The sequence below is a fragment of the Eleutherodactylus coqui genome, chromosome 5 (genome assembly GCF_035609145.1).
Source record: "Eleutherodactylus coqui strain aEleCoq1 chromosome 5, aEleCoq1.hap1, whole genome shotgun sequence".
NCBI classification, from domain to species: domain Eukaryota; kingdom Metazoa; phylum Chordata; class Amphibia; order Anura; family Eleutherodactylidae; genus Eleutherodactylus; species Eleutherodactylus coqui.
In genome coordinates this window covers 3,629,825-3,918,182 of record NC_089841.1, presented here as the reverse complement: position 1 = coordinate 3,918,182, position 288,358 = coordinate 3,629,825, and the positions used below count along the sequence as shown (strand labels likewise).

The window sequence follows — 288,358 nt, the reverse complement described above, 5'->3', positions numbered from 1 at the left end:
TACCATTTCTCTAGCAGCACTATTGGCAGACCACAGTACCATTTCTCTAGCAGCACTATTGGCAGACCCCAGTACCACTTCTGTAGCAGCAGTATAGGCAGACCCCAGTAACATTTCTGTAGTAGAAGTATAGGCAGACCCCTGTAACATTTCTGTAGCAGAAGTATGGGCAGACCCCTGTAATATTTACGTGGCAGAAGTATTGGCAGACACCAGTAACATTTTTGTAGCAGAAGTATACGCAGACCCCTGTAACATTTATGTAGCAGCAGTATAAGCAGACCCCTGTAACATTTCTGTAGCAGAAGTATAGGCAGACCCCTGTAACGTTTCTGTAGCAGCAGTATACGCAGACCCCTGTAACATTTCTGTAGCAGAAGTATAGGCAGACCCCTGTAACATTTTTGTAGCAGCAGTATAAGTAGACCCCAGTACCATTTCTGTAGCAGCAGTATAGGCACACCCCAGTACCATTTCTGTAGCAGCAGTATAGGCACACCCCTGTAACATTTACGTGGCAGAAGTATAGGCAGACCCCAGTAACATTTATGTAGCAGCAGTATAAGCAGACCCCAGTAACATTTCTGTAGCAGCAGTATAGGCAGACCCCTGTAACATTTCTGTAGCAGCAGTATAGGCAGACCCCAGTACCATTACTGTAGTAGAAGTATAGGCAGACCCCAGTAACATTTCGGTGATGAACTGTAGGCAGATTTCTGTAGTATTTCTTTAGCAGAAGTATAGGCAGACCCCTCTAACATTTATGTGGCAGAAGTATAGGCAGACCCCAGTACCATTTCTATAGTAGAAGTATACGCAGACCCCAGTAACATTTCTGTAGCAGAAGTATACGCACACCCCTGTAACATTTATGTAGCAGCAGTATAGGCAGACCCCTGTAACATTTACATAGCAGAAGTAAAAGCAGACCCCTGTAACATTTACGTAGCAGCAGTATAAGCAGACCCCTTTAACATTTACGTGGCAGAAGTATAGGCTGACCCCTGTAAGATTTACGTGGCAGAAGTATAGGCAGACCCCTGTAACATTTTTGTAGCAGCAGTATAGGCAGACCACAGTACCATTTCTATAGCAGCAGTATTGGCAGACCCCAGTACCATTTCTGTAGCAGCAATATAGGCAGACCCCAGTAACATTTCTGTAGTAGAAGTATGGGCAGACCCCTGTAACATTTACGTGGCAGAAGTATTGACAGACCCCAGTAACATTTCTGAAGCAGAAGTATAGGCAGACCCCTGTAACATTTATGTAGCAGCAGTATAAGCAGACTCCTGTAATATTTCTATAGCAGAAGTATAGGCAGACCCCAGTAACATTTCTGTAGCAGCAGCATAGGCAGACCCCTCTAAGATTTCTGTAGCAGAAGTATAGGCAGACCCCTGTAACATTTTTGTAGCAGAAGTATACGCAGACCCCTGTAACATTTATGTAGCAGCAGTATAAGCAGACCCCTGTAACATTTATGTAGCAGCAGTATAAGCAGACCCCAGTAACATTTCTATAGCAGCAGTATACGCAGACCCCTGTAACATTTCTGTTGCAGAAGTATAGGCAGTACCTTGTAGCATTTATGTAGCAGCAGTATAGGCAGACCCCTGTAACATTTTTGTAGCAGCAGTATAGGCAGACCCCAGTAACATTTCTGTAGTAGAAGTATGGGCAACCCCTCTAACATTTATGTGGCAGAAGTATAGGCAGACCCCAGTACCATTTCTGTAGTAGAAGTATACGCAGACCCCAGTAACATTTCTGTAGCAGCAGTATAGGCAGACCCCTGTAACATTTCTGTAGCAGAAGTACAGGCAGACCCCTGTAACATTTATGTAGCAGAAGTATAGGCAGACCCCTGTAACATTTATGTGTCAGAAGTGTACGCAGACCCCTGTAATATTTATGTGGCAGCAGTATACGCAGACCCCTGTAACGTTTCGGTAGCAGAAGTATAGGCAGACCCCTGTAACATTTCTGTAGCAGAAGTATAGGCAGACCCCTGTAACATTAATGTGGCAGAAGTATAGGCAGGCAGACCCTAGTAAAATTTCTGTAGCAAGAGTACAGGCCAACCCCTGATACATTGGGGTACCATGAGTGTAGGCGAAGGCCGGAAATATTAGTTGGATAAGAGTATACGCGAGGGCCAGAATAATTAGTGTGCCAAGAGTACAAGTGTTCCCCTGAAAAATTGCTCAACCGAGTGGGCAGGTGAAACCCATAAATATCTTTTGAAAGAGACAGCTCGCTGTTGCTCAATTTGTAACAGATCTTGGAGGCAGCCCTGTTAAAAAAATTGGTTCATGTTAAACTATCAATACTTTTGAAACTTTGAAAAATTGTAAAAAAAATTGTAAGCAGAGCCTTTTGGGCGGCAGAAAAATTGGCAGTTCAGCGTGATGACATGATGTTTCAGGAGGAGGAGGATTAATATCCGAGAGTGATTGACAAAGGTAATTTCCCCTTTTTTTCCGGTGATAGAGAATGCTTATTAATCGGGTTGCATCAAAAAGAATCTTTAGGTACCGCTGCTTTCCGCCGGTGGAGAAGAGAAGTCTGGGGAGAAATCCAGGCTTTGTTCATCTTTATGAGTGTAAGCATGTTGGCACTGGCAGTTGACAGGCGGGTGCGCTTATCCGTGATGATTCCTCCAGCTGCACTAAACACCCTTTCTGACAAAACGCTAGCAGCAGGGCAAGCCAGCACCTCAAGGGCATACAGTGCAAGTTCATGCCACGTGTCCAGCTTTGACATCCAATAGGTGTATGGAGCAGAGGCATCACGGAGGATGGTGGTATGATCGGCTACATCCTCCCTCACCATCTTTTTACAGTGCTCCCTCCGACTCAGCCTTGACTGGGGAGTGGTGACACAGTCTTTCTGGTGAGCCATAAAGCTGGCAAAGGCATTGGAGAGTGTTCCCCTGCCTGCGCTGAACATGCTGCCTGATCTCCGCGCCCCTCCTGCTACTTGGCCCTCGGAACTGCACCTTCTGCCGCTAGCGCTGTTAGATGGGAAGTTTAGCATCACCTTGTCCACCAGGGCTCTGTGGTATTGCATCACTCTTGAACCCCTTTCCTTTTTGGGAATGAGAGTGGAAAGGTTCTCCTTGAGCCGTAGATCGAGAAGGGTGTACACCCAGTAATCCATGTTAGCCAGAATGCATCTAACGCGAGGGTCACGAGAAAGGCAGCCTAACATGAAGTCAGCCATGTGTGCCAGGGTGCCAGTACACAAGACATGGCTGCCCTCACTAGGAAGATGACTTTCAGGATCCTCCTCCTCCACAGCCCATACACGCTGAACAGATGAGAGGCAAGCAGCATGGCTACTCTCTGCAGTGTGCCCAGCTGTCTCTTCCCCCCCCCCCCCCTCCTCCTCCTCCTCCTCCTCCTCCTCCTGCTCCTCCCCCTCCTCCTCCTCCTCCAAAACGCACTGAGATATAGACATGAAGGTGGTCTGGCTATCAAGCGACATACTGTCATCCCCCGTCTCCTGTTCCAACCGCAAAGCGTCGGCCTTTATGACTTGCAGCAAACTTCTCAGCAGGCATAGCATCGGGATGGTAACGCTAATGATTGCAGCATCGCCGCTCACTATCTGGGTAGACTCCTCAAAGTTTTCGAGGACCTAGCAGATGTCTGCCATTCAGGCCCACTCCTCGGTAAAGAATTGGAGAGGCTGAGTTCCACTATGCCGCCCATGTTGGAGTTGGTATTCCACTATTGCTCTACGCTGCTCATAGAGCCTGGCCAACATGTGCAGCGTAGAATTCCACCTTGTGGGCATGTCGCACAGCAGTCGGTGCTCTGGCAGATTAAACCGATGTTGCTGCAGGGTCCTCAGGGTGGCAGCGTCCGTGGTGAACTTGCGGAAATGTGCGCAGACGCGGCGCACCTTGCCGAGCAGGAAACCTCTGAACCACCAGATTGAAGACGTGGGCCAGGCATGGCACGTGTGTGAAGCTGCCGAGCTGCAGAGCCGCCACCAGGTTACGGCCGTTGTCACACACGACGATGCCCGGTTAGAGGCTCAGCAGGGAAAGCCAGAGGTTGGTCTGCTCTGTCAGACTCTGCACCAGTTCGGGGGCCGTGCGCTTCTTATCACCTAAGCTGAGTAGTTTCAGCACGGCCTGCTGACGCTTGTCCACCGCTGTGCTGTCGCGCCACACCGACTGCTGGCGACGTGCTGCTCACACTTATAATTGAGAGGTAGAGGTTGTGTAGGAGGAGGAGGGGGAGGGTTTAGAGGAGGTGGCATAGACCGCCGCAGATACCAGCACCGAGGTAGGACCCGCTCTTCTGGGTGTGAGTAGGACGTAAGCGGTCCCAGGCTCTGACTTGGTCCCAGCCTCCACCAAATTCACCCAATGTGCCATTAGGAAGATATAGTGGCCCTGCCCGCCAGTACTTGGTAAGTGGACCTTCCCAGTAACCGCGTTCGTGAGGGCATGATTTATGTTTGCGGGAGACATGCTGGTGTAGGGCTGGGACAGTACACCAGGAAAAATAGTGGCGACTGGGGACCGAGTAGCACGGGACCGCCGCCGCCATCATGTTTTTGAAAGCCTCGGTTTCCACAAGCCTGTTTGGCAGCATTTCCAGGCTGATTAATTTTGCAATGTGCACGTTTAAAGCTTGTGCATGTGGCTGGGTGGTAGCGTATTTGCATTTTCACTCCAGCGCTATCGACAGCTGAACGCTGCGCTGAGAGACATTGCTGGATGGGGTGGAGGACAGTGGAGGTGAGGGTGTGGGTGCAGGCCGGGAGGCGCTCGTGCCTGTGTCCTGGGAGGTGGATTGGATCTGTGTGGCAGGTTGGGGCACAGGGGAAGAGGCAGTGGTGTAAGCGGGAGGCGGTGAACGGCCTATGTCCCACCTTGTGGGGTGCTTGGCCATCATATGCCTGCGCATGCTGGTGGTGGTGAGGCTGGTAGTGGTGGCTCCCCAACTAATCTTGGTGTGACACAGGTTGCACACCACTGTTCATTGGTCGTCCGTGCTCTCACTGAAAAACATCCACACCTTTGAACACCCTGTTCTCTGCATGGAGACTTGGCGCGAGGGGGTGCTTTGGGAAACAGTTGGGGGATTCTTCGCTCTGGCCCTGCCTCTACCCCTGGCCACCCCACTGCCTCTTCCAACCTGTCCTGCTGCTGCACTTGCCTTCCCTCCTGAAGACCTGTCCTCAGTAGGCTTAGCAAACCAGATGGGGTTAGTCACCTCATCGTCCAGTTGCTCTTCCTCCGAATCCTCTGTGCGCTTCTCCCTCGGACTTACTGCCCTTAATACTACCTCACAGATAGACAACTATGTCTCATCATCATCGACCTCCTCACCCACTGAAAGCTCTTGAGACAGTTGCCGGAAGTCCCCAGCCTCATCACCCGGACTCCGGGAACTTTCCAAAGGTTGAGCATCGGTCACAACAAACTCCTCCGGTGAGAGAGGAACCATTTTTTCCCACTCAAGGCAGGGACCCGAGAACAGTTCCTGGGAGTCTGCCTGCTCAGAATATGTCATTTTCATGGAGGAAGGAGGAGCAGCAGCCAGAGGATTCAGAGTTGCAGTCCCTAAGCCGGGAGTAGTGGACTGCGTTGAAGACTGGGTTGTCCATACATTGCTGGACATGTTTTCTGCCATCCACGACAGGACCTGCTCACACTGCTCTGTTTGTAATAAAGGTCTACCACATGGACCCATAAATTGTGATATGAAGCTGGGGACCCTAGAAACTTGCCTCTCTCCTAATCCCGCAGCAGCCGGCTGTGATTCACCTGGACCAGAAACTCGGCCTGTGCCCACACCCTCACTTGGACCTCCACGTCCACGTCCTCGACCCCTACCCCTCATCATGGAGGATTAAGAATAGAGCAGGGCCCAAATAAATTACCCCACTGTACAGCACTGACAACTGTGGCTTAATTCACCACACACAGAGACTTGTAGATAGCGGAGGCTCTATGCTGTGACTTGAAAAAAGTAACCCGCTGTCTTGCGCTGATACCTAGGGGTAATTTACTGCTTGCAGAGACTTGTAGATAATAGAGGCTGTGTGGAGGGGGAGAAGACTCTAAAACCAGTGGATAGTGCTGGTAACTGTGGCGATCTCAGCCCCACCAAGGAAAGGGTATTGTGAGACGCTCTGCACAGCGGCTCAGCTGAAATACTTTGCAGTGGCCCCGGTAATATTACAGTACTGTTTAGCAGTGAGACCTCTGCCTAATTCACTGCAGACAGAGAACAGTATAAATAATTATGGAATTATGTTCGTACCCTTTCACGCTGAGAGCGGTAGTGTAACGCAAACTGCAGCCAGAAAAAAATTATACGGAGGGCTGCAAACAGGCCTAAGTGCAATAGTGATGGACTACAACTCCCAGCAGCCACCAAGTAAAATGCACACGGTCAGATGCAGCCCAACAAAGGAGCTTTTTTTTTTAAAGAATACAGGCTGTATACTGTGTATAACACTTTCCCTCTATCAGTGGCTGTATTGGCCGTACGCTGTGCGTATAATTCACTGCAGACAGAGAACTGTATAAATAATTATGGAATTATTTGCGTACCCTTTCACGCTGACAGCGGTATTGTAACGTAAACTCCAGCCAGTAAAAAATTATATGGAAGGCTGCAAAGAGGCCTAGCTGTGAAATACTGAAGCACTACAACTCCCAGCAGCCACCCAGTAAAATGCACATGGTCAGAGGTAGCCCTAAGAAGGACCGTTGGGGTTCTTGTAGACAGGATCCTACACTACCACTGTCCCTATCTCAGCAGCAGCACTTTCCCTAACCTCTCCCAGTGTGTGTCTGAGGCGAGCCGCGGGCGGGACCAATTTAAGTACTCGGGGGTCACTTGATCTTGCCAACGACTCACTGCAGGGGGGTAGGATAGGGCTGGAACGTCACCGGAGGAAGTGGTAATGCCTTCCCTGCATGTCTATTGGCTCGGACGAGTGTGCTCGCTCATCTCTAGCTATTATCTTTTCGAACATGCCATGTTCCGAGATCAGGTGAGAGAGATCTAGGATGTTAGGAGTTGTTCTGATTTCCACTTTTTAGCAATTAAAAACTTTGCACCAAGTAGGATATGTCCTATTAGTTTTTTCATTGTAAATTGAATCTTACCGGGTGTGAGGCAGTAATATAGCAGTTTTTGGATTAAATGGGGGATAGAGCCCTGATAATTTGTAGATGAGGTTCTAAACTTCTTTCCAGAAGGCAGAGAGATGTGGACATGACCAGAATATGTGGATCAAGGATCCTCGACCTCCACATTTCCTCCAACATTGGTCGCTCGTAGATAGACCTCTTTTATTTAACAGAGTTGGTGTAAAATACCATCGTGTCAATGTTTTAAGATGGGTTTCGATCAGATTTGCTCCCTGGGAAGCTAGCCTTGCCCATCCAAATGCCTTAAGCCATTGGTCTAATGTTATTTCTTGGCCTATGTCTCTTTCCCAATTTAACAAGTGGCATTTTTTCGCAGGTCTTAACAGTCCTGTGAAACTATCATACAAGGATCGGGTAGACAGTTTGGTCTGTGTAAGGTTAAGTATAGTGCGGGCTATATTTGGAATCTTACTGTGTTGAAAGTTTAGTACGCGTAGAAGAGAACCTATTAGCGAGTGTTTATATAGGTCGGTGTTTGTTAAATGGTATTTACCCATTAGGGAATGGAAGGAGGTAGGTCCTTATCACAGATGTCTGAGATGGATCTAATCCCTTTGTCATTCCAAGAGTTCAGTTGGAGATCGGGTATAAAGTAAGGAGTTTTTATCGGTATATTGTGAAGCGGTTGAAGTTACTTTTTTCAGCAGTTCGGATTAAATCGCTCCAGGCCTCTATTGTGGCGTTCATCGATGGAGAAAGGTTAGGGACCTTTAGGCACTTTGAAAGTGTGGTGGAATGTGTGGCTAAAGCCGAAGCGTATAAAAGGAGTTTGAGGGGTTTTTGTTTATTAAATTCTAATTCAGTTGAGGTCCAGCTCAAACTTGAATTCCCCGGTGTCCATGGAAGCAGTTGGCTTAGTATGGTTGATTCCAGATTAGGGAGGCCTAAGCCGCCTTGGCGTCTATTTAGGGAACGAATAGATGACGTTATTCTAGGTTTCTTGTTTTGCCAAATGTAGTTAGAGAGTTGTCTTTGGAATCCCGCAATAGTTAGTTTAGGGATATTTATAGGGAGGGTACGAAAGAAGTGGAGAATCTTTGGTAATATTATCATTTTATATTTAACCACTCGACCCATCCATGAGGTAGAGCGGAGGTTGAAGGAGTCCAATTCTTTTTGAATCTCGGACAGGAGTGGAGGAAAGTTGGCTGAAATTAGATCTGAGGAAGCGAAGCATAGGTTTATCCCCAAATATGGAATGTTTTTATTTTGCCATTGGAATGGGAATTCTTTTATTATTTCGTGCTTGAGTTCTTTTGGAACATGGAGGCCTAAGTTTTGTGATTTGGTTATGTTTAATTTGTAGAAGGATGATTCGGCAAATCTGGTCAGGGTGCGATAGATTGTCCTGAGAGATCCAATTGGATTTGTGTGAGTAAAATATCATCGGTGAACAGGCTGATTTTATGTTGCCGTAGTCCTGCGTTTATACCATGTATATCTGGATTATTTCTGATATGTTTAGCCAGGGCTTCCATGACCAGTGTAAATAATAGGGGAGATAAGGGACAACCTTGGCGACTGCCATTGGTTATGGGAAAGGGTTTGGATAGTGAACCGTCGACTAAGACCTTTGCTGATGGGGATGTATATAGTGCACTAATAGCTTTAAAGATATTATCGCAGAAGACAAATTTATTAAGGGTAGAGAAGGTGAATTTCCAGTGAAGACGGTCAAAAGCTTTTTCGGCATCGAGGGCAACTAAAATTGATGGGGAGCGTGTATCTTCAGTTTTGTGTATGAGATTTAAAATTCTTCTTGTCCCATCTGAGGCTTGCCTTCCTTTTGTGAAGCCCACCTGATCTGAGTGAACGATTTCGGGTAATATCTTTAGGAGTCTAAGAGCCATAATTTTTGCATAGATTTTTATGTCGCAATTTAGAAGAGATATAGGCCTGAAGTTTGAGGGTGAAGTGGGGTCTTTACCCGGTTTCGGGATTGTTATGATTGTGGCCTCTAGCATCTCTGGTGGGAAGGAGCTTTGTTCAATACAATGATTAAAGGCAAGGGACATATATAAGGCTAGATGGGCAGAAAAGAGATTATAATGATCATTTGAAAATCCATCTGGCCCTGGGGCTTTGTGGGACTTTAATGTTCTAATAGTGTCTACCATTGCTCTGGATGATATTGGAGTATTTAAGAAATCGAGCTGGTTTTTGAGAGGGATGGAAGTTTTATTTCTTTCAGAACATTTTCTATTATTTGAGCTGAAGGTTGGGGCGTTTGTATCGTCTTTTAAGTTGTAGAGCTTCTTGTAGTATTGGTGGAAGGCTTCCGTGATTTGTTCAGGGTGAAAGAGTTTTGTATCTGGGTTGTGAGGGTCTATGACATAAGGGATCGACGATCTCTATATTTTCTTTTTGATTAGTTTGGCCATCATTTATGATGGTTTGTTGTTAGAAATATAGAAGGTTGATGTTAAAGATCTCATTCCCTGTCATAGTTGTCTAGAAGTATATTTCTGAGTTTTTGTCTTAAATTGAGAAGGCGATTGTGTAGGGATTCGGAAGGAGATTCACGTATTTGGTTTTCTGTTTGTTCTATTTGTGCTAGGGGAGAGTTGAGTTGGGTGTTTTTTTCTCTTTTTTGATGGGCACTGTTTTTAATAAGAACTCCTCTGATGAACACCTTATGAGCATTCCAGATGGTGATTGGAGACATCTCTGGGGTAGCATTCATTTTGAAATAGTCTTCTAAGTCAGATATAATTGTGTTGTGATATTTTGGAAGCTTCATAAGAAACACATTGTTTCTCCAGGACTTAGCTCTTTCTTGAGCACCCTCAAAGGTTATTGATATAAGTGCGGGGGCGTGATCGGACCATGTTATTGATCCCAATTGGGCGTTTGTGGTAGGGGGGGGGGTTATTTACTAAAATAGGATCTATTCTTGAAAAAGATTTATATCCTGCTGAATAGAAGGAATACTCTTTGGTGGAGGCATTTAGGCATCTAAAGGTATCGTATAAAGCTTCTTTATGGATCCATGGTGATAAAGAAGGGGTAGATCTTAGAGAGCCTCTCGAAGAATCACGCATTTTGTCCGGTACAGTATTGAAGTCCCCACAAATAATGAGGGTACCCGTCTCGTGTCTTCTGATCTTTCTCATTAGTTTGTTTAAAAAACATATAGGATCATTGTTCGGGGTGCATAGGTTAACGAGAGTGAAAGGTTTTGAATTTAGTGAGCCCGACAGTATGAGATATCTGCCTTCAGCGTCCGAAATTTGTGAGATAATTTCAACTTGTATGGAGTCTCTGAATACTATCAGGATTCCAGCTCATTTTTTAGAGGAGCATGGAAAAAAGGTTAGAGCAGGCTGAAGCCACGAGATGGGTCTCCTGTGCACATATGATATCTGCACCAGCATTGATAGCTTCCTTCCATAATGAGGATCTTTTAAAGGGTGAGTTGAGCCCATTGACATTCATGGATAGTGTTTTAATAGCCATCTTTATGAGATGGAGATGGAGATATATGGGGTGGCGAGAATTCCAGGTAGAATAAAAGTGTAAACTTCCAAGGAACGTTTCTAAAGCCTATTAGAATATACTTTGTATACAATATTTGTAGAATTTTTTGTATATTAGAAAATATTATTATTCTTTTTTTTATATACAACAATGTGGTAAGATCACTTATAACCTTAAGTTATGTAACAAGAAAAGGAAGAGATGAACGCTAGATGGACACAGGCATTAAGCCTGGGTAACAGAAGGGAGGGGGCAGGAAAAGTTCACCTGGAGAGGAGCTCTCCGGAACCACCTAGAGACGTCGTGGAAGAAGTCTTCTATTGAGGCATTCATTTGTTGAATAGTTCTTGGTCTTGATCATGTGATTTCTTAGGCGAGGGTTGTTGGCGTTGGGGTAGTGGTAGGTTTATGCCCCACGCTTTGAGTAGTTGTTCAGCTTCTCCTGGTTTAACAATTACGTGGGTGGAGTTGTCTTTTCTGATCAAGATTTTTGTGGGTAAACCCCTCTGTAAGGAATTTTTGCTTGACGCAGGGTTGCAGTGACTGAAGAGAATGTTTTCCTTTCCCACATAGTGGCTTTAGATAGGTCTGTGAAGAGGCGGATGTCCTCATATGGAGCAGGTAGCTGGATATATTTTCGGGCAGACGACATTAAAGCTTCTTTCGTTTGAAAAAAGTGAATTCTGGCGCTAATGTCCCTTGGGATAGAGTCGGCGATAAATCTGGGCTTGGGTAGCCTGTGGGCTCTGTCTATAATGACATCTTGTGGAGTCGCTTCAGGTAGGAGGGTGGCCATTAGTTGATTGATGTATTCGGGGATTTCTGGAGTTGTAATAGATTCAGGCACCCTGCGAATTCTAATGTTATTTCTTCTGTTTCCATCTTCCATATTAGCTAGTTTTGTTTTAATTAGGATTACTCCGTCAGCTAATTCGTAATTAGGGCATTATGAGATTGTGAGAATTCACCTAGTTTGCTTTCGGTGTGAGAGATTCTTGCGCTAAAATCTTCGATTGTCGTTTTCAAAGATGAGTTTAGAGATTTGAAGTTGGACTGTAAGGAGTCGCTTAACGCGATCACCATGTCCTTCATGAAGGATTCTGATGCGGGTTGTGTTGAGGAGGGTAGAGATGATGTAATTCTTCAAGGAGGAAGCATGGAATTCAGGGATACCCTTGATTTCTGTTCTGGGGCGCTGTTTAGGAGGGCTTACTGAAGGGGAGATATCAGGTGACCCCTGCGGAGGAGAAGCCGGCGCCATATGGTGGGTTTGCTGGGGAGAGTTAGGCTAGGGTCACACAGGGCGGATTTTCGTCGGAAATCTCGCGGTTTGGCCGCAGCAAAAACCGCGAGATTTCCGCCGGGAGAACCGCCGCGGTTTAAGCCGCCACAGCCGCGGTTTCAACCGGATTTACCGCAGCGGATTAGCCGTCCCGTGTGGACGAGATTTCTGAGAAATCTCATCCACATGGCTGGCTAATCCCGGGATTAGCGGCCGCGGGCGGTTTTGCCGCGGGCGGATCTGCTGTGGCAAAACCGCGGCAAATCCGCTCTGTGTGACCCTAGCCTTATTATGCCTCTTTTCCCCTGTATTGTATTGTGCGGAGGGGGTTGCAGGCTCACTCACTATTCTGTGTCATGAGCGCTCCGATGGGGGTGCTTCTGATGCCGCTGGAGGTGTTAAGCCGTCGCCTCTGCTCTCTGTGCTTGAGGCGGGAGAAGCTGGAGCTGTGACTGCAGGAGCGCGCCGGGCCGGCGGCGCCGTAAAGAAGGCATCTAGCCACTTTGGCTGTGGGTGCGGAGCTCTGCGTCGGGACATCCCTGAGGTAGGAGAATTTGCAGGAGAGGAGACTTCTCTATTAGCTTTGGAGTTGCTTCTAGGCTGGTTCTCTAGCGGAGCTCAGAGTTTACACCGCCATCTTCGAGCTCGTCCAGGCCACGCCCCCGCTCTCCACTTGTTTTTTGATAACTCATTGAAATCAATGGGGGAAAACTGGATCCGTTTTATTTTTGTTTTAATTCCATGTCTCTGCTCCAAAAATGGAACATAAAGCCCTAACGAAGCCCTAGTGCACACAACCCCCCACCCCCACCCCCGCTCCTTGTTTTCCTAGCATTTACGCTCACATGATGAACACATCAGGAACCCAAGAATGTAACCCTGCAGCGGTCACGTGATTTCCTGAGACATCATCTGTCACAACAAACCCTGGACCGCAGTGGGCTGCAGAGCTGGATTCCACCGGCTGTGGAGGAGTGAGTATCCATTATTTTCACACAGGGGGTCCGATTGATAAAGGGCTGTCTAGTACCCGGAATCCCCCTTTAAGTCTTTCCTCATTACTATAGTTTAGCATGCTAGAAGTCTCATGTAGCGATATAGAGATATAATGTCACTGCTCCTCATCCAGAAGACCCCACAGCCAGACCCCGGGGAAGCTGCTACTGCTGACAATTGTCTTAAATGTGATGCGCCACATGTGACCACGCCTCCTAATGTTAGGCCTGCCCACTTTTGAAGATGTGATGGAACGTAGTGGAAGCCCTCAAAAACAAGTTTTGCGTGCCAGAATTGCGGCAGAAGATGGTTAATACATGTGACCTCGTGCGTCCAGCCTATTGGAGTTGTAGGTCCACGCTGGGTCATTTAACCCTACAAGTACTGGGGGGCAGCGCCACGTAATAAGCCGATGACAAAAGATGATACTGATAAAGACCATAATGCAGATGGCTTCATGCTGACTATTAATGACCATCTAGTGTGATTTCAGGGGCTCGTTCACACAGTAAGCGCACTTCAGCCGCGCAAATACACCAAGTACTTGCTGGACCACAATATGCTTACGTCTGTGGGTTTTGTGCTCTCCAGCATGTATTACACGTCCCATGATGAAATCAATGGGTTTGATATATTGCGTTTTATGCAATCAAAATTTGTGTGCATACTATACTGCACAAATACACTGGTGTGAACGAGCCCTAAGAGCTACACATCTAATACTCTGCATAGACATTGGGGCCTCTACCCTCATGTGGAGGCATTATGTATGTATGTACTGTCACATCTGGTGCGACAAGTTTACAGAGCTGGAGGTGACTAAATTTCATACAAATGTAACAAGAAACGGGGATCTCCAAGGACCACAATGTCTGAAAAAACAGACCAGACCCTCAAGTGGAGCACCCGCCCTGATAAGGACGACACCACTATGGCAGATAGACCATAAGCAATCTGAATATATCTGACTACAACTACATGGATACTAAAACCCAAAAGCTAATAGACCTAAAATGCTGACACCAAACTAATCGATGGACACTATGAGAAGTAGAAGTGTAGTGCCCCACGGCGACCAAGACACGAGGTTCACTCAGAGGAGCTGGCAGGGTAGAGGTAGCACTCGTCATGGTGGCTCTACCAGACTCCTCCCCGAAGGTCTGCACAGAACCTCAGCCCATGTACTGCTAGGCCTCTTCCAGGCAATGCCGGGTGGCAGTTACCTGAATAAGTGTAGTGGACTTGACGTTGTCACATGTGACGCCACCGTTCCTTCTCACCGGCAAATCCTCAGTGGTACAAAGTCCACGGACTTTTAATACCTCAATCACTGGGAATGGGCAGTGACCGGAAACTTTACTCTGTAGAAATTCAGTAGATTAGAGCTTACTCGCACGTGCAGGAAGGACAGAGCTTCAGTAGACGTTCAGGGAGGAGAACTGAGGATGACGCCAGGCCCACAGTCTATGTTATCTGTGGTGCTCCGCTCCTGGACACACACACTCTAGGACTCTGAATAACTCTGGAGGGGAACACAACTCTCCCCTGACACTCGCTCAGACTTCTTGTACACAGCTCTCTGCGGCGGACTCCTTCATTCCTTGCACTCCTCAGAGGTGGTTCCTGGCATGGAAGGCCTTGGGATACCTTTCCTCTTCTTTCATCTGGCACTCCTACTCCTCTCTACCATTGAAGATGATGAAAGGACCCAGACACATTTCAATCGCTCACATTTATAACCCACAACAATTCATGTAACGAGACAGATTTTGATACTTTTCTAGACATATCCCAGCCACATGACAGGCGAGTGCAACTCAAAATCAGACGTTACGCTGCAACCGACGCCATGACACATGCTGTGCCTCACACTCCTCATCACCATCTACAGGGTGGGCCGCGGAAAAGAAGCCTGGCACCGCACACTTAAGAAAGCTATCTTTGTTGTAAAATGAAAGCTGTTATTGGCTCAGTCGCAGTCCTATGAGGGCAGAGTTGTTTTGATAACAAACCGCACCATATCAGACTCAGATGTATATATGAGATATTAACTCATCTATGTGTAAGATGGTCCTTGCTGGCGATTAGCCATAATGTCTCCTTTGGTGCCCTGATTGCGAGGGATGGATCCCATCGCTGCCTCTTGGCCGGAATCTCGCATTATTATTTCCCTCTTTAAAATACCCTGTCTTATTCTAAGTGTTCTTGCATCTTGTACTGTGACGCCAGCTTACACTGGTGCCCTCTGGGGTCGCCTCTGCCCGCCAACTGTAAAAGCTCTTGTCCCCTTATAAGACAGCAGTACACTGGGAAGAATGGAGACGGAAAGTTCCTTGTTTTGTAACAGAAGAGCGTTCTCTCCGAACTCGGAATGTGGAGCCTCATCCATCCTCATCAATTCCTCCCTCCGATCGGGGGAGCAACGGGATCAGGAAGAGCAGGAGATTCCTCTGTACTCGCTCATTGTGTGGGTTATGGAGGAACTAATGGGGTTCTCTGCATGAGGGTCCATCCTGGAGAACCTCTTACAAGTCATAGATGACATTGGTCATCATTAGTCCACTCCCACAGACCCCCTAATACTGAAATATTCCTGTGTGGCGGACGGCGGCAGCGGGAGAAGTTATTCCCATCTGTTGTTGGCACTCCTCGGGTTCACGCTCATCTTTCATCACTGTGATATCCAGAAAGCTGTGAAGATAGTGTGCTGAAGTTGGTGCTGGATGGAGATAAGTCTGGGGGCCCAAGGGTATAGCGGGGACTAATGTACCCCTAAATGTACAACAAGCTGTCATATATCTCCCCTGTATTACAGAATGGTCTGAAAATGACCATTGGAATGAACTACATTCTCTGGCTGCACTGGACCCAATCGCTGTACCTGCAGAACACTATATTTATAGAAAGATACACCCACAGCTCTGTAACTTGTACATTATGCACCCACAGCGATGCTACATGCACATTATACACACGCAGCTCTACTACGTGCACATTATACACACACAGCTCTGCTACATGCACATTATACATAGGGAGGTCTACTACATGCACATTATGCACACACAGCTCTGGTACATGCACATTATACATAGGGAGCTCTACTACATGCTCATTATGCACACACAGCTCTGCTACATGCACATTATGCACACACAGCTCTGGTACATGCACATTATACATAGGGAGGTCTACTACATGCTCATTATGCACACACAGCTCTGCTACATGCACATTATGCACACACAGCTCTGCTACATGCACATTATACATAGGGAGCTCGACTACATGCACATTATGCACATTTCTGCTGAATGCAGATAACATAATGAGCTCTACTAGATGCAGATTACAAACATAAACTTTTATTATTTGCACATATACAGGTCTGCTACATAAACACACTGCCAGACCTCCAAAGTGTCTTTTAGAGCGATAGTCCCAACTTTTGGCACATACACATAATTATTAATAATAATCTTTATTTGTATAGCACCAACGTATTCCGCAGCACTTTCAAAGCACGGGGGGACACAAACCGCACAATTACATGTGGTATACAGTTATTTGGAAACAACAGGGTGGAAGTGATATGGGAGATACAGGGGAGGAGATGTACACGGTACGCATGGTGGAAAGTGGCGGGAGCCTTAGGGAGGGGCAGGGGGTCATATTGTGGGGGTGGGGGACTAAATCAGGAGGTTTGGTATGCTTCTATGCAGAGGTGGTTCTTTAAGGCGTGTCTGAAATTCAGTGTGTCGGGGATTGTCCGGATGTTTTGTTGTAGAGCGTTCCAGTGGACCGCTGATGCTTTAGAGAAGTCCTGGAGGCGAGGTTCGTATTAGAGGGGTGTTAAGTCTGAGTTTGTTAGCGGGTCGGAGTGTGCGGACTGGATGATATATAGACAGGAGGAAGGCAGTGTATGGCGGTGCGGAGGCGTGGAGAGCTTTGTGGGTGTGGGTGATGAGTTTGAATTAAAGGGGTTGTCTCACGCTGAAACTGGGTTTTTTTTCCCATAGGCCCCCCGTTCAGCGCAGGACAACCCCAAAGGATGTGTTAAAAAAAAAAAAATTTCATTACTTACCCGAATCCCCGCTCTGCGACGTCTTCCTTCTTCCTTCTTCTTCCTTCACCAAGATGGCCGCTGGGATCTTCACCCACGATGCACCGTGGGTCTTCTCCCATGGTGCACCGTGGCCTCTGTGCGGTCCATTGCCGATTCCAGCCTCCTGATTGGCTGGAATCGGCACACGTGACGGGGCGGAGCTACGAGGACGACGCGGGACCAGCTCTCTGGCACGAGCGGCCCCATTCACCAGGGAGAAGACCGGACTGCACAAGCGCGTCTAAAAACGCCAGAAGACAGCGAATTTAGACGGATCTATGGCGACGGGGACGCTAGCAACGGAGCAGGTAAGTGAATAACTTCTGTACGGCTCATAATTAATGCACGATGTATATTACAAAGTGCATTAATATGGCCATACAGAAGTGTATAACCCCACTTGCTGCCGCGGGACAACCCCTTTAAGTTCTGTAGTGGATGGGCATTCAGTGCAGTGACTGGCATAGAGTAGAGACATATGAGAAGAGGCTAGATAGGAAGAGGAGTCTGGCTGCTGCATTTAGTATGGATTGGAGAGGGAAGAGTGGTGCGAAGAGGCTAATGAACAGCGAGTGCAGTAGTTGAGTTGGTAGTGCATGAGTGCAACAACGAGTGTCTTTAGCGTGTCCGTGGTGAGGAATAGATGGGTTTTAGCAATGTTCTTGAAGTGCAGGGGGCATGTTCGGGCTAGATATTGGATGTCAGGTGTAAAGGAGAGGACAAAGTCCAGTGTGACACCAAGGTCCGTGCTGTCTGGGGGTTATGGTGCTGCCAGATACTGAGAGGGAGATGTTGCGGATAAGTCAGCTGGCTGAGGGCAGAAAGATAAGGAGGTCAGTTTTTTAGAGGTTAAGTCTGAGAAAGAGGATGGACATAGTGTTAGAGACAGCAGACAGACAGTGGGAAATGCTTTGGAAGAAAAGTGCAGAGATCTCATGGGAAGAAGTGTATTACTGGGTGTCGTCAGCATAGAGGTGATGTTTGAGGCCGAAATGTGGACGGTTTGTCCGATTGGGGCTGTAGGACCCCAACACAGAGGGGGGAGCAAAGAGGAGAGGACCAAGGACTGAGCCCTGGGGGACCCCAACAGTGGGGAGGAGCAGAGAGGAGATAGAGCCAGCATAGGAGACACTGAAAGAGCAATCAGAGAGGTAGGAGGAGAACCAGGAGAGAGCAGTGTGTTTTAGGTAAATAGAGCGAAGCATAGCAAGGAGGAGATCATGGTTGACAGTGTCAAACACAGCGAAGAGATCAAGGGGGATCAGTAGAGAGTAGTCGACCCTCGATTTGGTCATCCTCAGGTTGTTTGATACTTTTGTGAGGTCAGTTTCGGTCGAGTGTAGAAGGTTGAAGCTGGACTAGAGGGGGTTGAAGAGAGAGTTATTAGAAAGAAAGCATGTTAGGTGGGAATACAACAGGCGTTCTAATAATTTGGAGATGAAGGGGAGGTTGGCGATGGGTCGGTAGTTGGCAGCATCGGTCGGGCCAAGGTTTTTTTTTTTTTAGCAGAGGGGATATAATGCAGTGTTTGAGGGAGTATGGGAAGATGCCAGAGGTTAGGGAGAAGTTGCAGATGGTGGTGAGGTGGGTAATGACAGCTGGGGAGAGGGACCGGAAGAGGGGAGAGCACTAGCACAGGTGGTGGGGCAGGCAGCAGAGAACAGTGTTGAGACTTCTTCCTCTGTTGTTGGTTCTAGTATAGATAGTGGGTGAGTGATAGATGCAGTGCTGAAAAGTCCAGGGTTAGGGTTAGCAGTGCAATTTTCAGAGCTTTCTTTTCAGGTTTTTTGAATTTTTTTCTTTGAAATGGGCTGCTGGCTCTCCATCACTGACATCCGTCATGAGGGCCTGCACTTTGGGGCTGAGGAGGGAGTGGAAGGTGTTGAAGTAATAATATCAAAGGAAAAATGCAACATAGTGAGAGTAACAGAGACCTGGTTAGATGAAAGCTGCGACTGGGTGGTGAACTTACAGGGTTACCAATTGTTCAGAAAATCCTGTATAAAGCCCACATTATGGGGAGATATATGAGGGAGAGTAACATGTTGAGTCTCTACGGGTGTGCAATAGTAATAATATGTTTCTCATATCAGCCTAGGCAAACACGTGTATGTGTATGTGTGTGTATGTATGTGTATATATATATATATATCCCTCTTTAGTAGATAACCAGCATCTAAATGGTTAACTCAGTTCCTGTTGTACACTGGTATGTAGATGTAGGCCCATATCCTGTTATGGCTTAGGAATGTCTAGAGATAATGGTTTCTAATCTCCTATGCATATAGAAGCTGCTAGAACAGTTTATGCAGAACTAAGTTTCAGGTTCCTAGGAATTACGTATTTAGTAGTGACACGCCTTGAGGTGTAACATATGTTAAACCATTAGCTCCGACAGCCAATCATGAGTTCTTATGATTACAGGGGGCATGTATTTCTGATTCTACGTAAGAGAACATATATATATATATATATATATATATACACACACACACATACACATACATTGTCTGCATTGTAATAAACTCAGAAGAGCTTTCATTGTGGGATGATACTGACTGTGTTATGTGTCAGTGATTCATGTGCACAACTTCTCATATAATTTGGACCAGGCAATGACAATGATGATTTCCCTATCAGGGTGAAAAAACATGAAGACAAAAAACAACATTATAATCCTCAGAGGGGTTTTCTATAGATACCAAATATAACAGAAGTCACCGAAAATCTATTACTGAGGCAAATAGATGAAACAGCAAATCACAATGAAGTAATTATTTTGGGGAACTTTAACTATCTGGATATAAACTGGGAAGCCAAAGCCTGCGAACCTCATAAAGGTTAAAACTTCCCGCCAATTACTAAAGATAATTACCTTCCCCAACTTCTACAGGACCCGACTAGATGGTCGGCAATTGTGGACTTAATACTAACCAACAGACCTGACAGAATAACGGGGGTGCAGGCGGGGGGGGGGGGGGGGGGAGGGGCACCTGGGAAATAGTGACCAGAATATAATACATTTCAACTTGTCCTTCAAGAGAGAGTTTTATAGGGGAGCTACAAAAATACTAAACTTTAGGGAGGCCAAGTTCGATCAACTCAGAGACGTCCTTAACCTTACTGACTGGGGCAACGTCCTCACAAATAAGAGTACGGACAATAAAGGGGAAATGTTTACAAACATCCCAATTGCTTATGTTAGTGGATCATACCTTACAGGAGTAAAGGGTTAGTAATAGGAGAAACCAATGCGGGGTAATAAAGATGTAAAGGGGGCAATAAACAGCAGAAAAAAAGTGTTTAAACTACTAAAACAAGAAGGCAGCGAAGAAGAACTAAAAACCAAATAGGAAAAAATAAATTACGTAAAGTCAGATAAAAGCAGCAAAGATGGAGACAAAAAGAATTATTGCCAAAGAGAGTAAAACTAACCTAAACTGTTCTCCAACTTTATAAACAGTAAAAAGATTAATACTGAAAGTGCTGGCCCTTTAATAAATAATGTAGGACAAATTGTAGAGGCTGATGAGGGGAAAACAAATCTATTAAATAGCTTTTTCTCGGGGGTGTAGCCTAGCTACTGAAGTGCAAGGACATGCATTACTGAGCTTCATGATTGCCTTTTAAAATATGTCAACAATCCAAGTCATGCTGCCCTTGCCGGCCTGAAACATCCCTCTGTCCCTCTTATGCCATCTACTGCTTCTGGGGAGCAGCCCAAGGTATCTCCACGATCTATGGTGGAGAAGGCGGGACTGCAGCCTCTCACAGCTTTTTGAAGACTGCCCAATCCCCAAGTCTAGTACCAGGCATTGAGACCAGGAGAAAATCCCAGCTACGTCTGTGATGTAGAGACTGACCCGCCGTCGGACATTTTGGTGTCAGGCCTTGGGCCTATCTCAGCTTCCATTTTATGTTAGCCCATTCAGCGTATGGCAGCCATGTTGTGTGCAGTTAGCTAGCATTTGTCATTTGTCCTTTGTCAACTGTGTTCAAAGGAATCATACGTCCGAAGATTGTGTGCATAATTCATAAGTCGGAGTTCCAGTTTACCTGTAAAAGCTGGTGGTGGCAGGGTGTATCGTGTGGGTACTGTAGAGTGCTGGATTGCGCTAGAACAGATCAGGTGATGATTTGTGCCTTCGGTCTGCATGTGGCAGAAGCCTGGAAAAGCTGGAGTGATTGGTGGAGGCTCGGAAGGGACAGTTGATAGTGGCAAGAGTGCTCGGAGCAGTCGAACCATTAGTAATCAGGGACATAGCGGGATCAATAGGTATTGTCCCCTCACCCCTCTCCTCCGCGTCCGTTACAATGCCTTTCTCACCACCCAGGACTGTGCGGCAAGAGCTCCAGCAACACATCCTTACCCGGATGCAACGGATTCTGGGCCATGGTGAGTCCACGAATTGCAGTTGCCTCCTCCGTACTTGCCCGCTGATGGCGGCCTGGTGCTTAGCGCCGTCCTGCATAGCCCTGGCGAGAGCTCTACCTGGCTGCTAGTGGCCACTGGGCCATGGTGATCCTCCTGAAAACAGGCATAAGAACTCTGCAGGCCTCAGAGCCCATAGAGACCTCCATCTTCTGTAACAATGCCACCTTGGTGACTAGGAGGTGAGAAGAAAACACTGCATAACCCAAACACACCTGCAGGGCAGGTAAGGGCTAGCCCCCAGGTGCTACCTGACTGGCCTCTACTGTAGGGTCAGTGTAGAGATACTACAACAGGGCCCCCACACAGGGACATCTATATAGGGGCAGGAGTTGAAGTAGGCCCTGCACATACATGCAGATTAATCTGTACACTAAAAGCCTGAGGGAATTGCGTTAATCATGTAACCCCCCCCCCCCCCCTCCACAGCAGACCTGCAAGTGCAACTTAGCTCAAGTCCTCCAGAACCTGCACTAATGCAAGATGGAGCCCAAATTGCACCCTGCAAGGCCTAACAAACCTCGCTGCCACCACTGACCATTTCCGACAGGTAGGTCCGCCACCACACTTTGGAGTTATGGATCCCTTAAGGTGTTCAAGGAAGACTAGTAAAGTTTTAATCTTTATTCTATAAAAGGAAGTAGCAGAGCTGAGATGAAACTATACAAGAGATGATTTACGTAAAAGATAGGGAGCTACAAGTATATACAGACAGTATAAAACAAAAGGGACAAGATAAGAGAAATACCAATCTATGTTGTCTCCAATAGTCCTAATATGCATGGAGCCAACGCAGGAAGGGAGACGGACAGACTGCAACTTAGGTGCCAGTCTGGGGATCTCACCTCTTTGGTAGGGAACCCACTTGGTTGTAAAGCCTCTGCAGATCCACACCCTGGCGACCATTTTCTGAGCGTTTCAATTTTGTAGTCACATATGTGCCTGGGTCCAAGAATGTCAAAGTTGATGAGTTGTCACGCAGCTTGGGGGTTCCCAAGGTAGAGGAGCCCCAGACGGAGAATATTTTGGGCACGGGAGTGGTTGTCACCGCTCTTACGTCTGACACCTCTGCTTTACTCCTGGCGGCTCAGCAGTCCGCTTCCTATGGTCTCCCTGAGGGGAGGCTATTTGTTCCCCATGCCTTGCGGCTCCTCATATTTGAGGAAGTTCATTCGTCAGTTTTAGCAGGGCATCCAGGAGTCCGAGGCACCTGGAGCTGTGTGGCCATTTGTATTGGTTGCCACAAATGTTTCGGGACGTCAGGGAATTTGTCAAGTCCTGCTCTATTTGTGCTCGAGGGAAAAGTGTACGGAGACAACCTGAAGGTCCGCTTTGTCCTCTTCCCGTTCCGAGGAGGCCATGGACCCATCTGTCGATGGATTTTATTACCGACCTGCCCAAGTCCCAGGGGTGCTCGGTTATCTGGGTGGCCGTCGACAGATTTTCCAAGATGGCACATTTTACTGCTCTTAAGAAGCTTCCATCCGCACCTGAGTTAGCCACCATATTTATCAAGGAGATTGTGCGCCTGCATGGGGTCCCTGAGGATATTATTTCCGACCGGGGAGTCCAATTTGTTGCCCGATTTGGAGGGCTTTTTGTAAGAGTATCGGATTGTCATTTTCCTCTGCCTTCCACCCGGAGTCCAATGGGCAGATGGAACGTATGAACCAGGAACTGCTTCAGTACTTCAGAATGTATGTGAGTGATTGTCAGAGTCTCTGGGTCAATTATCTAGCGTTGGCTGAATTTGCCATCAATAATCATACACATTCGGCGTCTGGTGTGCCTCCTTTCTTCTGTCATTTTTGGTTTAATCCCAGGTTCGCAGTGTCCTTCCCCTCCTCCTCTAACAATCCATCTGCAGACGCTCAGGTTCAGGACCTATGGGAGGTGTGGGAGAAGGTGAATGGCAACTTGGAGCAGTCCAGTGAAGCAGTGCTTAGGAGGAGTAGAGGTACACATACTATCCCAATTCTCTGACAACTCTGCATAGCCGAGATCAATGCCCAATCTATTCAACTCTACCCATCCTGCCAGCTCTGTCCGCATGGACAAGACTAAATTACCTGTCTTTCATGACTGCTGACAGTCGGACTAGAGATAGGAAGACAGAGAGACACGGAGTCACTTACACAGGTAGAAAGTTAGAGTTATCTTAGCGTGTTCTGTAGATAGGACCCACTGCGTCCGGTTCACTGTCTAGTCTCCTGATCCCTCCAGCGTCCGACCAGCTGGTGGATCACAGTCTACGCCCACCCAGGAACACCAGCGGCTCTGGATCTGGGGTATTTTGCACCCTTCCTGATTTAAGACTCAGAGAGTGTCCGCACACTAGAAAGAACCAAACTGAGACCCGACCAGATTTGTGATGCTTCCTGAATTCTACTTTATTCTGACCAAGCAGCCTCTTTTATAAAAAACACATAGCACATACCTCTATGGGCGTAAAGCATATGACAGTGCAGTGTCGTATAAGCATGTGATAGGGTTAACTCTATGGAACTTCCATCCATCAGGGTCTCTGCATTCTGCTATCCTCACTTCTGCTGACGCGGCCTTGGCTGTAGAGCAGGATGGATGCGCCATCTTCTCTCTTCGATGGAGGGGGTCCGGGGCAGAGGGAGTTAGTGTGTGTCATACGATGCAAGTGTGTTATGTGCAGTCAGACTAGAGGTTATGTACATGTAAGATAGAAGAGAAGGTAACTAGCGTGATAAGTCAAGGCGCTGCGGCGTGATGTCCTGTACAGTGAAGTAGATGTTGTAGTCCTACTCTCCACTGCACCCTCTTTGAGTACAATCAGCTTAATCGGAAATCCCCACCTATAGAGGATTTTGTTTTCCTGCAGAGCTCTTGTAATTGGGGCGAGTTTCTGGCGAGCAGCCATTGTTATTTGTGAGAAGTCAGAGAAAAATGTGATATTCTTATATGGAGACGGAAAAACTTTGAGATTTCTAGAAGTTTGCATCATTTCTTCCTTGATGTGGAAACAATGCCCCCTTGCTATCACATCTCTCGGTGCCTGCTCAGGTATATTCAGGTCTTATCACATCCATATCTGTGCCTTGTCATAAGTATATATATATATATCCATGTCTGTGCCTTTTCATAACTATATATATATATATATATATATATATCCATGTCTGTGCCTTTTCATAAGTATGTTATGTGTGTATAAATATCCAGGCCTCTTCAGATCTATTCCATTTAGCCTGAAGAAGAACCCTGCGTTGGTTCGGAAGCTCGTTATTACATCATGTATGTTTGTAGCCATTAAAAGGTCTCATATCTACAAGATTACCTGCTTTCTCTTGCTGAGAACAATCACATTTTGCTCTACTGGCTAACACGGAGCACACCTTTGTTTTCATTATACTGAGGAAGAGAAATCTTTGTGGTGAAGCACTGGGACCCGCTAACCTGCAGGGGGCAGCATTCCTACAGAAGAAGAGAAATCCTGGGGGTGAAGCATCAGGACCCTCTGACCAGCAGGGGGCAGCATTCCTACAGAGGAAGAGAAATCCTGGGGGGTGCAGCATCAGGACCCTCTGACCAGCAGGGGCAGCATTCCTACAGAGGAAGAGAAATTCTGGGGGTGAAAAATCGGGACCCTCTGACCAGCAGGGGGCAGCATTCCTACAGAGGAAGAGAAATCCTGGGGGTGAAGCATCAGGACCCTCTGACCAGCAGTGGGCAGCATTCCTACAGAGGAAGAGAAATCCTGGGGGGTGCAGCATCAGGACCCTCTGACCAGCAGGGGCAGCATTCCTACAGAGGAAGAGAAATTCTGGGGGTGAAAAATCGGGACCCTCTGACCAGCAGGGGGCAGCATTCCTACAGAGGAAGAGAAATCCTGGGGGGGTGAAGCATCAGGACCCTCCGACCAGCAGGGGACAGTATTCCGTCAGAGGAAGAGAAATCCTGGGGGGGTGAAACATCGGGACCCTCTGACCAGCAGGGGGCAGCATTCCCACACAGAGGAAGAGAAATCCTGGGGGGGTGAAGCATCGGGACCCTCTGACCAGCAGGGGGCAGCATTCCTACACAGAGGAAGAGAAATCCTGGGGGGGTGAAGCATCGGGACCCTCTGACCAGCAGGGGGCAGCATTCCTACACAGAGGAAGAGAAATCCTGGGGGTGAAGCATCGGGACCCTCTGACCAGCAAGGGGCAGAATTCCCACAGAGGAAGAGAAATCCTGGAGGGTGAAGCATCGGGACCCACTGACCAGCAGGGGGCAGCATTCCCACAAAGAGGTAAAGAAATGCTGGGCTGTGAAGCACTGCGACCCTCTGACCAGCAGGGGGCAGCATTCCCACAGAGGAAGAGAAATGCTGGGGGTGAAGCATCAGGACTAGAGATGAGCGAACCTACTCGTTTCAAGTAATTACTCGATCGAGCACCGCGATTTTCTAGTACTTCAGTACTCGGGTGAAAAGATTCGGGGGGCGCCGGGAGGCATGACGGAGCGGGGGGTAGCAGCGGGGAACAGGGGGGAGCCCTCTCTCTCGCCTTCTCCCCCCCACTCCCCGCTGCAACCCCCCACTCACCCACGGGGCCCCCCGAATCTTTTCGCCCAAGTACGGAAGTACTCGAAAATCGCGGTACTCAGGCGAAAAGGGGACATGGCCAAGTAGGCTCGCTCATCTCTAATCAGGACCTTCTGACCTGCAGCGGGCAGCATTACCTCAGAGGAAGAGAAATCCAGGGGTGAGGCATCAGAACCCTCTGACCTGCAGGGGACAGGAATCCCGCAGAGGAAGAGAAATCCTGGGAGGTGAAGCATTGGGACCCTCCGACCAGCAGGGGGCAGTATTCCGTCAGAGGAAGAGAAATCCTGGGGTGGGTGAAACATCGGGACCCTCTGACCAGCAGGGGGCAGCATTCCCACAGACGAAGAGAAATCCTGGGGGTGAAGCATCGGGACCCTCCGACCAGCAGGGGGCAGCATTCTCACAGAGGAAGAGAAATCCAGGGGTGAGGCATCAGAACCCTCTGACCTGCAGGGGGCAGCATTCTCACAGAGGAAGAGAATTCCTGCGAGGTGAAGCACCAGGAGCCTTCGACCAGCAGGGGCAGCATTCCCACAGAGGAAGAGAAATCCTGGGGGGTGAAGCATCGGGACCCTATGACCAGCAGGGGGCAGCATTCCCACAAAGAGGTAAAGAAATGCTGGGCTGTGAAGCACTGGGACCCTCCAAACAGCAGGGGGCAGCATTCCCACAGAGGCAGAGAAGTCCTGGGTGGTGAAGCATCAGGACCCTCTGACCAGTAGGGGGCAGAATTCCCTCAGAGGAAGAGAAATCCTGGGGGTGAAGCATCGGGACCCTCTGACCAGCAGGGGGCAGCATTCCCACAGAGGAAGAGAAATCCTGGGGGTGAAGCATCGGGAACCTCTGACCTGCAGCGGGCAGCATTCCCTCAGAGGAAGAGAAATCCTGGGGGTGAAGCTTTGGGACCCTCCGACCAGCAGAGGGCAGCATTCCCTCAGAGGAAAAGAAATCCTGGGGGGGGGGGGTGAATCATCGGGACCCTCCGACCAGCAGAGGGCAGCATTCCCTCAGAGGAAAAGAAATCCTGGGGGGGTGAAGCATCGGGACGCTCTGACCAGCAGGGGGCGACATTCCTACACAGAGGAAGAGAAATCCTGGGGGGTGAAGCATCGGGACACTCTGACCAGCAGGGGGCAGCATTCCTACAGAGGAAGAGAAATCCTAGGGGGTGAAGCATCAGGACCCTCTGACCAGCAGGGGCAGCATTCTCACAGAGGAAGAGAAATCCTGGGGGGAGAAGCAGCGGGACCCTCTGACCAGCAGGGGGCAGCATTCACACAGAGGAAGAGAAATCCTGGGGGGTGAAGCATCAGGACCCTCTGACCAGCAGGGGCAGCATTCTCACAGAGGAAGAGAAATCCTGGGGGGAGAAGCAGCGGGACCCTCTGACCAGCAGGGGGCAGCATTCACACAGAGGAAGAGAAATCCTGGGGGTGAAGCATCGGGACTCTTCGACCAGCAGGGGGCAGCGTTCCTACAGAGCAGGAAAAATCCTGGGGGTGAAGCATCAGGACCCTCCGACCAGCAGGGGGCAGCATTCCTACAGAGGAAGAGAAATCCTGGGGGTGAAGCATCGGGACCCTCTGACCAGCAGGGGCAGCATTCTCACAGAGGAGGAGAAATCCTGGGAGGTGAAGCATTGGGACCCTCTGACCAGTGGTACTGCTGTATCTTGATGCCACCAGAAGGTGCTGGTGGAGAGCAGATTGACAGGGTGTCGCCCCCTACTCCTGATTGGCCGGTGGCAGCCTCCTCTCACTGGTCCTGGCAGTCAGTGAGCAGAGAATGAGGACGGCATTGGTGGTGACAGCTGCAGCAGGTACAGGAGGCAGGGCAGCACTAGCAGTCAGCGGGCTAGTTCTCTCTCACCTGCGCTCCACCCCTCTGTCTCCCCGCTGCTGCCAGCTCTCCCGTTAGCAGCCCCGCTGTCAGTCTCCCCGTGTGCTGCCGCTAGCATATCGAGGGTGAAGGGGACTAGCTGAGCTCTGCTGCATCACACCAGCCTCTGTAGGGATGTCACCCTGCTCTCCCCGGTTAGGGTTCAGGTAACTCTTCCTGGCAGGCGACCCCTGTACAGCTAATAACTGAAGCCTATCAGGGAGAGTAAGCCGAACCGTGGAGAGCAGAGAAACACTAAAGACGCTGCTGCTAGGACCTGGAGGAATGCAGCCAATCAGGAGCTAGGGGTGTGACGTGGGGTCCTGTCACACCCTGAGCTTCCTGGTGGCGTCAAGATACACCACTACCCTGACCAGCAGGGGGCACATCCCCATCTCCATGACTACCGGGCGTGCTTCCTCGGCATCCGTCTGTTCAGCGAGGCTGGGGGCAGTGTTCCCAGCGCCCCTTGATCGGGTCCTGCTGCTGTCAGGCTCCCCGCCCCAATCGGCTGCCCGGCGGGACTTCTGACAGCATTTTACCGTCTCTGCTTCCTTCCAGCATTGCCGGGGTTAGTCTGGTCTTCCAGCTGCACCGGGTATTGTGGGACTCCTGTTGGGACCCCGGCCTTCTGACCTCTGCTTTTGTACCTTGACTACGTTTTGCCTTCCCCTCTGTACTGCGTCCCCTCCTACTGCCGACCCGGATAGTCTGACCATTCTACTGTTTGTTTGTCTCCAGTGTCTGTTTGTCTTTCCCGTGCCCTGCTTCCCTACTGAGAGTAGGGACCGCCGCCCAGTTGTCGCCCTGGGGGTTAGCCCAGGGGGGCGAGTAGGCAGGGACAGGGGTTGCGGGTTTTCTCAGGGACTTCCATTATCCAGGGCCCTGTCCTGACATCTCTCTCCACAGAACTACATTAAAGTAAGCCCCTCCTTTTTCTGTCATGTGACCATGTGACTTCCTGGCCTCAGACCTCCTAGGAGTCCCTCCATTCTAGCAGGCTTCTCTTTTCTCTCCACAGAACTATATTGAAGTAAGCTCCTCCACTTCCTGTCATGTGACCATAAGACCATGTGACTTCCTGCCCTTCGACCTCCTACCAGTCCCTCCATTCTAGCAGCCTCTTTTCTCTCCACAGAACTAGGTAATAGTAAACTCCTCCTCTTCCTGTCATGTGACCACTAGACCATGTGACTTCCTGTCCTCAGACCTCTCAGCAGTCCCTCCATTCTAGCAGCCTATTTTCTATCCAAATACTGTAACAACATTATAGTAAGCTTCTCCTCTTCCTGTCATGTGACCATAACACCTTGTGACTTCCTGCCCTCAGACCTCCTAGCAGCCCCTCCATTCTAGCATCTCCCAGCTGAGGTCAGTAAATTGGTTATATGTTTAGGATTACTTAGTCTCAGTTCCCGGAAGGTTCCGGCAGCAGTACAGAGTCTCTGGCTGTAGTAACATGTCAGTGCTGGCAGTCCGGCCCCCCATGACACCGCTGCATTGGGGACATTATTGGTGTGGAGATGATGTAAAGCTGATTGGTGGCCAGCAGAGGTCAGTATTGTGCCCAGCGAGGGCCCCGCCCCTCAGCCCCCTGTAATGGGACGGAGTAACCTGCTGGGCTTTGGGGGTATTAACCCTATAGTGGCTCACCTGAGCTCCCTGGTGATGTGTGAGACCGCCGGGAGGGGATTGTAAGTGAGGAATAACCTCGTCCGCAGAGCCCAGTCTGGTGTTCAGTATTCCGTATAGTAGCCCCTGTTATGTACGATGGTCTCATCATGTGTGAGACCGCCGGGAGGGGATTGTAAGTGAGGAATAACCTCGTCCGCAGAGCCCAGTCTGGTGTTCAGTATTCTGTATAGTAGCCCCTGTTATGTACGATGGTCTCATCATGTGTGAGACCGCCGGGAGGGGATTGTAAGTGAGGAATAACCTCGTCCGCAGAGCCCAGTCTGGTGTTCAGTATTCTGTATAGTAGCCCCTGTTATGTACGATGGTCTCATCATGTGTGAGACCGCCGGGAGGGGATTGTAAGTGAGGAATAACCTCGTCCGCAGAGTCCAGTCTGGTGTTCAGTATTCCGTATAGTAGCCCCTGTTATGTACGATGGTCTCATCATGTGTGAGACCGCCGGGAGGGGATTGTAAGTGAGGAATAACCTCGTCCGGCAGAGCCCAGTCTGGTGTTCAGTATTCCGTATAGTAGCCCCTGTTATGTACGATGGTCTCATCATGTGTGAGACCGCCGGGAGGGGATTGTAAGTGAGGGATAACCTCGTCCGGCAGAGTCCAGTCTGGTGTTCAGTATTCTGTATAGTAGCCCCTGTTATGTACGATGGTCTCATCATGTGTGAGACCGCCGGGAGGGGATTGTAAGTGAGGGATAACCTCGTCCGGCAGAGTCCAGTCTGGTGTTCAGTATTCTGTATAGTAGCCCCTGTTATGTACGATGGTCTCATCATGTGTGAGACCGCCGGGAGGACTCAGGGGATTGTAAGTGAGGAATAACCTCGTCCGCAGAGCCCAGTCTGGTGTTCAGTATTCTGTATAGTAGCCCCTGTTATGTACGATGGTCTCATCATGTGTGAGACCGCCGGGAGGACTCAGGGGATTGTAAGTGAGGGATAACCTCGTCCGCAGAGTCCAGTCTGGTGTTCAGTATTCCGTATAGTAGCCCCTGTTATGTACGATGGTCTCATCATGTGTGAGACCGCCGGGAGGGGATTGTAAGTGAGGAATAACCTCGTCCGCAGAGTCCAGTCTGGTGTTCAGTATTCTGTATAGTAGCCCCTGTTATGTACGATGGTCTCATCATGTGTGAGACCGCCGGGAGGGGATTGTAAGTGAGGAATAACCTCGTCCGGCAGAGTCCAGTCTGGTGTTCAGTATTCCGTATAGTAGCCCCTGTTATGTACGATGGTCTCATCATGTGTGAGACCGCCGGGAGGGGATTGTAAGTGAGGAATAACCTCGTCCGCAGAGTCCAGTCTGGTGTTCAGTATTCTGTATAGTAGCTCCTGTTATATACGATGGTCTCATCATGTGTGAGACCGCCGGGAGGGGATTGTAAGTGAGGAATAACCTCGTCCGCAGAGCCCAGTCTGGTGTTCAGTATTCCGTATAGTAGCCCCTATTATGTACGATGGTCTCATCATGTGTGAGACCGCCGGGAGGACTCAGGGGATTGTAAGTGAGGAATAACCTCGTCCGCAGAGCCCAGTCTGGTGTTCAGTATTCTGTATAGTAGCCCATGTTATGTACGATGGTCTCATCATGTGTGAGACCGCCGGGAGGGGATTGTAAGTGAGGAATAACCTCGTCCGGCAGAGTCCAGTCTGGTGTTCAGTATTCCGTATAGTAGCCCCTGTTATGTACGATGGTCTCATCATGTGTGAGACCGCCGGGAGGGGATTGTAAGTGAGGGATAACCTCGTCCGCAGAGCCCAGTCTGGTGTTCAGTATTCCGTATAGTAGCCCCTGTTATGTACGATGATCTCATCATGTGTGAGACCGCCGGGAGGGGATTGTAAGTGAGGAATAACCTCGTCCGCAGAGCCCAGTCTGGTGTTCAGTATTCCGTATAGTAGCCCCTGTTATGTACGATGGTCTCATCATGTGTGAGACCGCCGGGAGGGGATTGTAAGTGAGGAATAACCTCGTCCGCAGAGCCCAGTCTGGTGTTCAGTATTCTGTATAGTAGCCCCTGTTATGTACGATGGTCTCATCATGTGTGAGACCGCCGGGAGGGGATTGTAAGTGAGGGATAACCTCGTCCGCAGAGCCCAGTCTGGTGTTCAGTATTCCGTATAGTAGCCCCTGTTATGTATGATGGTCTCATCATGTGTGAGACCGCCGGGAGGGGATTGTAAGTGAGGAATAACCTCGTCCGCAGAGCCCAGTCTGGTGTTCAGTATTCTGTGTAGTAGCCCCCGTTATGTACGATGGTCTCATCATGTGTGAGACCGCCGGGAGGACTCAGGGGATTGTAAGTGAGGAATAACCTCGTCCGCAGAGTCCAGTCTGGTGTTCAGTATTCCGTATAGTAGCCCCTGTTATGTACGATGGCCTCATCATGTGTGAGACCGCCGGGAGGGGATTGTAAGTGAGGAATAACCTCGTCCGCAGAGCCCAGTCTGGTGTTCAGTATTCTGTATAGTAACCCCTGTTATGTACGATGGTCTCATCATGTGTGAGACCGCCGGGAGGGGATTGTAAGTGAGGAATAACCTTGTCCGCAGAGCCCAGTCTGGTGTTCAGTATTCCGTATAGTAGCCCCTGTTATGTACGATGGTCTCATCATGTGTGAGACCGCCGGGAGGACTCATGGGATTGTAAGTGAGGAATAACCTCGTCCGGCAGAGCCCAGTCTGGTGTTCAGTATTCCGTATAGTAGCCCCTGTTATGTACGATGGTCCCATCATGTGTGAGACTGCCGGGAGGGGATTGTATGTGAGGAATAACCTCGTCCGCAGAGTCCAGTCTGGTGTTCAGTATTCTGTATAGTAGCCCCTGTTATGTACGATGGTCTCATCATGTGTGAGACCGCCGGGAGGGGATTGTAAGTGAGGAATAACCTCGTCCGCAGAGCCCAGTCTGGTGTTCAGTATTCCGTATAGTAGCCCCTGTTATGTACGATGGTCTCATCATGTGTGAGACCGCCGGGAGGACTCAGGGGATTGTAAGTGAGGAATAACCTCGTCCGCAGAGTCCAGTCTGGTGTTCAGTATTCCGTATAGTAGCCCCTGTTATGTACGATGGTCTCATCATGTGTGAGACCGCCGGGAGGACTCAGGGGATTGTAAGTGAGGAATAACCTCGTCCGCAGAGTCCAGTCTGGTGTTCAGTATTCCGTATAGTAGTCCCTGTTATGCATGATGGTCTCATCATGTGTGAGACCGCCGGGAGGGGATTGTAAGTGAGGAATAACCTCGTCCGCAGAGCCCAGTCTGGTGTTCAGTATTCCGTATAGTAGCCCCTGTTATGTACGATGGTCTCATCATGTGTGAGACCGCCGGGAGGGGATTGTAAGTGAGGAATAACCTCGTCCGCAGAGCCCAGTCTGGTGTTCAGTATTCCGTATAGTAGCCCCCGTTATGTACGATGGTCTCATCATGTGTGAGACCGCCGGGAGGGGATTGTAAGTGAGGAATAACCTCGTCCGGCAGAGTCCAGTCTGGTGTTCAGTATTCCGTATAGTAGCCCCTGTTATGTATGATGGTCTCATCATGTGTGAGACCGCCGGGAGGACTCAGGGGATTGTAAGTGAGGAATAACCTCGTCCGCAGAGCCCAGTCTGGTGTTCAGTATTCTGTATAGTAGCCCCTGTTATGTACGATGGTCTCATCATGTGTGAGACCGCCGGGAGGGGATTGTAAGTGAGGAATAACCTCGTCCGGCAGAGCCCAGTCTGGTGTTCAGTATTCTGTATAGTAGCCCCTGTTATGTACGATGGTCTCCTCATGTGTGAGACCGCCGGGAGGGGATTGTAAGTGAGGAATAACCTCGTCCGCAGAGCCCAGTCTGGTGTTCAGTATTCCGTATAGTAGCCCCTGTTATGTACGATGGTCTCATCATGTGTGAGACCACCGGGAGGGGATTGTAAGTGAGGAATAACCTCGTCCGGCAAAGTCCAGTCTGGTGTTCTGTATTCTGTATAGTAGCCCCTGTTATGTACGATGGTCTCATCATGTGTGAGACCGCCAGGAGGACTCAGGGGATTGTAAGTGAGGAATAACCTCGTCCGCAGAGCCCAGTCTGGTGTTCAGTATTCCGTATAGTAGCCCCTGTTATGTACGATGGTCTCATCATGTGTGAGACCGCCGGGAGGGGATTGTAAGTGAGGAATAACCTCGTCCGCAGAGCCCAGTCTGGTGTTCAGTATTCCGTATAGTAGCCCCCGTTATGTACGATGGTCTCATCATGTGTGAGACCGCCGGGAGGGGATTGTAAGTGAGGAATAACCTCGTCCGCAGAGTCCAGTCTGGTGTTCAGTATTCTGTATAGTAGCCCCTGTTATGTACGATGGTCCCATCATGTGTGAGACCGCCGGGAGGGGATTGTAAGTGAGGGATAACCTCGTCCGGCAGAGCCCAGTCTGGTGTTCAGTATTCCGTATAGTAGCCCCTGTTATGCACGATGGTCTCATCATGTGTGAGACCGCCGGGAGGACTCAGGGGATTGTAAGTAAGGAATAACCTCGTCCGCAGAGTCCAGTCTGGTGTTCAGTATTCCGTATAGTAGCCCCTGTTATGTACGATGGTCTCATCATGTGTGAGACCGCCGGGAGGGGATTGTAAGTGAGGAATAACCTCGTCCGGCAGAGTCCAGTCTGGTGTTCAGTATTCCGTATAGTAGCCCATGTTATGGACGATGGTCTCATCATGTGTGAGACAGCCGGGAGGACTCAGGGGATTGTAAGTGAGGAATAACCTCGTCCGGCAGAGTCCAGTCTGGTGTTCAGTATTCTGTATAGTAGCCCCTGTTATGTTCGATGGTCTCATCATGTGTGAGACCGCCGGGAGGGGATTGTAAGTGAGGAATAACCTCGTCCGCAGAGTCCAGTCTGGTGTTCAGTATTCCGTATAGTGGCCCCTGTTATGTACGATGGTCTCATCATGTGTGAGACCGCCGGGAGGGGATTGTAAGTGAGGAATAACCTCGTCCGCAGAGCCCAGTCTGGTGTTCAGTATTCCGTATAGTAGTCCCTGTTATGTACGATCTCCTCTTGTGTAAGACCGCCGGGAGGGGATTGTAAGTGAGGAATAACCTCGTCCGGCAGAGTCCAGTCTGGTGTTTGGTATTCCGTATAGTAGCCTCTGTTATGTACGATGGTCTCATCATGTGTGAGACCGCCGGGAGGGGATTGTAAGTGAGGAATAACCTCGTCCGCAGAGTCCAGTCTGGTGTTCAGTATTCTGTATAGTAGCCCCTGTTATGTACGATGGTCCCATCATGTGTGAGACCGCCGGGAGGGGATTGTAAGTGAGGAATAACCTCGTCCGGCAGAGCCCAGTCTGGTGTTCAGTATTCCGTATAGTAGCCCCTGTTATGTTCGATGATCTCATGTGTGCGAACGCCGTTAGGGACAAGGAGCCGCCCTGCCGTCTCCCATGGGATCTAGTGAAGGGGCTGGCGATGGCGCCGGCGGCATAGATCTGTGCTGTGGGGCGGTATATATAGAGCCATTATGGATGTGAGTCACCTGCCCCCAACCACAAACTTCAGCAGCCCCTCTATAAGAAGATCCCAATGACCTCGGCCAAACATCTTCTCCCCATCCAAAGCTAGAAGCACAGAAGGCGTGCCCCGAGCCGACATCGCCAAAATAACATCCATGTAGCATCGGGTGCCGTCGTACGTCCTCTACTACATCCCACTTGGTCCTTATCTATAATGTTTGGGGTCACCCCAGATAGTCTGTTGGCTAATATATCCCCATATATGTTTATATCTGTATATAACAGGGATATAGGTCTTATATCAGCCGGACAGTCAGGACTTCTGCCAGGGGATAAGGGGCATCAGCATCTACGGAGGGACATAGGACAATTGGGGCTTAGGACAGGAGATAAGTGCCTTCAGCATCTCTGGGGGGAGATTAGTCTATCAGGGCTTCTGCCAGGTTTAGGCCAGTGGATAAGTGCCCTCAGCATCTCCGGGGGGACATAGGACAATCAGGGCTTAGGACAGGAGATAAGTGCCTTCAGCATCGCCGGGGGGACATAGGACATTTGTGGCTTAGGCCAGGGGATAAGTTCCTTTAGCATCTCCGGTCGAACATAGGACAATTGGGGCTTCTTCCAGGCTTAGGCCAGGAGATAAGTGCCATCAGCATCTATGGGGGGACATAGAATAATCAGGGCTTCTGCCAGACTTAGGCCATGGGATAAGTCCCTTCAACATATACAGAGGGACATAGGACAATTGGGGCTTAGGCCAGGGGATAAGTGTCTTCAGCAACTACGTTGAAACATAGAATAATCAGGGCTTCTTCCAAGCTTAGGCCAGGGGATAAGTCCCTTCACCATCTCCGGGGAGACATAGGACAATTGGGGCTTAGGCCAGGCCATAAGTGCCATCAGCATCTCTGGGGGGACATGACGTTTCGTTGAACCCCTTGGTGAAGTATGAAGCTCGGGTGATTTTGTGGGCTTTCTAATAGTCCCCCGTAAGACCGTCTTCTCCTGGGATTTGTTTATCTTTAGGGAATTAATGACGTTGAGTGCTTCAGTCATACTAAATGGTTGTGATGGCGTCTAATTCCTCTGGGCTCGGTGAAGGAAGCTGCTCAGAGAAGGGGTTACATGGTTCTGTGTAGTGGAATCATTATTGGCTCGGTTATACAATGATTTATAATAGTCCGCCAGTGTATCCACAATTCTTTCAGAGTCAAAAATCTTGTTGTCTTCGGGGTCCTTAATAAATGGAGTACAAGATCTGGCTGTACGGGCCGTAACTTCTCCGTAAGGTAATGATTGCCGGGACCCTCTTAACACATCTGTGTCATCTACAATTCGGGCATATATTGCCACTATGGTGAAGCGGGCACTAATGGTGCACCCATCGTCATCAGTAATGTCCTTCTCCGGGGGGAATGCTGCGGTATATTTACACCCCGCCTCTCTTTTGTGTTGCCGGGCAGATCTGCGGGGATTGTTTATGGTGTAATCTGTGTATCCCCTCTAAGGGTTTCCTGAACACATAACATGTCGTCTTCTCAAAGGGAGAAATCCTCTGGGAAAACTCCTTAGAAATGTCCGGAGTATGCTGAAGTATTTACTATAAGACAATGCCGTCCGGACCTTCTAACCATCAGTGGGGTCTGTCCAGTGCCATTCCAGTTTCGCGTGTGCTGCGTCCATCAGTGGGGTCTGTCCTGCGCCGTTCTAGTCATTTCCATCTGCGTCCGTCGGTTCCAGCAGTTTAGTAGTTCAGGTCAGAAGCTGTGATGATTCTGCTGCCCGATGTCCTACAAACATCCCAACCCACTCGGACATTGCAGACCTCTAGATTAGGCTCTACAACACTGTAACAAGAGTCTGCGGGGCGGTCGCTGAGGACTTCTTCCTGCCTTGGTCGCCTATCAGTCCAACTGATCCCGGTGAGGAGAACCCTGTCGGGATTTTGTGTTGCCTGTGTTTGAGCTTCATAAAACACATTCCCTTTAATATCTCCTTAAAGGGGTTTTCCCACCATTTGCTTCACACCCGCTCTGTCCTTCCTTGTTGCTGCTGATCAGAACATGTGTTAGGGAAATCTGAGATTTCTAAGCGTGTTTTATTGCCTGGTCCAAATTATATGAGAAGTCGTGTACACGGATCACTGACACATGACAGTCTGTATCATCCCAAAATGAAAGCTCTTCTGAGTTTCACAACGCAGACGATGTGCGTCATATATATGTGTGTCTTCTCTTACGTACGCTCAGAAATACATGCCCCCTGTAGTCATAAGGACTCATGATTGGCTCTAGTAGCTAATGGTTTAACATATGTTAACACCTCAAGGCGTGTCACTACTAAATCCGTCATTCCTAGGAACCTGAAACTTAGACCTTATTTACACTGAAAGTTGATCGCTCAAAAGTCTCTTAAAGTGACAGTTTAAATGACAGTCTTGAGCGATCATCTTTGCATGCCTTATAGTATCTAAGTAGCTACTATACAGTTATGCAGCTGGAGCGGCACACAGCTACGGCCGCTAATAGAACAATACAGCTGTTTTTCATAAGCAAACAGCTGTATTGTTCTGCATGCTTACAATCCATGCCCTGCTGTGAATTCACAGCAGGACACAGGCTCAGAAAATCTTATCAGCGCAACCGCCTGTGATAACATGCACGAAAACTGCACAATGTCTGTGCATTTAGACGCAGGGAGAATTGCTCAAAGGATGGTTTTGAGCAATTTTTGAGCGATTCTCGTTGTGTCTAAATGGGCCTTTAGTTCTGTATACACTGTTCTAGCAGTTTCTATATGCAAATGGGATTAGAGACCATTATCTCTAGACATTCCTAAGCCAAAGTATGAGTTTACATCTACATACCAGTGTACAACACGAACTGAGTTAACCATTTAGATGCTGGTTATCCACTATAGAGGAAGATATACCAGTAACTTATATATATATATATATATATATATATATATATATATATAAATATACACACACACACACACACACACTTGTTTGCCTAGGCTGATGTGAGAAACCTTTTCCTATTAACAGACGCTCCTTTTGTTTCTTAGGGCAGCTAGGAGAACAGCTAGCCAGGTCCTTACAAATGTCCTAGTGACATAAACCGGAATTTCTACACAACTTCCCCGGATCCCCCGACTGATGCCCCCCTAGTGCTCCAAGAAAAAGTATCCTAGAATAGTGCTGTAGGAATATCAAAGTCAGTAGCTAAAACCTCATAATACATAACGGACGGCTCTGTCAATAGTCTTAGAGATAAATCCTCAAAGACACGGAATTGTGCAGCAGCCAATAGTAGCAATAGCAGCAAGAATAGTCACTAAGGTTATAGCAAAAGATGAAATCCGGTGGCTCCATCTGCTGAAAGTATCAGTCCACCAGTCATCAAAGGGGTCGGAGGTGCCAGAATTTGCTGCTAGTTCTTTATAGAGGCTATTTAGACCCTTCAGAGTCTTAGTTATGGAACCAAAGTTGTGAACAGGGATTGAACTACGTAGGAGAAAGCATGTGTTCGTCATGGTGGGAAGACTCTCTTGCAATGAGTGGATCCAATTGGATTTGTCCTTCCAGCTGAACATCTGTAGTGGTGGTCAGGAACACTTGGTGTGGACCGTCAAGTCTGGGTGCTAGAGCTTTGCGGATGTGTCTTTTAGTAACCACCCAACCGCCTAGTTTCACAGAATGAGTTCCTTCTAAGCTGTCAGGATCTGGCAGGGAAGTACTGGAGAATATAGATTAGTTAGGCATTTTGTGAGAGCAATAACACAGTTTGTCAGGCTACCAGGCTGCATCTGGAGTTATCGCGGTAAATATAATCCTAACCTTGGGGCCGACCCAAAAAGTACGTCATATGGGCTGAGGCCTATTCTGTCAGGTGTGTACCTTACGGAGAAGAGTACCAAGGATAGGCACTCGGTCCATGGTCTACTGAGCTCTGCCTTGGCCTTCTAAGTCGTGGTTTCTAAGGTACCATTTAAACTTTCTGCTCTACCACTGCTGTGTGGATGGTACGGAGCATAAAAGGCTAGTTCTACCCCCAACGCTTTCATCACTTTCTGCATCACTTCTCCCATGGAGGAAGTACCTCGGTCACTCTCAGTTGTCTCTGGTACACCATACCTGTATACCACCTCAGATATCCGGTTTTAGCGGTGGCGTTTGTGCGCGGGTAGACCAGACTGGCTACCCTCAGAACGGGTCTAGGCAGACCAGACCGAATTCATACCTGCCCACCCTTAGCAGTTGGAAGTAGTCTAATTGAAGACACTGGAATGGGTAGTCAGGATGAGGGGTGCACTGCTTGGGAGCCTATACAGACCTACCCACGTTGTTCTGTTCACAAATCAGGCAGCCATGTGTCTGTTTAGCGGCCGTGATAATAAATCCTGGTGTAGACCAGTGACTGGCAACCACATCGGTCATAGCTGTCTTTGACAAGTGTGTTTATTTCCATAGGAGGCCAGAGCCATGACGGGATAGGGGCCTGTGGGAGACCAGGCTTGTTGGATACCATCCATTTATCTCCAGGTGTCTCTGCCCCTCCTGCTGGTTCCCATTGTTCCTTTTTGTAGCTGAATCAACAGGTCATAATCCACCGGGGGTGTCATCTGAGGAGGTACCTGTACTGCCCCAACCCCTGAAGGATCAAGTCTGGGCTTCTGTGTGGCTGTCTTCATAGCCTGATCAGCCGGGTGATTTATGGTTGCCTCTTTTGGGCCATCCTTGGAGTGGCCTTTTGTTACATTTTCAGGCCACTCTCTCGGGCAGCAAGAATACTTCCATCAGTGTCTGTACACCTTTACTGTTTTAATTGCTTTTTCACTTGCTTTCAAGAATGACCTTGCTCTCCAGATGGGTCCATAGTTATGAACAATGTCAGAGGCCTAGTGTGAGTCCATGTATGTGTTAGCCGTGTTCTCTTGAGCATGCCTACATGCTTCTTCCAGAGCTCACATTTGGGCTGACATGTGAGATGCAAAGGGTTCTGCCTTGACTAAGGAGAGCACAACATAACCTGTATAGAACCGGCCTTCTTGACCATACCTCGATCCACCCACAAAGAGTGCAAAATCATGGATGTCTAATGACTGCTCAACATGACTGATCCCCCGTCTCCTGGGCCATTAGCTAGTGCATAGTCATGTGTATCAGGCTGAAAGGAAAACTATCACATGATTACCCCCCCCCCCCCCTCCTTTTCCAGTTGAGCAAAAATAACAAGGATCAGCGCCTACTCACACAAAACGATTTTTAAAAGGATGTGAGATACTTTAAGTACTCACCTGGTGCTCGGCCAAACCTCCTGTCCAGGAGATTGACCGGCACCTTATATCCGAGCTGGCTTGTAGCGTCCCTGGAGTCCCAAATCCTGATCACCGGAGAGCGTCTCTGGGGTTTACAGCCGTGACTGGCTGTTTATGTTACCACTCGTATCAAATAGAAACATTTCCCCCGCGCTCGTGGGTTCCAGCAGAGATAGAGGACACAATGTCCATAAATAACGTTAAATGGTTTATTAGTTCCTTTGCTGCGCGTTTCTGCGGGCTTACCCGCTCTCTTCAGGCATACAATTGAACAACACAGGACACATTTTATACATTACTAAGGCTCACGGGAGGGCTCAGACGCTGACTTTCGGAGCCGCCCTCTGCTCCATGTGGGATAACACGTCATATCATTAGTCAGTAACCCTTTACATACTGTGTTTCTCCATTCATAAAAAGCAGCAAAATGTGCTATTTAAAAGTCCGTTCGACTCGCTTATGCTCTTCATTATTTGCTATATTCCACAATATTATTTAAAAACATAAATTATCTATATAAATAACTACTACAATTATATTCTAAAAATAGAGATGTTACTATAAACGAACAATAAATTACATTTTCCCGATTTTTCTGCTATATATACTCTATATAACCATCATTCATTTTTTCTCAAATAGACCCCCTCCATTATAAAAGACAACATTTTATATATAAATGCCCAAATAGTTCATAAATACATTCTTAAAATTTCGTTCTAAAAAATTACATTTATATTATACTGATATTTCTATTGTTTATACCCTCTATTTATTCTATTTTTATATATATCAAATTATGCTTTATCGTAGCATTAACCCTTTATAATTACCTCTTTGTACCTCCCATCTCCTCTCAGTCAGTTCAATCCCTTTAAATCAGATTTTTTTCTAGCACCTCATTGAGCCCTGTTGGTTGCAGGGTCTGGAGTTTATAAATCCAGCACATCTCTTTTCGTTTTAGCTCGTTCATCGATTTACTTATTATCTGCTCTATTGGTGTAATTTTCAGTGTTCTCGATTGACATTTGTGTTGCTCAGCAAAATGTCTAGATACACTGTGTTTTGTGTGTCCCTGTTTGATGTTATATTTGTGGTTAGCCAGTCTGGCACGAATTGCATTTTTTGTTCTTCCAATGTATTTTAGCCTGCACTCACATTCCAACAAGTATACAATGTGAGTGCTGTCACAGCTCAATCTATCTTTATACTGAACTACAATGTCTTTCCCTTCTATATTAAGTGTAAACGTGTCTCTTCTATTGTATGTGTGTGCAGCATTTGCATCTAGGTTTATTGCATCTAAACACTCCTTTCTCTGATCCTATTTCCGTGAGGGAACTCTTTTTATTTCTATTTTTGTCTTTCAGTTCTGCCTTTGAGGGTGCAATGATGTTTTGTAATGTTTTATTTTTTCTGAAAATTAATCTAGGTTCGACTTCTAAAACAGGTTTTAAAACAGGATCGTTAAGTAAAATTACTTTATTTTGGGCTGCGTTTTAAAAAAGTCGACAGCAATAATTATATAGATTTCACAAGCTGTCATGCTCGGTATTGGAGGACTAATATTCCTTACGGACAATATGAGAGGATTGGAAGGAATTGTACAAAAACAGAAGATTATGTCCAACAGTCTGATATTTTAAAGAAATTTTTTTTAGAAAAACACTATCCCAAATCGCTTATCAACGCAGCCCAAAACAAAGTAATGATAGAAAGAGAAAAAAAAATGTAAAAAAATCCCCGGTAAAAGAAAAACAAAAACAAAATAATGCATATAAAAAAACATCTTTTATAACCAAGTATAATAACCAGTCACACAGTATAAGAGGTATTTTAAAAAAACATTGGCCCATTTTACTTAACGATCCTGTTTTAAAACCTGTTTTAGAAGTTGAACCTAGATTAATTTTCAGGAAAAATAAAACCTTACAAAACATCATTGCACCCTCGAAGGCAGAACTGAAAGACAAAAATAGAAATAAAAAGAGTTCCCTCACGAAAATAGGATCAGAGAAAGGAGTGTTTAGATGCAATAAACCTAGATGCAAATGCTGCACACACATACAACAGAAGAGACACGTTTACACTTAATATAGAAGGGAAAGACATTGTAGTTCAGTATAAAGATAGATTGAGCTGTGACAGCACTCACATTGTATACTTGTTGGAATGTGAGTGCAGATTAAAATACATTGGAAGAACAAAAAATGCAATTCGTGCCAGACTGGCTAACCACAAATATAACATCAAACAGGGACACACAAAACACAGTGTATCTAGACATTTTGCTGAGCAACACAAATGTCAATCGAGAACACTGAAAATTACACCAATAGAGCAGATAATAAGTAAATCGATGAACGACCTAAAACGAAAAGAGATGTTCTGGATTTATAAACTCCAGACCCTGCAACCAACAGGGCTCAATGAGGTGCTAGAAAAAATCTGATTTAAAGGGATTGAACTGAATGAGAGGAGATGGGAGGTACAAAGAGGTAATTATAAAGGGTTAATGCTACGATAAAGCATAATTTGATATATATAAAAATAGAATAAATAGAGGGTATAAACAATAGAAATATCAGTATAATATAAATGTAATTTTTTAGAACGAAATTTTAAGAATGATAATTTTAGAATGTATTTATGAACTATTTGGGTATTTATATATAAAATGTTGTCTTTTATAATGGAGGGGGTCTATTTGAGAAAAAATGAATGATGATTATATAGTATATATAGCAGAAAAATCGGGAAAATGTAATTTATTGTTCGTTTATAGTAACATCTCTATTTTTAGAATATAATTGTAGTAGTTATTTATATAGATAATTTATGTTTTTAAATAATATTGTGGAATATAGCAAATAATGAAGAGCATAAGCGAGTCGAACGGACTTTTAAATAGCACATTTTGCTGCTTTTTATGAATGGAGAAACATAGTATGTAAAGGGTTACTGACTAATGATGTGACGTGTTATCCCACATGAAGCAGAGGGCGGCTCCGAAAGTCAGCGTCTGAGCCCTCCCATGAGCCTTAGTAATGTATAAAATGTGCACTGTGTTGTTCAATTGTATGCCTGAAGAGAGCGCGTAAGCCCGCAGAAACGCGCAGCAAAGGAACTAATAAATCATTTAACGTTATTTACGGACATTGTGTCCTCTATCTCTGCTGGAACCCACGAGCGCGGGGGAAATTTTTCTATTTGATACGAGTGCTTTTCCAGTTGAGGGTGTTGCAGCGCTGACACGTAGAGTGGCATGAACAGAGCGCCCTCCAGGTGAAAGTGACATTCTGTCAGACAAAGTTTGAGCGGGACCTGTGCCAATATTGGCCTATCTCAGAACTTTTGCCCTGCTGCTGCTACTGTTTCTAACACAAAAGGGTGCACCACAAGCAACATTTAAAAGGCTCGGTATTCCCAGAGCTGAGAGAAAAAAAACTACACCTGATTTACATGGCGTGTAAGTTCAGTGCTTCTTTTTTTTTCCCTGCAATGCCTTGTCATTGGAAAAGAAAGATTTATTCCATAAACATTCAACTACAAAAAAGTGCACCTCAGCACAGTGTTTATTATTGTTTATCCTGGACTTCTGAGTTCATAAAGCTAATGCCAGAACTGCAGTGTACACTGACATGTATATATGCCAAGGCATAAAAAAACAAAAATGTGGATCAAATTCACATCCCACACTGAGCGGCCATTAGTCTTATGGGTAGGGGAGAGAAATTTGTATCCCCAGTCAATATCCTCCTCACACATTTTACATTCATCATAGCTTGAACACTTGTCATTAACTTTCATCAATCTGTCAAGTCTTTCTCTCATATAAATATTAATAACCATGCAATTCTCTACACACAATGTTTAATGCATAGCATAAAAATTCACACAACTACTACTACTCCAATCATCTGCAGAGTCGCTTGGTCCTCCAACCTAAACAACCCCCCACCTTCAGAGTTCCTCTTATCAAGGAGAGGTGATGAAGTAAGATAAACAAAGAAGTAACAGTTTTTTAGACGCCTACAGCTAACCTTCGTATCCTTCTAATATTTTCCCATAATAGGAACACTCAGGTCTCACATAGAGGTTATAAACAACTTGTTTCTCTTACATGACATTATCACACTGAAAACACAACCGTAACACCATTTAACAATGAAACTCCCTGCAAACCAATCACAGTACTGACATGTACACAAATAATAGCAACTACATACCTTAAGATCCTTCTACCTTTGTTATTTGCACAAACTTGTGCTAAAACACTGTAATTCACTTCATGTACATCTTCATTACAAGTCTCTATTTATTGCACACAAGCAAAGTATGACTCTCGGACTACATTAGGTCACTTACGCTCCTGGTTATCTATCTAACTGTGAGGCTGAGAGGACGGGGGCAAAGCAGTTCCACGAGGACCAAACATTCAAATGAAAAATTGTCCTAACCCTTTGTGAGCCAACTATACCACACAGAGCTCGCACCCCAGCCATTGCCGGTCAACCTTATTTAATACTACTGTAGACTTTTATTCCTTCACTGTCTTATCCCAGGACTATCTGCATCATGTAATCATCCCTTCTGTCCTGACGCCTACTATCCCTGATCCGTGCTACTTTCACCCATAGCAACCTGTCCCCTCACTACCTGACACTAATCTGAAGGAGAACATACATGTTCCTCTGCTATGACTTAATGTCCCGCAGTATCATACTGACCCTATCTTATAACACACACTTAAGATTGACAACATATCAAGACACAGAGGACAGTGATGTAGGGTTCTGAATGTTCCTACGCATTACAGAGAAGGCACTGCTACATTGGGATGCCAGGTAAAGGTACATCTATGGGAGGTGAGAAGCCAGACTGTGCCTATGGCACTCAGGTAGCGGCTGAAGGTATTGGTACAGTAGATTCTAAAATGGCCGCAGGCCATGACTGGCACTAAAATGGCCACTAGTGGCGTGGTCTGACTAAGAGCACTATCAAGACAGGCAAGGATCTAGCCATGCCTTATTCCATTGTGTGCAATGCCAACAAGTCCATCCAAGGGCTTGTATGGGGTGGGGCTGGCGCAATAGGAGCAAGGGCATCATGTGCTGCTCCTCATCAGAGGGGGCAGCGTCACCATTTGACTTCCTATCATCCACAAGGAAGAAGCCCCCTCCTCCTTCTCCAGGAGACAATAACTATACATGAACCCCCCATGTTCATTCCTTTACCCTTTCCTTATTCCTTAGTAACACGTTCTTGCTGTAAGGCTCACTTGGCCTTCCCCCTGAGTTAGAATCTGTAATCGACATCCACCTTTTTGAACTTGCTCCCATTCTGTCTCTTCTATATGAAGTACCATCTGCGCTGCTGTGTAACATTTCCAACATCCATCAGCTTGCTGCCTACCTTGTCCGCTTAATATGATCTATATATGCCACAGATCACCCATCATTCAGCAGGGACGCACTGAATGAGTATTTTATAAAACCTTTGGGACCCCGCTCGGCATACCATCAGCGCTGCGTCAAACACTGGAAATCCTTGGATAAAGGCAAACGGCCCTTACACGGCACCCGCCACTCCCCGGTGCAATGACACACATCAGGGTACTCCTGTGCCACGGGAGAGAGGCTATACAGTATACCAAGAACCCGGGGACGGAGTTATCCAACCAACCAAGGATCGTAAGACAGATGAGAGACAATAGGAGTGGAGGTATATAGTATATATGAATCATATGACTCCTCTCACTGCTGCATATCGTCTGAGCCTCCAACTTGAGCGGTCGGACAATGAAATCCTATTATCGAGCCTCTCATTCCTGTTCAGGTGCCGATTCATTAGGGAAATCATCCGACAATGAAAGCTCTTCTGAGTATTACAACGCAGGCAATGTGTGTGTATGTATATATATATATATTATATTATATTATATATATATATATATATATATATATATATATATATATATATATATATATATATTCTCACGTAGAATCAGAAATACACGCCCCCTGTAACCATAAGAACTCCTGATTGGCTCTAGGTGCTAATGGTTTAACATATGTTACACCCCAAGGCGTCCAAAGAGAAAAGAGATCAGGCAGCAGATTGTAGGTGCTAAAGCATATCTCCCATGACCTCATAGTCCTAAAGATGGCGACGGTTCGACCCCAAAACAAGCGGGTCTTTGTCAAACTTAGGCAAACATAGCTCTAGTGAATTCTTGTATACTAACCCAGCAGTCACCGCGCATACAATAATTAGAAACATGCAAAACAGGTGTGTAACTAATGAAGAACCATTGCATCCAACCTGTATGCTGAGCGATGCGTCCGGGTAGAGCCAATGCGCATGTGTTGAGAAGGCATGGGACCTGTTCACGCCATCGTGTCATAGCGCCTGCGTGAGAACCCTAAATATCGCGATGTCTATCCAAACAAATGGACGCCAGCTGTCTGTGGTGCGCATGCGCGAGATCAGCCGGACTCGCCAGAACTCCACATCACACAATGACGCACATACCCGGAAGAAGCCATAATATCGTATTGCTGCGCGTGCGCAGAAGGAAAAGAGGAGGAGTAACGATGCTGAAGGACAAAGTCTGCATACTAAACAGTGGGCCGATACTGGTCATGTGTGCAAAATAAGCGGAACATTGCTTTACAATGGCAGGAATCATTAATTAATACTCAAGGTCTAACTAGGGGGCATCTAATCACTCCATCTATCTTGTAGGTATTTCTAAAGCCGTGTGGGGACAAAATTATAACCATCCACCTGATATTTTAACCCATTCCAATCCACTGTCTGAAGACATTATGATTTAAGGCTGTACAGCTCCGATGTTAGAAGACGTCTGCCAGGGTTCTCTTACTGTATATTGCAGCCTCTCTGCTGTCGGAGCCTATCCAATGTGTTACCTCATGCAGTACTGGCTTTAGCCAGCAGATGGCGCCATTGTATAACAGCAGAAAAAGAGTAAGCCCCCTAGGAAAACCAGAATGCAAATTGGATTGGAAAGGGTTAACTAATAAGGATTAGCGATTATACTCGGCTGACAGTCGAGTTGCGGCGGGGAGCGGTGCAGAGCGGGCGGGAGAGAGGGATCTCCCCTCCGTTCCTCCCCGCTCTCCCCTGCAGCTCCCCGCCCCGCGGCGGCCCCCGAATCTTTAAGGACGAGCAGGGAGATACTCGGCTAAGGCACATTACTCGAACGAGTAGTGCTTTAGTGAGTATACTCGCTCATCCTTATTAACTAACCATATTACCACAACACAGCATTACATATAAACTGTATGAAATATTTTTTTCAACCAAAAACCGCAAAAGATCTAAAATTTGAATCTACATTGTAAATGTATAGAGTGGCGTGATAGAGCAGACTAATGCCACCAGCATGGTATCTCACCTCCTGTTCAGACATTAATAAAGGAGCATCAACATCCACAAAGCTATAGAATGATCATACCAATATATATGGCCAAACTAAAGGCCAGGAAACCAGAGAAAGGCAATGCAACACGCGGACAGAGAATAATCTGCTGGGAAAGGTTTATTATGTCATTTGAAAAAAAAATGTTTTTGTATATTTATATTATCAAAAATCATCACATTCTCAAATATCTGGCTGAATATCAATCCGTCAGCCTAAAAACAATCGGTCAAGCATTAATGGAGGCAACTGAACTTCAGGGTGTACGTCACAACCCAAATCTGCAACTGGAATGCAAAAAATCAGAATAAAAACACTGAAGGCGCAAAAGCAGCAATACAAACTTGTACTGCAGTGCAAATGTCCTGTATACCAGGCTTAAGCCATGTGGAGCCAAGGTGTCAAGGGTCTGTATCCAATAGGCTTCGTTTCTCTTCAACGATTTTACCCGGTCCCCACCTCGAATATTCTCAGGAACGTGGTCTATCATCTTGAACCTTAGCTGGCTGATATTATGGCCAACCCTCAAGAAGTGTTTTGGGATGGGTAACTCATTGCATTTAGTTCTAATGGTACTTTTGTGTTTGGTGATCCCTGAACGGTTCTCCTGAATTGTTTCACCAACATACCCTGTTTCCCTGAAAATAAGACATAGCATGATTTTCTAGAATTTTTGAGGATGTAAAATGATTTTTCAGGCCTTTTGAGGATGCTTGAAATATAAGCCCTACTCTAAAATTAAGCCCTGCTAACAGTTAATTAAAGAAGACAATTTAAATAGTGTCCAGGCAGCTATACATGTAAAAAAGTTTAACCTTTTTGAACAAAAATTAATATGACACTGTCTTATTTTCGGGGAAACACGGTAGTTTAATCCACAAGGTCATGATATTAAATATACCACAGAATTAGATTTGCACGTATATCTGTTTGATCCGGAAGGTCTTACCTGTTCTAGGGTGGTTGAATGCGCCTCCCTGCTCATACTGCCACAACAAGGACAAGTGAGACAGGGGACATTGCCACTTGTTGTTGGGAATGAAACCCGTTGACTTGGAGGGCTGACATCAGGTAAGTATGTTTGAACCAATGGATCGTTAAGGTTTCGGCCACGGCGGTAAGACATTAATGGGAGTGTTTGGAATTCAGGGACATTATCACAACCCCTGGATAATAACGGCCAGTGTCGTCTGATAATGTTGGCTATTTGGTCATCTATAGGGCTACAAGTCGACACAAACGGGACCCTAGATGTAACTGTACCCCGACTCTTTGGGATTAGTCCCGTGAGAGTTGTCGGGCTTTGTCCAATAAGGGCTCTACCAAATTAGCAGGATCCCCTCTTGTTAAGAATGTAGAACACATCCGATCCAAGGGATCATCTACTCTGTCATCACTTCCGATGCGTTGGCTCCACGGTAAGGATTCTATTCTCCTAGGATGAAAGCTGTTCAATGACTTTGTTTCTGTCCGTTGCCTTGAGAAGAATGTCGGTGTCCAAGATATTACCTTTCTTAAATACAAGTACGGCCAAAAATTGGGATTCAGCGGTAGCCATAGCCATCGTAACTGTAGCTCTGGGGGGATCTCATTTAGTTCATTGAGAAAAGATGTTAATTCAGTTTCAGACCCCTCCCAGATCATAAAAACATTGTCGATATACCTCCAGCATCCGCGTACATGGCGCCTGGATGGGGAGCTATACGAGACTGGCAACATATGGCGGAGCCACGTTTGAGCCCCTGCAGTACCGCAGCATTGGCCATAAAAGACATTGTCAAATAGAGATGATTGGTCCGAATGAACTCCAACAGAGACGGTAAAATGTACAGCCGTATCGGTCCAATCAGACCCCAACGAGTGATCTGCCACGGCCTCGAGTCCCTTATGGGAAATAATGGTGTACAGTGAGACCACATCTAGAGACACTGTCACATGGCTTGTATCACGTACGTACGACCGGCGTTCATGGCCAATACTCCCAATAGTCCATCCAAAAAGCCAGATCTGTTATTAATAAAGGACTTTACTTGACGTGACCCCCCCCATATGTGGGCTGTGCTGAGGGCTGTTGGCTCCGTCTATTATCTTACACCTCAAGGCGTGTCACTCCTGGGAACCTGAGACCTAGTTCTGTGTAAATTCTTCTAGCAGTTTCTATAGGCGTAGGGGATTAGAAAGTGTTAATTCTAGACATTTCTAAGCCAAAGTAAGAGCCTGCGTCTACAAGCAAGTGTACAATACGAGTTACCATTTAGATGCTAAAGAGGAAGGTGTGTGTGTGTGTGTGTGTGTGTGTGTGTGTGTGTGTGTGTGTGTGTATATATATATATATATAATGTTTGCTTGCCTATCACATGTGACTGCTGCAGCCAATCACTGACCTTCTATAGCCAGTGGTTGGCTGCAGCAGTCACCTGTCAGCAGCATCAGGGAGGACACAGCGGTTGTAAAGCAATTTTGAGTAATAGCAAAACACTTATAAATGTTTCCTCTTATTATCTCCAGTTAGTTTATGATGTTTTTTGTGTTTTTCCATTGTTTCATATTCTCTACCTTCAGGTCCCTACATGATTGATTCATCAGAGATGGAGAAGGAGAGAAACAAGATGGCAGAAAGTGTATTAAATCTCACTCTAGAGATACTCTTCCAGCTTACAGGGGAGGTGAGAGAGTCTGATGACGTCACTGGGGAGACGGGGGAGGGTCTCTGATGACGTCACTGGGGAGACGGGGGAGGGTCTCTGATGACGTCACTGGGGAGACGGGGGAGGGTCTCTGATGACGTCACTGGGGAGACGGGGGAGGGTCTCTGATGACGTCACTGGGGAGACGGGGGAGGGTCTCTGATGACGTCACTGGGGAGACGGGGGAGGGTCTCTGATAACATCACATTACATCATTCTTATCTGTGGAGATAACAGATGATGTCTGAAGTGATATTTATTAATGTCTCCCCATATTCAGGATTACACAGTAGTGAAGAAGACCTCTAGTGATGGCTGTCGGGCCCCTGTGTGTGATGGATGGGGAAGACCCCTGAGCCCAATCATGGGGCTCCCACCTCACCCCCTGATAGATTTCAACATTAATGTACAGAAGATCCTCGAGCTCACCCAGAAGATGACGGAGCTGCTGACCGGAGAGGTGACGCTGCGGGGAATGTGGGGGACATTATACAGTAGCAGGAGGGTCTGGGTGATGACTGTATATTGTGTTGTCAGGTTCCTATAAGGTGTCAGGATGTCACCGTCTATTTCTCCATGGAGGAGTGGGAGTATATAGGAGGACACCGGGATCTGTACAAGAACGTCATGATGGAGGACCACCGGCCGCTGACCTCACCAGGTAGTAGACATAAATACACATGGCCTGTAATTATCTGTATGTGGGGAATACATTCCATCACTTTCTGTGTTTCCTGCAGTTCCATCCAGTAAGAGGAGACCCCCAGAGAGATGTCCCCATCCTCTTCCTCAACAGGACCATCAGGTAGATGGAGATATACCCTATGAGGTGTATGGGGGCCGGGGAGGTCTTGTCTTCAGTCTTATGTCTTCTACTTGTGTAATTAGGACGGTGGAGATGGCAGGATGACCGCTGACCAGAGACCATAGATCAGTTGTGTCAGACTCCTCTTCACCGAGGGCCACATCAGCGCTATGGCCGCCTACAAGAGGCTGATTGTAATTGTAAGGACTGTGTTTAGTAGCCCTCCCTCATGCAGGTCGGACGTGGTGCCATGTCCCAGACTCTATTAAGGGTTATCAGGCCTAGATATAGGTTAGACTGTCAGTCCTGCGGTATGTAGAGGGGTCCGCAGTCACCAGCTGGACACATAAACCTTATGAGCATTTAACCCCCCGCAGTGTGTGCCGTCCAACGGGTTACATGTGACTGTAAATGAGGTAGCCGGCCGGGTTCACCGGAGACCTTAAGTATGATGTGTGTGCATTAAATGAAGGCCTTGGGGAAGGAATCAAGGTTCGCTTTTACTAAAACTTCATCATTTTTTTGGATGTTTCAGTTGGTCCAAACCTGTCCCCTCTTCTCTAAGAGAGATTGGAGCAAAGGGTTCAGGATTTAATGCAGTTGGGAACAGTTGTCCCAGTTCCGGTAGAGGAGCAGTTTTTTGGTGGTTCTTTATTTTTGGTTTCCAAGCCTAACGGTTCCTTTGATACTTAATATAAAATCCCTTAATTAGGATAAATCTGATTTTTAATTTAAAATGGAAACTCTTAGGTCCACAATTCCCCTAATCAGTCAGGACCGCGTCATGTGTACAATTGACCTATAAGTAAGACGCCTACTACCATATTCCCATCATACCAAATATATCTCAGATTGGCAGTTAAAATGGGTTCAAAGGTCGCCCACTTTCAGTTTGTCTGCCTTTTGGTATTTCTTCTGCTCCTAGAATATTTTCCCAGATTATGATTGAGCCGACTGGCTTTCTCTGAGGTATATTGGGGATTAATATTCATTCCTTATCTCGATGACCTTCTAATTGTCTCGGACAGCTTGGACTCTATGAAGGGTCACCGGGGCAGATACTTAAACTACTTTCCGAGTTGGCTTATCACCGTTGAGAAGTCCAGCCTAAAGCCGGACACTCAGATGATTTTTCTCGGAGATCTTCTCAAAACGTTATTCCTTTTTGTCTCAAATTAAAAAGGGAAAATATTCTCCTCTATTAGTAGAATAAAGATTTTGTCTCTATAAGAGAAGGAATGAAGGTTCTCGGGGAAATGTTCGCATGTCTGCCAGTGGTCCCTTGGGTGCAGTTCCACGCCTCTCCAGCAGGAGATCCTGGTTATATGGGATACAAAGAAATAGTCGTTGTATAATTTGCCTCCCCACTGAAAAAATCCCTAGAGTGGTGGGTGTCGCCCCGTAACCTTAAAAATGGAGTCCAGTGGTCCCTATCCCCATATATACCGATACTAGTTGGTGTGGTTGGGGAGCGCAGGAGGCAGATAGGTAAATGCAGGGATTCTGGTTGTCTTACGTTTGCTCTAAACCCTCAAGTTTTAAAAACTTTAGAGCAGTTTGGGAAAAGTTGATTCAAGCAGAAGGCACAGTACGTGGGAAACATGTAAAATATTGTCCGAGAACATAACAGTAGCATCAGGGCAGCACCAGACACCCCCATCTTCAATGCCTATGACGAAGAGTATTCTCCTGAGCGGAAAACAAAGTAAAGTCCTTATCAGCCCCTCACATAAGAGGCTCCCAGGACACCATAGCAGACTTTCTGAGCTGGAAAAGATTAGACCCAGGAGACTGGTCACTGAATTGGGAAGTATTCGATCTGCTGACGTCCCAGTGGGGTCATCCCAGATAGACCTCTTAGCGTCAAAGACCAATTCAAAGTGCCGCAGGTTCTTCTCCTTAGTGACGGCTCCATTGCCTTTTTACGTCCTGCCTAAGTGGGCTTTAACCCATTCCCGCTCCAGGGCGTAAGTTTACGTCCTGGGAGCGGGGTACTTCCCACAACAGGGCGTAAACTTACGTCCTGGAGATAGTGCGGGATCACATATGATCCCGCAGCGGGAGCCGTGTGTCAGTCACAGCCGCCGTCCCGCTGTTAACCCCCTCCCTGCCGCGATCTAAGTAGATTGTGGCAGGGAAAGAGTTCACAGAGGGAGCGCGCTCCCTCTGTCTTCGGCCGGCTCTCCCATTGTTATCGCGAGAGCCCGGCCGGTCGCCATGGCATCCTGTGTTGGTCACGCTAGCATTTACACCTGTTCTATGTGAAACACTAGGATAAGATTCCTCACCACACTCTCTTACCTACTCCCTCTATGCATCTATGAGCAGACTCTAAGGGGCCAGTTTGTAACTAATACCGACCCCCAACTGCCGTATCGCCGTTGTACCCATCTTCTCACTGATACTAATCTTCCTGATGAACCGTTTATCATACGGGGAACCGATATTAACTTATTGATTAGTAGAGAACATTGTTACAATTTGGTCTATCCGACTCTGTCACATAGAGCGGACGAAGTCCTGACCATTCTGCACTATTGAACAAGCCGCAGTTACTGACGCATACTTCTATCTGGAGGTCAGCAAGCGCCTAGAAATGTAGCAAGCTACGCCGCCTGTACAGCACTAACCTATCGGTTCATCCCGTATGGACATCAGGTATTTACCCCCACTGCGCCATTCATATAACTTACACGGCTCGTTCGGAGACATGACCTCTTTAGGACACGAGTTGCAGGTTATCTCAGCTCCTTTCATACACGTCGTTGCCTGCTCCATGCTCTGTATGGTAGGTGCGCCCTATGGGGGTTTCAAACAGTTCCTATTAAACGTTCTATTTTATTAAGTCTATACTGTGAAGGTCAATGCAACCTCTCGGTTTGGGCCCCGTTGTGCATACGGACATGAGATTAGGGCCACAATGGGTATGTTTCTGAACACGGGACAAACGGGGATCCATTTTGGGGTGTAAATATAAATTTTCACCTGCATTATAGAAAAAAAATCTGTCTGTGAAATGAGATATTTGCAAAAATATACTTTCTCCTGTAAATTGCATTAATTTCTGAAAACTGTGGGGTCAAATCCCCCCCCCCCCCCCTGCTTAGTGACTATATTAGGGGGTGTAGTTTTTAAAATGGGGTCATTTGGGGGGGTCTCTATCACTCTGACACCTGTGAGCCTTTGCAATCTTGGCTTAGTGCTGGACAAAAGTGTTCCTCAAAATGTTAGGTAATGTTAAGTTTGTACGTCTCCTAAATGGTTAAAAAAAAAGTTTTTCAAATGTGCGGCAGAATAAAGTAAACAGATGGAAATGTATATCTTAGCAAAAATGTGTACCGCATGTTTGCACATATTTGAGATATTACAGTTGAAATGTGAAAAAAATATTTTTTTCAAAGTTTTCCCAATTTTGGCACTTTTCATAAATATACACAAATTCTATCGGTCTGTTTTTACCACTTGACTGAAGTACAATATGTGACGAAAAAACAAGGTTAGAATCACTGGGATATGCAGAACCTTTACGGAGTTATTCTATGTAAAATGAATGACAATGTCAGATTTCCAAAATTTGGCTCGATCACTAAAACCCAGCGGACAATCCCCTGGCACAGGATGCACTCTCCCTGGAATGGGACATGGACTTACTTTATGCTTTCCCCCCCTTCCCCTTAATCTATCAAGCACTGCACAAAATCCAGAACTGCCGGACCAGGGCTATCTTCATTGCTCTGGTGTGGCCAAAAAGGCCCTGGTTCTTGTCGTTGTCCTCTTTGACGATTCAGGCTCCAATTCCGCTGCCTCTCAGGCAGGACCTTCTGTCCCAGGGCCCAGTGTCCTGCCAGGAGATCCACTGGATGAAGCTGATGGCTTGGCTGCTGAACGGCAGAGTTTGAGACCAAGGACTATCGTCCAAGGTAATAAACACTCTCTTAAATAATTGAAAGCTCTACCATCACCATATACTCTAGGGTATTGAGGAGATTGTGTAGCTGGTGCAGATCAAATAGTCCAGACCTGAGCAGCCTGGACCTTACTAAGGGACTCAGCCCTAGATCCCTGCAGGGGGCAGCCCTTAGTTCTTATTTTGACACCCTTCCATAGAGCCCATACAATTGGTATCTCTTAAAACCCTAACCATCAAAGAAGTCTTTTTGGTAGCAATTACAACCGCCAGACAGATTGGTGAGATACGGGCATTATCCTGCAGAGGACCCTACTTAAAGGTGCTTGAGGATAGGATAGTCATGAGACCAGATCCCTCCTTTTTCCCAAAGTGGTGTCGACTTTCTCTCTGTTGAAAGCTTCTACAAATCCCCTTGGCAGCTTACCTGGACCGTATCAACCCAAATGTTACCCTCACGGGCAAGATCACGGGACTGACTGACTTTGGACACATGACGAGAGCGAATTCACTGGAAAAAGAGATACTACTTGGAATGGTCAGTGGTAAAAGGAAACTGGGAAGACAAGACATGTTTGCTGGACACCATCAAGGTGGATAGGGGGATGGAAAGTGGCCATAGAGAACAGAGGAGCATTGAGAGGACTGGCCTACAGAGTAATCCAAGAGTCGGGGATGACTAAACGGATACAATTGGAATTAGAACTGCTGTTTACCTGTATAACCACAAGGTCAGGACCGGCGGCTCCCTTGTGCTCTCACCGCCGGTCCTGTCAGTGAGGCAGCTGCCGTGCCGCGCAGGGGAGCCCCGTTCCTAGTTGCCTCCCCTAGCCGCGCCGCGTCCTCTGCACCATGGCAACCCGGCACACGTCTTCTTCTCTGCCTCCTGCAGGGCTGGGTTCTCCGGCGCTGCTGGGTGTTCTCAGCTGTCGTCCATCCGCTGCTGGGGTGGGAGCTCTGACAGTCTTCAAACCTGCTTGTGTCCGCATATCCTTGCCAGTGCTAGTTTGCTCTTCCAGCTGCACCCGCGTACTTATATATTTGACTCCCTGCTTTTTGACCCGACTTGCCTACGCCTGACCCTCCTGTACTGCCTACTGGCCTGCTGCCGACCTGGATGGTCTGACTTTGCCTTGGTGGTGTTTGTCCCAGTGTCTGCCTGTTTTGTTAGTCCCTGTGTCCCACTTCCCTAGAGAGTGTAGGGACCGTCGTCCAGTAGTCGCCCTGCGGCTTAGCCCAGAGGGGCAAGGAGGTAGGGACAGGGGTTGCAGGTTGTCCCGGGCCAGACACACAAGGTGATTCTTGATGGTTGACAAAGGCAATGATGAAAGGGAATCTGTCCGATCCTTTGAACTAAAGCTATGGGCTGATAGGAGCTGAAGCCCTGAATCCAGCAATGTAAGCCTTAGGCTACCTACACACGGGTGATGGCCATATCACGACTAGAAGCTCTGCCTGATATTGTGCTCGCCAGCGTGCGTTTACCTGCGGATGCAAGGCGTCTTCAGGGTAAAGCTCCTCCCATCACTCCTGGGAAGTAGCGATCGGCAAGTGTTTTCAATGGGAAGCCTCGCATCGCACGCCATGTCTGAAACTGTGTCCTTGCAAACAATGGGCGATGCGTTCGGAGGAAAGATGGGGCATGTAGCAGATTATTTGTTTCCCATACGGCACAGATCTCATGATGTTCTCGGCCGTGTGAAAGCGACCTTATGCTTGCTCTCCTTGGCATCCTTCTGCTGTCCTCTGCCAAAGCTGCCACTGCATGCTGCCCGCTGATTACTCGGACAGCGGGGGAGTAGCGAGGAGAGTAAGTATAGGACTTGCATTGCTGCATTCAGCACTTCAGCATCTATCAGCCCATAACTTTACTCTATGGGGCTCATAGGGGCTGGCAAGGCAGTGCAGTTTTTGGCAGTGCTACGGCCACTGTGTGAACTTGCCCTTCACAGGATATGCCATGAAGGCCAACTCTAACATCCTCCCCTGTTGTGAGAGTGGGGGTCTACCTTCTTGTCTCAGGCATTCCCAATATAATGCAGATACGTTCGTGGAGACATTGATGCACACAAGCGCAGCCAACACAGCCAGCTGTAATTACTCCGGACGCGTACAATCCTGCTTTCACTTAGGGCAGACCATTTAAACCATGTACGCAGAACACAACGTGTGGGCGAAGGCTCGTGGCCCCAGAATGGTGAGCAGAAGACCATCCATGATATTACAGGCTACCTCAAAGTGGTAGTTTCATCTAACCACATGCACAATATATAGTCCTGAAGACCCCTCTATCATTTCTACCTCGTGTCCTGGGGAGTCAGTGATTGGCAAAGTGCTTAAATACCTCCAAGCTCTTGTGCTTGTGTCCCATTGGATTTGAGCATGATTTCGATGCAAGAGACCCTGACCAGACTCCTTGAGCAAAACTGCCACTTCTGCATTTCCTTGGGGTGACAACATAAGACAATTCCCTTGGACCTCTGAATGCTTTGGGTGGATTGTGTATCAGAATTGAGGACCATTCACAGCTGCAAGACCCTCGGGGGTCATCAGAAAGCTGCTGGTTGGTCTTTGCTCTCATCGTTGAGTTCAGCTTATCTCCATCAGCCTCACACTTGTATGTCTAAGACATGAATATAGCAGCACATAAAGGGATAAAGGCTCTCCCTATCCAGTAGGAGGGTCTGCCTCCTGAGGACACATGGGGCAGATGGAGATAAAGCTGGAGGAATCTCCATGGGAACCTCCAAATAATGTCAGAGTAGTTGGAGCATAAGCCACTGGGACAAGAGGCTTCCTATTGGACCTTCTAGAACAAATCAGAAGAACTTCTCAGACGTATGGTGAGGTTAAGGAAGCTCTAAATCTTATTGTAAAAATGTAAGGAAATCTAGATCTTCTCACTACTAAGGGCTCACTGGGAAGGAAATGGAAGTGAACTTCTGGCGTCATGGTATTCAAAACATGAGCACCAAATGCTTGGGAGGACAATGCAGATGAGCTCCAAGTCATGGAGGTAGGCCATGCCGGCCTCTGCCAGCATACAGAGTGACGGCTCTCTTCTGATACACAAAAGGGGAGAAAGCTGTCAATCTGCAGGAGGGAGAAGCCAGCACAGCCCCCTCTGCGGCTCAGAGCTCCAAGCCAAACTGCATGAACCTGCTGACAGAATCCCTTTAATTGAACCCTAAAGGGCATCCACTCTGACATGACTGACTACTGCTGTCGGCTCAGTCCTGGTCCTCATGGTAATTAATGATCTTGTTTAGTCCTGTAAGACGTCCCACACAACTTCTCCAACCGGCTGCTGACTTTTATAATATTTGTCTCACAGCTTTTGTATCCGGATGAAGATCTGCCCAATATTAATGCTACAGAGAGGAATGTGAGGGGCGATCAGCGGTGTAAAGAGGAGATTCCTGCAGGTGAGTAGTAACCACTCTCTATGTAAGAGTGGGAGTATTTAGAGGGACATCGGGCTGGGGTCAAGGACGCCATGTTGAAGGACCACTAACCACTCGCATCTCTGGGTAAGAGGAGACCTCTCCTAAACAGAGGAAAGCAGGTGTGAGAGTTTCCTAAATTCATATATAGAAACAGTATGAAAATTTGCAATACATGACAGTTATACCTCCCCTCTATGTGTATATACTGAGGAGAATCTACCTCACCTCTATGTGTATATACTGAGGAGAATCTGTCTCACCTCTATGTGTATATACTGAGGAGAATCTGTCTCACCTCTATGTGTATATACTGAGGAGAATCTACCTCCCCTCTATGTGTATATACTGAGGAGAATCTACCTCCCCTCTATGTGTATATACTGAGGAGAATCTACCTCACCTCTGTGTATATACTGAGGAGAATCTACCTCACCTCTATGTGTATATACTGAGGAGAATCTGCCTCACCTCTATGTGTATATACTGAGGAGAATCTGCCTCACCTCTATGTGTATATACTGAGGAGAATCTGCCTCACCTCTATGTGTATATACTGAGGAGAATCTGTCTCCCCTCTATGTGTATATACTGAGGAGAATCTACCTCCCCTCTATGTGTATATACTGAGGAGAATCTACCTCCCCTCTATGTGTATATACTGAGGAGAATCTACCTCCCCTCTATGTGTATATACTGAGGAGAATCTACCTCCCCTCTGTGTATATACTGAGGAGAATCTACCTCACCTCTATGTGTATATACTGAGGAGAATCTACCTCCCCTCTATGTGTATATACTGAGGAGAATCTACCTCCCCTCTATGTGTATATACTGAGGAGAATCTACCTCACCTCTGTGTATATACTGAGGAGAATCTACCTCACCTCTGTGTATATACTGAGGAGAATCTGCCTCACCTCTATGTGTATATACCGAGGAGAATCTGCCTCACCTCTGTGTGTATATACCGAGGAGAATCTACCTCACCTCTGTGTGTATATACCGAGGAGAATCTACCTCACCTCTGTGTGTATATACCGAGGAGAATCTACCTCCCCTCTATGTGTATATACTGAGGAGAATCTACCTCCACTCTATGTGTATATACTGAGGAGAATCTACCTCCACTCTATGTGTATATACTGAGGAGAATCTGGTGTGTGTGTGTGTGTGTGTGTGTGTGTGTGTGTGTGTGTGTGTGTGTCCCATAGACTGCAGAAATGGAGCCTTTAAGGCTAAGAAGGGCCTGCGACCTCCAGTCTGGGGTAAATTTTAATAAAAAAGGGGCAGAATCTATGTGTATACATAGTTTATTCCTCTGCACATAAAATGTTAAGAAGTCACAGTTACTTCAAACACGTTAACACCCGTGCCAAATTAACTTGGGCAAAGCTGTGTATATTAGCTAGTATATCTAACTGTGGTGAAGCCGGGTATATCAACGTGTGTGTGTCTGGTGAAGCCGTGTATATAGGCTAGTATATATGTAACTCTGGTGAAGCCGGGTATATCAGCTAGTGTATATAATATAACTCTTGTGAAGCCGGGTATATCAGCTAGTATATATAATATAACTCTGGTGAAGCCGGGTATATCAGCTAGTGTATATATAATGTATTCAGTCTCTGGTTTTTCCTATAGGTGGATCCGCCGGGGTAGAGCCACCACAGACATGTTCCAGCCATCCATATTCTCAGGGCCGTCCAGAGGGAGATGTCCTGGAGAACCAGCAGGTAGATGAAGCTGAGATTTGTCGTATCATTGGAGACACAGTAAGACCTTGGGTATAGCTTCTGCCACTAGGATACAACACCAAGTATAAAAGTGTTAACTCCTCCCACTAGCTATACGCCTCCTGCAAGCACGAGGCTAGCTCCGCTTTAGCTTGGTGTCTGCAGGAGGCTGTTAGTGTTGGGTCTTCAAAGAAGACGTGGGAGTGGGAATATGGGGAGGCAGATCTCTTCCTGTTCTCCCTGTCCTCCCATGGGGAACGCAAACTGTACGCTGTCCATGCCATGCTCTTACACCTGACCCAAAGTGGCCGTAGCGCAATAGATCGCTGCCGCCAGCCATAGTGTTCCCCACCCTGAAAAACTAAGCGCTGCGGAATAAGTTGTCGCTATACAACTAAAGATTATTATTATATTATATTAAAACTGCCATCCTCCGTCACAGCGAGTGTGTGGGGGGGGGGGGGACACTGCTGGAGACTAACGCCGTGCCACAAGAGGAGCACAGCCAAGGACAGATCCCTAGGGAGTTTTTAGAAGAGGGAGTTGAGTATACAGAGGAAAGTAGGACCCTCTCTCATCTCCTTAGTCCTTGGTGTGCTGCTAGGGAAAGAGCCTACCCTTGCACCCCCCCTGCCTTCCTTTTCACCCCGTTGTGTTAAGAGGCAGCTGAATGGACCCTCTGTTGTTTTCCTAGTGAGCTCAGCTGTCATTTAGGAGGTTGCCTTAGGGATCTCTCTTTAGGTGATGGTGCCTGATATTGTCGGGGGTCCCGGCGTGCATTCGGCTTTGGAGTCCCCAAGGATCCCGCTGGATTTGGCGGCACGTTGATTGCCAAGCTGCCGTGGCCATTATTATAGGCCATGGATTTTCGGGTCTTGTACACTCTGCCCTGCTTTCTGTGTGGGAGGTTCCCTGTCTGCAGTGGTGGCTCGCACAGGGCCACACCGAGTGTCCGCCGGCACAGCTACAAATTTAGGTCTCAGCTTTTCGGGTCTACTTGCTCGGAGTGCCACGGCTGTTTGAGGTGAGGGGTAGCTGCACAGCCGCGAACACCGCAAGGCTAGGCTGCCGCTGCGCTCAAGCGTGGCGGCGACATTCTTGCCCAGCAAGCTGCAAGGGCTGGTGTGGAGAAATGTAACGAAATATAGTCTGGGTCACGCCCGCAGGAGGTAAACGCGGAAATCATGGGAGGAGGGCCGAATGAGCATCCTCCTCCGCTCCCCCCCTTTCCTTAGTACCAGTTGTACCAGGCTCTCTGCCCTCCTCCCCGTCGGACTGTGCCTGCTCCTGGCTCTATCGCATGCGTGTGTCCCGAGCTGCTGCTGCGGAGAAGCCCTGGGATCTGTCTGACATCTTGGAGGGTAAGCTCTGCCTGCGGCAACACTACCCGGTGACTCTGAGCGCGGTATTGTGCTAATGCCATGTCCGACCCCACACCGGAAGGTTCTGGACAAGCCACAGTCAGAGCCATGCTTTACGCCTGCACTCGCTGTAACACGAAATTACCATGCAGTCAGTCTGGCCCCGCTGTGTGCCCGCCTCCCATCCTGCTGGTGCCCGTAGCGCCCAACTCTTTTCCCCTTCCGCTCTTGTCAACCAGCTACTTGCCACGGCAGTCTCCGGTCTGGCTTGGTCGTCGGCAGCCATTTTAAGGAAGCTGGATAGGGACAAAGATGGTTCCCTTTCTCGGGAGTCGTCCTGTGGCAGATCTCACCATAGAGGTAGCTCTCCTCTGTCCAGGGAGCCCTGCCGTAGTGGCCCACGTATGAGCGCTAGTTCCTCTCAGTCCCACCATTTGTCTGCCCATCAGCCCTCCACCTCTCTCGCTCATGGGTTCTTGGTCCCGGCGTCCAGGGAAAGCAGCTGGTCAGAAGGGGAACGGTCGCTCCACATCCAGCCCGCGTTATTTGCTGCTGGCGGCATTGATTTATTACTGTGCGACACAGCGTCGCTGTGCGGCCCGTGTGTTTGGCCGGCGTGCGGCCCCCGCGTGTGTTTGGCCGGCGTGCGGCCCCCGCGTGTGTTTGGCCGGCGTGCGGCCCCCGCGTGTGTTTGGCCACCATGTGGTGGTTTTCACTGATAGTAGCCGCATTGCTATGTGTATAGAATAATTTCCTGCAGCACTCCCGTTTTTATGCAGATCTTGCAGGGGTAAAGGTATCCCAATCCATGCAAAGCCTCTAGCGCTGGGACCATGGACCGCGGTCCCATCCCATGTTCACCGAGTTATAGAGAAGGCTGGCAGCAGCAAAGGAGTTTGAAAGAACAAATTCTTTATTTTTTTAAACAGTTTTTATTGATTAAATCAGGACAATCCTTGACATTGAGGTGTTATTTGCTGCTTTAGCGTCATGAGTAAAGAAGTCATCCTGATTCACTTTTGCATAACATTTTTATATAACTGGGAGGGTTAGGGAGGGGAAGTGGGGCGGGGGTAGGGATGGAGAAGGAGAAAAAAAAAGGAAAGAGGGGGGGGGGGTGTCAGTCAGGCAGGAAGGGGCGGGGAGGGGAACATTTGCATTAAACCAAACTCTTGACCCATTTTGATATTTACATATTTAGTCTGTTGAACTTCGTGCTGGAGATCTTCAGAAAGTGTGGAGGCCCCGCACGGCCACGGCACGGCCAGTGATGTACCCTAGATTGGCGTATCCCCCACTGCCGCTCGCTCCTGGAACCAATAGGATCAAATTCTGTTTATTACTCCATGTTCATACAAGGACAGGCAACGCTTCGACAGCAATGTCTTCATCAAGGCTCGTCTAAAGCCAGAACCGCTGGTCTTAAATACAAACATTAACCCTAATCTATCCAATCAAAGGATCAGTACACCCCTCACTAATCCACATCAAATCCCCTCACCTGGGCTACACAGAAGAGTCCAGGTGCCATCCATGCGTGATCCAGCTTCACCTTCATGTCATCCGGTATTACCAAGTGGCGTCCCGTATCTACCAATGGACATGCGCGAGACTACTGCCATCCATGTGAGGTCGCCATACCCTGTTGTAGTAGCGCCCAGAGGCCACACACAAGATGGCGTCCGACAACCTCCTATTGAGCATGCGCAGTCTGAGGCAGTCACTCAGACTACTATTCTGTGACAACCTCCAGATGGCCGCGCCAACCAATGATGCAAATGTGTGTATAATGTTTATGTAGCTATTATATCGATCTCAAACAGCCACAATTTATCCTCACCAGATTATAACTGATCGACGTTGGTCCTAAAGCAAAATACAAACAACATTCAACAAAGCATCCCAACCATATAAATGTATATCCAAACATATGTAATGTCCTGCCGGTCCATACAGCATACCAACAATATGAAGAAACCTCTATGGATCACCTCCCACATCAATAACACATATATCCCCCATAAACAGGACCTCAATATGGTAGGAATTTATGTAAAGTGTGCCCATGGACCCCCAAACACTAATGTAAAATATGTACATACAGAACAGAAACCCCCAACAGCCATGATCACAGGAGAGCTGAAACAAGAAAAGCCAACACCGTATAAACATCCAAAACCAAGATGTAATGTTATAAAGGCGGTGCGCTCCCTTAATACTTCATTGTGACAAAAAGAGTAAAAAGGTATGCAATCAATAATTCAATAATCACATTCATTCTATAATGAGGGATCGGCGCCATGGAGGGTAAAGATGGACCCCACACCGGACCTCAAAACAAGACATCGGACAAATACAGCATAGACAAAAGGACAAATGAGCGGCAGATACTGTACTCCATATTCAATCCATGGGGTACATAGTATTGAGGGGGATGATCCAGTGAAGCTCCGGTTTTTAAGGAAAGCCTCCCTGTCCCCCATGGTGGTACGTCCTCTATAACACGGGAACGTAGTGACTAATGTTATGTTCCATGGAAATGCTTTGGCCAACTCCAGACGTTTCGTAGGTTTTGTACTTTTGTGTTTTGTGATGGGACTCCTTACTTCCATAATTCTCGCCCGTGTAGGACAATCCGCGTGGGCAAGTAATCCAATAAATGCCATGAGTAGAAGCGCATGTGTAATGTCTTTTAATCCTATCCCTCTCGCCCGTAGATGGATGGGGTAAGGAGTGCCCTTTAGCTAGATGTCCACAACAGGAACAATGTAGGGATGGGAACATTCCCCTGCCTAAGTGTGGCCGAGAGTCTCTGTAGACGGATTAATGGGAATATAGGATCTCACCAACTTGTCTCTTGGTGGCCTCCTATATGCCATCATCGGGCGCTCCTTGAATTCGGGTACATTGATTCCCCTAGGTAACATGGACCAATGTCTGTTGATTATAGATGATCCTCTCCCACTATATGAACTGTATGTGGAAATAAATGGGATTCGTTTGGGTCCAGATGGTTTAATCTTAGGGGTCAACAACGCATCCCCATCAAGCGTACGGACTTCACCCACTGCTTCAGATATGAGGGACACTGGATATCCTCTGGATATAAACTTAGAGGCCGTTTGGTCACAAAAGGTTCATGTGTGATTCTTCTAACCCATAGGAGGTGACTCCAGCGTAAGGAGTTCACAACGCTTCTCGGATGTTGACTACTGCAATGCAGAATGCTGTTTCTGTCAGTCACCTTGGTATATAAATCAACAATCAAATTGTCATCACTGATGAGCAGAGTGTCCAAAAATGGAATACTTTCAAGAGGCCAATTCAAGGTGAACTGGAACCCAGTCAGTGCCCATTCAAAAAATGTTGAAACTCCATTAAATCAACTTCGGAGCCCTTACACAGAAAAAAAATGTCGTCAATGAAGCGGAACCAAACCACTACATCCGTCCAGTGTGCTGAGGGGTACACATAGGTCTCTTCAAAGTACCGCATGAATATATTTGCATACATGGGTGTGACGATGGACCCCATGGCAGTGTCCTGCCGCTGCTTGTAGCGCACCCCCTCAAAGGAAAAATAGTTCCTAGTGAGGATGAACTCGAGCAGCGACAGGGCAAAGGGGACACAGCCAGGGGCCCAGTCGCACCTCTCAGCAAAGTGTTCAACAGCAGCCAACCCCTCCTGATGTCGAATGGAGGTGTAAAGCGACCCCACATAAAAATGATGCGAGTATCACCTGACCAGTCACATTCACTTCTTTCAATTTCTGCAGAAAATCGCTGCAGAGCCGGTGAGCCTTACCTATCGGCTAGCTCCCCTAGGGCGGCCCGTCTGTAGTTCCTTGCAGGCAGCTTTGGCGCGATCTCCATTTACAGGAGTGACACCGGCGGGGGCCACACAGAGCCACATAGTACATGCGCTCTCCCCACGATACGAGATTGATGTCCGGTCACAGAATGTCTCGTCGTGTGAACAGTGGTGTTCTGTCTACGTATGGCGGTGATAGGGGTCAATCAATATTTTTAATAACCTAACCTAAGAAAGATAAGGAAACAGTGTAATAAATGTGACATCAGTTATTTGGTTATATAATGTTATGTATTATGGAAATGAAAAATATGTAAAACATTCTGGAAGTTGCTAGTAGAATTTGGATATAGAATCATATGTCAAAAGGTATATTCAAGCGTTTATTTGAATATTGATTTTAGAATACTAAATGTATGATTAATTAGATTTTATTCAACTATCTTACAATGTGCTGAATCCCAAGTAGGTGGCTGAACCAGTTTTGTCTATGTGTAAACTAGAAACAATGTCCCCTCTTTTGATGTGCAAATTGTTGATGGACCTTGAAGATTACATTTCTTCCCAAACAAGAAATATAATTAACAAGGTACTTAGACAGCCAGGAGTCAACCTTTATTATCACATGTAACTGTTTTATGTACACTTCAAACAGTTTTGCTGATACCTTTTGTTTAGAAGGCTTTTGATGTACAGCCATGTTGTAATCTGTTGGAATGAGGGTTTGGTCACCAAAAGTACTTTGAAACCAGGCATCAGGTAACATTTGGAAACGCCTTCTTTTCATCTTGCATAAAAACTAGCAATCTTCGAAAATAAACTAGAATTCATTCTGATCACTAGACGGTCTGTGTAGTGGTTAATTATGATTCTCAACTATGAGTACTCTGTATAATATTTCCTCTTAATTTGGATACAGGCAACATTCGCATTTGGGTCTGCGTTCCAGACCCCCCACAGCGGTAAGTCCTGGTTTCCATCCTCCGACAGGGAGCTGAGGGCTGTGAACCCGTCTACTTGTATCCCTGCGGTCAGCTCTATGAGACGCTGAACCTCTATGGCTCCAATCTCCAAGGGGTTTCGGAACCTTCACAACAATGCTTTGTAGAATGATGGGACAGCGAGTTCTGTCAGCCGTGGCAAGTTCTTAGCTTGGCCGTCTCGGGCATCCATGGACTCTCTCCCTGGAGTCGCGGTCCCTGGAGTTGGATGCTAATGCCATTTTTCGAGGTCCTTTTGTTTGGTGCAGGCTCACTGTGACTAATATGGAGGGGAGACACTGGGGTCGGGGGATTCTGCTTATCTCAGGTCTGGTTCAGCTTACGCCTTATAGAGCGATGTCCGATGGACTAAGTGTTTATATCAGACGGACCGGAAGCATCCTGCGATCCTCCTGCGCTATACTCCTCCTGCATTGTTGCTTGCAGGAGGCCGAGGATCAGTATACACTTATACTGCTTTTTAGTTCTAGCGCTTGTCCCTCCCTACTCCTGATATTTCCTCAGGCGGACCAGCGAGATTCATATACGTTGTGTAATCCTGCCGTAACGTCATGTTTTCTAGTGACTGATTAGAGTCATGCGGTTGCTGACATCTTTATAAACGGCCAACCCTAGTTGACTACCCAAAGAGTCACCATGTCCAGTGCTGGACTGCTATAAAACCCCTAGGCTTCATGCAGAAGGTGATCCTGCGGACATTGTCAGTTTCAGTGGGCGGTTCCTACTGGTAATTTTAAGCCATGTGTCTCCATCGCCCATTCTCTGGTAGCTCTAGCTCCCACACATTCTCCTGCGATACATCCTTCTCACCCTTCAACAGCGGTACGACCGTTTAATGACAGGCTGAGACGGGCTGAGGAACCTCTTGGCACAAGTCCTCTGCACGCTACCGCTACCAAGACAATCGACATGTGGAGAGGTTGTCGGAATACGCAGCATTAGGGCCATGCCGTGCTTCAGCTATATGGCCTTGTGCCGGACAGCGGTACCCCACATTCTGACAGTAGTCAGCTGCCTCTATGACTTCCTGAAGACAGTCGACCCGGGGAAACATGAGCCTCTCCCGACAAGCTTTCCAACCATGGTCATCGTGGGACTCCAACCAGACACAATGGTGAAATGTGACGCCTTTTTTGGCGCCTGGAATCGGTCTGCTTCCTTCTTCACGGAGGGACAGTGAAGTTGGTGTTTACAGTCTGGATTCCCGCGGAGGCGGCCGTTTAACTTGATCGACAGCTAGCAGGCCCCAGCTCTCTGAAGTTTCAGCTCCGTTGCCGCTGACGATACCACAGCTCTTTTCTGGATACTTATTCGTGCACAGACGACCTGTGCGTCGCGAGTACGCTGGAGCGGCGCGTCCACGGGACAGAAGAGGCAGACTGCGCAAGCGCGTCTATTCGAGCCAGGAGAAGGATTTGGTCAGCGCCAGGGAGACGGGGACGCCAGCACAGGGGGGGGGGGGGGGACCCCTGTAGGTAAGTAAATAACTTCTGTATGCCCAATATTTAATGCACGATGTATATTACAAAGTGCATGTATATGGCCATACAGAAGTGCTTAAAGGGGTTGTCCCGCGGCAGCAAGTGGGTCTATACACTTCTGTATGGCCATATTAATGCACTTTGTAATGTACATTGTGCATTAATTATGAGCCATACAGAAGTTATTCACTTACCTGCTCCGTTGCTGGCGTCCCGTCTCCATGGTGCCGTCTAATTTTCAGCGTGGTGTTATACGTGGTGTTGCCTCCTAGTGGCTGAAGCTATACCCAAAGTTATATTGTGTCCCCCAATGAACAGGACAAGAAAGTGATTTTACGGTAAGTTATATCAAAAATCCCGTTCACGTCCTCTATAGGTTATAATGCAGCTTTCTACTAAACTTTTCTGTAACCACCACTTCATAACACTTTTTGTGCAAACCTTTTTTTCTCTTGTTTAGGGTGAAAATCTGATTGTTATTAAGGCTGAGGTTAAAGAGGAAGCAGAAGAGCCGGATATAAGGGCTGATCAGCAGTGTAAGAAAGGGATCAGTCATTAGGGGTCACCTAGAGCCCATCACCTGTAAGGAGGGGATCGGTCATTGGGGGTCACCTAGAGCCCATCACCTGTAAGGAGGGGGATCATTCATTGGGGGTCACCTAGAGCCCATCACCTGTAAGGAGGGGGATCATTCATTGGGGGTCACCTAGAGCCCATCACCTGTAAGGAGGGGGATCATTCATTGGGGGTCACCTAGAGCCCATCACCTGTAAGGAGGGGGATCATTCATTGGGGGTCACCTAGAGCCCATCACCTGTAAGGAGGGGGATCATTCATTGGGGGTCACCTAGAGCCCATCACCTGTAAGGAGGCGGATCATTCATTGGGGGTCACCTAGAGCCCATCACCTGTAAGGAGGCGGATCATTCATTGGGGGTCACCTAGAGCCCATCACCTGTAAGGAGGGGGATCAGTCATTGGGGGTCACCTAGAGCCCATCACCTGTAAGGAGGGGGATCAGTCATTGGGGGTCACCTAGAGCCCATCACCTGTAAGGAGGGCAATCAGTCATTGGGGCTCCCCTAGAGCACATCACCTGTAAGGAGGGGATCAGTCATTGGAGGTCACATAGCGCCCATCTGTAAGCAGGGGATCAGTCATTGGAGGTCATCTAGAACCCATCACCTATAAGGAGGGGGATCAGTCATTGGAGGGCACATAGAGCCCATCATCTGTAAAAAGGGGATTAGTCATTGGGGGTCACCTAGAGCCCATCACCTGTAAGGAGGGGTTAAGTTATTGGGGGTCACATAGAGCCCATCATCTGCTCATCACATGGAGATAATCTATTCTGTCACTGTGTGTTTCCTACAGATGGACTCATGGAAAGAAACCCCCCAGAGAAATGTCCCAGGCGTTTATATTCCCAGAACTGTCCAGAAGAAAAGCCCAGTGTCCCGGAGAACCAGCAGGTAGATGAGGCTGAGAGGTCTTGACTCACTGCACAATGCCAATCAGCTGGTGCTAAAGCTAACAGAATATTGTCCTGTACTGAAGGAGGCATTTAGTCAGTTGCTATATTCATAGAGCTGCACACAAAGCTATTCTCCCCCATTGCAGATCAGGTTTATTTGCCAAATTTACAACCCTTTTTGTTTTATTGCCATCAAACCAGAGCAATGTAAATCGCTCAACACAACTGAAACAGCAAGTGGTCCTCTGACTCCTCCACAAAATGCCGCATTGGTCGCTTAACTGCCGTCTCTGAATTATTCACCCCTGAATAGAATCCCTCACAAAAGCACACGTTTGTAGATCAGTTGTCTCAAGCACACCGGGTGCAACTAATCAAGGGCTTCATCAGTTACATCAGGTGTGCTTGAGAGAAAATACATCAGACACCTGGACTGGCGAGAGCTTTGGTGACTACGATGTTTGGTTACATGTTAGAAATACGGATAAAGCAAGACACTGGTTACACTAAAGAGGGCGCCATCAGCGGCTGCCACCAGAGACTGGAGAGGACAGTGGCTGCATAACGGGAGAGATCTCTGTACTGACCCCTAATATATATATATATACACTGTACATAGTTATTAGAGCACCCCCTTGTTACACTCCTAGGTATAATAGATGATGAGAGAGATCTCTGTACTGACCTCTGACATATCTATACATAGTTATTAGAGCGCCCCCTTGTTACAGTCCTGGGTATAATAGATGATAGGACAGATCTCTGTACCGACCTCTGATATGTGGTATCAAATACAGCTACAAACATTTATAGAATTAAAGGGATTTATGCATTTTGGAGTTGAGCTCTGAGTCACGGAGGGGGCCATGTCTGATTCTCCCGGCCTGCAGCATACAGACTACCTGCTCTCTTCCTATACATATGTCTAAAACATGAATATAGCAGCACATAAAGGGATAAAGGCTCTCCCTATCCAGTAGGAGGGTCTGCCTCCTGAGGACACATGGGGCAGATGGAGATAAAGCTGGAGGAATCTCCATGGGAACCTCCAAATAATGTCAGAGTAGTTGGAGCATAACCCACTGGGACAAGAGGCTTCCTATTGGACCTTCTAGAACAAATCAGAAGAACTTCTGAGACGTATGGTGAGGTTAAGGAAGCTCTAAATCTTATTGTAAAAATGTCAGGAAATCTAGATCTTCTCACCACTAAGGGCTCACTGGGAAGGAAATGGAAGTGAACTTCTGGCATCCTGGTATTCAGAACGTAGGCGCCAAATGCTTGGGAGGACAATGCAGATGAGCTCCGAGTCATGGATGTAGGCCATGCCGGCCTCTACCAGCATACAGAGTGACGGCTCTCTTCTGATACACAAAAGGGGAGAAAGCTGTCAATCTGCAGGAGGGAGAAGCCAGCACGGCCCCCTCCGCGACTCAGAGCTCCAAGCCAAACCGCATGAACCTGCTGACAGAATCCCTTTAATTGTAGCCTAAAGGGCATCCACTCTGACATGACTGATGACTACTGCTGTCGGCTCAGTCCTGGTCCTCGTGGTAATTAATGATCTTGTTTAGTGCTGTAAGACGTCCCACACAACTTCTCCAACCGGCTGCTGACTTTTACAATATTTGTCTCACAGCTTTTGTATCCGGATGAAGATCTGCCCAATATTAATGCTACAGAGAGGGATGTGAGGGGCGATCAGCGGTGTAAAGAGGAGCTTCCTGCAGGTGAGTAGTAACCACTGAGTACAGCAGGGAAGTCACAGATTCTCCTCAGTCACCGGCTGCTGATACTCCTGTAGATCTATAAACTCTGGGATCGGTCAGTCTCCGCTGTATATCCCCCATTATACTAAATCTGGATGAAATGTCCGACCGTTGTAGGCGATGACACATGATGACATCTACAGCGCGGGCGTGGAGCACACCAATGTGAGCGGGAACTACTTACCATTATATCATATCTGTACTGATGGGGGGGGGAGTAGTTCTCCAATTCTGGGACTGAGGGTCCTTTACACTGACCGACTCTTGATCTGATGTAACGGGCGCTGATCACATGACCAAAGATGAAGACATAGACCCCAATAACCGAATGTACAACATGGAGATACAGACCCGGATAACAGAATATACAACATGGGGACATAGACCCGGATAACAGAATATACAACATGGAGACATAGATCCCGATAACAGAATATAGAACATGGGGACATAGAACCGGATAACAGAATATACAACATGGAGACATAGACCCCGATAACAGAATATACAACATGTAGACATAGACCCGGATAACAGAATATACAACATGGGGACATAGACCCGGATAACAAAATATACAACATGTAGACATAGACCCGGATAACAGAATATACAACATGGGGACATAGACCCGGATAACAGAATATACAACATGGAGACATAGACCCCGATAACAGAATATACAACATGGGGACATAGACCCGGATAACAGAATATACAACATGGAGACATAGACCCCGATAACAGAATATACAACATGGGGACATAGACCCGGATAACAGAATATACAACATGGAGACATAGACCCGGATAACAGAATATACAACATGGGGACATAGACCCGGATAACAGAATATACAACATGGGGACATAGACCCGGATAACAGAATATACAACATGGAGACATAGACCCGGATAACAGAATATACAACATGGGGACATAGACCCGGATAACAGAATATACAACATGGAGACATAGATCCCGATAACAGAATATACAACATGGGGACATAGACCCGGATAACAGAATATACAACATGGAGACATAGAGGCAGATAACAGAATATACAACATGGAGACATAGACCCGGATAACAGAATATGCAACATGGAGACATAGACCCGGATAATGGAATATACAACATAGGGACATAGACCCCCGGATAACAGAATATAGAACATGGAGACATAGAGGCAGATAACAGAATATACAACATGGAGACATAGACCCGGATAACAGAATATACAACATGGAGACATAGATCCCGATAACAGAATATAGAACATGGGGACATAGACCCGGATAACAGAATATAGAACATGGAGACATAGAACCGGATAACAGAATATACAACATGGAGACATAGACCCGGATAACAGAATATACAACATGGAGACATAGACCCGGATAACAGAATATACAACATGGAGACATAGACCCGGATAACAGAATATAGAACATGGAGACATAGAACCGGATAACAGAATATACAACATGGAGACATAGACCCGGATAACAGAATATACAACATGGAGACATAGACCCGGATAACAGAATATACAACATGGAGACATAGACCCGGATAACAGAATATACAACATGGAGACATAGATCCCAATAACAGAATATACAACATGCAGGCATAGACCCGGATAACAGAATATACAACATGGGGACATAGACCCGGATAACAGAATATAGAACATGGAGACATAGAACCGGATAACAGAATATACAACATGGAGACATAGACCCGGATAACAGAATATACAATATGGAGGCATAGACCCGGATAACAGAATATACAACATGGGGACATAGACCCGGATAACAGAATATAGAACATGGAGACATAGAACCGGATAACAGAATATACAACATGGAGACATAGACCCGGATAACAGAATATACAACATGGAGACATAGACCCGGATAACAGAATATACAACATGGGGACCTAGACCCCAGATAACAGAATATACAACATGGAGACATAGACCCGGATAACAGAATATACAACATGGGGACATAGACCCGGATAACAGAATATACAACATGGAGACATAGACCCGGATAACAGAATATAGAACATGGAGACAAAGATCCCGATAACAGAATATAGAACATGGGGACATAGAACCGGATAACAGAATATACAACATGGAGGCATAGACCCGGATAACAGAATATACAACATGGGGACCTAGACCCCGGATAACAGAATATACAACATGGGGACCTAGACCCCGGATAACAGAATATACAACATGGGGACCTAGACCCCGGATAACAGAATATACAACATGGGGACCTAGACCCCGGATAACAGAATATACAACATGGGGACCTAGACCCCGGATAACAGAATATACAACATGGGGACCTAGACCCCGGATAACAGAATATACAACATGGGGACCTAGACCCCGGATAACAGAATATACAACATGGAGACAAAGGCAGATAACAGAATATACAACATGGAGACATAGACCCGGATAACAGAATATACAACATGGAGACATAGACCCGGATAACAGAATATACAACATGGAGACATAGAACCGGATAACAGAATATACAACATGGAGACATAGAACCGGATAACAGAATATACAACATGGAGACATAGACCCGGATAACGGAATATACAACATGGGGACATAGACCCCGGATAACAGAATATAGAACATGGGGACATAGACCCCGGATAACAGAATATAGAACATGGGGACATAGACCCCGGATAACAGAATATAGAACATGGGGACATAGACCCCGGATAACAGAATATAGAACATGGGGACATAGACCCCGGATAACAGAATATAGAACATGGAGACATAGACCAGGATAACAGAATATACAACATGGAGACATAGACCAGGATAACAGAATATACAACATGGAGACATAGACCCGGATAACAGAATATATAACATGGAGACATAGACCCGGATAACAGAATATACAACATGGGGACATAGAGGCAGATAACAGAATATACAAAATGGGGACATAGACCCGGATAACAGAATATACAACATGGGGACATAGACCTGGATAACAGAATATACAACATGGGGACAGAGACCAAAAATATGACCAAATCTGGCATTGACAAGGCAACTGTTAGGTGGATTCACAACTGGCTGAATTATTGTACTCAAAGAGTGGTCATAAATGGCTGCACAGCTACCTGGAAAAATGTATCAAGTGGGGTACCACAAGGCTCTGTCCTAGGCCCAGTGTTGGTCAACATTTTTATAACTTTAGATCAGGGAATTGAGGGGAAACTGAAGAAATCTGCAGATGATACAAAGTTAAGAGAGATGGCTAACCCTAGAAAAAATTTTTAGACCAGCTTGAACAGTGGGCAGCAACTATCAGAATGGCATTTAGCAAGGAGAAATGCAAATTCCAACATCTGGGCAAGAAAAATGAAGAAAGCACATACAGACTGTGAGGAATTGGGCTAAGCAGCACATGTGAAAAAGACTTGGGTATACTAATAGATCATAGACTGAACATGAGTCAACAATGTGATGCAGCAGCCAAAAAGGCAAACACAATTCTGGGATGTATTAAGAGAAGCATAGAGTCTAGATCACGTGATGTCATTATCCCCCTCTACTCTTCCTTAGTCAGACCTCATCTGGAATACTGGGTCCAGTTCTGGGCACCTCACTTTAAAAAAGTCGTAGACAAACTGGAGCATGTTCAGAGAAGAGTTACCAAGATGGTGAGCAGTCTGCAAGTCATGTCCTATGAGGAACGGTTAAAGGATCTGGAATGTTTAGCTGAAGAGAAGGCTGAGAGGAGACTTAATAGCTGTCTACAAATATCTGAAGGGCTGTTACACTGCCGAGGGATCAGCCATATTCTCATTTGCACAAGGACAGACTATCTAAAATGAACCGGTTTGAACATCAAAATCTCACGTTAGGGGAAAAGAAAGCACTGGTAACTTTGGAAAAGGATCCTACAATTGTCATCAAGCCCTCCGATAAGCAGGGCAATTTCTGTCTCTCTATCCAAATTCTCCCCAGATAGCCACCTTCTATGGGCTGCCCAAGGTCCATAAAGGGTTATCACCTTTGAATGGCAGACCCGTCGTGTCGGCGATTGACAGTTTGACGCAAGGTATCAGTAAAAATCTTGATATCTTGTTAAGAACATTTGTGGAGGCTTTGCCGACATATACGAGGGACACAATTGATGTCCTTAAGCAGCTTGAAGGGTTGTCCTTAACACCAGGCACCAAGCTTGCTAGTTTAGATGTTGAATCGCTTTATAGTTCGATTCCCCACTCTGGTGGGCTCCACGCAGTGGAGTTTTTCCTCAGTCAGAGGGGGACACAACTTGAACCACACAATCAGTTGTTACTTCGTCTCCTCTCGTTCGTCCTCAAATGAAATTATTTCCTCTTCGAGGGTAAGTACTTCTACCACCTCAGGGGTACAGCTATGGGGAGCCCGTGTGCCCCCACTTATGCTAACTTGTACCTGGGCTGGTGGGAGAAAACCATTGTTTTTTGCGAGGCGAACGAGAAGTGGACATCATCGGTCGATCTATGGGTGAGATACATAGACGACGTTCTTATCCTATGGAATGGTTGAATTGTCGATTTCCATGACTTTGTGGCTCATCGTAAGGTGAACAAGCTGGGGCTCTATTTTACAGCAGAAATCAGCTCCTCAAGTATTAGTTTTCTGGATTTGCACATTTCGTGCTCCGAAGCAGGTTCTCTACAAACAACCATCCATCGGAAAGCTACAGCAACGGACACATTGTTGCACTTGAAAAGTTACCATCCAGGAATACCTGGAAATACCGAAAGGGCAATTTATCAGAGCCCGTAGGAACTGCTGCAGTGCCAATGAACTTGAAATAAAATCTCAAGAGATGTCTCCTCGTTTTGAGGACAGAGGATATCCCAAGGAAGTGATTTCAGAGGCACGTAGCTTTGCCAGTAATTCTAGGAGGGAGGAATTTTGGAATGTTAAAGCAAGGATGAACAGTGATGGCAGGATAAGAGTTATCAGTACATTCGATAATAGATCCACTCAAATCAGGGGAATATTGGACAAATATTGGGGAATTCTTTTGCAAGATCCGGATTTACAGGAGTGTCTATTGGATAGACCTGAGATTACATTTATACGTGGCTGGAATCTCAGGGACAGATTAGTACATAGCCACCTGTTGCCATCCCCTATGATGTCCACTTGGCTCCAGAAGGACCTTCCTAAAGGATCATATCCCTGTCGTATCCCTATTCCGGTGCGGCTACAGGAGCAGATTACCAGATTAGAGACTTCATTAATTGTAGAACACAAAATGTTGTCTATCTGGCCTCATCCCCATATCCACTTGATTACGTGGGGAAGACAGTGCAGGAATTACACAGAAGGGTGCCTCCCAGATTGGAAATATAAATTGTAAAGAACGCAGCAGTTTAGCCACCCATACTAAAGAAAAACCTGCCAATAATCCCAAAGTACTCACATTTCAGGGAATAGGGAATATAAAAACCAATGGGAGGAGAGGCAATGTGGGGAGGAAACTGCTCCAGAAGGAGAGCTGCTGGGTATATAAACTCCAGTCATGTTCTCCATCTGGATTAAATGAATGCCTGTCTTTTGCCGCGTTCGTCTAGATACATTCCTCCGTAGTTCCTAGTAGGTCCCATTATGATATAGAGGATGGTTTGGGATAAGAAATATTCTAAACCATCTAATATGTGACCTCTTATAAGAAGTGTGATATATCCTCAATGAATGTTGTCCCTTTTACTATACCTGATGGACAAATATATTCTTTGATCAAATGATGTGTATTTGGTGAGGACATATTATGGGCGGGGCATATAAGGTACTGCGTTGCTTTATTCTGAGGGGTGAGAAGACTCAGCTTTTCCAAGACTTCATCAGAATTAAAGTGGTTGCAATTAATAGATAATGTTCTCGGTTGATGGATGAGCTTTCATTTTACCTCAGCAGTATAATATATAACAACCAATCACAGCACAGTTTTCATGTTACCTCAGCAGAATAATATATAACAACCAATCACAGCACAGCTTTCATGTTACCTCAGTATAATATATAACAACTAGAGATGAGCGAACACGTTCGGCCCCGCCCCTTTTTCGCCCGAACACCGAACTTTGCGAACACCTCGGTGTTCGGGCGAAAAAGTTCGGGGGCCGCCGTGGCAGCGCGGGGGGGTGCGGCGGGGAGTGGGGGGGAGAGGGAGAGAGAGAGGGCTCCCCCCTGTTCCCCGCTACTGCCGCCCGCGCCGCCGCGCATCTCCCCGCCCCCCGGCGGCACCCGGACACTTACGCGCGAACACTGCAGTGTTCGCTAAAGCCGGTGTCCGGGTGCGGATGTGTCCGTAACGGACACGTTCGCTCATCTCTAATAACAACCAATCACAGCGCAGCTTTCATTTTACCTCAGCAGTATAATATATAACAACCAATCACAGCACAGTTTTCATGTTACCTCAGCAGAATAATATATAACAACCAATCACAGCACAGCTTTCATGTTACCTCAGTATAATATATAACAACCAATCACAGCGCAGCTTTCATGTTATCTCAGTATAATATATAACAACCAATCACAGCACAGCTTTCATGTTACCTCAGTATAATATATAACAACCAATCACAGCGCAGCTTTCATGTTATCTCAGTATAATATATAACAACCAATCACAGCACAGCTTTCATGTTGCCTCAGTATAATATATAACAACCAATCACAGCGCAGCTTTCATGTTACCTCAGCAGTATAATATATAACAACCAATCACAGCGCAGCTTTCATGTTACCTCAGCAGTATAATATATAACAACCAATCACAGCGCAGCTTTCATGTTACCTCAGCAGTATAATATATAACAACCAATCACAGGACAGTTTTCATGTTACCTCAGCAGTATAATATATAACAACCAATCACAGCGCAGCTTTCATGTTACCTCAGCAGTATAATATATAACAACCAATCACAGCGCAGCTTTCATGTTACCTCAGCAGTATAATATATAACAACCAATCACAGCACAGCTTTCATGTTACCTCAGCAGTATAAAATATAACAACCAATCACAGCACAGCTTTCATGTTACCTCAGTATAATATATAACAACCAATCACAGCGCAGCTTTCATGTTGCCTCAGTATAATATATAACAACCAATCACAGCACAGCTTTCATATTACCTCAGCAGTATAATATATAACAACCAATCACAGCGCAGCTTTCATGTTACCTCAGCAGTATAATATATAACAACCAATCACAGCGCAGCTTTTATGTTACCTCAGTATAATATATAACAACCAATCACAGTGCAGCTTTCATGTTACCTCAGCAGTATAATATATAACAACCAATCACAGCACAGCTTTCATGTTACCTCAGTATAATATATAACAACCAATCACAGGACAGTTTTCATGTTACCTCAGCAGTATAATATATAACAACCAATCACAGCGCAGCTTTCATGTTACCTCAGCAGTATAATATATAACAACCAATCACAGCGCAGCTTTCATGTTACCTCAGCAGTATAATATATAACAACCAATCACAGCGCAGCTTTCATGTTACCTCAGTATAATATATAACAACCAATCACAGCGCAGCTTTCATGTTACCTCAGTATAATATATAACAACCAATCACAGCACAGCTTTCATGTCACCTCAGCAGTATAATATATAACAACCAATCACAGCACAGCTTTCATGTTACCTCAGTATAATATATAACAACCAATCACAGCGCAGCTTTCATGTTGCCTCAGCAGTATAATATATAACCAAGAATAGTGTAGTAATGCATGAGAGAGAGAGAGATATCTTTCTATATATAGATAACTGTAACTCTTGAACCCACGTAGACATTATCACTTCCCTGGGACAATTCTAGCTCTAATCCGAGGCTTTAGCATTTCTGTTTTACAGTTGTGTTGTTTTCCTCTCTTTGATATAAGTTACCTGATTTACCTAATTGGGGACGTAAAAGTCATCCTAAGTGGTTACAGGAACTGAAGGTTAAAGATATGTCAACCTAAAGGATGAGGTGCGATAACTGTGCCTTCACCTCCCAAGCGCAATGATATCGTGTGGCTGATGGTGAGACATTGTGCTCAAGCATCCGTGTGGGGACTTTGAATGCGCATGCGCCAGTCTGCCAGGTACAGGATGCAGCAATAAAGTTATAGCCACTTTTTTTGACAGCCCTTTTTGCGCATGCGCGATGACCTCATGGTCGCCTATGCAATGACTCATAGCAGACGCGTCCGGGGTAGCAGCTCGGATGCACACGCACTAACGCGCTAGCTATCGCGATATTTGATGGAGCCAGGGGTTGATATGTATACTCCAGGGTTCCTATGGTAACACGTCTAATAGGGGAAAGAGGATGCCGTACCATATGATGCTTGGGGTGCATGCGCCTATCCACTGTCCATCATGAGATTTGATAGATGAGATTGGACGTCATGATTAGTTCACTGAAGCATAGGAGATGATGTCACAAGGTAAGGGGCAGGGTTATGTATACTTAAGCCTCTGCTTGAATTCTACCTCCCATCTTCGACATTACTATTACAGCCATAACGGCTGCCATCACGGTCGTTTATCTCTATCTATAACCAATTGTGTTGGCCATAAAGGCTTCTCTATACACACTATCTAGTTATATCTGATTGTGGAACACGTTGATGGAGGAAGGAGCAAGAGGGAACAATGGGTTAGGTTTCCCGCAACAGGTTTAAGCTCCATATATATCAGAGCTGTGAGTGTGAGATTAGAGTGTATCACTTATAATTTACAAAAGGTAAAGGAATCTGCGCTCCGGTCGCGCTGACCATAGACTGCAGCAGATCAGGAACCAAAGACAATCTACCCCACACTAGCCTGCCAGTACACCCAGGGGCAGGGGGTTGTATCAACGTGTAAGCCTCCTGGGAGAAACCAGACACATCATATGTTCAGAAGGCTACCATAATCAAACACAATCTTCAGAACCTGTTGTGGCAGCCATTTTCCTCTGGGTGGACGCCATTTTAAAGCTGAACTAGAAAGGATCATTGATCATCATCCCACTACTATATCTGAATAAGTAAACTACGTATGAAACACTCTAAGCAGGTTCTCTAGACCTCCATATTTAGCAACCAGCACATTGCATAGGAGAGACCCACAGCAATGTGGTAACAAAGCTCAGGTTCTTAGCTTTCTGACTACCAATAACGCAAGAATTTCGAAACAAATACATTGCCAGAGAAATAAAGCCTCTCCTTTCTAGGCATATAAACCTTACAATGGAACTCTTCACAAAAGACCGTATGAAAGCAATTACGCTCAATTAACATCTGTATAGATGCCACCGAGACTGCATCATACTCCAAGACAGACCAACTTCAAGATGGTTAAAACTAATAGAGACAGAAGCAAAGACCCAGCAGATACACCAAAACGTAATAAGAATCCACTAGATATGGACAAATACTTAAAGAAAAAAACACCACTCACCTGCGGCACAGAGGCCAAAAGCTGCATATGAAGCTCCACCTGACCATGACCTGGTCGAATCTGACAGGGACTGTTGATCAATGCATTCGGACCAAGATGAAGAGCAGGACAGAGGTCCAGTCTCTCGCTCCTTTATCAAAAAATTCTGACCAAAGCTCTCTCCCCAGTCCTACAGGAACTTGCGGACATTAAAACAGATGTCAAGCATATAAGTCGCAGGGTGGATGATTTAGAGAACTCCCAATTCGAATTATTCCACCATGGCGAAGCGGTGCAGAGTAATTTACTGGCCCAACAAGACCACTTTAATCAAGCCCTCCTTCTCTTGGAAGACCAAGAGAATAGCAGCAGGAGGAAGAACAGGAGGATAAGGGGCCTCCCAGAGTCCACTGCAGCTGAGACCCTTTAGGTTGGCGGCTATACAAATATTTAAGACTCTACTGGGTGAAGAGAGAACAGAAACTATAATCGAGCGCATACATAGAGCCCTCCAACCCAGACCCGCGGCCTCAGCCCCTCCACATGACGTTATTTGTGGGCTACTTAGCTATGTAGATACCGCAGCTATCCTCAGAAAGCAAGAGAGACCCAAGACATCCTATTTGAAAACCACAAAATATTACTCTTCCAAGATATAGCGCCAAGCACATTAGCTAAGAGGCGCATACTGAAGCTGCTTACAGATGCCACGAGGGCGAAAAAACTTTCAGTAAAGTGGCTACTTCCATTTGGCATTGCCACATTCATAGGACAACAAATCACTATCGGAACCCCAGAGGATCTAAACAGCACTTGGAAGAAGATGGACATCTCTCCGCTCGACATCCCTTCCTGGCTGCCAGTACAAATTCACCAAGCGATTCCTCAACTCTCGAGACCAGAGGGCTGGAAGATCAGCTCAAAGTTTAAATCATCTAGAAAGTCTCAAGCCCTGAATGACTAATTAATCAAACCATCCACGTTTAAGTGGATAGGATACTTTTATGGATTGTCATTGCCAGACAAGACCCGTAGGACCTGCCTCCCTTCCTCCTCTCTCTCTCTCTCTCTCGTTCTCTCTCTCTCTCGTTATCTCTCTCTCTCTCTCTCGTTATCTCTTCCTCCACCTTCCCTCTCTTTCCTAATTTTCTAGGATAAGAAACCATCACATCTTGGAAGAGGACTTTATTACAGTTGGAGAGGATACGGAGAGTGCTGCCAAGCATGCCAGGGACCCGTGAGTTGCGACCAGCCACTGGAGGCCAAACCACGGGGGGGCGTTGAAGGGTGGAACCTCCGGCCAATGGGACAAGAATTACTAAATAAACTTGACCCGTGTAACTATGCTCATAGATTCTGAAACAAAGGGGTATCCATGTAGAACTATAGTTGGTCTGTTAAACTATGTTAGCTATGTCAAACAAAGTCTGACAATTATTTGTCAAATAATCTACTACTAAACTCCTTTAAAGACAAAACCTTAAACTATTAAGTCTCGGTGGTCTACTAAGTACGTCCAACCACCCCCCAAATACACAGGTGGGACTTGCCGTCTGGGTCGAGCCTTTATTATTCAGGGCCTAGTTTACGCACTGAAGGGCTCGTCTTTTTGGTGGCTCTCTCCACACCTGGGTTTTCGTAAATTGTTTTGTTCGCCACATAATGTGACAAAATTTGTAAAACGTTTTTGTCGTTTAGTCATCGAGCTGGGACATCCAACATATGAAGCATCACGAGCGGGTTATAGGCGCCTAACAAATTAACATATATACACAATGGCTAACATTAGGTACACATCCTTCAATGTAAGAGGGATGAATACTCAAAAAAGAAGTCAAATATTCGCCCTTCTGAAAAAACTAAAATCTGAAGTGGTGTTCTTCCAAGAGACTCATTTAAAACCTAATCGCATACCCAAACTCCCTACTCGCACATACAACTAATGGTTCCATTGCACATACTTTTCTGCTTCTAGAGGAGTGTCCATCACAATAGGGAAAAACATCCCCTTCACATTAACACTTCAGAAAACAGACCCTTGCGGTAGATACAGCTTCCTCACAGGCACGATCGCCAATAACAAAGTGTCTTTTGTCAACCTCTACGCACCAAACCACAATCAAGCCCGGGGCTTATCCGCACCCTATCTAGTTTTGCAGACTTTGCCGAGGGGCTGGTAGTGGTGGGAGGGGATTTCAACTTGATTTTGGACCCAGTGAACACATATGTAGACTTAAAGCTACCCTGTCTGAATTGAACCTGCAAGACACATGAGGGATATTATACCCCGAAGACAGAGTATACAAATTTCTCCCATGTACACAAGACCTTTCATAGACTAGACTACCTTCTAGTTTCAGGTAAACACATCCAAAATGTCAGAGCCGCAGACATTGGCGAAAAGACAATTTCAGATCACTCACCAGTTTCAGTCTCGATCCCTATACACAGCCTCCCCATTATAGAATGGACCTGGCGACTAAATTGCACACTGATAAGTGATACATATCAATGTTCTGTACTATCAGGGAAACCGAAGGAATTCTTTGAGATAAATAACACTCCAGACATCCCTATTTCAGCCATCTGGGAAGCACATAAAACCTTCACTAGGAGATCGCTGATAGCTCTGGGTATGAAGGTTAAGAAACAAAGAGAGAAAGAAATTGACTCCCTGCTAGCTCAGATATCTAGCCTAGAGCAAATTCATAAACCTTCATCAAAAAGTAATACGCTCCAGGAACTGAAGGGCCTTAGAGACAAACTTAAAAACACTCTCAACATTAAAGCAGCAAAGACCCTCCTTTCCTCCAAATATAAAATGTACATGCATGGAGACAAAGGCTCCAAAACAATGACTAACCTCATCAAGAAACAAAAAGAAAAAGCATTTATTCACAAAGTAAAAACAACCTCAGGCCACACAGTAGAATCCACTGCTAACCTTGCTACAGAATTTGAAAAGTTCTACGAAAACCTATACAATCTTCCCAACAATAATCAGGAAGGGGGAAATAAAAACTTTAATAACATAATGCAAACTTTCATGGAGTCCCTTAAATTAGCCAACCTAACTGAAGACGACAGGGCCAACCTTTTATCCCCAATCACCTCCTCTGAGGTAGAGAAAATTCTTAAATCCATCCCCAATGGGAAAAGCCAAGGGCCTGATGGTTTGCCAATATTATACTATAGAACTTTCTCTAAAATACTTCTCCCAATCTTCACAAATCTGTGTAACACACTTTTGTCAGGAGAAGATCTCCCTAAACAAGCCTTGGAAGCATTCATTACTCTGTTCTGGATCTTTCCCTTCTTTTGGAATCAATGTGGCAATTATAGGCCTATCCCATTACTAAATAAAGACCTTAAGACCTGGGCAAAACTATTAGCTCAACACATTTCACCTTTACTTATTATTACACCCAGACCAGGTGGGATTTGTAACAGGAAGAGAGGGAAAATTTAACACATCCTGTATTATCAATGCTATTCACCACACCAAATATAACAAAACACCACTGGTCCTCTTGGGAACAGATGCTGAAAAGGCTTTCGACAGAGTGAGCTGGGACATCATGAGGGTCCCACTGCAAAAGTTCGACTTCCCAAGCCAGTTCATAGCGGCCATATTCAGTATGTACTCAACTCCTACAGCTAGACTTCAAATAAATGGAACTCTGTCGAGGCCTTTTGCCATTGCCAATGGAACCAGGCAGGGCTGCCCACTCTCCCCCACCCTTTTTGTGCTGGTCATGGAGATCTTGCTCCAGCGAATTATACAACATCCCAAAATCTTGGGAATAAAAATAGGAAATCTTACGCATACGGTAGCTGCTTTCACAGACGACCTACTTGTGCTCATGACCAACCCGGAGAAAGTCTTCCCTGCAATATTGGATATATTCGAGCAATTTGGTAAAATCTCAAACTTCAAGGTTAATTATGAGAGATCAGAGGCTCTAAACATTTCAGTTCCAACCAACAAGATTAAGTATATAAAGAAAGAACTTCCATTTAACTGGCCCGCATCTGGCATCAAATACCTGGGCGTCACTCTTACTTCGCACCCCTCTCTCCCCCCTCTTCTTCAAAAAGTACAAAACCAATTACAGAACATTAATACCCCTCTCCTGTCGTGGTTGGGTAGAAAAAAATCTGATATCAACTTATATTCTTCCGTGCATTCTATATATTTTACAAACCATCCCAATAGAAGTCCCTGGCAATTTCTTCTCTAGCATACACAAGGTCTTCCGGAAATTTATCTGGAATAAACAAAAGCCACGTTAGCTTTTTCGTATTTGACACAAAGGAACCACACGGAGGTTTGGGCCTTCCAAACATACTACAAAGAGATTCACATAGCTAGATGGGTTAACTTAGTTGATTATGAATTGGATTCTCCCTCACTCAAGTGTGGAAAGATCATTATTAGATCAGAACGGACAATATCTGCTCTGGACCAGTATCCACCTCCTATATAAAAGGCAAGCATTAAGCCCGACTTTAAGAGGCACAGTCAAAGTTATAAGATCCATTAGAGCAAATAGTAGCGACCAACATAAGATAGCGCCAATGACACCTGCATCTGTAATCCCCTCTATCCTGACTAACAAATTAATAAAAACAACTAACCTTTGGTTGAAAGTCAACCCCTTGACAGTCAATGACATTATTAACAAAGTAAAAATTACCAACCCTTCACACATTGAATTGCTCTTGCCAAATCATCCCTTAAACTTCCTTGAAACCTCAAGCATTTACTCTTCACTTAAAAAATTTCAAGAGAAGTACCAAGACTGCGTGACCCGCTTTGGTTCAAAACGTATCTCTCTCTTCCGGAGAGGCCGAGGAGGCTCATGACACTTCTTTACAGAGGCTTTCTGCTTGGTGCTTCGTCTGACAAACCATGGTTCCTTAGAGAGTGGAAAAGAGAACTAGGGGTGACCTTCGATAAAGAAGAAACTAGGAAAGTGTTGGGGAACTCCCATGGATTCTCCAAATGTGTTTGCATACAAGAAAACTCATACAAACTATTAACCTGTTGGTATAAAACCCCAGCCGCACTTTATAAATGTAATACTACACAGACAGATAAGTGCTGGAGATGCGACTCTGATAGGGGAAACTTGTTACACATATGGTGGCACTGCCCAAATATTAAACCTTATTGGCAAGCCATCATAAAACAAATGAATGACATCTGTGGTTCCTCATACACACTCCCCCCTGAGGAAATATTACTCTGGAAACCCTCGAAACAGTTTAAACCCTCAAGAAATTGCCTGCCCACCATTTTGATTTCAGCAGCTAAACTTCTTATCCCACCCCTTTGGAAGACGAAACAAACGCCCCTAATATGACAATGAAAAGATAAGATGTCACAAATACACAGGCTCGAGGAACTAGCCGCATGGGAATCCAACTCGAGGGAAACTTTTCTCGAACTTTGGTTGCCATGAAGTACATATTTAAAGGAACAGAATGGTAAAGTAGCCTACTAACTTACCTGCTTAGGACTCTAAAACTCTAACGACAGCACTCTCACCTGATGATCCCCCCGATGACCTTGTTTCTCCCTTTTATGTTAAGTTCTGTTTCTCGCTCTCATTTGTAAACAATGTTGTCTTGCTGATGTGATGCGGCTAGGCAGATACTGTCACACATAACTTTGCTACTCAGCTAAGCCTCCAGAGACCGGATCCATAGATGAGGTCCTGACGATAGTCCTCATATGTGCTTATCCGCATTACATAAATCAACCGAGACAGCTGATCCAAATTGTCTAGGCCTACATTCTTTTCAGCCTGTACTTTATGGAACTTTGAAATATCTTGTCGAGTGTTTGGGACTATCTGCAACTTAGACTCGGTTGAAAACATGACATTGTTGAATTACCCTCATTGTAACTGACTTTAAACGCTCATTTAACTCTGGATTGTACAATTTTACTACCTGAATAAAAACGAGATTGTTTAAAAAAATAATTAAAAGAAAAGTAGACTTGGTTGGTTCCTGATGTGCTGGGCTATCTAACCCCAAGCATAGGACGCTCCGTGACATCCTGATCTGTTACATCCATCTAGCTCTATCTGATACAACGTATACCCCTTAGTGGGAAGGTTACTTATGGAATAGGAAGCGGACTGTGCTGTAGGATACTGCTACTCGGATGAATACAAGGTTCTCGAAGTAACCCCTGTGAGGACATAAATGAGTGTTAGCACATGAAAGTCTTTATGTAGGATAATAAAGGACACTCATTATATTCCTGGATGTATAAAAGTCTTGGCACATTTATTATTGAAGGACCAATAGTGCCATTGTCAGTCCTGGATACCATAAGGGATAGTGCATGCCACAGCCCCATAATATCCAGATTTGTATTTATATGTAAAACTGTGCAGTGATTTTATTCCGGTGGATAGAAGCTCGGTGACCTCTATGATCTCATTGAAGGGTCAATCGCCCTAGTGAGCAATCTAGGATATTGAATGGGGATATTACAATAGAGAATATGCTACCTGAGTAACCCATATTGGTAATGCCATTACCTCATATTACCCAGAGTGCTCTTCTTGTATCCATATACAAATCTTGTGCAGCGGTTCTATCTGAAGCATAATCATATCTACGATATTAATAAAAACGGGCAGTGGGGCGGCTTCAGTAATCATGTTAAACTGGATGTCGGTCAGGAATTTAGTTATGTTACAGAGGCTTGATGGGTGAGATGGAGTCCCCCTATGATTTATCACTAGGACACAAACGATTAAGGCATCCTGAAAACATATGGGTCAGTTAGATATCTCTTTGAGATAAAATATCTAGATTATTGTATGTAGCCCTTTTTGCTGTGGGGTCTCTACACTCCGGCGCTTGTCAAAAAAGACATCAATTCATTGATAGTATTGTAAGAATCGTTATCTAAAATTGATTTTTATATATATATATATATATATATATATATACACACACACACACCTTGCCGGTTTTTAATAGATTTAATAAAGGTTAAATGTTAGTTTTGTTCCCTTCGGTGAGCACAAGGACAGACTAGAAGCAATGGGAGGAAACTGAAAGGGAGGAGACACAGATTAGATATTAGACAGTGAGGGGGATCAATGAGTGGAACAGGTTGCCACAGGTGGGCAGTTCCCCTTCAATGGAAGTCTTCAGAGGCCAGACAGACATCTGTCTGGGATGATTTAGTGATCCTACATTGAGCAGGGGGTTGGAACTGTTGAACCTGGAGGACCCAGTGACCCCGGAGGAGCCGATAACCCCAGAGGTCCCTTCCAACTTTACCATTCTATGATTCACTCTGTAAATCACCAGGAATGCTACCCTGGGATGGGGGGCATATTATTTAAAAATGGAATAATATTCAGGAGCCCTGCCGGCTGTGGATTGAAGGGTTACTGTAGATTCAGGGAAGAGTAGCCTACTGTATCGTCATGTGTCATCTAGGGATGGAATACTGTACTGCACTTTATACTCGCATTCGAAACTGATGAAAATCTGTAATACCTTGGGATGTGCTTTCTTAATGTGGCAGTGCACGCTATCATGACCTGTTAATGTGTTAGACTAATCTGCTTTAGCAGTACTACATCTGTATCTAAAGGTTTCCTTTGTGTCTTCCCTTTTCTCCTTTCCCTTATTTTGTAATGCAGTTTTTTAAACGTTATCTTTAAAAAAAAAACAATTCTTCGTTCCTCTGGGGGACCTGAACCTGTGATGATTTGATTGCTGTACATTGTAAGTTTATTGTCCGCCTATTAAGCCATGCTGTGGCAGGTCTGGGAGTGTTCACTACTAGGCCTCAAGCTGCCAGGGAAACCACCAATTGGCATCCCACAATCACATTAGTGGGTTTCCTTTAGGTTGCCAAAGAGCCCCCTTCTGGCTAACTGCATAGAGGACATTGTCTTTTAAATTCTGAGGACAATGTGACCGACACAATCAGTGATAATTTTACTCACGGTCAATTCTGACTGGTGTCAGCTGTATGAAAAAGCTCACAGCCCCCAGTTATGGAGCGTGCTCAGTTCCACACGCTGCTGTCTAACCCCCTCGCTGATGCATGACAGAATTATACATCATGTTTTGTTAAAGTAATAAAATCTGTATTTTTTGTCAGATAATTGTACCAGAAGCTCAGAGGGATATCTCATATCTTCAAAGGATGGTGTTATCTCACTGGATACATATGAAGAGCAGGTCATGATCCTAGATCTACCTTCAGCCCTTCACTGCACAGATCTGCCATCTGATCCTCTTACACAACGCCTGTCTTCTGATTCATCACAGCCTGATAAGCAGGAGAAAAGTCACAGAAAGGATGTTCAATATCAAAGAGCTCACACAGGAGAGAAACCGTATTCATGTTCAGTATGTGGGAAATCTTTTCCTCATAAACCACAGCTAGTTAGACATGAGAGAAGTCACACAGAGAAGCCGTATTCATGTTCAGAATGTGGAAAATGTTTTACCCAGAAATCAGACCTTGTTAGACATGAGAGAGTTCACACAGGAGAGAAGCCGTATTCATGTTCAGAATGTGGGAAAAGTTTTACCCAGAAATCATATATTGGTATACATAAGAAAATTCACACAGGAGAGAAGCCGTATTCATGTTCAGAATGTGGGAAATGTTTTACCCACAAATCATATCTTGGTGTACATAAGAAAATTCACACAGGACTGAAGCCGTATTCATGTTCACAATGTGGGAAATATTTTTCCAAAGAATCAAATCTTCATAGACATGAGAGAAGTCATATAGGAAAAAATGTGTATTAACATTCAGAATGTGCACCTATTTTTGTATACAACTATGATATAAAGACATTGATAAAGTATTCCTCCCCCCCCCCCCCCCCCAGCTGTCCAGTATCAATCAGCTACTGATCAGGACACTAGGAATGTTGAGCTGACATCCTCCACCCTTGTCTCCCTCCATCCTCCCCTGACATCCCTGATGTGCATTCTTCCTCAGGAAGTCTATTGATCATGATGGTAATAAGGTAGATACTAATTACCCCCCTGCCGGTGAGGACACCTCGGATATTTCTCATAGATGTTCTTGCACCATGACTGCTAGTGTCTGTATGAAAGGAGAATTTAATATTGGAGATTATGGGTCACACGAAGCCCCCAACTCTACATCCGGTACATTTTCAGAACAGAGAGGAAACTGCGGACCAGGCACAGTTACTCCCATTCCTGTGCAACCCCCCCAGAATTGTCTATAGGCGTAGCCAAACATCTATCCACTATCATGCTTAGTATCTATGGATTGGTAAATTACTAATATTAAAAGATTATGGCCAAATCTTCCCCCATTGGAGCGCCTCTTGGGAAAATATGGCCAAAATATAAAATCAGGGTTTCCTACAGATCTTCCCCACATATACTCAACCTGCCTCGATGACGTCAGAAAATGGCCAGCGGGGGTGTGGTTCTGTGGAGGCTTTAAAAACTAAGTGGGTTCCTTATCCAAATTGTCAGACCTATAGAGATTCACACCAGTGTAAGAACTTTGCCATTGCTTCAGTGGCTTTGCATGGCCAGGAATTGGACCGATATCCAGCCCGGTATCTTTTTTTAATTTTCTTTCTGTTTATTTTAAAATACTGCCTGTTTAATAACCTTATCTCCATTGTAACATTCTTTTCTATGTATTCTTGCATACGTATATTTGCACTGCTGGTCGCTTTTTAGAATAAATTTGCAATTTATTAGTCAAGTCTAGTCCTTTTTAAAACGAATCATAACTTCGAAGATTGTGTTCATAATTTATAGTCTGGGTCCCAGCTTCCCTTAACAGCTGGTGGTGGCAGCGAGCGTATGTGGGTATTGCAGAGTGCGGGAGCCAGTAGAACGGATCAGGGGGTTATGTGAGCTTTTGCTTCACATGTGCTGGGTACAAATCAGCTTGTATTTTAATGACTGCCATGACAAGTTGGTATCGGCAAGAGCGCTTGGAGTAGTCAATCCATGACAACATCATCTTGTACATTGGTGAAGTCACACAGGAGAGATGCTGTATTTATGTTCAAAATGTGAGAAATGTTTATTTCCATTTTAATTTCATTTCTCTGCTCTAAAAATGAAACAGATGTAAATCCCCACCGGAGCCCCAGTGCAGCTGTGGATGGGCCCTAACTGCATCTACACTTTACCAAGTGGTTACTAAATATTTGCTTTGGATACTTTTGGGCTTGTTTTGTGTTTGGACTGATCTTTATTCATCCTTTAGATCTCCTTGTTACCTTTTTCTCGCTGCTAGGCATCCTTTCTGCGAACCGGTGCCTAAAACTAAACTGCATATTTCAGATGAGGCCGCACCCCTGCTTTGTAGAGCGATAATATTATGTGCCTGTCCCACAAGTCTTGGCTTCTTTTGATGCACAACACTATTGTACTGGCCTTAGAGGCAGCTGATTGACACTGTGCTGTTATTTAGTCTATGAAGTACACCCCGATCCTTCCTTATAAGTGACTCTCCCAGTTTTACTCCCTCTTCTAGCAGTGACGTTGGGTCATAGCGGTTACAGTTTGTTGGAAATATTTGCAGTTACCAATTAGAGTCTTGATCAGACACAAGTTGAAGCGTAAAGCATTTTTATTTTGTGTGTATATATATATCACACATAGACACAGCTAACATAGGCCAGCTATGCAAAAGGAATTTGTTAACCGCTTTATGGTCATTCCTGCTTATATATAATAAAAAGTCCTCCCCCTCCCATCAAGTAAAAAGTGCTGAGCTGACAATTCAGCCCATCATCCACATGTTGAAGTTAGCCTTACAATGGGATAAGTGTCTACAGGTTGTTTCTCCAGACAGACTAACCTTACCACAAACCATCTCCTTATGAAGAAGGTCAGTGGCTTACAGACTAAATACACATTAGGAAAACTAAATGATGATCTCATGTGGTATAGTATTGCATTTGATCTCCATATGTATAAAATTATTCCAACACCGTTACACCTAGCCCCCTACCCAGACAGTAAATACTCCTTCACCAGCATCTTAAATTCCATCCAGTTCAGCCCCTTCCCTGTATGTGAGTCAAATAGCATGGTGATAGTCTTCTTACCCCAGATCCTCCACTAGGGGGCATACAGACTCCTCATCTCTGCTCTGAAGTGCTGGAGTTTGGGAGAAGGAGGAGGAATCTGTATGTGCAGTGGAGGAGAACATGCTGTAAACAGATTGCCACCGTGCTGTGAGACCCACATACAAGGAAGAAGCTGGACTGGATGGACTGTCAGGAGACACGGCTTTATGCTGCTATACAGAAGAGAGCGGTCACTCCGCATGCTGCTGGCGGGGAGAGGCGGTGCTGCCCTTCCCGTGACTCAGCTCCGCTCCGACTCAAACTTCACAGTGCATTTATTGTGAAATGCCACAGCGGTTCAGAATAAGGCCCTCATGGCAGCAGTAGGCATCTCCATATTGAGCTCATGATGCCCGGGGTTCAAGCAGCTTGAAACCGATGACGGAATCCCTTTACACAGGCGTCACTGGATTTATCTCTGATGCTGACAGTGAGTGTCAGCTGTGTGACACAGGGGGCAACAGTGTGGATAAAGCAATCTCAGCTCCGGAGTCCCCTCCAAACAAACCCCATAAATGTAACCCGTACAGAATACAATGGCTGTTGTAAAAGGGTTAAATAGCAGGGGACCCAGCAATGAGCTTGAGCTCGGTGACGCGGTGGGCGGTGACGCGGCGGCGGTGGGCGGTGACGGGCGGTGACGCGGCGGTGGGCGGGGAAGCGATTTCACGCTATCTCCCGCAGGTAAGTATAGGGGCTCTGGGGGGCGCCGTGACGGGCTTCACAGCGTAATATTACGCGGCGGAGCCCGTCACGCTCGTGGGAAGGAGGCCTAAGAAAGCTATCTTTGTTGCCCACAGCAACCAATCGCATTGCAACTTTCTTATCTTATACTTCACCGAAGGGACATAAGGTTTCAATAAAAACTTATGGAAGACCCTGTGAACCCTCCATGTAGCTGGCAAACCCAGCTCATAGGCGAGCGGGTTCACCACACGTCTGATGACAAAGGTCCCCATGTAACGCGGCACCAGCTTCAAGGACGGAACCTTTAATTTGAGATTTTTAGAAGACAGGTATACCTTCTGTCCCACCCTGTAAGGTTCAGATACTGACAGACTCCTCCCACTACGCAATTGCATACGAGCCCCCGGTGCTTCCAGGTTCTTCTGTACTTCTTTCCACACCCCCTGCAGCGCATCTGTGGTGACGTCAGCTGCAGGACAGGCAGACAGAGTAGGAATCGCGGTAAGAAAGCAAGGATGCGGACCATATACGTACAGGAATGGAGACACCCCAGTGGAAGAACAAGTGCGGTTGTTTAGCGCAAACTCTGCCAACGGCAGGAACTCTGCCCACTGATGAGCCTTTCGCTAGCAAACAACCGTAAATATTGCACTAAAGCTTTGTTTTTTCGCTCCGTCTGACCATTGCTTTGCGGGTGAAATGCTGACGAGAAGGAAAGCGACGTTCCCAGGTTTCTGCAAAAGGTGTGCCAAAACTGCGCAACAAACTGAACCCCGCGATCAGATACCATGTTCTCGGGAACCCCATGTAGGCGAATGATTTATTTTACAAAAATCTTGGCAAAATCTATTGCCGAAGGTAGCTTCTTTAACACCACGAAATGTGCAATCTTTGAGAACCGGTCGACAACCACTAAGATAGTGGTGAACTTCTGGGATTCAGGTAGATCGGTGATAAAATCTACCGATAACTGCGATCATGGATGAGAAGGCACCGGTAATGGTCTCAGGGGACTCTCCGGAGGACGCTGCCGACTCTTATTGCGTGCACAGACAGAGCATCCCTTAACAAAGTCGCGGATCTCTTGAGACATGCCTGGCCACCAGAAGTGTCTAGTACGAAGATTCAGAGTCCCCTGCACCCCCGGATGGCCTGCGAAAACCGACGAGTGAGATTCTTCAATGACTCTGAAACATAAGGTCTCTAGCACAAACCATCTGCCCTCAGACACCCTCAAAGGAGCGTCCTGCTGACAGTTCTGTAGTTGAGGGACGAAGTTAGATTCTACAGCTGCTACCACCACCCCAGGTGCCAAGATATTCTCAGGAATCACTGTCTCACTTTCCGGCAACCTGAAACTCCGTGGGAGGGCATCTGCCTTCACGTTCTTCTCTCCCGGAATATAAGTCACTACAAAATTAAACCTGGCGAGAAACAACGCTCACCTGGCTTGACGAGCTGCGAGTCTTTTTAGCATTGGCGAGGTATACCAGGTTTTTATGATCCGTATACATGATAATGGGATGTCGCCCACTCAAGATGGATGGTGTCGCCACTCTTCTAGAGCCCACTTGATTGCCAGTAACTCACAGTTACCCACGTCATAGTTACGTTCTGCTGAACTAAATTTCTGTGAAAAGAACGCACAGGGACAATACCCGGATCTCCCACTGACTTCCTGAGACAATACAGCTCCTGCCCCCACCTCAGACGCATCTACTTCAATAAAAAATGGTCGCCGCGCGTCCGGCTGTACTAGCATCGGGGCAGCAGTAAATGCTCTTTTTAGACGACTAAAAGCCTCTAGGGCCTCTGGCGACCATCTTACCAAGTCGGCCGCCTTCTTAGTAAGGTCGGTCAGGGGTTGAGCAATAACTGAGTAATTCTTAATGAATTTACGGTAAAAATTTGCGAAACCTAAAAACTGCTGGAGAGCTTTTAGGTTATCTGGTTTGACCCATTGGGAGATTGCTGCCACTTTATCAGACTCCATTTGAATCTCCGTGGGTGAAATCACATAACCAAGGAAAGACACTTGTTTAGTACCAAATAAACATTTCTCTACCGTGACAAAAAGTTGGTAGTCATGCAAACGGGGCAGAACCATCCTCAGGTGCCGCACATGTGAATCCCAGTCTGGAGAATACACCAGAATATCATTGAGATAGATGACCAGAAATATCCCCAGGAAGTCGTGGAAGATCGCGTTCATAAAACCCTGGAACACAGCGGGGGCGTTACAGAGTCCGAAGGGCATGACCAGACATTCAAAATGTCCCAATGAGGTGTTGAACGCGGTCTTCCATTCATCTCCCTCTCAAATGCAAATTACATTATAAGCCCCCTTTAAGTCCAGTTTGGAAAACCAGTGGGCCCCACCACCTGATTCAACAAGTCTGGAATCAAGGGCAAGGAGCACTGGTTCTTCACTGTGATCTTATTCAAAGCTCGATAATCCACACAAGGCCTCAATGTCCCATCCTTCTTCTCAACAAAGAGGGGACCTGGACGCCTGGATATGTCGCTTGGCCAGAGACTCCGAGATATAGGACGTATGGGCTTCGTGCTCATGCCCCGACAAATTGAAAATGGCTCACTTAGGGATGGGACTGTCGGGAATCAGATCAATACCACAGTCCCACTCCCTATGGGGAGGCAAATTGGAGAATACATTTTGAAAATCCGACATGCTCCGGGACCAGCACGGTATCTGCTGAGCACATGGCTATAGTAATTAGGTGATTATGACAGGATGACCCCCAATGTGTCAATTCCCAGGTGGACCAATCAAATTGGGGGCTGTGCAGTGCCAACCAGGGCATACCAAGCACCACATCAACAGACATATTTTCCATAACCAGGAACGACAGATTCTACCCGATGTCCGGCTTCCCCACAGCAGAGGCAAAGATGGTGAGTCATCCGGAACCGTCGCCATTCCCCGGGACTTAGCTGGTCCACTTCCATAGGCTCGGCCCCAGGAGTTGGCATGGGAGAAGTGGGAGTGCAACCCCTCTCCCTGCCTACTTGCCTCCACTCCTGGCTAACCCCAGGCGGGCAACTTGTTGGCTGTCCCTACTCTCGCTAGGGACCGAGAAGGGACGCTGGCGTACCAAGGTGGGACAGGGTAGAATACCGACAAGAAGGGCAGATGAATACACCAACAAAAAATACACGCAGACTGAGGCAGATGGGATAACCAGGCAGATATAGCAAACGAGCTGACAACAGGAGACTGACAGAGGCAGAATGCAAACACACTGACAGAAACCAATAACAGTGAATGGACCTCACTGCCAGCCTTATAAACAGAAGCCTCCGCCCAGGGGCGGAGAGAGGGAGGCAACTATCTCCCAGCAGAATCCCATAAACAGGGGTTCATGCATGGAACTGCACTCACAGGCGCGCGCGCGCACGTCGCCACCCGGACCCACGAGCCACGCACAGCGCCGACGAGCCATCCGCGCCCCCGGCAGCCGGACAACCAGCTGGGGGGACGCGCCCTGACCGCGGGACCTAGCACCCCGCAGCCACCGCATGGTAACAACAACAGTACACTGGGAAGAATGGAGACGGGAAGTTGCTTGTTTTGTAACAGAAGAGCGTTCCCTCCGAATTCGGAATGTGGAGCCTAAACTGTCCTCCATCAATTCCTCCCTCCGATCTGGGGGGGCGACAGAATCAGAAAGAGAAGGAGATTCCTCCACTGCCACTCATTGTGTCGGTTCTGGAGGAACTAATGGCGTTCTCTTCATGAGCGCCCATCCTGGAGAACCTCTCACCATAGTCCTTCATGCAGCACAAGTCGTAGATGACATTGGTCATCATTAGTCCACGTCCTACAGACCCCCTAATACTGAAATATTCCTGTATGGCGGACGGCGGCAGCGGGAGAAGTTATTCCCATCCGTTGTTGGCACTCCTCGGGTTCACGCTCATCTTTCATTACTGTGGTATCCAGAAAGCAGCGAAGATAGTGAGCTGAAGTTGGTGCTGGATAGAGATAAGTCTGGGGGCCCAAGGGTATGGCGGGGACTAATGTACCCCTAAATGTACAACAAGTTGTCATATATCTCCCCTGTATTACAGAATGGTCTGAAAATGACCATTGAAATGAACTACATCCTCTGGCTGCACTGGACCCAATCGCTGTATCTGCAGAATGATCACATTCCCAGACCAAGAATATACCAGAACACTGCTATCTGTATCACCCAGGACTCACCAACACTACATTTATAGAAAGATACACCCACAGCTCCGCTACATGCACATTACACACACACACAGCTCCGCTACATGCACGTTACACACACACACACACAGCTCCGCTACATGCACGTTACACACACACACACAGCTCCGCTACATGCACGTTACACACACACACACAGCTCCGCTACATGCACGTTACACACACACACAGCTCCGCTACATGCACGTTACACACACACACAGCTCCGCTACATGCACGTTACACACACAGCTCCGCTACATGCACGTTACACACACAGCTCCGCTACATGCACATTACACACACACACAGCTCCGCTACATGCACATTACACACACACAGCTCCGCTACATGCACATTACACACACACAGCTCCGCTACATGCACATTACACACACGCACACAGCTCCGCTACATGCACATTACACACACGCACACAGCTCCGCTACATGCACATTACACACACGCACACAGCTCTGCTACATGCACATTACACACACACAGCTCTGCTACATGCACATTACACACACACAGCTCTACTACATGCACATTACACACACACACAGCTCTACTACATGCACATTACACACACACACAGCTCTACTACATGCACATTACACACACACACACAGCTCTACTACATGCACATTACACACACACACAGCTCTACTACATGCACATTACACACACACACACAACTCTACTACATGCACATTACACACACACACAGCTCTACTACATGCACATTACACACACACACAGCTGTACTACATGCACATTACACACACAGCTCTACTACATGCACATTACACACACACACAGCTCTACTACATGCACATTACACACACACACAGCTCTACTACATGCACATTACACACACACACAGCTCTACTACATGCACATTACACACACACACAGCTCTACTACATGCACATTACACACACACACAGCTCTACTACATGCACATTACACACACACACAGCTCTACTACATGCACATTACACACACACACAGCTCTACTACATGCACATTACACACACACACAGCTCTACTACATGCACATTACACACACACACAGCTCTACTACATGCACATTACACACACACACAGCTCTACTACATGCACATTACACACACACACACAACTCTACTACATGCACATTACACACACACACACACACACAACTCTACTACATGCACATTACACACACACACACAGCTCTACTACATGCACATTACACACACACACAGCTCTACTACATGCACATTACACACACACACAGCTCTACTACATGCACATTACACACACACACACAGCTCTACTACATGCACATTACACACACACACAGCTCTACTACATGCACATTACACACACACACAGCTCTACTACATGCACATTACACACACACACACAGCTCTACTACATGCACATTACACACACACACAGCTCTACTACATGCACATTACACACACACACACAACTCTACTACATGCACATTACACACACACACACACAACTCTACTACATGCACATTACACACACACACACACAACTCTACTACATGCACATTACACACACACACACACAACTCTACTACATGCACATTACACACACACACACAGCTCTACTACATGCACATTACACACACACACACACAGCTCTACTACATGCACATTACACACACACACAGCTCTACTACATGCACATTACACACACACACAGCTCTACTACATGCACATTACACACACACACACAGCTCTACTACATGCACATTACACACACACACAGCTCTACTACATGCACATTACACACACACACAGCTCTACTACATGCACATTACACACACACACCTCTACTACATGCACATTACACACACACAGCTCTACTACATGCACATTACACACACACACAGCTCTACTACATGCACATTACACACACACACAGCTCTACTACATGCACATTATACACACAGTTTACAGAGACAGACAAAGTCTATGACTATAACGAAGAGCCCTTTACAGGATAGACACTTCAATCTAAAAACTATAATTTTAATAATAATATAAAATAAGGGCACAACACACAATAATAATGACAGGCAGTATATGCCCAAAGGACAAATAGACCCACCACCTAAATATGAATGATACGATCAGCCCCCAGCACTCCCTGGGAGGATAATAAGACCATTAGCTGCTGTAGTGTGGAGGAGTGTCGGTCAACTCACTCTCACTGCTAGATTAGTTAAACCACTCAAATCAAAGGGAGTCGTGAACTAAATGATTATTGCTCCAAAGTTCTCCGCGGTACAAGGCGTGCCTGCTATTAGGGGGGAAACATAGGGGTCCCAAATATCTCGGATGTAGTCAGGGCACAAAGTGTTTGGGAGCCGGGTGGTAGGAGATGGCAATGATATCTTTTTGCAGAACCAAATGAAAACACATCATGGTTCCTCGTTGGATGTAATTGTACTGTGATGTGTTCATCAGGAACACATAATGAGTTCATGGACAGGATATGTGTACACCAACTATCAGTGGGGGGTCTAGAAGCTGCGGTTACTAGAGGGTGGGATCTGACTTTGAGAAAGGAGCGGTGTGTAGATTAGAGCCAAAGGCGTAAGACCTGCAGGGCTGAACTATTAGGAATGCCGACGTATGGCAGGTCTAGAGGGTCTGATAACCATATTCAGTGCATGGTTTAGAAAAGGGGACAGATCACCCCATGTGAGGTGGTGCAATAGGGTTAGTGATACAAACGTGAGTGTGGAGACAGTGTCGGCGGCCAACAAATGGTTTGTCACCAGCGCACTATCCCCCAGAATCAGTATCCATAAAGTTCACTAGCTGAAAGTTAACAACGAGCCTTATCAGTGCCTGACTGTATCACATCTTGTATCCAAGCTAGAGGCAATACAGCAGGGTACCAGAGCCTCCATGCCCCCCCGTATCACATCATGTATCCAAGCTAAAGGTGGTACAAAAGGGAACTAGAGCCTCTATGCCTGTCTGTATCACATCTTGTATCCAAGCTAGAGGCGGTACAACAGGGTACTAGCGCCTCCATGCCTGACTGTATCACATCTTGTATCCAAGCTAGAGGCAATACAACAGGGTACTAGAGCCTCCATGCCCACCTGTATCACATCTTGTATCCAAGCTAGAGGCAATACAACAGGGTACTAGAGCCTCCATGCCCACCTGTATCACATCCTGTATCCAAGCTAGAGGTAGTACAACAGGGTACTAGAGCCTCCATGCCTGCCTGTATCACATCATGTATCCAAGCTAAAGGTGGTACAAAAGGGAACTAGAGCCTCTATGCCTGTTTGTATCACATCTTGTATCCAAGCTAGAGGTGGTACAACAGGATACTAGAGCCTTCATGCTTGCCTGTATTACATCTTGTATGCAAGCTAGAGGCGGTACAACAACAGGGTACTAGCGCCTCCATGCCTCCTGTATCACATTTTGTATCCAAGCTAGAGGCGGTACAACAGGGTACTAGAGCCCCCTTGCCCCCTGTATCACATCCTGTATCCAAGCTAGAGGCGGTACAAGAGGGTACTAGAGCCTCCATGCCCCCCCCCCCCCCGTATCACATATTGCATCCAAGCTAGAGGTGGTACAACAGGGTACTAGAGTCTCCATGCCCACCTGTATCACATCTTGCATCCAAGCTAGAGGTGGTACAACAGGGTACTAGAGTCTCCATGCCCACCTGTATCACATCTTGTATCCAAGCTAGAGGCGGTACAACAGGGTACTAGAGCCTCCATGCCCACCTGTATCACATCTTGTATCCAAGCTAGAGGTGGTACAACAGGGTACTAGAACTTCCATGTCCGCCTGTATTACATCTTGTATCCAAGCTAGAGGCGGTACAACAGGGTACTAGAGTTTCCATGCCCACCTGTATCACATCTTGTATCCAAGCTAGAGGCGGTACAACAGGGTACTAGAGCCTCTATGCCCGCTGGTATCACATCTTGTATCCAAGCTAGAGGTGGTACAACAGGGTACTAGAGCCTCCATGCCTGCCCGTATAACATCTTGTATCCAAGCTAGAGGCGGAACAACAGGACATACATACATACATAAATACATACAATAAGACCAGCCTTTCACAGATGTAAGTGCAGTTGCGCACACTTTTGCGCACTCTTTTCTCTCTCTGAGGGCGGCCGCACACGGGTGTAAGCGCATGTACGCTCACTATCGTGGAACATACATGTCCTATGCAGTGTGTATATATATTATATGAGTGTATATATATTTATATATCTATATGCATCTTGATATATATATACACATAGATAAATTTATATATACATACAGTCATACAATACATTGCATGGGGAATATTCCTGTTTTTACCATGGGGAGTGGCTACCGTGAGTGATTATTGTGAGTGATTGCATGGAAGATCTGGAAGCCCTTGGGAAACGTTGGGTGTTCAGGGACAGAGGCAGCGAGAAACACTAGCAGATTTTGGTAGACTGCAGGCAGGACTGCAAGCTGTATTCACTGCACTGGATGGGCGGAAGTAGCTTTGTGAGGGCAGAAGTGGCCACCACAGCAAGGGGTGCTGGGAGATGACCTTCTAGCAGGAGGGGCTGAACATGTAAACAAAGCATGGAGGTGGAAAATGGAGCCCAGGTAAGTACTAGTTCTGAAAAAAACATTTAGCATGTGTTATTTACAACAGCCTGTGCCGGCAGGGCGGAGTTATTGGAAAAAAATACAGATTGTATTGACAGCCCCTTTAAACTAAGATCCCAGATCTTGTAAGGTCTGGGCTGCTGAGATCTGGACCATCTGCTACGCATCAGTTGCAGAATTTCCTCCATACCCTACAGTATATATTGGAGGTAGAGTTCTTTTGATGCTTAAGAAAGTATTACTTCGGACACCAGTCTTTGGTCTCTTAATCTCTGACACTTAGTAGCCAGGCCGTCAAGCTTCATGCAGAGGATCTCCTGGCAGAACACTGGACCACAAGTCAGAGGGCCATGCCTGAGGTCAGCATAAAAATGATATCTTCAGCTTGAATCAACATTTCCCAAACTGCTTTGAGCTCTGTATAGCGCGAGGATTTGGAGCAGGCATAAACCGGACAGGAATCCTACTGTCCCTTATCTGTTGCCTGTGCTCCCCAACCAGACTCACTAGCCCATCTAGATGGACCATTTAGGCTTTTGTCAAGGACAATTGCCCTCTATCTCCTGTTGAAAGGATTTCCTGCTGGAGGGACCTAGAGGGGTGCCCCCCTGCAGACACATGGTCCTATGACCGAATACCCTCATTTTGTTTGAGGGAAAGGAGTAATCCGACGAGGAATCAAGGAATACCCCTAGAACTTTTTGGGTTTCTGAGTTCAGGCAGAAATTAAATGATTCCAAACTCCGGGAATCGTAGACCTAATAGAACTAATTTCAGACTAAATTGAGAAATGTACTGATTAAGGACTTTAAATTAAGTATGGTTTGAAAAGAATCGTTAAGTTAGTGGGCCAAGAGAAAAAACAAAAACAACTGTTTTACTAAAGGAACTGGATAACCGCTCCAAATGTATTCAGTCCGAACGTCTCTGCTCCAAATTCTTTTGGAGAAGAGGGGACTGGGTCTGGCGTAACTATAACCCTTTCAGGGGAAACACAAAAAATTCTACTTTGAATCCTGGGGATATGGTCGTTCTGGGCAAAGAGGCTATTGCGCAAGCCATCTTCTAGGAGGCCCTGCCCTTTCTTCTTTTCTGCTGAAAGTGTACGGCTCCGTTGCAGCACTTGCCAGCTTCAGATGGTTTCTGGGAGATTACATGCAGTCTCACATGATTTCATGGGCTTGAACAAGGTGGTCGCTTGAAAATCAATAATAGGCACTTCACTCCAGAGTTCAAAGTTTTTAGTTTTTCTTCTGCTGGATTTAAGGTTTTGTCCTTGTACCTGTGACTCCAGTATCACAGGCATTAGCTCAACTGAACTTGATGCTGTTTTCTCCAGCAGGTTTCGGGGCATTCTGTAGCTTCCTAATTGTGTAGTATGGCATGCGCACGCCTTATAACAACCAAGTCAGATACAAGCTGTAAGTCTCAGGTCTAAACTGGATCTGGGCGTACAATGCTCAGAGCCTCAGGTTTATTGAAACACATAATACCTGCCCTTTATGGGCGTATAACACATTACATCAGTAACAAATATAGGTTTTCATTCGCTGGGGCATATTGAATTCCCCGCCCCCTCCGCACCCCTCTCAAGTCCAGTGTATGAGCCAGTCTTTGTCTTCTCAACATGTGGTCAGGCAAAAGTAGCTTCTTTGTCTCAGAAGTTGAGGGTGGGGGAGGGCTGGGAAGACGCCCAAACTGGATACAATTCTTCAGTCTAGGAATGTGACTTTAACCCTTTAAGAGGCTGCAGAGGAGCTTTACATTAGGCTAATGTTATAGCACACATCTTTCACCATGCCATTGTCCAGCAATTACCATAATGTAATTATGCGGCCATTAGCCTCTACAGAGTTAAATCACTACAGCTGCGTAATACATCTAGTTTATACAAATCAATAGACATTTTACACTAACTAATCATCTTGTCTACTACACAACTAGCTGGATTTTTATATATTATATAATATTTTTCCTTTCCTGTTTATAGTGGGCCCAGAACTGCTGACATAATCTCAGGATCTCCCTTTTCTGGACTTGTGTTTTAATCCATCTGAAGGTATAGTGCCACATCCTCATGGTGCTCATAAATACGGGTCCTTATTTGCTGGTCTAGAGGGACCCGGCTGGAGTTAGAGACTGTTCTCTGACCATCGGGTGGAGATTACCCAGCTCTGCCCTGGTTAGCCTTCCCCAAGCCATAGCTATGGAATTTCCCTCTGCATTAACAGGAAAAATGCCATTTGAACAAACATCCATTATACCAAACATATGAGTTTTTGTTCAAGTGAACTAGTCACCAGGCCTTGGCTATGGGGGTTCACCCTGAGCTAACAGGAGAGAGCCATTATATCAAACACATACTTATGAGTTTTATGTTCCAGTGAACTACTGATTAGGCATTGGCTCTGGAGTTTCATCCTGAATTAACAATTGATTGCCATTATAACAAACATTTACCTTCCAGAGAACTACTCACCAGTCCTTGGCTATGGAGTGTCATCCTAAATTAACAGGTGATTGCCATTATATCAGGTATACTATGAGCTTTACCTTCCAGCGAACTACTCAGCAGGCCTTGGCCATGGAATTTCATCCTGAATTAACAGGTGATTGCCTCCAACATATACCATGTCTCAAGCATAGGCAATGAGTTCTTTTGTCTAGGTGGACCACTCACTGTTGTAGATTTGCCCTGCTCTCTTCATTGGGTTGAGGAGATGCAGAGCTTGAATCCTGCAGGAAAACTCTCAGGCATTCAAATCTATCTCTTTGACACTGCTGAAGCGTATGTCTGACGTCTTCGCGCACGGTGCGGCGCTGTATCACCATTTGGAGCCGGCCGCCGATAGATGCTGGGACCTAAGCACAAGCTGCAGAAGCTTAGGTCTCGTGGTCTCCTGACCGCCTGCAGTTTCTCCACCGCCGCTGCTCTCCTGAGCAGGCCGGATCTTGGAGTCCTGGTGTAAGTAAAAAATCTTTGTCCAAGCTCCGGCACTGAGAACTCCCTCTGTATCTGTTGTGCGTCTGACATCATCGCGCATGACGCAGCGCAGCTACATCACAGGAAACCGGCCACCACTAGACACCGGAACTGAAGCACCGAGTGCAGCTGCACCTGCCACGGGTCCCACTACTACCGCTGATGCTCCTCCGAATCGCTGGTGCCGACTCCTGGATGGTGCCCCAACCCTTGACAGCTCAGACCTAGCCGGCTACCCGCTCCCCGGTGAGTAAAACACTCTGGTCACCGACTGTTCCTAGCTTTCATCCTTGGCACTGAGAACTCCCCTCTGTGTCTGTTTGGGACAGGAAGAAAACTAGAGATGAATGGTGGGAGGTGGCCTTAAGAGCTTTCCTATTACCATCCCAATGAGCTCAGGTGGGGCGACCTCCATGTGTGCTATCAGGATGGACGCTATGGAAACACTTTTTTTGTACAACAAACACATGAATGAAGACTTTCACCCCAAAATGTACCCCCCCCCCCCCCCGTTTGTCCCGTGTTCAGAAACATACCCATTGTGGCCCTAATCTGCTTACGGGACACATGGCCCGGCCTATAATGCAGGGAACACCCGTTGGATTTCAGGGTTCAACTAAACAAATTCCCGGCCCCAGTGCTCATTTGTGCGGAATAAAAACTGACTCCCTAAAAATATCCCCCCCTACCCACACTGTGCCTTTTGGCGTTCCCCTAATCTTAGATAAAAGTCATAATGTGAACTGTGTGGTATGTCTGAAGAGAGGGGGAATTACGGGGGCTGGCTGGGATGGGCACATGGGGCAATAAAACCGGGTATCCTCCCTCCTCTTATCCTTTTTGGGAGGTATTTCTTGACCTCAGCGGCGGGGGTGGGGTGTAGAAAGTGGCGCTCTGTGAGGCTTCGTAAGCTTGCTGAGGTGCGGCGGTCTCAACAAGCTGCTCCTGGAACTGCAGGAAGGCGAGCGTTCCCGGGGCTTCTTGTAAATTGCGTATTACAGGTAGCGGTCTGAATAACGCCGTGCTCACGCAGCCGTATGTGGAATCCGCTTGCGGAGGCCGGCAGCGGATCCCATCTGTGAGCCCGGCTGTGACCCTGCGTACGGCCGCGTAATGTACTGTGCATAACTGCCTACTCACACAGGCGGTCATGCGCAGTACCTTTTTGTTTGGATTTCCCGCGCCGTCGCTTAGCGATGACCCGGGTACCCGCAGCCCGTATACAAGGTAGTTACATATAGATTGCAGGTATATCCACGACCACGGAGCACAATGGGCTCTATGTCACGGACATCCGCGGTAAAGTAGAACCTGCTGCGTTCTGTTTTCTGCGAGTGATTATGTAATTACAACCCGCTAATGTGAGCCGAATTGTGTAATCCAATGCATGTGATTGATCCATGTATTACCACGAATCAAATGCAGCACAATGCACAATTTCTATCCGGTCGTGTGAGTCCGGCCTAAGGTAAGCTTTTCCCCAAAAATAAGACAGGGCAAAATAATTTTTGCTTCAAAAGATTTCACTTTTTACACATACGCCTGGACACTATTTAAATAGACTTATGTAATCAGGGCTTATAGTTAAAGCATCCTCAAAAATTCTGAAAAATCATGCTAGGGCTTACTCTCAGGTTAGGTCATATTTTCAGGAAAACTCGGTAGATCATTACCTTTTAATCATGTGAAGGCGAAATGCTACAGGCTCTCAGTGACCGTGGGTAGCCAGGAGCTAGGAGATTGCACATTTCCAGGGCCCCCAGCGCTTGTGCATGTGTCCAACGTTTTACTGGCAGGCACATGCGCAGAAGCCGGGGAAGGTCCGTGTAGGAGGATCACGTCAGAGTTCAAAAGCAGAGACCCCTGGTAAGAAGTTTCATGACCTCTCACCACTGGCATCAGGGACGAGAGACGAAACTCCAACTTTATTTACCTTTTATGTGATCCATTGAGATCCATTGGATAACGGTGATCACGTGACCAGGAACGGCTCAGCGCAGCCCTCAGTGACATCTACAGCCGCTCGGCTACCTTTGGCCGCCAGTTGTAGGGAGATTTAAAATTTTCTAGGGAATCCTTGATTTTTGTACATGCGTTTGCCAATTTGCTGACCGATGCATGCGCAAAGGTCGGCGTAAGGTCCATGGATAAAGGTCCCATTAGGGGACAGATTCGGGGACCATGGGTAAGTCATTTCATCTCCCCTCCCGGAGACGATCTGTAAGAGGAGATGAAACGTGAACTACTTCAACTTTTTTTTAAACTTTAAATGATCGCTGTTATCTGATGGATATCAGTAATCATGTGACCGGGAACCACAGACGGCGGCACCTCCCCACAGACGGCGGCCCCCGGTGACAACTCCCCGCGTACGGCAGCCTGCGGTGACACCTCCCCATATACGGCAGCCTGCGGTGATACCTCCCCATATACGGCAGCCTGCGGTGACACCTCCCCATATACGGCGGCCCGCGGTGACACCTCCCCACATACGGCGGCCCGCGGTGACACCTCCCCGCATATGGCGGTCCCTTGATGACACCACCCCACGTACGGCAGCCTGCGGTGACACCTCCCCATATACGGCAGACCCCGCTCACATATCCCCGCATACAGCTGCCCCAGTCAAACTCCCCACCTTGCGGCTACCCCCGGTGACACCTCCCCGCACTCAGGCTATCTTTGACAGCAGAGTTCAGGGAGATTTTAAATTTGCTGGGCTCTCCAGCCTTCTGCACAAGCATGCCACATCGGCACAGTCACAGAATCTGCGGCAGGCTGGGGGTAAAGCATCAGGAACCTCCGACCAGCAGGGGGCAGCATTCCCTCACAGGAAGAGAAATCCTGGGGGGTGAAGCATCGGGACCCTCTGACCAGCAGGGGGCAGCATTCCTACACAGAGGAAGAGAAATCCTGGGGGTGAAGCATCGGGACCCTCTGACCAGCAGGGGGCAGCATTCCTACATAGAGGAAAAGAAATCCTGGGGGGTGAAGCATCAGGACCCTCTGACCAGCAGGGGGCAGCATTCCTACACAGAGGAGAGAAATCCTGGGGGGGGGAAGCATCGTGACCCTCTGACCAGCAGGGGGCAGCATTCCTACAGAGGAAGAGAAATCCTGGGGGGTGAAGCATCGGGACCCTCCGACCAGCAGGGGGCAGCATTCCCACAGAGGAAGAGAAATCCTGCGGGTGAAGCATCAGGACCCTCCGACCAGCAGGGGGCAGCATTCCTGCACAGAGGAAGAGAAATCCTGGGAGTGAAGCATCGGGACCCTCTGACCAGCAGGGGCAGCATTCTCACACAAGAACAGAAATCCTGGGGGGTGAAGCACCGGGACCCTCCAACCAGCAGGGGGCAGCATTCCTACAGAGGAAGAGAAATCCTGGGGGGTGAAGCATCGAGACCCTCTGACCATCAGGGGGCAGCATTCCCTCAGAGGAAGAGAAATCCTGGGGGTGAAGCACCGGGACCCTCCAACCAGCAGGGGGCAGCATTCCTACAGAGGAAGAGAAATCCTGGGGGGTGAAGCATCGAGACCCTCTGACCATCAGGGGGCAGCATTCCCACACAGAGGAGAAATCCTGGAGGGGTGAAGCATCGGGACCCTCCGACCAGCAGAGGGCAGCATTCTCACACAAGAAGAGAAATCCTGGGGGGTGAAGCATCATAGTAACATAGTATGTAAGGCCGAATGAAGACAATGTCCATCTAGTCCAGCCTGTCTATCCTACTGTGTTGATCCAGAGGAAGGCAAAAAACCCCAAGGCCAGAAGCCAATTAGCCCTTTTGGGGGAAAAATTCCTTCCCGACTCCCTAATGGCAATCAGACTGTTCCCTGGATCAACCCCTAATAGTTCCTACCTGCCTGTATACCCGGATTAACAATAACCTAAGATTTATATCCTGTAATATCCTTTCTCTCCAGAAAGACATCATAATAATAATAATCTTTATTTGTATAGCGCCACCATATTCCGCAGTGCTTACATAGACAGGGGGGATACAGAAAGACAAAAGTACAAACATTACAGAACCGCGGTTACATAGTAATCAGCTGATGGAGACAGTAGGGGTGAGGGTCCGGCTCCAACGAGCTTACATACTACAGATAATGGGGTGATACAGAAGGTAAAGGGGCTGGAGATGTGCATGGTATGGGGGGGTGAAGATGTGCATGGTATGGCGGGGTGGAGAGTGAGGGATTTTATACACAAACAATGGTCAGATGTTTGGCCGTGTGACGGCAGAAACAGTATGACTGCAGGAGCGGTTTATGATGGCTAGCAGGGATTGCAGTCAGTAGGTCAGGGAGCATGTTATCAGGTGGCATACAGAGGAGTCGGTTTAGGGTATGCGGTATGCCTCCCTGAAAAGGTGCGTTTTTAGAGCACGCCTGAAGTTTTTTGAGTCCTGGATTGCCCGGGTAGCCTTTGGTAATGCGTTCCAGAGGGCTGATGCTGCTCTGGAGAAGTCTTGGAGGCGGGAGTGAGAAGTTCGAATTAGAGGGGTGTGCAGTCTAGTTTCGTTTGCCGAGCGGAGAGCCCGGGCTGGGTGATGGATTGAGATGAGGGAGGCAATATAGGGGGGCGCTGCACTGTGGAGGGCTTTGTGGATTAGGGTAGTAAGTTTGAATTGAATTCTGTATTTAACGGGCAGCCAGTGCAGTGACTGGCACAGGGCAGAGGCGTCCGAGTAGCGGCTGGACAGGAATATCAGGCGGGCTGCGGCATTCAGGATGGATTGGAGGGGGTAGAGTCTGGTGCAGGGGGGCTGATCAGCAATGAGTTGCAATAATCGAGTCGTGAGTGGATGAGGGCAACAACAAGTGTTTTCAGCGTGTCTATGGTGAGAAAAGAGCGGATTCTTGCGATGTTCTTGAGGTGCAGCTGACATGTTCGGGCGAGAGATTGGATGTAGGGGGTAAATGAGAGATCGGAGTCGAATATGACCCCAAGGCAGCGGGCGTGTTGTCTGGGAGTTATGGTGCCACACACTGAGATGGAGATGTCAGGAGGAGGTCGGTTTGTGGAGGGTGGAAATACCAGTAAGTCAGTTTTAGAGAGGTTTAGTTTTAGGTAGAGAGAGGACATGGTGTTAGAGACAGCGGAAAGACAGTTAGTGATGTTTTGGAGGAACGGTGCAGAGATGTCACGGGAAGAGGTGTATAGCTGGGTGTCATCAGCGTACAGGTGGTATTGGAGGCCAAATCTCCTGATGGTTTGTCCAATAGGGGCTGTGTAAATAGAGAAAAGGAGGGGGCCGAGGACTGAGCCCTGGGGGACCCCAACAGCAAGGGGAAGAGGAGGGGAGGTAGAGCCAGCAAAGGAGACACTGAAGTAGCGGTCAGATAGGTAGGAGGAGAACCAGGAGAGAGCGGTGTCCTTTAGGCCGATGGAGCGAAGCATACTGAGGAGGAGTTTATGGTCGACAGTGTCAAATGCTGCGGAGAGGTCGAGGAGGATCAGTAGGGAGTAATCGCCCCTCGATTTGGCTGTCAGTAGGTCGTTTGATACCCTTGTAAGGGCAGTTTCTGTAGAGTGTTGGGGTCGGAAGCCAGACTGTAGGGGGTCGAGGAGAGAGTTCTCTGATAGATAGCTTACAAGGCGGGAGTAAACCAGGCGTTCTAGTAGTTTGCAGATAAAGGGGAGGTTTGAGATGGGTCGGTAATTGGCAACGTCAGTCGTGTCAAGAGTCGGCTTCTTTAGCAGTGGGGATATGATGGCGTGTTTGAAAGAAGAGGGAAAGATGCCAGAGGTAAGAGAGAGGTTGAATATAGTGGTGAGATGGGAGATGACCACTCGGGAGAGGGGTCGTAGGAGGTGTGAGGGGAGAGTGTCTCTAGCGCAGGTGGTGGGGAGAGCAGAGAAGAGCAGTCTGGAGACTTCTTCCTCTGTCGCTGGTCTGAGTACAGACAGTGAGCAGGAGCTAGATGCAGTGCTGACAGGACTAGGGTCAGGGCTAGTCTGGGGTTGGGAAGTTATTTCCTGATGGATGTCGTCTATTTTCTTTTTGAAGTAAGCAGCCAGCTCTACAGCACTGAGATCCGTCACCGGGGGCTGCGGTTTAGGGCTAAGAAGGGAGTGAAAAGTATCAAAGAGCCGTTTAGGGTTGTGGGATAATGAGGAGACGAGAGAGGTGAAGTAGACTTGTTTGGCATGGTGGAGGGCGAGGTTGTAGGTTCTGAGCATGAATTTGTAGTGGAGAAAGTCTGCAGATGTTTGCGATTTCCTCCACAGCCGTTCAGCACTTCTAGAGCACCGCCGGATGAAGCGCGTTTGAGGCGTGAGCCAGGGTTGCCGCAGTCTACATCGGATGGCTTGGATCCTGGGGGGAGCCGCTTCATCCAGGGCATGTTTTAGAGCGGTGTTGTAGTGATCGGCAGCCAGGTTGGGGCAGGAGAGGAGAGAGATAGGGGACAGAGAGGACTGTAGGGACTCAGCAAAATCTTGGGTGTGTATGGCCTCAAAGTTCCTATAGGTACGGTAGGTAGGTGGGTGTGGAGAGATGTTAGGGAGCGTGACAGAGAAAGAGAGGATGTTATGGTCCGAGAGCGGGAGAGGGGAGTTAGTAAAGTTGGAAGCAGAGCAGAGACGCAGGAAGACCAGATCCAGAGTATTGCCATCCCTGTGAGTGGGAGAGGCTGAGAGTTGAGAGAGACCAAGGGAGGAGGTGAGCGAAAGAAGCTGAGAGGCAGATGGGGAGATAGGGTCATTAGTGGGGATGTTAAAATCGCCTAAGATGAGGGTTGGGATTTCGCAGGATAGGAAATGGGGGAGCCAGGCGGCAAAGTGGTCCAAAAACAGGCGAGCAGCACCTGGGGGGCAGTAGATAACTGCTACTCGCATGGACAGCGGGCGGAAAAGCCGTAACGTATGTACCTCAAATGATGGAAAGGTGAGTGAGGGTACAGGGGGGATGACTTGGTAGGTGCAATTTGGGGAGAGAAGAGCACCTACTCCTCCACCACGCCTGTCATCTGGTCTCGGGGTATGGGAGAACTGCAGGCCATTGTAAGACAGTGCAGCAGGGGAGGCCGTGTCAGACTGCTGGATCCACGTTTCTGTGAGAGCAAGCAGATTAAAAGAATGGGCAGTAAAATAGTCGTGGATGGTGGGGAGTTTATTACATGCTGACTGGCAATTCCAGAGGGCACATTGAAAGGAGTCAGGGTAGGGTTCGCGTGGGCTAGCAGTTGGGCTTGAGGGGTGTCTTAGTGAGTCAGGTAGGGGGTAGTAGTTAGGAGCAGTGGAGGGCGGGCCAGGATTGGGAGAGATATCCCCAGCTGCTAGTAGCAGCAAGATAGCAAGCGTGATCAGATGCTTAGGAGATTTATGGGGGTGGCAGTTATATTTGTTAGTGGTATTAGGGGGTGTGAGGCGTAGTAAGAAAGTATAGAGTGCATGTGAGCTGTGCATAGGGGAGGACAGGAGAGAGGGGCTAATGTGAATAGTGCCCCCTGGAGGTGGGCACTTGAGAGAAGTACTGAGACTGAAAGCAAGGATGAGAACAGAAGTGACAGCATTAGCGATAGCTTTGAAGTGAAATGCATTTGAACAGAGTTTGTGGCCTACCTGAGTCCTACCCTGTTGAACTGCCATGTTAAACTGCATGGAAGTCACACTTAATCACGGGCGCACTTCGTCACAGGGACCACATGCGTACACTGCCACATGCGTGTCAGTGAAGGGATACTACTTTTAAAGCCAAGCTACAGCCAACACCTGGGAGGGACATCAAGTCCCCTTTTAAACTCCTCTATGGATTTTGCCATCACCACATCCTCAGGCAGAGAGTTCCACAGTCTCACTGCTCTTACAGTAAAGAACCCCCTTCTGTGTTGGTGATGAAACCTGCTTTCCTCTAATCGTAGCGGATGCCCTCTTGTTACCATCGCAGTCCTGGGTGTAAACAGATGATGGCAGAGATCCTTGTATCGTCCCCTCATGTACTTATACATAGTTATTTGGTCGCCTCTTAACCTTCTTTTTTCTAGAGTAAATAATCCCAGTTTTGGTGCCTCTCTGGGTATTCCAGTCCCGTCATTCCATGTATTAGTTTAGTCGCTCTTCTTTGAACCCCCTCAAGCACTGTGACATCTTTCCTGAGCCCCGGTGTCCAGAACTGTACGCAGTATTCCATGTGAGGCCTGACAAGTGCCTTATATAATGGGGAGATAATGTTCTCGTCCCTCGCCCCTATACCTCTTTTACTGCACCCCAAGACTTTATTTGCCTTTGCAGCAGCTGACTGGCATTGGTTACTCCAGTTTAGTCTACAGCCCACTAGTACCCCCAGGGCTTTTCCCTAGCAGTACCACATTTAGTGTATATTGGTGACATCCGTTCCTCCTGCCCATGTGCATAGTCTTACATTTATCCACATTGAACTTCATTTCCCATCCCCCCCCCCCAAGCCCCCGGCTTATCTCGGTTCGTTTGTAGCCGCACATTGTCCTCCGTTGCATTAATTATATTGTATAATTTTGTGTCATCTGCAAATATTGATATTTTGCTGTGCAGCCCCTCTACCAGGTAATTGATAAATCGGGACCCTCCGACCAGCAGGGGGCAGCATTCCTACAGAGCAAGAGAAATCCTGGGGGGTGAAGCATGGGGACCCTCCGACCAGCAGGGGGCAGCATTCCCACAGAGGAAGAGAAATCCTGGAGGGTGAAGCATCAGGACCCTCCGACCAGCAGGGGGCAGAATTCCTACAGAGGAAGAGAAATCCTGGGGGTGAAGCATCGGGACCCTCCAACCAGCAGGGGGCAGCATTCCTACAGAGGAGGAGAAATCCTGGGGGTGAAGCATCAGGACCCTCCGACCAGCAGGGGGCAGCATTCCTACAGAGGAAGAGAAATCCTGGGGGTGAAGCTTCAGGACCCTCCGACCAGCAGGGGGCAGCATACCCTCAGAGGAAGAGAAATCCTGGGGGTGAAGCATCGGGACCCTCTGACCAGCAGGGGGCAGCATTCCCACAGAGGAAGAGAAATCAGGGGAGGGGGGTGAAGCATCGGGACCCTCCGACCAGCAGGGGGCAGCATTCCCACAGAGGAAGAGAAATCGAGGGGGGGGGGGGTGTGAAGCATCGGGACCCTCCGAACAGCAGGGGGCAGCAATCCCACAGAGGAAGAGAAATCCTGGGGGTGAAGAATCAGGACCCTCTGACCAGCAAGGGGCAGCATTCCTACAGAGGTAGAGAAATCCTGGGGGGGTGAAGCATCAGGACCCTCCAACCAGCAGAGGGCAGCATTCCCACACAGAGGAAGAGAAATCCTGAGCGTGAAGCATCGGGACCCTCCGACCAGGAGGGGGCAGCATTCCTACAGAGGAAGAGAAATCCTGAGGGTGAAGCATCGGGACCCTCCGACCAGCAGGGGGCAGCAATCGCACAGAGGAAGAGAAATCCTGGGGGTGAAGCATCAGGACCCTCCGACCAGCAGGGGGCAGCATTCCTACAGAGGAAGAGAAATCCTGAGGGTGAAGCATCGGGACCCTCCGACCAGCAGGGGGCAGCAATCGCACAGAGGAAGAGAAATCCTGGGAGTGAAGCATCAGGACCCTCTGACCAGCAGGGGGTTACAAGTCTTCTTTCAAACAGCAGTCTCTTCTCTCTCCACAGAACTACATTATAGTAAGCTCCTCCTCTTCCTGTCATGTGACCATTAGACCATGTGACTTCCTGCCCTCCGACCTCCTAGGAGTCCCTCCATTCTAGCAGCCTCTTCTCTCTCCACAGAACTACATTGTAGTAAGCTCCGCCTCTTCCTGTCATGTGACCATAATACATGTGACTTCCTGCCGTCTGACCTCCTATCAGTCCCTCCATTCTAGCATCTCCCAGCTGAGGTCAGTAAATTGGTTATATGTTTAGGATTACTTAGTCCCAGTTCCCGGAAGGTTCCGGCAGCAGTACAGAGTCTCTGGCTGTAGTAACATGTCAGTGCTGGCAGTCCGGCCCCCCATGACACCGCTGCATTGGGGACATTATTGGTGTGGAGATGACGGATGTAAAGCTGATTGGTGGCCAGCAGAGGTCAGTATTGTGCCCAGCGAGGGCCCCGCCCCTCAGCCCCCTGTAATGGGAGGGAGTAAGCTGCTGGGCTTTGGGCGTATTAACCCTATAGTGGCTCACCTGAGCTCTCTGGTGATGTGTGAGGCCGCCGGGAGGACTCAGGGCATTGTTAGTGAGGAATAGAGATGAGCGAGCATGCTTGTCCGAGCTTGATGCTTATCCAGGCAGTAGCATACTCCAAAGTACTTGTTACTGGAGCGAGCACCACGCGATGTTGGAGAACATTTCACCCTCTTCTCCTCACATGTTTTGTGCCTTTTTTTTAGCCAATAAACATGCAGGGAAGGCTTTGGTACCTCCTGCTATGACGTGCCAACCCTGTGCACGTCCATAGCAGTGATTGGCTGGTCGGATCAGGTGATCTATGAGCATAAAAACTCAGGTCACCTGATGCTCGCCTCACACACAGGCTGGATTAGCTGAGGGACAGAGCTGCTGTGAATGAGGGAGAGCGATAGAGTAGGTTAGAAGGAGCGTGTAGGCAGGGATCCATCTGCTAAGAACCCAGCAGTCCTTTATAGGACTACAACTCCTCTGTCACCGAAGGGACAAAAGGTTTCAATAATGATTTGTGAAAACCCTGTGAACCCTCCATGTAGCTGGCAAATCAAGTTCATAAGCCAGCGGGTTTACTACCCGCGTGATGACAAAGGGACCCATGTAACGCGGCACCAGTTTCAAGGACGGAACATTCAATTTGAGATTTCTAGAAGACAAATATACCTTCTGTCCCACCCTGTAAGGTTTAGATACTCACAGACTCCTCCCACTACGCACCTACCCATTTCTCCCAGGTTCTTCTGTACTTCTTTCCATACTCCCCGAAGCGTATCTGTGGCGACATCAGCTGCAGGACAGACAGACGGAGTAGGGATCGCTGTAAGGAAGCGAGGATGCTGACTAGAGATGAGCGAACACCAAAATGTTCGGGTGTTCGTTATTCGGAACGAACTTCCCGCGATGCTCGAGGGTTCGTTTCGAACAACGAACCCCATTGAAGTCAATGGGCGACCAGAACATTTTTGTATTTCGCCGATGCTCGCTAAGGTTTTCATGTGTGAAAATCTGGGCAATTCAGGAAAGTGATGGGAATGACACAGAAACGGATAGGGCAGGCGAGGGGCTACATGTTGGGCTGCATCTCAAGTTCCCAGGTCCCACTATTAAGCCACAATAGCGGCAAGAGTGGGCCCCCCCCCCCAACAACTTTTACTTCTGAAAAGCCATCATTAGCATGGCATACCTCTGCTAAGCACCACACTACCTCCAACAAAGCACAATCACTGCCTGCATGACACTCCGCTGCCACTTCTCCTGGGTTACATGCTGCCCAACCGCACCCCCTCCCCCCCACAGCGCACACCAAACTGTCCCTGCGCAGCCTTCAGCTGCCCTCATGCCACACCACCCTCATGTCTATTTAGAAGTGCGTCTGCCACGACGAGGGACCGCAGGCACACACTGCACAGGGTTGGCACGGCTAGGCAGCGACCCTCTTTAATAGGGGCGGGGCGATAGCCCACAATGCTGTACAGAAGCAATGAGAAATAGAATCCTGTGCCACCGCCATCAGGAGCTGCACACCTGGGCATAGCAATGGGGAACCTATGTGCCACACACTATTCATTCTGTCAAGGTGTCTGCATGCCCCAGTCAGACTGGTAATATGCACCTTAACAGTACCCGCGTTGGTGGTAATGTGGTGGTGACTGCGGACCTAGTAGCACGGTTGTATTTTGTTGGTTTTCGGAATGTGGCCAGGATTAAGTAGGCCGTGGCGGGGGGATGGTGGGGGGGCTCTCTTGTAGTGTCGGTAAAGGTGAAATTCTTGGACTGCCACCAGACGAACCAATGCAAAGGCATTTGCCAACAATGTTTTCCCTGTTGGAGGAGGAGGGGGATGTTTTTGAGGCACTACGTGTCCTCTCCACGTGTCCGTGGTTATATGCACCTTAACAGTAACCGCGTTGGTGGTAATGTGGTGGTGACTGCGGACCTAGTAGCACGGTTGTATTTTGTTGGTTTTCGGAATGTGGCCAGGATTAAGTGGGCCGTGGCGGGGGGATGGTGGGGGGGCTCTCTTGTAGTGTCGGTAAAGGTGAAATTCTTGGACTGCCACCAGACGAACCAATGCAAAGGCATTTGCCAACAATGTTTTCCCTGTTGGAGGAGGAGGGGGATGTTTTTGAGGCACTACGTGTCCTCTCCACGTGTCCGTTCCATGTCAGCAATAGTAGCACTCAAGACAGGCCCCAGTAACAATTCTGAAGCAGCAGTATAGCGGGAGCGCAGTCTTCGTTCCATGTAAGCAATAGTAGCACTCAAGACAGGCCCCAGTAACAATTCCGAAGCAGCAGTATAGCGGGAGCGCAGTCTTCGTTCCATGTAAGCAATAGTAGCACTCAAGACAGGCCCCAGTAACAATTCTGAAGCAGCAGTATAGCGGGAGCGCAGTCTTAGTTCCATTTCAGTAGCCTTAGTATAGCCAAGGCACAAGTGACATTTATGTAGCTAAAGTGTAGGCCAACCCCACACACCTTTCTGTACCATGAGTGCAGGCGAAGAACATAGAAATTACTATGATTACACTGTAGGTGAGGGCCCCAAAAAATTGGTGTACCAACAGTACTAATGTACCTCAGTAAAAATTGGCCATGCCCAACCAAGATGGCAGGTGAATCGCTTTGGTTAATGTGGCTTAAGTGGTAACTAGGCCTGGAGGCAGCCCAGTGTAACGAAAAATTGGTTAAAGCTCCAACGCTTTTAAGCTAATTGAAACTTATAAAAATTGTTCTGAAAAATTATTTGAGTGAGCCTTGTGGCCCTAAGAAAAATTGCCCGTTCAGCGTGATTACGTGAGGTTTCAGGAGGAGGAGCAGGAGGAGGAGGAGGAGGAATATTAGACACAGATTGATGAAGCAGAAATGTCCCCGTTTTGGATGGTGAGAGAGAACGTAGCTTCCATCCGCGGGTGCAGCCTACGTATTGCTTACGTATCGCTGCTGTCCGCTGGTGGAGAACAGAAGTCTGGGGAAATCCAGCCTTTGTTCATCTTGATGAGTGTTAGCCTGTCGGCACTGTCGGTTGACAAGCGGCTACGCTTATCTGTGATGATTCCCCCAGCCGCACTAAACACCCTTTCCGACAAGACGCTAGCCGCAGGACAAGCAAGCACCTCAAGGGCATACAGGGCTAGTTCAGGCCACGTGTCCAGCTTCGACACCCAGTAGTTGTAAGGGGCAGAGGCGTCACCAAGGATGGTCGTGCGATCCGCTACGTACTCCCTCACCATCCTTTTACAGTGCTCCCGCCGACTCAGCCGTGACTGGGGAGCGGTGACACAGTCTTGGTGGGGAGCCATAAAGCTGGCCAGGCCCTTAAAGACTGTTGCACTGCCTGGGATGTACATGCTGCTCGATCTACGCACATCCCCTGCTACCTTGCCCTCGGTACTGCGCCTTCTGCCACTAGCGCTGTCGGCTGGGAATTTTACCATCAGCTTGTCCGCAAGGGTCCTGTGGTATAGCAACACTCTCGAACCCCTTTCCTCTTCGGGAATCAGAGTGGGCAGGTTCTCCTTATACCGTGGATCGAGCAGTGTGTACACCCAGTAATCCGTCGTGGCCAGAATGCGTGCAACGCGAGGGTCACGAGAAAGGCATCCTAACATGAAGTCAGCCATGTGTGCCAGGGTACCAGTACGCAACACATGGCTGTCCTCACTAGGAAGATCACTTTCAGGATCCTCCTCCTCCTCCTCCTCCTCCTCAGGCCATACACGCTGAAAGGATGACAGGCAATCAGCCGGTGTACCGTCAGCAGCGGCCCAAGCTGTCTCTTCCCCCTCCTCCTCATCCTCCTCATGCTCCTCCTCCTCCTCCTGTATGCGCTGAGAAATAGACAGGAGGGTGCCCTGACTATCCAGCGGCATACTGTCTTCCCACGCCCCCGTTTCCGAGCGCAAAGCAGCTGCCTTTATGGTTTGCAGGGAATTTCTCAAGATGCATAGCAGAGGAATGGTGACGCTAATGATTGTAGCATCGCCGCTCACCACCTGGGTAGACTCCTCAAAATTACCAAGGACATGGCAGATGTCTGCCAACCAGGCCCACTCTTCTGAAAGGAATTGAGGAGGCTGACTCCCACTGCGCCGCCCATGTTGGAGTTGGTATTCGACTATAGCTCTACGTTGTTCATAGAGCCTGGCCAACATGTGGAGCGTAGAGTTCCACCGTGTGGGCACGTCGCACAGCAGTCGGTGCACTGGCAGCTTAAAGTGATGTTGCAGGGTGCGCAGGGTGGCAGCGTCCGTGTGGGACTTGCGGAAATGTGCGCAGAGCCGGCGCGCCTTTACGAGCAGGTCTGACAAGCGTGGGTAGCTTTTCAGAAACCGCTGAACCACCAAATTAAAGACGTGGGCCAGGCATGGCACGTGCGTGAGGCTGCCAAGCTGCAGAGCCGCCACCAGGTTACGCCCGTTGTCACACACGACCATGCCCGGTTGGAGGCTCAGCGGCGCAAGCCAGCGGTCGGTCTGCTGTGTCAGACCCTGCAGCAGTTCGTGGGCCGTGTGCCTCTTATCGCCTAAGCTGAGTAGTTTCAGCACGGCCTGCTGACGCTTGCCCACCGCTGTGCTGCCACACCGCGCGACACCGACTGCTGGCGACATGCTGCTGCTAACACATCTTGATTGCGAGACAGAGGAGGAGGAGGAGGGTGCTTTAGTGGAGGAAGCATACACCTCCGCAGATACCAGCACCGAGCTGGGGCCCGCAATTCTGGGGGTGGGTAGGACGTGAGCGGTCCCAGGCTCTGACTCTGTCCCAGCCTCCACTAAATTCACCCAATGTGCCGTCAGGGAGATGTAGTGGCCCTGCCCGCCTGTGCTTGTCCACGTGTCCGTAGTTAAGTGGACCGTGGCAGTAACCGCGTTGGTGAGGGCGCGCACAATGTTGCGGGAGACGTGGTCGTGCAGGGCTGGGACGGCACATCGGGAAAAGTAGTGGCGACTGGGAACTGAGTAGCGCGGGGCCGCCGCCTCCATGATACTTTTGAAGGACTCAGTTTCCACAACCCTATACGGCAGCATCTCAAGGCTGATGAATTTTGCTATGCGGACGGTTAACGTTTGAGCGTGCGGGTGCGTGGCGGCGTACTTGCGCTCGAACACTTGCGCAAGCGACGGCTGAACGGTGCGCTGAACTACACTGCTGGATGGGGCCGAGGACAGCGGAGATGAGGGTGTGGGTGCAGGCCATGAGGCGGTAGTGCCTGTGTCCTGAGAGGGGGGTTGCATCTCAGTGGCAGGTTGGGGCACAGGGGGAGAGGCAGGGGTGCAAACCGGAGGCGGTGAACGGCCTTCGTCCCACCTTGCGGGGTGCTTGGCCATCATATGTCTGCGCATGGTGGTGGTGGTGAGGCTGTTGGTGTTGGCTCCCCGGCTGAGCTTTGCGCAACAAAGGTTGCACACCACTGTTCGTCGGTCGTCAGGCGTCTCTGTGAAAAACTGCCAGACCTTAGAGCACCTCGGCCTCTGCAGGGTGGCATGGCGCGAGGGGGCGCTTTGGGAAACACTTGGTGGATTATTTGGTCTGGCCCTGCCTCTACCCCTGGCCCTGGCCACCGCACTGCCTCTTGCAACCTGCCCTGCTGATGCCCTTGACTCCCCCTCTGAAGACCTGTCCTCCTGAGTAAGCGTTGCACACCAGGTGGGGTCAGTCACCTCATCGTCCTGCTGCTCTTCCTCCGAATCCTCTGTGCGCTGCTCCCTTGGACTTACTGCCCTTACTACTACCTCACTGCAAGACAACTGTGTCTGATCGTCATCGTCCTCCTCACCCACAGAAAGTTGTTGAGACAGTTGGCGGAAGTCCCCAGCCTCTTCCCTCGGACCCCGGGAACTTTCGAATGGTTGGGCATCAGTGACGATAAACTCCTCTGGTGGGAGAGGAACCGCTGCTGCCCAATCTAAGCAGGGGCCCGAGAACAGTTACTGGGAGTGTTCCCGCTCCTGAGCAGGTGTCATTGTAGTGGAGTGAGGAGGCTGGGAGGAAGGAGGAGCAGCAGACAGAGGATTCGGATTTGCAGCAGTGGACGGCGCAGAACTGCGTGTTGACGATAGGTTGCTCGAAGCACTTTCTGCCATCCAGGACAGGACCTGCTCACACTGCTCATTTTCTAATAACCGTCTCCCGCGTGGACCCATTAATTGGGCGATGAATGTGGGGACGCCAGAAACGTGCCTCTCTCCTAATCGCGCAGCAGTCGGCTGCGACACACCGGGATCAGGAGCTCGGCCTGTGCCCACACCCTGACTTGGCCCTCCGCGTCCTCGGCCGCGTCCACGTCCTCTAGGCCTACCCCTACCCCTCAGCATGCTGTATTACCAGTGATTTGATTTCACAGGCAGGAAATAAATTGGCGCAAGACTGCAGGCCAAATATAATTTTTTCCCTTTTTGGAAAACGAAAGGCCCCACTGCCTCTAGTGAATGAATAATCTAAGTTTAATAACTGTGCTGTGTCCCTGCTAATGTGTCACAGAACGTGAGGGTAGCAGAGTTATTATAACTCTTGGAGAGCAGGTATTTTTTTCCCAATTAAGGAAAGCAAATGGCGAAGCCAGCAGTAAAGCGTAGCTGGGTGCGTCTGATTTAGCAATGTTGTTCAAGCAGCTCACACGTGTCCACCGCCCTTAGGACGGACAGAGGCTGGACAAATAGATTTGTTTTCAGTTTTTTTCCACCAAAAGGCAGCACTGCGTATATTCAATGAACATGAGAAGTTTAATAACTGTGCTGTGTCCCTGCTAATGTGTCACAGAACGTGAGGGTAGCAGAGTTATTATAACTCTTGGAGAGCAGGTATTTTTTTCCCAATTAAGGAAAGCAAATGGCGAAGCCAGCAGTAAAGCGTAGCTGGGTGCGTCTGATTTAGCAATGTTGTTCAAGCAGCTCACACGTGTCCACCGCCCTTAGGACGGACAGAGGCTGGACAAATAGATTTGTTTTCAGTTTTTTTCCACCAAAAGGCAGCACTGCGTATATTCAATGAACATGAGAAGTTTAATAACTGTGCTGTGTCCCTGCTTATGTGTCACAGAACGTGAGGGTAGCAGAGTTATTATAACTCTTGGAGAGCAGGTATTTTTTTCCCAATTAAGGAAAGCAAATGGCGAAGCCAGCAGTAAAGCGTAGCTGGGTGCGTCTGATTTAGCAATGTTTTTCACGCAGCTCACACGTGTCCACCGCCCTTAGGACGGACAGAGGCTGGACAAATAGATTTGTTTTCAGTTTTTTTCCACCAAAAGGCAGCACTGCGTATATTCTATGAATAATAACTGTGTTGTGGCCCTGCCTATACAATTCTTTCCCTGCAGTATCAATGGAGGGTGCAATGGTCTGCAGAGGCGATTTTGAGAAGCAAAAAAAAAATGCAGCACAGCTAACAGCAGCCTGGACAGTACTGCACACGGATAAATATGGCCCTAGAAAGGACCGTTGAGGTTCTTGAAGGCTACACTCACTCCTAACACTCTCCCTGCCTATGCAGCACTTCTGTCCCTAATGCCGGGTGCAACGCTCTGCAGAGGCGATTTTGAGAAAAAAAAATTTGCCACTGCTAACAGCAGCCAACACACAGCTATCAGTGGCCCTAATAAGGACCTTTGGGGGGTCTTGAAGCCTACACTAACTACCAATTCTTTCCCTACAGCAGCTCCGGTACAAACAGCACTGTCCCTCATCTAACTCACACCGCATCTGAGGCGAACCGCGGGAGGGGCCGACTTTTATGTTCGGGTGACACCTGATCTCCCCAGCCACTCACAGCAGGGGGGTGGTATAGGGCTTGAACGTCACAGGGGGAAGTTGTAATGCCTTCCCTGTCTTTCAATTGGCCAGAAAAGCGCGCTAACGTCTCAGGGAAGGAAGTGAAAGTAACCAGAACACCGCACGGTGTTCGTTACGAATAACGAACATCCCGAACACCCTAATATTCGCACGAATATCAAGCTCGGACGAACGCGTTCGCTCATCTCTAATGCTGACCATATACACACAGGAATGGAGATACCCCAGTGGAGGAACAAGTACGGTTGCTTAGCGCAAACTCTGCCAGCGGCAGGAACTCTGCCCACTGATGAGCCTTCTCACTGGCAAACGACCATAAATATTGCACTAAATCCTGTTTCTTCCGCTCCGTCTGACCATTAGTTTGCGGGTTGAATGCTGACGAGAAGGAAAGCGACGTTCCCAGGTTTCTACAGAAGGCTCGCCAAAACTGCGCAACAAACTGAACCCAGCGATCAGATATGATGTTTTGGGGAACCCCATGTAGGCGAATGATTTCTTTACAAAAATCTTGGAAAATTCTATTGTAGAAGGTAGCTTCTTTAGTGCCACAAAATGTGCCATCTTTGAGAAACTGTCTACAACAACTAGGATCGTGGTGAACTTCTGAGACTCAGGTAGATCGGTGATAAAATCTACCGATAAATGCAACCACGGATGAAAAGGCATCGGTAACGGTCTCGACGGCCCCTCCGGACAACGACGCCGACTTTTACTGCGTGCACAGACAGAGCATCCCTTAACAAAGTCCCGGATCTCCTGAGACATGCCTGGCCACCAGTAGTGTCTAGTACAAAGATCCAGAGTCCCCTGAAACCCCGGATGGCCTGCGAGAACAGATGAGTGAGACTCTTCAATGACTCTAAGACGCAAGGGCTCTGGCACAAACCATCTGCCCTCCAGCAGCGTCCTGCTGATAATGTTGTAGATGAGGGACAAGATCAGATCCTACAGCTGCCACCACCTCCCCAGGTGACAAGATATTCTCGGGAGCCACTGTCTCACTTTCCAGGGAACCGAAACTCCATGAGAGAGCGTCTGCCTTCACGCCTGGAATATATGTAACGAAGAGATTAAACCTGGTGAAAAACAATGCCCACCTGGCCTGACGAGCTGTGAGTCTCTTAGCATTGGCAAGATATAACAAGTTTTAATGATCAGTATATAGGGTAATGGGATGCCTAGCCCCCTCAAGATAGTGACGCCACTCTTCTAGAGACCACTTAATCGCCAATAACTCACGATTACCCACGTCGTAGTTACGTTCCGCCAAACTGAACTTCCATGAAAAGAACGCACATGGGCAATACCCAGATCTCCCGCTGATTTCCTGAGACAATACACACCCCGTCCCCGCCCCCACCTCAGGTGCATCGACCTCAAGGAAGAACGGCTGCCGCGCATCAGGCTGTACTAGCATCGGGGCAGCAGTAAATTCCCTTTTGTAACGACTAAAAGCAAGTCAGCCCCCTTCTTGGTAAGATCGCTCAGGGGTTGCGCAATAACCGAATAATTTTTAATGAATTTATGGTAAAAATGTGCAAACCCTAGGAACCGCTGGAGAGCTTTCAGGTTATCTGTTCTAACCCATTGGGAGATTGCTGCCACATTATCAGACTCCATTTCAATCTCCGCAGGTCGGCAACCTCACACACGTGCCATGCCTGGCCCACGTCTTCAATCTGGTGGTTCAGCGGTTTCTGAAAAACTACCCGCACTTATCTGACCTGCTCGGCAAGGTGCGCCGCGTCTGCGCACATTTCTGCAAGCCCACCACGGACGCTGCCACCCTGCGGACCCTGCAACATCGGTTTAATCTGCCAGAGCACTGACTTCTGTGCGAAGTGCCCACACGGTGGAATTCTACACTCCACATGTTGGCCAGGCTGTATGAGCAGCATAGAGCAATAGTGGAATACGAACTCCAACATGGGCGGCGTAGTGGGAGTCAGCCTCCCCAATTCTTTACCGAGGAGTGGGCCTGGATGGCAGACATCTGCCAGGTCCTCGGAAACTTTGAGGAGTCTACCCAGATGGTGAGTGGCGATGCTGCAATCTTTAGCGTCACCATTCCTCTGCTATGCCTGCTGAGAAGTTCGCTGCAAAGCATAAAGGCTGACGCTTTGCGGTCAGAACAGGAGACGGGGGAAGAGAGTATGTCGCTTGATAGAGCACCGTGATGTCTATATCTCAGCGAGTTTTGGAGGAGGAGGAGGAGGGGGAGGAGCTGAAGGAGGAGGGGGAAGAGACAGCTGGGCCCACTGCAGAGGGCACCCATGCTGCTTGCCTCCCATCTGTTCAGCGTGTATGGCCTGTGGACGAGGAGGAGGAGGATCCTGAAAGTGATCTTCCTAGTGAGGACAGCCATGTCTTGGATACTGGCACACATGGCTGACTTCATGTTAGGCTGACTTTCTCGTGACCCTCGTGTTATACGCATTCTGGCCACTACAGATTACTGGGTGTACACCCTTCTCGACCCACGGTAAAAGGAGAACCATTCCACTCTTATTCGCAAAGAGAAAAGGGGTTCAAGAGTGATGCAATACCACAGGGCCCTGCTGGACAAACTGATGGTAAACTTCCCATCTGACAGCGCTAGCGGCAAAAGGCGCAATTCCAAAGGGCCAAGTAGCAGGGGAGGAGCGCAGATCAGGCAGCATGTTCAGCGCAGCAGGGGAATGCTCTCCAAGGCCTTTGCCTTTATGGCTCCCCAGCAAGACTGCATCACCACTCCCCAGCCAAGGCTGAGTCGGAGGGAGCACTGTAAAAAGATAGTGAGGGAGTACGTAGCTGATCGTACCACCGTCCTCCATGATGCCTCAGCTCCATACAACTATTGGGTGTCAAAGCTGGACACGTGGCACGAACTTGCGCTGTATGCCCTGGAGGTGCTTGCTTGCCCTGCCGCTAGCATCTTGTCAGAGAGAGTGTTTAGTGCAGCTGGGGGAATCATCACGGACAAGCGTACGCACCTGTCAACTGACAGTGCCGACATGCTTACACTCATAAAGATGAACAAAGCCTGGATTTCCCCAGACTTCTCTTCTCCACCAGCGGAAAGCAGTGGAACCTAAAGAATCTTTTCGCTGCAACCGCAGATAAAAGCACTCATCTGTATCACCGGGAAAACGGGGCATTTATCTTTTGTCAATCTGTCTCTGACATTAGTCCTCCTCCTGCTACTGCTCCCCCAGAAACAACGTCATTGCGCTAAACAGTCAATTTGTCTGCGGCCCACAAGGCTCATCTACATCCACCGTTTTTTTTTACAATTTTTCTAAGTTTCAAAAGAATTGAGACTGTAACATGAACCAATTTTTTCACAGGGCTGCCTCCAGACTCTGTTACAATTTAAGCAACAGTGAGCTGTATCTTCAAAAATATATTTATGGGTTTCACCTGCTCTCTCAGTTGATAAATATTTCAGAGATACATTTGTACTCTTGGTACACTAATTTTTCGGGCCCACGCCTACACTCTTATCCAACTAATTTTTCCGGCCTTTGCCTACGCTCATGGTACCCCAATGTTTGAGGTTGGCTTATACTATTACTACAGAAATTTTACTGGGGTCTGCTTGCCTGCCTATACTTCTGCTACGAGGAAGTTACAGGGGTCTGCCTATACTGCTGCCACTTGAATGTTGCAGGGGTCTGCCTATACTTCTGCTACAGAAATGTTACTGGGATCTGTCTATAGTGTTACTACTGAAATGATACAGGGGTCTGCGTATACTTTTGCTACATAACTGTTACTGGGGTCTGCCTATACTTCTGCTACAAGAATGTTACTGGGGTCTTCCTATACTTCTGCCACGTAAATGTTACAGGGGTCTGCCTATACTGCTGCTACAGAAATGGTACTAGGGTCTGCCTATACTGCTACTACAGAAATGTTACAGGGGGTCTGCGTATACTTCTGCCACATAAATGTTACAGGGGTCTGCCTATACTGCTGCCACCTAAATGTCACAGGAGTCTGCCTACACTTCTGCTACAAGAATGTTACTGGGGTCTGCCTATACTTCTGCCACGTAAATGTTACAGGGGGTCTGTGTATACCTCTGCTACAAAAATGGTACTAGGGTCTGCCTATCCTTCTGCTACAGAAATGTACAGGGGTCTGCTTATACTGCTGCTACAGAAACGTTACTGGGGTCTGCCTATACTGTTACTACAGAAATGTTACTCGGGTCTGTCTATACTGTTACTACAGAAATGTTACTCGGCTCTGTCTATACTGTTACAACAGAAATGTTACTGGGGTCTGTCTATACTGTTACTACAGAAATGTTACTCGGCTCTGTCTATACTGTTACAACAGAAATGTTACTGGGGTCTGCCTGTACTGCTGCTACTGAAATGTTACAGGGGTCTGCCTATACTGCTGCTACTGAAATGTTACAGGGGTCTGCCTATACTGCTGCTACTAAAATGTTACAGGGGTCTGCCTATACTGCTGCTACTGAAATGTTACAGGGGTCTGCCTATACTGCTGCTACTGAAATGTTACAGGGGTCTGCCTATACTGCTGCTACTGAAATGTTACAGGGGTCTGCCTATACTGCTGCTACTGAAATGTTACAGGGGTCTGCCTATACTGCTGCTACTGAAATGTTACATGGGTTTGCCTATACTGCTGCTACTGAAATGTTACAGGGGTCTGCCTATACTGCTGCTACTGAAATGTTACAGGGGTCTGCCTATACTGCTGCTACTGAAATGTTACAGGGGTCTGCCTATACTGCTGCTACTGAAATGTTACAGGGGTCTGCCTATACTGCTGCTACTGAAATGTTACAGGGGTCTGCCTATACTGCTGCTACTGAAATGTTACAGGGGTCTGCCTATACTGCTGCTACTGAAATGTTACAGGGGTCTGCCTATACTGCTGCTACTGAAATGTTACAGGGGTCTGCCTATACTGCTTCTACTGAAATGTTACAGGGGTCTGCCTTTACTGCTGCTGCTACAGAAACTTTACTGGGGTCTGCCTATACTGTTACTACAGAAATGTTACTCTTGTCTCCCTAGACTTCTGCAACATAACTGTTACTGGGGTCAGCTTATACCTTTGCTACAGGAATATTACAGGGGTCTGTGTATACTATGGGTGCACTAAGTCTCACCATCGCGGTGTTCTACCTATCTGGCCCGAAAAAAAACCACACACTGACTAGGGCATGGCGTGTGGGCCGCAGCCAACATGTATTTCCTCTCATGTAACCTCAGCTATCCGGGGCACTGCAATGGGATTTCTTTCTGTACCATCTGTGTGTTCATGCTAGCCATCCATGCTGCGGGTGCACACAGACTTGCCATAGCAGAGTTGTACCTGCCTGGCACTTTAAAACAAAAACCAGAATGTCTAGGGCATGGCGTGTGGGCCGCAGCCAACATGTATTTCCTCTCACGTAACCTCAGCTATCCGGGGCACTGCAATGGGATTTCTTTCTGTACTGTCTGTGGGTTCCTGCTAGCCACCCATGCTGCGGGTGCACACAGACTTGCCATGGCGGAGTTGTACCTGTCTGTCCCCAAAACACTGAAAGACTTGGGTAGGGTGCAGAGTGCAGATGGTTTACCCCTTGCGTTGTCGATGAGGTATCCGACACCTAAACAGAATGAGTAGTGTGTGGACACATGGAGTCCCTATTGCTATGTCACTCAAAGCACCTTGGGTCACACAAGGTGTTTGCTGGGACAGAGGCTGACCCAGGGCCCGCTCACATACTTCCCACACAGAGTATTGCTGCATTGTGGAGATGTGTAGAAGTGCTGGGCTGGCAGCGGACTCCCCTTTATGCCCACATTTGCAGCTCCTGAAGGAGGTGGCAAAGGATTGGAATGAAGATGGAATGTCAATCTATTATCAATTCTCAACAGCATTGTGGGCTATTCCCCCCCACCACCACCACCACCACCACCCCTCCCCTGCTTTTCGAAGAGGGTCACTGCCTGGCCCTGCCAACCCCCTGCAGTGTGTGCCTCTGGTTCTTCTTCATGGCAGACGCACTTATAAATAGACATGAGGGCGGTGTGGCTATGAGGCCAGCTTGTGGCATGAGGACAGCTGAAGACTGCGCAGGGGCACTTTTGCGTGCGCTGCGGACGCAGGGTCGTGCGTTCGCGGGGTAGGGTTGGACAGCATGTAACCCAGGATAAGAGGCAGCGGTGTGTCCCGCAGGCAGTGATTGTGCTTGGTTGGAGGTAGTGTGGTGCTTAGCTAAGTTGTGCCTTGCTAATGAGGGTTTGTCCGAAGTAAAAATTGTTAGGGGGGGGGCACTCTTGCCGCTATTGTGGCTTAATAGTGAGACCTGGGAACCTGAGATGCAGCCCTGCATGTTGCCCCTTGCCTGCCCTATCCATTTCTGTGGCGTTTCCATCACTTTCGTAGGTTTTGCAGATTTTCACAAATGAAAACCTTAGCGAGCATCAGTCATATACAAAAATGCTCGAGTCGCCCATTGACTTCAATGGGGTTCGTTACTCGAAACGAACTCTCGAGCATCGTGGAAAGCTCGACTCGAGCAATGAGCACCCAAGCCTTTTGATGCTCGCTCATCTCTAATGCTAATGAAGCGTATGGGCGTCTCTAACGCTCAGAACCCGAATAAGTAAAAGCCTGACCGGACCAAGTGAAATTCTGGAAGCCAATATTACAGGGCACCAACAACTTAGGGAGTACCTGTGAACCTAGGCGGCTCTCCCGACAGTCACCTAGGATCTGAAGTTTTCTGACTGTTCAGGTTGATGCTGGATCCGCTTTTGAGGACCGGTTGCTACACGATGTCCGGCTTTCCCGCAATAGAGACAGAGACGCTGCGTCATCTGGAACAGTCGCTCTTCCTCGGGACTTAGCTGGTCCACTTCCATAGGCTCGGCACCAGAAGATGGTCTGGGAGGGGTGGGAGCAGGTCTGCTGGATTCCCTCGCTTTGCGGGCCTGATGTTCCTCTTTTCTAGATCTCAGCCTTCTGTCAGCCTTGACTGCCAATTCCATCACCTCATTGAGTGTCACGGGAGCAGGATGGGAAATGAGTAGATGCTTGACAGCGTCAGAAAGACCCAACAAAAACACATCCTTAAATGCACTATCGTTCCAAGAGGTTTCACCAGCATACTGTCTAAATTTAGAGCAATAGTCCTCTACCCACAGCTGCTCCTGACGTAGAGACAAGATGAGATCCCGCCAACCCCACACGGTCCTGCTCATCAAAAATACCTCAAAATTTCCGCAAAAACAAATCAACTGACTGCAGGCAAGCCGAACGCTCGCGTAAGGAGTAGGCACATGTCTGGGGGGCCCCCGAAGTAAGGACATAATCAATCCCACTTTCTGGAACTCCGAGCTGGATGAGCGGGGCCGCATCCGGAAGTACAATCTACATGCCTGCTGAAAAACAAAAAAAACTTGCTCCTCTCCTCTGAAAACACCTCCGGAACAGGACACTTGGGCTCTGGAATAGAAGGGGCAGCAGAAACATGCACTGACTCATGCTGCTCCTGGGCCACCATACGACCAGACAGGTCTTGGATCACGACCACTAACTCCGTCAACTAATTTACGAGGGTATTAATGGCCTCCATCGGAGAGTAAAAACAAAACCCGCTGGGCAATTTTAGGGGCCAGTTATTATGTTACAGTAATCTACCCTGGCTACGCCAGCCTGGGTTGCCCTGGGTCTTACCCGCAACCCCTGTCCCTGCCTACTTGCCTCCACTCCTGGCTAATCCCAGGCGGGCAACTGGGCGGCGGTCCCTACGCTATCTAGGGACCGAGAAGGAATGCTGGCATACCTAGATGAAATGGGTAGAATACAGACAGGACAGGCAGATGATAAATACCAACACGAAACAATACTGACAGTACCGAGAAAGATGGAACAACCTGGCAAAATAAGACTGGCTGACAGAGGCAGGAGACCCACAGATGCAGACTAGCTAGCAACCTGAGGGAAACCAATAACTGGCAGTGATTGCAGTCACTGCCAGACTTTTAAACAGAAGCCTCCACCAAGAGGCGGAGAGAGGGAGACCGCCAATTCCCCATAGCACATCAAAAGGAAGGCTGTGCACAGCAGGTGCATGAGCGCACGGCGCCGCCAGGGCTACCGAACATGCCACCGCGCCGCGAGCCGCCAGCACCATGCCGACCCGGCACCTGCACCCCCGACAGCCAGACCGCAAGCCGGGGGGACGCGCCCCGACCGCGGGACCCAGCACACCGCTGCTTCGGGAGGAGCCGCAACTGCTGCATGGTAACATTCACAGTCTCAGGTTGATGAGGGTGGGGACTTCCAAGTAGTGTCTCAAAAGGTATTTGATGATGATGATGATGATGATGATGAGACACAGTTGTCTGTCAGTGAGGATTCAGAGAAAGAGCTGGTGGATGATGAGGTGACTGATCTGACCTGGGTTATTAAGCCTACTGAAGACAGGTCTTCAGAGGGGGAGGCAAGTGCAGCAGCAGAACAGGTTGGAAGAGGCAGTGGGGTGGCCAGAGGGTGAAGCAGGGCCAGAGCAAGTAATCCCCCAACTGCAAAAGGCTAGGTGTTCAAAGGTCTGGAGGTTTTTTAATGAGAGCGCGGACAAACAATGGTGTGCAACCTGTGCTGCACCAAGATCAGCAGGGGAGCCACGACTACCGCCCTGACCACCACCAGCATGCACAGGCATATGATAGCTAAGCACCCTACGAGGTGGAACGAAGGCCATTCACCACCTGCGGGTCACACCACTGCCTCTTCCCTTGTGTCACTAAGATGCAATCCCCCTCCCAGGATGCAGGCACGAGCGTCTCCCGGCCTGCACCCACCCCTTCACCTGCACAGTCCTCCACTGCCTCCAGCAATGTGTCCCAGCGCAGTGTTCAGCTGTCCATACCCCAAGCATTAGAGCGCAAGCAGAAATATGCAGCCACCCACCCACATGCACAATCACTAAACGTGCATATCTCCAAACTGCTGAGCCTGGAGATGCTGCCATATAGGCTGGTAGAAACTGAGGCTTTCCGCAACCTCATGGCGGCGGCCATCCCTCGCTACTTGGTCCCCAGTCACCACTATTTTTCACGCTGCGCCGTCCCCACCCTACAGCAGCACGTGTCACAGAATATCAACCATGTCCTTACCCACGTGGTTACTGGGAAGGTTCACTTAACCACTGACATGTGGACAAGTGCTGGCGGGCAGGGACACTACATTTCCCTGACGGCACATTGGGTTAACCTGGTGGAGGCTGGGACTGAGTCGGACCCTGGGTCCGCTCACGTGCTACCCACACCTGCTGCCACGGGGAAGCGTCAGCAGGCCGTGCAGAAATTCCTGAGCTTAAGTGACAAGAGGCACACCACGAAAGCTGTTACAGGGTTTGACGGAGAAGACAGATCTGTGGCTTTCACCGCTGAACCTCAAACCATGCATGGTCGTATGTGACAATGGGCGTAACCTGGTGGTGGCTCTGCAGCTTGGCAGACTAACACATGTGCCATGCTTTGCCCACGTGTTCAATCTGGTGGTTCAGTGCTTTCTTAAAAACTACCCCAATTTGTCCGAACTGCTCAGCAAGGTGCGACACGTGTGCGCCCCTTTCCAGAAAGTCCACCACAGATGCTGCCACCCTCAGGACACTGCAACATCGCTTCCAGCTGCCAGTGCACACGCTGGAATTCAACTTTGCACATGTTGACCAGGGTTTATGAGCAGCGTAGAGCCATTGTTGAATACCAGCTGCAACATGGCCTTCAGAGTGCTGGTCAGCCTCCACACTTCTTCACAGAGGAGTAGGCATGGATGTCTGACATTTGTCAGGTGTTAGGAAACTTTGAGGAGTTGACACAAATGGTGAGCGGCGATGCCGCCATTATCAGCGTAACCATCCCGCTGCTTTGCCTGCTGAGAAGGTCGCTGCTAAGTACTAAGTGTTAAGAAAATTGTAGATAAATTCTTCTTACATTAAGGCCGATGCTTGCGGATAGAACAGGAGATGGGGGATGACACTATGTCACTTGATAGCCAGACCATCCTCAGGTCTGTTTCTCAGCACGTAGAGGGGGAAGAGACTGCTGCCCACAGAGGGTACCCATTCGGTCAGCAATCTAGTTACATGTGCTTTTAATCAATTATGTATAGTAGATTGTTTTTCATTGGTTGTGGGTTATGTCTCATTTGTATATTATGATGTGTATGTGTCATTTCACTTGACAAAGACCACAGAAACTGGGTGGTTGAAACGTTGTGCTGTTTTTGCTGGATGGATTAAAGTTTTCTACTTTTGCAATTATTCCCTTGGATGCTGCTTCAACTTTATTACTTTTGGACTTATGTTTTGCGGGATCTTGGACCCAGATTTGGATACTGAAGCGTGCAGATTTGTCTCCACTGGTTCCTCCCTCTTGATGTAGAGGTATAGTGTGTGCTATTGTCACTTTTCAATAGAGTGCAGAGGGTACCCATGCTACTTCCTTCACATCTGTTCAGCATGTATGGGCTGAACAGGAGGAAGAGGACGCCGAGAGTCATTTTCCTCGTGAGGACAGCGATGTGTTGTGTACTGGGACTCTGCCGCACATGGCTGACTGCATGTTAAGCTGCCTCTCCCATGACCCTCACATTAGAGGCATTCCGGCCAACACGGATTACTGGGTGTACACCCTTTTCGACCCATGGTATAAGGAGAGCCTTTCCACTCATTTCTGAAGAGGAAAGGAGTACAAGAGTAATGCTATACCACAAGGCCCTGGTAGAAAAGCTTATACTAAAGTTCCCATCTGACAATGCTAACGGTAGAGGACGTAGTTCAGTGGGTTAACTAGCAGGGGAGACGAGGGGAAGAGACAGCATGTCCAGCACAGGCAGGAGAACACAGTCCAAGGCCTTTGCCAGTTTTATGGCACCCCAGCCAGACTGTGTCACCACTCCCCAGTCTAAGCTGAGTAGGAGAGAACAGTGTAAAAAGATGGTGAGGGAGTACATAGCCGACCGTACCAACATCCTCAGTGAGCCTTCTGCTCCATACAACTATTGTGTGTCAAAGCTGGACATGTGGCACGAACTTGCGCTGTAAGCCTTGGAGGTACTGGCCTGCCCTGCCACTAGTGTGTTATCAGAGATGGTGTTTAGTGCTGCTGGGGGGATTATCACTGATAAGCATACCCGCCTGTCAACTGACAGCGCCGACAGGCTTACACTTATTAGATTAAAACAGCCTGGATTTCCCCAGACTTCTCCACTGGTGGAAAGCAGCTTAACATAAAGTATCTTTACCTGGAACTGGAAAACCATGCACCCTCTATCACCCCAAGAAAGGGTAGAAGTAGCTTGGTCTATCCTTCTCTGATCCTCCTCCTCCTAAACCAGCATGTCGGCATGCTGAACAGCCAATTCTTCAGAGGGCCGAAAGGCTCTGTAAAGGAGCCACCCATCCCCATCCCCATGGGATCTAGTGAAGGGGCTGGAGATGGTGCCTTTGGCCTAGATCTGCGCTGTGGGGCAGTATATAGAGCCATTATGGATGTGAGTAACCGGCCCCCATCCACAAACTTCAGCACCCCTTCTTGAAGAAAATCCCAATGACCTCAGCCGAACGTCGTCTTCCCATCCAAAGCTAGAAGCACAGAAGGCGTACCCAAAGCCGACACCGCCAAAATAACATCCATGTAGCATGGGGTACCGTCTGGTATCCCTTACTACATTCTACTTGGTCCTTATCTACAAGGTTTGGTGTATCCCCAGATAGTCTGTTGGCTAATATGTCCCCATATATGTTTATTGTTTATATCTATATATAACAGGGATATAGGTCTTACATCAGCCAGACAATTGAGGCTTCTGCCAGACTTAGGCCAGGGGATAAGTGCCTTCAGCATCTCCGGGGGACATAGGATAATAAGGGCTTCTGCCAGGCTTAGGCCAGGAGATAAGTGCCTTCAGCATCTCTGGTGGGACATTAGAAAATCAGCGCTTCTGCCAAGCTTAGGCCAGGGGATAAGTGCCTTCAGTATCTCCGGGGGGACATAACCTTTTGTCATTGTTTCTTTGAACTGCTTCGTCAAGTATGAGGCTAGGGTGATTTTGTGGGCTTTCTAATATTCCCCCGTAAGACCGTCTTCTCCCGGGATTTGTTTATCTTTAGGGAATTAATGCAGTTGAGTACTTCAGTCATACTAAATGGTTGTGATGGCGTCTAATTCCTCTGAGCTCGGAGAAGGATGCTGTCAGAAAATGGGTTATATGGTTCTGTGTAGTGGAATCGTCATTGGCTCGGTTATACAATGATTTATAATAGTCCGCCAGTTTATCCACAATTCCTTGTTGTCTTCGGGGTCCTTAATAAATGGAGTGTGAGATCTGGTTGTACGGGCCGTAACTTGTCTTGTAATAGGGCATTTGGGTTGTTGCCCTGCCAATAGTAGGTCCTTTCCCATTTTCCCAAGACCAGGTTGTGTTCGTGAGCCATTCTTGGAGCGGCTGGTGGACAGCGCACATTTCTTCATTTCTTTCTGGAGAATAAGAAGACTTATTAAGTTTGTTTGGTGTACAGAGTCTGGATGGTAGTGACAATAGTAAGGTGGTTCTGTGTTATCGTATGAGGCCTGTCTTAGGAGATGACCTGTCACAACTGCCTTATGGGTGCACCATAGAGTAGAGTCAGGCCCCTCCCCATTGTCATAAAGGTCACAATAGTCTTGTTGCATTGTTAGTGAATGAGGGGCATACTTTAGGGGTTTTAGGATATAGTTGTTCAGACTTTACTAGTTGGGTGGTTGAGTTGTTGCTGGTTCGGCAGTTCTGGGTGATCCGACCGTGTCGTGATATCCATAGTAGTAGAAATGGCCCCAGTGATAAGACCCCTATTCACCAGCATAGTTCTGAGTGGTCGGACCGTGTCGTGATGCCTATAGTAGTAGAAATGACCCCACTAATAAGACCCCTATTCACAGCATAGTTCTGGGTGGTCCGACCGTGTCGTGATGCCTACAGTAGTAGAAATGACCCCACTAATAAGACCTCTAATCGCCACCATGGAATCTATTCAGCTCTATATCTCATTGGAGGTTGTAAATGCCAAATGTCAAACACCGGCAGATCATGGGTGTGGCACTGAGTGTGTCCATAGAATGCCAGAGAGCTTTGTTAAAGTCACCCACCCAAACTAAAGAACCCCCCGTTATATTTTTTTAATGATGGCTGGGACCCTTTTAACACATCTGTGTCGTCTACACTTCGGGCATATATCGCCGCAATGGTAACGCCGTCCTTAATGGTGCCGGATGACAAAGCGCCCATCATCGTCAGTAATGTCCTTCTCCGAGGGGAATGCTGCGGTATATTTACACTCCGCCTCTCTTTTGTGTTGCCGGCAGATCTGCGGGAATAGTTTATGGTGTAATCTGTGTATCCCCTCTAAGGGTTTCCTGAACACACAACATGTCGTCTTCTCAAATGGAGAAATCCTCTGGGAAAAATCCCTATAAATGTTCCGAGTATGCTGCAGTCTTTACTCCAAGAAAATGCCATCCGGATCTCCTAACCGTCAGTGGGGTATGTCTGGCGCTGTTCCAGTTCGGTGTGTACTGCATCCATCAGTGGGGTCTGTCCTGCGCCGTTCTAGTCATTTCCATCTGCGTCCTTCGGTTCCAGTAGTTTAGTAGTTCAGGTCAGAAGCTGTTAGGAGGATTCTGCTGCCCGATGTCCTACATACAACCCAACACGCGCAGACATTGCAGACCTCTAGATTGGGCTCTACAAAACTGTAACAAGCAGCTCTGAACTTGGAGGAGTGTCAGCGGGGTGGTTGCTGATGAGTTCTCCCTGCCTGGGTTGGTTATCAGTCTAACTGATCCCGGTGAGGAGAGCCCTGTTGGGATTTTGTGGCGCCTGTATTTCATACTTCATAAAACACATTCCCTTTAATATCTGCTTAAAGGGGTTTTCCCACCACTTGCTTCACAACCGCTCTGTACTTCCTGGTTGCTGCTGACCAGAACATGTGACTGCTGCGGCCAACCACTGGCCACAGCACTGACCACCTATAGCCCGTGACTGGCTCCAGCAGTCACGTGTCCTGGTCAGCAGCCACGAGGGAGGACATGGGTTGTAAGCAGTTTCAAGTAAGGCGAAAAACTTATAAATGTTTCCTTATTATCTCCAGTAAAATTATTGTTGTTTTTTGTTTTTTTTCCATTGTTTCATATTCTTTCCCTTCAGGTCCCTACATGATTGATTCATCAAAGATGGAGGAGGACAGAAACAAGATGGCAGAAAGTGTATTACATCTCACCCTAGAGATACTCTTCCAGCTTACTGGGAAGGTGAGAGAGTCTGATGATGTCACTGGAGAGGGGAGAGAGTCTGATGATGTCACTGGGGAGGGGAGAGAGTCTGATGATGTCACATTACATAATTCTTATCTATGGGGATAACAGATGATGTCACTGGAGAGGTGATGGACTCTGGTAATGTCTGTAGTGATATTTATTAATGTCTCCCCATATCCAGGATTACACAGTAGTGAAGAAGACCTCTAGTGATGGATGGGAAAGACCCCTGAGCCCATTCATTGGGCCCCCACCTCACTCACCGATACATGAGAACATCAATGTACAGAAGATCCTAGAGCTCACCCAGAAGATGACGGAGCTGCTGACCAGAGAGGTGATGCTGCGGGGAATGTGGGGGACATTATACAGTAACAGGAGGGTCTGGGTGATGACTGTATATTGTGTTGTCAGGTTCCAATAAGGTGTCAGGATGTCACCGTCTATTTTTCCATGGAGGAATGGGAGTATATAGGAGGACACCGGGATCTGTACAAGGACGTCATGATGGAGGACCACCGGCCGCTGACCTCACCAGGTAATATACATAAATACACATCGCCTGTAATTATCTGTATGTGGGGAATACATTCCATCACTTTCTGTGTTTCCTGCAGTTCCATCCAGTAAGAGGAGACCCCCAGAGAGATGTCCCCATCCTCTTCCTCAACAGGACCATCAGGTAGATGGGGATATTCTCTATGAGGTGTATGGGGGTCGGGAAGGTCTTCAGTCTTATGTCTTCTACTTGTGTAATGAGGACAGTGGAGATGGCAGGATGACCGCTGACCAGAGACAATAGATCAGTTGTGTCAGACTCTTCTTCACCGAGGGCCACATCAGCGTTATGGCCGCCTACAAGAGGCTGATTGTAATTGTAAGGACTGTGTTTAGTAGCCCTCCCTCATGCAGGTCGGACGTGGTGCCATGTCCCAGACTCTATTAAGGGTTATCAGGCCTAGATATAGGTTAGACTGTCAGTCCTGCGGTATGTAGAGGGGTCCGCAGTCACCAGCTGGACACATAAACCTTATGAGCATTTAACCCCCCGCAGTGTGTGCCGTCCAACGGGTTACATGTGACTGTAAATGAGGTAGCCGGCCGGGTTCACCGGGGACCTTAAGTATGATGTGTGTGCATTAAATGAAGGCCTTGGGGAAGGAATCATCAAGGTTCGCTTTTACTAAAACTTCATCATTTTTTTGGATGTTTCAGTTGGTCCAAACCTGTCCCCTCTTCTCTAAGAGAGATTGGAGCAAAGGGTTCAGGATTTAATGCAGTTGGGAACAGTTGTCCCAGGTCCGGTAGAGGAGCAGTTTTTTGGTGGTTCTTCTTCTTTATTTTTGCTTTCCAAGCCTAACGGTTCCTTTGATACTTAATTTAAAATCCCTTAATTAGTATAAATCTGATTTTTAATTTAAAATGGAAACTTTTAGGTCCACAATTCCCCTAATCAGTCAGGATCGCGTCATGTGTACAATTGACCTATAAGTAAGACGCCTACTACCATATTCCCATCATACCAAAAATATCTCAGATTTGCAGTTAAAATGGGTTCAAAAGTCGCCCACTTTCAGTTTGTCTGCCTTTTGGTATTTCTTCTGCTCCTAGAATATTTTCCAAGATTATGATTGAGCCGACTGGCTTTCTCTGAGGTATATTGGGGATTAATATTCATTCCTTATCTCGATGACCTTCTAATTGTCTCGGACAGCTTGGACTCTATGAAGGGTCACCGGGGCAGATACTTTAACTACTTTCTAAGTTGGCTTATCACCGTTGAGAAGTCCAGCCTAAAGCCGGACACTCAGATGATTTTTCTTGGGGATCTCAAAACGTTACTCCTCAATCAAAAAGGGAAAATATTCTCCTCTATTAGTAGAATAAAGATTTTGTCTCTATAAGAGAAGGAATGAAGGTTCTCGGTGAAATGTTCGCATGTCTGCCAGTGGTCCCTTGGGTGCAGTTCCACGCCTCTCCAGCAGGAGATCCTGGCTATATGGGATAGAAAGAAATAGTCGTTAGACAATTTGCCTCCCCACTAAAAAATCCCTAGAGTGGTGGGTGTCGCCCCGTAAGCTTAAAAAAGGAGTCCAGTGGTCCCTATTCCCATATATACCGATGCTAGTTGGTGTGGTTGGGGAGCGCAGGAGGCAGATAGGAAAATGTAGGGATTCTGGTTGTCTTACGTTTGCTCTAAACCCTCAAGTTTTAAAAACTTTAGAGCAGTTTGGGAAAAGTTGATTGAAGCAGAAGGCACAGTACGTGGGAAACATGTAAAATATTGTCAGACAACAGAACAGTAGTGTCTTTTCATTTGGCATCAGGGCGGCACCAGACACCCCCATCTTCAATGCCTATGATGAAGAATATTCTCCTGAGCGGAAGACAAAGTAAAGTCCTTATCAGCCCTTCACATAAGAGGCTCCCAGGACACCATAGCAGACTTTCTGAGCTGGAAAAGATTAGACCCAGGAGACTGGTCGCTGAATTGGGATTCGATCTGCTGACGCTCCAGTGGGGTCATCCCAGACAGACCTCTTTGCATCAAAGACGAATTCAAAGTGCTGCAAGTTCTTTAAACCCAGTGGACAATTCCCTGGCAGAGTACACACTCTTCCTGGAATGGGACATGGATTTATCGTATGCTCCCCCCACCCCCACCTTCTCCTTAATCTATCGAGCAGTGCAAGAAATTCAGAACTGCCGGACCAGGGTTATCTTCATTGCCCCAGTGTGACCCAAAAGGCCCTGGCTCTTGTTGTTCTCCTCTCTGATGATTCAGACTCCAATTCCGCTGCCTCTCAGGCAGGACCTTCTGTCCCAGGGCCCAGTATCCTGCCAGGAGATCCACTGGATGAAGCTGATGGCTTGGCTGCTGAGCGGCAGAGATTAAGAGCCCAAGGACTATCGTCCAAGGTAATAAACACTCTCTTAAATAATTGAAAGCTCTACCATCACCATATACTCTAGGGTATTGAGGAGATTGTGTAGCTGGTGCGGATCAAATAGTCCAGACCTGAGCAGCCTGGACCTTACTAAGGGACTCAGCCCTAGATCCCTGCAGGGGGCAGCCCTTAGTTCTTATTTTGACACCCTCCCATAGAGCCCATACAATTGGTATCTCTTAAAACCCTAACCATCAAAGAAGTCTTTTTGGTAGCAATTACAACCGCCAGACAGATTGGTGAGATACGGGCATTATCCTGCAGAGGACCCTACTTAAAGGTGCTTGACGATAGGATAGTCATGAGACTGGATCCCTTCTTTTTTCCCAAAGGGGTGTCGACTTTCTACATGAAGCAGGAAATAACTTTGCCTTCCTTCTGTCAGGATTATAAAGATGACAAGGAGCGATGCCTACATAACCTAGGCATCAGACGTGCAGTCCTAACACGGATTAGGTCTCACAGAGCTTTAGAAGAAAAAAAGTGGCTTCAAAAGGTACCATCGCTAGATGGATCAAAACAGCAATCCAAGAGGCCTATAAAAGCCAGAGGCCTGCCTCCCTCTGAGGGGATAAGAGTCCACTCTACAAGAGCTCTCATAGCCCGAACACAGCAAAAACTCAGAAAACCTGTAAAGTCGCAGTGTGGTCTAGTGTCCACACATTCTCTAAGTAGTATCGCTTGGCTCTCCATTCTAGTAGGGATTTGGCCTTTAGGCAGAAGGTCTTCCAGGTCGTGGCCCGCCGTAATGTTACCATTATAATCTGGTATTGCCTCCATGTGTGCTGCCAGGATGGATTAATCTCACCGTTAATTCCTTTTCCATGAGTCCATCATGACAGCACATACTGACCCACCCTGGTAAACTACTCTATACTATGCATGTAACAGCAACATTAAAAGATTGGGCCACATACCCATTGTGATAGTGTTGAAGCTACTGGAGCATGGTGGTAGGAGGTCGCCTCTTGAACTCTCGTCTTCCTGTCCCAACAAGGTCAAGGGGAGAACCTCCATGTGCGCTGCTATGATGGACTCCTGGAAATGGATTAACAGTAATATTAATCCTAGTTTTTCCCATCCCTGTAACCCTCATATTAATCCTAGTTTTCCCATCCCTGTAGCCCCCATATTAATCCTAGTTTTTCCCATCCCTGTAGCCCCCATATTAATCCTAGTTTTTCCCAGCCCTGTAGCCCCCATATTAATCCTAGTTTTTCCCATTCCTGCAGCCCCCCCATATTAATCCTAGTTTTTCCCATCCCTGTAGCCCCCATATTAATCCTAGTTTTTTCCCATCCCTGTAGCCCCCATATTAATCCTAGTTTTTCCCATCCCTGTAACCCTCATATTAATCCTAGTTTTCCCATCCCTGTAGCCCCCATATTAATCCTAGTTTTTCCCATCCCTGTAGCCCCAATATTAATCCTAGTTTTTCCCAGCCCTGTAGCCCCCATATTAATCCTAGTTTTTTCCCATCCCTGTAGCCCCCATATTAATCCTATTTTTTTCCCAGCCCTGTAGCCCCCATATTAATCCTAGTTTTTCCCATCCCTGTAGCCCTCATATTAATCCTAGTTTTTCCCATCCCTGTAGCCCTCATATTAATCCTAGTTTTTCCCATCCCTGTAGCCCCCATATTAATCCTAGTTTTTCCCATCCCTGTAGCCCTCATGTTAATCCTAGTTTTTCCCATCTCTGTAGCCCCCATATTAATCCTAGTTTTTCCCATCCCTGTAGCCCTCATAATAATCCTAGTTTTTCCAATCCCTGTAGCCCTCATATTAATTCTAGTTTTTCCCATCCCTGTAGCCCCCATATTAATCCTAGTTTTTCCCATCCCTGTAGCCCTCATATTAATCCTAGTTTTTCCCATCCCCGTAGCCCTCATAATAATCCTAGTTTTTTCCATCCCTGTAGCCCTCATATTAATTCTAGTTTTTCCCATCCCTGTAGCCCCCATATTAATCCTAGTATTTCCCATCCCTGTAGCCCCCATATTAATCCTCGTTTTTCCATCCCTGTAGCCCTCATATTAATTCTAGTTTTTCCCATCCCTGTAGCCCCCATATTAATCCTAGTATTTCCCAGCCCTGTAGCCCCCATATTAATCCTAGTTTTTTCCCATCCCTGTAGCCCCCATATTAATCCTAGATTTTCCCAGCCCTGTAGCCCCCATATTAATCCTAGTTTTTTCCCATCCCTGTAGCCCCCATATTAATCCTATTTTTTTCCCAGCCCTGTAGCCCCCATATTAATCCTAGTTTTTCCCATCCCTGTAGCCCTCATATTAATCCTAGTTTTTCCCATCCCTGTAGCCCGCATATTAATCCTAGTTTTTCCCAGCCCTGTAGCCCTCATATTAATTCTAGTTTTTCCCATCCCTGTAGCCCTCATAATAATCCTAGTTTTTTCCATCCCTGTAGCCCTCATATTAATTCTAGTTTTTCCCATCCCTGTAGCCCCCATATTAATCCTAGTATTTCCCATCCCTGTAGCCCCCATATAAATCCTAGTTTTTCCCATCCCTGTAGCCCCCATATTAATCCTAGTTTTTCCCATCCCTGTAGCCCTCATATTAATCCTAGTTTTTCCCATCCCTGTAGCCCCCATATTAATCCTAGTTTTTCCAATCCCTGTAGCCCTCATATTAATCCTAGTTTTTCCCATCCCTGTAGCCCTCATATTAATCCTAGTTTTTCCCATCCCCGTAGCCCCCATATTAATCCTAGTTTTTTCCCATCCCTGTAGCCCTCATATTAATTCTAGTTTTTCCCATCCCTGTAGCCCCCATATTAATCCTAGTATTTCCCATCCCTGTAGCCCCCATATTAATCCTAGTTTTTTCCCATCCCTGTAGCCCCCATATTAATCCTAGATTTTCCCAGCCCTGTAGCCCCCATATTAATCCTAGTTTTTTCCCATCCCTGTAGCCCCCATATTAATCCTATTTTTTTCCCAGCCCTGTAGCCCCCATATTAATCCTAGTTTTTCCCATCCCTGTAGCCCCCATATTAATCCTAGTTTTTTCCCACCCCTGTAGCCCCCATATTAATCCTAGTTTTTTCCCACCCCTGTAGCCCCCATATTAATCCTATTTTTTTCCCAGCCCTGTAGCCCTCATATTAATCCTAGTTTTTCCCATCCCTGTAGCCCTCATATTAATCCTAGTTTTTCCCAGCCCTGTAGCCCTCATATTAATTCTAGTTTTTCCCATCCCTGTAGCCCTCATATTAATCCTAGTTTTTCCCATCCCTGTAGCCCTCATATTAATCCTAGTTTTTCCCATCCCTGTAGCCCTCATATTAATCCTAGTTTTTCCCGTCCCTGTAGCCCTCATATTAATCCTAGTTTTTCCCATCCCTGTAGCCCTCATATTAATCCTAGTTTTTCCCATCCCTGTAGCCCCCATATTAATCCTAGTTTTTCCCAGCCCTGTAGCCCTCATATTAATTCTAGTTTTTCCCATCCCTGTAGCCCTCATATTAATCCTAGTTTTTCCCATCCCTGTAGCCCCCATATTAATCCTAGTTTTTCCCATCCCTGTAGCCCTCATATTAATCCTAGTTTTTCCCGTCCCTGTAGCCCTCATATTAATCCTAGTTTTTCCCAGCCCTGTAGCCCTCATATTAATCCTAGTTTTTCCCAGCCCTGTAGCCCCCATATTAATCCTAGTTTTTCCCGTCCATGTAGCCCCCATGTTAATCCTAGTTTTTCCAATCCCTGTAGCCCCCATATTAATCCTAGTTTTCCCATCCCTGTAGCCCTCATATTAATCCTAGTTTTTCCCATCCCTGTACCCTTCATCTGCTTTTCTGTTGTGCTCTACATGTCTCTGAATATGGCCCATGCAGATTGCAGTTACTTCCATGCAGTGCAGTCTCCCGTCTGCTTGCCAGGCATTATCTCAGTGGTAAGATTTGTCCCTGCTTTGTCTTCCACTCTTCTGAGCTATCAATCCCATGGTGCATCAGCACACTATTACATGAGTAGCTATGGTTAGTACCATCTCTGTCTGCTGGTATTATTACCTTCTGTATTCACCTAAATAAGCTGCAGCCCACAAGTATACAGTCAGGAGGCTGAACCATCCTCCTTCATTATTACTGTGTGACAGGAACTGCTAATCATCAGCAATAACTGTTATAAGAGTCTTTGTAACCCCCTCTAAAGAGCTTGTGTGGTAGGGTCCATCACAGGAATTATTCTTACTGTAGAACTGACATTTGATTGGAACATAAAGCACAGTAAATCTGAGATGTTCAGAATTGAAATCACATAACATACAGCATGTTTAGCCATGCTGAATATACATGTATATGATGTTGCTGAGGGTATCATTGAGCCACCATCTAATATCTCTGTCCAGCTTATAGACCTGCAGCTATGTGGCTGTCAGAGTAGTTAGAGCAGAACCCCCTCAGACAAGAGGTTTCCTACTGGACCTTCTATGGACAGTCAGCCAAAATAATGTCACCCAGATGTATGGTGAGGTTAAGTGTGTCAGGTGATTAAAGAATTGGTTTCAAATGATGTTGAGAAGGCTGAACTGTTTTTGTATCTGTTTGCTCTCAGAACATTAGTTGATCTTCCCTGTGCTATTGGGGGATACAATAATGCAGGCTATATTTAAGTAGAGAGATGGCGAGGTAACCTTTAGCTAACTTACATGAATCCAAGCCTCCAGGTCCAGATGAATTACATCTTAGGATACTAAAGAAAGCCACAGAGGTAATTGCTGAACCACTCGTCATAATCTGTGAAAAATTCTAGAGAACAGGAGAGGTCCCAGAATATTGGAGAAGGGCAAATGTTGTCCCTATCTTCAAAAAAAGGGAAGAATGTGGACCCAGGTAACTACAGGCCTGTGAGCCTGACTTCTATATCAGGAAAGATCTTTCAACAAATTTTTAAACCACATGTATGAAAGAACTGGGATGATAATGGAGTAATTACCAGAGCCAGATTGGGTTTGTAACAAATAAGTCATGCCAGACTAATGTAATTGTCCTTCTGTAACACAATCATGGACTGGGTTTTAGGTCTGTATAGCACACTAATCACAACACAGACGTATGGGCTGGTATCCTGGTAAAACCACAACAACTTTCCAAGTGTTGCAAGGACCAATTGCACCACTCCAGGCAAAGATGGATGGAATCCTGTCCCTTACTAATTGGGGAAAGTATTGTACCCCTGCATAAAAGCAGATGCACAAAACACAGGACATGACACTGTTCACACACATTGAACACAGAACAGGACTGTTCATCCCTTCTGCCTGGCCACTTGCACAGACATACAAAGCAAGTCCTTGTTAACACCTACTCTTAAGGTTACACATATTGCACAGAACAGGAACCCCACCCAGAACTCCTATGCATACAAAGAGCAAATTTTAGCTAGTCCAACTGTCCTCACACCAAGAGGGAAAGAGAGTCACACACCATGCTGACATAAAGGGAACAGTATCAGCAATCGCCCATCGAACCATACGTGACATCAAACATCTGGAGACCGCACCAGTGAAAGGGAAAGGGGATCAGTATAAGATGCAGACTGGGGCTACAGGTGTCCAAACCGACCAAAGGGAAGGAGAAAGAGACTACAGACAAGCATGCATAACGCCCAGCTCTGAGTGAGATACCACAGAACGAGTAAACATGAGTAGAATTTATGTGCAGGAGACCAGTTGAGACTGGCTGGCTGTAAAAACGCCATACCCAGCCAATTCAATTATATCTCACCTGTGAAGGTATTTTCATAGAAACCTGTAGAACCATAGATCCCAGCCACACAACCTAATAGTGGGAATGTGAAAAAGACTTTGGTATGCTAATAGATGACATACTGAACATGAGTCAACAGTGTGATGCAGCAGCCAAAAAGGCAACCACAATTCTGGGATGTATTAAGAGAAGCATAGAGTCTAGATCACGGGAGGTCATTACCCCCTCTACTCTTCCTTTAGTCAGACCTCATCTGGAATACTGTGTCCAGTTTTGGGCACCCCACTTTAAAAAAGACATAGACTGACTGGAGCAAGTTCAGAAAAGAGTTACCAAGATGGTGAGTGGTCTGTAAATCATGTCCTATGAGGAACGGTTAAAGGATCTGGGAATGTTTAGCTTGCAGAAGAGAGGGCTAAGAGGAGACTTAATAGCGGTCTACAAATATCTGAAGGGCTGTCACAGTGCAGAGGGATCAGCCCTATTCTCATCTGCACAAGGAAAGACTAGAAGCAATGGGATGAAACTGAAAGGGAGGAGACACAGATTAGACAGTGAAGGGGATCAATGAGTGGAACAGGTTACCACAGGAGGTGGTGAGCTCTCCTTCAATGAAGTCTTCAGAGGCTGGACAGACATCTGTCTTTGATGATTTAGTGAATTTTGCACTGAACAGAGGGTTGGACCCGATGACCCTGGAGGTCCCTTGTTTGACCATGGCTGAAAGTATGTAGTATCTGACTGTTTCACTGGTGCATTGTCTCCATCTCCCTGTGGAACATCCGCTGTATGTGTGTAGACTGGGAACTCTCCAACGTATGGAGGTGGAGGGGTGATAGATGAATATTGAGACTGAGTAAGAACAAACGTTGGCTCATTAGGTCTATGGTACCTACAATCTAGACAGGGTTTGTCCTGCCACTCTTGATTATATCCACACCTCCATGGAAGAGTGAGACACAATGGTTCAACACCACTTTGGAACTGAATTGGACCATGGTCTGAAATTGTGAGGTTCCCAATTATTCACACAAGATTCTACTATCAGTCCTCTGTGACTACCACACTGAGTGCATTACTCAATAGGAGATGGATTACTGCATTGCCAGTCTCGGAGGTCCCTTAAAATGGGGCCCAGTCATGATCAATCAAGGGTTCACAGAGGAAGGGTGCTTCTTCTGTGATGTCATTGGGGTCCAGGTCTGCCATAGCCTGTGATTACTATGATTAGCAGTAATGTATTATCAGTGCGATTATAGCATCACAGAGTCAGGTCCCCTACAGGGGCTAAACAGTGCAAAAATAAAATAGTAAAAGCACATGTAAAAGAAATGGTGACCTTTTTTGCACACTTTTCCCTCTTTGGTATCGTTGCATCAGTAATGACCCACACAATATATTCAGCACACATTTTATCCTGCATTGTAAAAGCTAAAAAGGAAGAAAACTGAGACAAAATGCATTTTTTTTTTGTTCATTCGGCTCCATAAAAAATGTAATAGAAATGATCAAGTAAGCCATATGTACCCCAAAATAATATCCATGAAAACTGTAGCTCATAACTCCAAAAACAAGCCCCCACAGAGCGCCGTCAACGGAAAAATAAAAAAAAAGGTATGGGGCCTTTACTGCAGCTATGGAAGACAAAAATATGTTTTCAATAAATGTTTTTTATTGTGTAAAAGCCTAAAAAAACAACTAGTTTTAGTATTATTGCAATCCTACCAACCAGCAGAATAATTTACCAGGACTTTTCTTTTGTGCTGCATGATTAAAGCTGTTTATTAAAAAAAAACAAAAAAAAACAGTATGGCAGATTTTTTTTCTTTTTTTTCTCCCTGCTCCCACCCAAAAAGCCTTTTAAAGTTGAGATGAACTTCCCCTAAATATCATCGTGTCCTGGGGGCCAAAATAGGCCGTGTCCCTAAGGGCATGTTGCTGGGGCCGGATTCACCAGGGAGTTTTTATTTTTTTTAAATCAATGTTTATTGGTGTTTTTCTAATTTTACAAACCTATCGCCCCGGGGGTCATCAAGTCACTGGTTTACCTAATGGAGTAAATATACAGCAACGAAAACTACAGTGCTGAACGATGCCATAAAGCATATATTATTATCTGAGCCCTCCTAGGCCAACATACATTTCAAAACAACATAACCCCACAGTAAGAGGAGCGGAGTGCAGAAAAAGGCCGGGAGCGGGGTGAGCTGTAAAGTGTGTTAGGCAGTGGTCAAGCCTTTTTTTCATCTGGATCCCCTCCACTCACCCACCGCTGTTAACCTCCACGTCCTAGGCCAAATCCGCCACCTTATCATAAAGCAACAGCAATATGTCCGAAAAGACCAAGAATGCACTTCAATCCACCCCCATCTGGACATGTCCAGCCATGAATGAGCCTCCAAGACTCTTAATGTCTCTGATCAAGACATCCACAAGGACTCCACGTTTGCACAAATTTATCATGGCTGCCCACTGACCAACTTGAAAGTTCTTCTAAATTATAAATGAGGTCGACTTTCTCTCTCTATTGAACCAAGGTCGGAGGAATTTTTTTCTAGCCTTATAGGGGGTGAAAGTTTGCAGAGGGTTTCCACAGAAAAATCCCCTCCGCAGAGAGAGTCAGACCAGGTGTCAGGGACTGCAGCACCCTTTCTATGCCCCTCCAGAATAGAGTAATGACTGGACATTCCCACCAGAAAGGAGCCCTCGGCTGGATCACCCCTCCAACATTTACTATGTGGGGCTAACTTGGAAGAAGACAGGCCCTGTGGGGTTTTATACCACCGGACCAGTAGCTTGCAATGACTTTCCTGAAGAACAATGCATGGTGAGAGGCCAAACGCAGTCTGCAAAATGAACCCTGTCATCTGAGGAAAGTGATCTGTTCTGTTCTCTTTCCAGGAGATAAAGGATGGTTTATAGGACAAGGGTGGAAGATAATTCTCTTACGAAGCTTAGTCATTTCCCTGGAGTTGGGTTCCCCTCGCGCAAAAGGTTTTTTTGGGGTTTTTTTTAAACAATTTCTTTTTATTAAGGAAAAGAAAAATTGCCAGTACAATTGTAGTAATATCTGGTCCCGCAGGACCTAAACACGTGCATCTTAACCATTGTGCCAGAGACGAGCGTATGAGGTGAACATTGTAGGCAATACATTCTAAACAATAAAGTCACTAGCATGGGAAAGGTAGAGGAGTGTGGTGGAGGGAGGGGAGAGGGGGTAGGAGGAGAAAAGGGAAGGGGGGGGGTGATAGCAAGGGTAGCAAACAGCAAGTGTAATATCTTATTATCAGGTAACCCAATGTCAGGTATAGAGGATTAGGCTGATTATTCTGATTTAGTACTTGGCGCTCTGTTTTATTAACTACCAAGGCTATGTCTGCTTCCCTGAAACTGGATCCAAGGTAACCAGAGGGGTGTGAATTCGTCCCATGTGCCTGCTTCCCAGGCCAACACTTCCTCAAATCTGAATATTTGTGCGATTCTTTCCAACCATTGGGAAACCTGTGGAATTTCCCTTTCCCTCCAGTGGAGGGGGATCATGAGCTTGGACACTGCCAAAAGACTTGTAGACAAGCTTTTGTTTGAAGGGTGAAATTGTTTTGTAGGCAGCCAAATCAAGATCTCCTCTGGCCTGCAGGAGAAGGAAGTGTGACATATTGTATTGATATGATTGGTGACCGCCTGCCAGTAGGGTCTTATTTTTGGACAGTGCCACCAAATATGCAGGGCGGTACCCCTCTCTGTCTCACACCTCCAGCACATGTCAGATGTCTCCGCGCTTGTTCTAGATATTGTTTTCGGGGTTCTGTACCATCTAGTCAAAATTTTATATGAATTCTCTTGGATTCGTACACACCTGGAGAAACCGTGTGAGTTTTTTTTAATACTTTGAGGGTCTCTACTCTATCTAGATTGAGTCCCAGCTCTCTCTCCCACTCTCTGAGAAACCAGGGTTTCTCCGGTGCGTTCTGTAGTAATAGGTCGTTGTGTAAGTGCTTGACCAGTCTCTTTGGACGTGTCGAAAGGGAGATGTAGGTCTCAAACCACAGAGGGTCTCTCAATTTGCTAGAGCTAGATAGCTGAAACCTTTTTAGAGAGTGATAGAGACTTACTCTGCTCAGAATGTCTAGTGTAAGGTGTGGAAATCTAGTGTCTAATTAAGCTTGGTTTGTTATTTTAGGGCCCTCGATGTCGTGAATTGTAAGGTCTTTCAATTTGTCCCAGATCCCCTCCACCCTGAGTGGTTTGTTTGCCAGGATAGCCGGTATCAAGGAAGCGGGGGTCATTGGAGACAGTAAGTGATTCTTTGCCATCTCCAGACGTGTTGTTCTAAGCACCTTGATTGTTCCTTTTGTGATGGGGCTGAGTAGTGTGCCTTTCCTCACTAGAGGTCCGTCTATCCATAGCCGCGCCTGATTGTCTTTGCCCAGCACCGTCCTCTCTATCTCCACGGTAGGAGAGGTTATCTCGCTGTTTATCAGGAAGATCCATCTGGCTATGGGGATTGCTTTATAATATAGCTGGAAGTTCGGCAAGCCGGTGCCTCCCTGAGGGCGTTTTTTTTTTAACTTTGTTTTATTTAACAAAATACAGAATCACGGTACATAGCATATTGCATGAGGAAAATATTATACATGACATTGATTGTATCTGTATAAATATCGTATATATACGTAAAAGTACATTTAATGCTAAACTGCACCTGTATAAATTGGTCAATAAAAAAAGGGGAGAAACAATGCTTTTTGTTTTGTTTTGCTTAGTTTCAAGTCAAACAGTTGAACAACAGTAAAAAGAAGGGGGGAGAGAGTGCCGGAGAGCCCGTGCCGGGCAGCCGCTCAGTACCTGGCAGAAAAATGGGAAATGCATTAAAGATGCGGGTGGGATGTAGGGAGAGATGAGGGAAATATGAGATCCCCAAGAGGGAGGGAAGGGGTGGGAGCCCGGATAGAACTCACATTGATGATAAAGTTTGTCGGTTGATGAGCCAGAGGCCCCAGATCTCCTGAAACCTTCCCGGGCATCCTCTATTCTTATAGATGATTTTTTCATATGGAGTGACATCGTTTATTAGTTTTATCCATTGTGATAGTAGGGGTGGGTCTGCAGCCATCCAGTGCAGTACCACCACTTTGCGGGCCAGAAACAGTATTTTCTTGAGGAAGGTGCGTGTGTATTTGGGCCATTGATCTTCCGGCAGTAGGCCGAATAAAATTACTTTGGGATCCATTGATATGTTAAATGGAGGTAATAAAAGTGCGTTTGTAAAGGCTGCAATGTCGGACCAGAGATTGTTTACTGGTGGACAGTCCCAGATTAAGTGCCAGAAGTTCGCCCCAGGTTGATGGCATCTGTGGCATGAATTTAATGGGGCGTTACCCATTTGGTATAGTCGGTTAGGGGTGAGATAAGCTTGATGGATTATATAAAGTTGAATCAATTTATTATTCACGGCGGGCGAGACAGACAAATGGGATTCCATGATGTCTGTCCAATCATCAGTTGTGAGAGAAGGGATGGAGAGCGCCCATTTATTAAAGACTGGAAGTGGGTGGAGGTTTACTTTGGCTGAAAGTAAGTGTGTATAAAGTGCCGAGATCAAGCCCCTGGGTCCTTGGGATTTAAGGATTCCGATGGTAGGGAAGTTGGATATCTGAGTAGAGTTGGGGGGAAACTGGGTGGTCAGTGCGTGCCTAAGTTGAAAAAACCTGAACAGTTGGAGGTGCGGGGATTGTAACAGATCGCGCAGTTGAGTGAATGTAGGGAATACACCGTCCTTGTATATATCTTTGAGTGAGGTGACCCCCAAATTCCTCCAGTATTGGGGGTCTGGGACTGTCTGCAGAGCCGTCAGGCCTGGGTTATCCCAGAGAGGAAGATCGGATACTGTATCGTCAAAGCTCTGGATAGATTTTGTCTCTCTCCACACACTCAGCGCTAATCTGTGGAGTGGTAGTAAATCTGAGGGGTTTGAACATTCGGGGAACTCCAAGTACACCAACAGATTGTTGCCTTTCACTTGATGTTCCAGGTATTGATCTGTGATGGGTTTTACTGTGTTTTGGAACCACGGGCGAATATTGCGGAGTTGACCAGCTAGATAATATAATCTGAGGTCTGGGAGGGACATACCCGCCTGATTTTTGGGTCTCTGTAATGACATTAAACTTAGTTTGTGTCTCGATGAGCCCCATATAAATGAGGAGATGTGGGAGTTTAGAGATTGGAAATACCGTTTGGGGACGATCATAGGCATGTGCTGTAGTATATATAAACATTTCGGTTGTATAGCCATTTTGACTAGGTTTATGCGACCTGCAACTGATAGGGGCAACCTGGACCATTGTTTAAGTTTGTGTCTTATGGTCTCAAATAGAGGGTCAATATTTTCTTCTAGGGCTCTATTGTGGTTTCGGGTTATGTTTATCCCTAGGTATTTGAACGTTGATACCACCGCCAGGCCATATCTAGCTACTGAGGGGTCTGTCACAGGGTTATGGTCCATGTATAGGATCGTGGATTTGGACCAATTTACTTGTAGGCCTGAGTACTGGGCAAATTTATCAATGTGTTGTAGGGCCTGGGGGAAGGAGGTTTCTGGATTTGACAAGAACAGGATCGTATCATCCGCGTAAAGGCCCACCTTGCTCTCCAGGCCTCCCCACTTGATTCCGGCTACGGCCGGAGTGGCTCTCAAACGGATCGCCAGCGCCTCTATGGCTATGGCGAATAAAGCCGGGGATAGTGGGCAGCCCTGGCGGGTGCCCCTGGTCAATGAGAAGTCGGCTGATGGAATACCGTTTACAATTACATTGGCGCTTGGGGATTTGTATATTATTTTGATCCAGTGTATAAACTGGGGACCGAAACCGAAGCGAAGAAGGCATGCCTCTAGAAAGCTCCACTCCAGGGAGTCGAAGGCTTTCATCATGTCCAGTGATGCGAGGGCCCAGGGCATATTAAATTTGGTACCAATCTGAATGGCGGTTTGGACTTTTCTTATATTGATCGTTGTGGATTTCCCTGGCATGAAGCCGGTCTGGTCTGGATGTATAATAGAAAGGATGACTTGGTTTAATCTGGTTGCTAGGACTTTGGTTAGGATTTTGTAGTCTGCATTGACTAGCGAAATGGGTCGATAGGAGCTACAGTCCAACGGGTTTTTATTGGGCTTTAGTAAGACGATTATGGTGGCTTTATAAAATGAGGGGGGAAGGGAGTTACCTATTTGGGCTTGAAGTAGTGTTTCGTGCAGTAGTGGGGTGAGGTGTTCACTATATTTTTGGTATACTTCAATGGGGAGGCCATCTGGGCCTGGGGATTTATTCAGTGCCATATCTTGGATGGTTTGCTGAACCTCCTCTAGGGAAATAGGGGCTTCTAGAAGCGCTATCTGTTCGGCCTTGAGTGTTGGGAATATCAGATCCTGGAGGTAGTTGAGGGTGTCTGAAGTGGTTTTGTTAGTAGAGGAGCTGTAGAGATTGGCATAGAATTCTCTAAATCGTTCTGTGATGGACTGGGCATCGGTGAGCGTCTCGCCTTGTGTGTTTTGAATTTTGAGGATAGTATTAGAGTGGCTCTCCCGCCTGATGAGATTAGCCAGAAGATGGCTGGATTGGTTCCCCAGTTCGAAGTAATATTGTTTGGTGAAGAATAATTTACGTTTGGTTTTTTCATGGATTTGAATTTTATGCAGGCGGGACATGCCGAGCCATGCCACTTTGTTGGAGTCTGTAGGGTCGGAGATGTATAGTTTTTCCGCCTCCGTAGCCCGGGCCTCAATGTCGCGGTCAGACTGGGATGTGGATTTTTTAATGTGAGTGATGGTGGATTTAAGACAGCCTCTGAGGTAAGCCTTGAGGGTATCCCATTTCAGGGCATAGTGGGTGTTGTTGTTGTGGACGTCTAGAAAGGTTGATATGTGGGCGGGTGTTTGGTCGTCGGTATCAATAAGTTTAAGCCAGAATGGATGTATTTTCCAGTTGGGGATGATTTTATTTTGGGGGAATTTTAAGGTTAATAGAATCGGGCAATGGTCCGAGACGCCCCGTGGGCAGTGTGTTATATTGGAGAGATAGATTGCTAGAGATGGGGAGCCGAATATGTAGTCGATTCTGGACAGGGTGTTATGTCCCTGGGAATGGCAGGTGTATTCCTGGGTAGTGGGGTGATTGATGCGCCAGAAATCCACCCATCCCACGCTGTCAGTAAGCTGTTGCAGAGAGGATTTAGCAGTGGTAGGGGCTGTGGATGGTGTATGGAACCTATCTATATTTAGATCCATTACTTGGTTAAAGTCCCCCATACAGATGACGCTTGCTAGGGGGTATTGGTGGGCAAACGCGATGGCCGCTTGTACGGGATATTGGTTGTTATGGGGTGGGTTGTATATACATAAGATGGTATAGGGTTTAGAGTCTATTTCAGCATATGTAAAAATGAATCTCCCTTCAGGGTCTCTACGGGTGCTAATTGGGTTCCATCTTACTGCTTTGTGAATAAGGAGTGAGACTCCCCTGGAGGAGGAGGTGTGATAGGAGTGGCTTACCCATTGGACCCACGGTTTTTTGAGTAGTTCGGCCTTTTCTGAGGTGAGGTGAGTTTCCTGTAAGCATACAATGTGAGGATTAAATTGTTTAATGCATGAAAACACAGCCTTGCGCTTGGCGGTGGTACCCAAACCTCTCACATTCCAACTAAAACATGTTAACGCCATTTAAGTGGTAAAAAGACCCGGTAGTTCACGGGTAGGGCGTTTAAGAGCGGCGGCAATTTGCGTGTATTAATGGGATAGTAGCACCGGCACGGACTCTCCGGGGATTTAACCAGAACTGAACTATAATCACATAAACAGTCAACATGTAACATTCCGTTTAACAATTATAACGGAAATGTCAAGAGGAAATCTTTAAGTTACGCTCTATCAAGAGAGTAACGGTTGTTGCCAATAGGGGAAATTCCTGTGGCCTTAAGGGAAGTAGTGGCCTCGACTGAGACTAGTAGGTTTTGTGTCTTGAGGTCCCAATGAGGGGCTTATTGAATATTAATTGCCCATTGTTCCCAGTAGGCCAGGGGAATTACAGAGTAACATTACAAATAAAATTTTAGGATATAGCTACGGCGTGTTCAGGATCCAGCGTCCGCGGATGGTGTAGGATGCATCTGGAGCCATTCCATGGCTTCGGCTGGTGATTGCATGAAGAGGGCTTTCCCGTCCGCTACAATGCGCAGGCGGGCTGGGTAGGCCATGGAGTAAGGGATATTTCTGTCCTTGAATTTTTTCTTGACCTCTATGAAGGTGGCTCTCTGCTTCTGTAAATCCGCGGAAAAATCAGGAAAAATGGAGATTAGCGAATTGTTGTATTTAAGTGGGCCTTTAATTCTGGCTTGACGCAGTGCGGTGTCACGGTCTCTGCAGTTTAGAATCCTTGCCAGAAAGGGGCGCGGGGGGGCACCCGGGGGTGGAGGTCTAGTCGGGACACGATGGGCTCTCTCTACGGTGAAGGAGGCTGAGAAAATGTCGTTCCCCAGTATAGACTTTAGCCAGTTCTCCGTGAAAGACTCCGGATGGGAGCCTTCTGCTCGCTCCGGCAAGCCGATTATCCGTAGGTTGTTACGGCGGAGGCGATTTTCCAAGTCATCCATCTTGGACTGGCAAAATTCTGATTGTTTGGTGACTTTGTGTATTGCCGCCGGGAGTGGTTTCAGGGAGTCTTCAATGCTGGAAACGCGGTCTTCCATCTCACTCATTCTGCCTCGCATGTTTTGTAAGTCCTGTCTTAGCAGGGAGACATCTGCTTTGATTTCGTCTATTTTGCCCGTGAGGGAGGATTTGCAGATATTGATAGCTTCAAGAAGTTGCCGCATAGTGGGTTCCGGGGGTTGCCCCGGGTCTGTCTCGCTCTCTCTCGCCTGGGTGGTACGTGCAGGCCGTGGTGTGTGTTCAGGTGTCTCTGTCCTAGAGAATTCTTTAAGTTTTTCGGCCGCAGTGCCACCCTTGGCTCGGGTACTCATGTTGAACAAATATTAAGCGGGGAGGATGATTGGAGCTGTCGGAGTATATCTCCGCGATGTTATTGAGAGAGAATGTATAAAGCTGAAGAAAGGCCTTGCTCGTGTTGTTAGTGGAGCTGGGTGTCTTGAAGCGCTCAGCGGTGTTAGCTGGACACAGCCGGCCGTTAGGAATGTAGGCCCTTGAACGTTGTGTAGGGGCCTGGACTGCAGACCAGTCGGTCTAGCAGGAGATGGTAATTGGAGAAGGCGTGAGGACTAGGCCTCAGGGATTTAATGTGGGTCCTGTAGTGGCTCCTGGGGAATAGCCCTTGGGTCCCAAACTGATAGATGATTTAATGGGCTTGTTGTTTCGGCTGCCTTCACAAGCGCCGCTTGTCGGAGGTTATCCCGGGTGCACGGGTTTGTGAGGGGTTGCGGTGCTGTCTCTATTTTCCTTTATGGAGTGTCCTGCTAAGGGCCTTATCTGGGGGTGCTCCCAGTATTGGGCGACCCCCTCCTCGGGCGCAGCTTATGGGATGTCAATCTCCCGGGCAGTGACCCCCCCCTGACTTTACTCACAGTTCGTGGTCCCTCAGAGCAGGGGCCCAGCGGTGGATGAGCTCCGCCACGGATCTTATATGTCGGCGGGTAGGTCGGTATAATGCAGCAGCGCTGCAGCTCCGGTCGGCGTGCCGCCGCTCTAAAGGGTCCCGTCCGGCAGGAGAAGAAGGCCAGCCCGCGACGCGCTCAGGGCCTGCAGGGAGCGGGTTCGTCCGGGGCTCCGTTAGCGGGACGCTGCAGGAGAATCTCGGCAGCAGGCCAGTAGGTCTCGGGCGCCTCCGCTGAAGTGTCTTGGCGGTGATCGGGAGATGGCCCCTCCGGGGGCACGTGTGTCTGCACCGCTCGCGGGGGGGGGGGGGGCCGAGCGATATGATGCAGCGCGGCCGCTTGCGCCGCCGATGGTCCCGAGCCGCTGCACCGCTGGCTTCAGGTGCCGGGAGCCGGTCCCTCTGGTGTGTCGGGGCTAAATACGCCCGGAGGTTCTGTCGCGCGGCGCCGCCGGGTCGCGGCCGAGAGTGCCAGCAGGGCGCTGGCAGGTGGTCGCCTCGCGCTCCGTCCCGAGTCTCCCGCCGTCCAGCGGGAACCCAGAAGCGCCGCTGTTTCTTGTTCCGTTGCTGCAGCAGGGTAAGTAGGTCCCGTCGGTGCCTCAGCGAGGTAAGTGGAGTACTTTAGGCCAGGATCGTTACAGGATAATAAAAATCCCCTGGGGAGCTACACCTAAGTGCGACCGGCCATCTTGGTCGCAGGCCACGCCCCCCCTGAGGGCGTTTTTGCACCAGATAGGAGAACGCCAGGCGAAGTTTGCGTCTGTCCCAGATAAATCTTATAAACTAACTGTGGATATGATTGAAAAAGAAAATGGGGATTTCTATTGGAAACGAGTGGAGTATGTAAATGATGGATGGCAGGATATATGTAGAAATAAGATTCTTCCTTCCAAGCCATGAGATTAATGGTATGTTAAATTGTTTGAGTTGATTTCTTACTTTTTTGATTAGTTGGGCGTAGTTGGCGTCAAAGAGGTGGCGAGGGTTGGAAGTAAGTGATATGCTCAGATATTTAATGGTCGAAGGTGGCCATTTGAAAGCGAATTGCTCTTTTAGATATTTGATGGTATGGGGTGGGGCAGTGATGTTTAAAACTTCCGACTTGTCATAATTAATTTTAAAGTTGGATAGCCTGCCGAAGAGATCGAAGGTCTCCATTACTGCAGGGAAAGCCCTTTTTGGGTTTGTCGAGAGGACCAAAAGGTCATCAGCAAAGGCTGCAGTGGTGTGTGGTACTCCCTATCTGGAGGCCTTCAATGTCAGGGTTTTGTCGAATGCGTTGTAGTAGTGTCTCCATCACGAATATGAAAAGTGTGGGGGAAAGTGGACAACCCTGCCTAGTTCCGTTTCTTATTGAGAAGGGTTCTGATAGTGTGCCGTTGACCTGGATTCTCGCTGAGGGTTCTGAATATAGTGATAATATGGCCCTAATGAATGGGGACGGGAAGCCAAATTTCGTTAGGGTATGTACCATGAAGTTCTAGCTAACCCTATCAAAGGCCTTCTCTGCGTCAGTGGATATCATTACCAGCGGTAGCTTATTTAGGTTAGCATGGTGTATAGCGTGTATTGCTCGTGTTGTGTTAAATTTCCCCTCCCTACCTGGGACAAAGCCCACTTGGACTGGGTTTATTAATTTGGGAAGAAAGGGGGCTATTTTTTGGGCAAGTAACTTCGCCCAGAGTTTGATATCTGCGTTTAGTAGTGAGATTGGGCAATAGTTACTGCAATGTTCCGGGTCTTTGCCCTCTTTAGGTATTAAAGTTATATAAGCTTCAAGGGATTGCTTAGGGAGGGTAGAACCCGAGAGGAGGGAGTTGCAAAGTTTGGTGAGATATGGGGTGAGTATTTTTGCGAACTTTTTGTAGTAGAGAATTGGGAGGCCGCCTGGGCTTGGGCTTTTCCCGTTAGGAATGGAGGCCAGGACCTCTGTCACCGGTTGTAAAATTGCGGAGGCTTCCTCCTCTTTCAGGCTCGGGAGGCCTAGGGTGTTGATAAAAGTGAGAGAGGTGTCAGGGATCTCTCCTGAGTCCTCCCGGAGGTTATAAAGTGTAGTGTAATATTTTTCAAACTCCCTGGATACATCTCGGTTGGCCGTTACTACATCTCCTGTAGGGGTCTTAATCTGTGAGATAAAAGTTTTTTCCTTTTGCTTTTTAATGAGTCTTGTCATTGTTTTTGAGCCTCTGTCTCCATGTATGTAGATTTTATATTTGGAGGTGAACAGAGTCTTTGCTTCTTTTATGTTCAGGACGTTTTTAAGTTTTTCTCTCGTGTTTTAATTCCCCAAGGATATCAGTACTAGGGTTATTTTTGTGGAGTGTTTCCTTAGTAGTGATTTGGGCAAGGAGTGAGGCAATTTCCTCGTTTCTCTGCCGTTTTACTCCCCCGCCTAAGGAGATCAACTCACCCCTGATGAAAGCTTTATGCGCCTCCCACATGATTGGGACAGACACTGATCTTGAAGTATTCTTCTAATTTCTCTGACAGGAGTGAGCAGCTATCTCTTCCATTAATTAGTGTGCTATTAAGTCCCCAGTTCCACTCTCTCCAGCAGGCTATCTACTAACAGTGTGATAAAGATAGGGGCGTGGTCCGAGATAGTGATTGGGCCAATGTTGGTGGAGGTGCCGGAATGAATATGTTTGCCAGAAATCAAGAAGTAATCAATTCTGTGATAAGAGGAATGGATATATGAGTAGTACGAATATTCTTTAGTCCCTGGGTTTAGGATCCTCCAGGCGTCCTGCAGGTTTAGCTCTGATAGAAGGCTCCTCAGCCTATGAATTTGTTTTCGGGCGGGTGTCGCAGAGCCCGAGGTTGTATCCATGGCTTTATCTAATGCCAGGTGGAAATCGCCTCCAACTATGCGAAGGCCTTCCGCAAACTCTCCAAACTTGGTCAGAGTCCGAGTTAACCACAAGGTTTGATTTTTATTCGGGGCATAAAGGTTAGCAAAAGAGATCATACTATGTGCCACCTTACCTTTCAAGAAACTATATCTGCCCCTCGGGTCTACTTCCACCCGCATGGGAACAAACGGGACATTTTGCTAATTGCAATAGGGACCCCTCTAGAGGCCGAGGTGTATGTGCTGTGGTACCATTGCTTATAGTTAAATGTAGGGAGATTAGGGATGCAATTATGGTGAAAATGGGTTTCTTGTAGAAACACCACCTCCGATTTATACTTTTTCAGAAGAGAAAAAGTTTGGGATCTTTTTTTGTGGGCTATTCCAGCCTCTGATATAAATTGAGGTAATCTTAACTTCTGCCATATGTCAGTTTTAGGGGGGTTGTTACTAAACACCGATCTGCCTTCCTCTGCCTCATCCTATTGAAAACCTTCTTGCTGTTCAAACAAAAATCAACAACAAATGCCACATAATGTGGCCAAATGAGGAAAGGGGAGGGCCATGGACCGATGGACCCCAGGGGAGAGAGACCGCCCCTCCAGGGACTCAACGCCCCTAGAATAACGCTTTATCTACTTCCCCCGTCCCCTGCGCCCGTTACCTGGCCAGCTTGTCTTACCAGCGGAACATCGAGTAAGGGTGCAGTCTCCCGGCTCCACCCAATTCCCCTCTGTGCAGCCCACGCTTGCCGTTAGGATCTAAAAGGAGAGGATTAAGAAAGAGACAGGCAGAGGGCGCCCTCCTAGGGACACAATGACCTGTTAGAGGGGTCAGGTCAGGTCTCGACCTGCAGTCACTTTCTATGCCTTGGGGTTCTTTGGGCTTTGCTCAATGTCCAACTCTCAGGCTTCTGCAGTGAAGGCAACTGGCACTTGGTCTGGAATGGTACCCATGATGGGATGTCGAGCGGGGGTATCTCCAGCTTCTGCCATGCTTTTTCGAGGTCATCCGGTGATCTAATAGTTATCCTTTGGCCATCTTTAAAGATGGAGAGGCCGAATGGGAAAAGCCATCTCATGGGCAATTTTTTCCTTTGTAAGGCCTCCGTCAGGGGTTTCATTATGCGTCTGTTGACCAATGTACTGGGAGCAATGTCCTGAAATATGAGAATTTTGCTTTCATCGTGGATGATCTCATGGACCTCTCTAGCTTTTTGTAGGATAGCCGAGGTGTCCACGTAGCTCAACAGGCCACAGATGACGTCTCTAGGTGGTTCATTTGGTGGGGGTTTGTGTTGCAGAGCTCTGTGGATACGTTCTATTATCTTGTCAGCTGTCTTTTCCAAGTAGGGTCTGGAATATTTGTGAAGCTACAAGGTTTAGCGTCTCAGTTGTCGTGGACTCTGGATGGCCTCTGAAGCGGATATTTTTTATTTGGCTTCTGTTCTCCTGGTCCTCAATCAATAGCATAGCTTGATTTAGTTGGTCTTGCTGACCCATAAGGTTGGTCCGAAGTGCTGCATTATGTTGTAATAGTTCCTGATGAGCGCTCTCCAGGTCCTCGACTCTGTGGCCAATTTTCTTGAACTCAGTTTTGATGTCTGCCAGTTCTTTCATGACCAGAAAGATAGAGTGCACCAGGATTTTTGAGGAAAGAGTGTGAGATTGGGCCTCTGTCTGTGTCTTCGTTATACTCTGAAGCAATTGAGGCACTCTCTATATCTGAGTCCTCCATGGATTGTTCAACGAGGTTTTCTTGAGAGGTTTTCTTTCTCTGTGCCGCTGGTGAGCTATGTTTTTTTTTTTGTTTTTTTTTTTTTAGGCATTTGTCCATCTCCACTTGAATTTTGCTAGGCCTAGGGGTGTCGGTGTGTTTCTTGTTTTTGTCTTTTCCAATTTCCACCATTTTATCTTGATGAGCTATGTCGTTCATCTGGAAGCTGTTTTCAGTCGACTTTTGTGCTAGTTCATCTGGTCTGTAGCTAAGGGAGCATAGGTATCAGGGTCTCTTGTTTGCATTGGTTAGTTAAATGAACTCTCATCTTAGTGGTTTGAATTGATGAGTGTGTAAAAAGTCCTGCTCTATCAGAGCCTGTAAGGGCAGCCCTGCTTGCGTGCCGTCTGCGTCTCAGTGGCGGCTTATGCACTCTGGGTCTCCAGGTAGCTTTCAAGGATGAAGGGCGCAGCCCTCAGGGTAGTAAAAGATGGAGGGCGGGGGCGGAGCGGCCAGCCCGACGGGCCATAGCAAACTCACAGTCCTGCCGGTTCTAGGCTGCAGGGCCTTGTGTGGGTGCTGTGCCTCTTCAGGGCCTTGTCCTAGGCCCGATTTGTCTAGGGCCTTATCTCACAGCCTGTACTGTTAGGCCAGTGGGGGGTGACGCGTTGCGGGGCCCAAGGCTATCGCCAGCTGTGTCAGTCACTACCCGCTTTGTCTGCCGCCTGTCAGGATGTCCTGTGCCCATGTCCACCTCCTCCCCCGCCTATGCAGCGTCCAGTATGACGTTTCCCACCTCGACGTCCTCCGCCACCGCAGCAGAGGTCCCCTCTGCCGGCTTCACCGGGACCGCCGACTGCCACTCCACTCACCGGGGATCATGCTTTAAGCTGCGTCCTTCTTCCCTTACGGGTCTGGGCCTTCACCTCCGCGCGCAGACGCCCCTGCTCTCGCTGGCCGCCATTACTTCACCGCCGCCTCCGGACACAGGGCTCTGAAATCGTCCTCCTACCACTGCACGCTCTTTCAAGGGGTCTAGAGGGAGCTTCTAGATGCCCAAGGTAGCTACTCCGCTATCGGGAAGTTCTTAAAAACCGTGTATTATGGCGGAGCTCAGCCGCGTGTGTCCTCCCGCCTCGGCAGCTAGGCCACGCCCCCCCCCCCTTCCCCGTGCAAAAGTTTTTCAAATGGGCTTTTAGGTCTGGTAGACTTGTAAAGATCACAAAAAGACACCAATCACTTTACCGACATGTGCCTGCTGCAAAAAGGAGAAGAGGTATGTTCAGGAAGAAGCTTTTGCTTAACATTGAATGCATTTTTATGTGTGCTTGTAGGTCTCCCAAAATCAACTCAGAAAATTTTCTTCAAATACTTCCAGTTGCAGGGTCCATTGGGATCTTGAAGAGTTTACAAATAATTCTCATAGGGATAATTAGGGAAGGGTTGGGAGATAAGGAGTCCTTCAGTCAGTCCCAGTTTTCACATGGGCCCCGAACCAAAGGGTTAAATTTGTTGGATCTGTATATATTCTTAGAAGGGAAACATAGGTCCTCCAGGAGAGCAAACCCATGCACGCCCACAGCTAGTTGCCATAATAAAGGATCTCTAGTGGGGTGAGCAAGATCCATCCAGTAGTTGAGCTGTACTGCCTGGTAGAAATTGTGGACACAAGGCAGGTCCATCTGTCCATCTATCATTAGGCTATAGGCCAGGTATGGACTCCTCTGCCTCCAGACATACCCAGAGAAGATTGAGTGGAGGGTTTTAAAGAAGGACTTCGGCAAGTAGATTGTATCACTGGCAAAACCTAAGATTTTAGAATATTTTTCCCTCCAAACCAGGAGATATAAGGGAGGTCATAGGGCCGAAGTAAGTTCTTAACATGGGCCATTAAGGTTTGGAAATTGCTGAGGTACAGCTTCTCCACTTTTTTAGTGAGCTTAATTCCCAGGTAATCTATTGAAGTATCTGACCAGGAGAAGGGTAAATTGGATCTCGGATAGTTGCAGCGTATGGCAGGGACAGATACATTCAGGACTGTAGATTTTAAAAAGTTCACTTTAAAGTTAGAAATAGTACCAAAGAACTCCAGGAGTTAGACCAGACCCAGGATACTTTTCTCAGGCTCCAAAATCCCAAATGCTGTATCATCTGCAAACGCAGCTGCAACTAACAAATAGTCCAACCTCTGGAAAGGGGAGTGGACTTGGGAGAAATAGGATTAATCCTTTGTAGAAGGGCGTAGAAGACGCCAAGCATCCATAACCCCCATCCACTGCATCAGCCGGATCCGTTTTCTGATTTGAACCTGTGAGACCTGGGAGTGATCTACTGAAGAGTTGAGCAGTGGGTTCAGAGTTCTATTCCAACTAGCTGATATACCCGGCTTCGCCCGAGTTAATTTGGTACTGGTGTTTATCTGGTGTTCACACGGAAAATCTTATGAAGTCGTGGTTACTTTAGAGATACCGGAAAAACATATGTTCACCATTTTGCATAGTTCTCTGCGTTACCCAGGAAACACCACGGGTAGGTAACCATGCGACGTTTCCTTTATATAAAATGACATCAGGAAGTGAGAGAATTAGATCTCATACGTAAAATTTGGACGCTAATTCTTTTGCGCTTAGAATTGAATAATCGAGTTGGGACCCATTAGCTTTTCCTATTTATGACATAATCAATGCCCGTGCCAAACTTCGAGTTTCTATGACACCGGGAAGTGAGAGAATTAGATTCCGTAGGTAAAATTTTGATGCTTATTCTTTTGCGCTTAGAATTGAATAATCGAGTTGGGACCCATTAGCTTTTCCTATTTATGACATAATCAATGCTCGTGCCAAATTTCATGTTTTTACGACATCAGGAAGTTGGGGAACTTTTGGCCAGCCAGTCAGGGCTTTTGTCTATATATATTTATTTTTATATTTATTTTTATATTTATTTTTATTTATCTCCCCCAAATACGATGGATCTCTCGGCAAACTCCCTTAGGATTTTCAGCTGTTGTACCAGACTACTTGGTTTGCATTAGGGGTGTATAAGTTGGCAATGGCTATTTTAATATTGTTAGCTGAACCTTTGAGAAAAAGGGTCCTCCCCAGTATGTCTGATTTTTGCGCAGGTTGGCAGAATTGTGGAACCAGATGGAAACCCCTTTAGAGGCAGAAGAAGGGTGTGAGTTATGAAAACTCTGAGAAAAGTGCCTTCCTGGTAAGGGCATGTGCTTGTTTCCTTTGTAGTGTGTTTCATGCTATCAGCCATGTCCCATAATTCAAGTGTCCTCCTGCCTATTCTTCTTTTTGCCCTTAGGCAACTTGGAACTCTCTGTAAGTTGCCAATTTTCAGGAGGAGACAGGTGTGAGAACACGGGGATATCTGGCACGGGTAGCCAGTTAGGCAGCTCAATTGGAGATAGTTCCAGATGCTGCCAGCAGCCTTGTAAGTCTTCTGGCGAGCGAATATTAGATTTTCTTCCTCTGTAGATGATTCCTATACCAAAGGGGACAACTATGCATATTTAATGTGTTTTGCTCTTGAGGCCTCCAACAATGCTCATATCATACGACATCATAGCCAATGTGGTAGGCGCCAGATCCTGGAGCAACTGTATGAAGGACCCTGCATATTACAGAGCTCTGCATTTTCTGGTAGCCTCTAGAATCGCCAGCGCATCCGGAAAGGCCAGAAATGTACAAATATCGTCTGTTGGCGGTTCTGATTCTATGGTCTTAGCACTCTGTGTGCTGTGCGTGCTAGATACAGAGGCCACTCTGTCTGTACCCACAAGAGCTGTAAATATTTCCATAGCTATTTTATGAAGAGTCCCTTAATTCTCATGTTGTTGCGTCTGTTGCGATTCTCTAGATCCTCCTGCATAAGTAGTGGTCTGTTTAGCTGGGAATGTTGTACCTGTGCTACCTCTAATGAATGAGAGATGATGGCGGCAGATAAGCCTTAAATACCTCCAAGCTCTTGTGCTTGTGTCCCATTGGATTTGAGCATGATTTCTATGCAAAAGACCCTGACCAGACTCCTTGAGCAAAACTGCCACTTCTGCATTTCCCTGGGGTGACAACATAAGACAATGCCCTTGGTCCTCTGAATGCTTCGGGGTGATTGTGTATCAGAATTGAGGACCATTCACAGCTGCAAGACCCTCTGGGGCCTCCAGAAAGCTGCTGGTTGGTCTTTGCTCTCATCATTGAGTTCAGCTTATCTCAATCAGCCTCACACTTGTATGTCTAAGACATGAATATAGCAGCACATAAAGGGATACAGGCTCTCCCTATCCAGTAGGAGGGTCTGCCTCCTGAGGACACATGGGGCAGATGGAGATAAAGCTGGAGGAATATCCATGGGAACCTCCAAATAATGTCAGAGTAGTTGGAGCATAAGCCACTGGGACAAAAGACTTCCTATTGGACCTTCTAGAACAAATCAGAAGAACTTCTCAGACGTATGGTGAGGTTAAGGAAGCTCTAAATCTCATTGTAAAAATGTCAGGAAATCTAGAATTCCTTATCTAGATCTTCTTACTCATCAGAGCTAACTAGGAAGAAATTGGAAGTGAATTCCTGGCATCATGGCACTCAAAGTGCGCGCCAAATGCTTGGGGGACGATGCAGATGAGCTCTGAGTCACGGTGGGGTCCATGTCGGCCTCTACCAGCATACAGAGTGATGGCTGTCTACCTGTACATGAAAGGGGAGCAAGCTGTCAATCTGCATGATGCAGGAGGGAGAAGCCAGCACAGCCCTCTCCGCGGCACAGAGCTCCAAGCCAAACCGCATGAACCTGCTGACAATCCCTTTAATTGTAGCCTAAAGGGCATCCACTCTGACATGACTGATGACTACTACTGTCGGGTCAGTCCTGGTCCTCATGGTAATTAATGATCTTGTTTAGTCCTGTAAGACGTCCCACACAACTTCTCCAACCGGCTGCTGACTTTTATAATATTTGTCTCACAGCTTTTGTATCCGGATGAAGATCTGCCCAATATTAATGCTACAGAGAGGGATGTGAGGGGCGATCAGCGGCGTAAAGAGGAGCTTCCTGCAGGTGAGTAGTAACCACTGAGTACAGCAGGGAAGGCCTGACTATTTCTCTATGTAAGAGTGGGAGTATTTAGAGGGACATCGGGCTGGGGTCAAGGACGCCATGTTGAAGGACCACTAACCACTCACATCTCTGGGTAAGAGGAGACCTCTCTTAAACATAGAGGAAAGCAGGTATGAGAGTTTCCTAAATGCACTCATCTCATATTCATAATATATATGCGAAAGCCCTGACTGACTCACTGTTAATTCTCTATCTTCCCAGAGTCGTTCAAACATGAAATTTGACATGACCATTCTTTAGGTTCTAAATAGGAAAATTAAATGGGTCACAACATTAATATTACATTCTATGCATGAGAAACTGTGTGAAAATTTGCAATACATGAGAGTTCTACCTACCCTCCATGTGTATATACTAAGGAGAATCTACCTCACCTCTATGTGTATATACTGAGGAGAATCTACCTCCCCTCTATGTGTATATACTGAGGAGAATCTACCTCACCTCTGTGTGTATATACTGAGGAGAATCTACCTCACCTCTATGTGTATATACTGAGTAGCATCTACCTCCCCTCTATGTGTATATACTGAGGAGAATCTACCTCACCTCTATGTGTATATACTGAGGAGAATCTACCTCACCTCTATGTGTATATACTGAGGAGAATCTACCTCCCCTCTATGTGTATATACTGAGGAGAATCTACCTCACCTCTGTGTGTATATACTGAGGAGAATCTACCTCACCTCTATGTGTATATACTGAGTAGCATCTACCTCCCCTCTATGTGTATATACTGAGGAGAATCTAAGTCAACCTCTATGTGTATATACTGAGGAGAATCTACCTCACCTCTCTGTGTATATACTGAGGAGAATCTACCTCACCTCTATGTGTATATACTGAGGAGAATCTACCTCACCTCTGTGTATATACTGAGGAGAATCTACCTCCCCTCTATGTGTATATACTGAGGAGAATCTACCTCCCCTCTATGTGTATATACTGAGGAGAATCTACCTCCCCTCTATGTGTATATACTGAGGAGAATCTACCTCACCCCTCTGTGTATATACTGAGGAGAATCTACCTCACCTCTATGTGTATATACTGAGGAGAATCTACCTCACCTCTGTGTATATACTGAGGAGAATCTACCTCCCCTTTATGTGTATATACTAAGGGGAATCCACCTCACCTCTGTGTATATACTGAGGAGAATCTACCTCACCTCTATGTGAAAATACTGAGGAGAATCTACCTCACCTCTCTGTGTATATACTGAGGAGAATCTACCTCACCTCTATGTGCATATACTGAGGAGAATCTACCTCACCTCTGTGTGCATATACTGAGGAGAATCTACCTCACCTCTATGTGCATATACTGAGGAGAATCTACCTCACCTCTGTGTATATACTGAGGAGAATCTACCTCAACTCTATGTGTATATACTGAGGAGAATCTACCTCACCTCTATGTGCATATACTGAGGAGAATCTACCTCCCTCTATGTGTATATACTGAGGAGAATCTACCTCACCTCTGTGTATATACTGAGGAGAATCTACCTCACCTCTGTGTATATACTGAGGAGAATCTACCTCACCTCCATGTGTATATACTGAGGAGAATCTACCTCTCCTCTGGGTATATATACTGAGGAGAATCTACCTCACCTCTATGTGTATATACTGAGGAGAATCTACCCCACCTCCATGTGTATATACTGAGGAGAATCTACCTCACGTCTATGTGTATATACTGAGGAGAATCTACCTACCTTCTATGTGTATATACTAAGGAGAATCTACCTCACCTCTATGTGTATATACTGAGGAGAATCTACCTCCCCTCTATGTGTATATACTGAGGAGAATCTACCTCCCCTCTATGTGTATATACTGAGGAGAATCTACCTCCCCACTATGTGTTTATACTGAGGAGAATCTACCTCCCCTCTATGTGTATATACTGAGGAGAATCTACCTCACCTCTATGTGTATATACTGAGGAGAATCTACCTCACCTCTGTGTATATACTGAGGAGAATCTACCTCCCCTCTATGTGTATATACTGGCGAGAATCTACCTCACCTCTATGTGTATATACTGAGGAGAATCTACCTCACCTCCATGTGTATATACTGAGGAGAATCTACCTCACGTCTATGTGTATATACTGAGGAGAATCTACCTCACCTCTGTGTATATACTGAGGAGAATCTACCTCCCCTCTATGTGTATATACTGGCGAGAATCTACCTCACCTCTATGTGTATATACTGAGGAGAATCTACCTCACCTCCATGTGTATATACTGAGGAGAATCTACCTCACGTCTATGTGTATATACTGAGGAGAATCTACCTCACCTCTGTGTATATACTGAGGAGAATATACCTCCCCTCTATGTGTATATACTGGCGAGAATCTACCTCACCTCTATGTGTATATACTGGCGAGAATCTACCTCACCTCTATGTGTATATACTGGCGAGAATCTACCTTACCTCTATGTGTATATACTGACGAGACTCTACCTCACCTCTATGTGTATATACTGGCGAGAATCTACCTCCCCTCTGTGTGTATATACTGAGGAGAATCTACCTCACCTCTATGTGTATATACTGAGGAGAATCTACCACACCTCTGTGTGTATATACTGAGGAGAATCTACCACACCTCTGTGTGTATATACTGAGGAGAATCTACCTCCCCTCTATGTGTATATACTGAGGAGAATCTACCTCCCCTCTATGTGTATATACTGAGGAGAATCTACCTCCACTCTTTGTGTGTATATACTGAGGAGAATCTACCTCACCGCTATGTGTATATACTGAGGAGAATCTACCTCCACTCTTTGTGTGTATATACTGAGGAGAATCTACCTCACCGCTATGTGTATATACTGAGGAGAATCTACCTTACCTCTATGTGTATATACTGAGGAGAATCTACCTCACCTCTATGTGTATATACTGAGGAGAATCTACCTCACCTCTATGTGTATATACTGAGGAGAATCTACCTCACCTCCATGTGTATATACTGAGGAGAATCTACCTCACGTCTATGTGTATATACTGAGGAGAATCTACCTCACCTCTGTGTATATACTGAGGAGAATATACCTCCCCTCTATGTGTATATACTGGCGAGAATCTACCTCACCTCTATGTGTATATACTGGCGAGAATCTACCTCACCTCTATGTGTATATACTGGCGAGAATCTACCTTACCTCTATGTGTATATACTGACGAGACTCTACCTCACCTCTATGTGTATATACTGGCGAGAATCTACCTCCCCTCTATGTGTATATACTGAGGAGAATCTACCTCACCTCTATGTGTATATACTGAGGAGAATCTACCACACCTCTGTGTGTATATACTGAGGAGAATCTACCACACCTCTGTGTGTATATACTGAGGAGAATCTACCTCCCCTCTATGTGTATATACTGAGGAGAATCTACCTCCCCTCTATGTGTATATACTGAGGAGAATCTACCTCCACTCTTTGTGTGTATATACTGAGGAGAATCTACCTCACCGCTATGTGTATATACTGAGGAGAATCTACCTCCACTCTTTGTGTGTATATACTGAGGAGAATCTACCTCACCGCTATATGTATATACTGAGGAGAATCTACCTTACCTCTATGTGTATATACTGAGGAGAATCTACCTCACCTCTATGTGTATATACTGAGGAGAATCTACCTCACCTCTGTGTATTTACTGAGGAGAATCGACTTCGTCTCTGTGTATATAGTTAAAGGCTGTAAAATACATAAGGAAGCCGCCATGGATTAAAGGTATGGAGCCTTTAAGGCCAAGAAGGGGCTGCAACCTCCAGTCTGGGATAAATTGGAATAAAAGGGTATTACCTTTAAGGGTATAAAGTGAGGAGCGCAGGAGGGGCGGTACATTCTGCACAGGGACATCAGTACATGCAGTCTGATGAGAGTCTAATACTCCTCTATATGTATACATATTTTATTCCTCGGTTCCTCTGAAGAAACCACAACTTCATAACATTTTGCATGAAAACAGGTAAACACCAGTACCAAATCAACTTCAGCGAATATATAGTGCATATATAATGTATTCAGTCTCTGGGTATTTCCTATAGGTGGATCCAGCAAGGTAAACCCACCACAGAGATGTTCCAGTCATCCATATTCCCAGGGCCGTCCAGAGAGAGATGTCCCAGAGAAGCAGCAGGTAGATAAAGCTGAGATTTCCCGTATCATTAGGGGACACAGCATGACCTTGGGTATAGTTTCTGCCACTAGGATGTGACACCAAGTATAAAAGTATTAACTCCCCCCACTAGCTGTATCCCTCCTGCAAGCACAAAGCTAGCTCAGTTTTAGCTTGGTGCCTGCAGGAGGCTGTTAGTGTTAGGTCTTCAAATAAGATGTGGAAATGGGAATATGGGGAGGCAGATCTCTACCTGCTCTCCTTTTCCTCCCACGGGGATCACAAACCGTACAGTGTCTATGCCATGCTGTTACACCTGACCCAAAGTGGCCCTAGTGCAATAGATCGCTGCCCGCCAGCCATAATGTTCCCCACCCTGGAGCAACTCCCTTCCTCCGTGACGGCGAGTGCAGTGTTGAACATTGCTGGAGACTAATTCCGTGCCACAAGAGGGACAATGGCTGAGGATGGATCTCTGGGTATCTTCTGAAAGAGGGAGATAAGTATACAGAGGTAAGTATGACCCCTCTCCCTAGGTCCCTATCCTCTCTTTTCTCCCATCTCATTCCCCTTGGTGCGCTGCTAGCAGGGGGAAAAGCCTTGCCTTGCACCCCCCCCCCCCCACCTTCACCCTTTTGTGTCTGGAGGCAGCTTTATGGGCCCTCCGTTGCTTCCCCAGTTGGGCTCAGCTGCCATTTGGGGGTTGCCGTGGAGATACCTCTGCAGATCACTGCGCAATCTGCAAGGTTATTGCACTGCTGCCATGACCATACTCTAGGCCGTGGCTTTTTGAGCCCACTAGGCCCTGCTCTGCTGTCCCCCTGTGTGGCACTGTTGGGGGTCCCCACTGACACTCAGCCTGCTTTTGGAATCCCCGCAGCTGCAGAGATCCTGACCTATGGCAGGTGGTCTCCAGATCCACTTCAATAAAGACTTCAGTTTCCACCTTTGTCGATGGCGACTTGTCCTAAGGGACGCACCGGTCACAGGTGGGCTCTGTGTGACTTCACAAGATTACCTCCCTCCAGTGGCATTCAGTCGCCCTGGCTCTCTGCTGGTCCTCCTGACAACACAAGTCATTTCCTTGGACTTCCGAAGTGGGATCCTTGTACTAACTTCATTCCGCTGTTGTACAGGGTTACCGCGCCAAGGACGTCATACCTTCAGGCTGTGTTACGGCATACGTGTTAGATTGAAGCTCCTTGTAGGGAGTTCTCTCCTGGTGGATAGATGGGCCGTTTCTTGGGCCCCTTTATGCTCAGTCTCTGGGCATGCTGGATGTCTTGCCAGCCGTTAACGCAAGTCGCAGCTGAAGAGCTGATTAGGCTTATTTACACAAGTGGCCTCTTATATTTCCCACCCCCTTGGGTACTGCTCTAGAATGCCCCAGAGACTTGCTGTGTCCCTTAGTGATACAGACGGGAAAACAGTTTTTTTGTTATAACTTACCATAAAATCACTTTTTTCGTCCTGTCCATTGGGGGAGGACAGCACCCACCCAGTCTGTGTATTAGGACTGTAACTCCTTGTGATCGGAGTGTCCTCAGTGCAGTCCCACATGCTGGTAGAATGAGTTACAGTTCTTGAGCATTGGTATTAACTATTGTTGTCATATCCTCCTTGGCTGCTCCTTGCATATAGACTGAACAAGCTTAATGCTTGCCGGAGGGGCATAGCTAGTGGGAGGAGTTAACACTTTTATACGTGGTGTTGCCTCCTAGTGGCTGAAGCTATACCCAAAGTTATATTGTGTCCCCCAATGAACAGGACGAGGAAGTGATTTTACGGTAAGTTATACCAAAAATCCTGTTCACGTCCTCTATCGTTTGTAATGCAGCTTTCTACTAAACTTTTCTGTAACCAAAACTTCATAACACTTTTTGTGCAAACCTTTTTTTCTCTTGTTTAGGGTGAAAATCTGATTGTTATTAAGGTTGAGGTTAAAGAGGAAGCAGAAGAGCCGGATAAAAGGGCTGATCAGCAGTGTAAGAAAGGGATCAGTCATTGGGGGCCACTTAGAGCCCATCACCTGTAACGAGGGGATCAGTCATCGGGGGTCACCTAGAGCCAATCATCTGTAAAGAAAGAATCAGTCATTGGGAGTCACCTAGAGCCCATCATCTGTAAAGAAAGAATCAGTCATTGGGGGTCACCTAGAGCCCATCATCTGTATGGAGGGGATCAGTCATTGGGGGTCACCTAGAGCCCGTCATCTGTAAGGAGGGGATCAGTCATTGGGGGTCACCTAGAGCCCATCACCTGTAAGGAGGGGATCAGTCATTGGGGGTCACCTAGAGGCCATCAGCTGTAAGGAGGGGAGCAGTTATTGGGGGTCACCTAGAGCCCATCATATGTAAGGAGAGGATCAGTTATTGGGGGGGGGGTGGTCACCTAGAGACCATCACCTGTATGGAGGGGATCAGTCATTGGGGGTCACCTAGAGCCCATCATCTGTAAGAAGGGGATCGGTCCTTGGGGGTCACCTGGAGCCCATCATCTGCTCATCACATGGAGATAATCTATTCTGTCACTGTGTGTTTCCTACAGATGGACTCATGGAAATAAACCCCCCAGAGAAATGTCCCAGACGTCTGTATTCCCTGGATTGTCCAGAAGAAAAGCTCAGTGTCCCAGAGAACCAGCAGGTAGAGGAGGCTAAGATGTCTTGACTCACTGCACAATGCCAATCAGCTGGTGCTAAAGCTAACAGAATATTGTCCTGTACTGAAGGAGGCATTTAGTCAGTTGCTATATTCATAGAGCTGCACACAAAGCTATTCTCCCCCATTGCAGATCAGGTTTATTAGCCAAATTTACAACCCTTTTTGTTTTATTGCCATCAAACCAGAGCAATGTAAATAGCTCAACACAACTGAAACAACAAGTGGTCCTCTGACTCCTCCACAAAATGCTGCATTGGCCGTTTAACTGCCGTCTCCGAATTATTCACCCCTGAATAGAATCCCTCACAAAAGCACACGTTTGTAGATCAGTTGTCAAGCACACCGGGTGCAACTAATCAAGGGCTTCATTGGTTACATCAGGTGTGCTGGAGAGAAAATACAGCAGACACCTGGACTGGCGAGAGCTTTGGTAACTACGATATTTGGTTACATGTTAGAAATACGGATAAGGCAAGACACTGGTCCAAAAAGGTAAGAGAGACTATTATGTGTGGTGTGGATCCACTGTGTCTCCCTACCTAAAGGAACCACCCGGCAGGAGAGACAGCTGACACCAAGGCGACAGCAAAAAATAATGCAGGTACTCTACAATAACAAAAGGGGCCTGTGCTGGAGGTACTCCTGAAGGTGGAGAGGTCCAGGCTGCCTTTCCTGACCCTGACTCCTAGAAGTCTCTACCTACATGGTGATGATGGGAATACAAGATCCAAGGAGAGGGATGCAAAAGATACAAAGGCACGAAATGTTCCTGGAGATCTAGCTGGATGCAGCTCACAAGCTCAAAGTTACAGGAACACTGGCACACTGGCTACACTAAATATGTCAGATACTGGATGAGGCAGTTGGTCAAAAACCCTTGAGTGGCTGCAAAATGGGAGAGATCTCAGCACTGACCCCTGATATATCTATACATAGTTATTAGAGTGCCGACTTGTTACAGTCCTGGGTATAATAGATGATGGGAAAGATCTCTGAACTGACCCCTGATATATCTAAACATAGTTATTAGAGTGCCCCCTTGTTACAGTCCTGGGTATAATAGATGATAGGAGAGATCTCTGTACTGACCCCTGATATATCTATACATAGTTATTAGAGCGCCCCCTTGTTACAGTCCTGGGTATAATAGATGATGGAAGAGATCTCTGTACTGACCCCTGATATATCTATACATAATTATTAGAGTGCCGACTTGTTACAGTCCTGGGTATAACAAATGATGGTAGAGATCTCTGTACTGAACCCTGATATATCTATACATAGTTATTAGAGCGCCACCTTGTTCAGTCCTGGGTATAATAGATGATGGGAGAGATCTCTGTACTGACCCTGATATATTATACATAGTTATTAGAGCGCCCCCTTGTTATAGTCCTGGGTATAATAAATGATGGGAGAGAACTCTGTACTGACCCTTTATATATCAATACATAGTTATTAGAGCGCCCCCTTGTTACAGTCCTTGGTATAATAGACGATGGGAGAGATCTCTGTATTGACCCCTGATATATTATACATAGTTATTAGAGTGCCGACTTGTTACAGTCCTGGGTATAATAGATGATGGGAGAGATCTCTGTACTGACCCCTGATATACATAGTTATTAGAGCGCCCCCTTGTTATAGTCCTGGGTATAATAAATGATGGGAGAGATCTCTGTACTGACCACTGATATATCTATACTAGTTATTAGAGTGCCCCCTTGTTACAGTCCTGGGTATAATAGATGATGGGAGAGATATCTGTACTGACCCCTGATAGATCTATACATAGTTATTAGAGTGCCCCCTTGTTACAGTCCTGGGTATAATAGATGATGGGAGAGATCTCTGTACTGACCCCTGATATATTATACATAGTTATTAGAGCGCCCCCTTGTTACAGTCCTGGGTATAATAGATGATGGGAGAGATCTCTGTACTGTCCCCTGATATGTAGAATCAAATACAGCTGCAAACATTTATAGAATGAAAGGGATTCATGCTGTTTGGACTTGACTTCTGAGTCACAGAGGGGGCCATGCTGGTTTCTCCCCACCTGCAGCATGCAGACTACCTGCTCTCTTTCTAGACACAAAAGGAGAGCAAGCTGTCAATCTGCATGATGCAGAAGGGAGAAGCCAGCATGGCCCCCTCCATGACTAAGAGCTCAGCTTGCATGAACCTGCTGACAGAATCCTTTTAGTTGAACCCTAAAAGGCATCCACTCTGACATGACTGATGACTACTGCTGTCGGGTCAGTCCTGGTCCTCATGATAATTAATGATCTTGTTTAGTCCTGTAAGACGTCCCACACAACTTCTCCAACCGGCTGCTGACTTTTACAATATTTGTCTCACAGCTTTTGTATCGGGATGAAGATCTGCCCAATATTAATGCTACAGAGAGGAATGTGAGGGGCGATCAGCGGTGTAAAGAGGAGATTCCTGCAGGTGAGTAGGAACCACTGAGTACAGCAGGGAAGTAACAGATTCTCCTCAGTCAGCGGCTGCAGATACTCCTATAGAGCTATAAGCTCCGGGATCCGTCGGTCTCCGCTGTATATCCCCCATTCAGCCGGAGGCCAAACTAAATCTGGATGAAATGTCCGACCGTTGTAGGCGATGACACATGATGACATCTACCACATGGGCATGGAGCACACCGATGTGAGCAGGTGTAACGACTGTGGATGTGGAACCACTGTGTCAATCTACTGGGTAGGTGATGATCCAGTTCTGCACGATTGACCGCCGCCCCCTAACATGGGAGGTAAGATACTGGATGTATGAACACTGTATGCAGATGGAAACTAGGGAAGGTATCTTACCCTGAACTTATAACCAGGAGAGGGAACCCCTGCCTATAAGCGGAGCACTCGTCCCGATAGGGATGACCCCAAGGTCTTTCTCTAGGTGCTGACTGACCCTGATGAGCCAGAACAACTCTAAAACAAACAACAGAATAATAGCGGAGCGTACAGAAGCAAAGGAAGTGCAGACTAACAAGGATAAAGAGAGAGGAAGACTCACGAGGATAACAGAAAGCAGGATACATGAACAGAGGACACAGAAAATGAGCAGAAGTCATGGTAGCAAGAAAACTGCCTGGAGCAGCGGCTAAACATGGAGGTATGGACCCGAATCGCACACAACACTACAGCACTGTCTGAAAGGCCCAGGGCAGCTATATAGAGAGGTGATTAGAAAAAGATACATCAGCTGAGCAGAAGGCCCAGAAGCAATTAACCCTAGGAGTGCTGGAAGAGAATAAATGTAAGTTCAGTGAACAGGGAGAGCAGGATGACACCCTTGCCTCCCTGACGCAGAAGCAGAGGATTGTGTCTGAACAGTGCACCTACTTATCATTATATCATATCTATACTGATGGAGGAGAAGTATTTCTCCATTTCTGGGACTGCAGCCTCTTTCACACAGGCATCGGCAATATCAGCACTATGTACACATGATTTTGTGATCCTGTGATAAAATGACACCCTCGCCTGCCAGACACAGAAGCAGAGGATTGTGTCTGAACAGTACAGCTAACAGTACCCCCCCCCCTTACACCCCATCCCTTCTCACCGGTTCTCCACTGAAATTCCTGAATTAGACGTGAGGCGTTGATGTTCTCAGATGGCTTCCATGACCTCTCCTCCGGTCCATAACCCTTCCAATCCACTAGGTAAAAGGTTTTGTTTCTAACTTTCTTAACATCAAGAATATTCTTCACCTCAAAGATGTTCTCTGAACTAACCCAAGTGGCATCTGGTCTGGGTTTTTTGGAAAATCTGTGGAGCACAAGTGGTTTGAGGAGACATGGAAGAGGTGGTGATACGCGGGGAGGGAGGTAGTCTCAGCCTATAACAAATGTAATTAGTTCTCTCCAACACTTCAAACGGACCCAAAAATCGTGGGGTGAGCTTATAAGACTGAACTCTCAGCCTGATATGTTTGGAAGAAAGCCACACTTTATCCCCTGGGACAAACTGTGGGAAGGACCAATTCCTGCAATCAGCAAACCTCTTCATGGAAGCGACTGACCCCTCTAGATTCACCTTAGTCTCCTTATGAGGGTTAAAATTCTAAGTGCAACACCAATCGGGCCCACCCCACTTGCCCCGCTGCCGGCCGCAAGAAGAGACACCACACAGGGATCTGGTATCATTCCTCACACGGGACATGGCTTTCGGCTGTGCCCACGTCGCCGCCGTGCTTTATTACAGATTACATGAGATCTTATACCCTTTGTCCCCTCACCACTAGGGGGTGATGGGCTCATAACCATATATGGGAAGTCCGGATTTGCGGACTGAGACAGTGAAAATCATATAACAGTCATTATCTTGATACTGGCGCCTCTGGCTTACGTACAGAAAATCACGTATTCAATTAACTCCAGTGCAAAGAATCACCCACTCAATTCTAAGAAGTCCGGATTTCGGGCCTAAGACAGTGAAAATTATGTACATTTGAACATCTTGATATCTTGTTCCAGCGCTTCTGGGAAATCGGCCAAGTACATGCGGCCTTCATGTCTGGTTCTTCTTCTCTGAATTTCTAGAACATCTCTCTTGGAATATCTGATGTAAGGCGACATATAAGTTTTTTTATTTGGAATTGAATAAAACTTGCATATAGGTATAAAAGCATAAAAAACACATATGGCAATATATATATATACCCTCACATCCTGTCAAATTTTGGCAAAGCTCTCTGCTGAAAAGGCTGCTGCTGGAAGGGAGAGGTCTTCATGGAGTCGCTGACATGCTGGTTATGAGAGGTATCCGGTCAGAATTTGGTTAGCATTCTCCACTTGCCGGTGGACTGTGGATGATAGGCCAAAAAGAAGTCTAATGATATTTCCATCAATTTAAAAAGAGATCTCCAACATTTAGTTGTAAATTGCAACCCTCTATCTGACACAATATGCTTAGGAAAGCCAAGGAGGCGGAAAATGTGATCAATGAACTTCTCGGCAAGTTGACTGGCGGATGGCAAACAGGGCAGAGGCACAAAATGGGCCATTTTAGAAAATCGGTCCACTACTACCCATATAACAGTACAACCTCTAGATGGAGGTAAATCTGTAATAAAATCTCAGATATAGGTACCGGACACAACAGACCTGCGGGTCTCAGTTTCTGCGCTTTATACTGGACACAGGAAGTGCAGAAAGACTCAATCATGGACATCCTTCATCATGGATGGCCACCAGTACCAATGGTGGATTAACTCGCTAGTTTTGCGTTGTCCAGAATGGCCACCTACTTTGAAACAGTGACCCCAAGACAGGATACTCTTTCTCTCGGCCTCAGGCACAACCGCCTTCCCTGGTGGGATATCCTTAACCCGAACAGAAGCTAGTGTCACCAATTTGGCAGGTTCAATGATAAATTATGGAATTTTTTGTGTCATTACAGTCAAATGCTCTGGATAGTGCGTCAGCCTTAATATTCTAATTGGCAGGCCGAAAATACAATCTAAAATCAAACCATGCGAACAAGGCCCACCGAGCTTGACGGGTTGAGCCGCTGAGCAGTCTGCAGATACATAAGATTTTTATGGTTGGTGTAAATTACAATGGGATGAGCAGCTCCCTCCAGCAGAAACCGCCAAAATTCCAGAGCCATCTTGATAGCCAGTAAGTCGCGGTCCCCTATAAAGTAATTCCACTCTGCCGTGGAAAAAGACTTTGCACCCGAGAAAGGAAGCATCACCTCCCAGAAAGAAATGCTTTGATCGCTCTGGTCAGTGCAGCAGAGATGCAGCTCAAAAGGCTACCTTTAGAGCTTGCAATGCGGATTGTGCCTCCGGAGACACTTGCTTAGCATCAGCTTCTTTTCGTGTGAGAGCAGAGATGGGAGAAGTGTGGAATAACTTGTTGGTAATAGTTTGCCAATCCCATGAATCATTGGATTGCCCGAAGGCAGGAGGGATGAGGCCAGAGACTTTTTCAGGATCCATCTCCAACCCCTGCTTGGAGACAATATACCCCAAATTGGGGAGCGATGAGTTAAAAAGCACATTTTTCCAATTTAGCAAACTAACATTCTCCCTTAATTGCCGGAACACCGTGCAAACCTATCTCCGGTACGAGAGTATATCCGAGGGAAAAAATTAGGATATCATCCAAATATACAACAACACATTGCTAAAGGAGATCTCTGAAAATGTCTTTAACAAATTCCTAAAAAGACGCCAGGAGCGTTAACCAGACCAAAGGGCATCACCAAGTATTTGTAGTGTCCGTCTCGAGTATTGAAGGCTGTCTTCCCTGCATCTCCCCCGAGGATGCGGATCATGTTATAGGCACCCTACAGGTTGATTTTTAGTGAAAATCCAAGCACCACGCAGGCAATCAAATTGCTCCGGGATCAAAGGTAAAGGATATTTACTCTTTACCGTCATTGCGTTCAGATCACGATAGTCGATACAGGGCCGTAGCAACCCTTCCTTCTTTTTAACAAAGAAGAAAAACACCCCGGCAGAAGATGAGGATTTACGGGTGAACCCTTTGGCCAGGTTTTCCTTAATGCATTCGGCCGTGGACTGGGTCTCGGTTAGAGAAAGAGGGTATACTCTACCTTGAGGAGACACAGCACGAGGCATGAGCTCTATAAGACAATCATAAGGGCGATGTGGTGTTAGACATTCAGCTTCTTTCTTGTCAAAGACATCTGCAAAACCATGAAAAGGTTCCAGTAGGCTGTGTAAGTAAAGTAACATGTTGAACAGGATGCACAGGACGAAAGTGCTTGGTATAGCAGGGGGTACCCCAACTTAATACCTCACCAGTACTCCAGTCCCAGGTGGGGTTATGTAATTGGAGCCACGGTACATATAAAAGAAGAGAATTGGTCGCCCCAGGCAGCACTAGCAGGGAGATCCTCTCAGAATGGAGAACGCCTATCCTCAACTCCAGCAGCTCAGTAGCAAACTGAATAATTTCAGAGAGGGTACTACCACTAACTGTGGTTACCACGAATAGTCTCTTGAAATGGCAGATGCGAGTCCACAAAAGCTTATTGGAGGAAGTTGCCAGCCGGGCCAGAATCCAAGAAGGCTGCTGTGGAGACCTTGACCCCTGAAAGATCCATGGTTACAGGTAAATTCAGCCTGGGAGAGGAGCTATCCTCACCTAGGGTAGCCTTTCCAACTGGACCTAGGTGGAGGAATTTCCCTCGTTTGAGGGGACAAGCACGAACAAGGTGACTCGGATACCCACAATACATGCAAAGGTTCTTGATACATCTAGGTGTGTGCTCCTCTTCTGGAAGTAGACTTAGGATTGCTAGATTGAGTAGCGGTTGGTGCGGAGAGAAGTGGTCTCTGGAACCAAGAAGCAAGACTGATAGCTCTCCACTCTTGAATAAACCCCCTAGATCTTTCTTGGAACCGCATATTAATCCTTGTTGCCAGAGAAATGTGGGCGTCCAGAGAGGTAGGGACCTCACGACCTGCCAACTCGTCTTTGATGCGACCTGCTTGTCCCTCTCAAAATGCTGTTACCAGAGCTTCGTTGTTCCACCCCTGCTCTGAGGCCAATGTTCGGAACTGAATGGCATATTGGCCCACAGTGAGGTTATTTTGCCATATTAGGGCGGACGCAGCTGAAGAAGAATGACCGGGCTCATCAAACACCTTCTGAAAAGACTCTATGAACAGACCGAGGTTATTAACTAGTGGATCACTGCACTCCCAGAGAGGATTGATCCTTGCCTCAGCCTGGCCAGAAAGGTGAGACATTATGAATGCGATTTTGGTGCAGTCTGACGGTAAAAAATTTGGCAAAGGCTCAAAGTGCAAAGTACATTGGTTAACAAAACCTTGACCTTGTCTGGGATCTCCATTATAACGAGGCAGTGCCACCAGGCGAGGCCAGGAGTCAGAAACAAAAGGCTGCCAGTGGGAACGCTGCAGCAGTTGTCACAACAGCGGAGGGGTGCGGTACCACTATGGTGGGGGAAATATACCAAGACGGGTACTCAAATTGTGAAGATACAACAGGCCTTGCTCTTGCCTCTCACGTTGATGCATCATCTCCTGAAATAATTCAGGAATACCTCCTTGGTTGGAGCCTGTGGGATCCATGGGTGTTGTGACTGTGGATGTGGAACCACTGTTTCAAACTACCGGGTAGGTGATGATTGAGTCCAGCACAATTGACAGCCGACCCCAGCGTGGGAGGTAAGATATCGGATGTATGAACCCCATATGCAGATGGAAACTAGGGAAGGTATCTTACCCTGAACTAATAACCAGGAGAGGAAACCCCTGCCTATAAGCGGAGCACTCGTCCCAATAGGAACAATCCCATGGTCTTCCTCTAGGCGCTGACTGACCCTGACAGGACAGAACAACTATAAAACAAACAACAGAATACAGGGCATACAGGAACAAAGGAGGTGCAGACTGACAAGGATTCCAGACAGCAGGATACATGAACGGAATACACAGAACACGAGCAGAAGGCAAGGTAGCAAGGAAACTGCCGAAGCAGCAGCTAAACATGGAGTTATGGACCTGACTCACACAACATCACTAACTGAAAGGCCCAGGGCAGCTATACAGGGAGCTGATTAGAAAAGATGCATCAGCTGAGCAGAAGGCCCAAAAGCAATTAACCTTAGGAGTGCAGGAGGAGAATAAATGTGAATTCAGTGAACAGTGAGAGCAGGACAATGCCCATGCCTGCCAGACACAGAAGCAGAGGACTGTGTCTGAACAGTACAGCTAACAGCAGGAATTACTTATCATTCTACCATATCTGTACTGATGAGGGAGAAGTAGCTCTCTCACAAGGCCGATGGTGAGATCAGCGCTACGTACATGTGATTTTGTAGCACTAGTGATGCTTTTTCTTGTGAAAAAAAATCTTTCATCGTGTTTCTGCTGCCCACAATTTTCTCGCTCAATAAAATCACACTAATTTATCATGAGAAAGTTAGTGTCATGTCCATGCAGCTTGCGAGCACTTCGCTCAGCACAGACGCAGGGTGGTGTACACAAATACTGCAGTTGATAATATTATGCACAGTAGACAGTGTGCACCATACTGTGCTGAACAGTAGAACCACTCTAGGGAGAAGGAAGCCTGGCCCTAACCTAGCAGGGGGTTGAAGGGTCCCTGCGTAGAAGAGAAGTAATCGCCTCAATAGAGGTGGCCCCATGATCTTCATCCTGGGCCCTGATTGTCCCTATAGAGACCCCTGGAGGAATAAACCGAACAGCAAAGGAAAACATAAAAGGAAAACTGAAATGCAACTGAAAAGGAAGCTGCAACAACTTATTTGCAAGTAGCAATACAGCCAGCACAAAGGAGCTCCACTCTCCACTGCTTCCCTATGAAGCTAAATAAGCAGCATTGAGCAAAAGGGCAGGTGAGAATATAAAGCTTCTCCACACCTGAGGACTGGCAGAGCAATTCAGTGAATCTTCCCCCTGGCATGACTTATCTAGCATGCATCCATGCAGCAAAGAGAGACGGCATCAGCAGTCTTTGCAAATGGTGCACTAACCCTTGTCCTGCATAACAAGGTGACAGGTCTTGGCCTGTGTCGAGGCAACCATGCCACGACGCTGTCGTGATCGACAAGCCGCTGCAGTTAATAGGCGTTTCTGATGTTAAAAATGTATCATATAGCAGGAAAATCACAACTATGTGCGATTCGATAAACAAGGAGGCTGTCTAGGGAAACGGGCTTTAGAATATTTCAAATTGCAGCTGTATGACCATGTTGTGATTCTTCCTTTTTTATCTAGCGACACCGCATCAGACAAAACATCACTAATGTAAATAAACCCTTTGGAAATCAAAATTGAGTGACAAAAGTGGACTAAGGGTCTTTTTACACTGACCAACTCTTGATAGACCCAGATAACAGAATATACAACATGGAGACATAGACCCAGATTACAGCATATACAACAAGGAGACATAGACCCGGATAACAGAATATACAACATGGCTCAGTCCTAGGCCCAGTGTTGGTCAACAATTTTATAACTCTAGATAAGGGAATTAAGGGGAAGCTGTACAAATCTGCAGATGACACAAAGCTAGGGGAAATGGCTAACCCTAGAAAATAGAAAGAACTCAAAAAAATCTAGACCAGCTTGAACAGTGGGCGGTAACTAACAGAATGGTATTTAACTGGAAGAAATGCAAAGTTCTACATCTGGCAGAAAAATGAAAAAAGCAGCACATGTGAAAATGACTTTGGTGTACTAATAGATCACAGACTGAACATGAGTCAACAATGTGATGCAGCAGGAAAAAAAAGGCAAACACAATTCTGGGATGTATTAAGAGAAGCATCGAGTCTAGATCACGTGAGGTCATTATCCCCCTCTACTCTTCCTTAGTCAGACCTCATCTGGAATACTGGGTCCAGTTCTGGGCAACCCAATTTATAAAAGACATAGAAAAACTGGAAGCTCAGAGTAGAGTTACCAAGATGGTGAGCGGTCTGCAAATCATGTCCTTTGAGGAACGGTTAAAGGATCTGGGAATGTTTAGCTTGCAGAAGAGAAGGCTGAGAGGAGACTTAATAGCGGTCTACAAACATCTGAAGAGGGATCAGCCTTATTCTCATCTGCACAAGGAAAGACTAAAAGCAATGGAATGAAACTGAAAGGGAGGAGCCACAGATTAGATATTAGACAGTGAGGGGATCAATGAGTGGAACAGGTTGCCACGGAAGGTGGTGAGTTCTCCTTCAATGCAAGTCTTCAGAGGCTGAACAGACATCTGTCTGGGATGATTTAGTAGAGTCATGTTGAATTTAGGATTGGAGGGTTACTGTAGATTCAGGGAAGAGTAGCCTACTGTATCGTCATGTGTCATCTAGGGATGGAATACTGTACTGCACTTTATATTCTTATTCTAAACTGATGAAAATACCTGTAATACCTTGGGATGTGCTTTCTTAATGTGGCAGTGCACGCTATCATGACCTGTTAATGCGTTAGACCAATCTGCTTAAGCAGTACTACATCTGTATGTAAAGGTATTCTTCCTGTCTTCCCTTTTCTCCTTTCCCTGATCTTTTAGTGCAGTGTTTTAAACTTTGAAATATTATCGTTTATAAAAAAATAATAATTCTTCGTTCCTCTGGGGGACCTGAACCTGTGAGGATTTGATTGTTTGTAGAATATACTGCAATGCTTCTGTATTGCTGTACATTGTAAGTTTATTGTCCGCCTATTAAGCCATGCTGTGGCAGGTCTGGGAGTGTTTACTACTAGGCCTCAAGCTGCCAGGGCAACCAATTGGCATCCCACAATCACATTAGTGGGTTTCCTTTAGGTTGCCAAAGAGCCCCCTTCTGGCTAACTGCATAGAGGACATTGTCTTTTAAATTCTGAGGACAATGTGACTGACACAATCAGTGATAATTTTACTCACGGTCAATTCTGACTGGTGTCAGCTGTATGAAAAAGCTTACAGCCCCCAGTTATGGAGCGTGCTCAGTTCCACAGCCTGCTGTCTAACCCCCTCGCTGATGCATGACAGAATTATACATCATGTTTTGTTAAAATAATAAAATCTGTATTTTTTGTCAGATAATTGTACCAGAAGCTCAGAGGGATATCTCATCTCTTCAAAGGATGGTGGTATCTCACTGGATACATATGAAGAGCAGGTCATGATCCTAGATCTACCTTCAGCCCTTCACTGCACAGATCTGCCATCTGATCCTCTTACACAATGCCTGTCTTCTGATTCATCACAGCCTGATAAGCAGGAGAAAATTCACAGAAAGGATGTTCAATATCAAAAAGCTCCCACAGGAGAGAAACCGTATTCCTGTTCAGAATGTGGGAAATGTTTTCCTTATAAATCAAAACTTGTTAGACATGAGAGAAGTCACACAGAGAAGCCGTATTCATGCCCAAAATGCGGGAAATGTTTTCCTCATAAATCACAGCTAGTTATACATGAGAGAATTCATACAGGAGAGAAGCCGTATTCATGTGCAGAATGTGGGAAATGTTTTCCTAATAAACCACAGCTAGTTATACATGAGAGAATTCATACAGGAGAGAAGCCGTATTCATGTGCAGAATGTGGGAAATGTTTTCCTCATAAACCACAGCTAGTTATACATGAGAGAATACATACAGGAGAGAAGCCGTATTCATGCTCAGAATGTGGGAAATGCTTTACCCAGAAATCGGACCTTGTTAGACATGAGAGGATTCACACAGGAGAAAAGCCGTATGCATGTTCAGAATGTGGCAAGTGTTTTACTCAGAAATCATATCTTGGTATACATAAGAAAATTCACACAGGAGAGAAGCCGTATTCATGTTCAGAATGTGGGAAATGTTTTGACCAGAAATTAACTCTTGTTATACATAAGAAAATTCACACAGGAGAGAAGCCGTATTCATGTGCAGTATGTGCGAAATCTTTTCCTCATAAACCACAGCTAGTTAGACATGAGAGAAGTCACACAGAGAAGCCGTATTCATGTTCAGAATGTGGGAAATGTTTCACCCAGAAATCAGACCTTGTTAGGCATGAGAGAGTTCACACAGGAGAGAAGCCATATTCATGTGCAGAATGTGGGAAATGTTTTACTCAGAAATCATATCTTGGTATACATAAGAAAATTCACACAGGAGAGAAGCCGTATTCATGTTCAGAATGTGGGAAATGTTTTAACCAGAAATCAGCTCTTCTTATACATAAGAAAATTCACACAGGAGAGAAGCCGTATTCATGTGCAGAATGTGGGAAATGTTTTACCCGGAATTCAAGTCTTCTTACACATAAGAGGAATCACACGGGAGAGAAGCCGTATTCATGTTCAGAATGCGGTAAATGTTTTACTTAGCAAGCAAATCTAGTTCTACATGAGAGAATTCACACAACAGAAATGCCCTATTTATGTTCAGAATGTTGCAAGTGTTTTTAGTTTCAAGTAACTTTTATTAAAGAAGCATATCAAGATAAGTATATCTTTTCTTAACAGCAGAAGGCATAAAGTATAAGATTGCACACATTTTAATAACAGGAAGCTTATACATATAGCTTAAATATACTTATTCTCTTGTAATCACCTTCTTTATTAGTTTCATTTTTATTTATCTTATCTATTAAGTTGTTTACTGTATTTAACTTAAACATTTAGAACAATAAAACTTCAACAAAGGTCACGTGTGGTCATCTCTCTTCTTTTTTTTTTCTTCTCCTTCTTCCTTACCAATTTTTTTTCACGTGGACTACTCGGTTTACTCCACTTAACATAATGCTACTGTAGGTAGGGTATTTGGTTACTTTAGGTCGACTGGAGGACATGTCTAAATCCCGGAATATCTATCATCTCTATCCAGGGTCCCCAAACTTGCCCAAAATTTTCTAGCGAGTCTGACCCTTTGGCATGTAGTCTCTCGTACAACGCAATCTGTGAGATTCTATTCAACACCTCCTGGAATGAGAGGCTCCATCTGGATGCAATGTGATTTTTTTTTAAATTTTTTTTTTGCTGCCATGCAAACAACTTGAATCAGTTTATGTGCACGGTAGCTGACTCCTGGTTGGCGGTCTCCCAGGAAGAACACTGAGCGGGATTTTTGGAGGGTGCCTATAAATAGTCTATGTAGAAGCCTGTGTACTTGCGCCCATAGTCTAGCTACTACCGGGCAAGTCTACCAGATGTGCACCTGGGAGCCTTCTTCTGCACACCCCCTGAAACGGGCAAGGAGGATGGGTAGATTTTGTGTAATCTTGCTGGCACCAAGTAGGTGCGATGTAGAATTTTTAGGGAGGTCTCAGAGTTACTTGATGGCTACCTTTTGATATTGTTTCACAGCAATGTCTCCATCTTTCTATAGACATATTGATATTTAAGTCTTTCTCCCATTTTTCCATATAGGGTAGTTTGCCTTCTCTTGTCGGGTTGTTCAGAATACTGTAAATCAGAGATAAAGGGCCTTTTTTTCATAGGGTCTCTTAGGCATAATCTCTCAGACATGGTTATATCTGGGAGAACCCAAGGTAGTTGGAGTGAGCCTAGAAAATGGAATACTTGATTGACTCGATAATTCTCAGATGGCAGTGGATTAAACTTAGTTTGGAATTGGTTCATGGTCAGCAGGCTTGAGTTCTCTTATCATATGGTGAAGATTAGTGATTTCATTGATTTTTCCACCACTGAAAATGAAGCAGGTCCATGCTAGGGGCGGGGGATCTCTCATTTGGTATTAGGGGTAATAGTCTAGAGGGGTTTGTTGAAAGTTTGTGTTTATATTTGGTATTCCTCCAGATATGTAGTGAATAGTATGAGAAGGGACTCATGCCATGAAGGTTCCCAATCATGGGGCCGTCAGACCAGATCAGTTCTGGGAATGTATGTGGGGCTATTCTTGAGGCTTCCAAACCTACCCACAGAGGTGCTCTCGTTCCCCCTAGAGTCTCGATCCATTGAGCAATTCTCTCCGCTGTATAGTACTTCCTCAGATTGGGGACCGAGAGATCTCCCTGTTTTTTATGGTAATGCATAACATTATTTCTTATTCTAGCGTGCTTATTGGCCCATATGAACTTAAAGATACATTTTTGAAGGTTATTCAGTGCTTCACTTGGGATTGGGATGGGCAGGGTTCGGAAGAGATAGAGTATTCGTGGGAGAAGGTTCATTTTTACAGCGTGTACCCTTCCTACCCAGGATTACATTGGGTCGTCCCATTTCTGCAGCTCAGTGGAGAGTTTTCTTATCAGGGGTGGGTAGTTCCACTTATATAAGGTAGATAGTGATGTGGTTAAATTAACTCCTAGATATGGGATGTAGTGTGCCTGGTGTTGAAAGCCAAAATTCAAATCTACCAGTTTTGATATAGAAGGTGGGGTGTTTACGTAGGCTATGTCACTTTTATCTGCATTTTCTTTTAGTCCCGTTAGGGTCGCCCATTTCTCCAGTAAGCTCATTAAGTTCGGCAACGATGTCAGTGGCTGGGTGATAGTGAGTAGGAGGTCATCTGCAAAAAGATTTATACTCCTCCTTCCCTAGGTGAACTTCTTTTATGTTGGGATTATTTCTTATTGCTATCGCTAAAAGTTCCATAGCTAGCGCAAAAAGCGCTGGTGAGAGGGGGCACCCTTGACGGGTGCCTCGCCTAATAGGAATTGGAGTTCCTTAGTCGTTGGGAGTTTTAGAAGGGTGGATGGCGTGGAATATGGGGTTTTTAGGGCCTGTATAAACTCCCCGTTAAATCCCATTTGTTGCAATTTAAAAAAAAAAATACTTCCAGGATAAGGAGTCAAACGCCTTTTCAATGTCTAAGGCTAGGGGAGTTAGTGAGCTATTTTTTTGCGTCTGGTCAATGATATTGAGTACTTTCCTGATATTATCTGGAGCTTGTCTTTGTGGAATGAAACCCACTTGGTCCTTATGGACTATTTTTGGGAGAAGTTGGTTTACTCGGTTTGCTAAAATGCTGGTGAATAGTTTTGTAATCTATATTCAAAAGGGATGTTGGTCTGTAATTCTTTGGGGATAGAGGGTCCTTGTTTGCTTTGGGGATTACTGTTAGATTTGAATTTATGAACTCCTGTGGCGGAATTTTTCCCTCCATCAGAGTCCGGAACATGTCATTTAGGGGTTTAATTAGTATATCTTTGTATTTTCTGTAGTAAATGGCCGTGAGGCCGTCAAGGTCTGGGGCTTTCCCTAGTTTTAATTTGTCTATTGCCTCTGTTATTTCCTCTGTAGTGATGACCGCATTTATTGACTCTCTTTGTTCTTGGGAAATAATGGGAATCGGTAGAGATTTTATAAATTCCTTCCTTAGGTTTTCTCCTCCCCCTTGTGTTCCTGATAAAGAGCGGTATAGAAATTGGCAAATGTGTCGTAAATGTTATTTGGGTTAGTGGTTGTGGTGTTGTGGGGAGTGTATAGTTTAAATGCCGAATTAAGCCTCTGTGTGTCCCATAACTTGGCTGCCAGCAGTTTATCTGGTTTATTGGCAAATTTATAGTATTTATATTTGGTCCATTGTAGTGCTCGTTCTACTTTTTCTGATAGTAAGGTATTGAGTTGTATTTTGGTATCCCTGATCTCCTTAGCTGTTGCCCGTAAGGGGTTACTCTGGTTAAGATTTTCTAGGAGAAATAACCTTCTTTCCAACACTTGGCAAGCTTGTGATTTCTCCTTTTTTGGGGGGAGGATAATCGAATTAGTTGGCCCCGGATATATGCCTTATGGGAAAACCATACCCATATAGGTTTTGCTTCTGAGCCGCTGTTGAGGTCAAAGAATTCGGTAATTTGACTAGAAATTTTATTCGAGGTGATGGGGTCCCGCACCAAGGCCTCATTTAGTTTCCATCTAAATATGTTCTTTGTGGACTTCTCTGCTTTGATCTCACACAACGCAAGGTCGTGATCTGACCAGGCACATGGGTAATGTCTGGAGGTCGTTAGCTGAGGCAAGAGTGATGTAGAAATCAAGACGTAATCAAGTCTTGAATACGTTTGACTTGACGCTGAGAAAAAGGTATAACCTCTTTCTTTTTCGCGAATCTCCCTCCAGCTATCCACTAGCCTGTGTTGAGACAGTTTAGCCTCCCAGTCCTTTCTTTGCGAATTCGAGAATCTCTCTGGGGTGTCACTCGATCTGTCAAGTGTCCCATTAAAGGGAAAGTTGAAGTCCCCTGCCCATATTATCTTGTGTTTTGGGAAACGCATGAGTTTTTTTCGCGATTAGTCACATTGTAGGCCATGGATTTTCCAAAGGAGCGTACATATTAGCTATCACTATTGGTTGGTCGTGTAGTCCATATAAGGCAGAATCTCCCTTCTTGATCGCCTTCTGTCTGTATCTCTTGGAGGGGGAATGAGTTATGTAATAATGTCAGGACACCTCTATGTTTCTTGCTAGCTGTGAATGAATAACCTATAGTGTAATTGCGGTTAATGTATCTGGGAACGGAGTTGTGGGAAAAGTGGGTCTCCTGGATACAAATTATATCTGGTTTGTGTTTTTCAAACATCAGGAAGGCTTTTTTCCTTTTACTCGGGGAGTTAAATCCCCTCACATTATGCGAGATTAGACATACCATTGGTTGGTCTGGTCTAGGCATGCTTTAGTGTTCTCTCCAGGAGCCCTCTACCCTCCCAGTTGTCCTCCAGTCCGACTTTTCGGACATTTGACGACCTGTGACCTTAATTCACGAAAATTAACTTTCAAACATATAAATGATGCAATCATCCCCCACCAAGTATAGGGGGTCGTCACATCAGGAAAAAACATTTGGTTAACTGTGGTCCTAGGACCTTTGTGGTCAAAGAAGATATCGGTGTCTCCTTTCAGGGAACCGACCATCTTTGAGTTACTCAGCAACTAACAATCCACCATTGGACTAGCACCTGGGGACTAACATATTGGTATGATCATTTTTCTTCCGGTCAGTGTGGAGGCGCCCCCCGTGGACTGGTCCACAGGGCTCGGTCCCACCCCGGCCCAGTATTACAATAAAAGCTTAGCTATCCCCCCCAGGCATCCTCTTCTCATCTGCCACCCCTCCCCCACTCTTCTCCACCTCCCTCTAACTTAATCATGGGGGAAGGGGGGGAGAGGAACTCAGAACAGTAGTCAAATTAAATTTGTACAATTTTCATGGTATATTGGGTTCGCTATTCCCCGAGTTCTAGTTGGGAAGTCCAGATCTGGTTTGCATGGGGCGCGGTGTGATCTAGGATCGCCTTGGACGTGGACATGTTCGTCCGCTCTCCTGGGGTCTCTCCACTTGGATCTGTGCTCTTTCCAGAATCCCGTAGGCCTCCTCTAGGGTTTTTACTGAGTATGACCGTCCATGATGCTGGAAGAGGTGTGCAAATGGGAATTTGCACTTGTATCTAATGTTGGCCGAGTTCACGGCTTGTGTTACTAGCCTAAAGGTTCTCCACTTTGCCAGTGTTGATGAGGCTATATCAGTGTATAGTTGTACTGAGGATGTCCTGCCCGGTAGTGGGGAGAGGTTCCTAGCTGTAGCCAGGAGCTGGTCTCTGACCTCACTGTAGTGCAACTTGAGTACAACATCTCTGGGGAGGTCCGGGTTAGGGGGTTTAGCCAGTGCCCTGTGGATTCAGTCAATTATCAGTGAAGCCTAGTCAATCTGAGGTAGAAGTGCTGAAAAAAGATTAGTAGCCATTTCTTTTAGGGCCGTGAAGGTCTCCGGGAGACCCCAGATCCTAATGTTAGAACATCGGGACCTATTTTCCAGATCTTCATATTTGGCCTCTAGCTGGTCTATTTTGGATTCTAGGTCTGCCACATAGCTGCAGTCTCCTTCTAAGGTGTCAATAATGTCCTCAGTTTTCCTCTCCAGTTCCTCTGTCCTCTGACCTAGATCACGGATTTGGTCAGAGAAGTCTCGCACAGCCGCGGATAATTCGATTTAAAAAATTTTCTTCATTTGTTCCAGTAAGTTGGAGTGATCCATAGTATTGTGTGTTCTGATGGGCTTTGGGAGGCTGTGGGGGAGGAAGGGTCTGTCTGGGACTAAGATGCAAACATATTTAATAAGGTGCCTCTGGATGGGGTCTTTAGTATTTTACCTTTGGTTTTAGTCATACTGCTTGTGAGGTAAGTAGGTTCGGCAAAGGATGCTGATATATAATGATCAAGTTGTTATCTTATTGCATAGTGCAAATGTCCTGGTGGAGCAGAAGCTAGGGACTTCTGCCTCTGGCCGCTGTTCTCTGGCCCCTGCTGTCCCTCTGCTGGGTCGTGCTGCTCACTATTGCGAGCTTCAGCTGCCGGTTTCGGCCACCTCCCTCACTTCTGGTCGGCCGGGCTCCCAAACTCCAGCCCGGGGATTCACCCAGTGAAGTAGGCCGCGATTCCGAGGTGTTGCTAGAGACCTCTAACTGGTCTCTTTTTGTAGGTCTCTCTCTTGCGGTGCCGGCGCTGTGGTTTTCGGCTTGATTGGGGGCCTCTGGTGAGCTGTATCTCCTCCGAAAATGCTCTGCACCCTGGAGCTCCTGAAATGGTGCCTGCTCCCACCGCTGCCTAAGCCACGCCCCCCTTGCAACTGTTTTTAAGTTAAATCAAATCATTATACATAAGAAAATTCACACAGGAGAGAAGCTATATTCGTGTTCACAATGTGGAAAATGTTTTACCCAGATATCAGACCTAGTTAGACATGAGAGACTTCAAACAGGGGAGAAGCCGTATTCATGTTCAGAATGTGCAAAATGTTTTCCTCATAAACCACAGCTAGTTAAACCTGACCTTCCTCCCCTTAAATCCGTGATATGCATTCTTCCTCAGAAAGTCTTTTGATCATGATGGCAATAAGGTTAGCTAGTGACAGATAGATACTAATTACCGCCCTGCTGGTGAGGACACCTCGGATATTTCTCGTAGACGTTTTGGCACTGTATACTGCTAGTGTCTATCTCAATGGAGAATTGAATATTGGAGATTATGGGTCACACGAAAGTCTTAGCTCAACATCGGGTACATTTTCAGAACCAAGAGGATACTGCGCAGTTACTCCCATCCCTGTGCAACCCCCAGAATTGCTTGTATGTGTGGACGAGCATCAGTCCCCTATCGTGCTTAGTATCTATGGATTGGTGAATTACTAATATTAAACATTATGGACAAATCTTCCCATTGGTGCGCCGCCCAGGAAAATATGGCCGAAATATAAAATCAGGGTTTTCCTACAGATCTTCCCCGCATATACTCAACCCGCCTTGATGATGTCAGAAAAATGTCAGCGGGGGTGTGGTTCTGTGGAGGCTTTAAAAACTATGTGAGTTCCTTATCCAAATTGTCAGACCTATGGAGTTACACGTCAGTGAAAGGACTTTGCCATTGCTTCAGTGACTACGAATGACCAGGAATTGGACCAATATCCAGTCCGGTATCTTTCTTTTATTTTCTCCTGTTTATTTTAAAAGACTGTTTATTGTGTATGCCTCTAGAACCTTATCTCCATTTTAACATCCTTTTCTGTATATTCTTGCATACTTATGTATATATTTGCACTGCTAGTCTTTCTTTTTAGAATAAATCTGCAATTTATTAGTCAAGTCTTGTCCATTTTAAAACAAATCATAACTTCGAAGATTGTGTTTATAATTTATTGTCTGGGTCCCAGCTTTCCTTAACAGCTGCTGGTGGCAGCGAGCGTATGTGGGTATTGCAGAGTGCGGGAGCCAGTAGAACAGATCAAGAGGTGATTTGAACGTTCGCTTTTCATGCATGCAGAAGTATGCATGCTGTATTCTAATGACTCCGCACTTGCAATCCTGCTGAAGTGATCAGTCAAGGCTCTGCCATGACAAGTTGGTACCAGCGAGAGCGCTTTGAGTAGTCGATCCATGTCAACATCATCTTGTACACTGGTGAAGTCACACAGGAGAGATGCTGTATTTATGTTCTGAATATGGGAAATGTTTATTTCCGTTTTAATTCCATTTCTCTGCTCCAAAAATGAAACAGAGACGTAAAGCCCTAACAAGGCCCTAGTGCAGCTCTGGATGGGCCCTAACTGCATCTACACTTTACCAAGTGGTTACTACATCTTTGCTTTGGATACTTTTGGGCTTGTTTTGTGTTTGGACTGATCTTTATTCATCCTTTAGATCTCCTTGTTACCTTTTTCTCGCTGCTAGGCATCCTTTCTGCGAACCGGTGCCTAAAACTAAACTGCATATTTCAGATGAGGCCACACCCCTGCTTTGTAGAGCGATATTATTATGTGCCTGTCCCACAAGTCTTTGCTTTCTTTTGATGCACAACACTATTGTACTGGCCTTAGAGGCAGCTGATTGACATTGTGCTGTTATTTAGTCTATGAAGTACACCCCGATCCTTCCTTATAAGTGACTCTCCCAGTTTTATTCCCTCTTCTAGCAGTGACGTTGGGTCATAGCGGTTACAATTACACCTAGCCCTGCTACCCATACAGTAAATACTCTTTCACCAGTAACTGAAATTCCATCCATTTCAGCCCCTTCCCTGTATGTGGGTCAAATAGCTTTGTGATAGTCTTCTTACAGCAGATCCTCCACTAGGGGGCATACAGACTCCTCATCTCTGTTGATGGTAGAGTTGGAAGTGACCTCCAGGGTCATCTGGTCCAACCCCCTGCTCAGTGCAGGATTCACTAAATCATCCCAGACAGATATTTGTCCAGCCTTCGTTTGAACCCTTCCATTAAAGGAGAACTCACCACTTCCCGTGGTAACCTGTTCCACTCATTGATCACCCTCACTGTCAGAAAGTTTTTTCTAATATTTAATTTGTGTCTCCTCCCTTTCAGTTTCATCCCATGCTTCTAGTCTTTCCTTGTGCAAGTGAGAATAGGGCTGATCCCTCTGCACTGTGACAGCCCTTCAGATATTTGTAGGCAGCTATTAGGTCTCCTCTCAGCCTTCTCTTCTGCTAAACATTCCCAGATACTTTAACCGTTCCTCATAGGACATGATTTGCAGACTGCTCACCATCTTGGTAACTCTTCTCTGAACTTATAATGTGGAAGGAAAAACCTGGACCCGCACTCAGGAACACACTCCGATATCGCTAATACTACTATTAATAATTTATTCCGTACAACGCGTTTCGTCCTAGTAATAGGACTTTGTCAAGTACATAATACATAATAAAACATATTACAATCGCTATATTTATAGTTTAAAACAGTCAATGTAATATTGTAAAACAGCAATTGTAATATGTTTTATTATGTATTATGTACTTGACAAAGTCCTATCACTAGGACGAAACGCGTTGTACGGAATAAATTATTAATAGTAGTATTAGCGATATTGGAGTGTGTTCCTGAGCGCGGGTCCAGGTTTTTTCTTCCACATTATATTACGAGCGGCTCTCTGGATGAGAGACGGAGGACCACGCAGCTCTCCTGCTGACTAGCCCGGCAAGATACAAGGGGACGACCGATTATTTATTGAAGGATTATCCGGATATGGGGTGTCAGTGGAGATCATCCAGGAGGGATCTCCATTGAACACCGGGTGAGTGCACTCTTTATATTGTGGAGTATAACATAAACAGTGATATACCCGTAACTCCGGAGCGCTACCCTAATTTTGCACACTTTGGTCTCTTCTCTGAACTTGCTCCAGTTTGTCTATGTCTTTTTTAAAGTGGGGTGCCCAGAACTGGACACAGTATTCCAGATTAAGTCGGGATAATGACCTCACGTGATGTAGACTCTATGCTTCTCTTAATACATCCCAGAATTGTGTTTGCCTTTTTGGCTGCTGCATCACATTGTTGATTCATGTTCAGTCTATGATCTATTAGTATACCCAAGTCTTTTTCACATGTGCTGCTGCTTAGCCCAATTCCTCACATTCTGTATGTGCTTTCTTCATTTTTCTTGCCCAGATGTAGGACTTTGCATTTCTCCTTGTTAAATACCATTCTGTTAGTCGCCGCTCACTGTGCAAGCTTGTCTAGATCTTTTTGAATCCGCACTCTCTCTCTCTCCCCTAGTGTTAGCTATCCCAGCTTTGTGTCATCAGAAAATTTGCTCAGTTTCCCACAATTCCCTCCTCCAGATCATTTATAACAATGTTGACCAACACTGGGCCTAGGACAGAGCCTTGTGGTCCCCACTTGATGCATTCTTCCACTTGGATGTGCAGCCATTTATGACCACTCTTTGAGTACAATCACTTAGCCAGTTGTGAATCCACCTAACAGTTGCCTTGTCAATCCCAGATTTGGTCATTTTTTTTCGATAAGTATAGTATCAGATACTTTGTCAAATGCTTTACTAAGGTCAAGAAAAACTATATCCACCGCATTTCCATGATCAACCCAGTCAGGGATACTATCATAGAAGGAAATTAGATTCATCTGCCATGACTTGTTTGTTACAAACCCATGCTGGCTCTGGTTAATTACTCCATTCTCATCCAAGTACTTGCATACATGCTGTTTAATAATCTGTTCAGAGATCTTTCCCAGTATAGAAGTCAGGCTCACAGGCCTGTAGTTTCCTGGATCCACCTTCTTCCCTGTTTTGAAGATAAGGACAACATTTGCAATCTTCTCGGACTTCTATTCTCCAGGAATTTTCAAAGATTATGGCGAGTGGTTCAGGAATTACCTCCGCTGTTTCCTTTAGTATCCTAGGATGTAATTCATCTGGACCTTGAGACTTGAATTCATGTAAGTTAGCTAAGTGGTCCCTCACCATCTCTCTGCTTACAGATAGCCTGCATTCTTTTATTTCCCCAATAGCACAGGGAAGATCAGATGATGTTCCATCTACTTTCTGAGAGAAAACAGATTAAAAATAGGAATTTGAAAGTTCACCCTTCTCAACATCATTCTTAACCAATTCACCATTCTCATCTTGTAAGCATCCAATAGCATCTTTGACTTTTTCTTTTGCTTCTGACATAACCCCCAAATTCATTATTAGCTTTAGCTTTTCTGACCCTTGCCCTACAGTTTCTGCAGGCTGCATTACATTCTTCTTTAGATATTCCCCCTTCTTTCCTTCTAATAAACATATATATTTTTTTGTTTTTAACATGTGTGCAAGCTCTGTGTTCATCTATCCTAGTTTCTTTAAATGCTTCCCATTCTTCCTTCTTTTAGGGTTTGGTAACGATTGTGCTTTGTGAATCTCATTTCACAATATTTCCCAACCTTCTTGGACATTTCTGTCCTTAAGAACATCCAGCCATTGGATTCTTCCTTTTTCTGAGTTCTATAAAATCTGCCTTTCTGAAATCCACCCTTGAGGTCTGAATCTTCTCAGTTTTCCTCCCCTTGTTATCCAACATCCAAGGATATCATGATCACTGCCTCCTAAGGTCCCAGCCACCCTTACTTCCTCAACCATTCCCTCCGTGTTGGTAAGAATTAGGTCCAGGATTGCAGATCCCCTTGTTTTCTCTTCAACCTTCTGGAAGATAAAGTTGTCAGCAAGAGCGGATAAGAATCTGTTGGATCCGTTACTTTTACCTGAGAGATTCCCAACAAATGTCTGGATGGGTAAAATCTCCCATGATCACTATGTTGGGCTTCTTTGAGAGCTTGGCCATCTGATGTAGAGAGAGTTCCTCCATATCTTCTGCTTGTCCAGGCGGCCTATAGTAAATGCCTAGAATGGTGTCCTTTCTGTTGTTCTCTCCTTGTATTCTTACCCAAACAGTTTCTACAGAACTCCCAGCTCTGAAGCTTGAATCTCTGTGGAGATGAATGTTCTCCTAACATAGGCCGCCTGCAGACGAGTGGGTCGGATCCGGCAGCGAGAATTCTTGCCGCGGGACCCGACCCGAGAGCCTGCAGGGACGAGTGCGTACTCACCCGCGCCTGGCAGCCCCGGCTCTTTCATGTGCCGGCTGCCAGGCAGCCGGCGCATTCGCAGTCCGGAGCCGGCGGCTGGGTGAGTGCGTGCCCCGCACAAAAATAGGACATGCCACGGTTTGTTTGCCGCGCGAGATTTCGCGCGGCCAAACCGCGGCCGTCTGCATAGGAGTGCGTATTTTAATGCACTCCTATGCAAACTTTCAGTGGCGGAAATCCCGCGGGAAATACCGCCGCGGGATTTCTGCCCATGTGCAGGCGGCCATACAACACAACACCTCCCCCCCCCCTTTTATTAGGTCTGATTCTTATAAATACATTGTATCCTTCAAGCCTTGTATCCAATCATGTGTATCATCCCACCAAGTTTCCGTGATGCCGATTACATCATATTTCCCTTCCTGTGTTCGGAGCTCCAGTTCTCCTTGTTTTCCCATGCATTTGTGTAGAAACATGTTAGTTTGTGATCAGTGTCTCTTGCTCCTCTACTTGCCTTCTGAATTTTTTGTCTCTGTTTTTTCTTTCCACTTCTAATAGCGAGGGTCTCAGATGTATTAATTGTATATTTTTACCTTTCACTTCCCTTCCCATATTGTTCTCGCTTAAAACTCTCGTAATGAATGAAGCAAAGGGTCCACCAAATATATATTTACCTGTCTACAGGTGTAATCCATCTCTAGCAAGCAGTCCATATAGGTAATTGACTCTGTGGTCTAGGAATCCAAATCTTTGCTGACGGCACCATCGATCTAGCCAGTTCACTTCTACAATCCTGTTCCATTTTCTTATTCCATGGCCATCCTCTGATGAGAAGACCACCTGTGCTCCTAGTTCCTTCACCTTCTTTCCGAGGTCTTCAGTGTCTCTCCAGATAGTTGCAAGGTCCTTTCTGGCAGTGTCATTTGTCCCTACATGTATTAGTAGGAATAGGTGGTGTTCTGTAGGACTGAAGAGTCTTGACAGCCTATCAGACACGTTTTTAATACACAGATACTAAAACCCAAAAGCTAGTAGACCTAAAACTCTGACACTAAACTAATTCTTGGACACAATGAGAAGTAGAAGACAGTTCTCTGGCCGTACACACTGTATAACCAACAAGATGATGCTAGAAAGCATCAGATTGGCTGTCCGGGCTATCAATCATCCCAGCCACTAAAGAGCAGACAGAATGCTTTCCTCTTGCCTGCTTTTCTCAGTCTTGGCAGGCAAGTGCAACTCAGAAATCATGGTGCAACAGATGCCATGGCACAGGCTGTGCCTCACACTCCTCATCACCATCTACCGGGTGGGCCATGGAAAAGTAGCACACTTAAGAAAGCTATCTTTCGACCCCCCTCTGGGGTTACCTCCTCCTGCCAATGGTTAAATCTATTTGTCCCTTATAAGACAGCGGTACACTGGGAAGAATTGAGATGGACAGTTCCTTCTTTTGTAACAGAAGAGCGTTCTCTCTGAACTCGGATTGTGGAGCCTCATCCATCCTCGTCAATTCCTCCCTCCGATTGGGGGGGAATGGCGATGGAATTAGGAAGAGAAGGAGATTCCTCTGTACTCGCTCATTGTGTGGGTTCTGGAGGAACTAATGGGGTTCTCTGCATGAGGGTCCATCCTGGAGAACTTCTTACCATAGTCCTTTATGCTGCACAAGTCTACGTCCTACAGACCCGCTAGTACTGAAATATTCTTGTGTGGCAGACAGTATTAGCGGGTGAAGTGATTACCATCCGTTGTTGGCGCTCCTCGGGTTCCTGCTCATCTTTCATCACTGTGGTATCCAGAAAGCTGTGAAGATAGTGAGCTGAAGTTGGTGCTGGATGGAGATAAGTCTGGGGGGCCAAGGGTATAGCGGGGACTAATGTACCCCTAAATGTACAACAAGTTGTCATATATCTCCCCTGTATTACAGAATGGGCTGAAAATGACCATTGGAATAAGCTACATTCTCTAGCCGCACTGGACCCAATCGCTGTACCTCCAGAACTATCATGTTCTCAGACCAAGAATATACCAGAACACTGCTATCTGTATCACCCACGACTCACCAACACTACATTTATAGAAAGCTACACCCACAGCTCTGCTACATGCACATTATACACATAGTGTTCGATTTGAATCTGACAGACAACCTCGGTTCTCAATAGACAACCAAAAGGCTGACAGCCAAAAACCTACTGAATACAATTAGCCCACAAGAATTCTTTATCAACCAATATTATTTCTTCATTAAAAAAAGAAAAAGAGGAAAGAAAAAATAAAGATAGAAAAGAAATTTTTATATAAAACAAAAAACCTCCAACCTCACCGAATACCCCAGACTATTACTTTCCCCCCCAACTTTTCCTTTCTCTCCACCATCTTTCCCCTCGTAGTCTGTCTTATGTTAACACGACCTCATCCACAAGTCACCTATCACAGCTTGAAGACCTACGGAAAGTCATCCAAGTGTCTTTTAGAGCAATAGTCCCAGCTTTTAGCACAAGTCCCCTGCCCCTCTACACCCCTTAAAGGGGTTGTCTCACGCCGAAACGTTTTTTTTTTTTATTCAATAGGCCCCCCGTTCGGCGCGAGACAAACCCAAGGGATGGGTTAAAAAAAAAAAAGTTTATTACTTACCCGAATCCCCGCACTGCGGCGACTTCTTTCTTCCTTTACCAAGATGGCCGCCGGGATCTTCACCCACGATGCACCGCGGGTCTTCTCCCATGGTGCACCGTGGGCTCTGTGCGGTCTATTGCCGATTCCAGCCTCCTGATTGGCTGGAATCGGCACACGTGACGGGGCGGAGCTACGAGGACCAGCTCTCCGGCACGAGCGGCCCCATTCACCAGGGAGAAGACCGGACTGCGCAAGCGCGTCTAAAAACGCCAGAAGACAGCGAATTTAGACGGATCCATGGCGACGGGGACGCTAGCAACGGAGCAGGTAAGTGAATAACTTCTGTATGGCTCATATTTAATGCACGATGTACATTACAAAGTGCATTAATATGGCCATACAGAAGTGCTGAACCCCACTTGCTGCCACGGGACAACCCCTTTAAATGTTCATCTTTTTGATCTGTGAAATAGATTTCATTAATAACTTATCATAATGCTTCATAAATATCTGTACGGCTCCGACCCACATCTACATATTGTTCCATCATCATATCTAGAGATGAGCGAGCACGCTCAGATAAAGCAGTTACTCGAGCGAGCATCGCTCTTCTCGAGTGACTGCTTACTGGTCTGAGCAGGGGCGGGGGGTAGCGGGAGGGAGAGTGAGAGAGATCTCTACCCCCCCCCCCCTCACTACCTCCCGCTGCCACCCCGAGGGCGGAGCAAAGAGGAGTGGACCAAAGACTAAGCCCTGGGGGATCCCAACAGTGAGGAGGAGCGGAGAGGTTATAGAGCCAGCGAAGGAGATGCTGAAAGAGTGATCAGAGAGATAGGGGGCGAACCAGGAGAAAACAGTGTATTTTAGGCCGATAGAGCATAGGAAAGAGGAGGTCATGGTCGACGGTGTCAAACATAGCGGAGCGATCGAGGAGGATCGGTAAAGCGTAGTCGACCCTCAATTTGGCCATTTGATACTTTTGTGAGGGCAGTTTCGGTCAAGTGTATGAGGCAGAAGCTGGACTAGAGAGAGTCAAATAGAGAGTTATCAGAGAGAAAGCATGTGAGGCGGGAATAAACCAGGCATTCTAATAATTTGGAGATGAAGGGGAGGTTGGAGATGAGTCAGTAGTTGGCGGCAGCATCAGTCGGCTCAAGGGTCTTTTTTTTTTAGCAAAGGGGATATGATGCAGTGTTTGAGAGAGGATGGGAAGATGCCGGAGGCCAGGGAGGGGTTGCAGATGATGCTGAGGTAGGTAATGACAGCTGGGGAGAGGGACCGGAGGAGGTGTGAGGGGAAAGGGTCCCTAGCACAGGTGGTGGGGGGAGCAGTGGAAAGCAGTTTTGAGACTTCTTCCTCTGTCGTTGGTTCTAGAATAGATAGTGGGTTCGTGATAGATGCAGTGCTGAAGAGATCAGGAGCAGGGCTAGCAGTGCAGTTTTCAGAGATTTCTTTTCGGATGTTTTCAATTTCTTTCTTGTATTAGTGTATCTCGACGCCACTAGGGGTTTGACAGGAGGAACGCCCCTCACACACCCCCAGCTCCCGATCGGGTGAAGAGATGAAGGTCTGAGTAGAACAGTGTGCTTTGCTTCTTGGCGGCAGTGGTGACTTAGGGTGAGGGTTACTTTTGCATGTAGGCTTACATTAGCAGCTGGAGAAAAAAAAAACAAAAAACCTCACTGTAAGCTACCTGGGCCGGCAAAAAGCAAGGTAGAGGGTGCTAATGTGTGACTCTCACCGCTGCTTGTCTGTGATGGCTCCTGATGGACTGATTAATGGACGCCGGCTGTCTCTTCCCTTTCGGCGCCCGGCTAACTGCTCCGAACATCCCGGGCCCTGTGTGCTCCCCTAAGGCGGCTCCCCCCGCGCACACAAACTCACCATGTGTTGGCGCCGCCGCTCACCATCCTGCTGCAGGCCTGCTGCACGCTGTGATCCCTGGTCTGCTGGTGCACAGTGCGTCTGCCAGGCTGTCACAGTGCCTTCCCACCGCCACGGCGCCGTCCCTGCTGCGTCCGTCATCACTAAGTGAGATAGACAACTACCGTCTAACGTGTGGGTCACGGGAAAGGCAGCCTAACATGAAGTCAGCCATGTGTGCCAGGGTACCTCTACGCAACACATCGCTGTCCACTGCACTCTGTCGCAGGTGAGACTCTGCCATTTTTAAAGAGATGTTTAATGGTGGGGGTATTTGATTGGTGTATGTTTGTTATAAAGTTTGTGATGTTCTGTAATGGGGATCAGCTTGAAAAAGACTCAATAGGAGTTTAACGTTGCTGTCCCCTTTTTATAAGGATTAATAAAGACAACTATTTTTGGAAGCCTGTGGTGCCATTTTTCTACAGTGTTAATAACTGCGGCAATGTCACCGCACCCAAGAAAAGGGTATTGTGCGACGCTCTGCAGAGGGGCAGAAAGCTATGCAGCCAGTGGACAGTGCTAATAACAGGGGCAACTTCACCGCACCCAAGGAAAGGGTATTGTGCGACACTGTACCCAGGGGCAGAAAGCTATACAGACAGTGAACAGTGCTAATAACTGCGGCAACTTCACAGCACCCAAGGAAAGGGTATTGTGCGATGCTCTGCACAGGGGCAGAAAGCTATACAGCCAGTGGATTGTACTGATAACTGCGGCTACTTCACCCAACACATAGAATGGTATTTATGAAATGCTGTTCTAGTAAGCACCTTCTTATGAGACCCTGAGGGAGTCGCCCTCTCCTCATTGGCTCTCCTCCTGCTTGGGGACCCTTCATTTGTTCAACTCACTGCATTGTGTGACGATCCTGTCCAGAGGATTTTATTACCAATGAGATGGTTTGTCCACCATTTGTGGTGTCACTGATGGAAATATTCCCCATAGAGATGTGAAATCCACATTTCATGGCTAACATTACATGCACATCCTCTAACGCAGTGTTCCCCAACGCCAGTCCTCAGGGACCGCCAACAGGTCATGTTTTCAGGATTTCCTCAGCATAGCGCAGGTGATGTAATTATTGTCGGTGCCTCAGACATTGCCACAGGTGTTCTTACCATAGGATATCCTGAAAACATGACCTGTTGGTGGTCCCTGAGGACTGGAGTTGGGGATCCCTACTCTAACGTTAGAGGGATGAATACTCCCCAGAAAAGAGGCCGAATAGCTTCCCTTCTGAGAACTCTTATATGGGAGGTATTGTTCTCAGAGGAGACTCGCCTAGGACGCGCATATTACTAAACTCCTTTTTTTAATTACAACTAGAGATGAGCGCGCACACTGGTCTGAGCTTGATGCTCGTTCGAGTATTGGGGTACTTGAGATGCTCGTTACTCGAGAGGAACACCACGCGGTACTCGAGGCAATTCCATTTCCTTCCCCGCATGTTTAGCGCCATTTTCTAGTCAATAGACATGCAGGGAAGGCATTACCACTTCCTGCTGTGACGTGCCAGCCCTATCCCACCCCACAGCAGTGAGTAGCTGGGGAGATCAGGTGACCGGCGAGTACTTAAAGTGGTCCCAGCCGCGGCTCGCCTCAGACACACGCTGGGAGAGTATAGGGAAAGTGCTGCTGATATAGGGAAAGTGTTAGAGTAGGATCCTGTCTTCAAGAACCCCAAGGGTCCTTCTTAGGGCTACATCTGACCGTGTGTATTATTGTTGTGGCTGGCTGGGAGCAGTAGTGCACCAATTTTTTTTAAGCATCTCAGGCTGTGCAGGCCATTTCAGCTATAGCATTCGCAGTCTGCAGTGTATTACGCAGAGTTTAGGGACAGAGCTGCCTATATAGGGGAAAGTTTTACAGGACTCCTAATCCTCTGTGCAGGAACCCCAACGCTCCTTTTTAGGGCTACATCTGACCATGTGCATTATATTTGTGGCTGGCTGGGAGTTGTAGTGCACCAATTTTTGTATTACGCATCTAGGCCTGTTTGCAGCCTTTCAGTAATAGCGTTCTCAGCCTGCAGTGCCGTGCAACCAGCTCTCACTGTGAAACTCCTCTCCTATATTTCCTAGCCTGCTGCGAACGACTTCAGTTATACCGTTCTGTGTCTGCAGTGCATTAGACAGAGGTCTCACCGCTAAACAGTACTGTAATATTACCGGGGCCACTGCAAAGTATTTCAGCTCTGCCGCTGTGCAGAGCGTCTCACAATACCCTTTCCTTGGGGGGTTGAGATCGCCGCAGTTACCAGCACTATCCACTGGCTTTAGAGTCTTCTCCCACTCCACACAGCCTCTATTATCTACAAGTCTCTGTGAGTGGTAAATTACCCCAAGGTATCAGCGCAAGACACAAGCCACAGCATAGAGCCTCCGCTATCTACAAGTCTCTGTGAGCGGTGAATTAAGCCACAGTTGTCAGCGCTGTACAGTGGGGTAATTTATTTGGGCCCTGCTCTATTCTTAATCCACCATGATGAGGAGTAGGGGTAAGGGTCGAGGACGCGGGCGTCCAAGTGAGGGTGTGGGCACAGGCCGAGTTCCTGGTCGTGGTGAATCACAGACGGCTGCTGCGGGATTAGGAGAGAGGCAAGTTTCTGGGGTCCCCAGCTTCATATCCCAATTTAGGGGTCCACGTGGTAGACCTTTATTACAAACAGAGCAGTGTGAGCAGGTCCTGTCGTGGATGGCAGAAAATGCATCCAGCAATGTATCGACCACCCAGTCTTCTACGTAGTCCGTCAGTGAGGTAGTAGTAAGGGCAGTAAGTCCAAGGATTCGAAGGAAGAGCAGCTGGACAATGAGGTGACTGACCCCACCTAGTTTGCTAAGCCAACTAAGGACAGGTCTTCAGAGGGGTAGGCAAGTGCAGCAGCAGGAAAGGTTGGAAGAGGCAGTGGAGTGGCCAGGGGTAGAGGCAGGGCCAGAGCGAAGAATCCCCTAACTGTTTCCCAAAGCACCACCTCACGGCAAGCCTCCGTGCAGAGGGCTAGGTGTTCAAAGATGTGTATGTTTTTAGTGAGAGCACGGACGACCGACAAACAGTGGTGTGCAACGTGTGTCGCACCAAGATCAGCCAGGGAGCCACCACTACCAGCCTCACCACCACCAGCATGCGCAGGCATATGATGGCCAAGCACCCCACAAGGTGGGACGAAGGCCGTTCACCACCTCTGGATCACACCACTGCCTCTTCCCCTGTGCCACAACCTGGCACACATATCCAATCCCCCTCCCAGGACACAGGCATGAGCGCCTCCTGGCCTGCACCCACACCCTCACCTCCATTCCATCCAGCAATGTCTCTCAGCACAGCGTTCAGCTGTCGCTAGCACAAGCGTTAGAGCAAAAGCGCAAATACACCACCACGCACCCGCACGCACAAGCTTTAAACGTGCACATTGCCAAATTAATCAGCCTGGAGATGCTGCCGTACAGGCTTGTGGAAAAGGAGGCTTTCAAAAACATGATGGAGGCAGTGGTCCCTCGGTACTCAATCCCCAGTTGCCACTATTTTTCCTGGTGTGCCGTCCACGCCCTACACCAGAACGTCTCCCGCAACATAAATCGTGCCCTCACCAATGCAATTACTGGGAAGGTCCATTTAACCACAGACGCGTGGACAAGTACAGGCGGGCAGGGCCACTATATCTCTGACGGCACACTGGGTGTACTTGGTGGAGGCTGGGACCGAGTCAGAGCCTGGGACCGCTCACGTCCTACCCACACCCTGAATAGCGGGTTCTATCTCGGTGCTGGTATCTACAGCATTTTATGCCACCTCCTCCAAACCCTCCTCCTCCTCCTCCGCCACGTCTACCTCTCAATTAAGAAGTGTGAGCACGTCACCAGCAGTCTGTAGCACGCAGCAGCACAGCGGTGGGAAAGCGACTGCAAGCCGTGCTGAAACTAATCAGCTTAGGTGACAAGAGGCACACGGCCCCCGAGCTGCTGCAGGGTCTGACAGAGCAGACCGATCTCTGGCTTTTGCCGCTGAGCCTCCAACCGGGCATGGACGTGTGTGACAACAGCCGTAACCTGGTGGCGGCTCTGCAGCTTGACAGCCTCACACATGTGCCATGCCTGACCCACATCTTCCATCTGGTGGTTCAGCGGTTTCTGAAAAACTATCCCTACTTGTCTGACCTGCTCGGCAAGGTGCGCCACGTGTGTGCACATTTCCACAAGTCCACCATGGACGCTGCCACCCTGAGGACCATGCAACGTTGGTTTCAGCTGCCAGAGCACTGATTGCTGTGCGACGTGCCCACACGCTGGAATTCTACGCTGCACATGTTGGCCAGGCTGTACAAGCAGCATAGAGCAATAGTGGAATACCAGCTGCAACATGGGAGTTGCAGTGGTAGTCAGCCTCCGCAATTCTTTACTGAGGAGTGTGCATGGATGCAGACATCTGCCAGGTCCTCGGAAACTTTGAGGAGTCTACCCAGATGGTGAGCGGCGATGCTGCAATCATTAGTGTTACCATCCCGCTGCTATGCCTGCTGAGAAGTTCGCTGCAAAGCATAAAGGCCGGCGCTTTGCGGTTGGAACAGGAGACGGGGGATGACAGTATGTCGCTTGATAGCCAGACCACCCTCATGTTTATATCTCAGAGTGTTTTGGAGGACAAGGAGGGGGAAGGGGAGGATGAGGAAAAGGAGGGGGAAGAGACAGCTGGCCACACTGCAGAGGGTACCCATGCTGCTTGCTTCTCATCTGTTCAGCGTGTATGGGCTGAAGAGGAGGAGGATCCTGAAAGTTATCTTCCTAGTGAGGACAGCGATGTGTTGCGTACTGGTACCTTGGCACACATGGCTGACTTCATGTTAGGCTGCCTTTCATGTGACCCTTGCGTTAGACGCCTTCTGGCCAACACGGATTACTGGGTGTACACCCTTCTCGACCCACGGTATAAGGAGAACCTTTCCACTCTCCTTCCTGAAGAGGAAAGGGGTACGAGAGTGATCCAATACCACAGGGCCCTGGTGGAAAAAGTGATGCTAAAGTTTCCATCTGACAGCGCTAGTGGCAGAAGACACAGTTCAGAGGGCCAAGCAGGGGAGGTGTTACCATACAGTGCGGCATGGGGTCCCGCGGTCGGCGCGCGTCACTCCGGCGTCGGCTCCAGCAGCCTGGAGCCCTGTGTCGAGGTCATCCCAGCAGCTTGGGTTGGCCAGTGGGCGGCGGCGTGGGCGTCGTGGGCGCCCGCCCGTAGGGTGCCGCCCGCACTCCTCTGTGCTTCTTATACAGCAGTGGGTGGAGTTGCCTCCTCCCACTCTCCGCCCCTGGGCGGAACCTTGTGGTTAAAAGACTGGCAGTGAACTGAGCTCATTGCCAGTTATTGGTTCTGCATGCACCTAGCCAGTCTGTCTGCGGGTCTCCTCAGTCAGTCCCTAGTTGTCGGTCAGCTCCCTCTGGTCCCCTGTTACTCAGTCTGTTTTAGTTGGTTCTGTTTGCCTCTAATCTAGTCTGGCCCAGTCAGCACTAGTTGCTATCCAGCACCCTGCCAGTTTGCCTGTGAGTTCCATCTCCAGCCTTGTCAGTTTTGTTGGTCTGATTCATCTGCCTCCGCTGTCGGCACTCTGTTCCCCCCATTAGGTAGGTTCCTGCTTGTCAGTCGCCAGGTCCCTAGCCAGGGCAGGGACCGCCGTCCAGTTGTCCGCCTGGGGTTAGCCAGGGCCGAGGCAAGTAGGCAGGGACAGTGGGGGTGCGGGAGATCAGGGCACCCCAACTGGCGCTCGGGGGGCAGAGTGCCGTAACATAATAACTGGCCCTTAAAATACTGTTTTTCTTTTCATGGCGGCGATCAGCGCCCTCGCAAACCAGCTGCAAGACCTGGTGCCGGTGATCCGGGATTTGTCAGCTCGCATGGTGGCCCAGGAGCAGTGGGCATTGTCGCAGGAGCAGAATGCCGTTACCAGTCCTGAACCCAAGTGCCCTCTTCCCGAGGTGTTCTCTGGGGAGAGGAACAAGTTTTTTGTTTTTCAACAGGCGTGTCGCCTGTTTTTTCGGATGCGTCCCCGCTCTTCCGGCTCGGAGGTCCAGAGGGTCGGGCTCATAATGTCCCTGCTGCGGGGCTCTGCCCAGACTTGGGCCTTTTCCATTCCCGAGGGTTCCCCCTCCCTGCATTCGGTGGACTCCTTTTTTCAGGAACTTGGGGGCATCTTCGATGAACCGGACAGAGTGGGGTTGGCGGTTTCTCGGTTGCTGGCGCTGCATCAGGGGTCGCTTTGTGTGGAGGATTATTGCTCCAATTTCAGACGCTATGCGGGTGATACTGCATGGAACGATAGTGCCCTGAAAGACGTTTTTATGCAAGGTCTCTCAGACGCGGTCAAAGAACTGTTGATCTCCCATCCCGTTCCCGGGTCCTTAAAGGAGGCTATGGAGTTAGCAGTGAAGGCAGATAGGAGGCTCAGGGCTGGGAAGCAAGATAGACCGACCCATAGAGTCAGGGAGGTCATTTGTCCTGTTCCCTCCCCGTCCGTACCAGTCTCTGTTCCCGAACCTATGGAACTGGACCCGCTGGACCCCAAGGAGCGACGCCGGATTCGGTTATTACATAATCTCTGTCTCTACTGCGGGAAAGCTGGACATCGGGTGATAACTTGCCCCTGGAGGCCTCAGCGTCCACAGTCTGAATCGGCAGAAAGACTTCCAGTCCTAGGCGACTGCAGGGAGGGTCGCCTAGGACCTCAGGTACGTCCTAGACTTCTGATACCCTGCCAGGTTAGATTCCGGAACTTCTCCCGCCTAGGGCAGGCGTTTATTGATTCCGGAGCAGCTGCTAACCTGATAAGCATGCGTCTCGTTGAGCCCCTGAGGGCTGAATTTGTGGCGCTGAAGACGCCAATTCGTTTTGCTAGCATTGATGCTACTCCTCTTGCTTCGGGCTTGGTTCGATGGAGGACCCCAGTGTTACAACTCATGGTGGGGGGTCGCCACTCGGAAGGTCTATCATTCCTGGTGATGGAGAAAATGTCGGTAGACATGGTACTAGGGATGCCGTGGCTGGCGTTGCACAACCCCCAATTCGATTGGGCCACTGGGGAGCTAACCCAGTGGGGGCCGTCCTGCCATAGCCATCGCGCTCCCCCTCCCCCCTGCTCAGTCGAACAGAAGGGGTACCGGTCCTCTGGAAATCGCAAAAGGAGGGGTCGCACGGGGTGCCATAAGTCTTTGTCGAAACCTGTTGTCTCTTCGGTGATGCCCACCTCCGGTCCCCCGCCGCCCACCCTGGTCTGTGATGAAGTTGAACACAAGGCCCAGGAGGTCCTGGATTCTTGCCGGGGTCCAGGAACCGTACAATATTTGGGGGCCCGGAAGAGTTTTTTGGAGTATGATAGCTCAGATGACAGTGATTTTAAAGTTAGAGATGCCTCAGATTTTGAAGGCAGCGTCATTGGTAGCGAGGATGGGTCAAAAGACAGTGGCGAATGGTTGGACATTGACTCGGAAGACGACCTGAAACATGACGATATGTCAACGGTTGGCCCTGAAGGAAATGGGGCAGCCACAGACTACCGAAGTCATGGACCTGAGGATCAGTCCATGGTGTCCGCTCAGGAGGGTCACATTCTCGGGTTGGTACAGCGTTTTCACAGCCTTTGCCTGGATAAGCCTGGTCGAGTTTCCGGGGGCCCGGAGGTCCCCCGTCAGAGGGGGGGTAATGTTACCATACAGTGCGGCATGGGGTCCCGCGGTCGGCGCGCGTCACTCCGGCGTCGGCTCCAGCAGCCTGGAGCCCTGTGTCGAGGTCATCCCAGCAGCTTGGGTTGGCCAGTGGGCGGCGGCGTGGGCGTCGTGGGCGCCCGCCCGTAGGGTGCCGCCCGCACTCCTCTGTGCTTCTTATACAGCAGTGGGTGGAGTTGCCTCCTCCCACTCTCCGCCCCTGGGCGGAACCTTGTGGTTAAAAGACTGGCAGTGAACTGAGCTCATTGCCAGTTATTGGTTCTGCATGCACCTAGCCAGTCTGTCTGCGGTTCTCCTCAGTCAGTCCCTAGTTGTCGGTCAGCTCCCTCTGGTCCCCTGTTACTCAGTCTGTTTTAGTTGGTTCTGTTTGCCTCTAATCTAGTCTGGCCCAGTCAGCACTAGTTGCTATCCAGCACCCTGCCAGTTTGCCTGTGAGTTCCATCTCCAGCCTTGTCAGTTTTGTTGGTCTGATTCATCTGCCTCCTCTGTCGGCACTCTGTTCCCCCCATTAGGTAGGTTCCTGCTTGTCAGTCGCCAGGTCCCTAGCCAGGGCAGGGACCGCCGTCCAGTTGTCCGCCTGGGGTTAGCCAGGGCCGAGGCAAGTAGGCAGGGACAGTGGGGGTGCGGGAGATCAGGGCACCCCAACTGGCGCTCGGGGGGCAGAGTGCCGTAACAGGAGGCGCAGGGATCAGGCAGCATGTCCAGTGCAGGCAAGTGAACACTCTACAAGGTCTTTGCCAGCTTTATGACTCCCCAGCAAGACTGTGTCACCACTTCCCAGTCAAGGCTGAGTCAGAGGGAGCACTGTAAAAAGATCGTGAGGGAGTATGTAGCCGATCGTACCACTATCCTCCGTGATGCCTCTGCTCCATACAACTATTGGGTGTCAAAGCTGGACACATAGCACGAGCTGTACGCCCTGGAGGTGCTGGCTTGCCCTGCCGCTAGCGTCTTGTCAGAGAGGGTGTTTATTGCAGCTGGGGAAATCACGGATAACCGTACCCGCCTGTCAACTGCCAGTGCCGACATGCTTACACTCATAAAGATGAACAAAGGCTGGATTTCCCCAGACTTCTCTTCTCCACCAGCAGAGAGCAGTGGAACCAAATGATTCTTTTCGCTGCAACCAAAGAGAAAAAAGCATTCTCTATCACCGGAAAAAAAGAGGGAATTAGCTTTGGCAATCACTCTCGGATATTACTCCTCCTCCTTTTACTCGTAAAACAGCATGTCATCACGCTGAACTGCCAATTTTTCTGCGGCCCAAAAGGCTCTGTTTATAATTTTTTTACAATTTTTCAAAGTTTCAAAAGTATTGATACTTTAACATAAACCAATTTTTTTTCACAGGGCTACCTCCAGGCTCTGTTACAAATTAAGCAACAGTGAGCTATATCTTTAAAAAATGTTTACGGGTTTCACCTGCCCTCGTGGTTGAGCAATTTTTCAGTGGTAGTCTTGTACTCTTGGTGCACCAATTTTTCTCGCCCTCACCTATACTGTTATCTAACTAATTTTCCCGGCCTGCGCCTGCACTCATGGTATACCAATGTTTCAGGGGTTCGCCTATACTCTTGCTAACAGAAATGTTACAGGGGTCTGCCTATACTTCTGCTACAGAAATGTTACAGGGGTCTGGCTATACTTTTGCTACTGGAATGTTACAGAGGTCTGTCTATACCTTTGCTACATAAATGTTAGTGGGGTCTGCCTATACCTTTGCTACAGGAATGTTAGTGGGGTCTGCCTATACTTCTGCTACAGAAATGTTACAGGGGTCCGCCTATACTTTTGCTACAGGAATGTTACAGGGGTCTGCCTATACTTCTGCTACAGGAATGTTACTGGGGTTTGCCTATATTGTGGGCGCACAAAGACTTCCCATCGCGGTGTTTTATCTATCTGGCACAAATACACTGACTGACTAGGGCAGAAATGTGGGCCGAGGACGAAGTCCTTGCCTTGGTGAAACTCTGATTTCTTCCTGTGTAATACCATCTTTGTGCACTGACACCAAAGGCAAGCCCAAGGAACTGAAAGACTTCCCATTGCGGTGTTGAGCTATCTGACACCTACAAAGAATGAAGTGTGTGGGGACACATGGATTTCCCATTGCTATCTAACTCGTGGCACCTTGGGTCACACAAGTGGAGGCTGGGACCGAGCCTGACTCAGGGCCCGCTCACATACTTCCCACACAGACTATTGCGTGTCCTACCTCGGTCATGGTTTCTTGGCCTTGTTATGCCACCTCCTCTTCCTGCTTGGGGTCATGGGATCAGCACTGGGCAGCATGTATTTTCTCTCGTGTTACAACAGTTATCTGAGACACTGGTTTGGGCCAAACAAAAGGAGCATTACTGATTTAATGAGACTTCACAGGTGTACTAGCATCGAAGTCTGGTTTATGCCCACAATTGCTGAGGGTGTGGGCAGAGGACGAAGTCCTGGGGGAAATGCAACTGCGCCAGGTTTGGCCCGTGGAACTTCTTCCTGGTTCATGCAGTCTTTGGAGCGATGAAAGCAACCGTAACTGATTTAATGAGACATTCACAGCTGTACTAGCATCGGAGTCCGCTTTATGCCAACGATTGCTGAGGGTGTGTGCAGAGGCCGAGGTCCTTGGTGGAGTGACAGTCTGCCATGTTTGGGCATTGCAATTGCGTCATGTTTAATACTCTCCTTGGGTTTCATGGGCTCACCTATGCTGTGGGTGCCCAAAGATTTCCCATTGCGGTGTTTTAGCTATCTGGCACAAAGTCACTGAATGACTTGGGTAGGGCACAGACGACTTACCTAGCGCGGTGTTCAGCTATCTGACACCTACACTATGGATTTCCCATAGTTATGTAACTCATGGCACCTTGGGTCACACAAGGTGGAGGCTGGGACAGAGCCTGACGCAGGGCCCGCTCACGTGATTCCCACACAGAGTATTGGGGATCCTACCTCGGTCATGGTTTCTCGGGCTTATTATGCCACCTCCTCCTTCTTGGGGTCTGGGGATCTGCGTTGTTCGGCATGTATTATCTCTCGTTCTACAAATTACCACAGTTATCTGAGATACAGGATTGGAGCGTTCACAGGAAGTGTTAGTTATTTCATGAGACTTTCACAGGGTCACCGTATACCGGTGGTGGCTACTTTTGTGACACCCCCTGCTTCAAACCAATCTTTGGTGTTAGTATGCGCTGCTGCATTGTGGAGATGTGTAGAAGTGCTGGACTGGCACCTGAGTCTCCTTTATGCCTACGTTTGTGGCTCCTGACAATTTTGTGACAGAGCTGGCACGGGATTGGAATGATGATCGTATGTCAATCTATCATCAATTCTCAACAGCATTGTGGGCTATCGCCCACACTTTCAAAACGGGTCGCTGCCTGGCCCTGCCAACCCTCTGCAGTGTGTGCCTCCGGTTCCTCCTCTTCGCAGACGCACTTAGAACTAGACATGAGGGTGGTGTGGCTATGAAGCATCGTGCGGGGGTTGGACAACATGTAACCTAGGAGAAGAGGCAGCGGTATCACCCACAGGCAGCGATTGTCCTTGGTTGAAGGTAGTGTGGTGCTTACCTAAGGTGTGCCTTGCTAATGAGGGTTTGTCCAAAGTAAAAATTGTTAGGTGGGCGACACCAGACTCTTGCCCCCATTTTCGCTTAGTAGTGGGACCTGGGAGCCTCAGATGCAGCCATGCATGCTGCCCCTGCCCTTCCCTATCTGTTTCTGTGGTGTTTCCATGACTTTCTGATGTTTTCCAGTGTTTGACAAGTCATAACTTCAATGGGGTTCATTCCGCAATGCGCGAAAGCTCGTTTTGAGTAAAGTTCGACTTGAGCACCCGAGCATTTTGGTGTTCGCTCATCTCTAATTATAACCAACAAAGATTTGTAAATTACATCAGAGATGCCTTACAGGGAATTGCTGACCAGCTAGGACCCAAGTAGGGATCGCTGTCTTGTGTGTATTAATTATCTTTATTGATGTTGCTTGCTGTATATACCCCTGTGTCCGGAGAACCTGTGAAACTACTGCTGCCAGTGCTGCTTCCACCATGAACGTGCTGAACGTGTCCTCAAAGAATGTGAACAAGCCTCACATGCCCTTGAAGCCTCTGACCCCTGTCTAGAACACACACTAGCCTTAGGGCCAGACCACCCTCCTTGGGATTACGAGTCAGTGACTACGGGGATCAACTGGCTAGCTGTGGTCCAGTCTCAAGGGCTGTGAAGAACCCGTGGTTGGCACGGAGAGCTTGCCTTGGTCAGCTCACAGGGCCTGCCTAGATTTGGGTTGCCGAGGAGGGTCCACCGGTGAGGACTGTGGGAAAGTGTAGGGACAGTTAGTGAAACGTGTGTGTGTGCGTGTGTGTGTGTAAGGTGAAGTGTCTATTTCACTTCCTGAGCCAGCAGAACGGAATGTGCCTGTCATCCATGATGACAGAAGCTCATGCAGGACCGGATATAAGATGACCTTAATTGGACCACCCAATCCCATGCTTTGATTCTCAATCACGTATTGCTTTTGGCATGCCCATAAAAGCCAGTTAGCCCACAATGTTATAAAAGATGCTATACGCCTACTTATAAAGCAGAGCTGAGGAAGACATTTTTACATTGACAGTCTGTCTCGGTGTCAAGTTCTTCTGTGCATGCACAATCTCTTAGGTTCAGGAAGGGTGCAAACATTCCTATTGATTACGCTGTGGACACCTTAGTGGATCCTAGACTGGAATTACCCACTTTTCACCTGGAAAGAACCTTAGTGAATTTACAGGGTTGTTACCTCCTCTAGCCCAATGACACCTTCTTGTATGAATCTCAAGCAATTAGAATATCCTGATCTCCTCAACCTCTGGCCAATGACACCTGTCACTCTAATCCCTTTGTCTTAGCTAACAAACCACTTAGAACATTAAGTCCGTGAAAAAAATAGCTTCTCTTGCAATCCACAATATTATAAGGGAGCTAAGATGACAAGCTTAGCCCATATTAGTACAATTATCCCAAGCAGTCCATTTCATTTCCTAGGAACCTTATACATTACAAAGGCTCTATTCTGAGACAGACAGAGAGACCCACTGTGGTCTGAGACTTATCTATCCCTCTCTGACCAACCGCAAAAACTCAAGACTCACCTTTACAAGGGATTGCTGCTGAACTCCTCTTCCGATAAGCCGTGGTTTCTCAGAGTTTGGGAGAGAGAACGAGGTGCCATAGAGAAGACACCAGGGGAATTCGTAACAATTCGCACAGCTTCTCCAGATGCATAAAGGAGAATTCACACAAGTCCTCCCAAGATGCTACAGAACTCCTGACTCTTCATCCCAATCTAACCTTACAGAATCAGATACCTGCGACTCGCACAAGGGAGATCTGTCACACATTTGGTGGCATTGCCCTTCCAGCAGTTAATCACAGAACACAAACAAAACGTGTGGTCCATCCTGTAACTTCTCACCCGAGGAGGTGTTGATCTGGACACCCTCAAGTCAGTTTAAGCCCTCCAAAATTATCTGCACACAACTCGGATTTCCACAGCATAACGTCTTATTCCACTTTGTTGGAAGGACAGTCTGACACCCACTGTAGCCCGATGAGAGATGAAGTATCTCAAACATCCCGTTAGGAGGAGATTGCTGCATGAGAATCAGCTGCGAGGGTTAATTGTTTGAAAATTTGGACCCCAGTGTTAAAATTCCTAGAGAAACAATCCGTATTACCAAATAGATAACTTCCGCCTCAGTGGGGCTTCCAACAACCTCTCATTGTTTCATGTTTGATTAACCCCTTAGCGACCAAACCTGTTCGCACCTTAATGACCAGGACAAATTTTGGAAATCTGACATTTGTCACTTTAACTCTGTAAAGGTTTTGCATACCTAAGTGATTGTGACAATGTTTTTGCACCACGTATTGCACTTCATTTAGATGGTTAAAACTAAGGATGAGCGAGTATACTCACTAAGGCACTACTCGTCCGAGTAATGTGCTTTAGACGAGTATCTCCCTGCTCGTCCATAAAGATTCGGGGACCGCCGCGGCTGACAGGCGAGTCGCGGCGGGGAGCAGGGGAGAGCGGGCGGGAGAGAGAGATCTCCCCTCCGTTCCTCCCTGCTCTCACCGCTCTGCGGTGGCCCCCGAATCCTGAAGGACGATCAGGGAGATACTCGTCTAAGGCCTCCCTCACACAGGGCGTTTGCAGAAACGCAGCGTTTTTCAACGCTGCGTTTGCTGCAGATTCCGCCCCGTTTCAGCAGCGATGGCATACTGTATGCCAGCGTTTTCAGCTCGGCTGAAAACGCAGCCAAGAATGCTGAAAAGAAAAAAAAAAGCAATACTCACCTAGCCGCTGCAGTCCGGGTCGCGGCCGCTGCTCTATACTGCTGATCCGGGCTTCCTCGGCACTCCCAAGTCTATTGCCAGAGGCCAGGTTTGAGAACCCCGGCTCCGGCAATAGAGTGCTGTGATTGGGCATCGAGCAAGCGCCGACAACCAATCACTGCCCTTCATTGACTGTCTCAGCCAATCAGCGCCGGCAAGCTCTGATTGACCGAGACAGTCAATAAAGGGATGTGATTGGGCATCGAGCAAGCGCCGACAACCAATCACAGCACTCTATTGCCGGAGCCGGGGTTCTCAAACCTGGCCTCTGGCAATAGACTTGGGAGTGCCGAGGAAGCCCGGATCAGCGGCAGAGAGCAGCGGCCGCGACCCGGACTGCAGCGGCTAGGTGAGTATTTACTTTCTTTTTTTCTACCTAGCCTAGCTGGGACTGATTTTCGGCGTAGGGCTTCTATTGCAAGCCCTCACCCCGAAAATCAGTGAGCGGTTAACGCTGCCAAAAACGCGGCACCAAGTGTTGCCGCGTTTTCAGCAGTGCTAAAACCGCTGCCCATTCATTTCAATGGGCGACGCAGGGCTGAAAACGGCCAAAATAGAACATGCATCGCTGTCAAAGCGCAGCGCTGGGAGGCCTGTGTGAGCAGCCCCATGGAAATGAATGGGAGTGTTGGACAGCGTTTAGCGCTGGGCTGAAAAGGCAGGGCTAACCGCTGTATAAAACGCCCCGTGTGAGGGAGGCCTAAGGCACATTACTCGGACGAGTAGTGCCTTAGCGAGTATACTCACTCATCCTTAGTTAAAACATACTGATAGAATTTGTGGATATTTATTAAAAGCACCAAAATTGGGAGTATTTTGAATAAAATTCACATTTTCAACTGAATTATGTCAAATATGTGCAAACATGCTGTACACACACACACATTATATATATACATATACACACACACATATATATATATATATATATATATATATATATATATATATATATAATATAATATAATTATATATATTTCCATCTGTTTACTTTATATTGGACACATTAGAAAAACAGTTTTTTTTTTAACCATTTAGGAGAAGTACAAATTCACCATTACTTACCATTTTGAGGAACACTTTGTTTCCCTGCGCCGAGCCACGATTGCAAAGGCTCACAGGTGTCAGAGTGATCGATACCCCCACAAATGACCCCATTTTAAAAACTGCACCCCTTATATATATTCACTGAGGGGGTCAGGAGGATTTGGACCCCTACGTTTTTTCAGCAGGTTATGCAATTTAGAGGAGAAAAATAAAATTTCATATTTTTGCAAATATGTCATTTTAAACACAGTGTTTTTTTTCTATAGTTTACATGAAAATGAGGATTTACACCCCAAATGCATCCCCGTGTGTCCTGTGCACAGAAACATCCCCATTGTAGCCCCAATCTGCTTACTGGACACATGGCTAGGCTGTGAGCCGGCTGTGACCCTGCGTACGGCCGCGTCCTGTACCGCACATACCTGCCTGCTCACACGGGCGCTCATGGTTGGTGCACCGTTATATCTACCCGCATTGTAATTTAGCGATGACCCTGATCCTCGCAGCCCGCACACAACGTAGTTGGTCTATTCCCCACTATGGAGCACAACGCAGAGCTCTGCAGTAAAATGCTGTGCTCTGTGAGTTGTGTGATCCAAGGCCGTTGATTGGTCCACGTATTACCGCGGCTCACATACAAGCACAATCCGTCATGTGAGACCGACCTAAGGTAGATGGCTACCAGGGACTGCTCCACAAGGCCACCGCTCAAGGCTCTCCATGGAGCAGGGAGATTTCACATTTCCGGGCCCCCACCCTTCTTGACTCCTGCGAATTTCACCGGGAACCACACACACGGCGCCCCCCCCCCGGTCACACCTCCCAGCACACGGCGCCCCCCCCCCCCCCCCCGGTCACACCTCCCAGCACACGGCGCCCCCCCCCCCCCCGCGGTCACACCTCCCAGCACACGGCGCCCCCCGCGGTCACACCTCCCAGCACACGGCGCCCCCCCCCCCCCCCGCGGTCACACCTCCCAGCACACGGCGCCCCCCCCCCCCCCCGGTCACACCTCCCAGCACACGGCGCCCCCCCCCCCCCCGGTCACACCTCCCAGCACACGGCGCCCCCCCCCCCCCCCGGTCACACCTCCCAGCACACGGCGCCCCCCCCCCCCCGGTCACACCTCCCAGCACACGGCGCCCCCCCCCCCCCCCCCAGCACACGGCGCCCCACCCCCCCCCGGTCACACCTCCCAGCACACGGCGCCCCCCCCCCGGTCACACCTCCCAGCACACGGCGCCCCCCCCCCCGGTCACACCTCCCAGCACACGGCGCCCCACCCCGGTCACACCTCCCAGCACACGGCTCCCCGGTCACACCTCCCAGCACACGGCGCCCCCCCAGTCACACCTCCCAGCGCTTAGCTATCTTTGACAGCCAGGTGCAAGGAGATTATATATTTGCCTGGGCTCTCCAGCCTTCCGTACATGCGCAGAAGCCACGGCAGGTTATTCCGGACAGAGGAAGAAAAATCCTGGGGGGTGAAGCATCGGGACCCTACGACCAGCAGGGGGCAGCATTCCCACAGAGGAAGAGAAATCCTGGGAGTGAAGCATCGAGACCCTCCGACCAGCAGGGGGCAGCATTCCTACAGAGAAAGAGAAATCCTGGTGGGTGAAGCATCAGGACCCTCTGACCAGCAGAGGGCAGCATTCCCACAGAGGAAGAGAAATGCTGGGGGGTGAAGCATCGGGACCCTCAATCCCAGCAGCATCTTTTCTCTCCACAGAACTATATTATGGTAAACTCCTCCTCTTCCTATCATGTGACCATAATACCATGTGACTTCCTGCCCTCAGACCTCTTAGCAGTCCCTCCATTCTAGCAGCCTCTTTTCTGTCCACAGAACATTATGGTAAACTCCTCCTCTTCCTATCATGTGGCCACAATACCATGTGACTTTCTGCCCTCCGACCTCCTAGCAGTCCCTCCATTCTAGCAGTCTCTTTTCTCTCCACAGAACTACATTGTAGTAGGCTTCTCCTCTTCCCGTCATGTGACCATTAGACCATGTGACTTCCTGTCCTCAGACCTCCTAGCAGCCCCTCCATTCTAGCATCTCCCAGCTGAGGTCAGTAAATTGGTTATATGTTTAGGATTACTTAGTCCCAGTTCCCGGAAGGTTCCGGCAGCAGTACAGAGTCTCTGGCTGTAGTAACATGTCAGTGCTGGCAGTCCGGCCCCCCATGACACCGCTGCATTGGGGACATTATTGGTGTGGAGATGATGTAAAGCTGATGGGTGGCCAGCAGAGGGCAGTATTGTGCCCAGCGAGGGCCCCGCCCCTCAGCCCCCTGTAATGGGACGGAGTAAGCTGCTGGGCTTTGGGCGTATTAAAGGGGTTGTCCCGCGGCAGCAGGTGGGGTTATACACTTCTGTATGGCCATATTAATGCACTTTGTAATGTACATCGTGCATTAATTATGAGCTATACAGAAGTTATTCACTTACCTGCTCCATTGCTGGCGTCCTCGTCTCCATGGTGCCGTCTAATTTCAGCGTCTAATCGCCCGATTAGACGCGCTTGCACAGATGGGTCTTCTCCCTTCTCTTGGGTCTCGGTACGAGCTGCGTTCTGGCTCCGCCCCTTCTACGCATCATCGTGTAGCTCCGCCCCGTCATGTGTGCCGATTCCAGCCAATCAGGGGGCTGCAATCGGCAATGGACCGCACAGAGCCCACGGTGCACCATGGGAGAAGACCCGCGGTGCATCGTGGGTGAAGATCCCGGCGGCCATCTTGGTAAGGTAAGTAAGAAGTCGCCGCAGAGCGGGGATTCGGGTAAGTACTAAACTTTTTTTTTTTTTTTTTAACCTGTCCCTTGTGTGAGACCGCCGGGAGGACTCAGGGGATTGTAAGTGAGGAATAACCTCGTCCGCAGAGTCCAGTCTGGTGTTCAGTATTCTGTATAGTAGCCCCTGTTATGTACGATGGTCTCATCATGTGTGAGACCGCCGGGAGGGGATTGTAAGTGAGGAATAACCTCGTCCGCAGAGTCCAGTCTGGTGTTCAGTATTCCATATAGTAGCCCGTTATGTACGATGGTCTCATCATGTGTGAGACCGCCGGGAGGGGATTGTGAGTGAGGAATAACCTCGTCCGCAGAGCCCAGTCTGGTGTTCAGTATTCCATATAGTAGCCCCTGTTATATACGATGGTCTCATCATGTGTGAGACCGCCGGGAGGGGATTGTAAGTGAGGAATAACCTCGTCCGCAGAGTCCAGTCTGGTGTTCAGTATTCTGTATAGTAGCTCCTGTTATGTACGATGGTCTCATCATGTGTGAGACCGCCGGGAGGGGATTGTAAGTGAGGAATAACCTCGTCCGCAGAGTCCAGTCTGGTGTTCAGTATTCCATATAGTAGCCCGTTATGTACGATGGTCTCATCATGTGTGAGACCGCCGGGAGGGGATTGTGAGTGAGGAATAACCTCGTCCGCAGAGCCCAGTCTGGTGTTCAGTATTCCGTATAGTAGCCCCTGTTATATACGATGGTCTCATCATGTGTGAGACCGCCGGGAGGGGATTGTAAGTGAGGAATAACCTCGTCCGCAGAGTCCAGTCTGGTGTTCAGTATTCTGTATAGTAGCCCCTGTTATGTACGATGGTCTCATGTGTGAGACCGCCGGGAGGGGATTGTAAGTGAGGAATAACCTCGTCCGCAGAGTCCAGTCTGGTGTTCAGTATTCTGTATAGTAGCCCCCGTTATGTACGATGATCTTATCATGTGTGAGACCGCCGGGAGGTGATTGTAAGTGAGGAATAACCTCGTCCGCAGAGCCCAGTCTGGTGTTCAGTATTCAGTATAGTAGCCCCTGTTATGTACGATGGTCTCATCATGTGTGAGACCGCCGGGAGGGGATTGTAAGTGAGGAATAACCTCGTCCGCAGAGTCCAGTCTGGTGTTCAGTATTCCGTATAGTAGCCCCTGTTATGTACGATGGTCTCATCATGTGTGAGACCGCCGGGGGGACTCAGGGGATTGTAAGTGAGGAATACCCTCGTCCGGCAGAGTCCAGTCTGGTGTTCAGTATTCCGTATAGTAGCCCCTGTTATGTACGATGGTCTCATCATGTGTGAGACCGCTGGGAGGGGATTGTAAGTGAGGAATAACCTCGTCCGCAGAGCCCAGTCTGGTGTTCAGTATTCCGTATAGTAGCCCCTGTTATGTACGATGGTCTCATCATGTGTGAGACCGCTGGGAGGGGATTGTAAGTGAGGAATAACCTCGTCCGCAGAGCCCAGTCTGGTGTTCAGTATTCTGTATAGTAGCCCCCGTTATGTACGATGGTCTCACCATGTATGAGACCGCCGGGAGGGGATTGTAAGTGTGGAATAACCTCGTCCGCAGAGTCCAGTCTGGTGTTCAGTATTCTGTATAGTAGCCCCTGTTATGTACGATGGTCTCATGTGTGAGACCGCCGGGAGGGGATTGTAAGTGAGGAATAACCTCGTCCGGCAGAGCCCAGTCTGGTGTTCAGTATTCTGTATAGTAGCCCCTGTTATGTACGATGGTCTCATCATGTGTGAGACCGCCGGGAGGGGATTGTAAGTGAGGAATAACCTCGTCCGCAGAGTCCAGTCTGGTGTTCAGTATTCTGTATAGTAGCCCCTGTTATGTACAATGGTCTCATCATGTGTGAGACCGCCGGGAGGACTCAGGGGATTGTAAGTGAGGAATAACCTCGTCCGCAGAGCCCAGTCTGGTGTTCAGTATTCCGTATAGTAGCCCCTGTTATGTATGATAGTCTCATCATGTGTGAGACCGCCGGGAGGGGATTGTAAGTGAGGAATAACCTCGTCCGCAGAGTCCAGTCTGGTGTTCAGTATTCCGTATAGTAGCCCCTGTTATGTATGATGATCTCATCATGTGTGAGACCGCCGGGAGGGGATTGTAAGTGAGGAATAACCTCGTCCGGCAGAGCCCAGTCTGGTGTTCAGTATTCCGTATAGTGGCCCCTGTTATGTACGATGGTCTCATCATGTGTGAGACCGCCGGGAGGGGATTGTAAGTGAGGAATAACCTCGTCCGCAGAGTCCAGTCTGGTGTTCAGTATTCTGTATAGTAGCCCCTGTTATGTACGATGGTCTCATCATGTGTGAGACTGCCGAGAGGGGATTGTAAGTGAGGAATAACCTCGTCCGCAGAGCCCAGTCTGGTGTTCAGTATTCCGTATAGTGGCCCCTGTTATGTACGATGGTCTCATCATGTGTGAGACCGCCGGGAGGACTCAGGGGATTGTAAGTGAGGAATAACCTCGTCCGCAGAGCCCAGTCTGGTGTTCAGTATTCCGTATAGTAGCCCCTGTTATGTACGATGGTCTCATCATGTGTGAGACCGCCGGGAGGACTCAGGGGATTGTAAGTGAGGAATAACCTCGTCCGCAGAGCCCAGTCTGGTGTTCAGTATTCCGTATAGTAGCCCCTGTTATGTACGATGGTCTCATCATGTGTGAGACCGCCGGGAGGGGATGGTAAGTGAGGAATAACCTCGTCCGCAGAGTCCAGTCTGGTGTTCAGTATTCCGTATAGTAGCCCCTGTTATGTACGATGGTCTCATCATGTGTGAGACCACCGGGAGGGAATTGTGAGTGAGGAATAACCTCGTCCGGCAGAGCCCAGTCTGGTGTTCAGTATTCCGTATAGTAGCTCCTGTTATGTACGATGGTCTCATCATGTGTGAGACCGCCGGGAGGACTCAGGGGATTGTAAGTGAGGAATAACCTCATCCGGCAGAGTCCAGTCTGGTGTTCAGTATTCTGTATAGTAGCCCCTGTTATGTACGATGGTCTCATCATGTGTGAGACCGCCGGGAGGGGTTTGTAAGTGAAGAATAACCTAATCTGGCAGAGTCCAGTCTGGTGTTCAGTATTCAGTATAGTAGCCCCCGTTATGTACGATGGTCTCATCATGTGTGAGACCGCCGGGAGGGGATTGTAAGTGAGGAATAACCTCGTCCGGCAGAGTCCAGTCTGGTGTTCAGTATTCTGTATAGTAGCCCCCGTTATGTATAATGGTCTCATGATGTGTGAGACCGCCGGGAGGGGATAGTAAGTGAGGAATAACCACGTCCGGCAGAGCCCAGTCTGGTGTTCAGTATTCTGTATAGTGGCCCCTGTTATGTACGATGGTCTCATCATGTGTGAGACCGCCGGGAGGACTCAGGGGATTGTAAGTGAGGAATAACCTCGTCCGCAGAGCCCAGTCTGGTGTTCAGTATTCCGTATAATAGCCCCTGTTATGTACGAAGGTCTCATCATGTGTGAGACCGCCGGGAGGACTCAGGGGATTTTAAGTGAGGGATAACCTCGTCCGGCAGCGTCCAGTCTGGTGTTCAGTATTCTGTATAGTAGCCCCCATTATGTACGATGGTCTCATCATGTGTGAGACCGCCGGGAGGGTATTGTAAGTGAGGACTAACCTCGTCCAGCAGAGTCCAGTCTGGTGTTCAGTATTCTGTATAGTAGCCCCTGTTATGTATGATGGTCTCATCATGTGTGAGACCGCCGGGAGGACTCAGGGGATTGTAAGTGAGGAATAACCTCGTCCGGCAGAGCCCAGTCTGGTGTTCAGTATTCTGTATAGTAGCCCCTGTTATGTACGATGGTCTCATCATGTGTGAGACTGCCGGGAGGGGATTGTAAGTGAGGAATAACCTCGTCCGGCAGAGCCCAGTCTGGTGTTCAGTATTCTGTATAGTAGCCCCTGTTATGTACGATGGTCTCATCATGTGTGAGACTGCCGGGAGGCGATTGTAAGTGAGGAATAACCTCGTCCAGCAGAGCCCAGTCTGGTGTTCAGTATTCTGTATAGTAGCCCCTGTTATGTACGATGGTCTCATCATGTGTGAGACTGCCGGGAGGGGATTGTAAGTGAGGAATAACCTCGTCCGGCAGAGCCCAGTCTGGTGTTCAGTATTCTGTATAGTAGCCCCCGTTATGTTCGATGGTCTCATCATGTGTGAGACCGCTGGGAGGACTCAGGGGATTTTAAGTGAGGAATAACCTCGTCCGGCAGAGTCCAGTCTGGTGTTCAGTATTCCGTATAGTAGCCCCCGTTATGTTCGATGGTCTCATCATGTGTGCAAATGCCGTTAGGGACAAGGAGCTGCCCTGCCGTGTCCCATGGGATCTAGTGAAGGGGCTGGTGATGGCGCCGGCGGCATAGATCTGTGCTGCGGGGTGGTATATATAGAGCCATTATGGATGTGAGTAACCGGCCCAACCACAAACTTCAGCAGCCCCTCTGAGGGACAGTCAGGGCTTCAGCCAGGCTTAGGCAATGGGATAAGTGCCTGCAGCATCTCCGGTGGAACATAACCTTTTGTCATCGTTTCATTGAACCCCTTGGTGGAGTATGAGGCTCGGGTAATTTTGTGGGCTTTCTTATAGTCCTCCGTAAGACAGTCTTCTCCCGGGATTTGTTTATCTTTAGGGAATTAATGCCGTTGAGTAGTTCAGCCATATTAAATGGTTGTGATGGCGTCTAATTCCTCTGGGCTTGGTGAAGGAAGCTGCACATAAAAGGGGTTACATGGTTCTGTGTAGTGGAATCGTCATTGGCTCGGTTACACAATGATTTATAATAGTCCGCCAGTTTATCCACAATTCCTTGTTGTCTTCGGGGTCCTTTAATAAATGGAGTGTGAGATCTGGTTGTACGGGCCGTAACTTGTCTTGTGATAGGGCACTTGGTTTGTTGTCGTGCCAATAGTAGGTCCTTCCAGTTTTCCCAAGGCCGGGTCGTGTTCGTGAGCCATTCTTGGAGCAGCTGGTGGAGAATAAGAAGAGTTGTTAAGTCTGTTTGGTGTACAGAGTGTGGATGGTAGTGACAATAGTAAGGTGGTTCTGTGTTATCATATGAGGCCTGTTTTATGAGATGACCTCTCACAACGGCCATATGGGCGCACCATAGAGTAGAGTCAGACTCCTCCCCATTGTCATGAAGCTCAGAATAGTCTGGTAACATTGTTAGTGAATGAGGGGCATACTTTGGGGGTTTTAGGATATAGTTGTTCAGACTTTACTAGTTGGGTGGTGTAGTTGTTACTGAATCAGCAGTTCTGGGTCGTCTGACTGCATCGTAATATCAATAGTATTAGAAATGACCCTACTAATAAGACCCCCTATTCACAGCATAGTTCTGGGTGGTCCGACCATGTTGTGATGCCTATAGTAGTAGAAATGACCCCACTAATAAGACCCCTATTCACCAGCATAGTTCTGGGTGGTCCAACCACATTGTGATGCCTATAGTAGTAGAAATGACTCCACTAATAAGACCCCTATTCACCAGCATAGTCTCCGGTGGTCCGAACATGTTGTATTGCCTATAGTAGTAGAAATGTCCCCACTCATAAGACCTCTATTCACAGCATAGTTCTGGGTGGTCCGACTGCGTCGTGATGCCTATAGTAGTAGAAATGACCCCACTAATAAGACCCCTATTCACAGCATAGTTCTAGGTGGTCTGACCGCGTCGTGATGCCTATAGTAGTAGAAATGACTCCACTAATAAGACCTCTATACACCAGCATGGAATCTATTCTGCTCCACATCTCATCGGGGGTTGAAAACGCCAAATGTCAAAACAGACGGATCATGAGTGTGGTGGTGTACATACAAGCCCAGAGTGCTTTGTTAAAGTCACCCACCCAAACTATAGAGCCCCCCCCCCCTTATATTGGTTAATTATGGCTGGGACCATCTTAACACATCTGTGTCATCTCCATTTCGGGCATATATCGCCACTATGGTGAAGCGGGCACTAATGGTGTGCCCATCGTCATCAGTAATGTCCTTCTCCGGGGGGAATGCTGCGGTATATTTACACTCCGCCTCTCTTTTGTGTTGCCGGGCAGATCTGCGGGGATTGTTTATGGTGTAATCTGTGTATCCCCTCTAAGGGTTTCCTGAACACACAACATGTCGTCTTCTCAAAGGGAGAAATCCTCTGGGAAAACTCCTTATAAATGTCCGGAGTATGCTGCAGTATATACAATGCCGTCCGGACCTCCTAACCGTCAGTGGGGTCTGTCTGGTGCCGTTTCAGTTTGGCGCGTGCTGCGTCTGTCAGTGGGGTCTGTCCGGTGCCGTTTCAGTTTTGTGGTTGCTGCGTCGGGAGGATTCTGCTGCCCGATGTCCTACATACATCCCAACCCACTCGGACATTGTAGACCTCTACATTGGGCTCTACAACACTGTAACAAGCAGCTCTGAACTTGGAGGAGAGTCGGCAGGGTGGTGTCTGAGTTCTCCCTGGGTTGATTTTCCTCACCCTGGATTGGCTATCGGTCCAACCGATCCAGATGAGGAGAACCCTATCAGGACTTTGTGTTACCTGTGTTTCACACTTCATAAAACACATTTCCTTTACCATCTTCTTAAAGGGGTATTCCCATGACTTGCTTCACAACCGCTCTGTGCTTCCTGGTTGCTGCTGACCAGAACATGTGACAGCTGCAGCCAATCACTGACCACAGCACTGACCTTCTATTTTGTCTTCGCGGGCGTGTACTATGGGCAGCAACAGGGCACTGCTATGGGCTCTAACAGCGGCCCAACCTATGCTAACATATTTATGCGTCGCTTCGAAGAACAGTATGTCCAAACCTCCCGATTCTGGCCTAAGGTTAGGCCATGGCTACGCTACATTGATGATAACCTCCTGGTCTGGGATGATTTGTTGGCTTCATTGATCGATTTCCAGGGATACTTGAATTCAGTCTGTCCAAAATTGCAATTTGTTTGTTTCATCAACTGAAAACGTCCAAATTTTGGACGTTTTGCCAATAGACTAATTACTGATTTGCTCATTAAAAAAACCTGATAGAAATAGCTTGTTACATTAGAACAGCTTTCATCCCGTTAAAATGACTCATTACCCTTTAGCCAAATGCTAAGAGTGTGTAGGGTCACAGATGAATCCCATGTAGACACCAGATTGGAAGAGATGAGTCTTACATTTAAAGGGGTTGTCCCGCGCCGAAACGGGTTTTTTTTTTTTTCAACCCCCCCCCCGTTCGGCGCGAGACAACCCCGATGCAGGGAGGTAAAGAAAGCTCACCGGAGCGCTTACCTTAATCCCCGCGCTCCGGTGACTTCTCTACTCACCGCTGAAGATGGCCTCTTCCTCCGTGGACCGCAGCTCTTCTGTGCGGTCCACTGCCGATTCCAGCCTCCTGATTGGCTGGAATCGGCACGTGACGGGGCGGAGCTACACGGAGCTACACGGAGCCCCATAGAAGACTGCAGAAGACCCGGACTGCGCAAGCGCGGCTAATTTGGCCATCGGAGGCCAAAAATTAGTCGGCTCCATGGAGACGAGGACGCCAGCAACGGAGCAGGTAAGTATAAAACTTTTTATAACTTCTGTATGGCTCATAATTAATGCACAATGTACATTACAAAGTGCATTATTATGGCCATACAGAAGTGTATAGACCCACTTGCTTTCATGGGACATCTCCTTTAAGGCAAGAGGATACCTGAGCTCGTTAGTCAGTAACACCCTTGAAAAGGTGAAAGGTATCAGACGGGAGACCCTATTCATTCCAAAAATGAAGAAATCAACTAACAGAATCCCTTCTGTTTCCACATACGGTGTGATGAGCGAGAAGGTGTCAAGCATCATCAAGACATTGGCCATTGCTATTCAATGGGTGTGAGAACATCAGCGAATTTAAGGAGAAGCCAATTATGGCTTATAGACGAGCACCTCCTTTAAAAGACAAATTGGTGAAGGCACCCTGATTCAGGGACTTCAGCTTCACAGAGGCTATTGGTAATTACCCATCTTACCACGGCTCTTGTTGGAGTAACATGATACGAGGGGACGGCTTCTGTCATCCCTACACGGGACGCAGATTAAAAATCAAGCATAGGTACTCGTGCACTTCGACGTTTGTGATATACCTGATCACCTGCCCTTGTGGCGTAGGCTACGTAGGCGAGACACTAGAAATTAGGACACGCATTGTAAATCACGAGAGCACAATACGAAACAAACTCATTAGTCTCCCGGTACTGAAGCACACGATCGTTAAGATCCCAAGTGATTGATCACGTTCCCCCTTTGGTTAGGGGGGGGGACCGCCAATTGTTACTAAAAAGAAAGAATTGAGATGGATATATGAGCTGGATACTTTGTCCCCTGAAGGACTCCATGTTGAGCACCTTTACATGCCGTTCATTGAGGCTCGTCTTGCCGTCCGACATACTCCTGCTTGTCTCTTTAGATGGTGATGTTTGGCTCCGTGCTGCAGGGTCGCCCACCTGGGATTTATTGGCTTCTTATTGACTTACTCCGTTTTTTCCTCCCTTCTCCCCCCCCCCCTTCTCCCCTCCCCTCCCCCGTGGTTTTCTCCTCCTCCACATAGTTTGGTTTGTGACAATTAATTGAATCGGTGACCTTCTATCAAATTAATGAATTTAGATGATTTTTTTATTAATTAATTGCATTTCAAAACATAATGGAAAATGATTAAACACGGACTTCCTTTATTATCCTAATTGTCCTTTATTCTATCCCATAATAGACCGCTTACACGTGATATATAGTAGGGCTCGTTATCCATGTAGCTGTATATTGTAATGTAATGATGACTATTTCTGCACTTCATTACTGTAACTTGTTATACAGTATACAATTAATAAATATCTACCGCACTCTATTGACGTAGTTGTATTATTACGGTATATAGCGATACTCCATTACATCACAATGGGCGCTCCTGCTTATAAGGTCACCACTTGCTCCGGGTCTGTGATATAACAGATGTAAAGCTTGCACCGTTTCTCTGAGAGCCGGTTGAATAATAATCCCAAAGACCGGGAGTGATAGTACAGCGGAGTTGAGTAGGACATGGTTGGTGGGACAACCGCGACAAGCCACGCATGTGGGTTGGGTTAGGAGTGTTGTGGAAACGCTTGCAGTAAGGTGATGATGCGGTTACGCTGTGACGTAATGACGCTTTCGCGCATGCGCACTACACAACTCCATTCTCCGTGGGTCAGTAATGACTATGTGGTCACGGAGCTTGCGCGGTGCGCTGTTTTGTGACGTCTGAATGCCCCTGCGTTGCCGGCTAATACCGATGACCTTGGAAGTGGAAATGTTCCAACCAGAAGGTATGTGCAATATGGGTGTTCCTAATTGGGTGATATGACTGACCACCACTATTTAAATGAGAGCTTGTGTATAGGGTGGGCATCCTGGAGCATGGACTTAGCGCCCTGTTTCATCCATTAGCGGTATGTATTTTAATTTGTTGGTATGTATACACACTGTTGTGTTGATCTTTGTTTTACTATTTCTCACCTATGTATGGTATATTCACTGTTTGTATTGCCTGCTGTTGATTTCTAGGCTTGATAAACACCGTAAGCAGTAGAAATGTTGCCTTTTTAAATGATGACACAATAAAGAAAGTCCTTTTCACATAAAGATGTTCTGAAGCAGCTGTTATGCTGCCACTTCCTCAATATCCTTACATTTGACCATTACAAGGGGTTGTTGGTCTACAACCCGGAGGTTGGCTTGGCATTTTTTGCGAGTTTATACGCATTGGTTTTCCTCCTCCCCAAATTGGGTCATTCCTCCTGGGGATAAATTGAGTGCTGTTGACGTACTACTCTTTGGACCTTCTATAGCCAGTGATTGGCTGCAGCAGTCACATGATCTGGTCAGCAGCAACCAGGGAGGACATAGCGGTTGTGAAGCAATTTTAAGTAATAGAAAAACGCTTATAAATGTTTCCTTATTATCTCCAGGAAGTTTATGATGTTTTTTGTGTTTTTCCCATTGTTTCACATTCTTTCCCTTCAGGTCCCTACATGATTGATTCATCAGAGATGGAGGAGGACAGAAACAAGATGGCAGAAAGTGTATTACATCTCACCCTAGAGATACTCTTCCAGCTAACTGGGGAGGTGAGACAGTGATGATGTCACTGTAGAGGGGAGAGAGTCTGATGATGTCATACTACATCATTCTTATGGGGTTAACAGATGATGTCACTGGGGAGGGGAGAGTCTTATGATGTCATACTACATTATGCTTATCTATGGGGCTAACAGATGATGTCACTGGGGAGGGGGGAGAGAGTCTGAAGGGGTCACTGGGGAGGGGGGAGAGAGTCTGAAGGGGTCACTGGGGAGGGGGGAGAGAGTCTGAAGGGGTCACTGGGGAGGGGGGAGAGAGTCTGAAGGGGTCACTGGGGAGGGGGGAGAGAGTCTGAAGGGGTCACTGGGGAGGGGGGAGAGAGTCTGAAGGGGTCACTGGGGAGGGGGGAGAGAGTCTGAAGGGGTCACTGGGGAGGGGGGAGAGAGTCTGAAGGGGTCACTGGGGAGGGGGGAGAGAGTCTGAAGGGGTCACTGGGGAGGGGGGAGGGAGTCTGAAGGGGTCACTGGGGAGGGGGGAGGGAGTCTGAAGGGGTCACTGGGGAGGGGGGAGGGAGTCTGAAGGGGTCACTGGGGAGGGGGGAGGGAGTCTGAAGGGGTCACTGGGGAGGGGGGAGGGAGTCTGAAGGGGTCACTGGGGAGGGGGGAGGGAGTCTGAAGGGGTCACTGGGGAGGGGGGAGGGAGTCTGAAGGGGTCACTGGGGAGGGGGGAGGGAGTCTGAAGGGGTCACTGGGGAGGGGGGAGGGAGTCTGAAGGGGTCACTGGGGAGGGGGGAGGGAGTCTGAAGGGGTCACTGGGGAGGGGGGAGGGAGTCTGAAGGGGTCACTGGGGAGGGGGGAGGGAGTCTGAAGGGGTCACTGGGGAGGGGGGAGGGAGTCTGAAGGGGTCACTGGGGAGGGGGGAGGGAGTCTGAAGGGGTCACTGGGGAGGGGGTGTCAGGGAAATTTCTGCGTACAGCACCAATCAGGCCCACCCCACTTGCCCCGCTGCCAGCAGTAAAGAAGAAAACACCACACACGGAAGTCTGGTATAGTTCCTCACACGGGGACATGACTGCGCACTTTATTACAGATTACATGGGATCTTATACCCTTTGGTCTCATCACTAGGAATGTGTGATGGGCTCATTGGCTCAAATTCACAGTATAACCATATACGGGAAGTCCGGATTTCCGGCTGAGACAGTGAAAACAGTCGTTATCTTGATACGGCGCCTCTGGCTTGTGTACAGAAAATCACGTATTCAATTAAAGGGGTGGTCTCGCGAAAGCAAGTGGGTCTATACACTTCTGTATGGCCATATTAATGCACTTTGTAATATACATCGTGCATTAAATATGAGCCATACAGAAGTTATTCACTTACCTGCTCCGTTGCTAGCGTCCCCGTTGCCATGGTTCCGTCTAATTTCGGTGTCTTCTTGCCTTTTTAGACGCGCTTGCGCAGATCCGTCTTCTCCCTTCTTCTCCCTTCGGCAGCATCGGCATTTTGGCTCCGCCCCCTTGTACGCATCATCGCGTAGCTCCGCCCCATGACGTGTGCCGGTTCCAGCCTCCTGATTGGCTGGAATCGGCACATGACGGGGGCGGAGCTACGCGATGACGCGAAAAGGGGGCGGAGCCAAAACGCCGATGCTTCCAAGACCAGCCGAAGGGAGAAGATGCATCTGCGCAAGCGCGTCTAAAAAAGCAAGAAGACACCGAAGTTAGACGGAACCATGGCAACGGGGACGCTAGCAACGGAGCAGGTAAGTGAATAACTTCTGTATGGCTCATATTTAATGCACGATGTATATTACAAAGTGCATTAATATGGCCATACAGAAGTGTATAGACCCACTTGCTTTCGCGAGACCACCCCTTTAACTCCAGTGCAAAGAATCACCCACTCAATTCTAAGAAAGCGGCTAAGCATGCATTCTTCATATCTCTTCTCTCCTTCACTTTAACCTTCATCCTTCATCTAGTTTCTTTGGACATTCTTTCTCTGTTTGCCTTGCAACGCATCTTGGCATATCTGATATAAGGCGAAGTATAAGGCGAAGCACCAGACCTTGCACTCTTCCTCGGTCGCCTCTCCCTTGCGTCAGGGTTTCTCCATTGCCCGTAAGTCCCTACTCCTAGGAGGGGGGACCCCCTACCTCACCTCAGAAGGAGGCCATGGATTCCCTGGGCTCATTTCCGGGCATCCATACCCTCTATCTGTACAAGTTAACACCCCACAGGGTGCGCCCTCGCCGGAACCTAAGGTCTTCTGCACTATCCCTAGGCAAATGGAAGTCCACTGACAGTTCATCTTAGGAGACCGGGGCGGCGCAGTACTAGTCCATTTCTCCATTCTTCTGGTAACGTACCTGGTTGGCACTATCGGAACTGGCTCTTCATCTTTTTCAAACAAGGGAAACGTTGGTGTCACATTATCCAGTCCCTTACTCATACTCTTTTTGATCAAAGGGATAATACACATACAGGAAATTACATACCCAACCTCTTTCTGCTAAAATCATATCCAGGGCCACTCTATTTTGGAACGCCATGGATGCAGTGGGCCCTAACTGGTCAGCTAACCCTTGCAAAGCATCTCTGGTGTAGTTTACAAATCTCTGCTGATTGTAATATATATAATTCATCCAATCTACATTATTATTAACAGTGACAATAGCAAATAAGGACTCAAAACCTGCTTTAACCTGATCTCTAGAATTAAATTCATCTGGCACCCCCCTTGGCACTCCTATTGCATCTACGTGTACATGTGGATAAAAGTTACCACCTGGAGTCTCAACTTCTCTCTTAGCACGATGCGTTGTTGGATTCTCACCCTCAGTGTAGTCTTCATATTGCACATTTGATTGTATTAATTTGTTCTGATCCCTGAAACACGGGGCTAGTGTACAGTAGTCAAAGGTGTGTGTGGCTATGTGTGTGTTAGAGAAATTGTACCACAATGTCACTGTGACAGCCACTTCCGCCAAGGTCCCCAACCCTGCCCATAGCATGTAAAGGATATGCAGGATCATGAGTTCTTTCAGTGCGAAGTGTGGATCCAAGTGGGCTTTCCTTCGAGCTTGACTGCAGTTGGGGTGGTGAGCAACATCTGGTAGGGACATTCAAACAGGGTTTCTCTCTCAAACTTTTTTACATAGACCCTGTCACCTGGTTTCAGATTGTGACACTCATCTGTAGGACCAGGGAGGAAAGCAGAGACTACAGAATGGATTACTAACAATTCCTTGGAGAGACCTATGACAAAATTAACAAGAAAATCATTCCCCAAACTCAGCTACTGTGGCATGTACCCTCCGGAGAAAAAGAACTAATGGAAAACACTCAATTCAAGAGTTGCCCGTTTCCTCCATTGCCTTTTGTATCTACTTTCCCACTACTCCGCGGATGGTAGGGTGTGTGAAAAGCCTGGAATATACCCAAAGCAGACATGATGTATTGCATTATTTCACCTGTGAAGTGTGTACCTTTGTTTGACTCAATCACTTCCGGTACCCCATATCTGCAGATTACCTCATTCATGAGCTTCTGTGCAGTTACCTGCTTATTTACTTTGGTAACAGGGTAAGTCTCTCCAACCTGAAAAGAAATCAACAACAAGCACATATTCATGCTTCCCAACAAGTGGGAGCTGAATGTAGCCAATTTGCAATCCCTGAAATGGGTAGAGTGGCCCCGGCAAGTGTTATGTGGCAAATTTTACTTCTGCCCTGTTGCTTACGGCAAAGATCATGCAAAACTGGACAAATGATGCAGCAGCTACAGAAACCCCAGGAGCCACCCGTCCTCGTTCAAGCGTTGACATCATTGCTGCTTTGAGAAGTGCGTCTTTCCATGCATCAGCTGGGTCATCATGGGGCACAGGGACCGTGGTAGGCAAGTGCTGTTGACTGTTCGCCATACGCCGTCCCGTTTCTGCTGTTCCCATATTTAGTCCATTTGTCTTTTTCTTCCTTGCTGGCTTGTAACTGTAAAGTCTTTAGCATATCAAAGTCCAAGTTTTTTTTTATCAAAGTCCAAGTTGTTAGTCAAAGGCCAAAGTGTAATCAAAGTCCAAAGTTATTGTTAAATTCTTCTTTTCTTCTATGGCTTGAGGGCCGCTGCCTTTGCTGTGTGGTCTGTGATGGCGTTGCCTCTTGCTTCTCCGATGTAGGAATTGGTGTGAGCTCTCCATTTTGTCAGGTAGAAGTAGGGCCTCTGTGAGACCGCTGCATCATTCTTAATTGGCTGTCCTACTGAGATAACAAGCTGTCTGGCCTTCCATATTGGGTCGTAATCATGAGCTATGCCAAATGCATACCGGGAGTCAGTGTAAATGTTTGCCGTCTTACCTGGGGCCACTCTACACGCCTCCGTGAGTGCTTTTAATTCCGCTTCTTGTGCTGAGACATGCGGAGGCAGAGATTCTGCTTTTACCGTGTCATGTTGTGTTACGACTGCATAACCGGAGTGGAGTTGTCAATCACCCTGGTACCATCTATAAAAAGCAACTCAAAATATGCATTAACAAGGGCTTTCAGTAACTTTTTAAAACTTAAATTTTCTTGTTGCATCAATGCTAGACAATCATGCTGATATTCTATTTCAAAAAGATCAGAATCTTGTTGCAAAAAATTTAAAAATGGCTGATTTGCAATACCTAGATCACCTATGCCTTCTCCTCCCCCCCCCCCCCCCCCTTTGAACCAGGGTACTCAATTGTAAGAAGAGTACCCGGTTTCAAGGTAGTATAACATTGTAAAAAGATTTGATGGATGCAGATAAGGCCTGTAAGATGTTAGCACCAATAACAGAGACATGAGTTACATCAGGGCAGAATAATCTACAAACACCTATTAATATTTGAAATGTGAGATCCTTTAAGCAAATTCATTATTAATCTGATCCTGCCTGCAATGTCTTATCAAATTTGAGAGAGAAAAAAACAAAACAAAAAAAACTTTTACTAGCTACTCAAGATCCTCACCCCCTCCCTTGTGGACAAGAGGGATGAAACATTACGTCCTTTACATCATCTAGCTCCACCCCTTCGATACTGGCTGCGTGCGTCTTTTTTCCTAACTTCATTTCAGCTGTACAGTCTAAGCATCCACATCACAACCAAGCAAAGTCCCATGCATGGGGAGGACTTTTATCCCCAGTCATTACCTGCATCACACACTCACCACAGCCCGAACACGGGTCACTAACTCTCATCCATCCATGCGCTCAAGTCTGCTCCGCCACCCCCCATTGAAGGTGTACCAGTACATACAGATGCACAGACAAAAAAAGTTTGACAAACAAACATACATCAGTTGAAAAACATTGAGGTGAGTGCTATAATGTTATAAAGTACATGATTCTATTGGGATGAGATTGTGAATGAGCGCTATTTATGACAAATTATGTGAAAAAGTTTGCTGAGTGACTGAGACATTCTATATTTCTTATCTACTGAAGCTATTATATGCTATATTAAACGCTGAAGTATTTTAGAATGTGTGGGTATCTTTCAGCCCCCCTTGTCTTTCTTTCTCTGTATTTGACCCTGAGCTGAAAGCCCCCACCTTTGCAAAATATCTGTTATCTCTATATGAATATGCAAAACCAACTGAACAGAGTTGTTTTAGTTTAACTATTCCCTGCATTTGAACTCATAAATAACACATATCCTGGGACCCTGCAACATGTTTTTCATTTTCAGCCCCTGTATAAGTAAGAATATACCTTAGAAATTGCTATATTTCCTGCCTACTAAGACAGTATAATTAATTAAATTCATTTCAAGCCTCCATTCCATTTAAGCAAGCAAAGATATTATCCAGGGTCATTATTTCATTCTCTCTGCTTTGTTATCGCTTGACCTTGAAAACTAAACACAGACTCTGCAGCTTCAGGTAAACAAACCTTCTCCTCTAAAAGCAAGCTCAGTTAACCATTTGCACACATATATACACATACACATACATCTATATCTATCTAGTATTATACACCTTCTCCTCTCTTTGCCAACAAATCACATGCATTGTAACCTTCTCGACTTTGCTTGTTTCCCATATTTCTCTCCCTACCTAACTGCCAATGTAACCTTCAGTAGACACTCTCCCGACACCCTCTTGATCACTTACTGTACTTTCCAACATTTCACTTACGGATACTTTCTTAATACGTGTACATACTTAACTTTCTCTGACTGTCTCTCTGCTTCTCCTCCTCACTCCAGCACTTTCTAGCAAACCTTGGTCTTTCAAGGCACGCTTCTTGGTCCTAAAGACCTCCTCCCAGACACCATGCTGTAATCTACCATGCGGGTCCTTGTTACACATTTTCATAAGTTTTCTTACATTTTACAGATTGTAACTCTCCTCCACCAATTGATCCGCACGGCGGCAGCCCTTGAGGGGCTCTGTCTTCTTTAATAAGGTCTTACGCATATTAGAACAACAATAATAATAATAATACGCTCCATAGAATGCATCCTTTTGACCCGAATTGTCAGCCCCTTATATATGGCAAAACAACCGAAGGCATCTTCTTCTATGGAACCAGTCCCAAAGAGTGCATCCCTCTCCTCAGCTAAACCATCAACAACTAAACTAAACTAAAACCGAGGGTCCCTTCTTCTATGAGACCTAACTCATAGAGTGCATCCCTCTCCTCAGCTAAACCATTAACAACTAAAACAACGGAGGGTTCCTTCTTCTATGGGACCTGTCTCACAGAGTGCATCCCTCTCCTCAGCTAAACCATTAACAACTAAAACAACCGAGGGTTCCTTCTTCTATGAGACCAAATGAAAAAGAAAGAGAAGAAAAAAATTCTGCAGATACAACAAACAACCTTCACTATTGCTAAAACGCTACGGACTTCAAAGTACAAATAGACTAATGACTAGTCCCTGGGTGAGCGATTGGTGCGCATATCACGGTCAGTGGTCCGTGACGGCAAACCTGAAGCCCACGAGTTACCGTGTAGAACTCTTAACCCAACCCGTCCGGTCACAAAACACAGATAGTCCCTCCCGCTGCAAGACTCGCAGTGTAAAACACAACATAAATATATGCTGGTCTTACCTGGAGTTCTGTGAGTTGATCAGGCTCGGTTTGCAGCAGGACGGCTTCCCCGTGGCGTGGATCCGGGTGGACAAGGCTGCACGGCTCCGGTTTTGTCGCCCCACGTTGGGCGCCAATTGTCAGGGAAATTTCTGCGTACAGCATCAATCAGGCCCACCCCACTTGCCCCGCTGCCGGCGGTAAAGAAGAAAACACCACACACGGAAGTCTGGTATAGTTCCTCACACGGGGACATGACTGCGCACTTTATTACAGATTACATGGGATCTTATACCCTTTGGTCTCATCACTAGGAATGTGTGATGGGCTCATTGGCTCAAATTCACAGTATAACCATATACGGGAAGTCCGGATTTCCGGCTGAGACAGTGAAAACAGTCGTTATCTTGATACGGCGCCTCTGGCTTGTGTACAGAAAATCACGTATTCAATTAACTCCAGTGCAAAGAATCACCCACTCAATTCTAAGAAAGCGGCTAAGCATGCATTCTTCATATCTCTTCTCTCCTTCACTTTAACCTTCATCCTTCATCTAGTTTCTTTGGACATTCTTTCTCTGTTTGCCTTGCAACGCATCTTGGCATATCTGATATAAGGCGAAGTATTAAGTTTTTCATAGAGTTAGTACATATAAGAATAAAGTTAGTATACATATAAAAAGAAAGGCACAGAACTATATCTATATAAATGTAAATATTCCAGTGTTTTCTTTTCTACCTACAAGGATATATATATTTCCTTCTCAGGGGGAGAAAGTCTGAAGTCACACTACATCATTCTTATCTATTGGGATAACAGATGATGTCACTGTAGAGGTGATGGACTCTGGTAATGTCTGTAGTGATATTTATTAATGTCTCCCTGTATCCAGGATTACACAGTAGTGAAGACCTCTAGTGATGGATGTTGGGCCCCTGTGTGTGATGGATGGGGAAGACCCCTGAGCACATTCATTGGGCCCCCACCTCGCCCACCGATACATGAGAACATCAATGTACAGAAGATTCTAGACCTCACCAAGAAGATGACGGAGCTGCTGACCGGAGAGGTGACGCTGCGGGGAATGTGGGGGACATTATACAGTAACAGGAGGGTCTGGGTGATGACTGTATGTTGTGTTGTCAGGTTCCTATAAGGTGTCAGGATGTCACCGTCTATTTCTCCATGGTGGAGTGGGAGTATATAGGAGGACACCGGGATCTGTACAAGGACGTCATGATGGAGGACCACCGGCCGCCGACATCACCAGGTAATAGACATAAATACACATCGCCTGTAATTATCTGTATGTGGGGAATACATTCCATCACTTTCTGTGTTTCCTGCAGTTCCATCCAGTAAGAGGAGACCCCCAGAGAGATGTCCCCATCCTCATCCTCCACAGGACCATCAGGTAGATGGAGACATTCCCTATGAGGTGTATGGGGGCCGTGAAGGTGTTGTCTTCAGTCTTATGTCTTCTACTTGTGTAATGAGGACGGTGGAGATAGCAGGATGACCGCTGACCAGAGACCATAGATCAGTTGTGTCAGACTCATCTTCACCGAGGGCCACATCAGCGTGCATCGACCATTTGGACCTGTAGGATCCCACGTTTTAAAGGGTCCCGCAGCACAACCTCCTCCCCACCCCCTCTGAGGTCATACAGAGAAGGGAGGGTTGGGTTTTTTGGAACTCAGAAAAATCATAATTCCCTAGTTTCGGTCATATCTCGGTGAGAAGGCGGCCGATCGAGAATACCGGCGTGGCACATTTTTTGTCCTCATTCTACCTATGCATCGAGTCTACAAACGTATATGGTCAGACCTAGATTTTGCCAGATCTGGGTGTTCTGGGCCTCAGACCTTACTGCGTTTAGATGCGTTTTGTTTGGTCGGGCCTCCTGATTCTGAAAATCTGATTCATATTGGGATGGGACCTTCATACGCCCGGAATGTTTAATGACAGGTTACCCTCGGACGGTGCCCAATCATCTTGGAAAGTCAGCCTTAGATAACGGAGCTTCCTAAAGGTGCAGCTACACAGATGATCCTCCAAAGAATATTTTGCATAAAAAATAATTGGTATTCAAGTAGCTTCTCAGCTCCTTAAACACTAATTATGTATGCTAATGAAGCCTTCCTGAGCCCGAGGCTATCAGCACAGTGGAGAACCACTGACAAAACTGATTGCTAAAATCAAGTGAGCTTGATTTTAACGATCAGCGAAAAGAGCCCGACATGCGGGTGCCCCGCGCTTATTTACACGCACCGATTATCGCTAGAACGATTGCTGATGAGCGAATTTTTAGCGTTAATCGTCCAGTGTAAACGGGCCTTAAAGGTACAGTTACACAGATGATCGCTCCAAATTCATCAGAAGCTGACAGTGTTCAGCTATCACTTTGCATTAGGTACTAATGGGTTAATCAGCCGATTAGTACTTCGCTGCGTGTATTTAGAGAACAGCGGGTGGTCTGTTCTCTACATACTTTACTATTGTTCTCCAGTGGGACAGTTATCAGCGCTGCCATGGGGAACTCTGTGGTCCCTCTTATCAGTGGCAAGGATTTCATGGGGACCTGAAGGTTCAGGATGGCTTTTGTGTGATAACCGCTGCCTGTAAAATGGCCTTAAGACTTCATTAACAGGTAAAGAATTAATTTAATGCGACTTCCCCCTACTAATTCTAACTCAGCAGATTTTTGGGGTCTGGAGGCCTGAAGAGATTAGGGTTTATTTACATCACAGCTAAGGTGAGGCAATGCAATTATCTCTTAAAAGGCAATCGGGAAGCAAATTAGTATCTACAGGTCAATAGTCAGTGGTATTGACATTGGGACAAGGGGTTTCCTGTCCTCTTGTATATCAAAGGCTTGCCAATTACCCAAGAGAAAGGGGGGATTAGAGCAGTGTAAGTTACCCAGCTTTTCACAGGGCCTGACAAACACTAGCTACTACATGCCATGGGAACGGTCATAGGCACAAGGCTCATACATGTCTGACAGCCGGAGGTCTCTACATCACTATATATATATATATACCTGGCTATCTAATCTCTATCTACACAGTAGATCCAAGAGGAGAAGGATGTCAGCTCAAATCTAGTGTGCTGAATGGCAGCTGATTGATACGGGACAGCTGGAGGACACATTATCCATCTCCTTATAAGACACTCTTGGCCTTGTTGGCACAAGAAGAGGAGAGTCCAAACGGCGACCTCCTACCACCATTCTCCAGTGTTTTTCCTGTCCCAGACGGATACAGAGGAGAGTCCTCCATGGATGCTGGAGGCAGGACGGAAAAAGATCGCTTACCTAAGCGATGAAGAAGCCCGATCCAGTGCCTGTTCGACGAACAGTGGTGGTCAGAAAGGAGCAGGAATCCTTAATGGATGGTCTCCACCAAATAGTCAGGGAGGAGGTCCAAGCATTAAAAATGGAACCGGCTTCCCAGCCTGGCCCCTCTAAGTCGGCAAAAAGGGGCCCATACTCGGGGTGATGTATCCTCCACACCTGAACCATCTGAATTAGAATATTCAGAGGGGGAAGTTTATGAATTAACAACCCCCAGAATTGTAGACGATAAGAAATATTATTTTTCTAACCAAAATATTGATGAATTGCTACAAGCAGCTTGTAATACCATGGAGGTGTTGGACGTCCAGCAACCATGTCCGGTTCACGATGGGGTCTTCAGGGCTCTTAGGTCACGTTGTACAATAGCTTTTCCCGTGAATGAGACTCTAAAACGCCTCGTGACGATGAGTGGGAAACCCCAGAAAGTAGGCTGGCCATCCCCATGAATTTACAGATGGACTCCTGTCTGCACCAGCAGATACAAATCTTTGAGTGAGGTGCCAGAGGATGACATCCGAGTGGCCAAGATAATTAGGAAGCCCTCCCTGCCCTTTCAAGATACGTCTCAACTGAAAGATCCCATGCAGAAGAAAGCAGATCTTCTTAAGAAACCGTAGGAAACCACATCTGGTCTGGTAGAAACAAATATAGCTGCCACTTGTGTAGCCGATCTATGTATTTCACAACTTGAAACGCATCTAAAACTGAAAACCTCCAGGGAGGAGATACTCCAGTGCGCGCCCTTACTGAAAATGATACTCCAAAATAACAGTGGGCACACGTATGTATACAGCTGTGTAGACGTTACATCCACCCCAGACGTCTCAATACACAGATAAGGAATATGTAAAAACATTATTACCAATATTGCTATATAAAATGTGTAAGTTTGACGGCGGCCGGGCGCTCCCACACGGGCGGCCGGGCGCTCCCACACGGGCGGCCGGGCGCTCCCACACACACAGACAGCCCGTCATCGGTCAGATCTGCATTAGTGTAATGGTTGATGTTACAATGTATCACCAAAAAATCGTGTGCCTCTAGTAGTGACCTACAATCCGCAACTAGAGGTACTGAGGAAAAACCGCAAGAAAACTCCACCATACCCTGCACAAGGATGACCGTCTGAAAACCATATTCCCGGACCCTCCGCTTCTGTGTTACAGGCAACCTCCTAACTTGAGGAACTTTATAATCAGGAGTGCATTACCCTCTGACACACAAAAAGGAACTTATCCCTGTAATGTAAGGAGCTGTAAGACCTGCTCACATGTACTGACTGCGGACAGGATACGGATCCCCAACACACAGCAGGACTATAAGATCCCAGGGACATTCACATGTTCCTCGTCCAATGTTGTGTACCTGATCATGTGCAGTAAATGTCCTGTTGGGGGTCTTTATGTTGGAGAAACAGGACAGAAACTGAAAGCCAGGATGAGATCTCATCGCCACACGATTGAACACAGAAGAAGAGAATTACCTGTGGCCGAACACTTCTCTAGCCATGGACATGACATAGGAGATATGAGAGTTTTGATATTGAAGGGTGGTTTCAAGTCACAAAACCACAGAAGAATTTGGGAATATAAATTGATAACCTTTGACACACTGAATACGGGGTTAAATGATTCCCCAGGAGTTATGGGTGACTGGGAAGTGTGAGACATCTATTGCACAGATAAGACCCCCATCAACAGTAATTCAGGGACCATAAACTTTCACTCCCTTATCAGTATTTAGCTAAAAATGTTTGTGTATCTCTTATAACAATTCGAGCCTGTTGACCTTTTCCCCCCTCCAACAGTAATTTAGGGACCATAAAACTTTCACTCTGCTATCAGTGCCTAGACAAAAAAAGTTTTCTGGTTTGCAGAATTCCTTTTAAGTGCGAACCAATCACATCCATATCTGTGCCTTGTCATAAGTATGTATGTTATAAGCGTGTATAAATATCCATGCCTCTTCAGATCCAATCCATTTAAGCGGGAAGAAGTACCCTGTGTTGGATCGGAAGCTCGCTATTATTACATCATGTATTTTTGTTAGCCATTAAAAGGTATCATATCTACAAGATTACGTCGTTTCTCTTGCTGAGAACAATCATATAATGTATCACCAGCATCACATTACATACATTACTAGCCGTCACATGTTACCACGCAGAAGAACTGAACATACGTATACCATATAGAGCGCCGCCCTAGCGGCGCCCCGACAGTGTGCCGCCCAGAGATGGCTTCCTCTGGGGGTAGTGTCCGGGTACCAGGGGCGTCATAGTCTTCTCTTCTGATCATGTATTTTGGAAGGGGCTTATGTGTGGTGATGGACCTTTGGTCTTGTCGCTTCTTCTATCTATACCCCCGCACGTTACATGTCTGCTTCACTCTGGACGTAGACAGATGAGCACGGACCTCACGATGATATTGTACTTCTATGGGAACAGATATGTCTGAGTAGGAACCTTTGTGCAAGGATGTGTTTTCTGTAGGGACTGCTTGGAGGGGACACCATTGAATCCCCACTACCGTCTTACAATTTAGAAATCTCTACGCCACTTCCTGTAAGGGCGAGACGCACGGCCAATCAGCTCTCGTGTGTGAGGTGCTGGTGGGGTAAAACTAACGAGGATGCACGTTAACCCCTTAATGACACGGCCTATTCTTGGGCTGAAGGACGCAACGGTTTGGGGCAGATTTTCATCTCCATTTTTTAAAAGCCATACGTTTTTTATTTTTCCGTCGCTGCGGCCGTATGGGGGCTTGTTTTTTGCGTGGCGACCTGTAGTTTTTATTGGCCCCATATTTGGGTACACAGATTATATTGGAAAAGTTTTATTATTATTTTTATGAGCGCAGAGAGAGAAAACGCATCAATTCTGCCATAGATTTATTTATTTTTTCTTCTTTTTTTACAGCGTTAATCCTGCAGCATGAATGACGCCATGTGGGTCGGTACGGGGACAGCGATGCCAAAATGCTTAGATTTTTTTTTTAGGTTTTTCCACTTTTCTGCAATAAAACCCTTTTTTTTTTTTTCCTAAATCGCTGCATTCAAAGTCCTATAACATTTGTATTTGTCCGTGGACGGAGCTCTGGGAGGGCTGATTTTTTGCTAGACGAGCTGTAGCTTTTATTGGTACCATTTTGGGGAATGTACGTTTTTTTTTTTTTATCACTTTTTTATTGCTTTTTTTGGGAGGCTAAAGCGACAAGTCTGTGACAGCACACCCCACGGCGACAAGTCTGTGACAGCACACCCCACGGCGACAAGTCTGTGACAGCACACCCCACGGCGACAAGTCTGTGACAGCACACCCCACGGCGACAAGTCTGTGACAGCACACCCCACGGCGACAAGTCTATGTGACAGCACACCCCACGGCGACAAGTCTATGTGACAGCACACCCCACGGCGACAAGTCTATGTGACAGCACACCCCACGGCGACAAGTCTATGTGACAGCGCACCCCACGGCGACAAGTCTATGTGACAGCGCACCCCACGGCGACAAGTCTATGTGACAGCGCACCCCACGGCGACAAGTCTATGTGACAGCGCACCCCACGGCGACAAGTCTATGTGACAGCGCACCCCACGGCGACAAGTCTATGTGACAGCGCACCCCACGGCGACAAGTCTATGTGACAGCGCACCCCACGGCGACAAGTCTATGTGACAGCGCACCCCACGGCGACAAGTCTATGTGACAGCGCACCCCACGGCGACAAGTCTATGTGACAGCGCACCCCACGGCGACAAGTCTATGTGACAGCGCACCCCACGGCGACAAGTCTATGTGACAGCGCACCCCACGGCGACAAGTCTATGTGACAGCGCACCCCACGGCGACAAGTCTATGTGACAGCGCACCCCACAGCAAAAAGTCTGTGACAGCACACTCCACATCCAGTGACAAGTCTATGTGACAGCTCACCCCACAGCGGCAAGTCTGTGTGGCTTCACATCCCACAGCGGCAAGTCTGTGTGGCTTCACATCCCACAGCGGCAAGTCTGTGTGGCTTCACATCCCACAGCGGCAAGTCTGTGTGGCTTCACATCCCACAGCGGCAAGTCTGTGGGACGCCCCCTCCCGGACAATACATTGACGACATCAACACCTCCTCCTCCCCACCGCCCTTTATCTGACCTACACCTTAAAGCCCCCCCCCCCGCAAGCACCCTGAACACAATACTGGCAGCACTTCCCCCTTAGGCACTGCGGCCAGCACAGTGACAGCCCCCCTTCCCCCTTAGGCACCCCGACCAGCACACTGACAGGTGTCCGTCCCCCCCCCCAGGCACCCCGACCAGCACACTGACAGGTGCCCCCCCCCAGGCACCCCGACCAGCACACTGACAGGTGCCCCCCCCCCCCCCAGGCACCCCGACCAGCACAGTGACAGCGCCCCCCCCCCCCCCCCCCGCGGACAGCCCGACCATCATACTGACAGCCCTCCCTTTGCAGGCACCCTGACCAGCCCCCTAATAGCCCTCCCCCCAAAGCACCCTGACCAGCACACTGACAGCCACCCCCCTCACCCCCGCAGACACCCCGACCAGCACTATGACAGCCCCCCCCCCCCCCCCAGGCACCCTGACCTGCTCACTGACAGCTCCCCCTCGCAGACACCCCCCCCCCCCCATATGCAGCCCGTCCAGCACCCTGACTGCCCCCCCTCCACAGGCACCCCGCCCAGCACACTTGACAGCCGTTATGCTCACCCTCTTCCTCCATGAAGAGGGTGAGCATCCACAAAAGGAGCGTCCACAAAAGGAGGATCTCTATTGCACATGTACGACTACTGGAGAAGCCGGCTGGAAGAAATGGTCGTATCCAGGGACGACGGGATCGTCAACGTGGGGGAGCACGGGGGGGGGGGGCCACACCTGTAGGTGAGTATATAACTTCTATATGGTGACATCACAATGTATATTACAAAGTTGTAATGGCCATACAGGAGTGCACACAGCCACTTCTCACAACGGGACAATCCCTTTAAGGAAGCTCTAAAGCTTACTGTAAAAATGTCAGGAAATCTAGAATTCCTTATCTAGATCTTCTCACCACTAAGGGCTAACTGGGAAGGAATTGGAAGTGAACTCCTGGCATCATGGCAATCAGAATGTGAGCGCTAAAGGATGATGCCTGAACCAGCTTCTGGTAGGCCCTGCTCTGCTCTCCCTATGTGTGGCAATGTCGGGGGTCTCGGTGGGTGCTCAGCTGCGTTTTGGGGTTGCCACGCCAAAGAGGCAGTGCGGTGATTGCCGCGCTACCGCGGCCATTATTGTGGTCCCCGTCTTGTCGGGCCCGCTAGACCCCGCTATCCCCATGTGTGGGGGGTTCCCCGTGCGCGGCGGTGGCTACTCGTGCAGGTCTGGTCGGTACGGCTAGTGATTTAGTCCCCGGCTTTTCAGGCCTACCTGCTTCTGGTGCTGCGGCAGTTTGCAATGAGGGGTAGCTGCATGGCCGTGACTGCCGCAAGGCTAGGCTGCCGATGCACTCAATCGTTGTGGTGGCGTCCTGGCCCAGCAAGCTGCAAGGGCAAGTGGGGAGAAATATAACTCTAGGCCCCGGCTTGGACCTAGTCTAGGTCACGCCCACAGTAGGTTAGAGCAGGAATCATGGGAGGAGGGCCGAATGAGCATCCTCCTCCGCTCCCCCCCTCTCCCTGGTACCAGTTGTACCAGGCTCTCTGCCTTCCTCCCCGTCGGACTGTGTCTGCTCCTGGCTCTATCGCATGCGGGTGTCCAGAGCTGCTGCTGCTGCGGAGAAGCGCTGGGATCTGTCTGTCCTCTTGGAGGGTAAGCTCTGCCTGCGGCAACACTACCCGGTGACTGTGCACGGTATTGTGCTAATGCCATGTCCGATCCCAAACCGGAAGGTACTGGACAAGCCACAGTCAGAGCCGTGCTTTACGCCTGCACTCGCTGTAACACGGAATTTCCATGCGGTCAGTCTGGCCCTGCTGTGTGCCCGCCTCCCATCCTGCTGGTACTTGCAACAGCAGTCTCCGATCTGGCTTGGTCGTCGGCAGCCATTTTAAGGAAGCTGGATAGGGACAGACATGGTACCCTTTCTCGGGAGTCGTCTCGTGGCAGATCTCACCAAAGAGGTAGCTCCCCTCTGTCCAGGGAGCCCTCCCGTAGTGGCCCATGTATGAGCGCTAGTTCCTCTTAGTCCCGCCATTCGGCCGCCCCTCAGCCCTCTACCTCTCTCGCTCATGGGCTCTCGGTCCCGGCGTCCAGAGAAAGCAGCTGGTCAGAAGGGGAACGGTCGCTCCACATCCAGCCGGCGTTATTTGCTGCTGGCGGCATTGATTTTTTTACAGTGCGACACAGCCCCGCTGTGCGGCCTGTGTGTGTTTTGGCCACCGTGCGGTCTGCAGTTCATCACAGCGTGGTGGTTTTCGCTGTTAGTAGCCACAATGCTATGTGTGCTTGCCGCTGCCTTGACCGTTTTGTGGTCTGCGAGGTGACCGGTGTTTTGGACGTGTACGGTCCGATGTGGCAAAGGCTGTGACCGAGAGGCGAACTGCATGTCACAAGGTGCCCTGCAATGGTCACTGCTCTGTAGCTGGTGGACTAATGGAGCTTTGGCGCGATCTCCTTTTACAGGAGCAACACCGGCGGGGCCGCACAGAGCCACATAGTATATGCGCTCTCCCCACGATACGAGATTGATGTCCGGTCACAGAATGTCTCGTCGTGTGAACAGTGGTGTTGTGTCTACGTATGGCGGTAAGTCCTGGTTTCCATCCTCCGACAGGGAGCTGGGGGCTGTGAACCCGTCTACTGGTATCCCTGCGGTCAGCTCTATGAGACGCTGAACCTCTATGGCTTCAATCTCCAAGGGGTTTCGGAACCTTCACAACAATGCTTTGTAGAATGATGGGACAGCGAGTTCTGTCAGCCGTGGCAAGTTCTTAGCTTGGCCATCTCGGGCATCCATGGACTCTCTCCCTGGAGTTGCTGTCCCTGGGGTTGGATGCTAATGCCATTTTTCGAGGTCCTTTTGTTTGGTGCAGGCTCACTGTCACTAATATGGAGGGGAGACACTGGGGTAGGGGGATTCTGCTTATCTCAGGTCTGGTTCAGCTTACGCCTTATAGAGCGATGTCCGATGGACCAAGTGTTTATATCAGACGGATCCGGAAGCATCCTGCGATCCTCCTGCGCTATACTCCTCCTGCATTGTTGCTTGCAGGAGGCCGAGGATCAGTATACACTTATACTGCTTTCAGTTCTAGTGCTCGTCCCTCCCTACTCCTGATACTTCCTCAGGCAGACCAGCGACATTCCTATACGTTGTGTAATCCTGCCGTAACATCATGTTTTCTGGTGACTGATTAGAGTCATGTGGTTGCTGACATCTTTGTAAACGGCCAACCCGTTATCCGCTTGTTGCATATTCCCTCATGGCAGGTGGTCTCGGGATCCACTTCAATGAAGGCTTTGGTTGCTACCTTGGTCGATTGCAACTTGTCCCAGTAGACATGGCGATCACAGGTGGGCTGTGTGTGACTTCACAAGATTACCTCCCTCCAGTGGCATTCAGTCACCCTGGCTCTCTGCTGGTCCTCCTGACAACACAAGTCATGTCCTTGGACTTCCGAGGGGGGATCCTCATAGTAACTCCGACCCACTGCAGTACAGGGTTACCGTGCCAAGGACGTCATACCTTCAGGCCATGTTACGGTATACATGTTACTTGGATGGTCCTTGTAAGGAGTTCTCTCCCGGTGGATAGATGGGCCGTTTCTTAGGCCCCTTTATCCTCGGTCTCTGGGCATGCTGGATGTCTGGCCAGCCATTAACGCAAGTCGCAGTTGAAGAGCTGATTACGCTTCTTTACACATGTGGCCTCTTATATTTCCCGTCGCCTTGGCTACTGCTATGGAATGTCCCAAGATCTTGCTGTGTCCCCCAATGAACAGGATGTGAGAGTTATTTTACAGTAAGTTATAGCAAAAATCCTGTTTTCTTCAAGTCCTCTATAGATTGTAATGCAGCTTTCTACTAAACTTTTCTGTAACCAAAACTTCATAATATTTTCTGTGGAAATCTTTTTTTCTCTTGTTTAGGGTGATAATCTAATGGATATTAAGGTTGAGGTTAAGAAGAAAGCAGAAGAGCCGGATATAAGGGCTGATCAGCAGTGTGAGGGGATCAGTCATTGGGGGCCACCTAGAACCCATCATCTGTAAGGAGGGGATCAGTCATTGGAGGTCACATAGAGCCCATCATCTATAAGCAGGGGATCAGTCATTGGGTGTCACCTAGAGCCCATCATCTGTAAGGAGGGGATCAGTCATTGGAGGTCACATAGAGCCCATCATCTGTAAGCAGGGGATCAGTCATTGGGGGTCACCTAGAGCCCGTCACCTATAAGGAGGGGATCAGTCATTGGGGGGTCACCTAGAGGCCATCATCTGTAAGCAGGGGATCAGTCATTGGGGGTCACCTAGAGCCCATCATCTGTAAGCAGGGGATCAGTCATTGGATGTCACCTAGAGCCCATCATCTGTAAGCAGGGGATCAGTCATTGGGGGTCACCTGGAGCCCATCATCTGTAAGCAGGGGATCAGTCACATTGGGGGTCACCTAGAGCCCATCATCTGTAAGCAGGGGATCAGGCATTGGATGTCACCTAGAGCCCATCATCTGTAAGCAGGGGATCAGTCATTGGGGGTCACCTAGAGCCCATCATCTGTAAGCAGGGGATCAGTCATTGGGGGTCACCTAGAGCCCATCATCTGTAAGCAGGGGATCAGTCATTGGGGGTCACCTAGAGCCCATCATCTGTAAGCAGGGGATCAGTCATTGGATGTCACCTAGAGCCCATCATCTGTAAGCAGGGGATCAGTCATTGGGGGTCACCTGGAGCCCATCATCTGTAAGCAGGGGATCAGTCACATTGGGGGTCACCTAGAGCCCATCATCTGTAAGCAGGGGATCAGTCATTGGATGTCACCTAGAGCCCATCATCTGTAAGCAGGGGATCAGTCATTGGGGGTCACCTAGAGCCCATCATCTGTAAGCAGGGGATCAGTCATTGGGGGGTCACCTAGAGGCCATCATCTGTAAGCAGGGGATCAGTCATTGGGGGTCACCTAGAGCCCATCATCTGTAAGCAGGGGATCAGTCATTGGATGTCACCTAGAGCCCATCATCTGTAAGCAGGGGATCAGTCATTGGGGGTCACCTGGAGCCCATCATCTGTAAGCAGGGGATCAGTCACATTGGGGGTCACCTAGAGCCCATCATCTGTAAGCAGGGGATCAGTCATTGGATGTCACCTAGAGCCCATCATCTGTAAGCAGGGGATCAGTCATTGGGGGTCACCTAGAGCCCATCATCTGTAAGCAGGGGATCAGTCATTGGGGGTCACCTAGAGCCCATCATCTGTAAGCAGGGGATCAGTCATTGGGGGTCACCTAGAGCCCATCATCTGTAAGCAGGGGATCAGTCATTGGGGGTCACCTAGAGCCCATCATCTGTAAGCAGGGGATCAGTCATTGGGGGTCACCTAGAGCCCGTCATCTGTAAGCAGGGGATCAGTCATTGGGGGTCACCTAGAGCCCGTCACCTGTAAGGAGGGGATCAGTCATTGGGGGTCACCTAGAGCCCATCATCTGTAAGCAGGGGATCAGTCATTGGGGGTCACCTAGAGCCCATCATCTGTAAGCAGGGGATCAGTCATTGGGGGTCACCTAGAGCCCATCACCTGTAAGGAGTATATATATATACAATGGATCAGACAGCGCCAACGGATACTGCACCGACTCCAAGCGTGCTTTATCTCCTATCCCCCGTAAAGGAGGAGAGCTGCAAAGACAATAAGGGGGGACTCTCACCAGGAGAGTGAACCCCCAATAAAAACAGACAGCAGGGTTTCAGTAAAAAAGCTATGCGCTCGCGAAGATAGCAACAAGTCAAGCGGAGTTTGTTTTATACACCCCCCTCCTTTTGAGTAAGTGCCTTTCTATTCTATTTCATTTTCTTTTTCCGTCCCTCACAGGACGGAGATTGTTTAAACTCCGCTTGACTTGTTGCTATCTTCGCGAGCGCATAGCTTTTTTACTGAAACCCTATCACCTGTAAGGGGTGGTTGCAAAATGGGAGAAATCTCTTTACTGGCCCCTGATACAGATAAAATATATATATTTTTTTCACATAATTATTAGAGCGCCCCCTTGTTACAGTCCTGGGTATAATAGATGATGGGTAAGATCTCTGTACTAACCCCATATATATTATACATAGTTATTAGAGCAGCACGTTGTTACAGTCCTGGGTATAATAGATGATGGCAGAGATCTCTGTACGGACCCCTGATATGTAGAATCAAACAAAGCTACAAAGATTTATTGAATTAAAGGGATTCTTGCAGTTTGGAGTGGAGCTCTGAGTCACGGAGGGGGCGATGTCGGCCTCTAACAGCATACAGAGTGATGGCTGTTTACCTGTACATGAAATGGGAGCAAGCTGTCAATCTGCATGATGCAGGAGGGAGAAGCCAGCACGGCCCCCTCCGCGACTCAGAGCTCCAAGCCAACCCGCATGAACCTGCTGACAGAATCCCTTTAATTGAACCCTAACGGGCATCCACTCTGACATGACTGACTACTGCTGTCGGCTCAGTCCTGGTCCTCATGGTAATTAATGATCTTGTTTAGTCCTGTAAGACGTCCCACACAACTTCCCCAACCGGCTGCTGACTTTTACCATATTTGTCTCACAGCTTTTGTATCCGGATGAAGATCTGCCCAATATTAATGCTACAGAGAGGAATGTGAGGGGCGATCAGCGGTGTAAAGAGGAGCTTCCTGCAGGTGAGTAGTAACCACTGAGTACAGCAGGGAAGTCACAGATTCTCCTCAGTCAGCGGCTGCAGATACTCCTGTAGATCTGTAAGCTCTGGGATCCGTCAGTCTCCGCTGTATATCCCCCATTATACTAAATCTGGATGAAATGTCCGACCGTTGTAGGCGATGACACATGATGACATCTACAGCGCGGGCGTGGAGCACACCAATGTGAGCGGGAAATACTTATTACATCATATCTGTGCTGATGGGGGGGGGGGAGTAGTTCTCTAATTCTGGGACTGAGGGTCATTTACACTGACCAACTCTTGATCTCATGTAACGGGCGCCGATCACATGACCAAAGATGAAGAGATAGACCCCGGATAACAGAATATACAACATGAAGACATAGACCCCGGATAACAGAATATACAACATGAAGACATAGACCCCGATAACAGAATATACAACATTGAGACATAGACCTGGATAACGGAATATACAACATGGGGACACAGAGGCAGATAACAGAATATACAACATGGAGACATAGACCCGGATAACAGAATATACAACATGGAGACATAGACCCGGATAACAGAATATACAACATGGAGACATAGACCCGGATAACAGAATATACAACATGGAGACATAGACCCGGATAACAGAATATACAGCATGAAGACATAGACCCGGATAACAGAATATACAACATGGAGACATAGACCCGGATAACAGAATATACGACATGGGGACATAGACCCAGATAACAGAATATACGACATGGAGACATAGACCCGGATAACAGAATATACAACATGGAGACATAGACCCGGATAACAGAATATACAACATGGAGACATAGACCCCGGATAACAGAATATACGACATGGGGACATAGACCCAGATAACAGAATATACGACATGGAGACATAGACCCTGATAACAGAATATACAACATGGAGACATAGACCCGGATAACAGAATATACAACATGGAGACACAGAGGCAGATAACAGAATATACAACATGGAGACATAGATCCCAATAACAGAATATACGACATGGAGACATAGACCCTGATAACAGAATATACAACATGGAGACATAGACCCGGATAACAGAATATACAACATGGAGACACAGAGGCAGATAACAGAATATACAACATGGAGACATAGACCCCGGATAACAGAATATACAACATGGAGACATAGACCCCGGATAACAGAATATACAACATGGAGACATAGACCCGGATAACAGAATATACAACATGGGGACATAGACCCGCATAACAGAATATACAACATGGAGACATAGACCCGCATAACAGAATATACAACATGGGGACATAGACCCGGATAACAGAATATACAACATGGGGACATAGACCCTGGATAACAGAATATACAACATGGGGACTTAGACCCAGACAACAGAATATACAACATGGAGACAAAGACCCGGATAACAGAATATACAACATGGAGACATAGACCCGGATAACAGAATATACAACATGGAGACATAGACCCGGATAACAGAATATACAACATGGGGACATAGACCCTGGATAACAGAATATACAACATGGGGACATAGACCCTGGATAACAGAATATACAACATGGGGACTTAGACCCAGACAACAGAATATACAACATGGGGACTTAGACCCAGACAACAGAATATACAACATGGAGACATAGACCCGGATAACAGAATATACAACATGGAGACATAGACCCGGATAACAGAATATACAACATGGAGACATAGACCCGGATAACAGAATATACAACATGGAGACATAGACCCGGATAACAGAATATACAACATGGAGACATAGACACGGATAACAGAATATACAACATGGGGACATAGACCCGGATAACAGAATATACAACATGGAGACATAGACCCGGATAACAGAATATACAACATGGAGACATAGACCCGGATAACAGAATATACAACATGGAGACATAGACCCGGATAACAGAATATACAACATGGAGACATAGACCCGGATAACAGAATATACAACATGGAGACATAGACACGGATAACAGAATATACAACATGGGGACATAGACCCCGGATAACAGAATATACAACATGGAGATATAGAGCTGCATAACAGAATGTACAACATGGGGACATAGACCCGGATAACAGAATATACAACATGGAGACATAGACCCGCATAACAGAATATACAACATGGGGACATAGAGGCAGATAACAGAATATACCACATGGGGACGTAGACCCGGATAACAGAATATACCACATGGGGACGGAAAACAGAATATACCACATGGGGACGGAAAACAGAATATACCACATGGGGACAGAAAACAGAATATACAACATGGGGACGGAAAACAGAATATACAACATGGAGACATAGACCAGGATAACAGAATAACAACCTGGAGACATAGACCCGGATAACAGAATATACAACATGGAGACATAGACCCGGATGACAGAATATACAACATGGAGACATAGACCCGGATGACAGAATATACAACATGGAGACATAGACCCGGATGACAGAATATACAACATGGAGACATAGACCCGGATGACAGAATATACAACATGGAGACATAGACCCGGATAACAGAATATACAACATGGAGACATAGACCCGGATGACAGAATATACAACATGGGGACATAGACCCGGATGACAGAATATACAACATGGAGACATAGCTGCTTAGTCCAATTCCTCCCATTCTGTATGTGTCTTTTCTTCATTTTTCTTGCCCAGATGTAGGACTTTGCATTTTTCCTTATAAAATACCATTCTTTTAGTCGCCGACCACTGTTCAAGCTACTCTAGATTTTTTTGAGTCCTTTCTCTTTTCTAGCGTTAGCTATCCCTCCTAGCTTATCTGCAGATATGTTCAGTTTTCCCTTAATTTCCTTATCTAGATATATAAAAATGTTGGCCACCACTGGGCCTAGGACAGAGCCTTGTGGTTCCCCACTTGATACATTCTTCCACTTGGATGTGCAGCCATTTATGACCACTCTTTGAGGACGATCACTCAGCCAGTTCTGAATCCACCTAATAGTTGCCTTGTCAATCCCAGATTTGGTCATTTCATCAATAAGGGTGGTATGAGATACTTTGTGAAATGCTTTACTAAGGTCAAGATATACTATATCCATTGCATTTCCCTGATCAACCCAGTCGGTGATTCTGTCATACAGGGAAATTAGATTCATCTGGTATGACTTGTTTGTTGCAAACCCATGCTGGCTCTGGTTAATTACTCCATTCTCATCCAAGTACTTGTATACATGCTGTTTAATAATTTTGTTCAAAGATCTTTCCTTGTATAGCAGTCAGGCTCACAGGGCTGTAGTTTCCTGGATCCACCTTCTTCCCTTTTTTAAAGCTAGGAACAACATTTGCCCTTCTGAAATTTTCTCGGATTTTCCCTGTGCTCTAGGAATTGTCAAAAATTGTGGCGATTGGTTCAGCAATTATCTCCGCTGCGTCCTTTAGTATTCTAGGATGTAATTCATGTGGACGTGGAGACTTGGATTCATGTAAGTTAGCTAAGTGTTCCCTCACCTTCACTCTGTTTTATAGATGTCCTGCATTCTTGTATTCCACCAATAGCACAGGGGAGATCAGCTGATGTTACATCTACTTTCTGAGAGTAAACAGATACAAAATCGGAATTTAAAAGTTCTTCCTTCTCAACATCTTTCCTAATCAATTCACCTTTATCATCCTGTATAAGTCCTATTGAATCCTTAGCTATTCTTTTCCTTGACCCTCAATTCTTTTTTTATTGATTTTGGCCTCTTACAAGCCTCCATTCATTATTAGCTTTATCTTTTCTGATACTTGCCCTACAGTTTCTGCAGACCCCATGATATTCTTCTTTAGATATGTCCCCCTCTTTCCATTTCATAAATATATATTTTATCCTTTTAACAGGTAAGTTCTGTGTTCATCCATCCGGGTCTTTTTAAATGCTTCCCATTCTCCCTTCTTTTAGGGATTGGTAACGATTGTGCTTTGAGAATCTCATTTCACAATATTTCCCAACCTTCTTGATCATTTCTGTCCTTAAGAACATCCAGCCATTGGATTCTTCCTCTCCTCCTTCTGAGTTCATTGAAATCTGCCTTTCTGAAATCCATCCTTGAGGTCTGAGTCTTCTCAGGTCTTCCTCCCCTTTTTATCCGGCATCCAAGGATATCATGATCACTGCCTCCTTAGGTCCCAGCCACCCTTACTCCCTCAACCATTCCTCCCTGTTGGTAAGAATTAGGGCCAAGATAGCAGATCCCCTTGTTTTCTCTTCTACCTTCTGGAAGATAAAGTTGTCAGCAAGAGCGGATAAGAATCTGTTGGATCCATTACTTTTACCTGAAAGATTCCCAACAAATGTCTGGATGGGTAAAATCTCCCATGAATCACTATGTTGGGGTTCTTTGAGAGCTTGGCCATCTGATGTAGAAAGCGTTCCTCCATGTCTTCTGCTTGTCCAGGTGGCCTATAGTAAATGCCTACAATGGTGTCCTTTCTGTTGTTCTTTCCTTGTATTCTTACCCAAACAGTTTCTACAGAACTCCCAGCTCTGAAGCTTGAATCTCAGTGGAGATGAATGTTTTCCTAACATACAACACCTCCTCCCCTTTTATTAGGTCTATTTCTTATAAATACATTGTATCCTACAAGCCTCGTATCCATTCCTGTGTTAGTAGCTCCGATTATCCTTGTTTGTTTCCCATGCTCTGTGCATTTGTGTAGGAACATGTTAGTTTGTGATCGGGGTCTCTTGTTCCTCTACTTGCCTTCTGAATTTTTTGTCTTTGTTCTTTCTTTCCACTTCAATAGCGAGGGTCTCAGATGTATTAATTAGCTGTATATTTTTGACTTTCACTTCCCTTCCCATATTTTTCTAGTTTAAAGCTCTTCTAATGAGGGAAGCAAGGTGCCCTCCAAATATATGCTTACCTGTCAGTAACCCTCTTCACAACAACACTTCTTTTTCTCCATTCATGAGGAGTCTCAGTACTCACTAGACTGTTCTTTGTGGGCAAAGTCATTTCTTGATATACCTCTTCATTGTTTTCCTTTGTGAGATCCTGGAACTGGTTCCTGGGCAGAATGGGTGCTGACTCCTGCTTCTTCTCCTGTATACCCTTATACTCCTGTGTAACACCCTTATATATCCTTTGTATATGTATATATATTTGTATGGCTGGTCTTTTTAAGAATAAACCTTCAATTTATTAGTCAAGCCTTGTCTGTTTTAAAATGAACCATAACTCCGAGCGATTGTGTGCATGATACATAGTCTGGGTTCCAGCTTACCTTTGCAAGTTGGTGGTGGCAGCGAGTGTGTGTATGTGAGCGGCACTGTAGAGTGCGGTAGTGCATTAGACTTGATCAGGGGGTGATTTGTGCTTTCGGCCTGCATGTGGCAGGACCCCATAAAACCCACCTGTAGTCTGGCGACTCCACACTCGCAGCCTCGCTAGAATGATCGGACTCTGTCGTGATAAGTTGGATGCAGCAGTTAGAGCGATCGTTTCCCCACATAGTTGTGCGGGGGTCTATTTTTTGTGAGACGTCCTGTAGTTTCTATTCGTACCATTTTGGAGTACATACGACTTTTTGATCCCTTTCTTTTTATTTTTCTTTTATTGGAGACCGGATGACCAAAAAAGCGCCATTCTGGAGGGTTTTTTCCTTTCTGGTGATGTTCACCACGCGGGGTAAATAATGCGTTACATTGATCAATTGGACTTTTGGTATCTCTGCATCCGTAAATTTGTTTAAACTTTTATGACCTTTATTTATAAGTGATTTATATTGGGGTTTTTTTGTAGTCCGCAGAGGGAACAGGAACCTGTGATGCTTTGATCGCTCCTACAGTATGATGTAATGCCACAGCATTACATTCTACCACAATCTGACAGGTAATCTGCAAAGGCTGCCCTGGGGCCTTTCAGAAGGCCCCCAGCTCCCATGACAACTACACAGCAGACCGTGATCTTATTGCGGGGGCAGTGCGGGACCCTAAACATCGATCAGGGGGCATTTAAATGCTGCTGTCAGAAATGATAGAGGTATTTAAAGGGTTAACTGTTCTGATAAGCGGTGCTGCTTATCGAAGCTGTTCCAGGTGGGTGCCAACTGTAAAAAAACGCCAACACCCACATTGTATGGTGCGAGATCAACCTGCGATCACCCTGCATACTTACACCGAACCTGCGGGACATAACTGTACTTCGTGTAGAGCTAAGGGGTTAAAAGAAGCATAGAGTCTAGATCATGTGAGGTCATTATCCCCCTCTACTCCTCCTTAGTCAGACCTCATCTGGAATACTGGGTCCAGTTCTGGGCACCCCACTTTAAAAAAGACATAGACAAACTGGAGCAAGTTCAGAGAAGAGTTACCAAGATGGTGAGCGGTCTGCAAATCATGTCCTATGAGGAACGGGTAAAGGATCTGGGAATGTTTAGCAGAAGAGAAGGCTGAGAGGAGACTTAATAGCTGTCTACAAATATCTGAAGGGCTGTCACAGTGCAGAGGGATCAGCCCTATTCTCATCTGCACAAGGAAAGACTAGAACGGATGAAACTGAAAGGGAGGAGACACAGATTAGATATTAGACAGTGAGGGGATCAATGAGTGGAACAGGTTGCCACGGGAGGTGGGGAGTTCTCCTTCAATGGAAGTGTTCAGAGGCTGGACAGACACCTGTCTGGGATGATTTACTGACCCTGCACTGAGCAGGGGGATCCGATGACCCCGGAGGTCCTTCCAACTCTGCCATTCTAGGATTCACTCTGTAAATCACCAGCAATGCTACCTTGGGGTGGAGGACATATCACTGGTAAACAGCCTCTTTGTTACAAAGAATGTGAATGGTTCTTAGCTAGGTCATAGGTGCTGAATTCAAAAATGAAATCACTTTTTGCCTATCGGGCTCAGTTTTCTTGTGACAACCCTTTTTATAGAAATCCTTGAAAACGCTGCACTTTGGTATTCAGCTGTGGCTTAATTTAATTCAGCAACTGTTATTGTTGAAAAACCATTGAAATAGACTGGGAATTATAATACAAAACCCTTAGTATAGAAAGCCACCACCAGGAAAGAAGGGGGGCTGGCGACATTGGCCATGAGTCATGTACAAACCTCTTCTGTTGCGTGAGCTGCCACCGGCATCTCAGCATTGACAGTTCAGTCAACAACTGCTGTTGGAAGTGACGGCTCGTAGTACTACGCTAGTGACGGTTTGTGTTTTGTGTCAGTTCAGACGAAATGCCTCGTACCGCTGTAAGCAGCCCTGATTCTTTTCATTATATCTGTGGACAGTTTACTCTGAAATCGCAAAAACGGAAACTTAAAGGGGTTGTCCCGCGCCGAAACAGGTTTTTTTTTTTTTCAATAGCCCCCCCCCCGTTCGGCGCGAGACAAACCCGATGCAGGGGTTAAAAAAAAAAACGGATAGTGCTTACCTGAATCCCCGGGCTCCGGTGACTTCTTACTTACCTTGTGAAGATGGCCGCCGGGATCTTCACCCTCGGTGGACCGCAGGTCTTCTGTGCGGTCCATTGCCGATTCCAGCCTCCTGATTGGCTGGAATCGGCACGGGGCGGAGCTACGAGGAGCCGCTCTCCGGCACGAGCGGCCCCATTCAGAAAAGAAGACCAGACTGCGCAAGCGCGTCTAATCGGGCGATTAGACGCTGAAAATTAGACGGCACCATGGAGACGAGGACGCCAGCAACGGAGCAGGTAAGTGAATAACTTCTGTATGGCTCATAATTAATGCACAATGTATATTACAAAGTGCATTAATATGGCCATACAGAAGTGTATAGACCCACTTTGTTTTGCGGGACAACCCCTTTAATCCTCTTGTATAAAAAGTGCTGCGAACTATATTGTGGGTGTAAGGTTGGTGGACCGGACCGCAGATGGGCTCCCCACATGTGCTGTTTGATATGTGTTACACTCCTGACAGGCTGGTTAAGAGGAGCACGTCACATGCCCTCTGCTGTGCCCATGATTCAGAGGGAACCAACAGATCACACAACAGACTGTTGGAATCACCTCGAAAATCCCGAAAACTGTGCAATATCCTGACTTCCCATCTGCTATAAGCCCGGTATGTCACAGTGAAGAACTGCCACTAGCAGCGCCTCCTGAGAACGTGAGTGAAGGTGAATACAGTGACGACCATGCAGAAGACATAGAAGGGGACATGCAGACCGACCCAACATCTCAGGACCCCTGGGAATCACATGAGCCCCACTTTGTGACTCAATGGGGTCTCAGCGATCTTGTTCGTGATTTAAATTTTTTGAAGCAACGGGCTGAGCTTTTAGGTTCCAGACTGAAAGGATGGAATTTTTTTTTCTCACAATGAGCAAGTAAGTTTTTTTCGTGACCGACGTGCTATTTTTTTTGAACGTGTCTCCAAGGAAGGTGACATGGCCTTGTGTAATATCGAATCCGTTATGGGGACTCTTGTCCATCATTTCAATGTAAATGAGTGGCGCTTGTTCATAGACTCCAGCAAAGTTAGCCTGAAAGCAGGACTTCTTCATAATAAGAATTTCCTTCAGTTCGGATTGCTCATGCCGTTAACCTGAAGGAGACATATGAGAACTTCAAACAGCTCCTCCCACTTGTCCAATATGAGAAATACAAATGGCGTATAGGTGGAGATCCCAAGGTTTTTGCGATTCCGCTCGGCCTGCAGCTCAGTTATACAAAGCACTGCTGCCTTCTATGCGAGTGGGACAGCAGAGACAGAAAAAACACTACTGTGGGAAAACATGGCCTGCTGGGAATGAACTGCTGCCTGGAGAGAAGAATGGGGTCAACATTCCTCTTGGTGACCCCAAAAATGTGTATCTGCCTCCGCTCCACATTACATTGGGTCTCATCAAAAACTGTGTAAAAGTCATGGACAAAACATCCCCTGGCCTCATGGACTTGTGGGGGAAGTTCCCAGGGATCAGTGAAGCAAAAATTAAGGAATATTTGTAGGACCGCTAATTAGGGAAGTAATGGCAAATTTCCTTGATATGTTGAACGATGTTGAATAAAAGGCATGGCTGTCTTCCAAGTGTCGGCAAGAACCTTTTAGGCAACAATAAGGCAGAGAAATATTGTGATATTGTACATGAACTACTGAGATCATACCACCATATGGCCCCTATAGTAATAGCACCCCCCATACATAGTGGCCGCCATTGTAATGGCACCCCCCACACACACATACTGAGATCATACCACCATATGGGATGCAACGTCCCATAGTAATAGCACCCCCCACACACACATACTGAGATCATACCACCATATGGGTCCCATAGTAATAGCACCCCCCCCACACCCACATACTGAGATCATACCACTGTATGGGCCCCATAGTAATAGCACCCCCCATACATAGTGGCCCCCATTGTAATAGCACCCCCCACACACACAAACTGAGCTCATACCACCATATGGAATGCAACGTCCCATAGTAATAGCAGCCCCACACACACACAGTGGCCCCCATAGTAATAGCACCCCCCACACACACATACTGACATCATACCACCGTATGGGCCCCATAGTAATAGCACCCCCCACACACACATACTGACATCATACCACCGTATGGGCCCCATAGTAATAGCACCCCCCATACATAGTGGCCCCCATTGTAATAGCACCTCCCCCACACACATACTGAGATCATACCACCATATGGGCCCCATAGTAATAGCACCCCCCATACATAGTGGCCCCCATTGTAATAGCACCTCCCCCACACACATACTGAGATCATACCACCGTATGGGATGTAACGTCCCATAGTAATAGCACCCCCACACACACATACTGACATCATACCACCGTATGGGATGTAACGTTCCATAGTAATAGTAGCCCCACACACACACACAGTGGCCCCCATAGTAATAGCACCCCCCACATACACATACTGAGATCATACCACCGTATGGCCCCCATAGTAATAGCACCCCCCACACACACATACTGAGATCATACCACCGTATGGCCCCCATAGTAATAGCACCCCCCACACACACATACTGAGATCATACCACCGTATGGCCCCCATAGTAATAGCACCCCCCACACACACATACTGAGATCATACCACCGTATGGGCCCCATAGTAATAGCACCTCCCATACATAGTAGCCCCCATAGTAATAGCACCCCCCATACATAGTGGCCCCCGTAGTAATAGCACCCCCACACATAGTGGCTCCCGTAGTAATAACACCCCCCACACACATACTGAAATCATACCACTGTATGGAACATAACACTCCATAGTAATAGCCCCCCCCCTCACACACAGCAGCCCCCATAGTAATAGCACCCCCCCACACACACACACAGCAGCCCCAATAGTAATAGCACCCCCCCCACACACACACACAGCAGCCCCCATAGTAATAGCACCCCCCCACACACACACACACAGCAGCCCCCATAGTAATAGCACCCCCCCCACACACACACACAGCAGCCCCCATAGTAATAGCACCCCCCACATACACATACTGAGATCATACCACCGTATAGGCCCCATAGTAATAGCACCCCCACACATAGTAGCCCCCATAGTAATAGCACCCCCCATACATAGTGGCTCCCGTAGTAATAGCACCCCCACACATAGTGGCCCCCGTAGTAATAACACCCCCCACACACATACTGAGATCATACCACTGTATGGAACATAACACTCCAAAGTAATAGCACCCCCCCCACACACACACACACAAACAGCAGCCCCCATAGTAATAGCAGCCCCACACACACATACTGAGATCATACCACCGTATGGGATGCAACGTCCCATAGTAATAGCACCCCCCACACATAGTGGCCCCCATAGTAATAGCACCCCCCACACCCACATACTGAGATCATACCACCATATGGGCCCCATAGTAATAGCACCCCCCCACACCCACATACTGAGATCATACCACCATATGGCCCCCATAGTAATAGCACCCCCCACACATAGTGGCCCCCATAGTAATAGCACCCCCCACACCCACATACTGAGATCATACCACCATATGGGCCCCATAGTAATAGCACCCCCCCACACACATACTGAGATCATACCACCATATGGGCCCCATAGTAATAGCACCCCCCCACACACATACTGAGATCATACCACCGTATGGGATGTAACACCCCATAGTAATAGCACCCTCCCCACACACATACTGAGATCATACCACCATATGGGCCCCATAGTAATAGCACCCCCCACACACATACTGAGATCATACCACCGTATGGGCCCCATAGTAATAGCATCCCACACACACATACTGAGATCATACCACCATATAGGCCCCATAGTAATAGCACCTCCCACACACATACTGAGATCATACCACCATATGGGCCCCATAGTAATAGCACCCCCCACACACATACTGAGATCATACCACCATATGGGCCCCATAGTAATAGCACCCTCCCCACACACATACTGAGATCATACCACCATATGGGCCCCATAGTAATAGCACCCCCCACACACATACTGAGATCATACCACCATATGGGCCCCATAGTAATAGCACCCTCCCCACACACATACTGAGATCATACCACCATATGGGCCCCATAGTAATAGCACCCCCCACACACATACTGAGATCCTACCACCATATGGGCCCCATAGTAATAGCATCCCACACACACATACTGAGATCATACCACCATATGGGCCCCATAGTAATAGCACCCCCCACACACATACTGAGATCATACCACCATATGGGCCCCATAGTAATAGCACCCCCCACACACATACTGAGATCATACCACCATATGGGCCCCATAGTAATAGCACCCCCCACACCCACATACTGAGATCATACCACCATATGGGCCCCATAGTAATAGCACCCCCCACACACATACTGAGATCATACCACCATATGGGCCCCATAGTAATAGCACCCCCCACACCCACATACTGAGATCCTACCACCATATGGGCCCCATAGTAATAGCACCCCCCACACCCACATACTGAGATCCTACCACCATATGGGCCCCATAGTAATAGCACCCCCCACACACATACTGAGATCATACCACCATATGGGCCCCATAGTAATAGCATCCCACACACACATACTGAGATCATACCACCATATGGGCCCCATAGTAATAGCACCCCCCACACACATACTGAGATCATACCACCGTATGGGCCCCATAGTAATAGCACCCCCCACACACATACTGAGATCATACCACCGTATGGGATGTAACACCCCATAGTAATAGCAGCCCCATACATAGTGGCCCCCATAGTAATAGCACCCCCCCAAACATAGTGGCCCCCTAGTAATAGCACCCCCACACATAGTGGCTCCCGTAGTAATAACACCCCCCACACACATACTGAGATCATACCACTGTATGGAACATAACACTCCATAGTAATAGCACCCCCCACACACATACTGAGATCATACCACCGTATGGGCCCCATAGTAATAGCACCCCCCACACACATACTGAGATCATACCACCGTATGGGCCCCATAGTAATAGCACCCCCCACACACATACTGAGATCATACCACCGTATGGGATGTAACGTCCCATAGTAATAGCAGCCCCCCACACACACACAGTGGCCCCCATAGTAATAGCACCCCCCACACACACATACTGAGATCATACCACCGTATGGGATCTAACATGGCACTAAAAATACATTTCTTGAGCTTCTTCCTGGATAACCTTGGCGCCGTTAGTGATGAACATGGAGAACAGTTCCACCAGGACATTTCTCAAATGGAAAATCATTATCAAGGCGAATGGAATGCCGCAATGTTGTCCGACGACTCCTGGACCTTACGGAGAGACGTTCGCGGAGCAGAGTCCCGCAGGAAATCAAGAAGGAAATCTGGTTAGGTGTGTTCCTTCACTTCTCTTAGTCTTGTGTTGCTTATATCTTTGATTTCCTTGTGAACTGACACCGTTTTTTTGTAACTCTTGTAGCAGAAGCGCGTCACTTTGCCAGATACGTATAATAGCTGCATACGCCGAGGCAAGCATTTACAAACACCATTATCACATGAAAACCGAGGCTGATACAGACATTCTGAAATGAGATCTGGATTCAGGGAAGAATTGTCTTCCAGAAACGGTGTGTTTTGTTCTTGTAACAGAAAAACAGTTTTTTCTTTTTTGTAGACCAGTGATTTATTTATCTATGGAGTAATAGACAGGAGCCCTGCCGGCTGTGGGATTGGAGGGTTTCTGTAGATGCAGGGAAGAGTAGCCTACTGTATTGTCATGTGTCATCTAGGGATGGAATACTGTACTGCACTTTATACTCGCATTCGAAACTACAGAAAATCTGTAATGCCTTGGGATGTGCTTTATGACCTGTTAATGTGTGAGACCAACCTGCTTTAGCAGTGCCACATCTAGATCTAAAGGTTTCCTTTGTCTTCCCTTTTCTCCTTTCCCTTATCTTTTAATGCAGTTTTTTTTAAACATTTTTTTTATAACCGATAATATTTCACTTTTCTTCGTTCCTCTGGGGGACCTGAACCTGTGATCATTCGATGGTTTGTACAATATACTGCATTGCTTCTGTATTGCAGTACACTGTAAGTTTATTGTCTGTCTATTAAGCTATACTATGGCAGGCTTGGGAGTGTTCAATTGGCCCTAATCTGCCAAGCAACCTATTGGCATCCCACAATCACATGGGTGTGTTTCCTATAGGTGTCCAAAGAGTCCCTTCGGCTAACTGCATAGAGGATGTGGTCACATTGTCCACTGAATTTAAAAAACAGCCACAAGCAGTGATAATTTTACTCCCCATCAATTCTGACTGCTTAAACACGTCAGGACAGAGCTGCTATGGACCACAATGAAAATAGAGATAAATAGTAAAGATCTAATGACGTATCCTGAAGTAGTACCGGTCGGGAACGCTGCTATTTCATGTAAGTGCATTACTATATAAGGAGACGGTTTTAATTTAAGTTTGTGCTTAATAAAGTTGCAGTTTAAAGCAACAAAGCGCGTTGCACAGCATTTCAATAAAGTAAATCTGTGATTGCACGGAGACGTCTTCCCTGGCGTTATCCCGAAGAAGCACATGCGGATCTTTTTTCTACTACATTTCAATTCTGACTGCTGTCAGCTATATGAAACCACTTGTAGCCCCCAGTTATGGAGCGTGCTCAGTTCCCCAGCCTGCTGTATAACCCCTTGCTGATGCATGACAGATATATACATCATGTGGTGTTAAAAGCTGTATTCAAAAATAATAAAATCTGTATTTTTTGTCAGATAATTGTACCAGAAGCTCAGAGGGATATCTCATATCTTCAAAGGATGGTGGTATCTCACTGGATACATATGAAAAGCAGGTCATTATCCCAGATCTACCCTCAACCCTTTACTGCACTGATCTGCCATCTGATCCTCTTCTACAACGCCTGTCTTCCGATTCATCACAGCCTGATAAGCAGGAGAAAAGTCACAGAAAGGATGTTCAATATCAAAGAGCTCACACAGGAGAGAAACCGTATTCATGTTCAGTATGCGGGAAATGTTTTCCTTATAAATCACAGCTATTTATACATGAGAGATTTCACACAGGAGAGAAGCCCTATTCATGTGCAGAATGTGGCAAGAGTTTTCAAGTTAAATCAAATCTTGTTCAACATAAGAAACTTCACACAGGAGAGAAGTCATATTCATGTTCAGAGTGTGGGAAATGTTTTACTCAGCAAGCACATCTTGTTCTACATGTTAGAATTCATACCGGAGAGAAGCCATATTCATGTTCAGAATGTGGCAAATGTTTTACAGATAAATCAACTCTTGTTATACATAAGAAAATTCACACAGGAGACAAGCCGTATTCATGTACAGAATGTGGGAAATGTTTTCTTCGGAAATCGCATCTCGTCGTACATGAGAGAATTCATACAGGAGAGAAGCCATACTCATGTCCAGAATGTGGGAAATGTTTTCCTCTTAAATTACAGCTAGTTAGACATGAGAGAATTCATACAGGAGAGAAGCCGTATGTATGTTCAGTATGTGGAAAATGTTTTCCTCATAAATCACAGCAAGTTATACATGAGAGAATTCACACAAGAGAGAAGCCGTATTCATGTTCAGAATGTGGGAAATGTTTTACCCAGAAATCAGATCTTGTTATACATGAGAGAATTCACACAAAAGAGAAGCCGTATTCATGTTCAGAATGCAGGAAATGTTTTACTCAGCAAGCACATCTTGTTAGACATCAGAGAAGTCACACAGGAGAGAAGCCATATTCATGTTCAGAATGCGGGAAATGTTTTATTCAGCAAACACACCTTGTTACACATGAGAGAGTTCACACAGGAGAGAGGCCATATTCATGTTCAGAATGTGGGAAATGTTTCCAAGTTAAATCAACTCTTGTTCAACATAAGAAACTTCACACAGGACAGAAGCCGTATGCATGTTCAGAATGTGGGAAATGTTTTACTCATAAATCAACTCTTGTTATACATAAGAAACTTCACACAGGGGAAAAGCCGTATTCATGTTCAGAATGTGGGAAATGTTTTTCCAATAAATCAAATCTTCATAGACATGAGAGAAGTCATATAGGAAGAAATGTGAATTAAGATTATCAGGACACTAGAAAAGTTGAGCTGGCATCCTCACCCCTTGTCTATCCTTCCTCCCCTCACATCCCTGATATGCATTCTTCTTTAAGAAGTCTTTTGATCATGATGGCAATAAGGTAGATACTAATTACTCCCCTGCTGGTGAGGACACCTCGGATATTTCTCGCAGACATTCTGGCACAATGACTGCTAGTGTCCATTTCAATGGAGAATTTATTATTGGAGATTATCGGTCACTTGTAGGCCCCAGCTCAATGTCAGATACGTTTTCAGAATGAGAGGATGCTGCTGACCAGGCGCAGTTACTCTCATCCCTGTGCAAACCCCAGTATTGCCTATAGGCGTAGCCGAGCATCTGTACACCATTATGCTTAGTATCTTTGGATTGGTAAATTCTAGAGACAAATACTAGAGCAAGTATTGTCCTTTTTGAGTACATGCCCGCTCGTGAGAAAAGATTTGGGTGCCGGCGGGAGTGAGCGGTTTGTTGCGGGAGTAAGCAGAAGGGAGCGGGGGGAAGGGGAGAGAGATCTCCCCCACGCTCTTTCCTGCCGGCACCTGAATCAAGTATTTGTCCTTAGCGAGTATGCTCGCTCTTCTCTAGTAAATTCCTGGTAAAGATTATGGCCGTATCTTGCCCATTGGAGCACCTCCAATGAAAATATGGCCAAAATATTAAATTGGGGTTTCCTACAGATCTTCCCCGCATAAAACCAAACTGCCTTGATGGCAGCAGAAAAAGGCCGGCGGGGTGTGGTTCTGCAGAGGCTTTAAAAACTAAGTGGGCTCCTTATTCAAATTGTCAGACTTATGGAGATACACACCAGTGTAAGGACTTTGCCATTGCTTTAGTGACTTCGCATGACCAGGAATTGGACATGCCCAATATCTTTCTTTTATTTTCTTCCTGTGTATTTTAAAATACTAATTGTGTGATTGCCTGTATAACCTTTACTCCATTGTAGCATCCTTTTCTGTATATTCTTGTATACTTATATATATTTGCAGTGCTGGTCTTTTTTTTTTTTTTTTAGAATAAATCTGCAATTTATTAGTCAAGTCTTGTTAGTTTTAAAATGAATCATAACTTTGAAGACTGTGTTCATAATTCCTGGTCTGGGTCCCAGCTTCCATTAACAGCTGGTGAGGGCAGTCCCGTCCGCGGCTCGCCTCAGACACACACTGGGAGAGATCAGGGAAAGTGCTGCTGCTATAGGGAAAGTGTTAGTGTAGGTTCCTGTCTTCAAGAACCCCAACGGTCCTTCTCAGGGCCACATCCGACCGTGTGCATTACTGTTGTGGCTGCTGGGAGCAGTTTTGCACAATTTTTTTTTTTTTTTTTTTTAATCTCAAGCTGTGCAGGCCATTACAGCTATAGCGTTCTCAGTCTGCAGTCAATTATACAGAGTATAGGGAAAGTGCTGCTGCTGATATAGGGAAAGTGGTAGTGTAGGATCCTGTCTTCAAAAACCCCAACGGTCCTTCTTAGGGCTACCTCTGACTGTCTGCATTTTACTGGGTGGCTGCTGGGAGTTGTAGTGCTTGCATTTTAGTTGTACGCAGCTAGGCCTTTTTGCAGCGATCCATAATAATTTTTTTTCTGCCTGGAGTGTGCATTAAAATACCGCTCTCACCGTGAAAGTGTACGCAAATAATTCCATACTTATTTATACCGTTCTGTGTCTGCAGTGAATGCCCAGTTGTCAGTGCTGTATAGTGGGGTAATTTATTTGGCCCCTGCTCTATTCATAATCTGCCATGATGAGGGGTAGGGGTAAGGATCAAGGACCTGGACGCAGACGTCCAAGTGAGGGTGTGGGCACAGGCAGAGTTCCTGGTCCAGGTGAATCACAGCCGGCTGCTGCGGGATTAGGAGAGAGGCAAGTTTCTGTGATCCCCAGCTTCATATCACAATTTATGGGTCCACGTGGTAGACCTTTATTACAAACAGAGCAGTGCGAGCAGGTCCTGTCGTGGATGGCAGAAAATGCATCCAGCAATGCATCGACCACCCAGTCTTTTACGCAGTCCACTACTCCTGGCTTAGGGACTGCTACTCTGAATCCTCTGGCTGCTCCTCCTTCCTCCCAGCCACTTCACTCCATGAAAATGACATCTGAGCAGGCCGACTCTCAGGAAAGGTTCTCGGGTCCCTGCCATGAGTGGGAAAACCTGGTTCCTCTCTCAACTGAGGAGTTTGTCGTGACCGATGCCCAACCTTTGGAAAGTTCCCAGGGTCCGGGTGATGAGGCTGGGGACTTCCGGCAACTGTCTCAAGAGCTTTCAGTGGGTGAGGAGGATGATGATGATGAGACACAGTTGTCTGTCAGTGAGGTAGTAGTAAGGGCAGTAAGACCGAGGGAGGAGCGCCCAGAGGATTCGGAGGAAGAGCAGCTGGACGATGAAGTGATGGACCCCACCTGGTTTGCTAAGCCTACTGAGTACAGGGCTTTAGAGGGGGAGGCAAGTGCAGCAGCAGGACAGGTTGGAAGAGGCAGTGGAGTGGCCAGGGGTAGAAGCAGGGCCAGAGCGAGGAATCCCCCAACTGTTTCCCAAACCACCCTGTCGCGGCAAGCCTCCGTGCAGAGGGATAGGTGTTCAAAGGTGTGGATATTTTTCAGTGAGAGCGCGGACGACCAACGAAGAGTAGTGTGCAACCTGTGTCGCACCAAGATCAGCAGGGCTGCCACCGCTACCAGCCTCACCACCACCAGCCTGCGCAGGCATATGATGGCTAAGCAACCCACCAGGTGGGACGAAGGCCATTTACCGCCTGCTGGTCACATCACTGCCTCTCCGCCTGTGCCGCAACCTGCCACACAGATCCAACCCCCCTCTCAGGACACAGGCACATACGCCTCCCGGCCTGCACCCACAACCTCACCTCCACTGTCCTCCAGCAATGTCTCCCAGCACAGCGTTCAGCTGTTGCTAACACAAGCGTTGGAGCAAAAGCGCAAGTACGCCGTCACGCACACGGACGCGCAAGCTTTAAACGTGCACATTACCAAATTAATCAGCCTGGAGATGCTGCCGTACAGACTTGTGGAAATGGAGGCTTTCAAAAACATGATGGCGGCAGCGGATCCGCGCTACTCGGTCCCCAGTCGCCACTACTTTTCCCGGTGTGCCGTCCCAGCCCTGCACCACCACGTCTTCCGCAATATTATACTCGCCCCTCACCAACACGGTTACAGGGAAGGTCCACTTAACAACGGACACGTGGACAAGTACAGGCGGGCAGGGCCACTATATCTCCTTGACAGCACATTGGGTGTATTTAGTAGAGGCTGGGACCGAGTCAGAGCCTGGGACTGCTCACGTCCTTCCCACCCCCAGAATAGCGGGTCCTACCTCCGTGCTGGTATCTGCGGCGGTTTATGCCACCTCCTCTAAACCCTCCCCCTCCTCCTATACAACCTCTACCTCACAATTAAGAAGTGTGAGCAGCACGTCGCCAGCAATCGGTATCACGTGGCAGCACAGTGGTGGGCAAGTGTCAGCAGGCCGTGCTGAAACTAATCAGTTTAGGAGAAAAGAGGCACACGGCCCCCGAACTGTTGCAGGGTCTGACAGAGCAGACCGACCTCTGGCCTCCAACCGGGCATGGTCGTGTGTGACAACGGCTGTAACATGGTGGCAGCTCGGCAGCCTCACACACGTGCCATGCCTGGCCCATGTCTTCAATTTGGTGGTTCAGCAGTTTCTGAAAAACTACCCACACTTGTCTGACCTCCTCGGCAAGGTGCGCCGCATCTGCGCACATTTCCGCAAGTCCACCGCGGACGCTGCCACCCTGCGGACCCTGCAACATCGGTTTAATCTGCCAGAGCACCGACTGCTGTGCGACGGGCCCACACGGTGGAATTCTACATGTTGGCCAGGCTGTATGAGCAGCGTAGAGCAATAGTGGAATACCAACTCCAACATGGGTGGTGTAGTGGGAGTCAGCCTCCTCAATTCTTTACGGAGGAGTAGGCCTGGATGGCAGATATCTGACAGGTCCTCGGAAACTTTGAGGAGTCTACCAGATGGTGAGCGGCGATGCTGCAATCATTAGCGTCACTATCCCGCTGCTATGCCTACTGAGACGTTCGCTGCAAAGCATAAAGGCTGACGCTTTGTGGTCGGAACAGGAGATGGTGGATGAGAGTATGTCGCTTTATAGCAAGACCACCCTCATGTCTATATCTCAGCGCATTTTGGATGAGGAGGAGGAGGATCCTGAAAGTCATCTTCCTAGTGAGGACAGCCATGTCTTGCGTACTGGTACCCTGGCACCCATGGCTGACTTCATGTTAGGCTGCCTTTCTCATGACCCTCGCGTTAGACGCATTCTGGCCCTACGGATTACTGGGTGTACACCCTTCTTGACCTACGGTATAAGGAGAACCTTTCCACTCTCATTCCCGAAGAGGAAAGGGGTACGAGAGTGATGCATTACCACAGAGCCCTGGTGGACAAAGTGATGCAAAACTTCCCATCTGACAGCGCTATGACAGAAGGTGCAGTTCAGAGGGCCAAGTAGCAGGGGAGTTGCAGAGATCAGACAGCATGTTCAGCGCAGACTGTGGAACACTTTCCAAGACCTTTGCCAGCTTTATGGCTCCCCAGCAAGACTGCGTCACCACTCCCCAGTCAAGGCTGAGTCGGAGGGAGCACGTATTCGATCGTACCACCGTCCTCCGTGACGCCTCTGCTCCATACAACTATTGGGTGTTAAAGCTGGACATGTGGCACGAACTTGCGCTGTATGCCCTGGAGGTGCTGGTTGCCCTGCTGCTAGCGTCTTGTCAGAGAGGGTGTTTAGTGCAGCTGGGAGAATCATCACGGATAAGCGTACCCGCCTGTCAACTGCCAGTGCCGACATGCTTGCACTCATAAAGATGAACAAAGCCTGGATTTCCCCAGACTTCTCTTCTCCACCGGCGGACAGCAGCGGTACCTAAAGATTCTTTTCGCTGCAACCGGATAAAGAAGCATTCTCTATCACCGGAAAAAAGGGGGAATTACCTTTGTCAATCACTTTCGGATATTAGTCCTCCTCCTCCTACTCCTCCTGAAACATCATGTCATCACGCTGAACTGCCAATTTTTCTGCGGCACTGCTTACAATTTTTCAAAGTTTCAGAAGCAGCGGAACCTAAAGATTCTTTTCGCTGCAACTGCAGATAAAAGCATTCTTTCTCTATCACCGGAAAAAAAGGGGCATTTTACTTTGTCACTCACTCTCTGATATTAGTCCTCCTCCTCCTACTCCTTCTCCTGAAACATCATGTTATCATGCTTAACTGCCAATTTTTCTGCGACCCAAGAGGCTCATCTAACAATTTTTTCCAATTTTTCTAAGTTTCAAAAGTATTTAATATGATCCAATTTTTTAACAGGGCTGCCTACAGGCTCTGTTACAAATTAAGCAACAGTGAGCTGTATATTTATATTTCAAAAAATATTTATGGGTTTCACCTGCCCTCTCTGTTGAGCAATTTTTCAGGGGTACATTTGTACTGTTGGTACACTAATTTTTCCGGCCTTCACCTACACTCTTGGTACCCCAATGTTTCAGAGGTTCGCCTATACTCTTGCTACAGAAATTTTACTGGGGTCTGCCTGCCTATACTTCTGCCACATAAATGTTACAGGGGTCTGCCTATACTTCTGCCACATAAATGTTACAGGGGTCTGCCTATACTTCTGCTACAGAAATGTTACAGGGGTCTGCCTAGACTTCTGCAACATAAGTGTTACTGGGGTCTGCCTATACTTCTGCCACATAAATGTTACAGGGGTCTGCTTATACCTTTGCTACAGGAATATTACAGGGGTCTGTGTATACTATGGGTGCACTAAGTCTTCCCATTGCAGTGTTCTACCTATCTGGCCCAAAAACACTGGCTGACTAGGGCATGGATTGTGGCCCGAGGCCAATATGTATTTTTTCTCGTGTTACCACAGCTATCTGGGGCACTGCATTGGGACAAACAAGAGGAGCGATACAGCGCTAATGAGACGTCCCCAGCTACGCTTGCATCGGAGTCCGCTCTATGCCCGCGATTCCTGAGGGTTTGTGCAGAGGCCTATGTCCTCAGCGCAGTGTAAGTCTGCCATGTTTGGGCACTCTGATTTCTTTATGTGTACTGTCTTTGGCTTCCTTGGACCCACCCATGCTGTGGGTGCACACAGACTTCCCATAGCGGTGTTTTACCTGTCTGACACAAATAGACTGACTGACTTGGGTAGGGTGCAGAGTGCAGATGGCTTTCCCCTTGCGTTGTCAATGAGGTATCCGACACCCAAACAGAATGAGTAGTGTGTGGACACATGGATTCCCCATTGCTATGTCACTCGCAGCACCTTGGGCCACACAAGGTGTTTGCTGGGACAGAGGCTGACCCAGGGCCCGCTCACATACTTCCCACACAGAGTATTGCTGCATTGTGGAGATGTGTAGAAGTGCTGGGCTGACAGCTCAGTCCCCTTTATGCCCACGTTTGCGGCTTGTAACATTTTTGCGATGGAGGTGGCACAGGATTGGAATTATGATCGTACGGCAATTTATCATCAATTCTCAACAGGATTGTGGGCTATCGCCAACCCCTTTCGAGGGCCGCTGCCTGGCCCTGCCAACCCTCTGCAGTGTGTGCCTCTGGTTCCTCCTCATCGCAAACGCACTTATAAATAGACATGAGGGTGGTGTGGCTATGAAGCGAGCGTGTGGCATGAGGGCAGCTGAAGGCTGCGCAGGGACACTTTTGTGTGCACTGTGGACACAGGGTCATGCGGGGGGTTGGGCAGCATGTAACCCAGGAGAAGAGGCAGCGGTGTGACCCGCAGACAGTGATTGTCCTTGGTTGCAGGTAGTGTGGTGCTTAGCTAAGGTGTGCCTTGCTAATGAGGGTTTGTGGGAAGTAAACATTGTTGGGGGGGGGCACTCTTGCCCCCATTGTGGCTTAATAGTGGGACCTGGGAGCCTGAGATGCAGCCCTGCATGCTGCCCCTGCCCTGCCCTATCCGTTTCTGTGCTGTTTCCATGACTTTCGGATGTTTTCCAGAGTTTCACAAGTGAAGACCTATGCAGAGCATCGGTCATATACAAAAATGCTTGAGTCCCCCATTGACTTCAAGGGGTTCGTTACTCGAAACGAGCATCGCGAAAAGTTCGACTCGAGCAACGAGCACCCGAGCATTTTGGTGCTCGCTCATCTCTACTAATTAATACAAGCGAGAACCTTGCTATTAGAAGTGGGAAGAAAGAACACAGGCAAAAAAAATTCAGAAGGCAAGTAGAGGAACAAGAGACCCCGATCACAAACTAACATGTTTCTACACAAATGCCCAAAGCATGGGAATCCAACAAGGAGAATTGGAGCTCCTAACACAGGAAGAGAAATATGTTGTCATCGGCATCACGGAAACTTGGTGGGATGATACACATGATTGGGTACAAGGCTTGAAGGATACAATGTATCTATAAGAAACAGACCTAATAAAAAGGGGAGGAGGTGTTGTGTTGTATGTTAGGAGAACATTCATCTCCACCGAGATTCAAGCTTCAGAGCTGGGAGTTCTATAGAAACTGTTTGGGTAAGAATACAAGGAGAGAGCAACAGAAAGGACACCATTGTAGACATTTACTATAGGCTGCCTGGACAAGCAGAAGATATGGAGGAACTCTTTCTACATGAGATGGCCAAGCTCTCAGAGAAGCCCAACATAGTGATCATGGGGGATTTTACCCATCCAGACATTTGTTGGGAATCTCTCAGGTAAAAGTAATGGATCCAACAGATTCTTATCCGCTCTTGCTGACAACTTTATCTTCCAGAAAGTAGAAGAGAAAACAAGGGGATCTGCTATCTTGGACCTAATTCTTACCAACAGGGAGGGAATGGTTGAGGAAGTAAGGGTGGCTGGGACCTTAGGAGGCAGTGATCATGGTATCCTTGGATGTTGGATAGTATGGGGAGGAAGACCTGAGAAGACTCAGATCTCAAGGTTGGATTTCAGAAAGGCAGATTTTACTGAACTCAGAAAAGCATAGGAAGAATCCAATGGCTGGATGTTATTAGGGACAGATATGTCCAAGAAGGTTTGGAAATGTTGCGAAATGAGCTCTGCTGCATGACATGCGCGGCACAGATACAGCTCTGCTACATGACATGCGCTTCACAGACACAGCTCTGCTACATGACATGCGCTTCACAGACACAGCTCTGCTACATGACATGCGCTTCATAGACACAGCTCTGCTACATGACATGCGCTTCATAGACACAGCTCTTCTACATTACATGCGTGTCACAGACACAGCTCTGCTATATGACATGTGCTTCACAAACACAGCTTTGCTACATGAAATGTGCATCACAGACACAACTCTGCTACATTACATACATCAATGAAGACTCCACACATTACACACACAGCTCTACTACGGTACATCCATCCTGATTTCCACACATGTCATATACAGCTCCTGGATATAGTGATTAGCCCCTGCTTATGTGAGCCCTGACTCCACCTACACAGGTGATCACATGATGATGACATCACAGGTCCTGGTAGTTTCTGTCAGCTTATCCAGTATACAGTATTTTCTACCAATCTCCAAAATGGCTCCTCCCACAGCAGTGACATCACCGCAGGTCCTTCAGCTCACCGGATCTCTGTGGTTCGGTTAGGTTGATATCTTCTGTCATGAATGCCGAGTTGTGTCTGAGATAATAACGGCTTACTTGTATTCTCATTTTGTTATTTTTGTCCTCCCCTTTTCAAGAGCCCTAACTGTGTAGCTCTTCTGTTGATCAGGCTCTGTGTTTTATATATCCTGTAGGACCTGCAATGATGTAACCAGGGGCGGAGTGATGACGTCACCAGGGGCCGAGCATCATAATCACTCACATACTCACTCACAAGAGGTCATTAGTAGTTTGATGGAGCATGCTGGTATAACCTGAGTATCTCCTATATATAATTATATGTTTACATGTGGTTTTTCGATATGATTTTAACTGTGGTTCAAGAATGCAAAAAATAGGAAATGAGCCACGTCTGGAAAGCTTATGCCAAGGGGATAGATTATGTATGTAGAATTGTTTTACAGCTGTGTGCAGCATGGTTTAGGTATGGGTACAGATACCCGTTCAGGTGGGGTGAGGCTAAGCTCAACTTTTGCACCTGGGTCTCTGAGCTTTTAGCTACATTCCTACATGTCACTACTCTTCTAGTAAGTGCTCAGCAGAGAACCATCATAGTTACTGTGAGTCAGTGCTGCTAGGTGGTGTCCATCTCACATACTCCCTAAGGGTGGACACCCACTTGCGTTTTTCTTGCGCGTTTTTTTTAATGTGATTGTCAATGGGACTTTCTAATGTTAAAAACGCATCGCACAAAAATAGCACAGCACCAACTTGCGATGCGTTTTTAATAGAGATGAGCGAACGTACTCGTAATGAGTACTTACGCACCCGAGTACCGCCATTTTCGAGTACTTCAGTACTCGGGCGTAAAGATTCGGGGGGCGCCGGGGGGCGGGGAGAGGCGCGGCGGTGCGGGGGGTAGCAGCGGGGAACAGGGGGGAGCCCTCTCTCTCTCCCTCTCCCCCCCACTCCCCACTGCTACCCCCCGTGCCGCCACGGCGCCCCCCGAATCTTTACGCGCGAGTACCGCTGTACTCAAAAATGGCGGTGCTCGGGTGCGTAAGTACTCGTAACGAGTACGTTCGCTCATCTCTAGTTTTTAACATTAGAAAGTCCCATTGACAATCGCGTTAAAAAAACCGCAGCAATATCGCGTGAAAAAAACGCACAAGAAAAACGCAAGTGGGTGTCCACCCTAACAGCTACAGGCAGTTTATCGCAGAGGGGAGGAGCAGCATGGTCATCTAGGAAGTACTCATGGCTGTGGAGCAAATGTATGGGCTCCTGTCCACGGGCGATGATTCGCTGGTGGTAAATTGCCGGCGAATCACTCTGTCTGAAGCTGGAAAGCACCTCCCCCCCCCCCCGTCCCCCCGTCTACGATCAAAGAGTCATTGCGATTTCTCGATCGCAGCTGTCATGCTGCGAATTGCTGCGATTCTCTGCGGTCAGCCTATCTTTCAGAGGCTGACCAGAGATCCGTCCGCTGGCTTCTGCTCCTGGGTCGCGGCTTCCACGACAGGGATCTGCCATGGGATACCGCAATGCTTGTGGACATGCAGTTTATCACAGAGGGGAGGAGCAGTATGGTCATGTAGGAAGACGTCATGGATGTGGAGCAAGTGTAAGGCTGGATTTGTGCATGTAGTTTATTTTACTAGTATTGATGACCTACTTGAAGATACAAACAAATATGCCCAAAAAACTTGAGCAAAGGTCTCAGCACTTTCCTGGACCCTATAACTTCCTGCTCAGCAGGGATGCATATCGCACTTTATCTGCCCGCAGGATATTGTGATTTTTAACTTAGCCATATTTTCTATTTATTATTCTCAATAAAGACTAAACCTTTTATAGCTGGGATGATTGATTAGGGCATCGTTTTTGCCTTTTTGGCATATTTGCTGCATGATGTTTTCGGCCCACCTCTTTAGGGTTCTCTGGTTTTCTTATCTACTACAGGTAGGTCACCAATATCATAGTGTTATGTCTCCACAACACCAGGGCACCACGCCTCAGCTCAGACGCCAGACTGTGTTCACACAAATGTCATAAACACAAAGTTCATACTGAACTCTAAGGTGGGACTGCAAACTGGTCTCACGGACAGACATAACATATCCCTACTCCTAGGAGACAACCACCCTGTGAAAGCCTGCCTGCAAGCAGGGCGATCATCCCAATAAGGTGCCCCTGCACTGAAACCTAGTGACCTACCTATCCCTGGATAGGAAACGATCCACAGCAGGACAGGATGCAACTCACACCAACTCAGAACAGGACTGTTCACACCAACACCCCAGGGACTAGCACGTAAGATAGAATAGGACTCTTGATGCACCTTGTCTGCACAGACTTAATGAACACAACACTGTTCACACACGTCTGGCCACCTACATAGACACGCACCACACATCATGCATAAAATCAAAACCCTAGGGTGACAGAGAAACCCAACACAGAAACCCCACTCAGAGCTCACATGCATACAGATAAACCAGTGCTAGCGCAAGTGTCCTCACAACAAGGGGAAAGAGTCAGATACTGTACTGATATACAGGGAACCATGTCAGGCATCACCCACCTGACACACACATAAGACATCTGGAGGCCACACCTGTAAAAGGGAAAGGGAGAGGGGGTATTCGTAAGATGCAGACAAGGACTACAGGTGTAGTCCTTGGTCAGTGTGGTGTCCACTGCTTCTTACTTCGGACAGCTCTTTGTGCTGCGGCTTATTCTACTAAAGCTAAGTGCTGGGTTATATTTTGTTTTGTCCCTTATCGGTTTGGCCAAGAAGGGTTACTTAGGCCCCAGGAACGAGTGCAGGCCTGCATCTATCAATACGATCAGTCTGCTGTGTCAGGCAGGGCCCGCTCCTTCGTTCGCTATGTGTTCAGAGAAAGACTTCCCATTTATTATGTCAGTCTGAAGCTTTGCCCTCTGTGGATCAGTTCTTTGAGGCCTTAGGGTTAATTAATGATGACCCTGATAGGATCTCCCTGGCAGAGGGGAGGTTCAGAAGTTTATATCAGGGGGATTCTCCTATTGAGGAGTTCTGCACTGAATTCCAACGCTGGTTGACTGAGACTGATTGGAATGACCATGCATTTTGGAGTCAGTTTTATTGCGGCATAGCTGATAAGATTAAGGATCTTTTGGTGGGTTATCCCGTTCCTCAAAGCCTTGATGCAGCAATGTCTTTAGCCATTAGGGTAGGAAGACATGAGGAGCTTTTTCATATTCCTGTTTCCCTGTCTATGGATGGCAATGCCGTAGGTGGGTCAAAGCAAAAAGGCAATGTTTCCACTGCAACCAGACAGGATAGTTCCTGCAAAAGTATCCTCACCGTAACTCTCAGCCAGGAAGACTAGGTAGTCTGGAGGTTAGAGGGGAGACCTCTCTAGGTCCAATGGTTGCTTGAATGTCATCCCCAAGGCTGATGCTTCCCGCTGAGATACTCGCTGAGGTTGGTATTGATCCAATCACGATCTTTGTGGATTGTGGAGCGGGCATCAATCTTATCCATCTAGAGATGGACAAGCGTTCTGGGTTGGAGGTAAAACCTCTAGATTCCCCCATCCCCTTCTCTGGTATTGATGTCTCTCCATTGTCCTAGGGGTGTCTGAGGTTTTGTGTCCCAAACCTTTGTCTAAAGATTGGATTATTTCACACTGAAGTCATCACTTTGTATGTGGTGAAATCTCTTCCGGCACAAATAGTCTTGGGTTTGCCCTGGTTGCGGTTGCATGGTCCCGTGGTAGACTGGGAGAAGGGATACATTGTTAAGTGGAGCCCCTGCTGTAGTGATTGTTGTATTTCGGTAGAAGTGTCTTCTGTACAAGTCGAGTTACCTGAATATTTGTCTGACTTTGCTGATGTGATTTCTGAGAGACAGTCCAAAAAGGGTTATAGTCAGGACAGTCTAAAGAGAAGACACATTTGTCCCTCAGATTCTCCGGTAGCCGAGGGGGTTGTTCTTTGTTAAGTAAAAGGATGGTGGTTTGCGACCCAGTCTGGATTTCAGAGAGCTCAACAAGATCACTAAGCATAATCCGTACCCATTGCCCCTCATTCCCAATCTGTTTGCCCAGTTGAATAGTGCCAACTGTTTTTTCCAGTTAGATCTACGAGGGGCATATAACTTGATTCAGATCAAGGAAGGGAATGAATGGAAAACGGCATTTAACACCCCAGAGGGGCATTTTGAGAGTTTGGCGATGCCGTTTGTGTTAAGTAATGCGGCTGCAGTTTTTCAGTCTTTCACTAGTGAAGTCCTGTATGAATTTATTGGCCACTTTTTCCTTGTATATCTTGGCGATATTTTAATCGTTATGTCGGATTTTGAGACACACTTTCCCCGTGTCCGTCAGGTCCTTCAGGCTTTACGCGATAACAGTTTGTTCGCAAAAAGGGAAAAATTACCCGAGAATGTGAAGGCGCTCCAGAGGTTCCTGGGGTTCGCAAATTATTATCGGAGGTTTATCAAAGGATTTTCGGTTTTGGCTAACCCATTGACAGATATGACTAGGAAGGGCGGTTTTCCTTTTAAATGGTCTTCAAGGGCGTTTCAGTGCTTTCAGGCGTTGAAGGGATGTTGTGCGATGGCTCCGGTTTTGGTACAGCCAGACTCGTCCAGACCGCTTGTAGTGGAGGTGGATGCCTCGGAAGTGGGGGTAGGTGCTGTGCTATTCCAAGGTACTAATACATTGCAAGATCTTCACCCTTGTACTTTTTTTCTATGCCAGTTTTCTTTGGCCGAGCACAAATATGGCATTGGTGACAGAGGACTGTTGGCGATTAAGTGGGTGTTTGAGGCGTGGCAACACTTATTGGAAGGGGCGCAGCATAAGGTGATGGTTTTTACAGATCACAAAAACCTAATCTACCTGGAGTCAGCCAAGAGACTTAACCCGACACAGGCGTGGTGGTCATTGCTTTTTTGCTCTTCGACTTTCTTGTTAATTATCGTCCGGGCAGTGAAAACATTAAAGCTGAGGCTCTTTTAGGAGTTTTGTTCCCATAGTTTCAGATGAACCTCCCATGCCCATCCTCTCGGAGGGGGTAGTCGTATCCGCGGTTTCTCTGGAGTTGGAGGAGCAGCTCTGTAATGCAGAGGACTTGCCTCCTGCAGGTTTATCGGTGGGGAAGCTATTTTTCCTGTTCTATTTGAGGTTACAAATATTGTCTGAAGTACACAATTCCGTGTTGGCTGGGCATCCAGTAATCAATAATACCTGGAAGTTACTCACAAGGAGGTTTTGGTGGCCATCTTTGCGACGTGATGTGTTCGGTTTTGTCTCATCCTATGAGGTTTGTGCCAAGACTAAGTCACCTCGTAATTCTCCTGCTGGGAGATTGATTCCTTTGCTGATACCCAGAAAACCTTGGACTCACTTGTCGATGTTCTTTTTTTTTTATTACGGACTTGCCTCTTTCTGAAGGTAATACGTTCATATGGGTAGTGGTAGATCGGTTTAGCAAGATGTGCCATTTTGTCTCACTTCCCAGTCTTCCCAATGCCAAAACTTTGTCCAAATTGTTCATCACTCATATCGTGGGATTACAGGGGTTACCAACTAATATTGTCTCTGATCGGGGGTCCAATTTGTGTCCAAGTTCTGACGTTTTGCTTGTTCTCACTTGGGTATTGAGTTCTCATCTTCTTCGGCCTATCATCCTCAGACTAATGGACAAATGGAAAGATGTAACCAAAGTCTGGAACAATATCTGCGGTGTCTAAGGGAGACAGGAGGATTGGTCAGAGTTCGTGCCCCTAGGTGAATTTGCGCTAAACAATAGATCGCTTGTTTCCACGGGGACGTCGGCCTTCTGTAATTATGGTTTCCACCCGTGTTTTGGTCCCTTTTCCAAGGAAGTATTGGAGTACCTAAGGAGAATGAGTTCTCATCTAACACCGAGAAGGTGTGGGAAGAGATTCAGAAGAATCTTCAGAAGACGGCTAAAAATTTTAAACAGGTGGTGGATAACAGACGTCCGGAGGGGACTAACTTCTTGGTGGGGGACTTGGTTTGGTTGTCTACTAGGAACATAAAAATCAAACAACCGTCATTGAAGCTAGGTCCACGATTTATTGGTCTGTTTACAATTTGGGAAAAAATTAATCTGATATCTTTTTGTTTAGTGATTCCTACTTCTATGAGAATCCATAATGTATTTCATAAATCTCTGTTGAAAAAGTTTGTGGCAATGGTTCATCGCCAGCGGCGCTGATTGTGGTGGATGGAGAAGTTCATTTTGGGGTAGGTTGCATAGTGGATTCTCACCTAGTTAGATCTCTTCAGTATTTGGTGCATTGGCGGAGCTGTGGCCCTGAGGAGAGGACATGGCTGCTGGCAGCGGACGTCCATGCTGATCGATTAGTGAAAAATTTCCACAGGCTGAATCCTAAGAGACCTGGTCCTAAGGGTCCTGGGGCCCCTTCTGGAAAGGGAGATGCAGCAGTGCTGAGATCACTTCTAGATTAACGAAGTCTGGTGCAGGTTTTAGATTTGGTTCTGCACCTTCTAGCTCAGTAGGTGTGACATAATGTAGTCACATCTGTGGGTAATTAGCTGGGTATTTGCCTGGGCTAATACTGAGTGAAGGTGCTGTGTATTGTCATTTGCTCTCTGTCTGAGCAGGCAGTCAGTAGCTCCCATGGTCAGTGTGTTGACCACTGCTTCTTACTTCGGACAGCTCTTTGTGCTGCGGCTTATTCTACTAAAGCTAAGTGCTGGGTTTTATTTTGTTTTTGTCACAAAGCATTGCATAGCATATGCACGCAGGTATAAAGATATAAAAACATATGGGCCGCCTGCAGACCAGCGGGTCGGATCCGGCGGCGAGAATTCTCGCCGCGGGACCCGACCCGAGCGCCTGCAGAGACGGGAGCGTACTGACCCGCGCCTGGCGGCCCCGGCTCTTTCATGGGCCGGCTGCCCGGCAGCCGGCGCATGCGCAGACCTGAGCCGGCGGCCGGATGAGTGACGTATCTGTGCGAGGCTCTGCGAGCCCCGCACAAAAATAGGACATGCCGCGGTTTGTTTGCCACGCGACATTTCGCGCGGCCAAACCACGACCGTCTGCATAGGAGTGCGTATTGTAATGCACTCCTATGCAGGCTTTGAGCGGCGGAAATCCCGCGGCGGGATTTCCGCCCGTGTGCAGGCGGCCATAGGGAGACACAGAGGGAGTCAGGATAGGGTACTAAATAGTTAATGGTGCTTCTGTGGTTCATGGTTATAAATCACGTAGCTATAGCTGAATGGGGCAAGCCCCAGGAAAGAGGAAAAAAGAGTGGGTTTCTGACTCATTTTGCGCTGCGCAGTTAGAAATTATAAGAGTCTTGGGAGATCGAAGTTAAAGGGGCGTTCAGAGGGACTCTGTGAGGAGTTCAGTCAGAGAGGAGAGACAGAGCAAGAAGAAGGAGAGAAAAATGGCCACAACCAGGCTTCCTTCTCCTCTGTCCTATTGTAATTAGAGATGCGTTATGTAAACTTTCAAGAAATCCTGTGTGCAGCCGCTAATAAATCACCCCGATGTTGAGAGAAACCATTTGTATTTCCAAACCTAACATCCGTTCAAGCCAGCTCTGCTTTCTACAAGACAGCAACACAGACACAAGCTTCAGACAAGCAGTAGAGAATCTTCATAGGAATTTCGAATGAAAAAGAACCTGCGGGGGGCGTGGCCTGGCCAGCGGCGGGAAGACAGCTCACCTCGGGAGCTCCAGACCGGCGTGACTTCTGTGGCGAAATCCCGGGGCTCCACAGATCCCTGCCGACCGCAGAACACCACCGCTGGCATCGCGGCACCGGGAGGAACAGTTTGAGACCCTCCGCGGGTCTCTAGGCGGAGAGAAAGTAGTGCGGCCTACCTGGAAAGGCGCATCCCCGGACTGAAGTTCCGGCCGCCGGAGGCACCGGACGGGCGGCGAAGTCCCCGCTACACAGAGCAAGAGTGCGGCTGCTGCAGCTGGAGGCTGCACGGCTCCCAAGACCCCCGCGAGAACCACCGGGGCTTCGGGCACAGCTGGGGAGCAGGAACGGGAGGCGGAACGCTCCGGACCGACTGGAGGCTGCGGGACCCTAGATCCGGTGAGTCCCACATACACACGCATCGCTGTAAAGGTGAGGAGGACCACCACAAAGTTAGGGGACCCCATAAAACGGCCGAGGGTGCTCCCAAGGACACACATAGAGTAAAGGGGTACTCTGAGAAGGACAATCTTTGCCCTCCTAACATTGTATGCACACAATCGCCCTCCCCCCAGAAGCACCCCGTTTACTAGCAGGAGAAGCAGACAAGAGAGGAGGAGAGGCCCCAGAGACATTGCGGGTGGCAGAGAGGGGAATCTGCAGGGGCCCCCTCACCCCCCCCCCCCCCCTCCAGCATACAGAGGAGAGGCACAAGAGCCTGCAGAGGGAGAAAAAGCAGACGTGCAATTCATGGAAGCCTGCTGCCACCTAGTGGCTACTCAATAGAACAGTACCTCACAAAGAAAGAAACATAAACTCTCCCCTCTGAAAGCAAATCAACCCCTTAGAAGAGTATAAAATTGCGACTTTCAGACAGGAAAACAAGAGCTAGTGCCTCCACAGTGCCCTGCTACTTAGGAGAAGGGAAACAAATCGAAGACCCTCCCCGCCTCAATAGCCAGTCGGCCCAGTGCTAAATTCACATTAACACTTTACCACATCTGTGCACACTGTGAGCCTTGGAGGAGAAAGTCCCCCCCCACACCAAGGATGGCACAACACGACTGAGAGATGTAGTTCCCTCCCGACACACGCGGCTCTAAATCAGCTCAAAACAAGGTCACCTGGCACCAATGAACATTTAAAACTACTCTAACTAACCGGTACACGTCTCCCACGGCTCTACAGAGATACCATCCCTTCTGGTGAAACGGACGGAACACCAAAAGAGACTTTCTTACCGCATACTTTGCAGATTCTATCTACTCGCAATGGTGAAACGCCGCACCAAGGCGATTGCCCCAAAAAGACTCTCGGAGTTCTTCCCTCCGGGTCCACGGAGCGGGGGTAACACACCGGCGACTCCACACCCGAAGAACCCCGAAGTAGCAGAAGCAACCATCTCTCAAAGCTCTGAGGCCCCATTGCAAAACTCCTCCCCGGGCTCCCTGTCTCCTTCCCCGGGCAGTTCCAACCCTCCCCCCAAAAGCGGGGACAAGAGGAATGCTCAAGACCCCACTCCATCCACGCCTTTACCCAAGGGCCCCGCAGCAAAGAAGACCCAAAGCAATAAACCGCAAGAAGCCTCTCAGCAATCAGCGACTATCAACAACCTACAAGCCTACCCAGACTCTGAGAGCCCTTTAACCATAAACGCCCTGAAAAGCATGTTAATATCGCTGCAAAAAGACATCTCCAACGATATACAAAACCTATCCGGGCAACTCCAATCTAACATAGACCACCTAGCTACCCGAACAGATCATATTGAACAAAAACTCGGGGAATTCACAAAAGCCCACAACGAGATGGTGGACGCTCATGGCAATTTAGAAGATGAAGTAGCCCGGCTGCGAGAGAAGGTTGTCGACCTAGAAGACCGTTCCAGAAGGAATAATCTTAAATTCAGGGGAATCCCGGAGGCCGTGCCTCCTTCTGATATACCACAGTACCTACTCAAAATGCTACAAACACTCCTCCCGGACCTCCCCGAAATAGAATATGCAATCGATAGAGCCCACAGGATCCCGAAAGCGCGATCCGTCCCTGAGTCAGCGCCTAGAGACGTCCTGGCAAGGATCCATTTTTACAAAATAAAAGAGGAAATCCTATCAGTGGGAAGACGTAGGGGTACGCTGCCGGCCCCATATGAGAATATTCAAATATTCCCAGATCTTTCAGCGGCCACCCTGCAGTCACGTAGACTATTCGCAACAATTACATCAGCCCTTAGAGAGGCTCACATCAAGTATAGATGGGGATTCCCAACCAAGCTTTTGATTTCCAGAAACGGAACTCTCCATATTGCGACCACAATAGAGGAAGGCATCTCCCCTCTACAACAATGGGAAATCCCCACAACCCAGCAATCCCCGAGGACGGCGGGGAGCCCACCTTCCAGAGTCGAAAAAGACTGGTCGATCGCCGACAGGCGAGGCAAACATGCGTAACTGGTGCTTAAAAAAGGCCTAGACCCACTTTCATTCTTCATTATAGTAGAGCCCGAAGTGGATGGTTTGAAGATTCTATCCCCCCCTAAAGTCCATTCATCCAGTGCACGTCGGCGCTGGGTGAACAATGTTTTGGTTATGTTTAAAATTGATGTTTATTTTCATGTTTTATTTAGTTATAACATTGTTTTTAGGAGGTCTTTCCCCCCCCCTACACTCCGCCAACCCTGAGAGACTAAGACGCCACGACAGCCCAGCCCACAATCTCCCCAGTAGACATGCCAGTTAACATTTCTTCCCTAAACGTAAAAGGATTAAACAGCCCTTTCAAACGAAGTATGCTCTGGAGGCAGGCCATCAAATCCCACTCTGATGTTTTCTTTGCCCAAGAGACCCATTTTCTAAGGGACAAACATCCCCCCTGTAAACACCCTAAATTTCCGTACATCTTCCTGGCCTCTAGTGGGGAAAAAAAGAAAAGAGGAGTAATGATAGCAATTAGCCAAAATGTCTCATTCTCCCAAAGAAACCTATTTGCAGACCCAGCAGGTCGTTTCCTAATATTGGTGTGCGAGATAAACAACACCACGTACACCCTGGTAAATGTCTACTTCCCTCCCAATAGACAAGTTAAATTCTTCAAACACGTTATGACAGAAATGGCCAAAATTCGGGAAGGAAATCTAGTTATCGGAGGAGACCTAAACTCAGTGCTGGACCCTGAGTTGGACTCCATGGCGAGCAACAGGGGTATATCCCCTGTTGCCCCAATTATCCACGCTGAGGGGCTTTACGACGTGTGGAGATGCCTTCACGGGTCGGAGAAGGATTATACCTTCCTCTCGGCGCCTCACGCATCCTATTCCAGGATTGACGTATTCCTGCTGCCGCAGAGGGGCCTAGAAAACACCCTCCAGGCTGAAATCGGAACAATCTCATGGTCCGATCACGCCCCCATATCCCTGTCCCTTAGAGAGTCAGTCAACTATACCCCATCATCTCCATGGAGATTGAATGAGTACACCCTAAACCTCCCTGAACACGAATCATCCCTTAAAGAAGAGCTGGAGAGCTTCTTCGCAAAAACAATATAGGTTCGGTCCCGAACATGGCTACCGTATGGAACACTCATAAAGCCTACATGCGGGGCATGTTTATTAAAATTGGAGCCAGAGCAAAACGGAAAAGAGACGAAGAATTCAACCGGCTGATCGGGCAAATCAAGTCCCTAGACTCCTTAAACAAAAAAGAACCATCCTTACAAAAAACAGCAGACCTGTTCAATCTTAGAGCAAAACTCCAAAACCTATTAGTCTCCAAGCATGACATCTTATTTCTAAAACTAAAAATGCAATTCTACGCTCATGACAACAGGACAGGGGCCTTGCTAGCAAAACAACTAAAAGAAGTAAGAGCAAAAGACAGAATTAGACACCTATTTGACTCCCAAGGCAGAAAAATTTTCCACCCCCAAGAGATTACCAACGCGTTCGCTGCATATTACTCCTCCCTATACAATCTAAAAGACAACCCAAATATTCACCATCCCCATAGGGTGGACATACAGAATTTCCTACATAGCATAAATCTCCCCTGTCTTTCACCAGAGCAATTAGACTCCCTCTCTGCGCCAATCTCCACACAGGAAGTATTAGATACAATTAAATTATTAAAGCCTCATAAGACCCCTGGCCCTGACGGCTTCTCTAACGGCTACTACAAAAAATTTGCCCCAACTCTTGCCCCCATCTGGCGTCTGTGTTTAATGGAGCAATGAGGAGTGGTTCCTTCCCGCCTGAGATGCTGGAAGCCTTGACTGTCACCATCCCTAAGCCTGGGAAGGACAACACATCCCCGGCTAATTTCCGCCCCATCTCTCTCCTGAACACAGACGTTAAGATATACGCAAAACTTCTTAGCACAAGATTACTCTCGATCCTCCCCCTATTAGTGGCAACAGACCAGGTGGGATTTGTCCCCCAAAGGCAGGCCCCCGACGGAACCCGAAGATTCTTGAATCTGGTCAGGGTGGCAGAAAGGAATAAAACCCCGGCCCTGCTTTTGGCGTTAGACGCCGAAAAAGCGTTTGATCGCATACACTGGGGATTCCTGGAAGCCACCCTGGAAAAATTTGGTTTCTTAGGACCCATCAAATCTGCTATCTTGTCCCTGTACTCGGCACCGACTGCAAGGGTCCTATCCTCAGGATGCCTCTCCTCCCGATTTGCTATATCCAACGGCACGAGGCAAGGGTGCCCCCTGTCGCCCCTAATATTTGCCCTGATCATGGAACCGCTGGCGGAAACGGTCAGAGGTAACCAAAACATACAGGGAATAAAAATAGCCTCGCAGGAACATAAAATTGGATTATATGCAGATGATGTTATTCTCGCCATTACAAACCCGCTGCCCTCCCTGAGACAGGCCCAAACTGCTCTAGCCAAATTTGGTGAGGTCTCATATTATAAGATCAATGATACCAAATCCCAAATGTTGAATCTGGGCATAGACGCGAAGACCACTCAGTCTATCTCGGAATCCTTCCCCTTTTCCTGGTGCAAGGGTTCCCTGCCATACTTAGGTATTAATATAACATATCCTAGCTCCCTAACCTTTTCCCAAAACTATACACCACTCCTACATCGCATCCCGAACATTCTAAGTAAATTCCGCAAACCCTTTATCTCCTGGGCTGGCAGAATAGCAGCGGCCAAAATGATGATTCTCCCACGTATATTATACGTTTTTAGAACGGTCACTATCCCAATCCCCACCTACTTTATATCAAAACTCCAAGCTCTTATCAACAAATTTATCTGGGGAGGAGCACATGCCAGAATTAAATTCTCAACTCTGGCAAAACCATATGAGCTAGGGGGTATGCAAGCCCCTGTCATTAAGAGATACTTCGCCGCAGCTACACTGGACCAAATTAAACATTGGTGGACCCCGGTATCCCAAAAGAAATGGGTGAGCATAGAGGCAGCAACCCTGGGAACCCCCTTGATCTCCCTCTTAGGAGCTTCTCCCCCCCCCTCCCGCCCCATTCTTTACCAAGTATTCAAGCGTCTGTACAGATATGGAACCAACTAGTCTCTTCGTCCTCGGAAAAGGTGCCGGCCACACTCCTCCCACT

The 288,358-nt window shown here is 47.4% G+C and overlaps 2 protein-coding genes and 1 long non-coding RNA gene across 4 annotated transcripts; all 3 read left to right on the top strand.

Moving 5' to 3' along the window:
- Positions 1-49,230: 49,230 nt before the first annotated feature.
- LOC136627267 (zinc finger protein 304-like) lies at positions 49,231-267,486 on the top strand. Of its 2 annotated transcripts, none has more exons than XM_066602237.1 (15): positions 49,231-49,278; positions 50,423-50,526; positions 50,828-51,007; positions 51,085-51,208; positions 51,288-51,352; positions 58,594-58,684; positions 60,347-60,438; positions 68,552-68,627; positions 69,466-69,563; positions 71,205-71,295; positions 169,886-169,977; positions 171,866-171,941; positions 172,504-172,601; positions 250,636-250,726; positions 265,094-267,486. In XM_066602237.1, exons 1-15 carry the CDS (start codon positions 49,263-49,265, stop codon positions 266,428-266,430), a joined length of 2,631 nt encoding a protein of 876 aa, XP_066458334.1. In that variant the 5' UTR covers positions 49,231-49,262; the 3' UTR covers positions 266,431-267,486. The 2 variants fall into 2 exon arrangements, with proteins under 2 accessions (XP_066458334.1, XP_066458335.1); XM_066602238.1 differs by lacking the exons at positions 250,636-250,726; positions 265,094-267,486 and adding exons at positions 174,983-175,073; positions 184,188-185,745.
- LOC136627270 (gastrula zinc finger protein XlCGF66.1-like) lies at positions 114,360-139,253 on the top strand. Its single transcript, XM_066602242.1, has 6 exons — positions 114,360-114,423; positions 136,713-136,816; positions 137,004-137,159; positions 137,237-137,360; positions 137,440-137,504; positions 139,150-139,253. Exons 2-6 carry the CDS (start codon positions 136,721-136,723, stop codon positions 139,183-139,185), a joined length of 477 nt encoding a protein of 158 aa, XP_066458339.1. The 5' UTR covers positions 114,360-114,423; positions 136,713-136,720; the 3' UTR covers positions 139,186-139,253.
- LOC136627271 (uncharacterized) lies at positions 237,730-242,872 on the top strand. The gene is made up of 3 exons (XR_010792765.1): positions 237,730-237,803; positions 237,883-237,947; positions 242,809-242,872. It is a non-coding gene; the product is annotated as an uncharacterized lncRNA (long non-coding RNA).
- Positions 267,487-288,358: the final 20,872 nt, after the last annotated feature.

Bases quoted from the DNA above. Each gene is read 5' to 3' on its own strand.
- LOC136627270 (XM_066602242.1), top strand. From the start codon at position 136,721: ATGATTGATTCATCAAAGATGGAGGAGGACAGAAACAAGATGGCAGAA. The intron at 136,817-137,003 runs GTGAGAGAGTCT...CCCCATATCCAG, and splicing joins TCTTCCAGCTTACTGGGAAG to GATTACACAGTAGTGAAGAA. The intron at 137,361-137,439 runs GTAATATACATA...TGTTTCCTGCAG, and splicing joins CCGGCCGCTGACCTCACCAG to TTCCATCCAGTAAGAGGAGA.
- LOC136627267 (XM_066602237.1), top strand. The intron at 58,685-60,346 runs GTGAGTAGTAAC...TTTTTCCTATAG, and splicing joins TAAAGAGGAGATTCCTGCAG to GTGGATCCGCCGGGGTAGAG. The intron at 172,602-250,635 runs GTAGAGGAGGCT...TTTGTCTCACAG, and splicing joins GTGTCCCAGAGAACCAGCAG to CTTTTGTATCCGGATGAAGA.